This window comes from Populus trichocarpa, chromosome 7, assembly GCF_000002775.5.
Source record: "Populus trichocarpa isolate Nisqually-1 chromosome 7, P.trichocarpa_v4.1, whole genome shotgun sequence".
Taxonomy (NCBI): Eukaryota; Viridiplantae; Streptophyta; class Magnoliopsida; order Malpighiales; family Salicaceae; genus Populus; species Populus trichocarpa.
This window is the reverse complement of record NC_037291.2, coordinates 13,505,084-13,771,846: the sequence shown is the minus strand read 5'-3', so window position 1 is coordinate 13,771,846 and position 266,763 is coordinate 13,505,084. Positions and strand designations below refer to the sequence as shown.

The 266,763-nt window shown below is 33.8% G+C and overlaps 29 protein-coding genes, 4 long non-coding RNA genes and 3 pseudogenes across 47 annotated transcripts; 19 read left to right on the top strand and 17 right to left on the bottom strand.

Annotated features, from left to right (window-relative positions):
- Window positions 1-5,693: 5,693 nt before the first annotated feature.
- Window positions 5,694-6,441, bottom strand: LOC112328261 (uncharacterized). The gene is made up of 2 exons (XR_002983017.2): window positions 6,332-6,441; window positions 5,694-6,165 (listed from the first exon to the last, which is right to left on the bottom strand). It is a non-coding gene; the product is annotated as an uncharacterized LOC112328261 (long non-coding RNA).
- A 3,241-nt stretch (window positions 6,442-9,682) lies between these two features.
- On the bottom strand, window positions 9,683-22,140 carry LOC7486054 (histone-lysine N-methyltransferase ATXR3). Its single transcript, XM_024605475.2, has 19 exons — window positions 21,922-22,140; window positions 19,048-21,763; window positions 18,859-18,915; window positions 17,496-18,680; window positions 16,273-16,640; window positions 15,687-16,190; window positions 15,511-15,611; window positions 14,299-15,319; window positions 14,095-14,166; window positions 13,452-13,562; window positions 13,258-13,358; window positions 12,572-12,671; window positions 12,382-12,477; window positions 11,973-12,266; window positions 11,820-11,873; window positions 11,105-11,352; window positions 10,906-11,014; window positions 10,476-10,778; window positions 9,683-10,155 (listed from the first exon to the last, which is right to left on the bottom strand). Exons 2-19 carry the CDS (start codon window positions 21,641-21,643, stop codon window positions 9,979-9,981), a joined length of 7,497 nt encoding a protein of 2,498 aa, XP_024461243.2. The 5' UTR covers window positions 21,644-21,763; window positions 21,922-22,140; the 3' UTR covers window positions 9,683-9,978.
- A 3,051-nt stretch (window positions 22,141-25,191) lies between these two features.
- LOC7486055 (uncharacterized) lies at window positions 25,192-30,255 on the top strand. Its single transcript, XM_002309815.4, has 6 exons — window positions 25,192-25,539; window positions 25,694-26,624; window positions 26,724-26,923; window positions 28,802-28,838; window positions 29,133-29,200; window positions 29,521-30,255. The coding sequence occupies exons 1-6, from the start codon at window positions 25,445-25,447 to the stop codon at window positions 30,008-30,010; spliced, it is 1,821 nt and encodes a 606-aa protein (XP_002309851.3). The 5' UTR covers window positions 25,192-25,444; the 3' UTR covers window positions 30,011-30,255.
- A 7,798-nt stretch (window positions 30,256-38,053) lies between these two features.
- On the top strand, window positions 38,054-40,125 carry LOC7486056 (scarecrow-like protein 32). The gene has a single exon (XM_002309816.4). The coding sequence runs from the start codon at window positions 38,382-38,384 to the stop codon at window positions 39,729-39,731; it is 1,350 nt and encodes a 449-aa protein (XP_002309852.4). The 5' UTR covers window positions 38,054-38,381; the 3' UTR covers window positions 39,732-40,125.
- Window positions 40,126-49,016: 8,891 nt separating this feature from the next.
- On the top strand, window positions 49,017-52,658 carry LOC7485019 (BTB/POZ domain-containing protein At3g22104). 2 transcript variants are annotated; one of them, XM_002309817.4, is made up of 3 exons: window positions 49,017-49,697; window positions 50,720-51,829; window positions 52,004-52,658. In XM_002309817.4, exons 1-3 carry the CDS (start codon window positions 49,635-49,637, stop codon window positions 52,457-52,459), a joined length of 1,629 nt encoding a protein of 542 aa, XP_002309853.2. In that variant the 5' UTR covers window positions 49,017-49,634; the 3' UTR covers window positions 52,460-52,658. The 2 variants fall into 2 exon arrangements, with proteins under 2 accessions (XP_002309853.2, XP_024460910.1); XM_024605142.2 differs by lacking the exon at window positions 49,017-49,697 and adding an exon at window positions 49,926-50,619.
- A 6,714-nt stretch (window positions 52,659-59,372) lies between these two features.
- LOC18100873 (L10-interacting MYB domain-containing protein-like) lies at window positions 59,373-61,185 on the bottom strand (annotated as a pseudogene).
- Window positions 61,186-64,222: 3,037 nt separating this feature from the next.
- LOC7485020 (probable terpene synthase 12) lies at window positions 64,223-66,883 on the top strand. The gene is made up of 7 exons (XM_024605314.2): window positions 64,223-64,579; window positions 64,665-64,932; window positions 65,063-65,435; window positions 65,528-65,746; window positions 65,848-65,986; window positions 66,081-66,329; window positions 66,430-66,883. Exons 1-7 carry the CDS (start codon window positions 64,352-64,354, stop codon window positions 66,727-66,729), a joined length of 1,776 nt encoding a protein of 591 aa, XP_024461082.2. The 5' UTR covers window positions 64,223-64,351; the 3' UTR covers window positions 66,730-66,883.
- Window positions 66,884-74,974: 8,091 nt separating this feature from the next.
- Window positions 74,975-79,384, bottom strand: LOC18100875 (isoprene synthase, chloroplastic). Its single transcript, XM_052454375.1, is given in 9 exon segments — window positions 74,975-75,223; window positions 75,271-75,315; window positions 78,208-78,291; window positions 78,293-78,420; window positions 78,423-78,465; window positions 78,586-78,724; window positions 78,824-79,042; window positions 79,171-79,327; window positions 79,330-79,384. Coding segments are annotated over 9 exon segments (1,119 nt in total).
- Window positions 79,385-81,535: 2,151 nt separating this feature from the next.
- Window positions 81,536-93,254, top strand: LOC7486058 (dynamin-related protein 3A). The gene is made up of 21 exons (XM_052454526.1): window positions 81,536-82,084; window positions 83,680-83,962; window positions 84,042-84,070; window positions 84,171-84,272; window positions 84,877-84,945; window positions 85,041-85,100; window positions 85,249-85,362; window positions 85,680-85,728; window positions 85,846-85,955; window positions 87,084-87,176; window positions 87,333-87,425; window positions 87,502-87,639; window positions 88,088-88,201; window positions 88,860-88,955; window positions 89,066-89,108; window positions 89,178-89,338; window positions 89,514-89,660; window positions 91,579-91,631; window positions 91,754-91,853; window positions 92,351-92,591; window positions 93,083-93,254. Exons 1-21 carry the CDS (start codon window positions 81,722-81,724, stop codon window positions 93,118-93,120), a joined length of 2,496 nt encoding a protein of 831 aa, XP_052310486.1. The 5' UTR covers window positions 81,536-81,721; the 3' UTR covers window positions 93,121-93,254.
- Window positions 93,255-94,099: 845 nt separating this feature from the next.
- LOC112328139 (uncharacterized) lies at window positions 94,100-95,206 on the top strand. Its single transcript, XM_024604904.2, has 2 exons — window positions 94,100-94,403; window positions 94,749-95,206. Exons 1-2 carry the CDS (start codon window positions 94,242-94,244, stop codon window positions 95,061-95,063), a joined length of 477 nt encoding a protein of 158 aa, XP_024460672.2. The 5' UTR covers window positions 94,100-94,241; the 3' UTR covers window positions 95,064-95,206.
- Window positions 95,207-99,405: 4,199 nt separating this feature from the next.
- LOC18100877 (probable glycosyltransferase At5g03795) lies at window positions 99,406-101,823 on the top strand. Its single transcript, XM_024605098.2, has 6 exons — window positions 99,406-99,707; window positions 100,128-100,415; window positions 100,565-100,972; window positions 101,019-101,262; window positions 101,364-101,521; window positions 101,661-101,823. The coding sequence occupies exons 1-6, from the start codon at window positions 99,573-99,575 to the stop codon at window positions 101,760-101,762; spliced, it is 1,335 nt and encodes a 444-aa protein (XP_024460866.2). The 5' UTR covers window positions 99,406-99,572; the 3' UTR covers window positions 101,763-101,823.
- A 2,250-nt stretch (window positions 101,824-104,073) lies between these two features.
- LOC18100878 (putative RING-H2 finger protein ATL69) lies at window positions 104,074-104,742 on the bottom strand. The gene has a single exon (XM_006380268.3). It carries the CDS (start codon window positions 104,740-104,742, stop codon window positions 104,074-104,076), a length of 669 nt encoding a protein of 222 aa, XP_006380330.2.
- A 2,944-nt stretch (window positions 104,743-107,686) lies between these two features.
- On the top strand, window positions 107,687-109,926 carry LOC18100880 (probable glycosyltransferase At3g07620). The gene is made up of 6 exons (XM_052454768.1): window positions 107,687-107,873; window positions 107,981-108,280; window positions 108,605-108,891; window positions 108,976-109,211; window positions 109,304-109,461; window positions 109,559-109,926. The coding sequence occupies exons 1-6, from the start codon at window positions 107,781-107,783 to the stop codon at window positions 109,664-109,666; spliced, it is 1,182 nt and encodes a 393-aa protein (XP_052310728.1). The 5' UTR covers window positions 107,687-107,780; the 3' UTR covers window positions 109,667-109,926.
- A 424-nt stretch (window positions 109,927-110,350) lies between these two features.
- Window positions 110,351-112,711, top strand: LOC18100881 (uncharacterized). Its single transcript, XM_006380271.3, has 2 exons — window positions 110,351-110,591; window positions 111,419-112,711. Exons 1-2 carry the CDS (start codon window positions 110,375-110,377, stop codon window positions 112,339-112,341), a joined length of 1,140 nt encoding a protein of 379 aa, XP_006380333.3. The 5' UTR covers window positions 110,351-110,374; the 3' UTR covers window positions 112,342-112,711.
- Window positions 112,712-112,835: 124 nt separating this feature from the next.
- Window positions 112,836-115,441, top strand: LOC7485022 (probable glycosyltransferase At3g07620). Its single transcript, XM_002309820.3, has 6 exons — window positions 112,836-113,302; window positions 113,522-113,803; window positions 114,045-114,328; window positions 114,502-114,734; window positions 114,844-115,001; window positions 115,165-115,441. Exons 1-6 carry the CDS (start codon window positions 113,210-113,212, stop codon window positions 115,267-115,269), a joined length of 1,155 nt encoding a protein of 384 aa, XP_002309856.3. The 5' UTR covers window positions 112,836-113,209; the 3' UTR covers window positions 115,270-115,441.
- Window positions 115,442-121,199: 5,758 nt separating this feature from the next.
- LOC18100884 (UDP-glycosyltransferase 74E2-like) lies at window positions 121,200-121,955 on the bottom strand (annotated as a pseudogene).
- Window positions 121,956-127,518: 5,563 nt separating this feature from the next.
- Window positions 127,519-130,047, bottom strand: LOC7486060 (flavonol 7-O-beta-glucosyltransferase UGT74F1). The gene is made up of 2 exons (XM_002310443.4): window positions 129,308-130,047; window positions 127,519-128,392 (listed from the first exon to the last, which is right to left on the bottom strand). Exons 1-2 carry the CDS (start codon window positions 129,953-129,955, stop codon window positions 127,667-127,669), a joined length of 1,374 nt encoding a protein of 457 aa, XP_002310479.3. The 5' UTR covers window positions 129,956-130,047; the 3' UTR covers window positions 127,519-127,666.
- Window positions 130,048-135,228: 5,181 nt separating this feature from the next.
- LOC7486061 (cysteine-rich receptor-like protein kinase 27) lies at window positions 135,229-141,130 on the top strand. 2 transcript variants are annotated; one of them, XM_024605195.2, is made up of 8 exons: window positions 135,229-136,112; window positions 136,388-136,426; window positions 136,664-136,696; window positions 137,010-137,039; window positions 137,159-137,188; window positions 137,494-137,538; window positions 138,223-138,324; window positions 139,805-141,130. In XM_024605195.2, exons 1-8 carry the CDS (start codon window positions 135,260-135,262, stop codon window positions 140,947-140,949), a joined length of 2,277 nt encoding a protein of 758 aa, XP_024460963.2. In that variant the 5' UTR covers window positions 135,229-135,259; the 3' UTR covers window positions 140,950-141,130. The 2 variants fall into 2 exon arrangements, with proteins under 2 accessions (XP_024460963.2, XP_052310322.1); XM_052454362.1 differs by lacking the exon at window positions 136,388-136,426.
- A 2,276-nt stretch (window positions 141,131-143,406) lies between these two features.
- LOC18100885 (alcohol dehydrogenase class-P-like) lies at window positions 143,407-144,800 on the top strand (annotated as a pseudogene).
- A 6,862-nt stretch (window positions 144,801-151,662) lies between these two features.
- On the top strand, window positions 151,663-154,362 carry LOC7485026 (probable glycosyltransferase At5g20260). The gene is made up of 8 exons (XM_002309823.4): window positions 151,663-151,859; window positions 152,007-152,054; window positions 152,207-152,467; window positions 152,636-152,898; window positions 152,989-153,045; window positions 153,309-153,547; window positions 153,802-153,959; window positions 154,061-154,362. Exons 1-8 carry the CDS (start codon window positions 151,725-151,727, stop codon window positions 154,160-154,162), a joined length of 1,263 nt encoding a protein of 420 aa, XP_002309859.1. The 5' UTR covers window positions 151,663-151,724; the 3' UTR covers window positions 154,163-154,362.
- Window positions 154,363-154,529: 167 nt separating this feature from the next.
- LOC127905539 (uncharacterized) lies at window positions 154,530-159,473 on the bottom strand. The gene is made up of 2 exons (XR_008059688.1): window positions 156,802-159,473; window positions 154,530-156,658 (listed from the first exon to the last, which is right to left on the bottom strand). It is a non-coding gene; the product is annotated as an uncharacterized LOC127905539 (long non-coding RNA).
- Window positions 159,474-159,757: 284 nt separating this feature from the next.
- On the top strand, window positions 159,758-160,368 carry LOC127905540 (uncharacterized). Its single transcript, XR_008059689.1, has 2 exons — window positions 159,758-159,891; window positions 159,995-160,368. It is a non-coding gene; the product is annotated as an uncharacterized LOC127905540 (long non-coding RNA).
- A 1,456-nt stretch (window positions 160,369-161,824) lies between these two features.
- LOC7486062 (GATA transcription factor 19) lies at window positions 161,825-167,652 on the bottom strand. 4 transcript variants are annotated; one of them, XM_024604849.2, is made up of 11 exons: window positions 167,219-167,651; window positions 165,695-165,781; window positions 165,470-165,603; window positions 165,138-165,239; window positions 164,896-165,010; window positions 164,339-164,398; window positions 164,070-164,135; window positions 163,794-163,859; window positions 163,220-163,300; window positions 162,290-162,367; window positions 161,825-162,185 (listed from the first exon to the last, which is right to left on the bottom strand). In XM_024604849.2, exons 1-11 carry the CDS (start codon window positions 167,534-167,536, stop codon window positions 162,168-162,170), a joined length of 1,125 nt encoding a protein of 374 aa, XP_024460617.1. In that variant the 5' UTR covers window positions 167,537-167,651; the 3' UTR covers window positions 161,825-162,167. The 4 variants fall into 4 exon arrangements, 3 of the variants coding, with proteins under 3 accessions (XP_024460617.1, XP_006380338.2, XP_024460618.1); XM_006380276.3 differs by having other exon boundaries at window positions 161,825-162,172; window positions 167,219-167,649; XR_002982759.2 differs by lacking the exon at window positions 161,825-162,185 and adding an exon at window positions 163,495-163,528 and having other exon boundaries at window positions 162,327-162,367.
- A 2,774-nt stretch (window positions 167,653-170,426) lies between these two features.
- Window positions 170,427-173,532, bottom strand: LOC7486063 (GATA transcription factor 24). Its single transcript, XM_052454455.1, has 7 exons — window positions 172,931-173,532; window positions 172,314-172,409; window positions 172,100-172,239; window positions 171,776-171,898; window positions 171,551-171,656; window positions 170,919-170,990; window positions 170,427-170,744 (listed from the first exon to the last, which is right to left on the bottom strand). The coding sequence occupies exons 1-7, from the start codon at window positions 173,252-173,254 to the stop codon at window positions 170,649-170,651; spliced, it is 957 nt and encodes a 318-aa protein (XP_052310415.1). The 5' UTR covers window positions 173,255-173,532; the 3' UTR covers window positions 170,427-170,648.
- A 1,670-nt stretch (window positions 173,533-175,202) lies between these two features.
- On the top strand, window positions 175,203-177,114 carry LOC7486064 (costars family protein). Its single transcript, XM_002309824.4, has 2 exons — window positions 175,203-175,428; window positions 176,804-177,114. Exons 1-2 carry the CDS (start codon window positions 175,348-175,350, stop codon window positions 177,011-177,013), a joined length of 291 nt encoding a protein of 96 aa, XP_002309860.1. The 5' UTR covers window positions 175,203-175,347; the 3' UTR covers window positions 177,014-177,114.
- Window positions 176,154-185,371, bottom strand: LOC7485028 (KH domain-containing protein HEN4). 2 transcript variants are annotated; one of them, XM_024605905.2, is made up of 7 exons: window positions 184,618-185,371; window positions 183,963-184,436; window positions 183,584-183,862; window positions 182,780-183,310; window positions 182,600-182,685; window positions 182,015-182,126; window positions 176,154-176,536 (listed from the first exon to the last, which is right to left on the bottom strand). In XM_024605905.2, the coding sequence occupies exons 1-7, from the start codon at window positions 185,239-185,241 to the stop codon at window positions 176,528-176,530; spliced, it is 2,115 nt and encodes a 704-aa protein (XP_024461673.2). In that variant the 5' UTR covers window positions 185,242-185,371; the 3' UTR covers window positions 176,154-176,527. The 2 variants fall into 2 exon arrangements, with proteins under 2 accessions (XP_024461673.2, XP_002310483.3); XM_002310447.4 differs by lacking the exon at window positions 176,154-176,536 and adding an exon at window positions 180,356-180,723.
- A 2,695-nt stretch (window positions 185,372-188,066) lies between these two features.
- LOC7486065 (kinetochore protein NUF2 homolog) lies at window positions 188,067-192,763 on the top strand. Of its 2 annotated transcripts, XR_002982860.2 has the most exons (11): window positions 188,067-188,449; window positions 188,531-188,840; window positions 188,944-189,123; window positions 189,674-189,763; window positions 190,651-190,758; window positions 191,248-191,301; window positions 191,613-191,727; window positions 191,819-191,976; window positions 192,061-192,156; window positions 192,308-192,416; window positions 192,538-192,763. XR_002982860.2 is itself a non-coding variant. In XM_002309825.4 (10 exons), the coding sequence occupies exons 1-10, from the start codon at window positions 188,286-188,288 to the stop codon at window positions 192,359-192,361; spliced, it is 1,329 nt and encodes a 442-aa protein (XP_002309861.3). In that variant the 5' UTR covers window positions 188,068-188,285; the 3' UTR covers window positions 192,362-192,763. The 2 variants fall into 2 exon arrangements, 1 of the variants encoding a protein (XP_002309861.3); XM_002309825.4 differs by having other exon boundaries at window positions 188,068-188,449; window positions 192,308-192,763.
- Window positions 192,764-194,901: 2,138 nt separating this feature from the next.
- LOC7485029 (nicotinamidase 1) lies at window positions 194,902-197,111 on the top strand. Of its 2 annotated transcripts, none has more exons than XM_002309826.4 (5): window positions 194,902-195,199; window positions 195,892-196,075; window positions 196,228-196,361; window positions 196,509-196,694; window positions 196,822-197,111. In XM_002309826.4, the coding sequence occupies exons 1-5, from the start codon at window positions 195,059-195,061 to the stop codon at window positions 196,912-196,914; spliced, it is 738 nt and encodes a 245-aa protein (XP_002309862.3). In that variant the 5' UTR covers window positions 194,902-195,058; the 3' UTR covers window positions 196,915-197,111. The 2 variants fall into 2 exon arrangements, with proteins under 2 accessions (XP_002309862.3, XP_024460897.2); XM_024605129.2 differs by lacking the exon at window positions 194,902-195,199 and adding an exon at window positions 195,220-195,784.
- A 991-nt stretch (window positions 197,112-198,102) lies between these two features.
- On the bottom strand, window positions 198,103-199,090 carry LOC112328166 (uncharacterized). The gene is made up of 2 exons (XR_002982813.2): window positions 198,723-199,090; window positions 198,103-198,461 (listed from the first exon to the last, which is right to left on the bottom strand). It is a non-coding gene; the product is annotated as an uncharacterized LOC112328166 (long non-coding RNA).
- Window positions 199,091-199,949: 859 nt separating this feature from the next.
- Window positions 199,950-202,686, bottom strand: LOC7486066 (beta-ureidopropionase). The gene is made up of 6 exons (XM_002310449.4): window positions 202,324-202,686; window positions 201,775-201,882; window positions 201,258-201,446; window positions 200,935-201,162; window positions 200,630-200,854; window positions 199,950-200,490 (listed from the first exon to the last, which is right to left on the bottom strand). Exons 1-6 carry the CDS (start codon window positions 202,459-202,461, stop codon window positions 200,125-200,127), a joined length of 1,254 nt encoding a protein of 417 aa, XP_002310485.3. The 5' UTR covers window positions 202,462-202,686; the 3' UTR covers window positions 199,950-200,124.
- A 580-nt stretch (window positions 202,687-203,266) lies between these two features.
- On the top strand, window positions 203,267-205,418 carry LOC7486067 (uncharacterized). The gene is made up of 6 exons (XM_002309827.4): window positions 203,267-203,580; window positions 203,658-203,753; window positions 203,967-204,007; window positions 204,102-204,219; window positions 204,321-204,401; window positions 205,074-205,418. Exons 1-6 carry the CDS (start codon window positions 203,386-203,388, stop codon window positions 205,128-205,130), a joined length of 588 nt encoding a protein of 195 aa, XP_002309863.1. The 5' UTR covers window positions 203,267-203,385; the 3' UTR covers window positions 205,131-205,418.
- Window positions 205,419-208,486: 3,068 nt separating this feature from the next.
- LOC7485032 (isoflavone 2'-hydroxylase) lies at window positions 208,487-211,544 on the top strand. Its single transcript, XM_002309829.4, has 2 exons — window positions 208,487-210,710; window positions 210,806-211,544. Exons 1-2 carry the CDS (start codon window positions 209,784-209,786, stop codon window positions 211,412-211,414), a joined length of 1,536 nt encoding a protein of 511 aa, XP_002309865.3. The 5' UTR covers window positions 208,487-209,783; the 3' UTR covers window positions 211,415-211,544.
- Window positions 211,545-218,335: 6,791 nt separating this feature from the next.
- On the bottom strand, window positions 218,336-228,842 carry LOC7485033 (probable ubiquitin-like-specific protease 2B). Of its 5 annotated transcripts, XR_008059710.1 has the most exons (18): window positions 228,513-228,842; window positions 228,269-228,355; window positions 228,014-228,195; window positions 227,640-227,727; window positions 227,474-227,514; window positions 226,579-226,776; window positions 226,423-226,498; window positions 225,611-225,719; window positions 225,181-225,255; window positions 224,114-224,245; window positions 222,463-222,663; window positions 222,321-222,376; window positions 222,144-222,237; window positions 221,723-221,813; window positions 220,756-220,875; window positions 219,682-220,053; window positions 218,990-219,601; window positions 218,336-218,903 (listed from the first exon to the last, which is right to left on the bottom strand). XR_008059710.1 is itself a non-coding variant. In XM_024605568.2 (17 exons), exons 1-17 carry the CDS (start codon window positions 228,685-228,687, stop codon window positions 219,044-219,046), a joined length of 2,655 nt encoding a protein of 884 aa, XP_024461336.1. In that variant the 5' UTR covers window positions 228,688-228,842; the 3' UTR covers window positions 218,336-219,043. The 5 variants fall into 5 exon arrangements, 4 of the variants coding, with proteins under 4 accessions (XP_024461336.1, XP_052310501.1, XP_052310499.1 ...); XM_024605568.2 differs by having other exon boundaries at window positions 218,336-219,601; XM_052454541.1 differs by having other exon boundaries at window positions 218,336-219,561.
- Window positions 228,843-229,439: 597 nt separating this feature from the next.
- On the bottom strand, window positions 229,440-232,922 carry LOC7486068 (guanosine nucleotide diphosphate dissociation inhibitor At5g09550). The gene is made up of 13 exons (XM_002310451.4): window positions 232,726-232,922; window positions 232,452-232,514; window positions 232,240-232,323; window positions 232,026-232,133; window positions 231,764-231,936; window positions 231,425-231,536; window positions 231,262-231,342; window positions 231,123-231,185; window positions 230,907-231,008; window positions 230,679-230,803; window positions 230,130-230,340; window positions 229,894-229,968; window positions 229,440-229,677 (listed from the first exon to the last, which is right to left on the bottom strand). The coding sequence occupies exons 1-13, from the start codon at window positions 232,810-232,812 to the stop codon at window positions 229,627-229,629; spliced, it is 1,335 nt and encodes a 444-aa protein (XP_002310487.1). The 5' UTR covers window positions 232,813-232,922; the 3' UTR covers window positions 229,440-229,626.
- A 773-nt stretch (window positions 232,923-233,695) lies between these two features.
- LOC7486069 (MADS-box protein JOINTLESS) lies at window positions 233,696-242,658 on the bottom strand. 3 transcript variants are annotated; one of them, XM_002310452.3, is made up of 9 exons: window positions 242,503-242,658; window positions 241,401-241,612; window positions 237,116-237,194; window positions 234,911-234,972; window positions 234,724-234,823; window positions 234,589-234,630; window positions 234,360-234,401; window positions 234,138-234,277; window positions 233,696-234,026 (listed from the first exon to the last, which is right to left on the bottom strand). In XM_002310452.3, the coding sequence occupies exons 2-9, from the start codon at window positions 241,580-241,582 to the stop codon at window positions 234,008-234,010; spliced, it is 666 nt and encodes a 221-aa protein (XP_002310488.1). In that variant the 5' UTR covers window positions 241,583-241,612; window positions 242,503-242,658; the 3' UTR covers window positions 233,696-234,007. The 3 variants fall into 3 exon arrangements, with proteins under 3 accessions (XP_002310488.1, XP_052310568.1, XP_006380343.1); XM_052454608.1 differs by having other exon boundaries at window positions 241,401-241,582; XM_006380281.3 differs by lacking the exon at window positions 242,503-242,658 and adding an exon at window positions 241,963-242,433.
- Window positions 242,659-252,952: 10,294 nt separating this feature from the next.
- Window positions 252,953-264,942, bottom strand: LOC7486070 (MADS-box protein JOINTLESS). Its single transcript, XM_024605870.2, has 9 exons — window positions 264,661-264,942; window positions 263,496-263,707; window positions 257,676-257,754; window positions 254,110-254,171; window positions 253,922-254,021; window positions 253,768-253,809; window positions 253,516-253,557; window positions 253,294-253,433; window positions 252,953-253,194 (listed from the first exon to the last, which is right to left on the bottom strand). Exons 2-9 carry the CDS (start codon window positions 263,684-263,686, stop codon window positions 253,176-253,178), a joined length of 675 nt encoding a protein of 224 aa, XP_024461638.1. The 5' UTR covers window positions 263,687-263,707; window positions 264,661-264,942; the 3' UTR covers window positions 252,953-253,175.
- Between the last annotated feature and the right edge of the window lie 1,821 nt (window positions 264,943-266,763).

The window sequence follows — 266,763 nt, the reverse complement described above, 5'->3', positions numbered from 1 at the left end:
TTGGGAATATTGATAGAAATAAAATAAAATGGAATGAGTGTGTTAGAATGCGAAATTTTATTTTTTAGAGCCATAAATATATACTGTCAATACCTTCAAGCCACAGTGCAAGTAGCAAAGAAAACAAAGAATGAATGAAGATACAAAAATAAAACAGCAATCTTATTAACGAAACACAACATCAACAAGCAAGTTTCCTGATATATATATATATATATATATATATATATATATATATATATATATATATATATATATATATGAGGATAAAAAGACTTACAGATATCAAATAACAATGGAAGATTGTAAAATAGTAACAGGGAGCATGTAAACCAGTAGACAAAGAGCCTAGAGACACATGAAACAAAGAAAGCTGGATGAATTCCCAATATTCCATGTAAATGACATGTAGTGTAAGAGCACAAGACCTCAAAAGGAATAAGCATAAGGAGCCCATATTAAATAGTAGTAAGAACGCAGCACACCGTTTTCGTGACGAGAAGAACCCAAAGGCTGATTATTGAGGAAGCTTTCCACGCTTAAAAACCTAATTAAGACATCATATGGCGCTTCTCACGTACGTACTCCAAACATTTTCCTCTGATGAACTGAAAGGGCTATATAGCCAGTTCCGTATTCGGCTCAACTCTAATGTTATAGCTGACTCCATTTTCTGCATCTGCCACCATTGTTAAGATGATAGAATCATTGACTGTAAGGCCCATCTCACGGACGTAGTCCAACCAATACTCTCCTCTGATGACGGGTTTCATGTAACGACCATGATTTCTTGTACAAAGCATAAATTCCCACACTCTTCCAGTCGGATCTCTTGCAGTAAAACGGATAGCGTTTTCTCCTTGCACCATTTGAAAAGGCCAGAGATTACCGGTTGGATAAGACAGACAAGACTTTATGCCTGTGGTGGTCAGTTTTTTATTCACAAGCTCAATCTCCATGGTAGGCTAAATGTCTTAGGAAGATTGGAGGAGAATACAGGATGCGGAGATCTCCCTCCTCTCTCTACCTTGATTATATAATCCCTATCTTTATTTTCTAATTAATTAACTAAGTGGAGGGCTTTTTCAGTACATTTGTGTACTTGCATTTGAAGGTAGTCTTTTTTTTAATTTCAGATTACTGGGATTCGGTAGGATAGATAGATGCACAAGTGCTGATAAAGCACTCTATTATTATAAAATAGAGCTTTTTTTTTTCAATCAATAGTTTTTATTAAATTATTTATAATTATTTATAATTGAATTATCACATTTTTATAATATAAATTGCAGATTTTACAGGTAAACTTTGATGAATTATCTCGAAATTCAATCTAATATATTATTATCTTATTTTTAAATTAATTTCTCTTGTTTTTTTTTTTTTTTTTTTTTTTTTTTTTTTTTTTTTTTGTGGATTGCCTTTTTTCTCAGCAAACACTGGAAAGCGAAAGGTGCGCTCTACGCTGCCCTTGCCTTGTTTATTTTTGTCTCTTCCTCTCTCTGTCTCTCTCTCTCTCTCTCTCTCTCTCTCCCCCCGTTTTCTACAAGGATTTGGAATTCTCCCGTTTCAAAGTAGGAGGAGCTGTTGTGTACTGACGACAGCGTTTCCTGTCTTGACCCGTCATTAAAACGTCGTCGTCTCTTCTGCCTCTCTTTTATTTCAAATGAATAGTCAGAGGACTTACCATATAAATCTCTTAATTTATGCGATTATTTTAATTGGTAAACTAAAGTTCTTGCTGTTAAGATGTGTTATGGTTGTTTCTAATTTTTACTTTTACTATAATTTCTTATTCCACATATTATAATGAATATCATCGAATCAGTTTTATATATATATATGAAGTTTTTCATCTTCTGTCTCTTGCTTTCTCTCTCTCAAGGTTCTCCCTTTTCTGAGGCATTCTCTCCTGCCTTTACCATGGGCTCTAGAAGAGTTGTCTTGTTAGGCTTTCTTGGCCACTCTGGGTCTATTTTCATCAATCTAGCTTTTCTTGCAAACAGAACTCCTTTCGACTCAGCTAGCCTTTTGGACTAGCATTTGTTACATTTGGGATCCATATGCGATCGAGTAGGCAACCCGTTGAGCTCCAGATGCATGATTATTCAGATTCGGCCTGATAGGATCCAATTGCTTGCACTGATTATGCATGCAGTCCATCAACTCACTTCTGGCTCGTATAGGAGACACGGACCGAGCCCGTGTATGGTTGATTTTCTGCCATTTTTCCTTCCCTTCCCCCTTGACGGTCTTTAAAGCTACCATGAATGGATCAATATCATCGTTCCACACATTCCGTCGTGGACGTGAAATTTTAATTTTCGCCATTTGGGACTCAGGGGATGTCGGAGTGGAGCCATGATATCAAACTTGCCATCGGTAGCGTATTGGTTACACGGTGGAGGCTTCAGTCTTGGCTTCACCTTACCATCACAAAATAATCCATTCCTTGTGTTGTCTTTGGTGCTTTTGTTGCTCTTCCATCGCATCTTCATATCTCATATTGTCTCCCGAATCAATATCATCGATGTTGAAACGCCGGCTAGTGGCCTCCAATTTGTAAAATGCTTCACTGATTTCGAGTTATAATATGAAAATAACAGTCTACCAATTAAAGGTTCGGGTTTACTAATATTTTTTAATTTTTAATATTAGTATTTCAAAATTATTAAAAAATATCAATTTAATATATTTCAAGACAAATGCTTTTTTAAAAAAATATTTAAAAAATAAGCTACCATTTCCAAATGGGTCTAAAATAAGTAAATTGTGAAAGAAATTAAAAAATGCGGAATCATCATTTTGAAGTCAAAACTTCAGTATGAAAATTTACATATCAGCCTTTCAATATGACATGTGTGAATTCACATATTCTCCTCGGTATTTTTGAGGTCTTGTGTTCTTATACTACATGTGCTTTAATATCACGAAACTTGCTTCTTGATGAAATTGCTGTTTTATTTTTGTATACCGAGTCCATTATCTTGGTGAACAGCCATGGAGCAATATCTTTATTAGGTAACTTAGCGAGTTTTGTTATCTAAATTAAGCATCTTATCATCCTTAATTAAAAGTTAATTAAATTAAAAAATATATAAAAAGAAAAAAGAGAAGGAGGTTTTAGTGTAGTCTGTACCCCATTGTCAAACCTTGTGTCTGTGATTATCTGAGACTTTTGTGACTAGCTAGCAAACAAAAGGGACCCCATTTTCATACCTCAATCCCTTAAACAAGTACTATCCAGGAACCTTTTGGCTCAAGAAATTACATGATATAAAATCAATGGCGCCATGATGTGCATTCTCTACTAAATAAATCAAGTGGGACGGACCTAAGTTCATGATGGGTTGGACTGAAAGCAATATCAAAAACCTGAAAGCTTTATTGGATTATATGACAATGGCCTGAACCGGCCTTTCCTTTTATTTGAACCAAGTAGGAAGGAAGGCCACATCAGAATCTGGCACCTCATGAGAAGATGCAAGCTTATTGCTCATATGCAGGCCACTAGCCCATCCTTTACAGTCAGTATCTCATATCTGGCATATATGTATATATTTGATTAGAGTCTTGCTGATCATGCTGGAAAGAATAAAATCAATTAATATATAACAGAAATTACTACCTGCAGCAAACTTTTGGCTGAAAACTTGAAAAAGAAGAAGAAGTTGTCTACGCTGTTTGGAATTCGACCCAGTAAACAACACAAGTCATTGGGTTATATGGTTAACAAGAATCAGTTTTTTCTTTTTAAAAAAATTAAAATAATAAAATTTATTTTTTCTAAAAAATTATTTATTTTGATATCTAATTAAAGAACAAGATTAAAATTAAAATTAGTTTAATTTGAAATCCAATCCATATCAAATATTAAATAATAAGTTTATTGGATCAACAGTTTAATTAATTATAATAAGCATACTATTTGAGCGATAAAAAATAATTAACCCCATTTTATGATAGCAAGCTTCTATATAAGTTCACTTTTTCTTAAGCTAAAAGAGACGGCCTAAACACTAAAACACTCACAAAACAATATATTGGCATCCCAAGACATCATCATAAAGATATCCCGGTTTATATAAGCAAGAGATTGCCTTGAAATGGCGAAGAAGTATAAAACGAATCTGCTGAAAATGAAACATAGTGGAGTTGAAGAGTGAGAATATAGGCCATAATTAAATTAACGGTCACCTTTTTTTCTTGGTTACAGAATTTCAAAGTTCTCTGTACACAGACCCATTAACCACCTGCTTCACTGTAGATTAACCAAGAAAAATTATTATATAGATTAACGATCAACTATTTCGCACTCCAATTATTTTAGTCTTCGTATAACCTTAACAATTATTCTATAGATTGACGTTAATCTTATTGAAAGATGAAGGGCACAACCACTATAGACGCACATATCAATATTTTCCAAAGTAACCCAGATTAAATATATATTCAGATTGTCAAAGAATATTAAAAAGAAAATTAAAAAAATGAATTAAATTAAATAGTGAAATTATTACTATATTTCATGTGCTAGAAAAATCATGTCCTATTTTTTACATTATTTCTCTAACTTTTTTAAACTCTCAATGTGACTATTTATTAAATAATAATCAAGAGCATTTTAGATTAACAAAATATATATATAATCAAGAGCATTTTTGACAATCTTATTAACGAAACACAACATCAACAAACAAGTTCCGTAATTATATATATATATATATATTAAAGATTTTTATTCGAAATTCAATAGCTGAAACTTACATGTAGATGAACTGAAAGGACTATATAGCCAGCTCCGTATTCGGCTCAACTCTAATGTTATAGCTTCCTCCATTTTCTGCATCTGCTACCATTGTTAAGATGATAGAATCATTGACTGTAAGTCCCTTCTCACGGACGTAGTCCAACCAGTCTCCTCTGATGACGGGTTTCTTGTAACGACCATGATTTCTTGTACAAAGCTTGAATTCCCACACTCTTCCAGTAGGATCTCTTGCATTAAAACGGATAGCGTTTTCTCCTTGCACCATTTGAAAAGCCCGGAGATTAGCGGTTGGATAAACCAGACAAGACTTTATATCTGTGGTGGTCAGTTTTTTATTCACAAGCTCAATCTCCATGGTAGGCTAAATCTATTAGGTAGGTTGGAGCAGAATACAAGGATGCGGAGCTCTCCCTCCACTGCCTTCTTTTATACAAGTTTACTGGAAGACGTCACAAGTTCTGATAAAGCACTCTATTGTTATAAAATATAGCTTCTTCTTTTTTTCAATCAATAGTTTTTATTAAATTTTTTTAATTATTTATAATTAAGTTATTATAATTTCATAATAATATAAAATTTATCTTTAAATTAATTTATGTGATTAATTTACGTGATTATCAAACTTGTAGAGGCTGTCCCACGTCACCCGCAGTGTATATTGGCGATTTTTTATTTTTGTTTTTCTTGATTTGGTTCACCCGCGGTGTATATTGGTGATTTTTTATTTTTGTTTTGCTTAATTTGATTCTTGGAAATGGCCACCATTGAGGGTTACTAAAAAAATCTGGATGTACTAGTTATTATTAAAAATTTAAATATTAATACTTTTAGCATACTCTATTTAAAATAAACTACTTTGCGATATGATAAGATTTGAAAATTTAAAATATTAATTAAATTTTTAAAAATTTTAATAAATTAATTATTAAATCTCAAAATATATTAAATCCCAAAATAAATATAAAAACACATTCTTATATTTTCACAGAAAATACAATATAAAAAAATCAAATACAATTCAAAAATTACAAAATAAACCCCTAAAATCTACAGGGATTGCAGGGATGGCCTTCTGATCCACCGGAACAGTGCTGGAAGGTTTCAGGGCGCGGGAACACTGGCGGCGGGGCGGTGACCTGCAAAGCACTCAAAAACACAACAAGCAGGTCTGTTTTAGTCCAGATCTGTTCTCGGATTTTTCCCTTTTTAGATCTGTGAACCTCTGTCTTCTTCTCGGCTTGCTGTTCTTTCTTCCTGCTGGTGACAGTTCTGGCGGTGGCCGTGGCAGTGGACGGATCTGCCAGTGCTTGAAGGTCTCGGCCGGGAGGAGAAGGAAGTGTTTCCTGGGCGCGGGGAACAGCTGCGGGTCTGTGGGCGCCGCCGTGTGTTGGCTGCTGCTGGAGGCCAACAGCAGGACATCATTAAGTGATAAAAAAAACATTACGAGTAACTTTGTTTTTTTTCTTTGTTACATTTTTATTTTAAAATTGATTGAAGAAATATTTATAAAAATGTAAGTCAGTAGGACATCATTAGTGGTTGATACCCTCCGAGCCTCACCTTCGACAAAAGAAGGCATAAATCCTTGACAGCTGGGAAACTCTTGCCGTGGCGCGCGTCAAACGCTTTGAGCTTACGCTTTAAGCTTTGCCGAACACTTTATGTTTTTTACACACACACACATGTACACATATGTATGTATATATATACATAATATAATCTCAATTATACATCATTGAAGTCACGTTGCAAACGTCATGGCTGCATTAATATTGTTTCCTTCAATTCATGTAAAAGCATCTCAGACTCCACTACCCAAATGCTTCGAAGAAGCAGAGCGACAATCACTCTCAAAAGAAATGTTTTTTAAGCTGCCAAGAAGTAAGAACTGAGGTTTCATTGTTTAATTATATAAGTATTTAAATACTCCTCAAGAATCTATGAATTGTTTAATTATATAAGTCTTTCAAATCGGTGGATATTTTATAGATACAAATATATTAATATTATATATTTTGTATTGTTATCGGAATATAAGATTAAAGTATCATATTCTATCAACAACTTGATTGTTTAATAATTTGATTTACAATATTCTATTCATTTAATATATTTTTTATTGACTTCTTTATTGGTTATTATCATTTGTCGTGAAAAATGAACATTACTTTCTTTTATATATATAGAACTATATATGGCTTGCATATCAAGAATCAAATATTTTTTCTAGCATCAAAAGAATTTGATGAATTATTGTTTTAATATTTTTTTTTACCTACAAGTTTCAAGTTAAACAAGTTTACATTCTATATTAACCGCGGTCAACTTTTTTTCTATTGATTTAAAGCAATAGAAATCAAGTTTTAGTAAGGTTAAAATTTGTGCTTTAATAATTGTTTTTGTTAAAGTTTTTATCTAATATAATTTCTTTTTTTAAAAAAAAAATAAACATATATTATATTGACTTTTCAGAAGTCAAAAGTGCCAATGAAACGGAGATAAAGGAAGTAGATGCCACACTTAGGTTACTATCCAGGCCATGCCGTGGGTTCAGACTAATAAATTAATTTTAAAACATCAAGAACAGTTAAGCTTCTAGAATTTTTTTGGCATTATTATTCAAATAGTTAAGTCCAAATTGAAAACTATAGGTTTGACTTTTTGACTAATTCATGTTTCAAAATAAATAAAATTACTCTGATACGAATGATTAGACTTGGTACCAGTAAAAATATAACTTGGTTTTAAAAAGAATTTAAGATAGCTACTTGAACTGCAACAATATTTTACCTAGTCATTTAAGTATATATTTAGTAATGTCATATAAAATATATAATAGATCTTATCAACTATAATATATATATATATATATATATATATATATATATATATATATTTTTGTAATGTAACGAGAGGAGGTTGAGGATATATATATATAGACACACACACACACACGAACAATACCAACACCCAAAAACAGATTCAGTGCTATGTTTCTCAATTAATCAAACCCATATCAGATGTAGCAGGAAAAAACAAAACAAAAAAAACCGTGTCTTAATCTTTTATTAAAAAACTAGTACATTCATATCCCTCTTTCCTTTCATCTCAAGTCCCTCTCTAAAGCAGAACATAACATAAACTACTACTAAAATCAAATCTTAAAGTAAACAAAGCTAAAACCTATAATAATTAGACCCAAAATGCTTAGAGATAATACGATATTAGTAACTCATTATTCCTTAAATAAAAAGACCTCAAAACCCCTTCCGCACGTACACGCACACGCACACGACGCTAAAATCATAAATTTAACTTGAAAAACCCTTAATTGAAATAAAAATTCCACAAAGTTTTGACCCACGTTAGCCTTCAAACCATCTCCATTATCTGCTCCCTACTTGGCGCAGCCTCCCCGAAAGCAAAACCACCACCACCACCGACATTAGCACCATTAACAAAGTTGTAAGGATCATTAGCGTACGGACAATTGTGACTACGATGATCGAAAGTAGTGGCAGGTCTTGACTGTACTGAAGCTCTAACCTGTTCTTGTAAAATAATGATATATACTCTTAAGCCTCATCAAGTATAGTGGCAGTGTCCATCCTTGTAGAAACCCATGGCATCAGTTCTCTTAAGCATTTCACCCTCCCAGTGATTCTCTGTCGTGTAAGAAGCGAAGCTGATGAAGAAGACGACCCAGTACCATGATCAAAAGCAGACGGCTTCATTTGGTTTCATCATCTGGGCCGACCTTAATTTTCAGTTTCTCGGAAACAACCACGAGGATTTCAATCACCGACTCTAGAGTCTGCGCGTTTCTCAAAACAGATTGAGTTGTTGTTGCTGTTGACTTGAGTTATAACTGTAAATAAGAAAAGGGCATGTGATGAAAGTTAGTTAGTTGGGTCAGAGTTGTTGATTGTTAGTTACAAAGTCTGTTGAGATAGTTAGGAGGCTAAGAGTTCAAAGTATCAAGAACTTGTGAGGCCGGTAATGAAAGAATAAGAATTCTGCCATTGCAGTTTCAACCCTCTTTCTTTCCTTTACTTCTCCCTCAATTTCTTTTCTTCTTCTAATTCTCTCTTCAATTCTTAAGCCTTAACAACTTGTCCAGGACCGAGGAGAGAAATTCATACGGCTGAGTTGACTCGACTGGTTGCGGGACAGGAGAGAAGCAACCTTAGGATTTATGAGGTGAGCGATAACAGTTGCCCAAACCAAGATGTTTCAAGGCTGGAGGGGTGTTAATAGTAATTGCCATCTTCGTTCAAGTAGTTGGTGAAGTTTGATGGAGGTAGAGAAGTCAAGGGATTGTTGTTGTAGTGAAGGGACGGGGTTTAACATGTCGACGGAGTTGAAAGTCATCGGCGCAGTGGAAACCCGTAAGAGAAAACATGGTAGTACGGTCTGGATTACTACTGCCACTCGAGATTAATGGAAATCACGGGATATATGGATCTCCATTAAAACAAAGCTAGAATCAGTATCTTCGGTCTCCACTTCATGAACCAAAGCAATTAGGAGATGTTACTGTTACTCTCCGTGGAGGGTGTCCTTTTAGGGGGGACACGTCTAGGAAGATTATATGTCACTGGAATCAAGGATGATATGGGGTGTTCGTACAGTTATATGTCAGGAAAGGGATTTTTTGTTTTTAGGTGAGGGGGTGATCAGACGGTGGAGAATGAGTGATGAGAGGGGTGTGCAGACAGCAAAAGGAGCAAGCGAGGATGATGCTTGGGCGTGAGAGTGTTATATAGGCGTCAGCCTGTCAGAGAAGATAGAGCGCTGCTAGAAATTAGCAGGCATGGCAAGACTCCTGAGCTTTTTACCTGTTTACGCTATTTTGTTCTCTTCACAGAATGGAGGGCAGAGAGAGGCAGAGAGAGAGAGAGAGAGAAGAAATTGATGGGAAATTTTCCTTTTCATTTTTCTTTGCTACCAAACAATGAATTACAAAATTACAGTAAGGAAAAAAAATGAAAAACAAAAACAAAATAAAAAACTGTACACTTAACAAGAATGGGGAGAAAGCAGCAGAGGGGGAGAGATGCTATGGAATGATGACCAACTCCCACACTAAAAGGGGCAGCTGTGAACTAAAATGAAGAAACCATCCCAGAACACTTCACAAGCTTTTGTTGCCTGATTAATGATAATCCCCCACCCCCTGCGGCTTACCCTGTCCGGGGAGAGCAACTTCATCGATCCCACACCGCTTGGTATACTGTAGGCCTGTGCTTCAACCAATGTACCATTTCTCTGTCTAGTGGGGCATTGTTCAATACAGCATCTAGCATTGGGCTGCCAAAAACTTTTGGAGAGTTCTTGAATGACCATATTTGGTCCTTGGGCCACGGTTTCTGAGGGTACTTCTCCTGAAAATACAACATCAACAGATAAGAAACCACACATTAACAAATCTGGTTCGAAAATAGTTCGGCTAAACTGATTCTAGGTTGATGTGATCAGGGTTGACAACTTTGGTTTACAGATGTCATTTTTTAACCATAGGTATCTCGGATTCAGCCTGAAAAACTTCTCAAGCCTAAGCATGAAGACACATGCCTATCATCTCCGGAGTTAAGGATAAATCTGGGCAGCTTCAGTTAAAGCAGGGATGCGGGCAAAGCTAACATCTTGTGGTACAAAGATATCAAACAACATGCAGTAAATGATGGCGCGCAATGAAACTTACCATTCTTTCCAACATCATTTTCACGGTCTTTGGACCATAAATGCGCTGCTGTGATGGCTTCTGAACCTTAGCGTAAAAGGAACCAATTTCAGGTAATGACAAGCAGCCCTTACTCGCTTTAGCAAGGGTAAAATCAGGCTCGGTGTTAGTCTGGACATGCCAAAATATCAACTGCCCCATGCAATAGCTCCCCCCATAGGTTTTTTGATACTTGTGGGGAAGACCCCCTAACTTATCAGCACATTTGGGGCCTAAGTCAAGTGGACTAATGTGAACTGGTGGAGAAGTAAATGCATCATAATCCTGCAAGAAATTTACCATGTTACTTGAAGATAAAATAAAGAGCATGCAATGGTGCCAGCAAAAGTAGTTCCAAGGCAAAGAAAATAGACATAACCAGTTAGAGGAGACTGGTTCAGCGAAGACTTACCCTAACTCTAAAGAAGCTCTTTGTATAAGCATAAACATGGATTAAGTCAGCTGCAGCATCATGCCGGCACTTGTATGTACATGGAAGACTGCGCACCTCATCCCTCAACCTTAAAAATAAAAAATTCAATAGAATTTTCCCTTTTTTTCCCAAGAAAACACATTAAGGAAAAAAAGAAGCAATATAAGCTGCTGCTCACCACAATAAAGACTTCTGAAGAGCTTTCTGAATGTCATCACAATCTGATGGATCATGCGCACAAACCTTGGACTTGAGGTCATTTAGCATGTCTTCATCCATATAAGGAGACATGCACTGCAGAAGTTCATCAACAAGTGATCCGTCTCCTTTCCAGAGGAAGGAAACAGTTTCTTCAGGAGTAAGCTTCTCCAGCGGAGGTGGAGCTTGCTTTGGGTCACCAAATATGCACCTCATTACATACCTCACCTGCATATAGAACTTAGAAGATTTAAGAATTCACGACTTCCTATTGATGGAAGACATCTAAAATCAACATACTCAGACCTCAAACCTAGAGCCTCGTCAGCCAAACTATAATCATGTTCAATGAGTTGGGAACATGGAATAAATGGATAGAAAATTATGGCAGTTCTTAAATCATTTCTACAGGTTAGATTTCATACTCAGACCTGTAATTGTTAGCCCTAAGGCCTAAATATCAGAGGAAATTTAGTATCACAAAGCCTGGACTCTATAACCATGTTCTATGAGTTAGGAACAAGGCTAGATAGGTAAAACAAAGGCAATTACGAAGGGATGATCTTGCTGGTGGTTCTACATCAGTACATTTCAGACTGAGACATAAAATCAATGGTCCTAGGACCTAAATATCAGAGGTCGAAATTTTGTATCAAAAGCTGAATAGTTCAAATAATTACAAAGGCAGTACTGACCTTGTCAAGAGTAACAGCCAAATTTTGAAGCCTCTGGTTGTAGACACCTTCAGCCTGCTCAAAAAAAGAGTACCAGAAAGTAACTACAAGCAGTCACTCAAACAGCAGGCTTCATAAGAGCATTTCACGTGCACACATACACTATGCATTTACCTGAACCTCAGCATCACTTCTCTCGACCTCAAGACATGTATCTGCAAAATATTTCCTTTTCTCTTTCAAATTATGCCTCAGAATTTCCTCAGGAAGCTTTGTTCTTTCCAGATTTATAAATCTGACCAGACGAGCAGAATATGCAACCACCCAATCTGGCAACCCACCAAGTAAGCAACTGCCTAAACCAGCCCTACCCAAGTCCAGATAATCTTCTTCAGACACAGAATTTAATTCACAAGCTCCGAGCATCAAATAATGTCGATCCAGTAATCCATGCCACTCCTTCAACACCTGATGAGCAGCAATGTTCAGTTGACATCAAATAAAAAAAACCACAAAAACTTTAAGTACAGTAATAAGATATTTCAATATTTTTCTGAAAAGAGAATTCAATCCTAGTCTGTACCTTTTGGAAAGCCCCTTCACCTGTCAAATTTAAGTAGCTGCCCCTGCAAACTTGGCTACCACACAAACAAACAGACGCTTCATATTCTTCTTTACTCTGCAAAATGAAAAGTCACCAACCATTGGACATGAAAAAAAAGTGGAATTTATATTCTACAGTGTGAAAAGGCCAACAGGTAAACGATATGCACCTCTGTCACAGAATTGTAATCAAATGTTATCTCCTCGCCATGTTGGATTTCACGGACAGTGTAGATTCCAATCTGGTACTGACCATCTACAGCAGTAACTCTGCATTCACATTGATAATAATCTGAATGACTGAAATTTTGTTAATATTGAACAGCATTTTTCTTTTTACAACAAGTGTCTCACGATGACATTTTTTTCTCAATAACTGCTGCTTCAAAATCAGATTAATCTTCAATAGAACAATACTTCATTGAACAACAAATAAACAGATGGTGCAGCATTATCTCACTCAACAAAGAAATAATCAATTCCAGATTCCAAACATTTTGATTCCCACAAAAGTCATCATGGAAAACAAAAAAAATCAAAGAAAAACACATCCAGCATGCATGCATATAACACCATCCACCCAGAAACTAATTCTAAGATCTGGAGCTTTGCCTTTCACGGATTGTCATTCATGGGATGTTTCTAGCTTTAAACATCTAATTCGATTATCTACCTTCCTAAGATTGTAATATTCATATCTAACAACAAGAGAGCAAAAAGAAATGCATGGATGTAAAATAATGTCACCGAACCACCATTTACTTGATATTCTATAACTAGCAAAGCTTACCAGAATAATGCTTTATACCTCTGCACATTAATCAAAAACAGCGAATAAAAGGGGAGCAATACTCACTTTGCTTCACAATTAGGTTTGCATGAGTGACAGATTCGACTTGCGTAGTTCGCCTTATGCATGGCATCAACGACAACCAAATCATAACCATCAGCATCACCCTGCAGAATAGCAACAAATATCAGGAAATTCAATAAAGCAAGAGGAGACAAGATATGACAAACCCATTTACAGAAGTTCAAGTAACACAACACCTTTGGCCTCTCAAGATAAATGTTGTAAAATTCTGGAGCTGGTTCTTTACTGTCTTTCTGTAATAATCGAATCCCATCTTGCTTCTCAAACCATTTCCATGCAGGATATACCTACAAAAATTAAGTTTAAAGTGAAGAAAAAGAAAAAGGTTAAAGCTTTACCACCATGTAACACCAAAGATTTATTCTAAAGACCAGCACCCAAGCATCAAATGCAGAAATATTATGAAAGCAAACCAATGCATAGTTATTACTTTCAGACACATGCACTTTCCAATGTTAGCAATGGATAATTAGAAGTAATTACATGAATGCCAAGTTATCAACAGCACTAGGAGTTGCATCATAAGACAGCCTTATTTTTTACTTTTCTCTACTCATGTATTTGAGATGTTAAAACCAAAGAAACCTCTGACCAATAATATCTAACGCAAAGATATCATACAAAACTATGTTGCACACTGCATCTGCCAGTACAAAGAAGATGGTCCTGGCAACACATCAGTGGTTACGTATCCTATCATCCCAAAGGACACCACACATGACAGCTTCTAAAAGTTCTGTAAAACATTATTTTACTATGCAATCAAATAATGACAGGTGCTCCTTAAATGCAGTTTTTTCAACTAGTCAGAATTCATACCTCTCCCAAAAACTCCACAACAAAGTCATCATCTCCAAAACCACCTTCTTTGTTGCATACAACACCAAGCCCCTGATGATGAAAAGAAGGGGTGTAAAATAACCATAAAGGGAGAAAAATATAGAAAACGAATTTTCTTGTGTTTTTTTTTGGTGCATGTGTGTGTTTTGGGGGCAAGGATACTATCAAGTTCAAGTGCTATACCTTCCGGTAAGCAACATATTTGTCATCAGGTCGACTATCTATGGCTCTCAAGATACCCCGACAGATTTTCATTTTTCGTATATCACAATCCTCCATAGCAGCTTGTTCAATTTCTTCAACAACAGGCTGTATAGCATATGTCATCGGAGTGTTCCCAGCGCCAGTAAAGTGCCTGACTTGCTTATTCAGGGTACAGAGTAGCACATCTTCAATAAACATATGTTTTTGCAACAAAGGCCAGTCCACTTCTTCAGGCATGGAATCAAGTAAAAGATTGTGGGTATAGGGATCAATTCCATAAACTTCTTGTTCTATAACTTCATCTCCAAGCTGTTTCCTAGGTTTGTAATCCTTGACTTCAGGAAGTTCCATATCTAATTCCTCAGTGCCATTTTTCTGTGCATCAAGCTTCTCAGCATAGTCATCTGGCAAAGATACAGACATCTTTCGCTGGACATCCTCCTCATCTGCTACAATAAGATATTGGTCTATGACTTCATACTTCCTAGTAACAGGAGGAACCAGACTCACTTTTGTCATGCGAGCACCCCATTCACGTTCATCCTCATCTGTCATACAGTATCGATCTCCTCTTGACTCCCCAGTTCGGCCTTCTGATCGGAAATCCAAGTCACTTTCTGTATCTGAGGCAGTACTATCACTACCACTCCTGCCATCTTCAGAAGACCGGTCATCAGAAGTTTCACTTCCTGAATCCATGGATTTTCTGTTGAGTTTGGATATTCGCTTCTTAATTTCCTGATCAGATGCATATTCTCCATAATCAAAACTACCATTTGCAGGGATAGTGCCATTGCTCCTATTCATGTACTTCTTTCCAGTAGCTTTCTTCTTATGTTTCATTGGAGCAGAATCCAACGCTGCAGATAAATCATCTTTCCATGACTTCATGAGCTCATCTCTTTCATAAGAAAACTTAGAACTCTCTTCCAAACGAGAGGCTAGTTGAAAAAACAATGTAATGATGTGATTCATGTCTCCAGCACCCCGATTCTTTACTCTGCAATTATAGATGTACATATATAAGCAATCTTGAAGCTTTTGATTCATTAAAAGGAAGGAAAAATGGTTTTGCTGTTTAAGCAATCTTGGGTTATACAATGTTTCAAGACCACAGCACCAAACAAATGCAGATACAGACATGCCTAGATATACAAACGGGTATAAAATAGCAATTAAAGATAAACTTACTTAATAGCATCCCTGCACATTCGACTAATATCCTCCTTGACCGACCTCAATCCATGCCCAACATAATAGCCATTCTTCATCCTATCCTCAATTTCTGCCACCTGATTAATATACAAAAAAAGGAATAAGAACTCAAGCCAGCACAACTCATATCAGTACAAAACAAGTATAGGTACCTTAGGCACAAAAAAATCAAAGATATTCTCCTTCATTATGTCCTTTAAACCTGCAGCAAGAAACCCCTCCATCCTTGTATAGCTATTTTCAGATTTCTTGACTGCCCATCGCCTCATACGAGCATCCCTGGATAGAATGGATGATGACTTTCTAGCATCAAACACTTTTGAGCGTTTGTACAAACTTCGACGAAATAATTGATTTGCTGAGTCTCTCTTATTCACACTATCAAAATACTCCTTCAGCTCCCCAAAATCATCTCTCCCACTGATTTGTTTAAGACTCCTTAGTTTAGAATTTGACTCCTCAGGGATCCTTGTGCGGCTCTTGAGCCAACTAACACGTGGAAATTGATGGACCAACTCCATGAACTGGGTGCAGCCTCTAATATCTATAGAAGATAAACATGGGAGAGAGCGGAGAATTTCTTCAAGCATGCCAGAAGTGACATTTGTACAACCCGTCAGCACCATTGCATTAATCTTTTCTTTGTTATAACCATTCTGCAAACATGTAAATCATATTACCCCCAGAAAGGTAAAGACTTGACTATAGCCTGTAATGCCAAACATATATAAAACTTACCATGATACTCCTCACCATCAAGTCAGTACAGTTGAGACCCACAGATGAAAGATCAACCTGTATTGATATGCCCTTGTAAAAACTAACAGCAGCTCTCCAGTGTTTACAAGTCAAGGAAGCAAAGACTAGGGATTTCAAGTCAGATCTCAGAAAATGAAAGATTCGTGCCAGCATATGACCATCCAATAAACCCCAGCTTCCTGCCTCAATCTCTGAACACATGCTCTCTTCTCTGTGGAAATTGGTATCACCACATAGTTGCTCAAAAGTGGTTTCAACCTTGTGCAATGTGTCTTCCTCCATTTCATTATCCTTAACAATTTGGTCAGGCTGCATCCAGGCTCTTTTTCCAACACGTACATCTATTTCTGCAACTCACCAGCCCCAGAAAAAGAGCCTCAGATTGAGTACAACATGGAAGTTATAGAAAACATATGCAAACATATGTTCAGAAACTGGAGCTAAATAGAGCACAGGTCAATGCAATGAACAAAGATATATGATTGCTACAGATGTAACAGACAAGATTCATTTAGCGCAACCATAACAATAGCTTTTAGCAATATGTGTTTGATCGACCTTTTAATATATCGACAGCATATGATCCAGAAAAAAGCACAGAAAAGAGCAAAAGTTGAAGAAAAACATACAGAAAGAAACAAATGAAAAGGAAGGAAGCAAAAATTGCCAAAGCCTGAAGAACGAGAGGCAGAATTTGAAAGAGATGACAATAGTGGACACAAGAAAACAAACCTAAAGCATATGTAAAGAAAAAACAAGGTAATGGAGGAAAAGTGTGTGCTAGTTTCACACCTATAACGACAAACAATCAAATACAAGGATTTCAGTGGGAAAATAGGGATGTTGATCAACCACAAGAAAACACAGCACAGAAAATTATGGCCCAAACCAAAAGTTTCAGACAGTACCATCTGCGGAGAACCTTAAGGAGAACACATAAATAAACACCATCTAAACATTTCCAGCAACGCAGCAAAGATCAATCATTTGTGACAAACAAAGGCATGGGACATGGAATAATGATGCAGACAAAAGAAGAGAAATTTGAAGGAAGCAGGAGGAGAACTGTTAATGCTTCATCTCTCAGCAGGGCACGTGTGCAAAGTGAGAGCAGCAAGAAGATCATCTAATACTTGATCATGCAATTAATATTACTCAGTTGTAGATACAAAAGGAAACCTGGAAGATCAACTCATCCATACCTGATTTGAGGTACATATGTTTATCGAGCTCTTTCTGAGGCTGTTTTGCAACAATCCATGGATCCAAGGCCTCATTTATGGCTACAGCAAACTCCCGGTTCTTGTACGATTTCATTACCAATTCATGTAGCTTCCCCCGGGTAAAACCGATGAACTGTGGATGAAGGCTGTGAAATGAACTAGAATCTTTGTTACTCTCAATATTAGCAGCAGTCTGGGATTTCAAAAGAGTTCCTGAAGAACCAACAGACAGCTCAACATTTGACTGTTGAATTCTGACAGCGGCTTCAGAAGTCTCTGTGGCTGATGCAACCGGAACCCACACTCTATCAAATTTCCTGAAAACGCTGCTATACTTTTGGATGGTACCTTTATCCGCCAAGTTCTGAAGCTCTGAAAATGATAATGGACCTCGTTCATGGCCAGAACCATCTAAGTAATACCAGTCACCCAAATTCAATTGTAAGTCATCTGCTGTACAAAGTCGGTCTTTGGGAGTGTTAAGTGATGCAGTCGACTTCCAACATCCATGTGAGTCTTGATCATTGACAACTCTGGATTGTGAATCGCACTCCACTGATGAACTCTTCACATCATTAGTTGCAGAATGAGTTCGAGCAGATCTTGAATGATATCTGTCCTTCCCTCGAACTTTAGTGCGGGTCTCAGAAACAACATGGTCCTGAACCACACATGCATTTATCCTGACCACTGGTAGCACGGTTCCTTTCACTCCCCTTGTTATTGGAGGTTTATTGAGGGTTGATCTACTGACACCACCAGTATCATTTCTATCATCTGAGCTGGAGAAAGCCCAAGGAGGTAGGTCAAGCTTCCTGCTTTGAGAAGGATTATACAAATCATCTTTTATATGCCACCGTGGGTCCTCACACCCAGACTTTGGCATGTGGCACACTGGGAATCCATCATTGAGAACAAGTTTCCTTCGCGTAAATCTGTCCTGGACAGACTCCTCATTCCTCTTCCAGTCTCCACCCTTGCAAGACCATCGGCCAGAAAACCAGTCAGTGGAATCAACAGAAGAGGCAAAGCCATCATCCTTGTCAGCAAGAGTAGCTGGCCATGCTTCTACAGCTACGTTTGTTTTCACATCAGAATGTCTTAGTAATTCATCACTGTTTTCATCCTGTTGTTCAGAAGTGGTAGCTCGCTGCCAGGTAAAACCTGTTCATTCATGAAGACACTGGTCAGTATTTCTGGAAGATCTGTTATGGCAACTGACTTGTTTTGTGAATAATGGGGAGAGACTGTCTGAAGATGTGCTACACTTGAGGTGGAGATGACCCAAGAAAACGAGAAAATAAATTAATTACAGGATTGATATTGGCATTCATTTATATACCTTCTGCTTTTATACATCCCTCCCATTGCACATGTTCAAATGTCATTTGCAGAGCTTCTGCGGGATGATAAAGAAGAAAGAATGTAAGAAATATCCAAACAGACAAAAAATAAACATTAGCATTAAATAACCAGAAAATTATTTAATGCTATAAAATGAAAAGTAAAGGAAAGAAAATTTAAAAAATACCTCCAACAGTCTCTAGCTCACTGCCAGGAACAACAGAAAAACCCTCCAATAGAGCTCCAACTCTTTCATCAATCTGTAGATCTTCTAAAGACTCAGAAGCAATTTCACTGTGATCAGGGCAGACTGGTGGTTTCAGAAAATTCCCTGACACTCCCTCGCCAATCTGAGCACAAGATTGCCCGATATCTCCAGTATCTGCCAATAAATTACCAGGAGCCTCTGGAGGGCTTACTAGTTGAGTTATAGCATCTGGCACAACAGATGGGAAATTCACTGGCACAAATGGTGAAAGTGCATTTTCGATTGTTAACCACCTATCACTATGCAAGTGCTTGATAAAGTGATCAGACATAAGACTTCCTTCATCAACAAGCGCTTTAAGCTCGCATAACTTTGAAGGGCCACATTCCACACCAAAATGATCTAGGTAAAACCATTTACCAGTTGATGTATCAGCCACAGCAGGGACATGTGGTGGCGTATCACATATATCCATATCTTCCTCCATAGATTGCAGTTCTTCAGGAGGAGGTCCATCAACTTGAGGAGGTTCTTTAACATTTATCCTTGGGCTCTCGGACTTCTCTTCTATGCGAGTTTCACTGCTGGCATTCTTTTCATCCAAACCATCAAGATTAAGCACGCTACTTTTATCTTGAGATTCCTTAGCTGAGGGTTCTGTGTCCCTTGCATCAGGATCCTTTTGGCTGATCTTATCCTCCTGCTGTTTATTACCATACTGAGAGTTCCGCTTCTCAGTGGCTCCCCCCTTTCTTGCTTCTCTATAATTATTGGGCTTAGCCCGATCATGTGGGGATCGCTCCAAGTAATTTGGTGTCCGATCGCTGCGGTCATGGTGCCGGGCACGATCCTGTGGGGACCTTTCCACATAAGAAGGACTCCTTTTTCTATGCTCGTAATGGCGGCTTCGGTCATAAGGTGATTTCTCAAGTCCATATGGGGATCTCTCTCGTCCGTATGGGGATTTCTCACGTCCATAGGGGGATCTATCATGTCCATATGGGGATCTGTCTCGCCAATATGGTGACCTCTCACGTCCATATGGTGATCTTTCTCGCCCATATGGAGATCTCTCCAGTCCATATGGTGTCCTTTCTCGGCCATAGGGAGATTTCTCATGACGGATTGGACTTCGGTCCCTGTGATCATTGTATCGGGGCCTCTCATGTGGGGACCAGTCGGAATGAACATGCCTGTCATAAACAACCTTAGAGGGCAAAGTGGACTCATGATGCCTGGATGAGTACTTGTCTGATAAAGATACTCTGGAGGAAGAAGAAGAGTTTTTATAGAACCTCTCCACAGAGTGACGTGAATAGTGCTCTGAGTAAGCATAGCGGGAACCATCCTCAGAGAGTCTCCTGCTTTTAGAACTAGAGTAATCCCCATAATGTTTGCGCTCGGTGCTATCAGAATCGGTACCATGACGTTTCAATCTGTTACCAGAAGAATACTCCCTTCCAGGGTTCTTACCATTGCTGTACTCACTCTTATACGAACCTTCTTCATCAACAATCTTTGAGCTGATCCTCGTACTCCTTTCCTGGCCACTCTCCCACCTCATAGAACTTTTACTGTGCAGACTACCCCCACTTCTAGTCAACTCTTTCCTTCGGTTAACATCCTCACAAGAATACTTCCCGGAAGGTGGCGTCCGCTCCCTACTCATGTCATACCTGCCACGAGACCTAATGTAGCCATACTCATCTTTACCATTCCACCTGTCCGGAATGAACTCACCTTTCTCGATTTCATCTCGAACAACTTCCCCTCTCTGCCATTTATTACCAGAAACAATCTCCCCTTTCTCTATATCCCCTTTCTTCCATTTCTCACTACCAATCTCTCCTCTCTCAATCTCACTTCTCCTTGGCTTCTCTGGTATAGGAACAAATTCGCCATTCTCAATTTCCCCTTTAGTTGGCCACTTCAATGTCCCTAATTCCCCCTCTTCAACTTCCTCTTTAATATTATTACTACCACTCTGCAACTTAGTATCCCCAGAACCCAAACCATCACCATTTTCAACTGTCTTGCTACCACTACTAATCTTCAAACCTGATTCTTTCTTCTCAGCTGCCAATTCCTTCTTCCATCCTGATTCTTTCTTCTCAGCTGTCACTTCCTTGCTCTTTTCTTCCTTCTTCAATCCTGATTCTTTCTTCTCCAACACCACTACTTCCTTACTACCACTCCCACAAGCACTCTTAACTTCTCTCACCAATCCCACTCCTTTCTTCTCCCCCACCACTACTTTCCTCACCACCTTTTTCACCTTAACTATCCTCTTCACCTTCTTCACCTTCCCGGTCACCCCATTGTTGCTGCTATTACTTTTTCCGTTATCCTTCTTGTCACCACTACTGACATTATTATTATTATTATTACTACTACCACCACCACTACCACTGTTACTGTTGTTGTTTACAGTTTCCACTTTCGTCGTTGTTGTTGATGGAACTGCTGCTGTTACTGTTGTTGTTGTATTCTTTTCTTGAACAGGAAATCTTTCTTCCATGATGATATTATTACTACTGTGCTGCAAAGGCATACATGCGACACCTCCATCACCCATGGAATTCAAAACCTGAAATCTTCAAAGCTCGTCGGAAACCCTAATTCTCCCCTTTCCCAGGGCTATCGATGCTCATACTTCAACCAATTTTGTTCGTCTCCTTCGCTTCAATTCCAAACCCTAATTTCCACAAATCCACAAACACAAAACCATTAGTTCATCAATGTAGGGTTAAATTAAATCAAATGAACAAAAAGCAACTACAATCAGTACCCTCTACAAAAACCTAGGGTTTGTAAATAACGGAGAGTTAACGGAGAGAATAAAGAGAGACTTACCGGGAGAAAATTCAGGAACGGAAAAGGACAGATCGAAGATTGTCGTTGATTTTGCAGATCGAAAATGGAGAACAAAAGAGAGAAATTAATAATAAAAAGAAGAAGAAGAAGTCCTTGAAGAGAAATAAAATCTTTTTTCGTTCTCTCTGGCTCGCTGGCTGGTGTTTTTGGTCTGAGAAACGAAGCCTTCGTGTTTTTTTTTTTATTATTATTATTATTATTATCAGGCTGGGTATTAAGGAGGAGATGACTTGAATTTGAAATGACAAATATGTCCTTGCGGATCCTGTAGTTATACGAACGAAACATGACCCGTCGTAGTGCCAATGTCTTTGACTCGGCTTTTTGAGTCCTTGACTGGCTCTAACTCGGTACCATCTAGGGTTACTGGCTTTTGCAACTCACTCCCTCGCCTTCTTTTTCTCCTTTTGGCTTTTCCTTTCATTGCTTGAATCGCCGGGGAAGGTAAGTATCATATCGGCATCATAAAAGTTGTAGCTTTTGTAAATAGGTTTTAGGTTAATTGATTAATTTTTCTCGATTTGATTGAAATAAATTAAATTCAACAAATCTTAATTAATGTGTAATTATATTAAAAAATAAGGTAAAAAGAATGGTATTTATATGGAACTTTAATAGTATAGAAGTTTATATAAAGTTTTTTCTTTTCACTTATAATGGATGAAGCATATACTAATTCATGATTTGATTGTGACAAAATGAACATGATCTATACATTCACATTCAATTGATAATTGAGTTAAAGTGATTTATACATGAACAAGGAAGCTACTTATTTTTCTAGATTGTTTTGTTATTTTTAATATTGATTTATGAAATAAAAAAACATAATTTCATTGGTAAATTTACATGAGGTGCGGCTAATCTGTCTCCTACACATAAGTTGGGTATTAAAAAAAACAAAATAAAATTAGCTTGATCAATTGATAGGTCAACTCCCATTTAATAAAGATTCAATTTGATTTATAAAAAAATTAAAATAAGATAGTTTTGATTTAAAAACATTAATTAATCTAGGTAATCTAAATTTTATATCGACGTTTAATAATTATATATATAAGAAAAGATAATGTAAAATAAAATAAAATAAATAAAATGAGGGTTTTTTTGTCAATTTGACAGGGCAGGGAGAGTTTGGTAAAATACGGGTTTTGGCGCTCAACGTGTAAGAGAAATCTTTCAAGAGAGGTGGAAAGGAGGGATTTCCATTTTCCAAGTTGTTGTGATTAAAATACAATAACTTTACCCAAAGTTTTGGAATTTGACAGAGGGTTCAAGGCTTAAAGTGGATTCGGCTGGGCTATCATGTACTCTAGCCCATGACAAAACCTTATACTGATTGAAAGGTAATAGTGAGTAAAAAAACTAAATAATCAATTAAATTAAAAAAATTAAAACAAAAATAACTGAAAAAATCAAATTATAAAAAAAATCAATTAAACTGATTAGAATTTTTAAAAAACCAACCGGTTCAGTTTTGATTTTATAAGTTTGAAACCGAAAAAACCGAACCAAACCCAAATCGAAAAAAACTAAAAAAAACCTAGTCAAACTAAAAATACCGAGCCAAATCGGAAAGCAAAAAAAAACCGATCCAAACCGCAAAGAACTGAGTCAAACCGGAAAAAAACCGAGACAAACTGAAAGAACCCGTTTTTGTTCTAAAATAACCGAATCGAAACTGGTATATTTGAACCAGTTTCGGTTTTTTTTGAAAAAAAACCGATTTGATTCTTTTTTTTTATAAAAACTGAACTGAACTTAATAGATACAAGAATTTTTTAAAAAATATATATATATTTTGAAGTAAAAATTATTTTAAAAATTAAATCATAATTTTAATTTTTTTTTTTTTGACAGGAGTTAGTTTTGGGTGGAGGAGGAATCTGTGTATCCTGGAGTCCGCTTTCACCTGATCTGTTTTGCTTTGAGTGTGGTTTGCTGATTTACTACTCTAAAATCTAAATTGTGGCCCAAAGGAAGAAAAGCCGAGGAGAATTGCCAAAAGAATGATGAATGATCCATGTGAGTTGTGGACTTCGAGATAGGAAAGGATGGCTTACCTTTTTCTCTGGGTTCTATTTACTTGCTCCTATTCTTCGTAGTTTCATGGGCTAATCCTATTCCATGGTTTTTAAAAATAAAAAATGAGTTTCTTTCTTCTTCTCAGCATATAAGTGACGTCACCCCGTGTGTTTAATAGGATGTTAGAGATTAATTGTTTTTTAAAATATTTTTTATTTTAAAATATATTAAAATATGTTTGATATTAGTATATCTAAATGATAAAAAATATTAAAAATATTAATTTATATTAAAAAATTAAAATTTTCATGAAAAGCTGGTTGAATCGCAACCCTAAATGAGAACTAAAAAGGTATTTGAGAGTAAGATAATTATTGTTTTTAAAGTATTTTTCACTTATATATATATATCAAAATAATATTTTATTTATTTAAAAAAATTATTTTTGATATCAACACATCAATCTTAAAAAAATAAAATAAAAATTAAATTTTTATAAAATGCTATTTGGAATGGAATTCTAAATAATGTTCATGTATGGGAGATATTCTTAAAAGTAATTTTTAATTAAAAATATATTAAAATAATTTTAAAAGAGAAGCATATTTGCTAGAGTAGGCTTGGGTTTGTAGGTTGATTAAAAAGATGTTTGAGAGCATGATAATTATTGTTTTTTATAGTGTTTTTCACTTAAAAATGTATCAAAATAATATTTATTTTATTTAAAAAAATTATTTTTGATATTAACATAATAATTTTTAAAAAATAAAATAAAAATTATTTTTTTATAAAATCTTATCTGGAATGGAATTTTAAATAATGTTCATGTATGCAAGATATTCTTAAAAGTAATTTTTAATTAAAAATATATTAAAATAATTTTAAAAGAGAAGCATATTTGCTAGAGTAGGCTTGGGTTTGTAGGTTGATTAGAAATATCTAGGATTTCAAGCTTGACTTGATATATAATATGGTGGACCTAGTGGATTTTGTAGGGACATGATTAACCCATCGGTTCGAAAAAAAAAGAGAAATGGAATTAAAAAACATAGCTAATAGTTGATACAACTTTACGTGCATGTGGGAGAGTGTGTGTTGTGTATTGACTATTAACGGGTACAATTTTCATATTAATTTTTACATGTATATATAATTATATATAAAAAATAATAATTTATAATCAAGTTTTAAATAGGCTATTAACGTCTAAAGTTGAATAAATTACTTTCAAAATCTTGCTAATGATGGCGAGAGATTAATTCACTTAACAAGCGTGCAAAAAACTCAAAAAGGATAATAGTGGATCTCCCACAGCCAGCCACCGATCTCATCGCACCGCTAAAACTTTTGTCCTCTCACCTCTTACGACGCCGGTCCTTCCCCTCCCCGCTCCTCTTTCTGTAAAAAAGAATCACTTGGATCGACAGAGGAATTAATTAAAGCTTTGATTGATTGATCGATCGATCGAGTGTGAGAGATGTCGAAGAAGAAAACGGCGTCGACCATGTCGTTGAAGGACTTTCATGGCGGCTCTATTCCTTCTGATCTCCCTCTACCTTCAGCTCCTGGCGTGTAATCTCTCGCTCTCTTCATTTCTTTCTTCTTTTTTTTGCTTACTTGTTTGTGATTTTGATCTAAATTATTTGTATTTTACTTAATTAATTTTCAAATTTTAGATCGTAAATTCTTAAGCTAATTAGATTTGTTTGTTTGTTTGGTTTGTCAGTATGATGAAGCCTGGTTCGGACCGAAATGCGTCGGCAAATTGGGGAAATAATTTGATGCGGCCGAAGTCGTCAGGAGCTGCTCGTGGTTTTGATGAGAAAGCTTCGTTTTTATCTCACCAGGCGCCTATAGGTAGAAACTTTGATGAGGATGAGCGTAAGCCGTTAGATGGTTCATCTGCTCCTCGTCGTACTATTAGTGATGAAAATGTTCGTGCTTCGGCTTTGGTTCCTCAAGAGTTGAAGCCGGAGTATGTTTCTGGTTCGTCTGTTAGGGTGCCGGATAGACCGGTGACAAGTCCGGTACCACAGTCTATGAGTTTGGGAGCGAGTTTGTCTCCGTTGAGACCGGGAGGGGGTTCGGTTGTAGTTAGTTCGCAGAATTCGGGTGGTTGGGGGGGTAATTCAGCGATAACAAGTGGTGGTAATGGTCAGGGTGTGAATAATAATCCTCCGAATGCTTGGGGGATGAGGAGGGATGTGATGGGTGTTAATGCCTCGAGGGTTTCATCTGTGTCGCCGGGGTCGAATCCGGTGTCAAAGTTTGCTCAAGCAAGTGCGCTTGAAAAGGTATCTTCAGGAATGTGGCAGTCAAAGAGTCCTGGTGAACTTTTACCACATTTGATTTATTCACAGGAGAGTAATGCAAGTCATAGTGTGGATGTGAGTAGGGAGAAGGGTGATTATGATAATTCAAGGGGAGGTCAAGCTGAAAGTGGTAGGGTCGCAGGAGATAGGAATCAGGGTGGGGGGAGGACATTGCCGAATCATAGGAGGGATCAACCTCAAATGCACTCAGAAGAGTTTCATAGTGGAGGTATTGTCAGCTCGCAAACTCGACCAGCAATGCCCCCAGAAGTATCAGAACGACCTAAGCTGAATGTTATTGCAAGAACTAAAGCATTAGAGAGACCAGAAAATGACTTCAGACAGGTATAACATTGTTTTTCAGGAGATGTTTTAATGCTTTCTTCAAGTTGATTGTTTGTTGATTATGATGGTCTCTCTATTTTTTTTTATTGGTTAATAAAGGGGTACCAGCAACCTGTAGTATCTGGGAAGATTGAAATCGCCCATGAATTGTATGGAAATGGAAATCCTTCAAAGCCAGGGTTGGCTGATACCAAGAGTGGTAGTCAGCCAGCTGAGAGACCACTTGAACGTCCCAAATTGAATTTGAAGCCTCGCTCACAACCTGTTGAACAATCTGATGGAAGCCTTGAAAGAGAAAGGTTTGTGGGATTTGTTTTTTCTTTTTAATCAGATGTAGATGCATGTTTCTTATTTCTTGATATATTTTACATTGGAATTTTCTTATTCTTTTGTCGAGTACAAAGTCATTACTGAAAATAGCATGATGCTTGGTTTGAAGGAAAATGTATTTTCTCAAAACAAACTAATATCTAAGCAAGCTTCTGACTTTTGCTAAGTAACTGCACCTAGCTGAGGATTAGCGCCTGGGTGTTGGTCCTTGTCTTAGTTCAAGATGAGAACTTGGAATATATTTAGACTGAAATGAGTTTTTTGAGCATATAGTACTAATTAATACTTGTATTTTTCTTTCTTTTTTCCTGGTCTGTTCCCGTGACAAATTATTTTCATGCTCCAGTCTCCACAGTACACATGCATCCCTTGTGTCAAATAGCTAGTCTAATAAGTAAATGTCTTGGAAGCTTGTTGACAAAGATTTGTTCAACTTGTTTTGCTTATCTTTTTCTTTTCATGGCTGATATATATTCTTTTCGTTGCTCAGAAGTTGATGTCCAAATTGATCACCTATATGAGTTTTAGCAGCTGGTCTACCTTCTCTTTGTGAATACATTTGTTTTAAAGATGTGGCCTAATTTTGGTTGATGCCTGATTAATTCCTCCTTTTTTATGTGAAATTAAGTTATCCTTATAGAATTAACAGGTGAGATACTCGCTATTGATCTGTAGTCAAACGTCAAAAAGATAAATGTGGCTCTGAAACTTCATTCACTTTTAGTAGTTGCTAGACTTAAAAATTTTCTATTTTTTTTTTTAAACTTTGTTAAAACATGAGTGGATTGTCTGAATTTATAATCCTCCCTAACTCTAATAGCCCATGCTATGGTCTTAGCCGCCGTTATCCAGCTTGCCTGAATGGAGTGCCATCCTTAACTGTTGTCAACTTTGCTTGTTATTGTTGTGTCTGCTTTCAGTCTGTTGATTCTGTTCAATGATCAACTGTTATTGCTAACCTAGTTATAAGTTCCTGAGGAAGCGGTGGCAGAGCTAGGATTTTTTCTAAGAATGGGCAAGGCAAAGAAAAGGGGATAAAGGTTGTTTGATTAATGTAGAGAGAGGGTCTGTGGGTATTGAACCAAAGGGGTATTTGGAACTTTTTGAAGCACGGTGGCCCTGGTCCTCACTGCCATAGGGAGGAAGTGGTGCATGGCTGTGGTTGGCATTGTGCTTAATATGGACTGTTTTTACCCTTATCCTGACAGAAACAATAATTTATGTTTATGTTTTACCACTCCAAATATGTCACGCCTCCCCTAGTGTGGTGGGATAATACATGCATGCTTTATTTTCTAAGAGACAAATGGATCGGTTATGTAGCTTCATTTTATTTTATTTTTACTTCGGGAAAAGTTATTTTCATACTAAAGTGAGGGGATTGGAAGATTGGTTGGAATTGGCAGGTTGGTGGATCGTTTGTTAGTTGACTACAATCTCCCAAAAGCTGCAGGCAGCCCTCAAGTGTTTTTCCTCTTGACGCCCATGGATCTATATAGCTGCCTCAGTTGTATTGAAAAGATAACTAAACCATGCTTTCTGCAAACAGAGGCCTGTTGCCTTGTATTTCTGTAACTGTGCTAGCTGTTCTGGTCTGAGATGCCAGCCTTATGTTTGATCAGTAATTTGACTTTCATCATCAAATCAGCCTTTTGTGTTAGCTGTACGTACTGTTTTAGGGTTTGTACGCTGCTAAGTGCACTTCAGCGTCTTGTATCAGGCACTTTCTGCCATGTTTCTTTCGCATATTGCAATATACACCAACTCTGCCCTTTTGCTGGGTAGGTGTTGGGTAGTTATCTGCCAAGTATCATTTATACATCTGATTTCTTCTTTGACTGATGCAGGAGTTCATTGTTTGGCGGTGCTCGTCCACGGGAATTGGTATGAATTCTGTTATTTATCATATGATTATTCTAGAGTTATGAATATTTGTTTTTCATGAATTTTTTTATGCATTTATGCCTTTCTTTTTCAATTTTTATGTTTTTCATATCCGCACTGATGCTTCCCCTCCCATTATTTTCATTTATCTTTTTAAGATGAGCTTATAGATTTTAATTCATCTTCATTATCAGCTTGGTTCTCTAAATTGGCCCCATGTATTTTACCCTTTTAGATGGTGTTGTTCAGTAATATGTATTAAGTTCACGAAATAACCTTGCATATTTCTCTCAGGTTCTCAAGGAACGAGGTGTAGATGACATAGCAATTAATAACCTTGACATGAATCTTTCGCCCAACAGGTGGTCATTCTCTCCAGAGTTTCAGAGACATTGCTATTTTGCTTGGTCAAACTTGCTTTTCTTTTATATTGGATGCATTTCTACTTCCAATTATTGATTATCTGGTGTCATTAATTGAGTTTCATGAACTGATTTTATGTCTAGTTCTCCCTGTTATATTATCTACGTCTTTCATTCCAAGTAATGGCACCATTCCTCATGCATTTTAATCGATTATCTCTTACTCGTGATGTCTATTAATATCTGCATATGTAGGCGTGACTGAAAATAGATCTAAAGATAAGTAATTGCTAATGATGGTTGAATTCTTGTGCATGAAGGGTGAATTCTCCCAAGAATGAAATCACATCAGAACATGTGGCTGCAACCGCTCATCAGAGTCAGAAAAATGACAACCGTGGGGCTACCAGCCGAAGAAACGGGAGGGATTCTGAGAAGAAAGATCAACAGATGGACCATGAGAAAACTGACATGGAAAGGAAGAACTGGAGGAATGATAAATGGAAAAGCAGCAAGGATGCCAAAGACCAGCGACCTGAACCTGAAACCTGGCGCAAACCTAATGAAGAACCAAAAACAACTTCATCTGACGCCGCAGGAAACCGCCCTGGTAAAGTATCATCTGCCTTGGAGCTAGCTCAGGCTTTCTCAAAGTCGGCCTCAGATCAAAAGAGTCAGAATATACGTTCTTCTCAAAGAGGCGCGCCTGCAGGTAATGATCAGCCCTTTTCACGACTGACAGACACCCCTGAGCATCAGCCAGCACCAACCACAGAGCCAACCACACGACATTGGATAAATGGTTACTGAATGACACAGATTAGATTTTGGTTATTGGGTTGGTTCTAAACAATTGGGGCACTGAATCAGTCGCCTGGTCGTGGTTTCTTGGCCTCAGGCATCGTTTTCATTTGAAGGGCTTTCAAGTGAGCTAGACAGACTATATACCAGGAGCACAACGCCCCTGTAATATTATCAATTGTTGAGTGACAATATTAATGCTGCCCATATTAGCATATGATTAAATTGCAACCAATTTTTAGTTTTCTCTTTAATTTATTTTTATTTCACTGCTTCCTTTTCCCATTTCTCACTTGTGTAACTAAACATCCAAGACCTTTAAACATTTTCTGGATATCAAGAGGGAAAAATGGGTGAATCTGATCCTGAGATTGCTCAACCACATACTGGGTTTGGATTGTGCACCTCTTTAATGAAAACTCACTCGAGAAAAGGCTCAGGTTATAGATGATGAGGTAAAAAACTTAGTTGGGGTCAAGCTCTAATCTTGAGTTTTCCGGGTTATTTGTCGGATCAGGCCGGGTTTAATACTATGCTGTGCTAGAGTTTAAATAAAAAAGAACGAAATTTCCAGCGTGCAAGAACATTGCCTCTACAATAATATACAATTATCCATGGATGATGCAACTTTTCCCAAGATAACTACAACACGAAACTAATTAAAAACTTGATCAAAACATAAACGGTGTCGGAGAGAAACCGGAAAATGACATCTGCGCAGTAAGATTTTGAGCCTCTGGTTTTTTCATCACTTTGCTAGCCAGTGCTTTGACTGCTTTCTTCTCAGTAGTCTCAGCTGGTTTTCTCCGTCTAAATGAGATCCTCCCGTCTTCCGATATAGCCGAAAGGGCCGGACGCCATGATCCACGTCCTCTTGATTTGCTTCTCCTTCCACTTCCCGGCGCTAGCAGTGTAACATCACCATTAATCACGGTGGTAGCTGCTGCTGCCTGCTCCACCACATCCACATCCACATCCTCCACCTCAGGAGCTGCTGCTATTGCCGTGGTTGAGAAGTAACATGAACCCAAGCGTGCTAAGAACTTCATGGTTTCTATCGTATGTTGGTTTCTTGCAAGAGATGAGCTTGGAGATGTCTATAATGGTGCTCAACTACTACAATTTATAGGCAGGATGTGTAGGAGAGCAGTGCTTGTCCTACCCTTGCGTTTTATAGGAGCAATGAATTTCATCAGTGCTGTTACTTTCATCAACCAACGCTTTACGCCTTCTCTTTTTTTTTCTTCCTTAGAACCCATGTTAATTAATATATAATTATTATATTTGTTAGCATCTGTGTGTGTGTACATATTATTGGATCAATTTATACGATGTGGATATACTTTTAAGAAAATATATTTAAAACTCTTCAATATTGTAAATATCCGGTAATTACAATTTGAGTATCATAAAAAAAATTGTTTATTATAAGCTTATGTAATATTTACATACATCTAAATCCAAAAGACATGAGCCAAGTTTTTCTAGCGATAAAAAGATTTTGATAGCATAAAAATAATATTGGTTTTAATATTGAAATGTAAAGGAAGCTTACATGTGAAAATTATTTCTTCAATGCTCGGGGAAAATGATTTAATGAGTAAACTAATCATAAAAATTAATTAATTAATTAATGGTAAACAGTGTGACCACTAGATTACAAAATATTATTTTATTTATTGTAAAATATATATAAGAAACCCTTAATTATCTGCTCTTTGATCATTAAATTAAATTAAACAATTTCACTAATGTTCATTCATTTACTTAATTAGTGGTTTGGAATTGAAGTTAAACCTGTTTTTTATTAAAATTTAAAAGCTTTTAGTTTTAAATTAGTTATTTTTAGTTTAAAAATAAATTTAAAAAATAAAAAAATATATTATTTTAATATATTTTTAGTTTAAAAAAACTTTTAAAATAATCTTTATAACACCACCAAACAAATTCATGCTAAAACCATTATGTAAATTCATCAAATCATACCATGTGATTCATGACTTGAATAGAATCTTTCTTTTATTATTTTTTTTTTTTTTTTTGGAGGAAAGATCATGATGATACATGACAAAATATCACTTCCATGCTGGCTATTTGGTTTTAAAATGTTGATAGAGACCATATTGATGTATGGTGGTACGTACCTGATATATATATATATATATATATATATGTATGTATGTATGGCGTATTGAAGAGGGAAATATATGGCCTGCCGGAGATGAAAGGGAAAGAGATGTACATGCCTTCTTCTTGTGGTGGTTTTGTCACTTGGCTTTACATCATGTGGAGCCTTCATATGCCCTGAATTCGGTGGAATCAATTGTGTCCTGTGATCAATGAATTTGATTCCCACATTATTATTATGGATGGATGATTTGAATTTTATGAAAGATAGGTAAGAACATACTTATTTATTGGTGCTACGTACAATCTATTTATATGTAATTTGATTTAATTTTGACATGGAAAAGCTAACATGAGAATACTCTTACTATAATTCTTTTATCTTAATTATTAATATCCCTGTAAAAAAAATTTAAACCTAATAGGTTTTTTTACCTTAAAACCATACTTTCTTTTAAAAAAAAAAAATAAACGGATCAAGAGGAATGTTGTTGTTTCAAAACTTTATAGGTCTAAAAATTATTTTACAGTAAATAAATCAAAATACAAACATAAAAAATTGATCAAAACCCACTTAACTTAAAGCCTCTTCCTTAAAAAAACAAACAAAAATATATATATAAATAAGAAAATCTTGTATTTTATGAAAGGTTTTTGAATTTATAAAATATTCAAATTAAAAGCTTTTTTAGATCAATTTTTTATTATTCCATAATTTATTTTAAACAAGTCAATGTTTTATGTTAAAATCCTTCTCTTTCCACACCGAGAATGTAAGATCTTTTGGATTCAATTGAAATTCCTGTACGAGCTCTAAAACCATTATGGTTAGGATCAATGGAAAACCGAACGAAAGAAAGACAGCTGCTTGAGTCGAATCTTTGAGCTCAAATATATATATATCCATGTTCTTTAAAAATAAAATTTTAACAGATGTTTTTGCATTTCCCTACCGTCCTTAAATTAGTATTTCATGGGTCCATTTATTACTATGGGACATAAATTCAGTCCAAACATTGAGGAAGAATGTGCAAGGATTGTTGCAGAGGCAAATATCTGTGCATTTAAGTTGCCAGAACTGCAATGATATTGGAATATCTATTTACTTGTCAATTTTGCGCTACAATCAAAGTATGGAATTTGTGGCCTCAATATCTTGTCCACAGAATTCTTTCCGACAATCAAAGCTAGAGGGAGAACTTGCTCTCCCAGCTAGGCAAGCAAAATACCAATGGCATTGGCCCATGAAGAATCCAGAGAATGCATTCTCACAAACTAGAAGATGACAGCAAGTCCATCTCGAAATGTGTGGCAAAACAATGGACGACGAAGACTCTCTGTTGTCTGGTTGCTTTCACTTCATTTATATTTGTTGGGCTTGAGAGGCATCATACTTGCACATTCAGACAATTTAGCGAAGCCATTGATTAGTAGAATATTCGACAGATTTGGTTATTTTCATAGTCATCAGTCATCACACCTGTATCAAGATTTGATTTGACCTAAAACTAACTTGTATGGTGAATTGGTCGGGTAAACTCACGGGGTAACTTGAATGTGTCAAAAAATTGATATTCATTTTAATTTATTTTTAAATAAAACGAAATTGTTTGTATAAAATAATTGATTTTTTCTTAAAAAAAACATGTCTTAAACAAAAATTAAAAATAATTTTTTTTAAATTAACCAAATCAGATTTTATTATGGTTTAATTAGGTCAATTGAATCATCAATAAATCGATCAAGTTATCAAAGTTTATCTGATTTAATTCATAAATTATAAAAATAATTGTATTAGTTCCACCAGAACATAGGAATATATGGATTGGATTAGGGTTACATGGGATATTTACCACCCTTTGCTATTCCTTTTACCATTTCTCTTGGTACAGGTTGGTACTATACAAATATTTTCTACATCAATAAATATCAGCATGATTTAAACTTTTATACAGCATTTGACAGAACTATATATATAAATAATACCTCAAATTAAAGCGTGGATGCATAAGGTGACGTCCATGTCACTAGCTAAAGACATGTAAATTAATTTGGAAGTTGTCAAAGCATAATTAAGAGCATCAAGTCGTCAATCACTAAGAGTTAATACCTCCATTCAAAAAAACCAATTTTATCAAAGTCTAATAATTTTTAACAATGTAGTTGCGGTTGCTTTTCAAATAATTTTTCATGCCGAAAAGCATGCTAATAATATTTTTTATTTTTTAAAAATTATTTTTAACATCAGTACATCAAAACAATCTAAAATATACAAAACATACTAAATTTTTTTAAGACAATTTTCACCACATTTTCAATATCATGAAGCCCTTACGTTTAAGACAACCATTACAAGTTATATCATTGTAAATCCCAATATGAGAAGTACGGCATTTGACTCAAGAAATTCAAATACTGAAAATAGCAAGCCTCTCTCTCTCTCTCTCTCTCTATATATATATATATATATATATATATATATATATATACACTTTCTGTTTTGGTTTCCAATTATATGTAATGACAAAGCATATGGAATGATAAATTCTTGGAAGTAATTAAAGTTTGGGTGGAAATCACTATGTTCTTGCCGATTTTATATTGTCGATTCAAGTCAGCTTATGACAATATTCCAAAAAGGTACTCTTCTATCAAGTGGAAGAGGTGCTTTCATTGTCCGATTGATTTTTTTTTTTTTTTTTGAGGCAGATCCTTCAAATAATGCACTAGTTATTCATGCATAATTCCTTAGAACACATTCTCTGAAAAGAAAAAAAAAACCTCCTTTGACCACATACCTTTAATAAAGAACAAAATAGAGTTCAAGGTTTTTGGTTTTGTTCTTTCCGAGTTCCCATATGTTTGGAAATAGCGAGGACATGCTCGATCGTTTATTAATTGCAATGATCTGTTAAGCATTAATTGAAGAGCTGTGATATAGTTTAAAACCTTTAGTGACAGTTAGTTTGTTTTTGGGTGTAAAAATGTTTTTGAAATAATTTTAATATTTTTTATTTTAAATTATTTATATATATATTTTTAGATCATTTTGATGTGTTGATATTAAAAATAAATTTTAAAAAATAAAAAAATATTATTTTAATATATTTTCAAGTCAAAAACACTTTGAAAAACAACTGCTACCACAATATCAAACGGGCTTTTAAAACCTGTTTATAATCGCTATTATAATATAACTATTTAACAAGTAAATGAAAATTTAAAGAAAGAGGAATGCCATTACCTTTTGTTTGAGCCTCTAGTGTTACATATCTAACGACGTACTTGAGTTTAGCTCCTCAATAAATCGAGGAATAACTATGATAAATTTCTTTATTTTTTTTTATAAACATAAGCATAACTACGGTGAATACAAAATAATATATTAAAATAGAAATAAACAGTATTCAAATCATCATAATTATTTAAAATAAATCGAGAATATTCAAAATTTAGATCCTCTCGACATAAGATAATAAGATCTAAGTCACAAGGTCACATGTTGTTCTTTTCTTTAATTAGCAATGGTGATTACATTGTTTTAATAACCTACAAATGTCATTAATGGTTTGCTGATCTCAAATTCAGACGAGGCCAAGAAACTAGGGACTCGATCGGTCGACGTTCATGTGATTTTCTGCTAGTGAGTTTATATTTCAACTAGCAGTAATTAGTAATTTTATCAAAGGAAAATCGGAGACATGACTGTAGAACAAACAAAGCAAAAGCTTCCCTTTGCCAGTGATGGAAAGCTCCATCGAAATCAAAGGATTCTTATTGGATTTTCTTGTAAAAGTGACAAAGACGTATCCTCATGTGTGGCAAAGCACTACAGCTTTGCTGAAACAGATTATTCATTCGAAATGTTAACGAGACAAGTTATGTAATTTCAAATCAGAATCATAGCATCTATCTATCGTTTTTTCATGCTTTACTCTCTCTCTCCGGTCTAATCATGTTTTTTTAAAAAAATTCAGTTTCATATTTTTAATATAACAATATAAAAATAAATTAACATTTTAATATATTTTAAAATAAAAAATATTTTAAAAGTTATCTTCTTCCCCATCTCGTGTAAAATTACAGCAGAAGTTATGACTGGTCAGGTTATGTCATGAAAGCTAGAAATGTTCATACAGCAATACGAAGTACAGCTTGTTGTCATGTTTGATTTGCACCAAGTTACGCAGGAAATTATTTCTTGCTTTATTCGAAAGACGCACTCGATTACAAGAAAAAACTTCGAGCTAAGACATGATGAGAGAGGAGGAGGCCAGAAATTGAATCCATCAAACAGAATAATCAAATCATTTGATCATATTCTGTGACATCCAAAAACCGCCATAATTTCTCAGCTTTGTCAAATCATAAACTGTCTTTGGTACAACTTTGTTGGCCAGGGTCATACGGACAAGAATTAATTTCTTGAAATTTGTTCCAAATGATAGACCAAATAAAGCACGAGAAGTCCAAGCAATTTTCTTTTCTGCTGTATATACATCCATTCATATTATTTTTTAGTTTAATGTGGTTTTTCGGACCAGTTTGCACGTACCTCGACTAATTTCACGGGCCCTGAAGTTAACGATCATGTAAGTCTCCAGTGACCATCATATGAGCAATCACAGGGCTCGAACCTGAGACTACAGAGGAAACAAATCTCTTGGTCCCAAACTCAACATCCATTCATATTTATAAACGCCATTCAGTGGGATTTTCCTATCTTTAATTAATTAATTAATGTTGTTGTAATCATTATTTTTTAAAATATTTTTTATTTAAAATATATAACATAAAGAATAAACTAAAACAAATTAAGTTTAATTTTTAATAAATCAAATGTTGGTAGATAATTTTTTTAAAAAATAAACATAATTTAAAAAAATAAACAAAAAAAAAGGTTCATGGTAAAGTTTAATGCACCCTCATTTAGTTTTTGTTAAAATTTCTCTTTTTCCAACACCATATGTATCGTTCCACACGCATCTTCCTATACTCTAATCCCTAGTGATGTGGGTCAATTTTTGGCACAACCTGAATCTCATATCTGAAAAGTTCGTGGGAAAGTTTTATGGTGATGGGCATGGAGTCACGTTTTATAACACCCTAAATTCATTGTTGTGGGAAGAGGTCTAGTTTGTCTTTAGTTGCGGCATTACACGGTACAAGAAACAAAGTTTATCTCATATGCATCATTGTATACTTGAAAGAATGGAAATGAAAGGTAGCCATCAATCACTAAACTCAATGGCAAAAAAAAAAAAAAAAAACATTAATTAAACCTATTAATTAATCAACGGATTTTGTCTTAATTGGCATTCCATTGCCTTAAATTCGACAAAAGAGTGGCCGGCTAAGACAACTTTCTTAACCTATGCTCTGCCTATGTAGTAAGAAATCACAACAATCTCACTAGATTAGAGAAAATGAGTGAGGAGGATAATTAGCAACAGGCCAAAATAGCTTATATAAGCTACAATATCAATCCAAATTAGACCGTAATTATATATCCTTCTTAATGGGAGTTTAACAAACGTTAAGTAACCCACATGAGGCATAATATAGATAATCCTAGGTGTCCTTGACCCGGCATAGATGATTAATTTATCTCTTCTTTGTTAGCTAGTTTAGCTTGATCTCAGCTACATGTATATACTACATGCAGATATCCTTTATGATGAATTAATGGAACAAGGGTTTAGACCAGTAGTCTACATAAATTGATGGTAAAAATTATGCATGTGTGCTTATGCCCTCATGGATACCTTTCATTTTCAGCCATGTCTTTGATTTCAGTAAGGAAAAGATGGTAAAAACTAAAAGAAAGTGAAAGTGAAAGTGCAGTGTTTGTCTGCATTCTACTTAACCCTGGCTATCTGTTGTCATTTTAATGACTCAAGGTTCATTTATGTGTGAATATAGCAGATAAACTAGCTCTTAACTCCCCTCTCTCTCTGTCCCTCTGCAAATCCCAACATGTTTAGAGCACTAAAGTTAGCTATAGATGGATTTGCTAAACACAGACCTCATTTTTCTTGAAGAACTTTGGATCCACAAATAGATAAAACCCTAGCTCTTCAATCCCAACTACCAATATTCATCAGACAAGTGTAAAAAATGAACAAATCCAAAGGGCTTTCCTCTCTAGAATCCTCTTAGTTTTCTTTTGAAGCTACCACACCTTCCATGCACGTTAATTAAAATCAACAAAAACCCTAACACTTCTTCTTTTTTAGATCTCCTTTTGTTAGCCATGAAAACTGAACTGAGAGGAAACAGTAATACCTCCATTTCTCTACAAAATCCTAGTCTCTTCAACAACCCTCAAAGCTCTCTCTCCGGTGCACTTAATGGGTGTCTTGGTAGCCTTGATGGAGCCTGTATAGAGAAGCTTCTACTTCATTGTGCTAGTGCCTTAGAACACAATGATGGGACTTTGGCTCAACAAGTGATGTGGGTGCTCAACAATGTTGCTTCTTTGGTTGGTGACCCTAACCAAAGGCTCACTTCTTGGTTTCTTAGGGCACTTATCTCCAGGGCATCCAAGGTTTGTCCTACCGCGATGAATTTTGATGGTAGCAGCACAATTCGGAGGAGGAACATGTCTGTCACCGAGCTTGCCGTGTACGTTGATCTTATCCCTTGGCACAGGTTTGGATTTTGTGCATCAAACAGTGCTATTTTGAAGGCAATTGAAGGTTACTCTAAAGTTCATATCTTAGATTTTAGCATCACTCATTGTATGCAGTGGCCTACTCTTATAGATGCTTTAGCTATAAGGCCTGAAGGTCCTCCTTCACTTAGGATTACAGTTCCCTCTTGTAGACCACCAGTCCCTCCTTTTCTTAATGTATCATGTGAAGAAGTTGGTCTCCGTTTGAGCAATTTCGCCAAATATAGGGATGTTCCTTTTGAATTCAATGTGTTTGATCATGACCCATCTTCTTTTGCTTCAAGTGAAATTATGTCCCAAGAATCTTCTCATGACTTTCATTTCGAGTCATTGTTGAATCACTTGACTCCTGCAATGCTAGACCTTAGAGACGATGAGGCCTTGGTGATAAATTGCCAAAACTGGTTAAGATACTTGTCTGATGAGGAAAAGGGAAATAGTGTTCAAGATTCTTCCTTAAGAGACGCTTTCCTTTGTACAGTAAAAGGTTTCAATCCTTGTATTGTAGTTGTTGTCGATGAAGATTCTGATTTAAGTGCACCAAGCCTCTCTTCTAGGATCACTACTTGCTTCAATTTTCTATGGATACCATTCGATGCTTTGGAAACTTTCTTACTTAAAGATAGTAGCCAAAGGATTGAATATGAGTCTGATATTGGTCATAAAATCGAAAATATTATCAGTTTTGAAGGGGCTCAAAGGATAGAGAGGTTAGAATCTGGGATTAAATTAGCACAAAGGATGAAAAATGCAGGGTTTTCAAGCGTTCCATTCTGTGAAGACACAATTGGTGAAGTTAGATCCTTGCTAGAAGAGCATGCTGGTGGGTGGGGCATGAAAAGAGAAGAAGATCATATGCTGGTGCTCACATGGAAGGGCCACAACTCAGTTTTTTCCACAGCTTGGGTTCCAAATGGTTTACAGGAATAAATGGGTCTGGATTACTTGACGATAAAATATCAAAAAAATGTGGCATAAGCGGCTACATAATCTGGGGCAAGATGGTGACGGGGTTGGTTAATTTAATTTTCTTCCTCCAAGAAGGTCCAGATGAAGATCATGCAATGACAAAAGAGAATTGCTTTTCCTCTTTGTCAAGAGGCATCGGCAGTATTTTGAGAATGACCTCATGTTTACCTATGTATTTTCTCTCTGGGCATGAGCACATGGAAAGGCAAAGAGAGAAATGTACATTTTGTCTTTGTATCAGACAAAATCCTCTGTCACTTTGTTTTCCCATCCTTCTGTTTAAAGAGGTTTGAAAATAACTTGCTAGCATACCTAGCCCTTTCTTAATCAACATTGCTGTTATTTGTTCTTGATATATTTTTTTTCTTTTTAATTCCATCTTCTATTTTTTTTTTCTTTCAATTGAGTCTTTTTTAGCTTTTCTTTAATTAATTTTATCCTTCAACTTTTAGTTAATTTTGAATTGGTATTCATAACTTGTTTTGATTTGCTTTCTATGAGGTTATTGCAGCCTCAAACAAACATCTTAATATTTGATTGGTGCTTAATTTTGTTAGCATATATTTTTGTTATCATATCGTTAAGTGAAATATAGTTTAAAAAAATAAATTTATTAAACCCAATGAAGTCTATAATTCAAGTTACAAGTTTGGTGAATTAATTTTAAAACTTGGTTCGATCTAATATTTCATTGTTTTAATATGAAAAAAAAATATCATCTTGATATTTTTTTTAAAGTCAAACAACTCTTTTTACCTATCATCCAAGTTATTTTTGGACTTGTCAAGTCGACTGAGTTACATCAAAACAACTTTTACACCATTTAATTTGAAATTTATACTAAATAAGAAGTTGAGTCGAGAATTTTTAAAATTAACCTTTTAGATCGGATTTAATAACATTACTATAAAATTTTCTAAATTTGAAAAAAAACCTTTAGATTAAAAAACTTTGATCCAACCCACAACAAAATGTGGGCTAAGAAACTAATATTGTCTAATTCGGTTAAATATCTCATGTATGAACATTTTCAATTTTTATATGGAGAAGGTGGGGTGGGAAGCCTTAATGTCTACATACTCTTAGTTTTCTAAGCTAAGTACTCTATCTACACACAATCATGGTTGAAAGATTGTATCTATTATGGGAATCATAAAACTCAAACAATGTTCTACTTAATTGCAATTTAATGTTGCTCGTTAATGAGCGAGCTTCAACTCAAATCATCATAATATTCAAGTTTGCAAATCATTCCATTGCACTCTAGTTAGTTTTTCTAATTCATACTACACTTGTGATCTCACCAAGTGGATTTTAATTTTCGAAAAATGAAAACCATTTTTTCAACTTGATATATATATTTCCTTGCATGCTACAACTTAGAACCCCAATAGTTACAGTCAATTTAGGGTTGCAAATCAAGGTTCTTGAGAGAATTCTAATGAAGCCAAAGGGAATGCATGGCTCAAATATCGGGAAACAAAGAGGAACACTTTACCTACGTTTGAGTGACCAGTCACCTCCAAGCCCCAGATGTACAGCTAATTGGATGTGGCAAGACAAGATGAGGAATGTGATACCTGAGTCTCAACTCTTGTCACTTCATCAAATGGCATAAAGCACAGAAGACACAAGAGAAAATCTTGGGCTCTTTAAGGAGAAAAAAAGAGGGTAAACTATATTTTGGTCCCTATAAATTCATCAATGTTCCATTTCCCTCAACATAGTTTAAACCTCTCAATGCTATCTCTAGCTAGAGTTTTTAAAATGTTTCAATTTTTCCTTTTACTACTAAATAACCAACAAAAAGTTGACCTTTTTCATATTTTTGTTTTATTTACTTTTTTCGCATTTCTTTTCCTCTTAAATCCCCCTACATATTATAATTTCCCATAAAAACCACTAAATAACTTTTTAAAAAAAAACTCCAGAATCAAATTAAAATAGTTAAATATTTAATAAACATAAGTAAAATTGGAATATTTTGAAAATTAGATATAATTAAGAACTTAGACGCTAGATCACCAGATTAATTCAAGATTATTAATAACAATTACCAGATATAATTATTAATAACCCAAGGTAAAAAAATATTCAAACACCATATCAAATCAAGTTCCACTCAAGAGTCAAACATTAAAAAAAAAAAAAAAACAAATTCAAGCCATAAGAACTATAATCTGTTACCAGGAAAACGATCGAAAAGTAAAATTTTATCTGCTTGAAAAGATCCAAAATCAAGTTTTTTTTAATCCAAACTGTAACTCCAATCTTTGTATTTACTGTTTCAGTTTAGAAATATATGTAAATATACATAACTTGAGATAGCATTCAACTTCGATAATTTTAACAAGACTCCACTTGCTGCTCTCCATAAAGAACAAGCTCTTTCAAACTTTTTGAATAAAAAAGTGTCATTGCACTTATGGGCTGCTGTTGAATCTGGATATATAAAGGCTCTCCGTACTGTTAATTTGGGTAGGCTAAAGAGATGGGCTTACGTTATTGAGTGCAGCACTTTCTCTCCCTACACGTCAAAGCTCTCAAACTATAGGAAGTTGTGCTGGATAAGTGGGCTGCAGCGTGCAGGCTATCTATTTATTTATTTTTATATAGAAAAGATACGTAAATATTTTTTAATAAATAAATAATTATAAAATTTTGATCATTAACCCGAATAAATTTAGTAAACTCGATTAATTTAATAATATAACTAGAAAATAAGATATTGACAACAAATAAAATGAATAAATTAAAAAACAACAATTATTCAATTATGAAAAAGATGAATGTTTGTAAATATTATGAAAATATATTTTTACAATATTCCTAAAACATCTCAATGATCTTATTTGTTAAAAAATTAAAAATTAAATGAGAATAAGATAATAGCATAGAAATAAAAAAAAAATGAATCTCAATTCTCAATAAATAAAATGACAAATGACAAAATTAAAAAGAAAAAATTAAAAAAATTGACCCGAGTCTATTTGAGCCATCGCATAGTTGAATCCTTAAAAAATACATCCTCTGAAAGAACCGAACATGATAATTTTTCATCATCCGACTTGAGACAAAATCAAACTTAATCTATAACATTGTGGGATCGAGATAAATTTGTGGAAAGAAGACTGGATAAAATCATGAAATTCAATTATCAATCCAACCTCATATTAAAGGAGGGGGGGGAGCAACATGAACCTTTTAAATCCATGACCGAGACATGATATTGGGATAACACTATAGAAATAAAAGGTAAAAAAACAAAGAATACTAATTTCCAACGAATGATGATTGATGAAATAAAGAAAAATTAAAAATGATTGAAGTCAAGTAGGTCCAATCTTCAGAACTTGTAACTTAGATCGTGAGGTTGAATCACCTCATAAAAGGCTAACCCGAAAAAATAAAAATGTAAAATCCTAGTAGCCAAAATAATTAAGGATAAACTTAAAAAATCAAATTAAACAAAAAGGATACAAAAGAAAAAAATACAAATTTGAAAACAACTGGAACCAAGCTTGACACAAAAGGAAAATAAAATCAAATCATAAAAGATGAAATTGAAAAACAAATTCAATTAAGAAAATGATAAGAAAAAATAAAAATAACAATCAAAATAATGAGGATCAAATTTGATGTATAAATAAAATGTTAAGGGATGAAATTGAAAAAATAATTTCAATAAAGGATTCAAGATCAAATACATGTAATTAAAAGAACGAGGACCAAATTAACCTCGTAAATGATTCAACAACAAATAAATTACAGTAAAAAAATAAGGACCTAATTTGACTCAACAAACAAATAACTAGACTCTTTTTTTATTTTGCAGTGGCCATAATGTTTTCTAGGAGGGGAGAGAGGATAGGGGGAGGGAAGAAAAAACATGTGGTCCAAACTCAATCGCTGATCTTTTGACAGCACGCGCCTCACCTTCGTAATATATGGGGACGGTGAGATGCATTAGACGTAATCTCTGACAACGATATTCAAAGTTGTTTTGGCACCACATGCACCAATTATTTTTTAATTTAAATAATATTTTACATATATTAAATTAAAGACTCAATTACTTTCAATTCCACATTCCACGTGAGGATAATAATAATAAAAAAACAAAATAATCAAAATGCCCTTATATCCAAAGCTAAGAAAGATTATTTTTAGGAGCGTTATTGTACGTAAAAAAAATAAAATGAAAAGCCCCTTGTCCAAAGAAAAACTTTTTTAAAGTATAATTTAGTAGTTAATTATATTGTGCATTAAAGATATATAAATACCAACTAAACCTTTCCTTTCCTATAATAATTAACGAATCTTGTGAAAATAACTTTCTTACCTCTAAATTCAAATTAAAAGAGTTCGCTTTCTAAGATAAAATAGTAATTTCATAATAAAATGTAAGTATGTGGATAATAATTCAATGAGCTATTTTAGGTTTTTGTACAAGTATTCTCTCCTTCTTTCTTTCTTGATCGTGAACACCACATGATTTACCTACCATTTTGTGACATCATATATAGATGCATTTAGAAGTTGATGGAATATTTTGTTAGGTCAATTTCACTGATCACCTCCCAGCAGCTCCCACTTGTATCCTGTACATATCCCCTTGTCGCACTATGAAAATTATGCCCAGAAACTGCAAGGCATTAATTGAGAAGAAGAAAAAGAGACTTGAAGGTCAATGGTGGAACTATTATTTGGTTCCCCATGTAGCACATGAGCATGTGAGGACCATAAGGTCAAGTAAAATGGAAGAGCTTTGACAGTGTTCAACAGTATCAGATCAATTTACAGCCCAGTTTGACACTCTCTTCCCCGCATTAACTAGAACAGCTACAGCGAGGGGGGGGGGGGGGGGGGGGGGGGGGGTTGGGTTTGATTCGGAATATAAGATGAAAGAGATAGATGCATGGTAAAAACAATATGTTAAATTCGTGAAAATAGAGACTAAAATCATTTTTGTCATTGTTTTTGGAATAAAATGAGTGAACTTTTTAAAGTTTTTTAGAAAAATAAAAATGTGTGCTTGGTATTTTGATGTTTTCTTCTGAAAATATATTAAAATATTTTTTAAAATTTTTGATATCAATACATTAAAATCATTGATAAACATTAAAAATATATTAATTTGATACTTTTTCAAGTAAAACATATTTAAAAGCAGAAATTATTATATTTTTAAACACTTAGTAAAAATAAAAAGGACTTTAAACAAAAAAAAAACAAAGAAAGTATTAAGATTATGAAACTTAAACGTATTTAAAAATGGAAGTTATTATACTTCCAAATGAAAGTATTAAGATTATAAAACTTAAAATTATTTAAAAGCAGAAAATATCGCAATTCTAAATACTTAGTAAAAATAAAAAGGATTGCTTTAAATCAAAAGAAAAGAAGAGAGTATTAAGAAATATAATATAATGCTAAAGTTTGAAATTTGAAACAATGGGATCAAATCCAAGACAAAAGAGAAAGGCTCCTTCCTTTTTGTTGCCACTTCCTCTGCTAAAATCTTGCAAATAATTGGCTTTGTCTTTCCAAAGGGTAACATAAAGATCCCACATATATGATTTAATGTTTATAAATAACCTGCAAATCTAGAGATGACCTTCCTTGGAAAGATCAATCCCAGATTTTATAGCAATGTTCTAACTCCTAGCAAAAAATAAAATGACACCAGGAGTTTATAATTGATCTAGTTTGAGTTGATTTCAAATTGTTTTTTTTTTTTTGTGTGTAAAAAATTAAATTAATATTTTTTATGATTTTGATCTGCTAACATCAAAAATAAAAAAATATTTTTTAATATATTTTTAATTAAAATGTACTCTTAAAAAATACGATATTTTTGGATGTCATGTCAAACAAAACTTCTAAATAATAATTAAATTTTATTTTTAATTAAAAAAACATTATTTCCTAATTTCTCTCTCTAAATTTCTAATTAAAGAGGACCTTTCTTTTGTCTTTTTTATTCCCCTTAACTTTGAAAAAACTTCCTGATTCTCCACGAATACCATTGCTTAACTTTCTGATGTCATAGAAAACTTCACAAAAATTAACAAAAACACATGATTCATAGAACTTAAAAAAATAAAAGATACTGAAATATGAGAAATAATTTGTTTGAAATCCTAATATAATAAATTATTGTGCGATGGAATTCATATTTTTTAGGGCAATCACCCAGATTAAAAAAAAAAAAAAGAAGCAGCAAAAGCACTGAGATCAAATTAAAAATATAAATTCCATGCACGATAATTTTTGTGCTGCTTTTTTTTTAGAGAGAATAAAAAGGGAATATAAAAGACAAAAGGAAAGTCCTCTTTGATTATAAATCTTGAGAGAGAAAGGAAATAATGCTTGTTATGAATTTTTTAATTAAGAAATACTTTTTTTTTTACAACAAACCATTTAATTTTAAAAAGGTTGGATAGGCTGTAACTAAGGATTCAAATAGATTTTCAAGAGGAAGTTTCAGGTTTAAACTTTTAAAAAATAAATATTGTCTGAATTAAATCTATAAATTAAATAATTAAAAAATATCCATTTAATGTCATTGTATTATTTCTATATAAATTTGGTAAATTCATTCATTAATTTGTTCGGATAAAATACATGGTTTTCTTATGTCTTCATTATAATCAGTCCAAAGTCCAAGATATTTGGTGCAATTTTTTTTTATAAAAAAAATCCAACAAATAAATATTATATTTATACTTTATATAAATTCAATATAATAATAATAAGTGATATAATATAGATTCAACATCACCGAACATTTGATCACATAGAATTATAAGATTTTATAATTTATATGTTTTAATGTTAATTGATGGTAATTTTTATCTTATAATAATAATTATTGTGATTGTTATTAAACTCATCTAAATTTGACAGTTCCACTCAAAATCTAATTTTGATTAAATTTAATAAGAGTTAACTTTATTAAATTTAGGTGATCTAGTGTATCATTCCGTGATTTAATTAAAATCTGATTTAATTTAAAAATAAATAAATAAAAATTTAATTTTTGTTTTAAAATTAAAATGATATCGGTATTATTGAAAGAAAAGGATTACTGCTATCGCTGAAATAATTTTTTTATTTAAAAAAAGAGAAAAAGTTAAAAGGGCAATGAGCAATTTACACTTTTGCAGATGAACGACGTCGGTTTGACTCTTCTTTAGGATTCCAAAGGGAGATGATTGGCTAATGATTCCAGCAGGATCAATTTTGTTTGACGTTTCATCGTGAGTTCCAAAAGATAATCAAGTTTTGTCTCTTCAAAATCAGAAGAAAATGCCCTAAACATTCCAACGAAATACCAGACATGCCACTGGTCTTTGAAAGTTGACTGAGCTAACGTGTCATCTTGTCATGTCATAATTATTGGGATCCCAAAAAGTTGATCAGACACCGCAAATAAAAGCTTGCATGGGGGTAAAAGAGTCATTGACCACAATGAGTCACGTTACTCCCGTTTCTCTTATCCTCAAAAGTCAAAAGAACTGAAGAAGGTTGAAAGTTAACGGAACGAAAGAGTTGTGTGGTGCTTGCTTCTTGGTGCCGTACGAGGATGTCTTACCTTTTTGTGCTGCCTATAACATGCAATTGAATCCCACCGTTCCAATGTGAGATCCATCATTTTTGGAGAGTTTTTGAGAGTACAGTTTACTTTGTTTTTTTAAATATTTTTTTATTCATATATTAAAATAATATCTTTATTCCCAAACTTGTATTTATTCAAATTGATTTGGTTTTGTGTAATTAATGATATTTTATTAGGTGTAATTAGTGATATTTTATTAGTTATTTCTTAAATATATATATTTTTTTAAAAATAAATATAAATAAAAGAGAGAATTTTTAAATAAAGATATTTTTTTTATTTTTCAAGAAGAATTCAAAAGGTAACTAATAGTACTTTACTAATTATTATTTAAGATTTTATAAATGAGTTATGTGTATTTGATTTTACAATACACATAACTCACGTCTATAAATATACCACCAATTATGAAGCAAAACCATCCAATTGCTTGTTATAGCCATTCAATTATCTCACAATAAGCAAGGTAATGCTCCACCATGCATGGCTTGCTAGTTAGTTTTAAATCAAAAATTTGAATTCTGTACATTTTCTTCCCATTTTTTTGGAACTATATTCTAGATTATATTTTTTTGACCAATTATCTACTCAAAACAATCCAACTGCTTGTTTTAGTCGTTCAATTATCTCATAGTAAGTACCAATGATGATTATTCAAGTAGTTCATCATTTATTTTTTTTAAATAAGATTTTGTGAATGGAGCACATCATTACTGAGAAAGTTCTACTTTTTAATGAATTGATTCCGCTCGATCATTAATCGAGATCCAATGAATTTTTAGATACCAGAGTTTAATAAAAAATAATTATCTCAGTAATTCTTCATCATCAACGTTGCCCTCCAAAGATTGCAAGCAATCTTCGAACTAAAATCCCTGTTCGGATCCACACAAGATTAACATCAGCAATGGGAAAATAAACAGGTAAAATCCATCAACGACAGAGCAAACAGAGGGGCTTTTTGCAGCACTACTTCTTGGGGACCAGTGGAAAAGGACTCGAGTCCACCCTCACACCCTTCCAAGAGAAAGGTCCAAACAGAGAGGATTCAGTCGTTATCCGGCACACCTCAGGTGCCCACATAACACATGGAACCTCAATTCTCAAATGAAGTTTAAGAAATAGGAGTTCTTATGGCATTGGTGTCCTTTGTCTTTTATCCCATCGCAAAAAATATTCTCTAGTTATTGTGTCTATCAAGAAAGTATTTGTTTTTGTCATCAAATCTGATCTTTAAATATGTTTTTCTAATAATTTTTTTAATAAAAAATAATGTTTTTTTCAGTGTTTTTTTTTATAATTTTAATGTATTAATATTAAAAATTAAAAAAAATATTATTTTAATATTATTTTCAATTAAAATTTTTAAAAGCTCTTAACAGTTAACACCGTATTGCATGATAGACACGCATTCCTATATCATTTAACTGCATTCAAACGAATTTAATAAATTCATTTTAATAATCATAACTCAAAACATAAACATTTTAGACCCCTGTGGTTAATTATAAAAAAATAAGTAATCTACTTGGTGTGATCTAGCACAATGATTTTTTTTCTTACTAAAACATAAAATATAGAGACTTGTGAGATACAGTAAGATAGAATAAGAAAGAAGCAAAGCCAGCAAAAAAGCTTCAATCCTAAGCTTAGGGTCATCTCCTTCCCAAGAATATCACCAATTTCATGAATATAATAAATATCTTTTTGATTGAGGTTGTTTACCAAATGCTAATTTTTTATTTAGTATCCAAATATTTTTTACAGGAATGTCAGGTTGGGGTTAGTGACTAGTGGTCACACACACACCACCAACTGTTTTGTTCTCCCCCCCTCCTCTCTCTCTCTCTCTCTCTCTCTCTCTAGCATTATAATATCGGCCAGTATATATCTCTTTGGTGTCTTTACACAGCTTGTTCGCTTCTTGCACTTGCACTTCAATGTTTTAGTTGTGTCTCTCTGAAGGTATTTGCTTGCCTATGTAAGTGCAACCTTGTGACTAGCCACCCAGTTTTGTGAAACCAAAGTCAGGAATTTACCTCTTTTTGTTTGTCTTCTTTCCCATCTCAAGTATATGGCTTAATATTCTCTTCTTCACTATCATTTTGTCTTCTCACATCTCTATCTCTCTTGGGTTGTGAATCTTTTCTCTTATAATACAAGTTCCAAGAACAAAAACTAAAAAGAAATAGAAAAGAAAGAGTCTTTATTTGAGGTGGGTTTTTAGTTTGTTTAATTGGGTCATGGCAGTTTGCTGTGATCTTGAAGTAGATGTCAATGGTGAAGAGACGTTCATGGTGGATAAGGTAAAAAAATTAATCTCTTTGTTCTTGTTTTCATTTCCTTTAACTTTGCCTCTTTAGAGCTTTAAAGTTATGATTTTTAGTCTACTTTGGCTAATCTCTTCTCTCTAATTTTCCTTCTTACTTAATTTACTCAATGCTGTTCACTTCACATAATTGCTGACCTTGGTTCAGTTTGCTTTGTTTTGCTTTAATGTATATTCAATAGTTCTGGTGTTTTTTTTTTTAATCTAATGGCTGTTAAATGTGGAATTTGAGTACTTTCATGGTTTTTGAATTAATTCTCTTGTGGTGATTTTTATATTCATCTGTTCTGCTATATTACCTCTATGATTTCTATGGTTGTACTGCCAACTACATTAAATTTACACCTACATTGCAGTGTTGTGGGGTATGCTTTTTCATGCTAGCTTCTTCTTCTTCTTCTTGTCTTCTATTTTGGGCACTTGCTAAACACCAAATTGTAGGGCTTTATCTTCTGAGCTGGTCCTGTCATTTATTGCTGTTGTTATGGGGGTTTAATGTTTCATACCTTTATTTGTTTTTATTCACTCCTTTTGAGAAGGACTTATTAGTTGCTTTCATGGAATTTAATACACTGTTTATTACCCTTGTTTCTTGGGTTGTTTGGCAGACATCTTATCTTTTGATTTTCCCATGCACAATTTATTGTCTATAAAGACCACACACCTTTCTTTTGCGGATTTTAGCTGTCTATGCCACTTTTTTTTTTTGGGTGCTTTGCTAGATTCAATGAGTTCATTCTTTTGTGGAAGGTTTTCAAGGCACTGAAATGTTCTGTTAACTGGGGCTCGTCTTTATTGCACATTTCCTCTGTCACTGATATTTAGTTATCTACCTAGATTGAATGCTTGCTACTTCTCTTAACGTCATTACTTCATTAAATAAATCACTTTTATCAGTGGTAAAGACAAAATTTTAGCTTTAATCTCTTCTATGTTTTAGTTCTTCATTAGATTTCAGATTTGCATTCTCACAATTATTTTTTTTTTGGATATTTGCAGAAGGTCATTGCTTCATATTGTGGCAGATTAAGAAAATTATTTGGTAAATCAACAGGTAGTGCAAGAAATTTGAAAGTGATATTCAATGACTTTCCTGGTGGGGCTGGAAATTTTGAACTCCTGTCAAGATTCTGCTACAATAACGGTAGGATTGACATAACTCCTTCAAATATTTCCTTCCTACATTCTGCTGCACAGTTCATGGAGATGAACAATTCTGTATCTGGAACTCATAACTTATTGGAAGAGACAGAGAAATCACTTAAAGGGATGAATTACTGGGCATGGTCTGAGCTATTAATCACTATAAAGCAGTGCCAAGATTTACTTCCGTTTCCAAATTCTTCTGGTATTCTTGAAAAATGTGTGGATTCTCTTATTGGAAGGATGGCTACTTCTAGTGAGCCTAGTCCATGTCCATCTACTTCTTCTCCTGATAGCTCTGGAGTCCGGTTTTCATGTGACACTAGAAGCACTGAGAGTTTGAAGAATAGCTTCTCTCGAGCAACCTGGTGGTTTGAGGATCTTTTGGTTTTGAGCACTAATTTGGTTGGAATGGTGATCAAATCCATGGTCTTGCGGAAGTTTGATCATGCTATCATTAGTAGGTTTCTCTTTTATTACCAGAAATCGAAGTGCTATACTGGCACGTCTGATGAGAAGCGTAATGTAGTAGAAACTGTCATAGATATACTTTATATTCTTGATTGGAACTCTGTTTCATTCAAGAGTTTATTTGGAATTCTTCGAGTTGCTTTGAATTTGAACATAAGCAAATGTAGCAGGACCAAGTTGGAGAGTATGATAGGTTCTCAGATGGATCAAGCAACTCTAGATAATCTGCTTATTCCTTCTCCATATGGGATGAATTACTTGTATAACGTGAAGCTTGTTCTAAGGTTCTTGAAAGCATTTCTGCACGGAGGAATCAGTCAAACGTCTCCAACACAATTGAGAAAAGTTGCTAGTTTGATGGACTTGTATATAGCAGAAGTAGCCCCAGATCCTTGTCTAAAGCCTTCTAAGTTCTTGGCCCTAACCATGTCTCTGCCAGATTCTGCCAGAGATTCATATGACAGAATCTACCGTGCCACAGACATGTATCTACAGGTAGTCCTTTGATCTTTTCTCATGTTTCATGTCATTTGATTTGGAATTTCTATAGCTTATTGAATCCTGTATTGGTATTTTTTTTGGGAAACAAGTGGTGAATTTTACATCTTTTGCTATGCCATTATTAAATGTCAATTTCACATATGATATTGCAATATGAATTTCATGTAGGTGCATACTGGATTATCAGAAGAAGAAAAGATGAAGATATGCTGTGCATTGAATTATGAGAAGCTCTCAGCTGAAGCTTGCATCCACCTTTCTCAGAACAAAAGGTTTCCATCAAAAAGTGCAGTCCAAGCTCTCATGTCTCAGCAAGTCAAGCTCAAAAGCTTACTCAAAGCCACCGACAAAATGAAATGCTATATTGATTCACCTTCTGGTGTTAGTGAGATTGGAAGGAAGGGAAAGAAAAATGAAGCCAGTGAACAAATTGTGCTCTATGCTGGTAAACTTGATCCTCCAACTAACAATGAGAAGCTTAGAGCCCATTTGCAAGGAATGCAATGGAGGGTGACGGAATTGGAGAAAATTTGCTTGAAAATGCAAACACAGATGACAAAAATCATAAAGTCAAGAGTATCAAGCCATAGCACTCCCAGATCCTTACCCAAGCTTTGTTCATGATAGGATTTTCTGCTCAATATTAAAATATTTAATATCTCTTTCATTTGTACAGCAAGAGGGTTCTTTTTATGTGTGTGGTATTTGTAGCATTTTCCTTTCTTTTATCGACATCTTGGCTGTACAGTTCTACAGAAAAAAGGCAGAAGACTTTTGTTTAATGCTTCTGACACTGCAAACCAGTGAAGATGTTTCATGCAAACTGTTTAATCTCAAGAACATCAGCTTGTCCTGTGTGGTCAACAGCCAGTCATAAAAACAAAAGTTAGTGATGAATTAGAAAAATAAGGGCAATTTATTAGTTGATTCGATCCCATAAGTATGAAATCTTTACGAGATGGGAATTTTTGTCACACTCCAACTACCTTGTAGCCATAAAAAAGAAGAAAAAGGAAAAATAAAATAAAATAAAATGGTTAATTTCAGAGCTCGGGGATTAATCAAGATCATATTAATAAAAAAAAAACATCCATTTAAAATAAAACTTTATCCGTGTTAAGCCAACGTGTTACTCACTGACCTACTGGCAGCTCCGAGTTTCATAAATTACAGCCACTCTTTTGTAACTTGAGAAAATAAAAGCAAGCCAAAGAGTTCGAAACAGGACCTTCCCTACCGTCTCTAGAGTATTTATACCTCTGGCTCCACTTTGTGACACCACAGGATTTAATGTATATTAATGCCATTAATTAACCCTGAGAATCTTTTTCTATTTAGAAATTTCCTACGCACAGATGTTTTCCCTACAAGTTAAAAAAACACCGATTTTAGCAACAAATGGTGGTACCGACTGTTTTGTCTTCTGGCAGAACCCTTCAACTAAACATGCTAAATGCTACCACAAGGAAAGCCACTAAACATTAACAGCATATGAACTGTGGGCCGGTGAAAGATATATTCCCACCAGCTACAAATATTTTCTGTTCATAGAAGGTGAATATATGATGACTTGTAAGAATTCTGATGATCTTCTTTATCGTATAAGGCCATAAAGCACAGTTGCCTCATGCAGCAAAATATATCTCCAGTGAATATGATGCACAATGATGGACCTGTGAAGAGGTTCAAACCCTAAAAAGCTTCCAAATGAATGCAAAGTTTTGTCAAGGACTGATCTTATTAGTGCCAGTGTCAATATCATTGATTGTGCCAGAGGTTGTTTCCATTAGTTGCATTAGGGCTACTCTACAGGCTGGCTGGGTTATGTATCTCTCAACTGGTGGTGATATTTGTAAAGGTCCATAGCTCCATCGTTTTACATGGAAAAGTACAGCCATTTCTGTGGTCCAATCTCTTAAGAACCTGCATGATCATTACTAGTAGTTAAGCTAAGGTTCTTCTCATCCTCGACAATTTCTCAGGATATGACTTTCCACAGCATGTTTGGTGAGCAAAATTATGATCTCACTATGCTGCTGTTGTTTTCTTAATTTAATTCCTAAACATTATTCATTTGCTGCAATTTTCATCTTCGTTATTTTTTCTAAATGTACTAAATCAATGTGAGAAATGCGTTTTAAAATTATTAAAAAAAACCTTTTTTTTATTAATATACTGATTTAAAAATATCTTTTATTTAAATAAAATAACCATTTAATTGGAAAAATCAATACACACACTTGGGATCAAATTAAGGATTCTTATGGGAAAAAATTACAAAAATTTACCTTACAGCACAAATTTAATTATAAAAAAAATCTAAAAGTGGTGAGAAAAATACAATGCACATCTACAATAAATTTACATTTTTTTCCTTCTCAAAACAAATCAGATAGCTAGTTATTGACGACCCCATGCCTTTCGGCAAGACATGTAGGGTACCAAACATCACATTTCACAGCGGCGTTTGAATTATCTTGACATCCTCTCCGTGATAAAGTGACGCGTGTGAGTAAAGGCTATCAAGTTTGACGCCAATGACCTTTTTTTTAGTTCCTTTTATTTTCTTTTCCCTTGCTTGATTTTAATGTTTGCCTATCTAAAATTTTAAATCAGTCCTTCAATTTGTTATTTCTTCAGAATTGGTCCCTGTTTTTTTAATTATTGTATGTTTTATTTGGAATGATTTATAAAATTGGAATTCCTTTTAAATTTTATCCTCCAATTTTTTAATCTTTAAAATTGAGTTCTTATTTTTTTTATTGTTATTTGTTTTGTTTTAGATAATTTTTAAAATTGATTTTTTTTTACAATATAATCCTCCTTAAATTTTTTTCCTATCAAATTTAATTCTCATTTTTTTATTGTTTTTTTTTTACTTTGAAATTTTTTTAAAATTTATTTTATTCCATCTCATCATTCAACATTAAATTGGTTAAGACGAGCTTTTTGATGGAGATCGGATCTAGAATTTCACGAGTTGTAATTTTCAGACATTGACCCATGTTTAGGATGCTCGTTCGAGTTTGCTTAATTTCTTTTTTTTTTTTTTTGTTAAGCTCATGTTTTCTTAGCTTCAAACTTCAACATCTATTCAATTGGAGATTACGTTCCATTATTTTTATTTATTTATTTTATATAATTTTTCATTGATTTTGAAAATGACTCTGATTATCTTGATTCTTTTTATTTATTGTTCCGTGTTGAATTTACTTTGATAATTTTTTTAAAATTGATCTTTTTTTTATTTTATCATTCAATATTAGATTTATTGGGAATTGTTTTTTCAGTGGAGTTTTTCAATATTGTAATTCATGATTTTCTTCAATGTCCTTTTTATTATTTATAGTTGTCCCATCACTTAGATCATATGTTTGGCGGGTAAGCCTAAGTTAACTCAATTTTTTTTATAATTGTTTTCTTAAAAAAGATTTAATATTTGTTGCATTCAATATTTCAACTTTCCCATTTATGTCTATAATTATAATTAATATTTTTTTTTATCTATTGACACAAATAGTTCTAAATTTATTTAATTAGATATGTGCACATATTTTTCATTTTAGACTCAAGTTTTTTTATATAAAAAAAACATATCAAAAAACATTATATATTTATTTTTTTATTAAAAAAAATATCGGAATACATGTCTTAAATATTAGTTTCACCTAGAACATGTGGAAACACAGCCTCATATATACGCATGTGCGTACGGTAACAAATGAGAAACAACTATACAAAAGAATATTTCTTTATATATATATGAAAGTTGATTACAAATGATCTCTTAGGAAAAATATGAGTGATTGTAGCTATAGCTAGGTTTGATTAAACTGTTCATTATTTGCTGTACCCAAGAGAACACAAACCCACAAGAACATCCCCTAGACGCTACAATTAAAAAATATGTGTTTAGTAAAATTAAAAATAAAATAAAATAAACGATCCTAAGTAAAAATATGTGTTTTTATTTATTTATTTATTTATAAATTTGACCTATATTTTATTGATGAAACCCATCGAATCCACCTCGGTCGGTCTTGCTCGATGATCCGTTAATCATACATATCAAATCTTCAATTGAAGTGTCGAAATCATAATAGCATCTTGTCACGTTGGTAAATTTGGACAAAACCCAACTAATCAAAAAATAAAATTCTACTTTTTAATTATTAATTTTCTGCTTAAAAATAAAAAAATTAAAAGAAGACGTTGGTATTGTTGTGTCAGATCTGACGTGGTAAAAAATTTAGGTTAAATCAATTTTAATAATTATAATTGTGAGTCATCCATGAGTTTGACTTATTTATCTAACCGGTTTATCAACTATGGTAACAGGAAGACTACTTAAAAAAAGAGCCGTTGTAAGTATGTAATAAGGTCCACTTTTGTAACGGGCTCACGAGTAGGAAAGCTTAGTAACAAAGAGTGCGTTTGGTATTGTGGTAGCTGTTGTGGTTATGGTTTGAAAAAGGTAGTTTCAAAAAAAGTGCTTTTAGTTGAGGTTGGTCTGAAAAAATATATGTTTGGTTAAAACTGTGGTTAAAATTGAGGTTGAAAAAAAAGTTGTTTAATGTGTTTGGTTACAAATTGTGGTTGAATTTTATTTTATTGTATAATTACCTAAAAGGACTTAATTCATAATATTAATGAAGTAACATTACAACCAATAAATTTTTGCAAATAGACCTAAACATATTAGAGCAATAATTTATAATTGTGTCATTAAACTTGCAGCAATCCCATCACGTACTTAATCCATTCGCGAAGACCTTTGGTATCCTTAACTTTGTGAATGTGAAGCCACATCAGGTAGAAAATCATCGGGTACAAAATCAGGATGGCGATCGAACTCCTTAAATGCCACATCTTGCATTGAAGTTCTTCTAATGTAATTATGAATTGCCATGGATGCGACAACAATTCTAACTTGTGCCTTGTAATTATAGGCCGGCATATTCTGTAGGATTCGTCATCTTTTTTTTCCAAACTCCAAATGTTCGTTCTATCATACAACGTAATGAAGAGTGCATACGGTTGAAAATTTCTTCACGAGTTTGTGGTTGTCCTCGCCTCCTAAATTCTTGCAAATGATATCTCTGACCTCTATATGGACCTAAAAATCCATATTCATTAAGATATCCCGAATCAACCAAGTAGTATTTCCCTGAAAAAACATATAATTGTTTTAAACTGAAAATTACAAAAAAAAAAACAAAATAACATTAATTATCATATATACACATACACATACACATATTATTACCTTCTGGTGGCTTAGGAAATTTTATACATGGATTGTCAATTGCCTCGAGAAAAATTCGTGTATCATGTGCACTACCTTCCCAACCCGCCCAAACAAATGTGAATTGCATGTCAAAGCTACATGCAGCCATAACATTCTGGGTCGGCACACCTTTTCGGCCGATAAATGGGATTTGCTTTTCAAAAGAAACACATGCACGGACATGTGTACCGTCAATAGCTCCTACACAATTCTAATATACGATAAACCAGCAAAATAACATCAATTTGAGCTGACAAAAAAATTAAATTTCACAAATTCATGAAATATGAATCACCATTAACAAATACAATGTACGACATTACCTTGAAATGTGGCATATACCTCGGATTGTTCACAATTTCCCTCGGTGTGTTTACGAACCCGGAATCTGCAGGTTGAATTAAATCTGTAGCGAGCGAACAAACTGATCTAAGAACCTCATTAAAGGACCTACTAATTGTTTCTCCTGAATGTTGGAATCTCTCCTGAACTTCCCTGTTGGAAGCACCCAAAGCTATTGTATAAAGAAATATTCCAACTTTTTCAAAAACACACATTCTTCTAGATGCCTTTAACCCATATTGGTTTTCAAGTATAAAGCACATACTCTGAAATGTTGTCGCATCCATCCTAAACATGTTTACACAGCGCGTCCAATGTCCATGTAATATTTCTATCAACCATTGCATTCCAGTGTTGTACGAATCCATACAAGGCTCTTTATATATATATAAGTATTATAATATAAAGCTACAGCACCTGCCGTGCATAAAATCAATTTCTGCTCATCGAACTCCCTTTCCCAAAACAACTCATCTTCTTCATCTGAATCATCATTGTCGTCATCGTCGTCATTATCAGAACTGTAATTACCACTACAATCTCCATCGTTGTCAGAAGAATGACCATAATTAACATAATCGGCAACGTTATTCAGTACGTCATCATAATCCCCTTCAAAAAGTGTTGAAAACCAGTGCGAATCCATATCTATCATGCCATACAAATTTTTTTGTGAATAATTGAAGATTGTACGACTTGTTACAAAAAAAAACAAATGGATAATGCATTCTTGCAAATAAGTGTTATTGTTCACTTTCTCCACGTTTAATAAAATTTTGCTCGGCTTGTAAATTTTATAAGGCTATATTTATTTACAATTCAGTCCTTTACCTCCTTTGAAAGTGAAATTGAATTTCTTTTTCCAAAATGCCTATTATCTCTAATCAAAATTTATAATTCCCCTTGTTATACACAACATAAAAAATCGAATTTCAACATATCAAAATTGAAATTCTAGAAACAATGAACAATTCACACACAAATTGTTTTTCCTTTTCATTTCCTGCTTCCACTATTTCATTTCTTGTGCTAACTATAATAATATGTCAACTGTACCATACATCACTAAAAATTGCATTTCCAAAACTGAGCCATACGATTAACTATAATATTTTCATTTCCCTATTGCCTGATTCAATAAATAATAACCATGTTTGCCACCTTCCCCCAAGATTCAAACCGGTTCTACTTATGGAATGCTGCTTCAGCATATTGAACAAGACAATTATGACATTATGTAGAATAATATACAATGACAGAGGTCTCTAACAAAACTAACGATTTTCTACCCTTCACTATCCCAATGCACACCATAAACAAACATTTAAAAACCTAAGAAACTACACTGACTTTACATGAATGCCATAACATTAACCAATCAGCTGCAATCTAATGAATTAAATGGAACTTACCTATTACAGATGTATAAATAGCAGCAATCAGCAACACCAGCAATTAGAAACAACCACTCTTCATTGCAGGTACTAACACATTCGGTTTCTACCCAAAGAAATTGACAGTATGCAAGTGAATAACTTCCCATACTTACTGGTATTTATATACAAATACATAGGAATGAAAGTAATATTCCAAAAACTGTTACCTAACTTTCAAAAGCTACCATTCAAGAGCAAGATACCAAACATTCAAATGTTGCATACACCAACTGAAAATTTTAAAATTAGCAACCTAGACCTACCATTCAAGAGCAACTAACCAAACATTCAAAGTATAATACAAACAAGCAGTAGTCTCGGTTGCATAACTTATTATCACCAACCATTCAACTTCAAAGTAACCGAACTGCAAAGGAGTACTTTAACAAGCTAAACATAACATTCAAAGCTAAGCATCCACATATTTAAGGTAACATTGAAAGATAAGCATCCACATAATTAAGGTCTACAATTCAGAAATTAACATCCATGAAATTCCAACCCAACATCACTATTCAGTCATACATATATAACAAAACATACATGGTAGTGGGTTCCAAAAACTTAGCTATGGAAATACACCAAAACATGGGCAACTCCTTCTAATTCCAGTAACATTTGCAGCACAGGAAGTCTGCAAAACCAGTGGAAACTATTTCAGACAACTAAATATATTACTTGTCTACAGGATTCAACATAAATACAAATACATGAATAGGGTAAAAAGCTAAAAACTGACCTTGTCCATCTAAGCTTGTCTGTGTTGGTCAAACATTATTTTCAGCCATGACATTTTTCTGTCAATACAACCCATTGCAGCCCACATCTCCCTCTTGCTCCTCGCACAGAAGAATTTAGTTGCAAAGGTATGCAGTGCACTACCGAAGGCAACTCCATCAATAGAGTGCAGTTCTTCAATTACCTCTTCAATGCTACAACCTTTTTTTATCTCTACAAGGAGCTGTGATCCCTCTAGGCATGGAGACAGTCTCAACAATTTTATCCAGACGTGCAACTAGCACTGCTCCCATTCCAGTTCCCCTTTTCTTTTTTTGCAATTGAGGAGTAGTCTGATGTGCACTCTTTCTCTTTGAACTGTTGGGGTTGCTGCTACTGTTTGCGACATTGCTTCCACCAACCATGTTGCTAACATCCCGACTGAAATCAGGGATTGCATCATCTTCAGAGTCGCCACTTCCTTCTTCCATGTTAGTATCCTCATTGGTTGTATTTCTCACCAGCCGCCACATTATCTTCATCTGATAAAAGTCCTTGTGAGGGAGTCCAAGCATATTCTCTCGTGGCCACTATGTTAGTAAACATGATATCGTACTTGGCACACAACGAGAGCTCTATGCCGACATGCCTAAACTTCTTTGCTCCTCTCATTTCCTGTGCAATGACAGCTGGATGTAATTAGGAATGCTAATAGATGAATAAATAATACAACATGACAAAAAAAATTATGAGGCTATTGCAAATTAGCAACTTAACCTGAATTTTTGATTGCCACCATTCATCAGTTGCTGAGATGGTCCCAAGTTCAGAAGACCAACCAACTCCAGTTTCAGTTATTAATTTTTTCCATACCCTCCAGTCCTTTTTAATCCCATCCCATTTGTTTTTAAGCTGAGATTTTGATAATGAAAGGCCTGTCTGATCTTTGAACGACTGTACGACAAATTTCCAGCCAGCTTTATCAAAATGTGTGTTTGGTCTCATGCCTCTCTCAATAACTGTAATGCAAATGTCGCAAAACGTGTGCAACATTGCCTTGCTCCAAGAAGCTTTGTCATGTGTGTCAGACCCATCCATTGCTGGTTGACAATGCAATGAAAAATTAAACAAACAATTAACCAATGAACAAGAGATTGAATGCTGATAAGGCCATAATACAATAGTAACAGAACAGTAAATTACATGTGCAGAAAAAGGTAAACCAAAGAATAACAAAAGGTTGAATGTTGACAAGGAATGAAAACATAAGTAAAGAAATTATCTATAGCAGCTTGGTTGACAATGCAAGAAAGAATTCAAAGCACAATTCACTATAGCTGACAACAGCTTTAATGCTGATAAGGGATGAAAAAAAGAAAATAAAGAACTAATTCAAAAAAAGATTGAATGATGTGAAGTGTGAACTAAGAAACTTGACAGGGGAAAGAACATAAAAACCTACCCACGGTGGAAAAAACCTATAACTGTTTTTCATCAATTAGCAGGGGATGTTTTAATTAGCAAGTGAAATTATTTGTTTAATTTACTAGTATTTAGAAATCAGCAGCACACAATAACAGTTTAACATAGCAAGCAGGGGATGTTCTGTGTATATATATATATTAGCATAAAAAACAGGGGATGTTCTACTTTAGCAATTGAAATTAATTGTGTCATTAATTTACGTTTATTTGGTAACAATCAGCAGCACACAACAACAACAAATAACCAACACAGAAATAACTGCAGATACATGGAGGGAATAAAGATAATGAAAAATTAGCAGTAATCGTTGACGAGAGTAAAATACAAGTTAATTAAAAAAGGCATAAACAGGTCAATTTCATTGCAATGAACAAAAATAAAATTAAAATCGCTAAGGGGACCAGTGAAGTAAGCACAGTACCCGTTGGAAATTGCAACTGAGGTGTTTGAATGAAGCTTGATATATGTGGTGGGGTTGTTGCTTGCAGGAACACAGGTTGCTCGTCGTCTTCTTTTTCTTTTAATAAGGAGAAACGAAGGAAAAATTAGCATATAAACAAGTGATTAAACAGAAGAGGATAAACAGATCTTCGCTGGAATAAACAACAACTTAAAATTTCTATAAGAACAGACCAGTGAACTAACCCTTTGGAAATTTGAGCTCTGGTGCTTGAATCACGCTCGATCTATATACATGTTTCGGGGTTGTTGCAAAGGGTTGTTGTTGTTCTTCATTTCCTTTTGTTAAAGAGAAATGAATGACAATTGAACGTGCAGAAATAGAAAGAGCCATCAGTTAATGTTTTGGGTTCTGCAGCAGTAATGGTTAGTGGAGTTGTTGTGCGCAATTAGGGCTGATGGGAAGGGAAATCAATGCAATTAGGGCTGATGGGAAGGGAAATCAATGCAAATGGAAGAACAAGATTGAGAATGAGAAGAGCAATGAGAACCGAACAAGAATGTTTTGGGTTTTGCAGGTGGATTTGTTGTGCGCAATTAGGGCTGATGGGAAGGGAAATCAATGCAAATGGAAGAACAAAGAAGAGAAATGAGAACCGAACAAGCACAGTGTGTGTTTTTGATAATTCCACATTCTAGAATGTTCAACCACAGGTTGAATCTTGAAAAAAAGCAGTATTTTACTGCTTCCAAAAAATTATGGTCCTGCCGCATTAAAATGGTGGGACCCTTTTTTTTTTATCACACAATCTGTAACCAAACGCCTCTTCAGTGTGTTTTTGAAAAAACGCAACCTCTAACGCGTTGCCAAACGGGTTCAAAGTCCCATGCTTTGGCAGTTGGCACAAAAATGTTATTTATTTAAGAGGGAAAATGCAAAAATAAATTAAAATGTGCAATAACAAAAAAAAATCATGAAATGTTAGAATTTTATTTTATTTTGAAAAAAAATAGAGATGATATTAAGATAGCACTAATCAGGCGATATGTTTATTATCCAAGCTAACACAATCCAAACTGGTATATATATATATATATATATATATATATATATATATATATATATATATATATATATATATATATATATTATGTTTTGTTTTATTTTTTTATTTTTGTTAGAAATATATTAAAATAATATTTTTTTAAATTTATTTTTAATATCATCACATCAAAACGATAAAAAAATTAAAAAATTATTAATTCAAATCAAAATAAAATTTTAATTTTTTTAAAAGAATTGTTTAACTGCACTATCAATCACATCCGAAATAGCAAACTACGTTTGATAAGGATCGGTGCATGCATGCTTACACGTACACACACCACGACGAACCTGGTTAAGGTATTTTTATGGTATATTTTAGAATGAAAAGCACTTTAAAAAATAATTTATACCACATTTCCAAACACGAAAGCTCCGGGAGCAACTTCCAAACACATTCTAATCAGAAGAAGCTACCGGGCTGCTCATGTTGTCGAGTGGTCTTATATACCTGGGGTGTGTGTCCGTCTGTGTGACACTTTCTGGAGAAGAAAATTTCGAATGGAATTGTGTATATTGACGACATGAGGAGCAATCAAATGTAACGAAACTTCTATATATTACGACAAAAAAAATAAAAAATAGTTGATCTTTCAGTTGCCAATTAACTTATTGGTTTTAACGTTGGGCATTTAGAAAATAGTAAGTAAGAGTTATTGATAATAATAGTTGTTTTGAAATTCATGTTTCATGTAAATTAATTAGTATATATAAAAATCAATTTAAAATTTTATAAAAATTAAATGATCAAAAAATGAAAGAAAAAATGAAACATCAAGTCATACCGGAGCTCTATTTTCGACACACTCGATACTGTTAGAAAAATATTAATTATTATTGTAGCAATAATTACCTTTTAAAATATTTTTTTACTTAGAAATATTTTGAAATAATATTTTTTTTTATCTTTAAAATTTATTTTTAACATTAACAAATCAAAACAATATAAAAACATTAAAAAAAATTAATTTAAAAAATTCTTAAATTTTTTCAAAGTGCTCAACAAACATTAAATCAAAAATAAACGTGAAAAGCAACTGGATTCATGGCTTTTGCTTGCCGTCCATAAATTTGAGAGTGGCGGCCTACCGATGCAGTGACCCTGCAGGTTATTCAACTTTTTGTTTGAAAATATGGTTAATTATGTGGCTGTCTCTTCTTCTTTCTTGTGAAATTTCTAGGATACCACATTTGTGTGGTGGCAGTATCACTTTTGGAGGAAGACTACTTCTCTGTGTAGCTCTGGTTCAGGAGCAAGGAATCTTTCCATGAAAACCAAAAAAAAAAAAAAAAAACCTAACTTTCAAAAACCATCTTATTCGACTTTGAATAAAAATAGACATTTAATCATTGCGTTTTTCACTTTTTAAAAATAAGAAGTGAACACAAAAAACATGCGTACATTGAACTGAAGTTTCAACTCAGTTTATGTTGCATCAATTATTCTTTAAAAATATTTTTTTAAGATAATATATTAAAATAATATTTTTTAAAAATTATTTTTCACGTTAATGCATTAAAATATCTGAAAACATAAAAAAAATAATTTAAAATAAAAAATAAAATTCAATTTTTGAATACCTGGTTTATTTCGCATGAACACTCACACAAGCAATAATAATTACCCGAAGGTCTTCATATATATAGACCTTAATTCACTTGAACAAGTATTCATCGGAGCAAGGTTGCTGAAGGCATCTTTGGGACCAAGTTAGCACAACAGTCTGATTTCTAGCCTCTTTGCAATGGCACTTTGTCTCTTTACCAACTTCCCTAGCGTGAACTCCATGAATTGGAAAGATATGCCGAGGCATCCTCTGCCAAGAGCAGCTCATAGAACTTGCATTAACTTGCAGTTCACTTGTTCAGTAAGCTTGAAAGAATCCCACGAAGTTAGTAAGAGACGATTGGCCAATTACCAACCAACAACTTGGAGCTGCGATTTCTTGCAGTCTTTAAAGAATGATAATGCAGTAAGCACATGCTATATTATTTTTAGCTTTTTGTTTCTCATATATATATGAAGCATGGTGTGAAATATCCATATATATATTGTAGGACAAAATATACAAAGACAAGGCGATGGAGCTAGAAGAGGAGGTGAGGTGCATGATTAACAGTGGAGACATGGAGATGTTAACCATGCTTGAAATGATTGATGACATTCAACGGTTAGGCTTGGGGCATCGGTTTGAAAAAGACATAAAGAGAAAACTTGATAGAATTTCTTCTTCAGAACAAAGTTACGTTGAAGCAGAGAAATCTCTCCGTGCGACTGCTCTTTGCTTCAGGTTACTGAGACAACATGGTTATGAGATTTCTCAAGGCACGTTATGAAAACCATGTCTAAAAGCCAATTTTTTCAACAACGTACAGGGTCCATATGTTTTTTTTCACATGTTCACAAGGACCATGCCCCGTGATTTGATTAACCATGTTGTTTATGTGATCTACAGATATTTTTCATGGCTTTTTAGATGATCAAGGCAATTTCATGGCCTCCCTTCACAACGATATCGAAGGAATGCTTAGTTTGTATGAAGCTTCACATCTTGCCTGCGAAGGAGAAGAAATTTTAAACAAGGCGAATAAACAAACAAGCATATACTTAAGAAACCATCTAGGAAACTCAGACTCTATGACTGCTGAAAGAGTCAGTCATGCTCTGGAGGTACCATTGCATCACAAGATGATCATGTTAGAAGCTCGATGGCATATTGAATCCTACGGTAAGAGGGAAGATGCGAATCCCAAACTACTCCAACTTTCCAAGTTGGATTTCAACATGATGCAATCAGTCTTGCAAAGAGATCTCCAAGACATGTCAAGGTACGTATGACTCAACAAACTTAACAATAAGGAAATCGAGCTAGGCTTCAGTGTTGGTTTTATAATTGACCTCCCTGGTGTCGATGATCAAGGTGGTGGCATGACCTGGGCTTGAAGAACAAGCTGAGATTTAGCAGAGACAGACTAATGGAGTGCTTTTTTTGGACTGTTGGAATGGCCTTTGAACCTGAATTTAACTCATGTCGCAAAGGACTGACAAAAGTGACGTCATTCATAACCACCATAGATGATGTCTATGATGTTTATGGTGCTTTGGATGAATTGGAAGCATTCACAGAGGCTGTTGAAAGGTTTGTATCGGCAGTATAATAAATCAATGATCATTGATTGTTTTTATTTTTTTCCCGATCCCTAAAGATATTGTTGAGAAATCCCAATTGTTTTTCGTCAGGTGGGATGTCAGTGCTGTGAGAAATCTTCCAGACTATATGAAGTTATGCTTCTTAGCCCTTTTCAACACAGTTAATGAAATGGCATATGACCACCTTAAAGAACAAGGAGAAGATGCCATTCCTTGTCTAACCAAAGCAGTATGTTCATCTAATTTAATGGCTTCTGTCCTGATAGTGATAACCTATATATACTTTATCCACCGAAGTTACAATTATACAAGTTCTATTACAGTGGGCTGATTTATGCAAAGCATTCTTGCAAGAAGCAAAATGGAGCTACAACAATATCACACCATCATTTGAGGAATATCTTGAAAATGCATGGCGATCGGTATCAGGAACTGTCATCCTCATCCATGCCTATTTTCTTATGGGAGAAAACATCTCCAAGCAAGCTCTTGATTACCTTGTAAACTACGATGAATTACTCAGATGGCCATCCATTATTTTTCGACTCTCTAATGATTTAGCCACTTCATCAGTACGTACTAAATATGAATACTAGATTCTACTGCCAAGATTTGCTCAAGAAAATTTATAGATTGTACTAATTAACATTCTTGCTGTGGTTAATTTTTCAGGCAGAGATAGCCAGAGGGGAAACAGCTAATTCAATCTCTTGCTACATGTACGAAACCGGTGCTTCTGAGGCTGAGGCGCGAAAACACATAGAGAAACTGATTCAGAAGGCATGGAGGAACATGAACAAATGTCAAATTGATAACGAAACTCCTTTTGCTAGAAGCTTTGTAGGAACAGCAATTAATCTTGCTAGAATTGCCCAGTGCACGTACCAACATGGAGATGGTCATGGAGCACCAGATAGCAGATCCAAGAACAGAATCTCGTCCTTGATAATTGAACCCATTTCATTTCATTAATGTGTGTTTGTGTGTGTAAGTGTGTGTATATGTATGTATACACACATATATATTACCTACCTTGTATATAGTGTGGTCCTCGCATTTCATCTTGATTTTGTGTTTAAAAGGTGTTTATTGTGATATCAGGAGGTTAGAGTAATGCCTCAATTTTTGTTATTATTTTTAATTTAATCTATTTTGCCTCTCTTTTGTCTCACTAATTAAATTAATATTTTTTTAATTAACATGAATATCTAGATCAGTTTACATGCACTTTGATTAATTTCACGAACTTTAAAGTTAATAACCATGAAAACCTTTAGTAATCCTAAGATTTTTAAAATTCAAACTGGTGACTTGCAAATCTAAAATCTAACCAATTAAACTACACTCTCGGTAATAACTATATATTTAGTTAACTTTAAATAAAATTTAATAAATAATTTAGTCCATACTTCATATAGATTAAAAATCTCCTTTCATTTGATCACATTAAAATATGGTGGCAAGTGGTATTATTCCGACCATAGATTCTAGTGAAGGTTACGTGTTCAGTTGTTAATATTGTCATGATTAACAGATGAAATGAACAGATGAGAAATTTTAACAATTCATGCATTATATATATATATATATATATATATATATATATATATATATATATATATATATATATATATATATATGAGGAAAAAAAAAGATGAAGAAGAAAGCAGCTTCATAGTCATAGAACCATGATCGTGACATATAGATGTACAAGATCCACAAAGATCTCAGATTTGTTGACACGGGCTGGGCTTGTGGGTCCTTCCGAGGTTCCTAATAGCCATGGCGGACCTATCTCCCTGGCCGACGAACTGTACCTTTGTGATTTGTTTTCTTTCGTTGATGGCTATGGATAATAAGAAATATATAGTTATTTATTAAGAATAGAATTAGTCTATTTATTATTATTATTTTTTTTAGTTTATATATAATATCTTTATATTTAGATTAAATTTATTTTTTTAGATTATTTTTATTACATTATGGAGTATGAATAGAACTTTAATTTGTTTCTTTTTTCTTTTTATATTTTTCTTTATTTTTTTGGATTGTTTACCAATAATTACTCTTGTTCTCCGCATTGCAGGTTTTTGAATATTTTTTTGGTTTTAAATTATTTTATATATATATATATATAAATTTTTAAAAAAATATTATTTTTATATATTAAAAAATAAATAAAATGTTTTTATCGTATTCTTAGATGGACTCTTAAACTTCTTTAGGGACATTGATACTTTAACCAATAGATTATATTGATATGTTAATATTAAAAAATATTTTTAAAAAATAAAAAAAAATATTTTAATATATTTTTAAGTAAAAAATATTTTAATATATTTTTAAGTAAAAAGTATTTTTAAAAGCAATCATTACTACACTCTCAAATATCTTTTAAAACTCGTTTGACGTTGTGATAGTGATTTCAAAGTGTTTTTCTCTTGAAAATATATTAAAATAATATTTTTTTATTTTTAAAATTTATTTTTAATATTAATATGTTAAATCAATCTAAAAACATAAAAAATAATTAAAATTAAAAAAATAATTTTTTTAAATATTTTTATATGGTATGTTGATGGTTTGTATCTAGTTAGAGTTTTATTTTAAAAGAAACACATGCAAGCCCACGTGATGTTTTTTGTCGTCGAAGATGCGATTTGGAATATGGCGTAAAAAATGTTTTTTTTTCCTGCGCCGCCCGTAGTTATCAAACACATCCCATCAGGTCTATTAGATGCCTTGCCTATCTAGAGCTTAACTGAGTTCATGGGGGGTTTTGAGCTTGTTTTTTACTAATTTATTTTGGATTTGTATTTAAATTTTTCATGAAATAATTATTTGATTCATAAAAATTTAATTTTTTTATCATACCAATATATATATATATATATATATATATCACATGAATAAAAAGCATAAATAATTATGGTAATTATCAAAATTGATTATTCATCAATTTTTGTTTCAAGAATAAGTATAAATAGGGGTGGGAAGGAATATGTTCGGTGTATTTTTTTGGTAGAATATCTCTAGCCTTCTCTCCACTATTTTCCACTGTTTTTTGCTCCTTTTTGTTTTTTCTATTTTAAAGCTTAGGTTTAGATTATTTAGAGAGATTTTGAGATTTTTTATTTTAGTTTAAAAATCTTGTTTAGTAATATACTTAAACAAGGAGGAGCAATTGATAATTAACGACAATAAATAAATATTTATTTATAGTTCTTAAATCCTCAACAATTATGTATCTTGGTACGTGCACTGGGCAATTCTAGCAAGATTAATTGCTGTTCCTACAAAAGCTTCTAGCAAAAGGAGTTTCGTTATCAATTTGACATTTGTTCATGTTCCTCCATGCCTTCTGAATCAGTTTCTCTATGTGTTTTCTTGCCTCAGCCTCAGAAGCACCGGTTTCGTACATGAAGCAAGAGATTGAATTAGCTGTTTCCCCTCTGGCTATCTCTGCCTGAAAAATTAACCACAGCAAGAATGTTGAGTAGCACAATCTATAAATTTCTTGAGCAAATCTTGGCAGTAGAATCTAGTATTCATATTTAGTACGTACTGATGAAGTGGCTAAATCATTAGAGAGTCGAAACAAGAATTGATGGCCATCTGAGTACGTAATTCATCGTAGTTTTACTAGGTAATCAAGAGCTTGCTTGGAGATGTTTTCTCCCAGAAGAAAATAGGCATGGATGAGGATGACAGTTCCTGATACCGATCGCCATGCATTTTCAAGATATTCCACAAATGATGGTGTGATATTGTTGTAGCTCCATTTTGCTTCTTGCAAGAATGCTTTGCATAAATCCGCCCACTGTAATAGAACTTGTATAATTGTAACTTCGGTGGATGAAGTATATATAGGTTATCACTATCAGGACAGAAGCCATTAAATTAGATGAACATACTGCTTTGGATAAAGTATATATACATAACTATTTGATATTATTATTAAATTTGATTTAGTAAATTAATATTTAAAATTTTTAATTTAACTTCTTATCTGGCCCAAGTTTAAAATTAAACCGCGTGAGAGTTTTTTTTATCATGACTTAGTGAACTTGATGAGTCCAGAAACAATATGGATGACAACTAAAAAAACATGATTTGACTTAAAAAAACTAAAATAATATTTCTTTAATATTGACACAACAACATATAAGATCGACTCAAACTTCACAGCTAAACATGCAAAACCCGCAATCTGAGTCATGGACTGCACTAGATTAGATAACTTTTTTTTAACTACTTTTCACTTAATTATATGATAACAAAAATATACGCTCCCAAAATCAAACACAAATTAAATGTCAGGATTGTTTGAGTGTGATAACCTCATAAAAAACAAATCAAAATAAATTATGAAATTTAATTCAAAATCAATCAAATATTGAAGGATAAGATTAAAATAAAATAATAAAAAATTCCATTCAAACCCGATATTGGAGGATGAAATAGAAAAAAATCAAAAAAATAAAGGATAAATGAGGGGAAAAGTAAAAAAAAAAAAAAAAAAAAACAAGGAAGAATAAAAAAGTCAAGCCAGGTGCACAGGCCAGATAGTCTATGCATGCGCTCCTAAAACATAATTTTTTTCTGTTTTCTTTTTAAAAGAAGAATGACTTGTCATCCATTTTTTATTTTTTGAAAAAAGAAGAAGCAAACAATGCATTGCCAATTGGAAAAAAAAACAGAAAAGAAAACATACAAAAAAATATTGAGAATATATATATAAAGAAGAATTTACTAGAGCGCCCATGAAATTGTTAAAGACTGGTTGAGAAAGATCAAAATATACACGATTGAAAAATTTGACAATGTATTTTTGCAAAAAAAATTCAATTTAAAAATGAAAATCCAAAATTAGATGTTGAAAGACTCAATTAGAATTTTCCAAGATTTAATTAAATTTATTAAAGACTTAATTACTAGAGAAATTAATTTTTGAAATTAATTTAGATTTTTATTGGAAAAAAAATTTAATAATTTTGAGGATGCAAAAGCATCTTCCTCATTTTGAAGAGCTAAATGGATAAAATATCATTTTAAATAGTATAAATATAACTTTTGTTTTTTTATTACGTATAAAGTCATTTGAAAAGCCAATTGAAATAAAGTGTAAGAAATAAATACTTTATTTTTTATTTAATGAGTTTGACATCAATTATTTTCCACATGATTGTATGTCTTATTTGATTGGTTTTGACTTTATAAAAGACACGTAAGAATAATATTTTTTAAAAATATATATATCTTATAGCATTTTATTTAACAATACTTTTAGAATATGTAAAACAAATACAGAAAAGCTAAAATAATTTTTTATTTATTTATTTTAACTTCTCATGTAGCACCCCTTCAAAGTTGTTCTAGAGGATAGTAGGGTAGCTATGGCCCAATTTGAAGGCATGCTTCACATTGGATGATTACTAGCTATCAATCTATTCTCCATGAAGCATCAAATATTGGAAATTCAACGGGGCTAGGTATGGCCTATATTTGAAGGCATGATTACTAGCTATAACTCTTGATTTGATTATTCAATCAGTTAGCCAGCCACCAGTGTGTTTTATAAGCCCAGTTCTGTAATGGATCAACTTTATATAATTAATCAAGGTTGTTTTTGTGTCCAAATTAGACCTCAAAGTTGTTGTTAATTAGATTTTTGTTCTTCTAGTTATATTTAGATTTCTTGTTTTAGCTAGGTTTCAGGATTTTTATAATGAACATGTAGCTAGATTAATTCCCCAATTGAATTGAATGACTTGGGGTTTGAAGAATTGCAAATATATATATATATATATAAAAGTGAAAGAATTTGAATTGAAGGGAAAATTATGGATTTTATTTCTAAATATATATGGATGGAATTGAAAAGGATAAGGGTGTAATTGAAAAATAAAAAGATAATTTTTGGGTAAATTCAAGTTAGCCCGGGCCTCCTAAATCACGTGATTTGTTCTAAAACATTTCCTACCTCATCTTCCCCTAATCTTCAAAAATTTATAATCATAAACTTAATAAATTGAAATTCGAAAACTCCTGGACTGTTATGCTACCGATTCAATCTTCTGATTGCTTTTCTCATTTGATTTTTCGTTTTCTACCTTAATTGTTGATGTCGTTTACGTGCCTTTTCAAACGATGTCGTTGTTTGGACTGTCGAAGTCCAAAATATCGTCTGCTCCCTGATTGGAATCTATGTGTCCTTCACGTAACCTTTTCTTGTCATCCAACCGTCCACCTGTTTTTCCCGTTCCTAGGTAATATCTTGACCCTTCATTTCTGTCCTTTTCTCTCCCACCTTCTCTCGCCATTTCTACCCCCGTCCCTCTCTCTCTCTCTCTCTCTCTCTCGCCAAGGCGGTCTTTCTTTGAGGCATTGCCTTTTCCATAGCTAAGTTTTCTTCTGACCATAGATTTGCATTTTACACGCGTTCGCTTTCTAGTTCTTCTGGAGCACTATGGTCTTTTGATAGCTTCAATGGGCTTGGCGATAAGGTAAAAGGCTGTTTCAATAATACATTAACTTAAAAGCTTGGCGATCAAGGTAAATACAGAACCTGGTGCATTTCTAACCTTTCAAACTCATCATCTGTTGTGTTTTTACTCTGTAAAAATAGAGAATGAACTTGTAGAAGAGGCCCTGAGGATGATCTCCATGCATTTCCGATCGAGGTAGTCCTCAAATGCCGGTAGTATTTACATAAATCAGTCCACTGAACAGATAACACAGCGGATTGGTTAGCATGCAAATGAAATTTGCCTCGGCGATAATTTCTTCAATAAGTTATTAGGAACAATCAAATGGAAGTGCTTGAGACTGCACCTCTTTTGATGGAACAATGATTTGCCCTTTTTCCATGAGATTTTAATAAGCTATTCATGCATGCAAAAACAATAAGCTTGGCATGCATTTTCAAGAAAAATATTTTAAAAAATAATTATCACTATATTTTTAAATATTTTTTAAAGTTTGTTTAGTATTATAGTAATTATTTTAAAATATTTTTTTATTTAAAAACATATCAAAATAATAATTATAGTGTACTCTCTGTTTTTTTTTTATATAATTTAATCTTTTTTCAAATTATTTTATCAAAAATATTATTAGATTAATATTTTTTATGTGTATTTTTTATGGTTTTCATGTATTGGTATAAAAAAATCTAAAAAATATTATATTAATATATTTTTAATTAAAAACTTTTTTATAGAAACATTTTGTATATCATCACTTTGACTGCTAAATTTTTGCCACACCCTTGTCTTTCTAAACATCACGGATAGGTAAAATGTATACATAAAAAATTATTTATGGAATTAGTAAAAGTGTGTGTAAGTTAATTCGAATATTCACATTAATTAAAAAAAAATACTTCAAAAAGCTAGCACATCACTACAATTTTTTAAACATCAGTTAATACCAGCTCGTAGCTGTCCTCTTCATGTATATTTCAAAATTAAAAAAGGTTAATTTCTAAAATGTCAATTGTACCTTTCTTTAATTAATAGGAAAACACATGATATCTTAATGTTAGAATTTGTTTTCATAAAATATGATTAATGAATATATTTAAGATCAAAATTAAAATAGATTTCATTCACTTTTAGAATAAAAAATTTATTAAAAATTATTCTTCTACATAAATTTTTTAACATAAAATATTAATATGATTAATATAAGTTATGATTAAATATTAAATTGATCTATAAAAAATTAATTCACATGTTTTTTTGTGATACTCATAATTCTCTATTCCACATAAAAAAAAATACAAGATTCTCTCGTTATTTAGTTTAAAGTTGGATGGTCATAAATAACACTTAACAAAATAGTATTATTTTAACTATCATATGCAGGCTTTCTTCAGCTTGGCTTGGGCTCTAGCTCAAGCATGGGTCACGGACCATGGGTCTTGGGCTTGTTTTTTACTAATTTATTTTGAACTTGTATTTAAGTTCTTATAAAATAATTATTTGGTTGATAAAAAAATATTTTTTTTCAAACTATTTATATATATATATTCACACATGAATAAAAAGTCTAAATAATCTTATTATTTCTTAACATTTTTTTTTATTTAAGGGAAAAACTTCTTGTTTTTAAAGCTAAACACTATCATGTTTTAATTTTTTTGGCAGATAATTAAGTAAAATGACATAAATTAATTATGGTAATTATCAAAATTAATTCTTCATTATTTTTGGTTTAAAAAATCAATAAAAATAGAGGTGGGAAGGAAGATGTTCGGTATTTTTTTTGCAGAATATCTCTGGCCTTCTCTCCACTATTTTCCACCTTCTTTTGCTCCTCTCTTTTTTTTTTTTTTTTTATCCTAGAGAGATTTTGAATTTCTTTTTCTTTAGTTCGTAGATCTTATTTAGTAATACACAGGAGAAGGAATTGATTGTATAAGTATCATGTTAGGAGTAATAAAATTTTAAGGACATAGAATTAATTATTGATAACAACAAACAAATATTTATTTCTGGTTCTTAAATCCTCAACAAGTATGTATCTTATGTTTGTATTGATTTTATTTTTAATTTTAATTTTGATATTGTACGTGATAATATGCATGCTAGGATTTTTTATGTTTAATATATAATCATTTTCTTTATATCCTAATTGATCTCATGTCTCGGTGATGACCAATCTTCTTTTTCAACGTTGTTTTTATTTTAGATTTATTATATTTGAACATATAAATATTTAAATTTATAGTAAGTATTTTTTTTATAGTAATTTATTTTAAAATTATAAAATAAATTTATTTTAATTATTTTTCTAGTTTTGTTCAATATAGTTTTTTTTAAAAATATTTTTAAAATAATATTGGCGAGGTTACTGACGGAACTAGACCTTCAGTACATTCTAAAGAGTTCAAAAATAATTATTATAAATGTCACTATTACTGATGGGGTTATCAACGGAACTAGACCGTTGGTATATTTAAAAAAGTTGAAAAAGAATTATTGTAAATTTCACTACCATTGTTAATGCACCGATAAAATTACAAATGGTATTCTGTTGATGATATGTTAATTTTACTGATTGATATACCAACGAAATAAAGTGAGTATTTTTTTTTTTGCACGCTTTATATTTATGTAAATTCATCAATATATTTATTACTGATAGGCTTACTGCTGATGATTACTGCTGATGATTCATAAATTTTTCTAATATACTATTTCCATACGTGAGTCTACGAATAATATACATATTGACAGAAATTATCATTGTTAAATCTGATAGTGTATTCTCGACCACTGTACCCATCTCCATTTTGATAAGCACAACGGGCTTGCCGAGCAAGATTAAAAGCTGTTTCAATAAATGGTTTTGCTAACAAAGAGTCATCAAGTCTTTCTTTGTTTAGCTTCTTCCTGTTTTCATCAATCAAATTCCTTACATGTTCAAGAGCAAGTTCCTCCGAAAGGCCAGTTCTGTGCATGTACGTATAGCATGATCATACAGAATTTGCAGGCCAGTTCTGTGCATGTAGCATGATACAGAATTTGCAGTTTCTCCTCTCTGAATATCCGCCTGTGTACACAAACAAGAATGTTGATGTGAGAAACAATATTTTCTATGCATTTTTCCTGATGTCTCTCACTAGAGGTGATGCACCCATCTCAGAGAATATAAAGGAGAGAACTAAGGCAAGTGAAAAACCTAATGATAATGAAACCAAACCCTGATGTATTTCTAAGTTTTCAAGCTCATCGTTTGGTGTTTTTACTCAGTAAAACATGATAATGAACCAGTAGAAGAGGCCCTGATGATGATCTTCATGCATTTTCGAGATAGTCCTCAAATGCCGGTGTGGACTTATTGCAAAACCATTTTGCTTCTCGTAGGAAAGATAACTGAATAGAGATTACAACAGATTGGTTAGCAAAAGAAAATGGCATATAATAATTTTTTCAGCTGATCGTTATCAGAAAGTTCGAAATAACCAAACGGAACTGTACGAGACTGTACCGCTTTTGTCAGGTATGGAAGAATGTTTGCCCCCTTTTCCTTGAGATTTTCATAAGCTATCTCATTGATAGTGTTATAGAGATCAGTAAGGAAGCAAAGCTCCATATAATCCGGAAGATCATTGATTGCATTGACATCCCATCTGAGATAGTAACCAATTAACAAGAGCAAAAACTCTATGATTCAGCAATTTAACGACAGGATCAAACGTAATGGTCAAGGAGGGAATACTTTCAGAGCACAAACCTTTCAACAGTATGTGTAAATAGCTCCAATTCATCTGGAGTACAATAAACATCATACACATCATTGTATAATGGTTACAAATGATGCTACTTTTGTCAGCATTTGCCGGAAATTAGTATATTGACGTTCAAATACCACTCCAACTGCCCAGTAGAAGCATTCCATTTATCTGTCTGATCTGGCAAAGTTCAACTTGGTTAAGAGACCAACGTTCCTCCACCAACTAAATGAGACAGAAGAACCACAATTAGTTTACATGTTATGGTGAGCGCAAGGTTCATTTTAGTTGTAGATAGTCTATGGCAAGAAAATTGACAAAAAAATAGCATCTTTAACGTGTTACTTTTTTGTCAGAGCTTCATGAGATGTCGCGGAGATCTCTTTGGAATACTGACTGCACCATCTTGCAGTCCAGGATGGAAAATTCAAGAAGTATTTGATTTGCATCACCCCTTTTACGGTGTGCCTCAATACTCCACTCAGCTGTTAGTCTGTCTGTGCTACGATGCAACGGAAGCTGCAATGCGTGATTCGCTTGTTTTACCATATTTCTGCTGTTGAGGTTCTCTAGATTCCATCTTGTTAATGCCTTGGCCTCCTCCAAAAGATTTTCTCCTTCCAAGGCAAGAAATGGAGCTTCATATAAACTTAGAATGTCCTTGATGTCCTCTTTCAGGCATTCCATGAAACTTCAGTTTTGGTCCTTGAATTTGTTGGACACATCAGCACTTTCAAAGGCATTACGATCAGTATCCAATATAAACTCCATATTGCAAGAACATACCTCATTGTTAAGCATGAAATATGTGAAGTATAATTAAAATTCCGTTTGTTAGTACTCCGTTTCAAAAATATTTTGAAAAACTTTGAATTTTATTTTATTTATTTTATTTTAAATTATTTTTTTATGTTTTCAAATCATTTGGTGTACTGATATTAAAAATAAATTTTAAAAAATAAAAAATATATATTTTAATATATTTCAAGTAAAAAATACTTTAAAAAACAACCACTACTTCAATAACAAACAAATTCTAAATTAATAACAGTGACACTCATTCATTACACAGAGTCATAACACTCAATTAAATACCAAGTTAATTAAATTTTAATTCTTAAAGTTTATGATTGACTGATTACATCCGGTAAATTAAATAACTAAAAAATAAAAATATTTTTTTTTATTAACGGGACAAAATTTATTTATTTTGTAATTTTGGTCAATTACTAGCTACTGCCTCCTAGCTGAAATTATAATTAAAACTATTTTAAAGTAAAGTTGTGCATAAAAAATATTTGAAGTAAAATAAAAAATAAAGTTTAGCGTCCATGCTCATTAATTAGAAAAAAAAAATATAATGGAGGGGATGATATTTGTTATAATTATTTTTCATGTTTTGAAAAGGCTGTATTATAAACTTATTATAATTGTTATATAAATGAACAACTATATTACTAATATTTAGAATTAAATTAGTAAATTTGTTGTTGAAATAGATTATATCTTATTCGATTAGAAATAAAAGTACGTATTATTACAATCCAACACCAACAACTTGGCTTCTACTGTGTTGTGAAACTGTATTACTCCATCGTGTCACTGTATCATAATTCCAGTTGTTCGATGGAGTGAATATGTGCATGCAGCTTGATCATTTTCTATTGACGGCAAGTAATCATAATTCCAGCTGATCGGCGGTAGCACTTTCTGTGCTTACTATTGCTGCACATTCGACCTGCAGAGTCATTGGGGGTGCCATGGAGGATTCTTGTTAAAGGATTTCTGTACAATTTCTGAGTCGTCAAGGAGAATGAACCTGGCAAGCACAATATTTAAAAAACAAGAAGCTCTTAAGCCCATGCTAACAGGTTTTCTTCCGTCGAAAAACCATCTCGACTTGAAAATTAAACAGCGATGATTTTATGATAATCTCAGTCTTGAAACAATCTAACCAGTTAGGATTTTCAAAATGAAGATCCGAATGTAAGTGAACCAGTTGCCTACACTAAGCCCAGTTTTGGTGAGCTTAAAGCCTGAGTACAGCTTCTAGGATCCCACGGTCAAAACCAACTTTGTAGTGTCTATAGCTTATGGAAATTGATGGAGCTCTTTCTCACATCATAGCCTGGTCACCCTTACTTTAATCCTAATCAATCTAGTTTTTGGCTGCGTAGGGAGACCATTGTCATAAAAATTAGAGAATGGACACATAGTAATCTAGTTTTTGCTGAAGCCAAATCCCTGCAAAGACGAAAGATGTAGGAAGGCCAACTGATGATATCATGATATATACTTTTGTAAGTTCTCAATCTCCTCTTTTTTTATGTTCTTACTTACTGCAAAAGAGGCAAAAACTAGTTGAAGAGGCCCTGAAGACGATTTCCAAGCATTTCCAAAGGAGTCATCGAATGTTGGTGTGGCTTATCGTACAACCATTTTGCTTCTTGAAGGAATGCATCAGCCCACTGTAAGAAAGAATAGATTAGAACCGAAATCTGCTAGCACAGGAAAATTGCAAGTGTGCAAATTTTTCTGCAAATTATAATCAGTAATCAGATTTAAGACTCTGTATATTTATACCATACAGCTTTTGTTAAGTATGGCAGAATGTTTACCTCCTTTTCCTTGAGATTTTCATAAGCTATCTCGTTGATGGTGTTACATAGAGCTAGGAAGCACAGCTTCATATAATCTGGAAGATCATTGATTGAATGAACATCCCTTCTGAGACAGCAAGAAATAAGGAGAAAAATGAAACGATTGGCATCATGACAACAAAATAAACCAAATTGGTGAGAGGGTAATTCTTTTCTTAGTACGAACCTCTCAACAGCATCTGTAAATAGCTCCAGCTCATCCAGAGTACCATAAACATCATAGATATCATCGATGATGGTTACAAAAGAGAACATTTTTGCTACTGATTTACGGCAATCACTGCATTGAGGTTCGAACGCAACACCAACAGCCCAGTCAAAGCTTTCAATTAACCTATCTCTAGCAAAATGCAACTTTGTTGCAAGACCAACACGTCTCCACCACCTGATGAGTGGCACAGCAGGCGAGGAAAATTATTTCCATGAATGGCAATCTAATTGACCTGAGTACTGCTCTTGATTTATTGTTTCCTAGACCTTGGTAAGAACAAGAAATTTTGGTCTTGGAGTGACCTTGATGTCTCGCGAAGATCTCTTTGGTAGACTGATTGAACGATGTTGTAGTCCAGTATAGCAAGTTCTAGCAGTACTTGATTTGCATCTTCCTTGTTACTGTATGATTCGATACTCCATATAGCTTCTAGTCTTTGCGTCCTGAATGGAAGCTCCAATGATTCACCTGTTTGCCGAGGTCTTATCCAATTTTTTTCTTCACTATTTGGTTCATAATGGCAGACCTTCTGGTTTCTGTTTCTGTTGAACTGACATTTTCTGTGCTCTCTGAACATCTGACTCTCAAGATAAGGGAGCAGCCTGGATGACTCTAGGTAAGGGATTTCTGTGCAAATTATTTGTCTATGAAAGGGATGGTGCAAGCACAATAATTCAGTCTGCATGCCCAGTAATGGAAACACCAACATAAATCCTTTCTTTCCTTGTTTTCTCAAAGTTTGTCCCTCAAATCGGCAATACAAGAAATGTACTCTTACTTGTAGGATCGATTTGCTGGCTTAAAAGAGTGATTTGACACTCTTGAAGCTTTCTCGAAATAATAATTATTTTTCTATTTGATTGATTATTTTTAATTTTATTTATTTTAGTAAATAATTTTATTTATTCTACATGAGTCTCTGCTGTTACGTGCTGACATGACCAAAAAAATCGGTCAAAATAGAGAAATTGCGTATTTGATATCCAACATTTTTTTTATTTGAATGCTACAGTTTTAATTTTATTTATTTAAGTTATTGATTTTTTTTAATTTTTTCTATTTAAGTATGTATTCTAGTAAAAGAAAAAAATTGATTAAACGAGAAAAATAAGTAATTATTCAAAATGATATTTGTTTTCATGGAAACGATGAGAATACTCACCCCTACTAATGATTTTGAAACAATAATGCATCATGCTGTTTCCTTCTCAAATGTATCGTTTCGTGCTTGTTGGTCGGCAGTCCACTTCATGCTTGCTCGATTGGGAAAAACTCCTACGACGAGGAAAATACCCGAATTTCATCTTTTATATATATATATATATATATATATATATATATATATTTGAGTTGAGCACATAAGAATAATTAATCTATTTTTATTTTATTTTTAAATGAATGAATAAATAGATGCTCATGAATTAACTTTTACAAGATAAATGGTCAAGTTACGCGTAAATTAGATTAAGATTTTATTTTAATATTAAAAAAATATTCAGGTGTTGTTAATATTTTTTAAAAAATATAACTTAGATCATAAACTTAATTAAATTTAATAAATTTATTTTATTTAATTATTTAATAGAAAAACACAACAGCAGTGAGGTAGCCCGACAAACCTTGATATTATTTAATAAAAAAAATATCGTGATCGGTTACGAACCAAAGGCAAACTTTCCATTCAGAATTCTTGTCCCCACAAATTCCCTATGCCCGACAAACCTTCAAAGAGTATGCTCGAGGGCAGCACCGATTGCTCCATCATGCGGGGTTGACTCGATGATTAAAGATTTATGATCATAGCAATATTTGTAGTGACCTTTTTTTTTTTTAAAAAAATAATGTTTGGTCAAAAGAGCTGTTAAAGCAGAAATACTTGGAATGTTAGAAAAGCTTCAAAATGAGCTCTTCTTATGCAGTGTTCGGCACTATGATCGAAAAATATTCTTTATTATTTTAATTTTAAATTAATATATTTTTAATATTTTTATATCATTTTAATATATTAATGGTAAGAATAATTTTAAAAAAATAAAAAAAATATTATTTTAATATATATTAGAATAAAAAATACTTAAAAAAACAACCATTATTATACTTCAAAATATTTTTTTATCATTTTGTTGTCCATCTCTAACAAATATAATTTCAAACTCAAACTTCATCATGTATGCTTGATATTATAGTATAAGATATATTTTATTTGAAAATATATGAAAAAAATAATTTTTTTTTAATATTAATATATTAAAATCAAAATAATTTTATGGTGTTTAGAGATTCTATTAGTTATTTCTAAGGTCATTTTAAATAAATAAATAAAAAGATAGAACTAAAAAAAAAAATTCTAAAAAAAAAAATTCTTATCAATTTTGATGAGTGATTGAATTTTTTTATGTTTATTTTTTTCAAAATGAGCCCCTTAACTAATAAAATATAAATAAGTACTCTTCAATAACTATAAAATTCTCCTCAAAACATTAAAAAAAAAAACAACTTAAAAATTACTTTAAAAAACATATTATTCCGCAAATACAAAGACTATCTAATTAAATAAATACCCAACTCTATTTAAAATTTTAAACTTCCTTACAAAGCATCACAGAGGAGCGCAGGTTAACTCCCTTTGACACCCCACCGTTCATTGTAGCCTTATTCAAACACAAAAAAAAAAAAAAAAACTCAAACACCACACCACGCCCCACCTCCCAACAAAAAACCCAATCACACACAACACTTCACCGCCATCATTTTCTCTCTCTAAAAAATAACTTTCTATCTCTAGAAATCTCCAAAACCCTAGGGCTAGGGTTTCAATCACATTCCATCTCTTTCTCTCTGGATCCAGAACCTATGGCGGAGGAACCAGCATCACCGTCGCTATCATCGGCGGCGCCGCTAGGATCATCGGTGATACCGATAGTTAACAAGTTACAAGATATATTTGCTCAGTTAGGTAGTCAATCGACGATTGAGTTACCGCAAGTGGCAGTTGTAGGCAGTCAAAGCAGTGGTAAATCGAGTGTTTTAGAAGCACTTGTTGGGAGAGATTTCTTGCCACGTGGAAACGAGATTTGTACTCGGCGACCGCTGGTTTTGCAGTTATTGCAGACTAAAAGGAAAGGTGACGGTAGTGGTGAAGATGAGTGGGGAGAGTTTCTGCATTTGCCTGGGAAACGGTTTTATGACTTTTCCGAGATCCGGAGCGAAATTCAGGTGCGGAGTTGGTGGATTATGACTTTTTCTCGTAGATTTTGTGTGTTTGTGAATTCAGTTTTCGAGTTTTATTTTGTGGTGTTTCTGTAATTTGTGATTGTTGAAGATATTTTATAGAAAATAAGGCCCTACAACTCCCAAGCAATCAAAATTACTGTTCATTTCGCTAGCGAAATTATGTCATGGAAATTCGTTTGCTGTCAGGTTAGGTTATTATAACCGTTTAAGAGTTTAATAGTAATTTCTGAGATGTTTGTGTGTTCGGGAACCATTGATGATTGGAGAGAAAGTTTTGAGAAATTAAAGAATGGTTTTGTTGAATGAGTAGGTGTATGTATATATCATCGAGTGCGTGTTGTTTTTATTAGTAATAGTTGAACAAAAATATGGAGAAATTAAGGTCTGGATTGCATGAAAGAGTATTTGTGTTTTGTTCCTGTATTGTAAATGTCTTAAGAGATCAATTTTGATTTTTTTTTTATTATTTCTCTGTGTGTGGGCTTGCAGGTCTTCTGTTTTGTAATAGTTGAACTGAGGTGTAAAACATTGGGAGAATTTCAAGGTGTAGTTAAATTCAGAGTTTCTTTTAGCAATTCAATTGCTAATAGTTGAAGGAAAAGTGTAAAGGAAAAAATGACGAAGTTTTTAGTTGGTGTTTAGGAATGTATGAATGGGGAGGTAATTTGAATTAATTAATAGTTATACTGTGATTTGTTTTGGTTTGTTAGTGTAATTTTGCTTGAGTGATTTTATTGAGTGTACTAAATGATGTATTTAGTTGATTTTGGTAGTTGAATGGTTAAGTGATTTTGTTATTGGGAACCATTGAAAACCTTTTTTTTTTTTTGAATTTTTGGAGAGGTAGGGAGGGTGGTTATAAATAAATTCCAACTGATTAGATTGTTTCAGATTGGACATTTTGCTTGGATGGTTCTATGGGGAGTGATTAACTTATAATGCTAGGCTTTTTGAAAATTTCTTAATGAAATTGAGTGAGAGGAAAAATATTGCATGTTTTCTGGAAATTATTGTTTTTGTTTCACATGTTTGTTAAATTTATAATTTGTTTACTTTTGAAGTGATATTGGAGTTATTTCACATTGTTTATGCTGTCGGAGTTGCGGAACTAGCACTTAGGGATTAGGCATGTGGATTTTTCTCTAAGTACTTGAAGAGCCTTGTTTACATTGGAGGCAAAAACCCTTATTTTGAAAAGTTTTTACTTGTTTATCAGAACGAAACTTGTTTGGCTGTACTTTGGGTAGCAATTTGATATAGATATTGCAATGTAAAAATGGAAGTGATAAAGTCCAATTAATATAAAAGAACAGTCTTCTTGTTAATTGCTAAGTACCAACACAATTTATTGACTATGCAGGTTTTTATTTAACTGCTCTTTTAGCTTTGTATTGAATAGGGTAATATTCATGTTTAATCAAGTCTTTGTTACTTGCATGGCTCTAATAGATTTTCTCAACTTAGAAATATTTTACTGTACATCAGGGTTTGGTTCATTGATTGTTGATATCCACTTAATAAATTTCACTTTCAATAACCAGTCAGCTCATTATTCAATAATACTGATTTGATTGCAGGCTGAGACTGCTAAGGAAGCAGGAGGCAACAAAGGTGTCTCTGACAAGCAAATTCGTTTGAAGATTTTTTCACCAAATGTTCTTGATATTACACTTGTTGATCTACCTGGTATAACAAAGGTTCCTGTGGGTGATCAACCCTCCGATATTGAAGCACGAATTAGAACTATGATCATGTCATATATTAAAAAACCAAGCTGTCTGATTCTAGCTGTTACAGCAGCAAATTCAGATTTAGCAAACTCAGATGCTCTTCAGATTGCAGGAAATGCAGATCCTGATGGTAAGTGTGCCTTTGATATCCTGCCTGGGTGACGTTTTCATGCTTATCTTGTTTAACTTATGCTAATCTTTTTTGACAGGTTATAGAACCATTGGAATAATCACGAAGGTGAGCTTGCAACTTTGACATCATGTTTCTTGTGTGTTTTAACATCTACAGCATCTTGGTTGCTCCTTAGAAGGATTTTCATGTTTTTTCTTTGACTCAGTTGGACATTATGGACAGAGGCACTGATGCTCGTAATCTTTTGCTTGGAAAAGTGATTCCCCTTAGACTTGGTTATGTTGGTGTTGTGAATCGTAGTCAAGAGGTAATCATGTAACTACGTAGGAATAGTGCATGCTAGTGGTTTAATGGCGCATCCTTCTGCATCTTATTTTTCTGGGCCCTGCCTTGTTACCTCATTCTTTTTTTTTTTTCTTCTTATTCCTCCTTTTATGTTATTGCATTGCTGATACTTGATGAAGTGGTTGATAAATTATTTTGGTAGGTGTTTTTGTTTTTTAATATGCTTTACTTGTTTTACTCATTGCACCTGTTTTTCCCATAAGGAATTGTGTTGGTATTGTTTTTTTTTCCGACGCTTTACTGGTTGAATGTAGAAACTAATATCCAGTACTGGTAATCATTAAAAATAAGAATTTTCTATATGGTTTGTTTTCCTTTTCAATATTTTAAAATCTTTTCTTGTTCTTGATCATTTGATTTTCAATATTCTTATGTCATGGGATACATTTTGAAGACATATCAACCTATCTGGCAAGCCTTTTCAACTTATATGAAATTTTCCTGGCTGTGCATGTTAGGACCATAATATATTGCACATGATGTGACTTCCTGTTGAAATACGAACCATGACATTCTAGACCACTCATGGACTAATCTTTCGAATGGCTATCCTGATGCTGATGCAGGATATCATACTCAATCGGAGCATCAAGGATGCACTTGCTGCGGAGGAGAAGTTCTTCCGTAGTCGTCCAGTATGACTGCCTTATCTCCTTATTGTTATACCTAATTTGTTGCAAAATCAATTACAGTAATCTATTGCTTTATTTACTCACATGCTGTTCTATAGGTATATAATGGTCTAGCTGATCGCTGTGGCGTTCCTCAGCTGGCGAAGAAGCTGAATCAGGTAGAATTTTTGCAGCATTATTTACTTTCAGAATACCTTAAGTGACATCATTTCAAAGTAGATTCCTTGTGTTCTGCATTTATTGCTAGGACTTCCATAGGATTTTTTCCCCTATGAATGAACCTTATTTTGTTACTTTTCCCTCCAGATTCTAGTGCAGCATATAAAATCAATACTTCCAGGGCTGAAATCACGCATAAGTTCTGCTTTGGTTTCTGTAGCAAAAGAACATGCAAGCTATGGAGAAATTACGGAATCAAAGGCATGTATTGTTTACTTAATTTTTTTTTTCTGAGTGTCCCTGCAACTTGATTGAGATTATTTTCAAATAATTTTATGATTTCTGGTATCCGACTATATTACTTGTCTGAGCTGATGCTTTGCCTTGATAATTGGCCCTTTTTTTTTGTAGTGTTATTGGTTGTTAATGCTTGACATTCATAATTTTATTACACTTGAGTTCTTATTTTGTGACTGTTCCTTGTGTTTTCAGAAGGTTCTAGTCGTCCACTCTTGCCAAAGTATGTTTTTATATTATTGTTTTAATTAACTAGTTATACTACTTTTTGTAAATAATAGGCTGGACAAGGAACTCTTATTCTGAACATTCTTTCAAAATATTCTGAAGGTAATTCTTGTTATTCTTTTCACTCACATTTTGAATTATGTCTTCTTCATAGATATTCGATCGTTTCTTATTCATGCTTAAGATCATTAATGTGTGCCAATTTCTTGTTGGAAACAGCATTTTCTTCAATGATAGAGGGCAAAAATGAAGAAATGTCAACATCTGAGCTTGCCGGAGGAGCACGAATTCACTATATTTTTCAATCAATCTTTGTGAAGAGTTTAGAGGTGTGTATATTAACATTTTCATGTTCTTCCTTGTGAACAGTGGTCATTTAATAGGATTGATGTAACAAATTTCTATCAGTTCCATGTGCATGCTTGGCATTTTCTCCTTCATGAGAGTAATGTTCCATCTGGTTCATTTGAATAGAGTGAGAGCCTGATTACCTATTGTAAATCTAGTAAAACAAGCCCTTTTTTCAGGGATAATATATTTTTTTTGGGGAGGGGATTTGGATGTGGGCGCTCCAAGTTGTAGAGCCTTACGTTTGAATCTTTAACCTCTGGACCAATGCCACATTGGTTTGTTAAATCGGCTTTAACTTTCTTGGTCTTCTCACAGAAATTAAATGGAACTATTCATTTGTGGTGCAGACCTGAGTATCGCTTTTTACATGGAATGGGGTTTCTAGGATGTCATGAAACCATGGAGATAGAGACGGTTGTTTACAAGTGGTTTTTGTGCATCTATTTTTGTAGTTAAGAATTTTTACTCTGTGGTGCATAGAAACTATAATGTAACTAGACTATGGAAAATTGTACAAAAGCCCACATGGCTATGCTTGTATGCGCTCTGCTATCCTGCCATTATGGCATTTTACACTTATCTGCCAAGAGATCTGCTCTGTTCTTTCACCCATTAAAGTTAGTGAATTCATTTAAATGATAGTAAAAAATTTGTTACTCTCATGTTTATGGTTCCTTTGTATATTTTGACAATGTCTTTTATCTTATCTTTTTTATTCATGGAGTTCCAAAATAAGTAGTTTCTATGGTTTTAATTTACAATTTCCAAAAATTTAGCTACTCTCATACTTAAATGATTTATTTAAGGTATGGTCGTACCATTCTGCTACTTTTGTGCTTTTAAATAACTAATATTTTTAGATCTTTGAATGATAGTCACCAGTTACAAGTTTAAAATGCCTTTGCTTCTTTCATTTTAAACAATGAGAGGTTAAAATGATATTTCTAGTACAATAAGCTTGTTTTGTTCAATAAAATTCAGTTGCTTGGGTGACTTAGCTACCATCCTGCGGGCAGCGTGACAAGTACTTTTGGGCAAAAAATGACTGTAATTTGCTGCTCATTACTGAATTGACTGAATCTGATGTTACATGATTTGCTATGCAGGAGGTCGATCCTTGTGAGGACTTGACTGATGGTGACATTCAAACTATCATTCAGAATGCCACTGGTCCTAGAACTCCACTGTTTGTACCAGAGGTTGGTTTATTATTTCTTTTTCTCAAATAAAAAGTGATACTTTTCTTTTTTACACGTGGAATCTTTTTTTTTTTTTTTGTGTTTTAACTTTTGCATCTTATAAAGGCTTCTATTTCTAAGCAAGCAGTGTAATGATTTGGGTTTTCATTTATATAGGTGCCATTTGAAGTTCTAATCAGGAAGCAAATAGCTCGTTTATTAGATCCAAGCCTTCAGTGTGCCAGGTTTATATACAATGAATTAATAAAGGTACGGATGTTGTGATTGAGGCTGTTTTAGAATTAGCATTTGCACTGTTGAATCTTCAAATGAAATTTCTCTCCAGATTAGCCATCACTGTCTAGTGAATGAACTTCAGCGGTTTCCTGTTCTAAGAAAGCGCATGGATGAAGTTATTGGAAACTTTTTGCGAGATGGTCTTGAACCATCAGAGACAATGATTGGACATATTATTGAAATGGAGGTATGTTCATACCAATATTTTTCAAAATCTTATTGGTAAAGTTTTCTGGTTAATAATGCTTTGTATCTCCATTCTCCTTTCAATCCTTGTGCATTCATTTTGTTGACTTGTTTTCTGTTGTATTTTTTTTTACCAAACTTTCTGTTGGCATTGAGAGTTGTAGACTATTCTACCTTTGAGGATTTTCTTTTCCTACCTTTCCTGCCAACTTTGTAAGTTTTAGACCTTGAACCTGCAACTCTTTGGTCACTTCCCAAATGATGGCCCTTTTTACTGTACTATGTGGTTGAAAGTTCTTCCTGGATAGCGAAAAGATAGTTACGCATATGCCTTGCAGTTCCAAACCTGTTTGCTTTCTCTGTTCTTTGGTTTCTTTACCATGTCAGTACGAGCAATTGTGTTGTTGAGCCCATCTCTGATATTGCATAACATTTACTTCCCTTTGCAGATGGACTACATAAATACTTCCCACCCAAATTTTGTTGGTGGGAGTAAGGCTGTGGAGATTGCACAGCAGCAGATCAAGTCGTCAAAGGGTTCTCTTGCTATGCCCAGGCAAAAGGTATGCCTGCTATGCAAATGATCCTCAGCACTGTTGTATCCACTATTTGATTTCTTACTTGTTAGCAGTGTTGTCAAGAGGCACTGAGGCGCTCGCATAGGCACTCCAGGCGAGGTGAGGTGAGGCCCCATCGCCTTTATTAGCCTCAGGCGTTGGGTTTCAATGAAGCGCTGCCTAGGCGAGCGCCTTGTGTGTGGGTGGAAGGTGTTAAGGCTAGCGCCTGCTTGAAGTTCTTTTTTTTTGTTGGATTTTTTTAAACTGATTTATGTTTTGACCTATCTGTCTTTTTTTTAATTGATATTTAATTTTGCTTTTTAATCTATTTGTCTACTTACTACTTTAAATTATCTTTTTTTTTAAAGGGTGAAAAATATAACTTTATATGACTTTGTTATGGTATTTTATATTTTCTTTTGATTTTCTAATGATCTAATCTTAATTGGGAAGATATATATTAGATTTATATAATATAATATAATATTACATTTGTTTTTAATTTATAAAATATTGCCTTGGTTCATTCGGGCAAGCGCCTAGCACCTCAAACATTTTACAAGCTTGGTGCCTTTTAGCGCCTTTCACCTTTGACAGCACTGCTTGTTAGATCCCATATTCTTTTCTTTTGGTCCCTATTCTTTTCATTTTTATTGTCAATTAGGATGGCATAGAGCTTGAAAAGGCACCTGCTTCTGAAAGGAGTATGAAGACTCGTGGTATTCTGGCCAGACAAGTAAATGGGATCGTGCCTGATCAGGCATGACATTTTTTGCTTTCTCGTTTATTCTTAAATCTTTAATTTTATTGTAGTGCATACTGTTATGGAGCCTGTCTAATTAGACAAACTGGTCTTTGTATGACTTACAGGGAGTACGTCCGGTGGCAGAAGTTGAAAAGGTCCCACCTGCTGGTAATTTTCTACTCAGAAATTCCATTGGATATACACATCCATTTTTAGACGCTTAAATTGTTTTATCAGGCAATACAAATGTTTCAAGTTGGGGTATCTCATCAATATTTGGTGGAGGTGATCATTCTCGAATGTATGCTAAAGAAAATTCAACAAGCAAGTCATACAACGAACCTGCTCAGAGCATAGAACCCTTGGAACAAAGCTTGTCTCTGATTCATTTAAGAGAGGTATGTTGTCTCTAATACTAGTCCTGATTAGCTTATGAGCATAATCTAACAAATTTCCCTTTGTTTTTAATTTTTTATTCTCAATGCATTTTATTCTAACAAATTTCCCTTTTTGTTTTTAATTTTTATTCTCAATGCATTTTATCCTAACAAGAATATTTTTGTGGTTTTTTAGCCCCCAACTGTCTTGAGGCCTTCAGAAAACCATTCAGAGCATGAGTCTATAGAAATTGCAGTCACAAAATTGCTGTTGAGATCATACTATGACATTGTTCGGAAAAATATTGAGGACTCCATACCAAAAGCAATTATGCACTTTCTGGTAATTCTTAATCAATGTCGGTTTACCTGTTACTTTCTTGTGGCCTTTGTATAATTACTATTACACTTACACATGGCTGTTATGTGATCTCATCTTATTTTGGGCCTTTCTATTGGTTTTTCACTATTTTGTTTCTTGTTTTTTATTCATATCTGCTCTCTTTTTGGGTATGTTATCTACCATCTTTGTGGTCATCTTGTTCTTCTGTAATTTTTGCTGTTAATAACATGAAGTTCTGTTCACCAAAATAAAAGAAAAAAAATTATACTTGCAAGATTTTTTGCAACTCTTTTCTCTTAAAAAGTTCAACTAAAGAAACAAGAGTTATTGGGTATGGCAGCATGGCCTATAGAACCAGTATCAATCTTATCCAAACATTGTCTGCAACTGCATAATGTTTATATTTTCAAAATGTTCCAAAACTCTCTTGTTTCCACCACCACCACCACCACCACCACCACCACTAGAAAAACTACCATGATGGAATGGCAGTTTGGACAAGTTCTCTAATGTTTTAAGTATTGTACTGCTAAAATTCAAAATGAAAGAACATATCTGCTCTCTTTTTTATTCATATCTGCTCTCTTTTTGGGTATGTTATCTACCATCTTTGTGGTCATCTTGTTCTTCTGTAATTTTTGCTGTTAATAACATGAAGTTCTGTTCACCAAAATAAAAGAAAAAAAATTATACTTGCAAGATTTTTTGCAACTCTTTTCTCTTAAAAAGTTCAACTAAAGAAACAAGAGTTATTGGGTATGGCAGCATGGCCTATAGAACCAGTATCAATCTTATCCAAACATTGTCTGCAACTGCATAATGTTTATATTTTCAAAATGTTCCAAAACTCTCTTGTTTCCACCACCACCACCACCACCACCACCACCACCACTAGAAAAACTACCATGATGGAATGGCAGTTTGGACAAGTTCTCTAATGTTTTAAGTATTGTACTGCTAAAATTCAAAATGAAAGAACATATCTGCTCTCTTTTTTATTCATATCTGCTCTCTTTTTGGGTATGTTATCTACCATCTTTGTGGTCATCTTGTTCTTCTGTAATTTTTGCTGTTAATAACATGAAGTTCTGTTCACCAAAATAAAAGAAAAAAAATTATACTTGCAAGATTTTTTGCAACTCTTTTCTCTTAAAAAGTTCAACTAAAGAAACAAGAGTTATTGGGTATGGCAGCATGGCCTATAGAACCAGTATCAATCTTATCCAAACATTGTCTGCAACTGCATAATGTTTATATTTTCAAAATGTTCCAAAACTCTCTTGTTTCCACCACCACCACCACCACCACCACCACCACCACTAGAAAAACTACCATGATGGAATGGCAGTTTGGACAAGTTCTCTAATGTTTTAAGTATTGTACTGCTAAAATTCAAAATGAAAGAACATATCTGCTCTCTTTTTTATTCATATCTGCTCTCTTTTTGGGTATGTTATCTACCATCTTTGTGGTCATCTTGTTCTTCTGTAATTTTTGCTGTTAATAACATGAAGTTCTGTTCACCAAAATAAAAGAAAAAAAATTATACTTGCAAGATTTTTTGCAACTCTTTTCTCTTAAAAAGTTCAACTAAAGAAACAAGAGTTATTGGGTATGGCAGCATGGCCTATAGAACCAGTATCAATCTTATCCAAACATTGTCTGCAACTGCATAATGTTTATATTTTCAAAATGTTCCAAAACTCTCTTGTTTCCACCACCACCACCACCACCACCACCACCACCACTAGAAAAACTACCATGATGGAATGGCAGTTTGGACAAGTTCTCTAATGTTTTAAGTATTGTACTGCTAAAATTCAAAATGAAAGAACATTTGGGGTCATCTCGGCTAGGATGGTTGGATGTAATTTGTCATATTCTTTTAGTTCTGATGTCACTTGGATTCATCATGTAGGTAAACCATACAAAGCGTGAACTGCACAATGTCTTCATTAGAAAACTTTACAGGTATGATAATGTTTTACATTGATTTTAGTCATTGGTCCTGATTTCATCCTTCCAATTATCACTTGTGTAATGTAAGCTAGTCATATGTGTTAAACCTGGATTTCTGTGTCTTCCTGAAACAGGGAGAATTTGTTTGAGGAGATGTTGCAGGAACCTGATGAGATAGCAATGAAGAGAAAGCAGACACGAGAACAACTTAGAGTTCTCCAACAGGCATTTAGGGTAGGCTATTCATGACTCTAATCAGCAAAGACCATATACCTTCACACTGTCCTCATGTTCTATTATGGTTCTCTAGAAGTATTAATTTTCCTTAAGCTCTTTGGTGTTGGGACTGGATTTAATTTTCTTTGAACTGCACATGTATATGGCGATTGGTATCTGCATATTTATGCAAGCATTTAACAGGCTTACTGTCAGAACTCGGATAAGTAGGTAAAGAACTTAAGTGTTTCGTCAAATGGGGTGACCTTTAAGATTTTAATCTTTCTTGCTTAGCGCGTTGTTTATCTTGTGCATGGTGACCCTATTACCCTCTCCTCTTGGAGAACTTATTTGCTACCCAAAAGCTAGCATGCATCAGTAGGCTTTTGTCACCAGATGTGGATATGAAATTCAATTGCTCTGTTGTCATGAGGTTCCTTAGCTGCTTCTGCATTGCAAATGTAGATGTGCTGAGAAATTCCTGGCATCTAATTCGCTGTATTCTTTCTTTTCAGACATTGGATGAATTGCCATTGGAAGCTGAAACTGTTGAAAGAGGATACAGTTTGAGCTCTGATTCCACAGGATTGCCAAAGATCCATGGACTGCCAACATCAACAATGTATAGCAGTGGTTCCAGTGATTCCTACACAGCTTCTCCTAAGAACCCGAAGTCCCGGAAGTCATCCCACTCAGGGGAGCTACAGCCACATCTATATGCTGATTCTAATGGAAGTGGACATGCTTACATGCCAGGTCTCTATCCAACAGTAGACTTTTAAGCCATTTGATCGAGCATATTGGTCAATTTCTAAAAGTGTCCAGGCATATTATATTTCTTTGAATTTCTAAGTCACCTTACGCATGCAACTTCCAGATTATTGAAATCCCAACTTTCAAAGATGGACATAAGCAAACCGGAAGTTGTGTTGCTCCCTGCCATATCTCTGTTTCTCTGATAATAGTATAGGGTTATAATTGCATTTTTTTATGAGGCTCCATGAAGAATAACAGGGGGGGGGGGGGTGGTTATTCTATCAGCAGAAGCCCGTAATATATATATTTTTTGATATGTGCTATTATGAAAATTGTTGTCCAATTTCCAGTTAGGATTGCCGGTCCATATCATTTTGATCAAATAAAACTTTGAAGGAGCACTGAGAGTGCCCTGTGGTGCTTGCTAGGCGTCAGCATTATTGAGCTTTCAAACACTTGTAATTTAGGTTCGCATTTCTTTGATTTTCCAGGTGTTGAGTGTCTTTATAAAACTTTGAAGGAGCACTGAGAGTGCCCTGTGGTGCTGGAATTCTCTAGGGATTTGATGTTGATAGCTGCTTCCTTGTTGCCTCATTTTCCTCGGATTTTTTCCCAGATTTGGAAAGATAATTGTGTTAATAGTGAAATTTTTTGAATTTGCAACATTTAGTTTGCAAGTCTATGTCTTACTTCGTTTTGAACTCTTTCAAATTCCACCGTCTCTGGGCTTGAAAAAACGTTACTGGAACAAACCGATGTTATTCTACGACTACGTGGACAAAATAAGAGCATCACCGTCAATGTCCTGTAGACCCCTTCATACATTTCCTATACATGGCTCGATCCGCCTCCCAATTTCATGTTATCAAACCTCCATTGCTGCAAAAATTGCGTTTGTGTTGCATACCGCCATGGGTTAATTTAATGGGCAAACATTCTATACCCTTTTCCTTGTGCAGTCACTCTTCCTTTGTAAGCCTATGTCCAATGTATTTGATGGAGAAGGAAAAAAACATTCTTGCCTGAATCAAGACTTGTCGCTATAATTGATGATAGCACTTCATGTAACCATGCAGATTGACATTATTATCACCATGTAAATCTAGCCCTACCTACGAGGGTAACAAGGTGTCCTACCAACTTGAAGTTTGACTCGAGCTTCAAGCTGGATTTTTTTTCAAACTAGTTTAGATATTTATCCAATTAATTGGAGTAATTTAATTTACAATTCAGTCGATAAGAGTTGAATAAATCAATTTTAAGAATTCTTTCTAATTCAAAACAATATCATTGAAATAATATCATTTTAAGGTTGATTTGACAACCTATTAACCCAAGCTCCTATCCGGGTATGACAACTTTGTACGATGTGGTCATAGGGGAAAAGACTCACCATAATTGGGCCTAAACCGTTATACATGACCACTTGCCCAAAATTCCCTTGAAAATCCAGAGAAGAATTGGGCCTAACTGTGATAGTTTTCTCTTCCAGAGGCAGCAAGTACCGGAAATAACTAGCAGCAGCAGATTCTAGACAGCATTCTCCGCCAAAAAAAACTAAAATTTGACTTCTCTCACTTCTCACTTCTCTCTTCTCCAAGAAACCACCAGCTCCAAACTTTCTCTTTCAAGAACAATTTTCCCGAGAAGATGATGAACATGAATGCACATAACATTAACATCCTCCGATACTTACTTCGGAAATGGACATTAAAACAACTTCTCATTTCGGTCATCGTTTTCTACACATCCAGTTGCTTGCTAGAGCACTATGTTTTGAACCAGTACTTTCCTCAATTCATCTCTGATCAGGTGCTCTCTTTCACTTCCTTCTTGTACTTAATTTGTTGTTTTCTTTAATCTCTGCAAGCCCATTTTTATGCATTTTCTTTTTCTTGTTTATGAATGTGATTCTGGGATTCAAGATTTCTGATATTTATGCTATTTTTATGCCCTTCTATGGCCATGAAGGCGAATTCAGATCAAGTTCCTTATAGCTATACTCATACCTCTTTCTTGAGTTTACTTTTATATGCCAAGATTCTATGTTTCTCCTTACTGTTTCAGTAATTCTCTCGTTTTCTCTTCAGTTTATTCCCTTTTTTAGTCCTCTCTTAATGCTTCTTTTATGGTTTTATGAATGATTATTTGGCTCAGGTCCAAGATTCTCTGAATGAAGTCTCTCACTCACCTACAGTTTTCAGGATGAATTATGCGGAAATGGAGAGGGAATTTAAGGTCTTTGTGTACCAAGATAGAAACATAACAAAGCATTGTGATTTACCGAGCAAGCACAACAGCAGATACGAAAGCGAAGAATATTTCTTCAGTAATCTCAAAATGAGTCCTTTTCTTACCGATGATGCGGCGGAGGCTCATCTCTTCTTTATTCCAATCTTTAGCCAAAAAATGACGAAAAAAGTACGTATTTCGTATCTCGAAATGGTTCACTTTGCTTTCTTCGTAGTTTGATGTAAGCGATAGCGCACTGGTTTTGGATATTCTTGATTCGGATAGATTGATTCTTGTGGAAAAATAAAGAGTGTCTAATGCACCAATTCTGCAATTGTATCCAAATTGTCTAAAGGACTTTAGGTGCTGATCATTTTTTTTGAGTTGCCATGATATTGGAATGAAGGCTGCTGAAAATATTCCATTTCTAGAGAAGAATACGGTTCGCCCTAAGTGTTCTTCAAGTTATGATTCCAAGTATATTCCACATAAGGATGTCGCCTTCCAATAGATAAAAGAGCAATCTCTTCCTTCTGATGGAGATAAGGGGTAACTTCAAATTGGTGTGACCCTTTGTGTATCCTTGAAATGTTGGAAAAAAACAATAACAGAACAGCGAAGGGGTTACTACTCACATGATTGTGATAGAATACAATATACTAAATAATGGTACTCTTATATTTTCATTATCAGAAACTATACAATATAAATAGACATTATAGAATGTCTTTTACAATCTTCAAAGTACTTAATTAATATTAGACTCTTCAATACTTACTCTAGATTCATAGTATATTTTATGTTCATGCTTATTTATTATAACATTAACTTCAATACATTTAATCTTAGTAAACAAGTTTAATAACTAACATTCTCCTCTCTTAAACTTGTTCCATTCATCTTCACGATTCCAAGCTTCTTCTGCAAATAACAGAAAACATCAGTTTTCAATGGCTTTGTAAAAATATTATCAATTTGTTCATCGAGTATCAATATGTTTTGAACGTTCATAATGAACTAGATTCTTTGCAAGTGTTATAGCAGACTTGTTATTAACAAAAATTCTTGTAGCCTTGCTATGTTTTTGCTACAAATCTTCCATCAGTTTCCTTAGACATATTGCATGACATATACACGATGCAATAACAATGTATTCTGCTTTACATGTGGATAATGCAACAACAGATTGCTTTTTTGATATCCACGTGAAAGTTGTTTCTCCCATAAAGAATACAAATCTAGTTTCGCTTTTTCTGTCTTCCAAGTTTTCTGCCTAATCCCTGTCACTGTAACCTATAATTTCAAGAATCTGCGAAGATGGAGTAAAACAATTCATAGCTTGTTGTTCTTTTAACAAAACGAAGGATCCTCTTTGCTGTTTTCAAATGTGAACTTTTTGACTTCTTCATATATCAGCTAATCAAGCCCACTCCAAACAGAATATCTAATCTAGTACATGTTAGATAATGCAAACAACCCACAATACTTTTATAGTATGTAGGATTAACTAAATCTTCTTCTTTAGTTAACTTGGTTCTATATTCAATTGGATTGTCTGCTGGACAATAATATTTCATAGTAAATTTCTTCAAAACTTCTATTGCATACTTGGCTTGTGAAATGAAGATTCCATCACTATATTGCTCCACATCTAATCCTAGAAAATAGGCCATGAGATCTAAATTTGTCATTTCAAATTCCTTCACCATGGATTGCTTGAAGTCTTGAATCATAGTAGAATGATTCCCTGTGAAAAGTATATCATCAACATATAAACAAACAAACATTTCTTGGGCCTGAACAATTACATGTTTTTCCTTGTAAGTTGTGTTTTGGTTGATTTTCTTAGCAGTCGTCGTGTCTTTCAGTGACGTTTTTGACTGGAAAAAATTCTCTGTAATGTTAAGGAGGATGATGTTCCCCATCTAAAGAAAATTCTTAAAGGCATACAAGAAAGGAAGTTCGAGAAAATGAGCCAAAATGTTCTTAAGGTAGACAGAAGTCCAAGAAATATTGCCAGAAAGATTTTGTTATTGTCTTAACCATATGTCACCTTTTTTGAAAAAGAAGAAGAAGAGGTTCTCCAAGCTCATTGCCCAGGTGCCAGGTGGTGCTTACTTCCTGAAAGCATTCGCCCGAGATGTATGGCATCTTTGTGATGGATCGTTTTTATATATATATATTTTTGGATTGCAGGTTCAAAAGCAGTACTTCCAGTGGAATTCAGTTCAAGTCAAGTATGATGCATTTCATATGGTTATGTATGAGCTATGGATGCGCCGCCATACCATTAGGTACTTGGATTGCTGAATGCTGTTCAACTTCTACATATGCCTCCACAGCTCTGCACCTGCACTACTTCTTATAACGTACATATTATAAAATAAATTATACAAATATTTCATAGTATTTTAATATCTTTTAAAATATTATATTCTTCAAAACCAATAAAATCAAATAACATTTATCATTAGATAAAGCGAAACAAATAATCCATATAATACTTCTTAAATTGTCAAAATCTGAACTCAATTAAAATAGTATAATAATGGAGTGTTTAAGACATCAAATAAAAAACTATAAGGAGAGCCCTGAGAAACAAGCAAGACATACTGACAAAAACCAAAGAAGCACAAACAATACTAGTCAACAAAGTTCACCTATATATATAAAAATTAAGAATTTAAAATAATATTAAAATGAAAAGGTGAGTTCAACCAACTTAGTGACGAAATAATATATAACATACATCTTAGATATTGATAGTTTGCAAGTTGATATCTTGATATAAATATACATACTAAGTATATTAATATAAGGTAGTGAAATACATATTAGAGATCAAATGACATTTGAAGATGATCAGGTAACACTTGAATCCTAATGCCTAAAATGTCCAACTAGTCGACTGCCATCACAAGCCAACCAATCAGTCGGTTTAGACCAACTAGTCGACCGGCATCACAAACCAACTTGTTAGCCAGTTTAGAACAACTGATCGATCAGCATTAACTAGTCAACCGATCGACAATTTCAGCCAACCGGTCGACCGGTTGATTGAGATTCCCAGAATCTTGATTTGTCAGTTTTTGAATCTCCAGATTCCATAAAACACCCAATTTGTTCTTCAAAGGCTAAAATTTAAAACATCAATTCAGTTTGTTTTAAGCTAACTAACACCCTAAAACATCAATTAAATCCCTTAAATCATTCAAGCATCAAATTAATATAAAAAAACCCTAAAAACTTATTAAATCCTTCTATAATCAATCTCTTAATAAAAAATAACAAAAAGAGAATTATTTACTTGTTTCTTGAATCTTTCTTAAACAAAAAACTTAAGCTAAACTGAAATCCTTGGTATATATAAGAGCACGTCATGACAGAGAGGGAAAAAAAAAAACAGAAGAACGGAAAACAAATTCTCTGGTATATACAAATAGTTAGGCTGTGGTTTAAGATGAACTTTAGGCTTGGGTTTGGTGGCCAAAACATGCGTCATCAAGGTTTACACAGAGCATGCAATAAGATTATTTCTTATATATCTTAATAATTTTGAAGCCCATGAGGGTTACCAGGAATCTAAATAATTTTGAACCAATAGGATGTTATAGCTGAAAAATTGGTAAACTGGCCGTGTCTTGTAGTTTTCAACCAGGATACAGATATTTTGAACCAATAAAGTTTATTCCTAAAAGAATAACATACTTGTTTCGAGTTTAATTTTTTCCCCATGAAATCAAGCACAAACGACCTTAAACATCAAAGTTCAAGTAGTAACAGCTTTGGTATGGCTTCAATAAAGTTGAAACTAAGCATTGTGGGCAATAACTTAGTAGGGTAAGGCAGTGACGAATTCAAGATCTAATTTTGGTAGCGGCAAAATAATATAACTATATAACTATATTAATAAAGATCCAAAGAATCCAAAATTCTATTTTTTTTCTTCTTATAATTTATATTTACTCCCTACAAGACTTCATACCTTGCCTCCACTTCTATGACAAGAAATGGGAATAAAGAAGAGATGAGCCTTCTGAGGATCATCAGTCAAGAACTGACTGTCTATCAGATTCATGAAGAAGTAGTGCTCACTTGCGTATTTGCTCTTGAGCTTGTCTTTTGGATCATAACATGTTGTTGGGTTTCCGCCTGGGTACACAAAGACCTTAAAATCCCTCTGCATTGCCTCATAATTCCGCAAGAAATATTCTTTTGAGTGATATATATCACCAATGGAACCTTCGGTCGAATAGTTCTCCAAAGACGAACCATCCTTCAAAAAATACCATAAGAAATTAAGAGTGCAAAGAATATGTAAGAAAGCAAACAAAGCATGCAAGAAAGAAGATGAAATTATACAGTGCAAATTAAGAAATTAAGAGAACCTGAGGAGGAGACCGACTCTGCCACGCGGCCCGAATGAAGAGCAGCTCAACGAATAAGAAAAAAAAATTATACAGTGCACATCTTCTTGGAATTCTTCTTTAATTTCTTGAGGGAATGTTTTGGAGGTTGCAGAGAGGGAACAATGCTTTAAGGCTTTTAAGTAGTTATTTCTGGTGAATTTTAACTAGCTACGGGCAGTTATATCTTAACTAACTAACTAACCAAACCGCTACCTTTTCCCTCCCTCCCTCTCTCTTCCTCTATAAAAGCAAGAAGCCACTCTCACCCTCTCACCTTCTCTCTTCATTTTTCCCGAGAAAAACAAAAGGAAAAGAAAAGAATCTATCCAAGAAATCAACCATGCAGAGCTCAAATCCCCCTCAAATTCCAGCAAACGAATTTCTGACTCTCAGACGAACACTTTCCTACCTTTCTGCTGTAATTCTTTCAATCTGCTTCTCAATCTGCCTCCCTCAATCCCCTTTTCATCTTCAGGTACTCACTTTCTCTCACTTTCTCTCACTTTCTTGCATTTTCCTTTCTTCCCTCACTTTATTGCATTTTCCTTCACTTTCTTTTCATGCAATTTTCATGGGATTTGAAGGTCAACTTCAGTAGAGTGATACAACTTCCTTTCACGTTCTTGCATTCTCTTTCTCTGATCACTTACGGGTTTTGAAGGTCAACTTCAGTTCTTTTAAGGATTACCATTAGAGTGATACAATTTTCGTTCACTTTCTTGCATTTTCTCTCTGATCATTTATGGGTTTTGAAGGTCAACTTCAGTTCTTTAAGGATTACTATTAAAGTGATACAACTTTCATTCACTTTCTTTCTTTGGTCGTTTATGGGTTTTGGAGATCAATTTTGGTTCTTTAAATATTATGCCTTTTCTTGCATTGGTTTTTGATGTAGGTGCTGGCGCAGCCATTGCGCGATTATCCTCGATATTCTGATGCTGCTGAGCTCCCTCACATTCCGAAGGCTTTCAGAATGGACTATATGAAAATGGAGAGGAGCTTCGAGGTCTTTGTGTACCCACATAAGACCACTGCCTGTGATAAAACAAGGAAGATTGATGGCAAGTATGGGAGTGAAGGATTCTTCTATCAGAATCTCAATCAGAGAAGGTTCTTGACCAGAGATCCTGATAAAGCTAACCTTTTCCTCATTCCCACTTCTTGTCATTCTCTTCCTGCTGAGGTATAACTTTCATGCATGTTGATATGGTTCTTGGAAGTTTGACTGCAACTGATCAAGGAATTTTGAGTGTCTTATAGTGATATCTATACGATCTCAAGGACAGATTGTATCATTAATGAAGGGTCTGATGTTCATATTGTTATGTACAGGGAAGATCCGTGGATGAAAGGGCTATTGCTGTCCAGCATTTTGTCAACAGCCTTATTTCTGAGTATCCTTATTGGAACAGAACTTTAGGTGCTGATCACTTCTTCATAACCTGTGCAGACATTCATGTGATTGCTAGTGAACGAATTTGGAATCTTATGAAGAACTCAATTAGAGTTATGTGTTCTCCAAGTTATAATGTGGAATATGTTCCTCATAAGGATGTTTCTCTCCCACAAAGTGTGCAGCCATTTAATGTTTCTGTCTCACAAATCATGCCGCCACTTTACGCTTTTATTGCACCAACAACACAGCCATTAACTCTTCCTGCTGCTAAATATAACATGAAGAGCAGGTACCGATACCTTTTATGTCCCTGGATTATACTAGAGCAGGAATATAGTAAAAATTGAGGACTGCTTATCGATTTACCATAACATTTAAAGGGCATGAATATGTTGCACGGCTATTCTAGGTTTCTGGAGAGGTCTTAAAGAAAATTATATAAGAAAGAGTTTGGTCAATGCCTGGGAGAATGACTCAGAACTTGACATAAAAGAAATCCAAACAGAAGCTAGTACTACAGAAATACGTCGGCTGTACCATGAGAAGTTCTACAGCTCAAAGTTTTGCATCTGTCCTGGAGGCCCTCAGATCGATGGTGCTATAGCAGTTGCAATTCATTACGGATGCGTTCCAGGTGATAGATCAATTCTTCTCTCATATCTTCTCTTGTATTGTATAATTAAGCCTTTTTTACATATAATTTGTTTCCTAAGCAGTCTGTGTACCTTTCTGCAGTTATCATGTCTGATTACTTTGATTTACCATTCAACGACATTCTTGATTGGAAGAAATTCTCTGTAATCCTCAAGGAGAGTGATGTGGATGGACTGAAGCGAATCCTTTTAAACATACCAGATCAAGAATATCAAGTCCTGCAGACCAATACAGTCATGGTACTTCACTTGTGAAATTCACTCTGCAAAATGCCTCTCCTGAGGATTAGTTTCCTTTATATTGTTTTCCTTGAATGTATTAAACATTCTTTGATTCTGAACTGTCTCATTTCCTTAATTGCCTCTACCCCTGAATCAGGTCCAGGATCACTTTCAGTGGAATCTACCTCCTGTCAGACTTGATACTTTTCATATGGTTATGTATGAACTTTGGCTCCGCCGTTATGTTACCAAGTATTAGTGAGTTGGTGAAACTCACTCGATCCAGCAGAATCACAGTAGAACACCTGTCTGGAAGTATCAGCCATAAAGATGAACCTTTCCATTTTTCATGAACATATTTCAATTTTCAAATAGATGTCAGGTGAACCCTTTGCTATTCATTTTCCATCTAATGAATTGATGCATTTCCCTCATAATAACACTTTGATGCATATTTTGTGAGATGGAATGATGCAATTGTTGTGGTGAGTTTCTCATTTTGCCAAAGGGATTATGGTAACATATACTTCAGCTTTTGTTTTCATATTAGATGTTCGTATCAACAGATGCCCATGAGGTGTGCTCTTTGCGCTTCAAAGCATGTATTTAAGCCGAGAAAAAAGCACGCGTATTTGATAAAAAAAAAAGAGAGCACAAAACAAGGGAAAGAAGTTAATAGGAAAATCAAAGCTCAGCCAATACTTAATTCATAGGGCTGCAATTTTATGGAATATATAAAAGATAATGAATGGAATGTCTGAAGCCTAAAGTAACCTATTAGCAATCTGGCGATGAACTTCTACTGCTTGGTGAACTGAATTATACAATGCCTTTTCAAGACACTTCAACTCGCTTTTCTCTTACGACTCAGTCCTTCATAAATCTCCAGAAGATCCAATTAAGTTCCCATCGATTTTGACATAAAATAGATAAAAGATAATCACGTCAAGTTAAAATAGGTAAAAATCACGAACCTTAAGCAACAACAATCACGAACCTTCAAGTAAGATCTCTAATCATCCTTCTTACTGTCGTTTTATAAAGAAGATGGTGACAATAATAAGAGAAATGTGCAGTTGGTAAATGGCAACTTGAAATTCTGAAAACTTTATGGCAGAGGAACCCTAATATTGTATTAGAGAATTCACCAGGTGAGGAAAATAAATTCAGGGACTGTTGCATGATTTGTTTCTACCTTTTATGCTTCTTTTTTTTATTCCCAATGAAGTTAAACTGAGACATGGGCCTCATGGTTTAGCTTTGGTTTACTCCTAAAACTTTTAAAAAGATTGCCACAAGTATCAATGGGATTACCTCAAGCAAAAAAAGAAAAAGAAACAGTCTTTAAAAAGCATCCCCAAACGTAGCTGAGAAAAGTAACTCCAAGAGCAACCTAGATCAGATGGCCAAGCAGACAAACAATAGAACATGGAGGGGAAGAAGGAAGGGAAAAAAAGAAGAAAAAAACAGAGAAATGGAATGAAATCTTCAAGGAAAACCAATGAGTGAGATTAGTGAAAGCCATATAGAACCTTTCGAGGATACAATTGACCACTGCAATAACTTGATGACACAAAAGAGTCCTTGGAAGCCCTTCCACTCCTCAAAAGGTTTCAAGACAATTGCTCAATGTTTCTCAATGTATGATAGGGCTTCAATGTTATGAAATATCCAAAAGCCAATGAAATGGAACGTCTGAAGCCTAAAGTGACCTATTAGCAATCTGACGATGAAACTTCTGCTGCCTGGCGAACTGAATTATACACTTCAACTCGCTTTTCTCTTAAGACTCAGTCCTCCATAGATTATTAGCAGATCCAGGTTCTAATAATCTACTTCCATGCATGTTTAGAGCAGGTAAAGTAAAATCAAGAGTGGTTGGCACGGTGATTGTATGATTTTATTACATGGGCATGAAGGCGAAGCTGAAATTGAGATAAGATTATTAATTTTTTAATTCTGTCAATCTGAATTATATTTTTAATGAAATTAAAAAAATTAATTATGCTTAATACCTATAACAAATTCATTCTAAAACAACTCTTTAATGATTAAGTTAATATCAAACAATTCTCTTTTAAAAAAAAACTCTAGAAATAAATATTTTTCTGGTAGTAAGGAAAAATCGAAGCTTATCAGGTCGGAGTGGTGTTTTTTCTCGTCATTTGTTTTGATAATGTACATGTGGTCATTGGTTTCCTAATGGTACGGGAATTGTTTGGTTTTTTCTTCCAACAGCAAACAAAAAACAATCAATCAAAGTATATATTTTGGGATCTTTCTTTCTTTTGACAGCTGCCCTGTGCCTGGATTCATCCATTCATTTATGAGTTTCTGGCTTCTTGTTAGCTATTCTCAGGTAAAGCGGCAATGGGCATGTTTTAGCCAACTTTGCAATTTTTAATTATAGCTATAATTAACAAAAGAAAAAAAAGAGTGATGAAATCAAAGCTTAATAACTGATAAAATTGTTTCAAACATACAATCCAATCCTCAGAGTATTTTAAAGTTGGCTAAAACCTAAACAGGACAAAGAAAAGCAAGCTAGTTGGTGCTGATGATGATCATGTTCACAAGTTTTCACAGGGCATATGATAGCGGCAAAGAGGACACATGTGACTAGTTTGCAACCACTTAACAATGCAATCTGAGTGATAGACATGCGAGCACGGCATCCGAATGGCTTCACTCCCTGCATCAATCTCTTCCATACAAACAGTGCAGTCTCTCGCTGACGCCGAGGCGTCCAAAACCACCCTTTCCAATGCATCAATAGAAGACTTGGTGGCCGGGATTGGCTTTGCCTCAACCTCCATTGACTCCCTCTCAGCTCTAGCAATATCATCTTCTTCATTACGAAGTCTAGCTTCTTGATAGACTGTCTTCCGTATTGAGACAAACATGAACACGCCGTTAGAAGTATCAATGCCATGCGCCTTGGTTGTAATTTCGAATAGTATCTGTGATCTCTTGATCTCAGGGATGCCCATGTCGGTCAAGATCTCTTTGAAATCATTAATGTAATGACTCGGTGAATCTCCAACCGGAATGTGAATAATTTTGCGGCTTATGGCCACGGGTCTTCTATACACTCCATGAAGAGAGTAGATCTCTCGCTTGTAAAGCAAGAAGTTCACAGGGAATGTTGTTGGTAGTTGGTCAACATTGACGTGTTGTGAGTTTCTAATTGTGTTGGGTTTTAATCTGACAATAAAGTCGTAATCGATGGGAGTCTCCATGATTGAGTTGAGAGAGGAAGAAGGGCAGTACTGGGGTTTGTGACAAAACGAAGAAGCTAATGAAGACAGTGAATCTAGCAGCTAGGGTTTGTGGAAATATATGACTCCTTGTTTGTTGATTTATAGGCATAGAATATCGGTTGACAATGTTTTCCTGGTTAGAAAAGGATTCCTGATTCCTTAAGGAATTCTCAAAGGTCGGCTAGCTGAAATTGATGAGGTTAATTCCTGATGATCATTATCTATAGATAAGGGAGCCTTTCCAACGCAATCTGAAAGATAAGATCACTCAACCAAAGGATTTAGCTAGTCTTTTGCACAAACGCTAGGCCAATCATTCATGCCCTTAGTGTAAAAATAAAAATAATGAACAAATTGAAAAATCGGGCTAGTTGTTTCGACATGATCTGATCCAACACAAGCTATAAGTTGTCTCAATGGAATCTTTTAACGTCCACTGCATGGGGCTATTTGATGAATATTAAAACATATTGGACGCTTAGGAAAAAAAAATTATGTCAAACTAAGAGAATCACAAGAGAAGTATCAAAATTTTACAGAAGCCGGCGCCGGCCCCCTTGTGAGAACAAAAACAACATTGAATTTTGGATTTATTTCTTGGTTTCATCATTAACAATGGAACATTGTAGTATAAATACAAGTGCTAGACATGAGAGTCCGCAACCCACAAAACAGAAAAGTATAAACTGAATATCCACTAGAGAGGAAGGAAAACACATTCCTTAAAATGGCCCAGGGAAACCGCATATCAGCCTTTGTTTTGAGCTCAGTCTTGGTGCTCTCCTTTCTCCTCCTTATCTCCATGGCTGAAAGTCGCATTCTTGGCAGTAAGTACTTTAGATAGCATTACTTTGTTCTGAAAATCCCTTGTAAATATTAACTTATGTTTTCATGAAATATATTGACTTCATTTTCTTTCAAATGTTAAACAATGTCTGATGAGCAGCTGCTGGTTTCTTCGCCAAAAGTACCCCAGAATGTGATGATGTGGTTGGAGTAGCAAGTGGAGACACTTGTTTTACCATTGCACAGTCTTTTAATTTGACAGCTGCATCCTTTGATGCTATCAACCCCAATATCAGCTGCAATGCTCTCTTTGTAGGACAGTGGCTCTGTGTTGCCGGGTCGGTCTAAATTGCCGAGTTATTGGTTACTCCATTTAGTTCAAAAGAAGCACTGCCTTTACCCCCCAAGGGTTGATTGTTTGCTTCGCTTTCGATTATCACTTAGCCTTTTTTTTGTTCTTGTAATTCCAAGAGGATGTTGAGATAAGAAAGATTCTCATGAATGTATGAGAATCTGCATTCACATGAATAAGAATAAAATGCTATCCATTTCATTTTTCTGGAAAAAAGTAAACCAGACATTAGATATGAAGGCCAGATCGAACTACATCAATTTTGAATTATACTGTATCTGTCAATTTTCAAGATCCCATGTTCGGTATATCTTGTTTCAACATAACTATAAATCTAAGCAAAACGCTCAATGCACACAGCAATTATGAAATGATATAGAAATGTGAAGCATGCTGTTCAGCTTGGAAACTGTTCTTAAGTCCTTCACCCATTACCATACTCTTTGCATGCACATTGTCATTTTCTCAACATGCAGGAGATGAGTAACAGCAATAAGACAAATCTGATTCCAGAAAGCTTTTAGTTATCTATACTTGTTTTTTGAGAATTGAGAAAAATTAATAGATTTAATGTGTTGATTGTGATTTTGTAACTTAGGTGTGATAGATTTATTTTAATGAGTACCAATTATTGTTTTGTCAATTTTATGGTTAAGTTGAAGATTTGGGTTTTTAGGATTTCTTGGGCTATATGAGGATTTTGTGTATAGCAATTTAAGATAATTCAGAAAATAAATGTTTTTTTTTTATTATTATTGTTAAATAAATTGGCGCGAAGATACAGTTAGTGATACTAGACCACTAAAATGGCATTATGGTTTTTGTATTAGTAAATTTTGTATATGGAATTTTGTAAACGAATCAAGTAGTGCTATGTGCTTTTAACTTAAGAAACCAGCAATCTAGGGAAATTGTTGCTTATCTTTGCTGTTCAGATGTTGTTATGTGCAGGGGAAATCCGAGGATGAAAGGGCTACTGCTGTCGAGGATTTTGTCAAGAGCATTATTTCCCAGTACCCTTATAGGAACAGAAGTTTAGGTGCCGATCACTTCTTCATAAGCTGTGCAGACATTGATGTGACTGCTACTGCACGAATTGCTAATCTTATGAAGAATTCAATTAGACTCGTGTGTTCTCCAACTTATAATCATGAATATGTTCCTCATAAGGATGTATCCCTCCCACAAAATGTGCAGCCATTTGATGTTTCTTCTGCTGGAAATAAGTCTTCGGAAAGGTAATTTAACATGTTTGTCATATTCCTCATATCAGGAATATTACTACATAGTTTCATATCAATTACTACAACACTAGCTGAATGGCATGTATATGTTGCAGAACTAAACTATACTAGCTTTCTGGAGAGGTCTTACTGATTCTTTTGTTAGAGAGAGGCTGGTCTACGCTTGGGGGGGTTTTGTTACAGAAATGGACATCAAAGTAGGACTAAAAGCCAGTAATGAAATGCTTTCAGGCTCGAGTAGTAATAGTTTTCCTTTGTTAGAGAGAGGCATTTTCTGCCGTCGGCCCCATACTGAAGTGCTTTCAGGCTCGAGTAGTAATAGTTTTCAGTGCCCAATTTAAGCCCATAGTTTTCAGTAGCCCTTTTGGTTCTGTTAATTTAACAGCATTGCAGATTGGAAGAGACTACAAGGAGTATCTTTCAACTAACTAACCCAACTGCCACTGTTTTCCCTCCTTCCTTCCCTCCCTTCCAATTGACTAACTGTCTAACCCAATCCTCTTCTCTATCTCCCCCTCCATTTCTCTAGATAAAAGCACAATATATAGACCATAAGCCTTGACACTATTACTACTCGAGCCTAATAAAATATTTGGCAAGTTTCACTCTTCAAATTCTCCCAAGAAAAAACCATCATGAACAATCTTCAACGAGGACTTTCCTGTTTTTTGGTCGTTCTTTCAATCTGCTTCTCAATATATCACCCTCAATCCCCAAATTCTTTTCAGGTACTCACTTTCTCGTATTTTCTTTTCGTGTGCTTTCCCTCATTTTCTTGCATTTTCTACACTATTCATTTATATTTTCTTTAAAGATTAGGCCTTTTCATATATAGGTGCTGGCGCGGTCATTGAAAGAAAATGCTACAGATCCAGAAATCTTTTCTGAACTCTTCCATATTCCTGACTCTTTCAAAAAGGATTATAAGGAAATGGAGAAGAACTTCAAGATCTTTGTGTATCCCCATAACACAGACAAGCATACTACTGCCTGTAATAAGCCAACGGAGCTTGGCTGTTTTAGGAGTGAAGGATACTTCTATCACAATCTCAATCACAGTCGGTTCTTGACCAAAGATCCTGAAAAGGCTCACCTTTTCTTCATTCCCATTTATTGTCATTCGATGTCTCCTGAGGTATATCAATATGATTAAAAAAGAGATTTTAGCAGACGTGGTTCTTGAATTCTGATTACAAGAAGTTATCTTGAATGGACAAATTTTGGTGATGATGGTTTTCTTTGTGATGTAGTATTTTTTTATTACTAATTAAATTGCGTTTTAGGGAGGCTTTTGAACTTTTGATGATGAATTTAGTTGAAAAAAGAAGATTAATTACATTTTCTTTCGCAGTATCAGATTGCTTTCTTAATTAATTTTCTTAAGCATCGCTTTCCGTACATTGGCATGCTTCTCTGATTCGTTGTACAATGCCTCTGATATTCATATTTCTATGTCCAGGAAAAATCCAAGAAAGAAAGGGCTATTGCTGTCCAGGATTTTGTCAAGTTCCTCATTTCCAAGTACCCTTATTGGAACCGAACTTTAGGTGCCGATCACTTCTTTGTAAGCTGCTCAGAAGTTGATGTGGCTGCTACCGCACGAATTGCTGACCGTTTGAAGAACTCAATTGGACTCATGTGTTCTCCTAGTTATAATAGTAAATATGTTCCTCATAAGGATGTTTCCCTCCCACAAAGTGTACAGCCATATGCTTATACTGAAGCCAGAAATATAGAAAAGAACAGGCAACTTTTATTTCTTAACCCGATGAATTCTGTCATACCAGGAACATTACTACCACAAAGCTAAACAGCATGCATATGTTTCAGGACTATGCTGGGTTTCTGGAGTGGTGTTGAAGATTCTTATATAAGAGAGCGGCTGTACCTCACCTGGGAGTATGACTCAGAACTTTACATCGAAGCCAGAGATTGGCCTACTAGTATTGAACAAGGACATTGGCAAGCCCGTGAGGATTTCTACAATTCTAAGTTTTGCATCTGTCCTGGAGGCCCTCAGCTTGATGGTTTTATAGCATTCGCAATTCACTATGGATGCATTCCAGGTGATAGATCGGTTCTTCTTTCATCTCTTCTCAGCAGTTATGTGGATTTTCTGAATTTGCAGCTTGATGGTTTTATGTGGATCTCTCTGCAGTTATCTTATCTGACTACTATGATTTACCATTCAACGACATTCTTGATTGGAGGAAATTTTCTGTAATACTAAAGGAGAATGATGTCTATTCGCTAAAGAAAATCCTTCAGGACATACCAAAGCAAACATATGAATCTCTGCAGAATCACACATTCATGGTATATCTACTTCACTTGTCTGTAAAATTCACTCTGGAAAATGCTCTGAGAATTGTATTAAACTTTGCTTATAAATTTCTTGAATTCACTGAATCAGGTCCAGAAGCACTTTCAGTGGAACTTATCTCCAGTAAAATATGATGCATTTCATATGGTCATGTATGACCTGTGGCTGCGCCACCATGTTACCAAGTACCGGTACTAGCAATGAAGATGAGCAATTGCTCTTGATATGCTTGAGAAATGTGTTGTATCCCACCCATTTTCCTTTCAAATAGCTATTAGATGAGATTTTCTTCCATAAAATGAGGTTGTTTATTGATCCTATCTTCTGAAATGCGAACCTTGCTGGATGAGAGCAGCCTCGGTGCTGTGAATTTTCATCTGTTTTTTCACAGCAGCAAAACTTGTAAAATATTTTCCGTAAGGATTGTGCATATGGTAAAATATAAAAAGAAATTAATGAAAGGATCCAATTGAGAAATTCAGAAACCTTGAGGATCTAACTAAAAACATTACAGGTTCGGGATACAATTGAGCATAGGTATATAGGTTTGGGACTAAGTTAAGGTTTTTCCATTTTAGAGACTAAGTTTATCAAGAAATTCTATAAAACTCAAACTGCAACTATCAATATTTATAATATTAGAAAATAAATATATAGATAAAATAAAGAGAGAAATTCTTTTTATAGGACAGGATGTGATTTTTTTCCTCATCTTTGTCACTTGGACGTTATATCATTTTATTAATTTTCATTTGTTTTTAAAAATAATTTATTTATTCTTATTAAGAGAGAGAGAAAAAATGGTTTTTTATTTTTTATTTTTTTGAGAAAAAAATGAAAACCTGAAAAAAGAAAGAAAAGGAAAAGAAGAGAAGAGCACAGCTGGGCCAACCCCTGAAAAGAAAAATGAAATGGGCTGGGCCGTCATTAAACAGCGACTCCCTCTCATCACTGAAACCATCTAAACCCTACAAGAACACAGACACCAGAGAACAACGAATTCGAAGAGAAGGAAAGAAAGAAATGCAATCTCTATCTCCCCTTCGAAGCGCGCTTGGTTCTATTTCTGCTTCACTTCCTCGTGGAACTTTCAGCTCCATCTCCAGACACGCCGCCTCTCCAGGCAAGCTCAAGCTCTCTCTCTCTCTCTCTCTCTCTCTCTCTCTCCCCCTCTCTCCCCACCCAATTAGTTTGTTGGTTTACTTGATTTGAACAGATCATTTGCATAATTGTGTCTTAATGAAGTATACTTGGACCAGATACTTAATGTTTTGTATGAAATGATTGGTAAGGTTTCTGATTTAGTTGGTCTTTCCTTGAGCTTTTCTCATTTGGGTTTCTTTTGTTTGTTATATTTGATCTTAAATTTAGATTTAATTTGATCTCTTAAGCCCAAGTTTGTTGCTTTGATCTTAAATTTAGAGTTCTTGAGTGCCTCGGATGTGGATGAGCAAATGGGCTGTCCTTAGTTTGTCAAATTGGCGATCACCTAATGATCTTGATTTGCAAAAATTATTTCATTTCATTATGCATTTTCATGTACTGAAATTGTATGTGTGTTTTTTTCTTCTCAAAACTTAGAATTAATTGATACCAAAATAGTTGTTTGGATACTGAAGATAAATGGTCTAGTGAAAGAACCCAAGAAAGTTTACAGTTGGTGTGAAGAAACTGCCAATCCGATAATCGTTGGTGGCTGAACAGCATTATTAACCTTGGATCTATGCCATAGATTCTATGTGTTTGAAGTAATTGTTTGTGGAACCTATGTAACTATGGGTCGATTGAAAAAACAGGGTTGGTGACTATAAAATGGTCTCTGGGGAGGCAACAGCAAAAATGTTATGAACAACCCTTACATAGTTTAGAAAGATGCATATTTAGAATTCCACTGCTCAACATGTTTTTAATGATGTTATTAAGCAATTGAAAGGTTGTTCAATCATGCAGGCTGTTTAGAGAGACTTGGAGGTAGTTTTTGGTCTATTCATAATGTTGCCAGAAGAGAAAATGCGAGATACGCATCATGTTATTCTGGAAATTTTGGGATGAGTTTTGGTTTGTTGACTTCCAAGGAAGATGCTACCGTTCCATATGCTTTGAGTTTTCAAAGTTTCATCCACTCCACGAGTCATAAAGACTTTGAAACAGGGAGAGATTCCAACTCCAAAGACTTTGCTGCAGGTCGGGAAGACTTTGAGATGGAGAGAAGTTCCATGCAGAATTCTAACCTTGAGATGGAGAGAAATACCAGGTCTATGAACTTCTCTGCAGGTCGGAGAGACTTTGAGATGGGGAGAAGTTCCATGCAGAATTCCAACCTTGAGATGGGGAGAAATCCCAGGTCTATGAACTTCTCTGCAGGTCAGAGAGACTTTGAAATGGAGAGAGGTCCCCGGCCTGACTTCTATGCAGGTGGGAGAAATTCCAGGCCAATGGACTTTGTGAGAGGAGTAATAGGACAAGAGGGTTCCCGATTTCCTCAGTACCATGTTGAGCTGAATGATGATTTTGTGTTCATGAAGCTAAAACGTAACAATACCTTCGTTGCGGTGACAGATTCTAAGGGAAATAAAAAGAAAAATGCTTCGATGACAGCAGGATGGTTGCAAAAACTGCAAGGGGGAGCAAAACTCTCTCGGTATGCTGCTGAAGCAACTGCAGAACATGTTGGGCAAGCGGCAAGACAGCTGGGGTTGAAATCATTTGTGATGAGGGTGAATGGTTTTACGTACTTTAAGAAGAAAAGGCTAGCCATCACGAGCTTTGCAGAAGGTTATGGTAAGGGTGGTCTAAGTCCTATCAAACATATAGAAGATAATACTCGGCGTCCGCATAATGGATGCCGACTCCCAAGGAAGCGCCGAATTTAGATAACAGCATGCTAGTTATGTTAAATTGACCCCAGGATAGAACTTTTTTGTTTGGCGGTCAGTAAGAAGTTCACTGCAAGCAATCATGATAGTGGATACTGGTACCTATTCTGTTTGAGATAGCTTGTTCCAGGACGCACACTGTTGGCAACCAACAACGCTTGTTTTAGGCTGCAAATTCCATCGTTTAAGTCTCCATCTTCCTGGATCTGTATTGTTTTTTAAAAAAAAAAACTATTTTTGGTAGCTTTTCAGGGCTTAAATTTGTGATAATTTGTTTTTTGAATTTTCCTTAATTTAGCCTACTGACTTAATCCAGGCTATGTTTTTATTTTATTGAATAATCGAGATTTATCATTTTGACTTCCCAGATCGGGGAAATCCTGGGGATTAATGCACATTCCCTGGGCGATACTCTTCCCTACCAGTGACCTACACAAGCAATAAATTAGTTATGCCTAATCTGCTGAAAGCTATTATAATTTGAAACAGAAAAAAGATACTGTATTGTTGCATTCTCAACAAATAAACACTTTTTTTTTTTCAATTCGAAAATAAAATCACGTAAATAATTCAGCCAAGCGACTTGTTAATTTTAGGTTATATTGTTATATTTAATAGTCGAGATTCACTATTTCTTTCTTCAACGTTGTGTTTCTTTCAATCCGGTTTTTTTTTTTTTTTAACTAAATGAGAATTTATAAATGATTTTATGGATCAGTAAAATAAGTAAAGCTACTCCCAGAGTTCCCCTACTTAACTAACTAGAGGCCAGAGGGAGTATTTTATTTTCAACTAACTGACACAACCACCCCCTCTCTCTCAAAGCAAAAGTCACTTTCTCTCTTCCATTCTCCCTGAAAAAGCCATGAAGAATCTCAAACGAGGAGGGCTTGCCTGTTTTTTTGTTATTGTTTCCATCTGCTTCTTCATCTATCCACCTGGATTCCCACCTTTTCAGGTGCACTCACTTTCTTTCAGTATTGTTTCTTTTCATGCAATTTTCCATTTATGAACCAATATTCCCACCTTCTTGAATGCGAGTACTGTTCCTTTTTCATGCGTCAACTTCAGTTCTTTAATTAAGGATTACTGGCACTGTTTCTTGTTTCTTTCACTGCTCATTTTCTTTCACTTTTGACTTTTGAGCCCTTTTTCATGCATTTTGTTTTTGATGTAGGGATCATTTCAAGCTTATGCTCAAGAAGCTGGATTTTTTGGCGAAGTCTTTCACGTTCCTGAGGCTTTTGATCCTGATTATGAGGAAATGGAGAGGAAATTCAAGATCTTCGTGTATCCACATAATACTAGTTCCTGTAGTAATCCAAGGACGCTTGATGGCGAGTATGGGAATGAAGGATTGTTCTATCTGAATCTCAATCTGAGTCGCTTCTTGACCAAAGATCCTGAGAAGGCTCACCTCTTCCTCATTCCTATTTCTTGCCATTCACTGCCTGCAGGGGTATAGTTTTTACTGATATTGATGTGATAGTTGAATTCTACACAGGTCCTTGCAATTACTGTGCATGAAAAGTTCAAAAGATTTGTGGGGATGTGATAGTTAACTACTTCAATGAAGGGTTTGACCTTTAGAGGAAATAAAAGTTATTGATCACAATTTCTTTTTGCAGTATAGTGAACAAGAGATTTTAGAAATTCACTGTTCTAATGCATTGATACTACGTTGATGATGTTATTTTCAGAGATCAGAGGATGAAAGGGCTATTGCTGTTGAGGATTTTGTCAAGAGCCTCATTTCCAAGTACCCTTATTGGAACAGAACTTTAGGTGCCGATCACTTCTTCGTAACTTGCGTAGACATTAATGTGACTGCTACTGCACGAATTGCTAATCTTATGAAGAACTCAATTAAAGTCATGTGTACTCCAAGTTATAATGATGAATATGTTCCTCATAAGGATGTTTCCCTCCCACAACGCGTGCCGCCACTTGCTCTTACTCCTGCTGGAAATAACATAACGAACAGGTAACTTAGATTATTCTGCTGAAAATTTTTATTTTTTACCTAATGAATTCTGTCTTGTATACCTAATGAATTCTGTCTTGTAAGGGATGTGTGTGTGTGTGTGTGTGTGTGACTTAGAATTTCATATCATTTACCTAATGAATTCTTAAAGTAACAAGTCTTATATGTTTCAGGATTACTCTAGCTTTCTGGAGAGGTCTCAATAATTCTGATATAAGACAGAAGCTGCTTGAGGCTTGGGAGAATGATTTAGAACTTTTCATACAGAAAGGAAGGAAACCTAGTTTAGAACAAGGAGATTTGGTGCACCATGAGGCTTTCAATAACTCTAAGTATTGCATTTGTCCTGGAGGCCCAGAGCTCGATCGTACTATAGCATTAGCAATTCATTACGGATGTGTTCCAGGTGATAGACAGTTCTTCTTTCATACCTTCTCTTGACTAAATTCTCTAGTGTTGTATCTTTAAGCTTTTTGTTGCCGGTTGTTTTCTAAGAAGACTGTAACTTTGTGCAGTTATCATGTCTGACTACTATGATTTACCATTCAAAGACATTCTTGACTGGAGGAAATTCTCCATAATACTCGAGGAAAGTCAAGTCTATTACCTAAGGGAACACCTTAAGGAGATGTTAGAGCATGAATATCGAGCCATGCAGACCAACACCGTCATGGTACATTTTTTTTTTCTCTCACCAGCCCTCTACTCCAATTGTTCGTGAAATTTTCTCTTGAAAATGCTTCTGAAGATTAGTTTCCTTTATATTGCTTTCTTTGAATGTATTAAACCTTCATTGTCTGCTGCCTGATTGCTTTAGTTCCCTACACCTGAATCAGGTCCGGAAGCACTTTCAGTGGAATCTAGTTCCAGCCAAATATGACGCGTTTCATATGACCATGTATGACTTGTGGCTGCGCAACCATTTTACCAAGTATTACTGACTGAGTTGCTGCAACTTTCGCTCCATAAAGATGAACCTTAATTCTCTCTCCACTCAATTTCTCAAATACTGACATATATGTGATGTATAATATCACTCAAATTGCTTCTGTATTTCTCAAATATTGACATATGATATGCAGATGTATAATATCACTGTTGCTACTTTTCAAATCGGTGTCAGATGAGTTTTTCTCTCAAAATATTGTTCTTGTATCCACACGTACTTAAATTTTGGAACTTCAGAAAGTGGTATCCACCAAGGTGAAATTCGGTAGTTTTGATGAAATCTTGAACGTTCCCTGAGGCTTTCGGTCCTGATTATGAGGAAATGGAGAGGAACTTCAAGATGAACGAACCTTTGCATTTCCAACGGAATCTTCCTCCAGTCAAACTTGATGCATTTCATATGACCATGTATGACAGAGTTTGCTGAAACTTTCGTGCCACAAAGATGAACCTTTGCCTTTTCAATTCTCAGAAAAGTGTTGTGTACGTATAACTCAAATTTCTTCTATAGTTCTAAGGTGCTGTGTATAATTCTAAGGTTCTATGTATGCCGGCCACAGTCACTACTTTTATCGTGAAACCTTGTATTCCTGCCTTGCAAGATTCTTGTTTTCTTTGCAAGGTATTAAATACGTTTACTGCCTAATATTGCTCTTTCATTGAAGTTAAGAAACCACTGCACTCATAATATCCTGTTTGCAAGCCTTCATCACCACTTCGTTGAAAATCATTAGGTATGAATATCTTAGATACATGTGACTCAATTAGTGAAATAGTATTTTCCTCCAAAAAAAATATGTTTTTTTTTACCACCATGCAAAGAAAATATTTTGTTGCAAATGAACAGGATAATAAGAAATTGTCCATATATAAAATCATAATTCTTGATACGGGCCTTCTCCACATAAAAAGGAAATCTTTTGTTACAATAAAAGCAAAAATAATGTAGATTATTTAAGAATCGAAGTCAATTTGCTTTATAAAAAGAGATATCAATGAACTTCTATGAAATGGTTTCACAGGATTTAGTCAATTGTCTTGATCGTGGAATATTATTGAAAAAGAGAAATTCGTGTTATCAAAAGATTTCCTGTGATTATTTTTAGTATAGAATGAGTGAATCATCCACTTTGGTATCTTATTGAACAAAAAAGGTAATATTGTTCCTCCATTGATAATTTTTTTTATTTTTGAAAAGTATCATGATCATCAAATAAAAAGGGTTTTTATTTTTTTTCAAATGAATGATTTGAAGATCAATTGGTTCTAACAGCTGATTGCAAAGATGATCATCTGGACCTTTCAACTTATAGATATGGATCTTGAACCTATAAATAGGAATATTCCTGAAACTCATAAAGAAAAAAGAAGTGAGTTAGATAAAAACAGAAGAAACTTGGACAAAAAAAGATGTAACTTCGACCAAAAAAAAGGGAAGTGACTTAGACAAATCTTTTTTGTCGATAACCTCGGACCAATCAATCGAATATTGATTAATACGTAATCGATCGAACACTACTTGAAAAAGAAAATGGCTCTTCTGCTCAGAAATGAAATGTTCCTGGAAATTCTTTCTCCCATTAGACCATTTGTATCTATATGAACTAGGATCCCAATTCATCGATCTCTCGGTTCAAGAAACAAAAATAAGACGATCAAACCATTTCTTCTGACTCTGTTTCAAATTCAATAAATGTTGGTTGATCATATATTTCATTAGAATTCTATGATTCAGAGTATTATTTCCTATTTGATCCTTTTAAATTTCATATTCGAAGTTGTAGTTGGATATATTCATTTAAAAAAATCAATTCAATACATTTTTTATGTACCTATAGGTGTTATATTGGATTTGAATCAGATTTTGGATCAATCCATATTGATTGACTGCCTCCGTTATGTTGTTGCTAGCAAATACCACTCTTTTTTGTTTATCTATTATAAACAAGATTCTTGTTTTCTTGTAAAGTACTAAATACTTTTACTATCTTGGACTTGGTTGACTGTCAAGTCCAAGCTTTTTAGATCTAGCATATTTTTCAGACCCATGCTATCTTGGGTTTGACTAATTGTCAAGCCCAAGTTATTTGGTGACGTGTTTATCAAACTCATTTTATTTGGTTTAGATTTTTTAACTTACATTGTCTATGAGGAGTATTAAAGATAATAAAAAGAAGTTGTCATCCCAAGTTGAGATTAACCCAAGAGAAAACACAAGTGTTCTGACTTTTAGAAATGGAAAGGAGGTGCTGACCTAACTGTTAGTTTGAATTTCATATTCTAGTATAACTAAGGTGCAGACCACAACATCAGATTCAACATGAACCGAGACCACCCTACCATATTCAACAGCAACCATGGTGCAATCTACCATGCCAGATTCAACGTCAAGTTCAATAGCAACTGAGAATAGCAATAAGGGATTAGAACATACAGCCCCCGAAACAATAGATGCATTAGTTGAGGAGGTAAGTAATAAAGAGACAGAGCATGATATTTTTGAAATCTTTTAGAAGGTTGAAGTTAATATTTCATTGTTGGATGCGATCAAGTAAATTCCACGATTTACAAAATTTCTCAAGGAACTGTACACCAATCAAAAAAAGTTGAACACTGTTGAGAAAATAAAAATTGGAAAGAATGTGTCCATGATCATACAAAGAAAATTGCCTCAGAAATGCAAAAACCCTGGTATGTTCACTATACCATATGTAATTGGAAATCATAAGGTAGAAAAAGCTATGCTTGATTTAGGAATATCAATCAATGTTATGTCACTTTCAATTTACAAGGTTTTGAATTTAAGACCTTTATAATTCAATAAGCAGATGAGAATGTTTTAATTAGAGTAAATGAACTGATTTTTCTTATGGATTTTTACATTATAGACATGGATAATGAATTTGTTTTAAATTCAACTCATATATTATTAAGCATGCTATTTATGAAAACAACAAGAACTAAGATCGATGTATGTGTATAAGGGAGTTTTATCTTTTGAGCTTGTTGGAGAAATAGTAACATTTAACATTTTTTATACTATGAATCTGTTTTTCATGTTGATGTAATTGACCCCATTGTGCAAGATGATTTTGAGCATATTTTGTAGATTCGTACTATCTTAGACTTGGCTAACTATCATGTCTAAACTCTTTAGATCTGGAATGTTTGTCAGACTCATGTTATCTTGGGTATGATTAGCTGTTTTGCAATTTGTTGAATATATAAAAAGTTTAATAAAAAAATATTTTAATGTAATTTAAAAATAGATTGAAGCTCAACAGGTCAAGTTTATCATATATATATATATAAAAATTTAGAAACTGAATAATTCAATTTTGTGTTGTGAACAAACCACTGCTTGTGACGTGGCAAAAGTTGCCAGAAGAAATAACAAACACTAACTGAAAAAATTAGTTAGTTATAACGTTTACTCCCTCTCTCTCTTTCTCTCTAACCGCCAAAACAACACAACAAATATTATTTATTTCCCTCGTATTAGTCCCTCAACTACCTACCTTTCATCAATCTGATCCTTCTGTCACTTATCATTTTCACTATTCAACACCATCTCTAATTATTTTAGCACAAGGAACAGTTTGAGGAAAGGAGATAGATGGGAACCTAATTGGTAAAATCAATAATTTCAGGACTTAATCAAGAAATTATAAGTAGTTAGCTGACTATATAATCTGAGGCTTACCCTTTTGACCTCTCATCCTCTTCTCTTTCAACTAAACAACAAAGAATCTCCTCTCCTCTTCTCTCCTTTCCTCTAGCTAGCTCTAAAGAAAAGAAGGGAAAATTCAAGAAATGAACAACGGAAACGGTTTCAACCACCACCAAATGCAGAATCTCTCAAACGGTTTCAACCACCACCTCCCAGTGTACGGCCCGAGCTCAGACGATTCCGAAGAAGAAGGTATAAATAACTTTGTCGTTGAAGAGCTGCCCTCCGATTATCCCTCCGACGATCTCCAAGAAGAAGTTCATTTCATTGTGAACCAATCCTCGGATGATTCTGAAGACAGCAGCGTTAACAACCAGTCCTCAGAAGATCCCCTAGGAGGAGGCCGTGACGTCCACCAACACGATGCACATGACCACCAAGAAGAAGCCATTGTTGTCCAAAAAACTGATGATGGTCCCCAAGGAGGAGGCAGGGACGTCCACCAACACGCTGCACATGATCACCAAGAAGAAGCCATTGTTGTCCACCAAACTGCTGATCCCCAAGAAGGAGGCAGCAATGACGTCGAAATACACGCTGCACATGATCCCCGTGATGAAGCCATTCATGTCCATCAAACTGATGATCCCCAAGGAGGCATTGAAGTCGACCAACACGCTGCCCAAGATCCCCACGAAGAAGCCATTGATGTCCAACAAACCGCTAATCATGACCCTGGAAACATGAATTTTCTAGGAGCAGTCCTTCTTGCTGTCATAATCGTTTATCTTAAGATTTGCTCTTTTTGCTGTCGTAATCTCGTAGGAAATGCCCTTTTAGCTGTCGTAATCGTTTCTATGTTAATCTTTGTGATCAGCTTTTTCTTGAACAAGTAACACCACTTGCTTTTTGACTTTCTTGCCATTTCTTGTTCCTGTTTTGATCATTTTCTTGCTATCTTTTCTGTTATCTTCCCTTCTTTTTTACCTCCTTTTTAATAATCTTTTTTTATTGTTTTTCGAGTTTAAAAGAACCGAAACGAAGCGTCTAGATGAGAAGCTTCCATTCAAGTTGGTGACATCTATCAAAGAGAAGCATCTTTCTTGCGGAATTATATATGCAGCAATGGAGAGGGATTTTAAGGTGCCAACGCTTCAACATGCTATCACTCAACTGATCACAAGCTCAAGAGCAAATATGCAAGTGAACATTACTTCTTCATGTTTGAGTACTGAAATCCTCATAAGGCTCATTTATTCTTTATTCCCATTTCTTGTCGAAAATGGGGATTTCAATACATTTTTTCATAGTTTCTGCTTAAGTTTTTTTTCTTTCAATGAGGATTTCAAGTTTTAAGCACCTGGTTCTTTGCAATCTAAGGTCTGAGATTAGTACAGTTATTAAACCTTGACTACTGGCATAGTAAATTTGCAACCTAAGGTCTGAGATTAGTACAGTTTTAGGTTCTAAGTTGAATAAAAAATTTTATTAAAGCCTCAAAATGTTACCCTGCGAATCACTCAGCTTACCTGGTGCAAATACCTTGTGGTGGTATATATGCCTTTTCCCCATGAAAGACATGACCATCATAGTAAAAGCAATAACCATTGTTTTTAAATATGTTTTTTACCTGTAAATATATTAAAATAGTATTTTTTTATTTTTAAAATATTTTTTACATATAAAAAAATAATTTTAAACCAGAAGAATTATTTTTAAAATCTTTAAAAACATTGCTTATAACGCAATTACAACAGCCTCAAAGTGATCAATACAATATCATTTACTTTCAATCTAAACAATATTGTAATTTATCAAGAAAAACTCATAATTCTCTCAAGAGATTTGAAACAACACAACATGGTAGATATCCTGGAAAGTAAAAGTCTCTAATGACCGACCATGATTCATTTAAATATTTTTTATTATTATAAGCATAGTTCTTAAACTTAATTTATAGCAAGGTTTGGGATGGTGAGTTTACTCATATCAATTTAATTTTTTTTATTTTATAAAATAATAAAAATGATATCATTTAAAAAAAATAAATTATTTTGAGCATTCTATGCTTTGATTATATTTTTATTTTACAACCAAGTTTTTGAATATTATACTTTGCAATCTTAGTCAAAACAGATTTTGAAAATAAAAAAAAAATACCTAAATGTTGATTCATGAGGTATTCTGATCAAATATAATGATGTCAATAACATCTTTTAGTGGCCCATCTGTGGATTCACAATCATGCACCCCATGAAGATGCATTGATGTCTACAAAATATTTTACAAGAACAGAATGAAAAGCTCATAAAATATAGAAATGAATGTATTGATATACCTATAGCATCTTATAGTAGCAGATCAAGGCAGTAAGGGCCTCACTCTATGATACCTTTGGGACTTGCACGCAACCTCAGTTACAAACTCCTCAATATTCTTATCAGAGCTCCCACTTATATCAACTGCTGTTTTGGCTAATTTCTTCCATTTATCAGAATTCCCTCTTATCGCATTGCTTTTTTCACTTTCCAGGACTTCCCTTATGCACCTTTCTACCTCTTCTTTGGTGACAATCCCTTTTTTCATTTACATTTACTCTAACTCCTACATGCCAAACATCAGTGATATACTTAGCATTGGTTGGTTGATCAGTCCACTGTGGCATTGCCACCATTGGCACTCCTAAGCTCAATGCCTCGAGTGTTGAGTTCCACCCACAATGAGTCATAAAGCATCCAACTGATTTGTGAGCCAGAACTTGTAGTTGAGGACACTATTTTATGATTAGGCCTGTGTTTGATGTCTCCTTTACAAAGTCCCTTGGAAGTTTACTCTCTTCTGACTCTCTTACTATCCATAGGAAGCACTTATTGCTTCGTTTAAGACCTAGGCCAGCTCTGCCATTTGCTCTTCTCTAACGGCAGCCAGGCTTCCAAATGAGACATACACAACTGACCCTGGTTCCTTCGAGTCTGGGTAAGGGACTGGTTGTGCAAAGGGAAGATGCATCACCCCCAGTGCACTCTACCTAAGGTAAGCTGCATTGTTATTTGATTGTTTTTTCTAAGTCAGGTTTCTATTTGTTGGTCTTTTCTAAGGCTCAAGGCAAATCTCTCTTCATGAGATAGTCTCTACCTTATCGGGTTAAATCCTAACCGTTCTAAAGTCTGAATTTTAGCATCGCATTTTTACACCTTGTATCTTTAATACTTGAGGGTGTATTTTATCGTGTAATTTTACACGTCACAAATATTAAAGTCTACATCTGGATCCTAAAAAAAGATTGGAAAAAGATTTTTGACATATTGACCAAATCCTAATAGATAATCATATTCTGGTTACGATATCCATTTTACATTTTAAAACGTGAAAAAGATGCAATTATTTTATGAAGATATGCTTGGAAGCATTTTTAGGATTTTGGCCGTATGCATAAAAAAATATTTTTTTGTTTTTGAAAATGTTTTGAATTTTTATTTTTTTTGAAATATTTCGGAGAAAACTGGATATTTGAATACCGGATTTGTATTTTACAGTGTAAATATACAACCCGATATTATGTAAAATGGGTAGAAAAATATTTGATAAAACCACAAAATTTTTTAAATGTTTTTTTTTGAAATTTTTTTTTTTTAAAAAAAAAAATATATATATATATATATAGTCACTGCATGAACAGTGGACGTGAATTATAATTCACGTCCACTGTTCACTCAGTGAACAGAGACGGCGAAGAAGAAGAAGAAGGGGAAGGGGAGAGAGGGCGGACAACCTGGCGCGGTGGTGGTCTGGCCGAGGATGACGGTGTGCTGCCAGTTGTTGCAGCGGTGGAGTTGGTGGCGGGTGGCAGAGCAGGATGAAAGAAGGAGAAGAAAATCTGCAGGGGGAGAGGGACCGGCGGTCGCGGTGGCTACTCTTCCACTGGTGTGGATTTGGGTTCGCAGGGAGGCTGCACCGCCGTCTGTTGGTGGAGGATAAAGGTGTCTGCGGGGTCTTCAGGGGCTGAAGACACGGTGGAGAGAGAAGGAAGAAGGAACGTCTTGCAGAGGAGAGAAAGACGTTCACGGTGGCTTATTACAGACGCAGTGGTGGCTGGCCGGTGGTCTTGGAAAAGATTGGTGGTGCTGGTTGATCAAGGCGGAGCTGGAGGAAGAAATGGTGACGGTGCTGGTTTCCTGTGGCGGAGGAAGAAATAAGAAGAAACAGAAGAAGAAAATCTGCAGCGGGGAGAGGGAGGAAGGCTGGTTTTTTGGCTTACTTTGGACTCCATTTTCTCCCCCTCCAGGCCACAAAACCCGCCTCTATTTAAAGGAGGTAGAAGAGGGTAATCTTTTCTACACTAGGGTAAAATTTCACCCATTGATTCTGTTGGGAGAGATCCCAACCGTTAGCTCAAAGTAGGCATGGTGCACTGTCAAATCTGCAGAAAAGGCTGCCTGAGTAGGCATGTTTAGGCCTGCGCCGGCGCCGATTTGTTGTCATCAGAATGAACTATTCACATTGAGCTCTATAGGAACAGTAGAGGATAATTTTCGTGCAAGTTTGGTGAAATTTGGTGGACTTTAGGTACATTAAATGCACCCGCGAAGTAGGTGACTGAACCCGTTTTTTCGGAAAAAAGAAGAAGATAATGAATAGTGACCAGAATTCTGTTTTTGGCCAAAGTTCATTTCAGTCCTTCCTCTTTCAATTGCTTTCAATTGAACCCCTAATTGACCCTAAATTTTTGCAATTAAGCCCCTGATGACCTTCAATTGGAGCCCCAAAGTTAGTGACCATTGCGATATGGTCCTTGGTCTCCGATTTCTTCAATTTATCCCCTAATTGACCCCAAAACTTCAATTTTCTTGCAATTGTGCCCTTGATTTCAATCAATTAACTTGGTAAAAATTAAATTTGGTCTCTTAAAATTCCAATCTCCTCAATTAAACCCAAATTAGGCTCCCAAACTTAATTTTTCACCAATTAAGCCCCAAATAAAATTAATTTGACCCATTTAAAGTATAATTAAGTCCTTGCACTTAATTAAATCCTTCAATTGGACCCAAATTAATTCTTAAACATAATTAAAATTTAATTTGGCCTATGACTAAATCAAATTGGCCTATTAAAAATTTAATTATGTCATTGGACTTAATTTTTATGCAAATTCGTCCAATAATCATTTAATTTGACCTTGAATATGTATTTTTTCTCCATTCTTGGGGTACAATTAGGCCTTGAATTTTCTCCAAAATTACAGCTTGATTTCCCAGCCTGCTTTCTCCACGTTGCCAGCCTTTATTTTATTTTTTTGATTTTTATTTTGAAAAAAAAAGAATTTTTGGGGAATAACCTAGAATTGGGTTATGACAGGATCCATCAAAGATTGGTTCCAAATTGATGGAACTATATTGGCCTTGCATAGACTTGGCAATAGAAGGGGTGATGATGAGCGTGACCTTGAGGCCTTTTAGAGCTAGACGTTTGGAAAATTGCAGCATTGGGTTTATATGACCGTGCAGAGGCAATGGGAGTACTAGGACATATGACTCTCCCTAGCTCTTTTTTCCTTGACCATTTTTTTTCAATTCTTGTCTCTCAAACACAATAGAGAGGCATTATAGAGATGAAGTCAAGGCAGGTGCAACCTATAATCAACAAAAAAATAGTTTAATAAAATATCACTATGCAATGATGGATGTTGCGGGGGTGACGTCGTTTGGCGACAGCGGAGGCTCGTTGTCGTGCCTCCTGTGTGAGGTGTTGTGTGTTGGGAAGGTTTTCGGATTTAATCATAAAATTATGATTAATTTTTAGGAGTCGTCACCTAGTATTATGGTCACTAGGAACCTATAGTCTACGAGAGTCTGGGTAAGGGACTGGTTGTGCAAGGGGAAGACGCATCACCCCAGTGCACCTTACCTAAGGTAAACTGCATTGTTGTTTGATTGTTTTTTCTAAATCGGGTTTCTATTCGTTGGTCTTTTCTAAGGCTCAAGGCAGATCTCTCTTCATGAGAGAGTCTCTACCTTATCGGGTTAAATCCTAACCGTTCTAAAGTCTGAATTTTAGCATCGCATTTCTTTACACCTTGTATCTTTAATACCTGAGGATGTATTTTATCGTGTAATTTTACACCCCACTAATATAAAGTCTACATCTGGATCCTAAAAAAGGATTGGAATTTTATTTTTTTGACATGTTCGCCAAATCCTAATGGATAATCATAAACTGGTTACGATATCTATTTTTTATTTTTTTTAAAACATGAAAAGATGCAATTTTTGTTTTTTTTCTTATGAAAAATATGCTTGGAAAAATTTCAGGATTTGGCTGTATGCAACAAAATATTTTTTTCTTTTTGAAAATGTTTTGAAATTATTTTTTGAAAACATTTCGGAGAAAACCAGGTATTTTAATACCGGATTTGTATTTTACAATGTAAATAAACAGCCCGATATTATGCAGAATTGGTAGAAAAATATTTGAGAAAATCATAATTTTTTTTTAAATGATTTTTTTAAAAAAAAAAATTTGTTGTTGTTTTTTTAAAATATTATAATATATATATATAATTCACGTCCTGCATGAACAGTAGGACGTGAATTATAATTCACACCTACTGTTCAGGCAGTGAACGGGGAAGAAGAAGAAGAAGAAGAAGAAGAAGGAAAGGAGGGTGGCTCACCTGGATGAAGGGTCGTGGCTTCCGTCACTGGTCTGGCTGAGGACGGTGGAAGAGTTGGTGGTGCTCGAAGGAGTTGCTGCTGCTCACGTTACAGGAACTGCCGTGGTCGGTGCTGGAGTTGCTAACGGTTGGAGCTGTTCAAGTCGCCGCTATGACGAGAGAGTACCTCTGCTGCTGTTTCTAAGGATGAAAGCCCCTAGAAGGGGTGGTTGCTGCCTCTGCTGCTACTGTTGAGGTTGCGGTAGCAGAGAAGAAGGAGGACGAAACAGGTCTGCAGGAGAGAGAGAGGGAGTCGCGGTGGCTGCTTGGTGGTTGTGCCGGCTTCCTATGGTGGAGCTGGTATTTGTGGTGGTGTGTAGGCCGGGTGTGTTGGTATTATCGCCGGAGAAGGCAGCTGTGGAAGAGGTGGAGAGAGAAAGAAAGAAAAACAGAGAAAGTTGCAGAAACCGGGAAGAAGCTGATTTTTTGGCTTATTTTGGACCCAAATTTCTCCTTCCTCAGGCTATTAAATCCACCTCTATTTATAGCCGGTGGAAGAGGGCAATTTTTTCTACACAGGGGAAAAATTTTCAGCCCTTGATTCGGTTGGGAAGGATCCAACGGTTGGCTCAAAATAGGCATGGTACACTATCAAATCTGCAGAAAAAGCTGCCTGTGTTGGCATGTTTAGGCCACCGCCGACGCCGATTAATTGTCATTCAGACTGAACTATTAATATAGAACTGTATAGGAACTGTAGAGGATCATTTTCGTGCAAGTTTGGTTAAATTTGGTGGACTTTGATGCATTAAATGCACCTACAAAGTATGTAACCTGAACAGTTATTTCAGAGATGTATAGAAGAAGATGAACAGTACTAAAGTTCTGATTTTGGCCAAAGTTCATTTCAGTCCTCCCTCTTTAAATTGTTTTCAATGGAACCTCTAATTGACCCTAAACTTTTTGCAATTAAGCCCCAATGAACTTCAATTGGAGCCTCGAAGTTGCGCGCCTATTGCGATATGATCCTTGGTCTCGGATTTCTTCAATTTAGCCTTTAATTGACCCCAAAACTTCAATTTTCTTGCAATTTGGCCCTTAATTTCAATCAATTAACTTGGTAAAAATTAAATTTGGTTTCTTAAAATTCCAATCTCCTCAATTAAACCCAAATTAGGCTCCCAAACTTAATTTTTCACCAATTAAGCCCCAAATAAAATTAATTTGACCCATTTAAGTATAATTAAGGCCTTACACTTAATTAAATCCTTCAATTGGACCCAAATTAATTCTTAAACATAATTAAAATTTAATTTGGCCCATGATTAAATCAAATTGGCCTATTAAAAATTTAATTATGTCATTGGACTTAATTTTTATGCAAATTCGTCCAACAATTATTTAATTTGAACTTGAATTTGCATTTTTTCTCTGTTTTTGGGCATAATGGGGTATAATTAGGTCTTGAATTTCCTCCAAAAAATTGTAGCTTGATTTCCCGGCCTGCTTTCTCCACGTTGCCAGCCTTTATTTTATTTTTTTGATTTTTATTTCAAAAAAAAAATGAATTTTGAAGAATAACCTAGAATTGAGTTATGAAAATTGATACCTGCTATTTCTGTCCTTCTCCTTAAATTGTTTTTTTTTCTGAACATATAGAGGTCCATGTGGGTCTTTTCTCATTTATATTCACATAAACCATAGCCTTTCGAAGATTACTAGACCCTACCATAATCAATGTGACAGGACTTGATATTAGTGAAACATGTGATTTCAAATTCCAACTCTGTGCACAACAAGGAAATCACATGATCATTCCAGGACGTGGATTGAACTGGATAAATGTCTTCAAAATCTATGCCCAAGCAAATCATAGGGCAATACAGGTGCATTATTGTGAAGAGATTAGAATCAAAAGATATCTTCCATCGTGGGTGATAAATCACTTCATCAGTTATGTAATTTACTTTATTTGGATTAACGAGTTTCAATTATTAATATTTTTCTAACTCTAATTTCTTAGAAAAAAATAAAATACAAATGCATTGTGCATAAGGTGACATAATTTAAATCATTTGGTGCTTCTCAACATAGCTACCAGTTCATTAATGTTAGTATCAGAAGTTCCACCTTCGCTCGCAGCCTCGATTGCCAGCTCTTTCCATTTCTTGGAATTCATTTTCATTTCTCTGCCTGTATCTCCCTCCATCACTTCTTTTATGCAAAGGGCAATCTCTTCTCTTCTCACAATTCCATGCTCATCAACTTTAGCTCTGACTCCCACCTTCCAAGCATCTTCAACGAGTTTAGAATTCGTTTGTTGATCACTCCATCCTGGCATTGTCACCATTGGCACACCCAAGCTCAATGCCTCGATTGTTGAGTTCCAACCGCAATGTGTGAAAAAACATCCCACAGCCTCATTTGCTAGCACTTTCACTTGGGGACTCCAATTCACTACCAATCCCTTATTCTCCACTTCTTCAACAAACCCTTCTGGAATCTTCTCTTTCTCGGAATCCATCACCACCCACAAGAAGTGAAAATTGCTCCTCTTTAAGCCCCACGCAATTTCCTCCATTTGCTTGCTGCTTAGAGTAGCACAGCTACCAAAAGACACATATACAACTGATGCAGTGGGCTTACTGCTGAGCCAATTGATAGAAAGAGATGCGTCTATTTCACATAGACTAATACCGTAGTCATCCTCATCTTCAATACTCTTGTCCAAGTATATTGATGGGATTGTTGGTCCAATTGTCAATAATGGACAAACTTTTGACATTGTATCCACTACCTGAAGGAACAACAAAATATTTGTGGAGATTTGGACCCTTAATTTACATAACATAAAAACACAACAAGTTCAAATTATTTATCTCTAAATATTCATGATTCTGTTACCTTTACTGCTAAGAGTTTCAAATTTTAATCCTTTACAATTCACAATTATTTGATCTTGATATTAGGATTGGCCACCAACATGTAAAGAAGCCAACGATTATAATTTCTTCTTTTGACATGTGCTTAGAGATGCGACTTAATTTATGGCATATAATGACCTATGGACTACCGTGTCTCACTATATTCAAATGCCGGGTAGAAATTACCCTAAGCCTAAGCATCTAAAAAACTTGGATTTTTTTTTATCTGCCTTCACTGTTCATACGACCTATGAAGTTCCATAATTAAAAAGCTTTTTTCTCTGTTTTTTTCAATACAATTTTTTTTTTCATTGTTTTCTTTTTTTTCCATTCAATTTCATCTTTTTTAATCAAGTATAAAACTCAACAATACCCATGCAGACCGAGATGTGGATAGGTTTGAATACATTTCTAGAAAAAAATAAAAATCAAGGCAAACGAATAGATATAGAAAGCAAAAGAGTAGAGAAGACCTCATTATGATTCTAAGATAATATTGTTTGATTCTCAAATCCATCCCTATGAAATTAATTTTATTCATTTCATCCCAGACCCATTAGAAATTAGACGATGTATATTTGCCTCCTCCAGTAGCCAAAAGACACAAAAGAAAAAAGCACATTACAGTTCTTGAATGGAGGGACATATTGTCTAAGATAGCTTTGGGATGGAATTGATGAAATTAATTGGTTTGGGATGGGAATTGAAAAGGAATGAGATTTTCCCAGAAACCGAAAAAGAAGTACAAATAGTTGTGAAGTCCAATTATGCGGTACAAAATTGCCTACCTCACACTCCAGCTTGTAGAAAGTGTTGATGAGGATCCAATCAGCCTTGTCCAAATTAGCAAACTGACTCATGGTCATCTTAACATTAGCAGGGTATGAATCTGGCAGAACAACAAATGTTGGCAAGTCTTGAAGCTCAAGCAGTAGTGGTAATCCCTCAATCAACACAGGGGTTGAAGAAACTGGCACCCTTAACACTTCATGGTAGACATTGTAAAAAATGTAATCAACAGCACAAGCATGTGTAAAAAAAGCAGCTGCAAATAACCCGAAATCCTTTGCCACATCCAGAGCCCAAGCCAAGAAAGGCTCGTATATTACAGCATGGATAGGGATTGAAGAGGTTTGGTATCTCTTGATGAGATCTGATAGGGTTTTTGGACCAACATCATGTAGGCTTGAAAGATAGGGTTCCCTGCTACCAGCTTGATTAAATCCATCATCATAGCCATCTGATATGGTATCAAGTTGAATGGAACCAATTGATGAGCCAAGCTGCCTAGACTTGGATATGAATTCGGTGATTACGAAGGTGACTTTGAGCCCTTTGGAGACCAAACGCCTAGAGAATTGCAGCATGGGATTTATGTGGCCTGCGCCTGGCAGTGGAACTACTAGCACATGGCTCCTATTGACCATCTTTTCCATCTCTCTCACCCTCTCCGTAGGGCTCGTTATTGATTCATTTCAATAGTGATAACTGATAAGAGTCTTTTGGAAGTGAGCGGATGGTAAGGAACTCTCCACGTTGTCAACGATGACATATACTGCAGATTATAGTACATTCTTCGAACTTGCACATTTTAATTATTAGATTGATGGCTTACTTATAAAACCGGATGCGGTCACAAGTTGAGTAATAAAATCGATGATTGAAATGATTTTTTTTTAATTAAAAAAAATCAACAAGTTGATAATTAAGTTTTTACTCGAGTCGATTCTAGTTTTTTATCAAATTACATTAAATTAATTTTTCTTTATTTTTCTCCAACCAAGTCATTTCAAGCTCAAGATTGATCGGATTGACTACTACACTGTATGAATTTTAACTAGAATTGAAAGGCTAGATTGGATATCAATGAAATAAAAAATTTAATATCCTATAATCATCAATCTCATATATTTTGTTTTGTGTTTTTGTAAGTAATCATATTCTCCTAAATATTCACAATAATTGATTAGTAATTTATAACTAGATTTGCGGCTATTTGCCACACCGTAAACTAGAATATTTTTTTTATTAGTAAAAATAAAGCTCAAGCAAGATGAGTGTGTTTTAAAAAATCTAAAACAAAAAGAAGAGCTCGATCTCTAATTAAATAAATGCTAAAAATAAAACTAAATAAACATGAGCTTAAAGAAAAAAAAGGAAAAAAATATGCAAACCTAAATGAACCTTTGTTAACCTTTAAAATCCACTACTTATGAAATCCTATACTCGGACACAACCAAAAAGCTCAAACTCCAACCAATTTAATGTTGAATAATGAAATCAAATAAAAAAATTTCAATTTAAAAAAATTTTTAAAGTAAAAAATAAAAAATTGAAAGAGGTGAAGTTAAAAAAGAATTTCAATTCTATAAATTATTAAAAATAAAAAAAAAATAATCAAAAGAATAAGAATCAAATCTGAAGGATTAATAAATTGAAAAGTTGTTCTAAAATTTGTAAAAAGCATACATGAAAATCTAGAAAGAAAGAGAGCATGAAGGAAGATATGATATCATGATTTTCAGGATTATATCCTAGCATGATCTTCAAGATTGTAGGATATCTTCGAGCTAATGGTGAGAGAATGAACCATAAGCTTGTCATATGGACTTAAGAACTTAAAGGAAGTGATCATTCACTTCTAAATTTGTTATAAATGTAATGAGCTTGAATGTTTTTATTAAAAAATTTCTTTCAGATAAAGTGATAATTCACTTCAACTAGATTGGAAGACTAGGAAGGGGCTCTAAAGTTATTAACCTATAGGCAAGGTGTTGTGTTGAGAGTGATATGGGATTCTTTAAGAAGCATATAAACCTAATAAAGTTTTGTAACTATGAATGTCATTGCTAAGTGTCATAATCCAATTTTAAACCCTCTAAATTTGTTTTATAAAAAAGTGTATATTTTTTTTATTGAAAAAATAAAAAATATAAAAAATATAAAATCTAAAGACAATTTTGAGACACAAGAAGATAAGTCTTCGACCTGCAAAAGATTAAAATACCAAAAAAAAAACAACCAGATTAGGATGTTTTGACAAGATATGATGGAGAAAAGAAGAAAATTGAGGTTGAAATCCAAACTTGACCAAAATTGAAAGAATTAATTACGTCTAAGGACTTAATTAAACTTCTAACAGGTTTAATTAACTTATTTAAGGACTTAATTAAACAAAAAATAAGTTTGAAAGTCTATTGGGCAAAAATTGAAAGAATTAATTAAGTTCAAGGACTTAATTAAACTTCTAATGCGTATGGTGGATTTAATCAAGGACTCAATTGAAAAAAAATCAAGTTTGAAGGCCTAATTTGGATCAATTCACAAAGATTGAAAGAATAGGGACACAATTAAAACTTTGAAATGCTAAATTTGTGAAATTATGGCTTAATTGAAAGAAATTTGAAGTATGAAATTCAATTGAAGACCATATTGAAAAAATCCAAAACCAAGAACCACTTTGGTATCAACACATCAAAATTATCTAAAAATATTAAAAAAAATTAATTTAAAACAAAAAAAATTAAATAATAACAAAAAAGGGATTCAACCTCATTTACAAACAGTCAACACACCTTTTCAAAAGCTGTTGACCGGGAGTTTCTCCATCATCTTTGGCAACTCGTTGACTCCATCGTCATTGGGAACTCCTTGACAAGTACAAAATAGTGGGTGAGTTTAAGAGTCCATGTCCTAAAGAATTTATGCATGAAGATGAAAATGGCATAGAGTCCAGCTCTGTTGCATGGGCTAGCGATCGTGATTTTCTCCTGCAAATAATCTCAGATTTTTCTGTTGAGCTGCCCCCTGAACCTGCAGCAGAGTTAACTCATAACTTGCTCATAAGAATTGAAGGGTTCAACATGCATTCAACAGAGGCACCTATAGGAGCATATGCATAATCGTACATAGGAGCATGAATCCCCTTTTCTGTTCTCTCCTGCTAGCATCCTTCTTGGGCTATACATCAGTCACCATTGCTATGTTCTGATGTTTCAAAAGACTCCTAGAATTTGCTTGACTTGCATTTTTATAGCTAAATTCTTAACAAGCTTCCACTTCAGCTTGTATAAATTAGGTATCGAGCTAGCATGTACATGCCTCTAATGTTGCTCGATAGTGTCATACTCTCTTTTTTTTTCTAGCATTTTTTTTTCGATTTAAATTTTGGGTACACCGTTTTCAAAAGTTCACCATGATGGTGGATAAGAAATGTGGAAGAACATTGGGGTTCTTACTTGTTGAATACATGGGCCAGACTTTTTTTTATTTGTGAACTCTTAGCTATAAGGGCTCGGTGGAACATGGCTTGCTTTCGATTTGATTATATGGGCCGAACACGATTTGTTTCCTTGTTTTGTTTGGGCCGTCTTAATTCATGCCATGGGCTGAGTGTATATATTTTTGTTTACATGGGTTGCACATTTTATTTGGTTTTATTCCAAAAAACAAATTATATACAAACAACAACAAAAATCTTTCCTTATATTTTTAATTACTTATGACAAAGTCTCTCAAAAATAAAAATAAAAAATCATATTTGCGTAAATAAAAAAAATATACAAGGCATGATTTAGCATCTTTAAATACAAAAATTCAAGAAAATAGTTTTGTTGATATATTTGCAAGCATTTTTTGATTTAATAACTAGTTTATGAAATATATGAGAACTTAACCTATATTTTAAACTTAACAAAAAAAGTTATTTTGATTGTTCGAAAATAAAGGATCACAAACTTATATGTAAGGACATATTCCAAATATTAAAAAATGAAAAAAATCGCATTAGAATAGTTAAGTTTTAGCTTTATAAGATATATATTTTCTTACCGATAAAGATTATTCTTAAACCTTAGACAGACCAATGGTTAGAAAACAAAACAATAAGTTAGTTTATATTAGACAAACAAACAATGCAGTTTACTTTAAATAAGGTATATTATGGATGATATGTCCTTCTTATATACAACTAGTTCTCTTATCCAAACTTCGAGACTAATAAGGGTTTCTAGTGACAAAAATATTAGGTGTCAACTTCATTTTTTCAGTTGTTATTTTCCTTTATCACTACAAAGATCTTGTTTCATGAGGAAGATTGTAATGACGCCGTATACGTGCACACTTATTATTCTACTTAAGCCCTAGAGAGTGCTACACCATCTTGTTTCTTTGTTGTCCACTGTATTTATTCAATTATAACGAGAAATTGGCGTAATGTAAGTTGTGGTCAAGAATCCCCTTTAAATATTGAATAACTAGTTTAACAACGTTAAGATGATTAGTACAAATTTAAAAATAGAAGAAAATGATATTATTTAATAATTTAATATATATATATATATATATATATATATGAATTAAAGTTAACTCATGTAGAGTTTATATAGATATATAGCATGACATATAAAGAAATAGAATAAAATAAATTATATAAAATGCTTGATCATCTTCTTTGATTAAATAATTTAAATAATTTCATTATTTTTTTAATCAAATGATCAAGAATATTTACCTTAATTATTTTATTAACATGTCACAACTTCTTAACACACCCTCTCATGATAATTTTACTTTTCACGAGTTTTAACATCATTTATATTATCATTGTAATTTTACTTCTTAATTATTTTATAAACATGTCACAACTTCTTAACACACCCTCTCATGTAATTCCTTTCGATTGCTTTCATCCCATGACCTTTGCAATGATGCAACTTCACATTAGAAGCAAAGGGCAGCCACACATTTCTTCGCCTTAGTCAAACAAAAATAATAACTACGTAAGAAGTTCATTCCTTGATCTCAAGAGCCAGTTTCTTCTTTTTTAATTTTTTAGTTGAAAAGCATGGATCAAGACAAGAAGATAGTGGCTTACCAGTAGAGACCTAAGTTATTGTCCATTAATGCTTAAACTTCACCACAGATCACGCCATGGCTAAGCTAATATATCAGCCTAAAGGTTTGGTGGATTAATTCTCTGTTGATTGAATGCCAGCTGATATTTGAACTCAATTTTTGGTCACAGCTGAACAAGAGTGTCTTTAAGAAACAGCTGGTACATGATCCGTTAATTTTATACTCGGATATGTTGTATGATTGAAGAAATGCCCAGGCAACCATGGATTATAATAGACACCGTGTGGGCCAATAAAATGAAAACAAAAGACAAGATCAATGGCTTGCAAAAAAATGGCTGTGGGCCGTTTTCAGACCAAAATATCAAGCAAACAATTCAAGGTTTGATCATGTTCGCTAATTAAGTTATCTAAGTCATCATCGTTGCCCCAAATAATGGAGCTTTCTCTGCATTTGAAATTTTACAGGACAATAATTAGAGGGATAAACTACAATCAACTTGTAAGGGCAAATGTATGTGCATGGTGCTATCTAGGGGATGGTGTTCTTCTGAAATAACAATTTTTTGTTTTCTTCTCCACTAATCCATGGCATATAGGAAGATTCCTTTCGATTGCTTCCATCCCATGACCTTTGTAAATGATGCAACTTCACATTAGAAGCAAAGGGCAGCCACACATTTCTTCGCCATAGTCAAACAAAAATAATAACTACGTAAGAAGAAGTTCATTCCTTAATCTCAGGAGCCAGTTTCTTCTTTTTTTATTTTTTAGTTGAAAAGCATGGATATCTTTCGTATTGAATGAGGATGGACCCAGTTTATATAAATATCCAGTAACAAAACAAAACCATTATTTTTATTTCACTGCAAGTTTTTTTTCTCGATGTTGAGTGGAATATCAAAGCACCATTTCGGTGCATATCCAGCCCTTCTTCTTCTAGTCATCCTAGCCCGCCACCAGAGTTGCAGTGCTATCAAGAACTGTGCTCCATCTTCTTGTGGCAACATCCATAATATTAGCTACCCTTTTCGACTAAGTACCGATCCCAATAATAGCTGCGGCAACAAAAAATATGAACTTACTTGTGAAAACAACCGCCCGGCTTTATACTTGAATAACGGTGTCAAATATTACGTTCAGGCAATCCATTACAGCAACCTCACGATTCGACTTGTGGATGCTGATGTTCAGAAGGATGATTGCTTCTCTATCCCTCGTCATTCTTTATTCATATATGATTATTTTTTCGCCCAGAAGGATTATTATCTTCCATATAATCGTAACAGCTGGTTCATTAACAATAGTATTTCCTATAGATTCTATACATCAATTTTTGTTTTTATGAGTTGCCCAAATCCAATTCTGAGTCCTCCAAACTATATTGTGGATGCTTCTTCATGCAAAAATGGTAGTACACTTTTTAATTCTGCGTCTAATATTTCTTCTCCGAGTTCCCACAATATGGAGGGTTATTCCTATGTCTTAATTGTTCCTTCTTCTGTCTTAACTGATTCTTATTCCTTGAGGGACATACCGGACTTGTGCCATGTAAATTTGATGTATCTCGCGTCTTCCACTTTTGATCAGCCGAAAAATTGGACCAATAATATTTCCTATATAGATGTACACGATAGTATTGTATATGGGTTTGATCTTTCATGGTCTGGGGTCTGTTGTGATTTTGTGAAAGAGAGCCCCTGCAAACTTGATGAAGCCAACATAAGCCTGTATTGCAGTACGTTACTCTCTCTCTCTCTCACTCACACACACACACACACAGAGAGAGCTTACCTTAATTTGAATATATTAGAAATATATAATATCTTAACAACACAGTTTGCTGATAAAAAGAGAAAAATTATGCGTTACCGTTTGTCTTAAGCTCTTATTAGCTCTTTCATTCCTATCAGCTGCATAGTTATTCTCTTAAAAGGATTTTAATTAATTTTATTAATTTAACTCTTTCTTTTATATATATATATATATATATATATATATATATATATATAGATGTAGGATTAAGCGTTGCTCCAATCCGAGCTGTAATAGGTAAGTAGCTCTTTCACATCACACAGTTATTTTTTTTAGATCAATCCATGAATAACTTTCATAGAAAAAAGATTGTCATATTTATTTTAATAATAATAATAATAATACTAATTAATTGTTGTTATTATTACCATTACACGGAACATTAACATTAACGTATAATTATTCTATATTCCCCAATAAAAAGTAATATCGATGTCACTTAGTCTCTTTACTATTTGTTTGTTTTCCTTGCAGGTGTTCTGACTAATAATATGCTCAGTTACCTTGGTAAGAACTTTTCTATTTATCTAAATTCTTGAATATAAAACCTAAATAAGGTTCAAGACATTAAAAAAATGGATTGGAGAGAGAGATTTTTAGAAACTTTGCTATTACGTGTGAACTCTCTAACTTTTCTACCTAAGATCTTGAGAAATTGCATGTAAGATGGTGATCATAGGTCGAGTACGAAGTAAGTCTATTTCTAGCTATCAGGTTATTTGAATACCAAAACACACTTACATGCTCTTTCCTTCAGTTAAATTTATGAATTATAAGATTCTGAACATTGACGCAATATTTTCTTTTCCTTGAAATGTAGTTGTAGGGCCGCTAAACAAGTATTTTCGAGGTGAGGAGTACTCTTTATTTATTATGGCTCAATCTTGCAAAAAGAATATATCTCGAAATCTTAGACACTGACGACAATACCTTTTTTTTTTCTTTTCTTTTCTTTTTTGGTGAATATAGTTGGCGATTGGATAACATATCGAACCTCCAGTGAGTTACTTTATTTTATCTTATTCTAAGAAGAGTACTAATATATACTAATATTCTACTAATAAAAAAACTAATATATATTATAAAGTACTAATATATACTTTCTAGGATAAATTTATCTGTGAATTGTGATATATGAAAACGAAACATATATATATATATATATATATATATATATATATATATATATATATATATACCCTAGAGGATTTAAAGACTGGCCTTTTTGTTCATGCTAGCCTTTTCACTTATTCTATATATATCCTACAATATTTCACATATTTACTTTGCTCTTTAATTTTCAGTTACTGTAGGGCAACCGCGATTGGAATTCCACTATTATAAAAACGGTGAGGATTAGTTCATGCATGTCTTATTTAGGCTAAATTACAATCTTCCTCTTACAAATATGGATGTGAAAGTTTTCTTTCATTCGGTTCAAAGAGTTAATCTAAATATTTGGTGTTGATTTAGATAATTAAAATTAATTATATATTAGTTTAATTATAAGTGTCATAAAATCATTACAAAAACCATACAGAAGTTTAAAATTATTACAATTCGAAATTCCTTAATAATATTTCTTGAAGGGATGGTTTTAAAAAAGTTTAATGCATATTGGGAATAAATAGAGATCTTTTTAATATTTTATTTTTCTTACAAGAGGTTATTATAATTTAATTAAGAATCTTACGATTGCTAAAATACGATGTATAAACTACATTTCCATATGATTATACATGCATTGTTTAGCACATAAGAGCATTGAGATAGAAGTTGTTTTGAATTTAACAGAGATTATTAGCAAAAGTGAGCAAGTTTATCCATATAATCTTATTTTAGTCCTTATTTATTCTTGGTTAAAATTATCTCTCTTCAAATTAGGATTTTGTTGAACTTTCTTGACTTATAGAGGAGGGGAGTGTCCAAGGCAACTATCCAAAACGACTGTCAAGAGCATTGCTTTTATGTAATATTGTATGTGTTTCTTAGTTTCTATTTGTTTTCATTCCCTTCATGTATTTATTTGGCAGGACCTAATAATAATCTTTATAGCAAGAAGACCATCTCTTCGGATACACTAAGCATTTTCATAGTTTTGCTCATTACACTACTTGTGCTACTTGTGCTCATCGGTAAGTGTTCTCTTTTGCTTTTTTGGAATAACTTATCCTCTCGTGTCATTAAATGTATGTATTAAGATGCAAAACCATTAAGGGCGATATTATCTCTAGAAGACAATAGCATTACCTTTTCCTCATTCTCATCATTTAAATTGTTAAAAATAAGTCTTTCAAATTTAAATTCCTCAATTTAATTCTAATTACTTCTTTTCTTGCAACCGATATCAATTTTCCCATTAAATATGGAGAAGTGTCAAAAATATAGAAATGCAAGCCCGAATTAATTTTACCAAAAATAAAATGAAGATAAAACAAATTATAAAAAAATAACAAATGAGAAACATTAGGAAAAAAATCAAACTTAAAATCTCTAAAACACTTAGAAACAAATTAAATACTAGATTAAATTGAAAAAAATAAATTGTGACCCTTCATTGAAATTTTAAAATGGACAATGAATGTATATTAAGATGCGATTGAAACCATTAGGTGCGATATTATCTCTAAGTATTGGTACTTCAATGGTTTCCATCCATTATCTTTTGCTTATCTAAACAAAATATCAATTAAAAATAGAAAAATAAATTAAAAAGCATCTAGTAAAAAAAAGAAATGGAGTATTTAAAAAGTTATTAAATATTAAAAAATAAGAAATGTAAATAAAAAAGAATGACTTAACATATTTTATTTTTCTCTTTTTCTCTTTTATGACAAAATAATATTTTTTAATTCAAATAAAAAAGAATTACACCATAGTGTTTTTTTTCTAATGGTTTGTCAATTTCATTTTTCAATCTAATTTTTTAATTCAAATTTATTTGAATTTTAAAAATTTTTATTTTTATTTTTTTTCTAATATTAATTTCTCAATTTGATTTTATACAATTTTTTATTGTTCTTTTTTAAAAAAATATAGGTGTAAAATTCTATATTCTTAGCATGCGTTGACATTTAATGGAAGTATTGATCAAATCACAATAAAGGGATCATATTAAAAAATATCTAGAGTAAAGGGACTATATAAATAAAAAAAATAATATTAAAAAATATCAAGAATAGAGGTGTGAAATATACAATTATTTCATTGTTTATTAGAGCTCTGAGTTTAAAATTAGAGGATTAGGATGGAATTAAAAAAAATAAATTAAAGTTTGAGGACTCATTTTAATGACTGTTCAAACAAATAAAGAAAGATATTTTATAAAGCAATGAATAAAATTACAAATTTTGAAAACAACATATATAGGCAAGAAAAACTCGACATATATTTTTTAATGTTTTTGTCTTTGATTTTCCCTAAAATCAATGAAATCTCACTTAAAATTTATTTGGTGATAAGAATTTCAAATTTGAAAAACTTTGATGCTTTTATGGATTCAGGATTGAATTAAGAATCATAATTTCATTTAGAAAAAAAATATTTACATGGCAATCTAATAATAAATAATATATTTCCATAATTAATTAATGTTCTTATAATGTCTATATGCAGGGATATATCATATATTATTATTTCCTTGTGGGCTTCCATGTCTCATAACCTTATTGATCTACAAATGGCGAAGAAGGCATTTATCAATGTATGATAACATTGAAGAATTCTTGCAAAGTCATGATCATAATCTCACGCTTATAAGGTACTCTTACTCGGAGATTAAGAAGATAACTCATGGATTCAATGATAAGTTAGGTGAAGGAGGTTATGGCTCGGTGTACAAAGGAAAGCTTCGTAGTGGCCGTTTTGCGGCTGTAAAAATTTTGCGCAAAGAAAAGGCTAATGGGCAAGATTTTATCAATGAAGTTGCCACCATTGGAAGAATTCACCATTGCAATGTGGTGTTGCTCATAGGCTTTACTGTTGAGGGCTCGAAGCGTGCTCTTATATATGAGTTCATGCCTAATGGATCTCTTGAAAAATATATTTTTTCTAGGCAAGGTAGCATACCGCTGAGCAACCAGAAAATATATGAAATTTCTCTTGGGGTGGCTCGTGGCATTGAATATCTACATGAAGGTTGTGACATGCAGATTTTGCATTTTGACATCAAGCCTCACAACATTCTTCTCGATGAAAATTTCACTCCAAAAGTCTCAGATTTTGGACTTGCAAAATTGTATCCAACTAATAATAGCATTGTGTCCCTTACTATGGCTAGAGGAACAATGGGATACATGGCTCCTGAGTTATTTTACAAAAGTATCGGAGGCGTCTCTTACAAAGCCGATGTCTATAGTTTTGGGATGTTATTGATGGAAATGGTTGGGAGAAGGAAAAATCTGAATGCATTAGCAGATCATTCAAGTCAGATGTACTTCCCTTCATGGATTTATGATCAGGTTAATAAAGGAAAGGATATACTTGAAGATCAAGCGACAGAGCATGAAAAGAACACAATAAAAAAGATGACTATAGTGGCATTATGGTGCATACAATTGAAGCCTATTGATCGTCCCTCGATGCATAGAGTTGTACAGATGCTTGAAGCGGATCTTGAATCTCTACAAATGCCTCCTAAGCCTTTTCTCGTTCCACAACAGACATCAAATGATGATAGGATCAATATGGCTAATCCAACAAGTTTAAGAGATTCATCGAATGTTTGTAGCATCGATTCTTCATATCAATTTGGTCGTTGATAGAAATACTCATGTATATTTGTTTATTTAAGTAATATGTTATTTTGTATGCCTTAACTACCTGAATTTTGATCATAATCGTGTTTGTTAAAACTTGAAATTAACTAGCTTACAAAGCATCCAATATACACTAGTCATGTATCGTTCTCACATTGAAATATGAATTTCTAAAATTACTTAATGTTTGTTCCATTATGACATTGTTTCCTTTTATTTTATTTTATTTTATTTATTAAAAATCTAGAAAGGTATGTAAGTTATTTGGTGAATAGGTATTTTTATATTAATTTTCATAACTTGCGTAAATCCAATATTGAATCCTCCATTTTTTGTTGAGGATACTTCTGCTTGCAAAATGGCTCTGCATATTATAATTCTATGTCTAATAATATTCCTATGCCATGGTTAAAGTTGACTTATGTCGTATAAACTTGATTTATCCTATGCGTGGATCTTTTTTAATTTGCTAGAAAATATAACCAATATGTTTTATGTCCATGATATTTTGTCATATAGGTTTGATTTTTCATGGTTTTAAGTGTGATGTGATTTTATCAGTGAGAGCCGCTGCAACCTTGGCAATGACACCAAGGATTTCAACTTAGCTCAAATATGAGCTCTGATAAGTTGTGAGGCATCGTGGCCTTGTAATGCTCAAAATACTTATCAATGTTCGCTTCTATTTGTCCTTCACTGGATCTATAGAAAAAGATTCTACATTGAGTGTATAGCTTGCTTAATCTTCCATAGACTTGACAAAAGAAGGAGTGATGATGAGTAAGACCTTGGGGCCTTTAGAGGCTAGAGTTTTTGAATATTAGAGCATTGAGTTTATATGACCCCTATATAGGCGAAGGCAATACTAGCACAAGACTTTTACTGGCTCTTTTTTTCCTTGTGATTTTTCTCTAATTCTAGATGAAGCACAATATATATTTAGTTAATGAATGGAGTTACGAATCATGTGCAAAATAACTCTCTGCGTTGATGGGTGTCGCTACCTGAGGTCACAGAAACAATGGAAAATAAAACAAAATACTTATTAGGTGTGTTTTTTGAGGAAATTTTCTAAACTTGTGAAATGGAGTTGCCTCGTATAGTTATTAAAAAATTTAACTGGTCTTTAGAGATCTATGATAAGGGACATGTTATATCTGAGAAAAGATAATATCATCCCTAAAACATCCTACTTGAAATAGATTGCATTGTCAGTCTTGTCTTAATTGCTAATAGTTTGTTATGCTATGCTATTATGATTTATTTACGAGGTGATAGTGAGTTCATCACAATAGATTAAACTCTTTGTTGAGAGTTCAACCTAACCATTTTAAAGTCTAGTTGGTTAATTTTGTCACTCTTAATTAGTGAATTGACAACTCTAAGTTGATCAACCCAAATCACAACTCAAGTTATATCTATGAATATACTAGTGAGCCTATATTAAGCTTAGTGAACCCAACTCAGATTAACACTTCCAACTCTAATGTAATGTCAATAAATATTGAACCCATAAAAATATCTTTTTTAAAAAAAAAATTAGAAACGTGTTATACTTCTCTTAACATTCAAAGTAATGGCTTGTTGTGAGTGCATTTATTTTAAGCATCAAAAGTAAAGAACAAAAAATATTTTTTTATTTGAGAAAAAAAAAGGTCTAAGTTTGTTTTGTTAAAATTTGGGTATGTCGGTCTAATGAGCCTTTTGATTTTAACAAAAATTTAATATGACTAATAAACTTGTCATTAAGTCCAAATATACATGCACAAATATTTTTTAAAAAATAATAACATAAGAACATTTTTATTTAGATGCGAATGCAAATTTTTAAAAAAAAATTATATTTTTATACTAAAACAAGTATTTTTATAGAATACTAAAACATGAAAAATATTTTTTGCCTTCTTTTTTTTTTTACAAACAAGCTAGGAAGACAAATGCTATTTTTTTTTTTTTTTTACAATGATAGAATATACAAAAATGATTATTTTTGGAAGACTAAGTAAAGAACAAAAAACATTTTTTTATTTGAGAAAAAAAAGACCAAAGTTTGTTTTGTTAAAATTTGGGTATGTCGGTCTAATGAGTGTTTTGATTTTAACAAAAACTTAATATGACTAATAAACTTGTCATTAAGTCCAAATATGCATACACAAATATTTTTTTAAAAAAAATAACATAAGAACATTTTTATTCTTATGCAAACGCAAAAAAAAAAATTTTAAATTTATATTTTTATACTAAAACAAGTATTTTTTTTAGAATGCTAAAAAATAAAAAATATTGTTTTGCTTTCTTATTTTTTTAACAAACAAACTAGGAAGACAAATGCTCTTTTTTTTTTTTTACAATGATAGAATATACAAAAATGATTATTTTTGAAAGACTAAGTAAAGAACAAAAAACATTCTTTTATTTGAGAAAAAAAAAAATCAAAGTTTGTTTCGTTAAAATTTGGGTATGTCGGTCTAATAAGTCTTTCGATTTTAACAAAAACTTAATATGACTAATAAACTTGCCATTAAGTCCAAATATGCATGCACAAATTCTTTTTAAAAAAAAATAACATAAGAACATTTTTATTCAGGCTGCTGAAGGGGCTCGGATTGCTGGTGCTTCAAGAATCATTGGTGTCGATTTGAATTCCAATAGATTCGATGAAGGTGAGAGAAGCTGTAATAATGTTATTCATTGTGGCTGCTGCGCATTTCTCTTAAATTATTGATTGATGTTTTGCTCTGTCTAATAGCTAATATCACAAAACTGATAGATTGAAGTAGCTTTAATGTTGATTCTTGATGATAATAACTGCTTTCTGAAGTTCATTTGTTTTTTTCAACAGCCAAGAAGTTTGGTGTCACTGAGTTTGTGAACCCAAAAGATCATGACAAGCCTGTTCAAGAGGTAAGTGACACAGTGAATCGTGTTTTGAGCGACCAGCATCGGCGAATCCTTCACGTCTGTCCTAATTTTGATTTACTGTGTTTAGGTGATAGCTGAAATGACCAATGGAGGAGTTGATCGAAGTGTCGAGTGCACTGGAAGCATCAATGCCATGATTTCTGCATTTGAATGCGTCCATGATGGATGGGGTATTGCTGTACTTGTCGGTGTGCCGAACAAAGATGATTCTTTCAAAACCCATCCAATGAATGTCCTGAATGAGAAGACTCTCAAGGGTACCTTCTTCGGCAACTACAAACCGCGCTCCGACCTTCCTTCTGTTGTCGAGAAGTAAATGAACAAGGTAAATCTGAGTTCCCATTAATCTTATCCAGCATGCAGTATGAACATACATTTCCATCCTTACACATGTAGTAGACTAGAATTATGCCTCTGTTGGTATTTCTTAGAGGGAACTTAAAGATAAAAGCGGTCACGACATCAACTTAAATTATCATCTTTATATTGTGAAAATGAAAATCCTTAACCTTCTTTGGTAGTGCAATGCTAATACAATTGCATTGAATTTTGAAACTTCTGTCACGGGAAAGAAATCAGTAGTTATTCCTTCTTTTTATTTTGATGCAGTCTCCTGCACTGTTAACTAATCTAGTTGTAATGTGACAGGAGCTGGAGCTAGAGAAATTCATCACCCATGAAGTCCCTTTCTCAGAAATAAACAAGGCTCTCGAGTACATGCTTAGTGGAGCTGGCCTGAGGTGTATTATCCGTATGGGTGCATAAAAGAAGAGTGGTTTGGTTTGCCTGGGTGTGACAGGAAGCAATAAAATTCTTGTTTGAGATTGTTGATTAAAGAAAGTTTCTGTGTTTGAGTGTCAGAGTTTTTGATAAAACAGTGTGTAATTTCTTTCATTGTAGATCGAAAAAAATATATAATAGCCCATTTCTGGCATGTATATGTAAATCAAAATTCCACTTGTACTTTTTCAGTGCTTTTTGTGTCCCTTTCAGTTTGTCTTTCACGGTGCTATGGATACGAAAACATTGAAAAAATTCCTGAAGCCAGGCCAGATTGGCATTTTCACTTCTGGTTCTAGAGATTACTCTGTTCCAATGAACCTAAAGGGAAATTAGGCATGGCCAAATTTGGTCTGGTCAGAAACAGAATGCTGTTCGGAACCCATTACCGAGCGGCAGAAGATACAGCAAGGTTTGTCCGGATTGAACTCCAAATTTCGTATTGGTGCACAGAGGTCAGAATTCACTCTATCAGTTAGTTACTGATACGAACATCGTTAAACTTTCTCAGAAATAAACAAGGCTTTCGAGTACATGCTTAGTGGAGCTGGCCTGAGGTGTATTATCCGTATGGGTGCATAAAAGAAGACTGGTTTGGTTTGCCTGCGTGTGACAGGAAACAATAAAATTCTTGTTTGAGATTGTTGATTGAAGAAAATTAGGGTGTTTAAGCATCAGAATGTAATTTCTTTCATTGTAGATGGCAAAAATTATATATATATATATAGCCCATTTCTAGCATCTATATATAAATCAAAGAATCACATGTTCTTTTTCACTCAGTTTGTGTTTTTAATGGTGCTATGGATAGAAAACTTTGAAAAAAATCCTGAAGCCTGGCCAGAATGGCAACTTCAGTTGTGGTTCTTGATATAACTATGATCCAATGAATCTAAAGGGAAACTAGGTTTGGGAAAATCTGGTATGATCAGAAACAGAATGCTGTTTGGACCCGTTCCCGAGCAGCAGAAGAGCAGAAGTTATTTCAGTTCAGAAGTAAGAGCAGAAGAGGCTCTTATATATATAGCCTATACAGAGACTAATTAGGAAAAACTCATTACACTAGTCTAGGAAATAATCATGGACGATTTACAATCAAGTAAGGCTAATTAGGAAACTAAATATTCTATGATTCCTATTCTGTGATTTCCATATTTATTCTTCACGTTAACACTCCCCCTCAAGTTGGTGCATAGATATCAGCAATGCCCAACTTGTCAAGTGAGTGATGAAAGATTTTGCCCGAGACAGCCTTTGTAAGTATATCTGCTAGCTGATCTTCTGATTTTACAAATGGAAATTGAATCACGTTGTCTTCAAGCTTCTGTTTAATGAAATGCCGATCTACCTCAACATGTTTGGTACGATCATGTTGAACTGGGTTGTGCGCAATTGCTATGGCTGCTTTATTGTCACAAAACATGTTCATTGTATCTTGAGATGAACATCCAATTTCTTCCATTAATCTCTTTAACCAAAGTAGCTCACATAGTCCTTTGGTCATACCTCTGAATTCAGCTTCTGCACTTGATAAAGCAACTACCTTCTGTTTCTTGCTTCTCCAAGTGACTAGATTCCCGCCCACAAATGTGAAGTAGCCAGATGTGGATTTCCTGTCAGTGATGTTCCCTGCCCAATCTGCGTCAGTGTAACCATTGATGTGCAGATGTTGATGTTTCCTGAACATCAGTCCTCTGCCTGGAGAAGACTTCAGGTATCGCAAAATGCGAATCACAGCACTCATATGATCTTCGCTGGGGTAATGCATAAACTGACTTACCAAACTCACGGCATATGCAATGTCTGGTCGAGTATGAGATAAGTATATTAGTTTTCCCACAAGGCGTTGATATCTCTATTGGTGGGAGCCTGATCAGGAAATTCTCCCAAACCATGGTTTTGAACTACTGGTGTATCGACTGGTTTGCAGTCAAGCATTCCTGTTTCAGACAGCAAGTCAAGCACATATTTCCTTTGGGATAGAAATATGCCTTGTCTCGATCGAGCCACTTCAATCCCCAAAAAATACTTTAATCCTCCGAGGTTCTTCATCTCAAACTCGGTTGCTAACTGCTCTTGTAATTTTGAGATTTCTTCTCTGTCATTTCCTGTAATTATCATATCATCAACATAGATTATGAGAGCTGTTACCTTTTCTCGTTGGTGCTTCAAGAAGAGAGTGTGGTCTGAATTACTTTGCTTGTAACCATATCTCCGCATGGCAAAACTCAATCGTCCAAACCATGCTCTCGGGGATTGTTTTAAGCCATATAACGCCTTTTGTAGCTTGCAGACCACCTCCCTTGCATTGGAGAAGTAAGGCCAGGTGGAACATCCATGTACACCTCCTCCTCAAGATCTCCATGGAGAAAAGCATTTTTCACGTCAAATTGGTGCAGTGGCCAGTCCAAGTTTGCAGCAAGAGAGATCAGTACTCTCACAGTATTTAATTTTGCTACCGGTGAGAAGGTTTCTTGATAATCTATCCCATATGTCTGAGTATATCCCTTTGCCACCAACCTTGCTTTATATCTTTCTACCGAACCATCTGCTTTGTGTTTGACAGAGAACACCCATCTACATCCCACAGTTTTCTTTCCTTCAGGTAGTGGTACGAGCTTCCAAGTATTATTTTTCTGCAGTGCTTCCATTTCTTCCTCTATTGCTTGAATCCATTTAGGATTATTCAAAGCTTCATTCACTGTATTAGGGACATCTTCTGTAGATAGTTTATGCGTCAATGCCTTGAGGGGTTCAGACAGCTTCTGAGTTGAGACATGGTTGGCAATTGGGTACTTGGATTTGCTCATTCCATGATCAGGTGAATATCGTTTTGGAGGTTGTCCACGATTATGTCTGAAAGGCAAGTTATAGCCAGCAGAAATATTTTGAGATGAGTTTAGAACTTGTACCTCATGAATATTCTCAGGAGATTGAACTGATTGTGGTACTGTCACAGCATGGAAGGGCTGTTCATTGGAGACTTCTCCAGTTGCTTCCATTTGCTCACTAGTTTCTGCACTCTTCTCCACTGTCTCGGTCTCAACATGCTCATCATTTTCTCCTTGTTCCCTCATTAATTCTGTCTCTGTATCAATAGCAACATGCGGCTGGATAGTATTAGCTGAGATCTTACTTATCATATGCTCATTATCTCCCCCTGCATTCTTCACTGTACTGTCAGTAAAGCCCGGCCAATATTCCCAGGCCTGCTCTGCACTTAGGAGCTCCCCCTGACAATAGGGGCTAGAAGATGGGGAAGTGAAGAAATGCTCAGATTCAAGGAAGGTAACATCCATGGAGGTATAGAGTCGTCTTGTAGCTGGATCATAGCATCGGTATCCTTTCTTATGAGCTGTATACCCAAGAAAAACACAGCGGACAGCACAAGGGTCGAGCTTGGTTCGTTGGTTTTTGTGTATATGAACATATATAACACAACCAAATGTTCTGGGTGGAAGCATGAGAACTGACGGTAGGATCACATGGTGGCCTAGAACTTGAAGCGGGGTCTTATAGTCCAGAACTCTTGATGGCAGTCTATTCAGCAAGTATACTGCAGTCACCACTGCATCAGTCCAGAACCGTTTGGGCACATTAGCAGCTGTCAAGAGAGCTCTAGTGATCTCCAAGATATGTCGGTTTTTACGTTCGGCAACACCATTCTGTTGTGGCGTTTGTGGACAAGATGTCTCATGATGCATACCATGTTCCTGAAAGTATCGGTGGAATTGTTTGTTATCATATTCCCCACCATTATCGGATCGCAGAATCTGTAGTGTTGCAGAAAATTGTGTTTGAATCATATTATGGAATGAGCGAAATATGTCAAACACTTCATGTTTCGTTTTCATCACATACAACCAAGTCATTCGTGTACAATCGTCAACAAATGTGACAAACCAGCGAGCTCCAGAAGAGATAGTAATCGGGGCAGGGCCCCAAACATCAGTATGAACAATTGCAAATGGAGTGGCACTCTGATTTAAACTTATTGGGTACGATACACGATGACTCTTAGCTTTAATACAAGTTTCACACTGAAAATCTGCTTCACGAAGTTTCGTGAATAGTTCTGGAAATAAACAACGTAAATACCGAAATGAGGGGTGTCCCAGTCGATTATGCCATAACCAAATCTGCCGTTCCTTATTGTCGATGAGGTGTATGTTATTTGCTCGACCACAGCTGAAGTCATCCATGCAATACAGCCCTTCCCTCTTAGTACCACGACCAATAATCTCCTTGGTGAGAATATCATGAAACAAGCAAAAACTAGGATACATTAGTGCACAACATTGTAATTCCGCAGTCACTTGTCCTACAGATAACAACTTATTGGACAGTGATGGAACTAGCAGGGTATGTGGTAATGAGAAGGAAGGAGAAAGTGCAACTGTTCCAGCCCCAGTCACTGGATATGTCACTCAATTAGCATTAGCAATGCATAGCCGTTTTGGTTGAGTGGTGTCAGACAAATCACAGGGATCATACGTCATGTGGTCTGTTGCTCCAGAGTCAATGATCCAGCCATCATGATCATGTCTTTTCTTCTGAGAGCAAAAAACATAACCTTGATTACCTGGGTCATTCTGATCAGTCTGTTCTTTAGCCGAGATAGGAGATTCTTGTGCAGGTACAAGTGATAGTGTAGGTTCCATGCTCATAAGGGCTGCACGACCAGGATGTTCACTACGCCTGGCTTCTGGTTTTTTCTTCGCCTTGAGTTCGTGCCACCAATCTGGATAACCATGTATTTTGAAACATGTATCTTTGGTGTGTTTTGTATTTCCACAGTGTGTGCAACCTGCCCCTTCCCCATGTGATTTTGTAACTGGCCTTCCATTCGCTGGCATTAGAAAGGATAAACGATGCTGAGGTTTTTGTCCTCCCCTTGACAGCATAGCACCTCCAGATATGACTTCTTCATTTTTCAGCATCTCAGATTGCCTTAGATCTTCTCTCCTGACTTGCGCATAGGCTTGTTCTACTGTTGGAAATGGCTGCATCTGGAGCACATCTGCTCTAATATTGTCAAGTCTGTCATCAAACCCGTCTAAGAATATATAGACTCTGTCCTCTTGCAAAAGTGAATTATATTTCTGTATGTCAGTATTGCACTCCATAGGGTTTGGACGCCGGAAATCAATTTCTCTCCATAATCCCTGCAGATTGTTGTAATATGTTTCAATAGATCCTCCTCCCTGTTTCAGCCTGGTAACTCTTTTTTTGAGTTCATATACTTGTGATGTATCAGTGCCATCAAAGTAGGTTGTTGCAATGTTATCCCAAACAGCTTTGGCTGTTGAAAATCTGATGAAGTTGCTTACAAGTTTTGGGTTCATAGAGTTGATCAGCCATCCCTTCACCATTGCATTTTCAGTTCTCCACTTCCTGAATGTTGGATCTGTTTGCAGAGGTTGTGGAAGGTCTCCATTTATGTATCCCAACTTGTCTTTTCCTGAGATATACATCTCAACAATTTGGGACCATAATGCATAATTGTTGTCATCTAACTTGATTCCAATCGGTGTAGCAGGTTCATGGCTGGCAAGTTGTGTCATCCCTGCTGTCAGATCTGCAAGTATTGAGTTCTCCCCTTCATAAGTTTTCACCCCAGCAGAAGGGGTTTCCATTCTTTTTCAGAAAAATTCTATGGCCCTAGAATCTCTGCTCTGATACCATGTTGAACTGAGAAAGAATATATTTGATTGTTATTTCAGTTCAGAAGTAAGAGCAGAAGAGGCTCTTATATATATAGCCTATACAGAGACTAATTAGGAAAAACTCATTACACTAGTCTAGGAAATAATCATGGACGATTTACAATCAAGTAAGGCTAATTAGGAAACTAAATATTCTATGATTCCTATTCTGTGATTTCCATATTTATTCTTCACGTTAACAGTTTGGACCCGTTCCCGAGCAGCAGAAGATACAGCAAGGTTTATCCGAAATGAACTCCTAATCTCGTCTTGGTGCACGGAGGTCAGAATTCACTCCTTCAGTTGTCGATTAAAACATTGTTAAGAATGTACCAAATTGTACAATTTCAAGAATGTACCAAATTTTAATTTAGGTTCAAGAATTCTAATTCTCAATTCAAGAAAATTGTGTACTTTCAACCAAATTGAAGCTAAATTTATAGAAATTAGGATTACAACTCTTTACTCGGAAGAAATCTAAGCTTTAATTCTTAATCATTTGAAAAATCATGGCTCCTTTCTCCTTTCTTCTTTCTCCTTTCTCCACTCACCCTTTTTTTTCACAACTTCCACACTTGTTTTTTGTAATTTCTCTTATATAAATGATGTTTTTTTCCTATGGACTTGTCTAGGACTTGAAACTTGTTAAACCTTGGTGTTTTCTTTGTCAAATTTGATTGGAAACTCTAAAACCCCCCCCCCCCTTTTTTTTATGTGTTTTTTGTCTTTTCGAGAAAGAAGAAATAGGGTATTTATAATCCTATTTCTTATTAATTATATTTTAATTCTTATTTTTATTTATTTTTTTCACAATTTAGGCCTCTCTTTTTTTACTTCCATACTTATTATTATTATTATTATATTTGTGTTATCTCTATATTTATTAAGATTTTAGTTTTAATAAATTTTTCTTTGTATAAGTTCGTTCTCAGGGTTTTACATTTATCCTTACATGTCTTAGTTGGATAATTATGAAATGGGGGTTTTTTACAATGATATTTTAGGAATAAAAAATACTAAATATTATCTATAGAGATATGTCCCTTCTTTATCTTCTATTTTAGAAATACTCAATAAATTTGATAATCAATCATCAATAAATTTGACTTGAAAATTGTTTGTTACATTCCGCAATCAAATCATCTTATATTTATTAAAGAAATCTATATTAAAAAAAAAAAAAAACTTATCTAAACAAATATATTTCACTAAGTTTTAAATATTTATTAATGAAATTTTGTAGGAGGAGGAGGAGTACCGGAAATAACAGAATTAGTTACTTAAAGCATTCGTTCCCTCCCTTCAACCGCCACAATTAGTTATTTCTTTCTTTAGACCACCTCTCAGTCTCATTCTCTTCTCTCCAAGAAAATGATGAGACCATACGCCAATCCCCGCCCCATCAACATATGGACGGCTAGAAGAAATATTAAGAAAATTATTCCCGTTACTTTGGGCTTAGTCTTTATCGTGACCCAGATCATTCAGCTCCAGAGATCTCCCCTGGTATCCTCTTTCTTTCCACTCTTCCTTGTGCTCTTTAGTTACAACTACTTGTTTTTTAAAGGCCAAGTTCTTTAGTTTCTTGGATTCTCGTTACTGTTTCATTGCCCTTGATGTTGTTGTTCTGATATGTTAATGCTCATTTTATAGTTTAGGGAGAAAGATTCTCTTCCTGATGAAGTCTTTCGCACTCGTAAGGTATCATTCCCTTTCTTCCGATTTAAGGTTCTTCTAGGATCACTTGCTTTTTCTTTTTCCTCTTCGCTTTGTTGTACTTTTTGGGTCTTAAAGGGCGTTTCAGTGAGTTTAATTCCTCAGTTTTTTCTTCCTCTCCTCTTATGGTGTTTAAGGGCAATTCGATTGGTAGCATTTATCACAGAGAAGACTTCTTCTTGCCAAATTATGCGACAATGGAGAACGATTTTAAGGTCTTTGTGTACCCAGGGAGAGACCCTACAACGTGTTATGATCCAAGAGACAAGCTCAAGAGAAAATATGCAAGTGAACATTACTTCTTGAAGAATCTGATACCCAGTTCGTTCTTCACAGATGATCCTACTGTGGCTCATCTCTTCCTGATTCCCTTGTCTTGTAAGAAAACGGGAGGCAGGGTACGTACTTGAAACACAAGTAATTATTTAAATTTAATCTCTGTAATTGAATGTAAGCAATATGTCTAGTAATGCAATTAGGTCCAAATTAATGATGAATGAATTGATTCTTTATAATTCGGCAATGGTGGTGCATTTAACTTCAACATATATAATTTTTCAACGCAGGAGGAGAAGGATATCGAGAATTATGTCAAGAGCTTGATTTCCTCATACCCTTACTGGAATAGGACTTTAGGTGCTGATCATTTCTATTTCAGTTGCCATGGCATTGACAGCGGGACTATTGAAGAAGTTCCATTGCTCATGAAGAATGTAATTCGACTTGTTTGTTCACCAAGTTATGACTCCAAGTATATTCCGCACAAGGATATTTCCCTCCCGCAGACATTAGAGCTCTCTCTTCATGATGGAGACGACGTGTGGAGCAGGTAATCTTTTATGGTTTAAAACCTTGTATATCGTTGAAGTACTGTGATTTTCCATGAACGTAACTTCAGAAACCTGCTGCAACTTGCCAGGTCAACTGTGATGTCTCGCCCTTTAATGATTTACCCAGAGATGATGCTCCCTCGCAGGTAGTGAAAAAAACAAATTTAACTTTCTATGAATGCTTTTGGCTCATCTGAACACAGTAAAATCTGGCACTAAAGCTTCCCAAGTTCCACATGGCTTTTAGGCAGGCTTTTTGACTTGGTAGTCGCATCCTTAAGCAATGATCGTATAGACTGGAGTGGTTAACCCTTGTTATACAACTTGAATTTCGATGTATGATTTGATATTTGAATCTTCTCATAGAATCAGTTCTGCTTCAGCTAAGCTTCTGGGGCAAATATTGCAGGACTAAACTCGGTTTCTGGGCTGGTTCTCTTAACTCAGATGTAAGAAAGAATCTTCAAGTTTTTTATAAAGGTGCTCCAGAATTTAACTTCCATTTCTTCGACAAAATGAAAAAGGCTGCCATACTAGACGCTTATGAAAATGAACTATATGGGAGTAAATTTTGCATTTGTCCTCGTGGGAATAATCATGTCGGTAGTGTTTGCTTAACGGAGTCGATGACTTTTGGATGTGTACCTGGTAAGAACGCTTCTCATAAGGCTTTTCTTTTCTCCTTCTGTTGTATTCATTCATTATGTAACCACACTGGCATGCTTCATAATTTTTTCATCCATAAAAACATTTTGACATTCATTATTTAGTGATTTTTGATGATATCAGGCAAGAACTTCAATTTCTTAGATAAAAGCATACATTAAAACACTTTGTTTTTTACTCGTCAACCCGTCTGGCCTCTGGTTTCTCTTCTAAGCAGTTCATGTGTGTTTCTGCAGTTATCTTGCACGACTACTATGACTTTCCATTCAATGACGTTCTTGACTGGAATAATTTCTCTGTAATTCTCAAAGAGGAACATGTTCCCGATCTAGAGAAAATTCTTAAGGGAATACCAGAAGAAAATTACAAGAAAATGCATCAAAATCTTCTTCAGGTGGATAAGAATTTTGTCCCTTTTCAATCAAACCAGTGTATTCCCGAAAATATCCATTCATCACCTAGATTATTAACCAAATATTTTATTCTTGTTTGCAGGTTAGGAAGCACTTCCAATGGAATTCTCTTCCTGTCAAGTATGATTTGTTTCGCATGATTATGTATGAGCTATGGCTGCGCCGCCACATCATTAAGTATTGAACTGCTGGAAGAAGTTTCAACTTGTACCTTACATATGGTTTGATATCACTGCGTAATCCTGAACAGCAAACACTTGAACATTTTCCCCAGATTGTTGGTTTCTGAAGTTAAAAGCACATAGCATTACTTGATTTTCCTGTTCTGTAAAATGTAAAATGCTTGAGCTTAATGCAATATATCGGCAGTGAGGCTTTCATATATGAAGCTATCGTCATATTTTGTTCCTCAAATGTATGCGAGGAGTTGATTTTCCCACGATATGTTGAGCAAAAGCATTCACTTCAAAATCCTACCTGGTTAAACAAAGAGAACCTATGGCATCCATTGTCAAATCCTGCAAAGAGGAACTCTGTACAAAACTTAAGCGGAGCAAAATTGGAAACATACATAAATCTTCAATCAAAACTTAAACTCATAATACTCACATCTTCAGACCTGACATAACACAATTCCTTCACCGGAGGAAATTAGGATTGGTTTTCTCTGATCTGATCCGATCATCATATCGATTGTTGTGGATAATAAGCAAACAATGAAGATGAAGCAGCTCGACTAAGACAAATAGTGATCTCGTGAATGGACATCCTGACAACATTCTTGTTCTATCATCTCCAACCTCCCACTGAGGTTGGCGGTCCAAACATTGTTTTATCCACCATATTGTTAATCGGCCTAGAAATTGTTGCCTATTCTCAAATCTGATTCAGCTAACATATTCGGAAACTCTGACTTTTATGATAACCAACGACCTCCTTCTGCCGATTACAAGGACAAGTTCCTATCAGCAGTCACTCAGCTGCTGAACTCGTATCAGGGTTCTCAGATTATTTCTTTCGAGCTCTCTTTCTGCCTCCATTCTGATTCCTCTGATTATGTTGATCACTGAGTGCGGTTTGTCATTAGCAAGGGTGCTAAAAACATCTCTCTCAAGTTACGTTGTTGTGATAAGCAACATGTCTTTTCCAACAAGTTGTATGAAGGTGCCAACTGCTAACATGTACGGAATTCCGACCGGTGATGTTCTGATATTTGCCCATTGGAGGCTAAGCACACTGACACAATATTTAACGTGGTTCGGCAAACCGCCTACATCCACGGGAGAAGCCATTTGATTATATAGGGAGAGAACAAGATTTACAACAATAGAGGAGGAGGAATCATCCCCTCTTTGGCAACTCTCAACCTCACTCTATTTCTCTCTTTTCAGTGCTGCAATGGCAGCTACTGCTGGCTGCCTTGGCAGTCCACTCTCTCCTACATTTCTCACATCTTTGGCTCTACACACTCTCTCATTTTGCTCTCAACCGTATGCCTCTATTTATAGGCATTTATGGTGCTGCTCCACTTGTTCTTTTGTCAATAATGGTGGCTGCCAAACTTACCAAACTTTGACATTAGACAATGGTTGTTGGCTGCCACCAACAACCCACCATTGCAGCCATCTTCTTTGACAATGGCAGCCACATAATTGGCAATATTCCAACAATCACCCCCTTTGGCATTTATGTGGGCAATTGTCCTCTTGCTTCTTCAGCACACGCTTGCATCTTGCAGCTCTTCCAAGCTTACCATTCCGAGAGCGTCTTTGGCCAAGTTTCCAGGTACTTGCCAAACCTTTCAATCACCAGAGTCATCCAAGCACCCCTTTGCTCACTCCAAATGATCACTTCAACCAGATGGTTTGTCACATCTCATCTGAAGATTGTTAACGCTTGTCTCTGGAACAACATTCCCTTCAAGCATATCAACCATGCTTGGCCCGAAATGATTTATCAAGCCTTACACCAAGGCTTACAACACCCCCTCAAACGGATATTTCCAAGTGCGACAGTCATTGAGTATTTTAATGTGATCACGAGCTCACCACTCTTCCAAGAGTCTACTCATCCCGGAGTTGCGTCTGCCCTCTGTTCCTCCCTAGAAACCACGCCTAACTTCTCCGTGAGTCTCCCGCTCTTAGTCTCAAGAGTCCAGGTAGCTCTCCACCTTAAACCATGGGGGCAGCCCATTAAAGGTTGATCCATATATGTCTTGATACTCTGAGTATTACAATGCCTTCACCGAGCTCACCACCTTGACAAGAGTCAACTTGTTCTCGGAACCTGTGCATGCCCTCTGCTTCTTCATAGCAGTCGCGTCTTAATGCTTCACAAGTCATCCACTTATTTTCCAAGGTAAATGTCTTCTAGCTCATTGATCTTTAGCATGGGGGCAATATCCATGAAAATCAATCTTGCATTTGTCTCCATACTCATCATAGCCTCTTCATTGGCTATACACTTGTCCACTTATATCCAGCCATCACATCGGCTTTGGGGCGTTCTGAACTGGGCTCCTTTCAAGGCCCTCACACCTTCTCCTGAGGTGTCTCCGCCTGTCGTCATGAGACGGTCTGAACTTGGACTCATACCATGGTCCTCACACCTTCCATCCGAGGTGTCTCCGCCTGTCGTCATGAGACGGTCTGAACTTGGACTCATATCATGGTCCTCACACCTTCCATCCGAGGTGTCTCCGCCTGTCGTCATGAGACGGTTTGAACTTGGACTCATATCATGGTCCGCACACCTTCTCCTGAGGTGTCTCTGCCTGTCGTCATGAGACGGTCTGAACTTGGACTCATATCATGGTCCTCACACCTTCCATCTGAGGTGTCTCCGCCTGTCGTCATGAGACGGTCTGAACTTGGACTCATATCATGGTCCGCACACCTTCTCCTGAGGTGTCTCCACTCGTTGTCATGCGGCGGTTTCTACTTGGGCTAGTTTTATGGCCCACACACCTTCTTGCCTGAGATGTCTCCGTCCGTCATGAAGCGGTCACATCCTCCTTTATCGGGGATGTCTCTAGTGGCTCCAAGATTCTCTACCACCATGTGGACTTGGGAGAGATCACTACCACTGATCACATAGAAAGAGAGAGTTGCGGTGCACTCTTCGCAATCCTCCATCTCATTTTCTATGTTTGGAGCTTCTATGCCTTTCTGCTTGATAGCTCCACCCACACCAACTCTCTTTGGTGTCTTCGCCTTTCATCGGCGGTCGCACCCCCTTAATTAGGTGCTTCTGCAACAGCTCATCTTTCCATCCTTGCATGCATTGGAAAGGTCCTCGCTTGTTGCCTTTATCAAGAGCACAAGAGACTTCCTGTTGTACAACTTTTCACACAGTCTCTGCTCTGAGCTTCATCTGGGAACTCTTCTTCTCCTTGCATCTGTTGTCTCATTACAGTACCTCGTTGGATCCTTCGGGTACTCCTGCACAATCTCCGTGTGCTCTCGTGCAATTTCGGTTCTCCAGATTTCTCCCTATTCTTTGCTTTTATGTTTGACAGCAGCTCATCCTGTCACAACATTTATCCAAGTCAAAATAGGGTGCCAATCTTTATCCCTTGTTGTATTTCTCTTCCATTATCAGGGTCTTCATTAATTATCCCTTCGAGAAATTACAGTCACCGAATCTAACTTCTTTGGAGAAATCACCACTCCATCAGATCCTTGAACATACAGAACCCAACTGTTCCTTTGTGCCGTCATCTTGCTAGTCTTCAACAGTTTCATTACAAACTGTTACATATACAAAAATAGTACTGTGTGGATGATCCTTCAACTAAGCAAGTTCCCAGGAAAGATTTGGAGGGGTCACACTGGTCCCGCTTAAAACCCAATCTCCTAGACAGAACTTCTTAGAACGTATCTATCCACCGTACTGCCTTTTCGTATATACAACCATTTGCTAGCTTTGTTGCGGCTTTCCTTTACAAGTGATCTTGGGGTATCCCGGTTTTATACCTGATTTCTCAACATCTGGCGAGACTACCAGTTCTTAGATTCGTCAAGATTGGTCTTCATCAATTTCCACTCTCCACCTCAAATCATCCACATGATCGGGTGTCCAGAGTATCCCAATTTTGCCTTCCTTCAAGGCAATTAAAATTTCTCCCCACTTAGCAGTTCAGCACATATAATTGGGCAAACATGTGCACTTTCTCCTTCTTCATCTCCATCGACCACCATGATGACCTTCAGATGCCTCTTCATCGGGCAATCTTTTTCAATAATTCACCACCACCATTTTCGGTCTCAATCTCAATGATCGGACCGTACCATTGCATCCGGAATGATCAAATTAGCTGGAAACAAGTCTGAAATCATCCAAATCGCATTTCAGACGGCTAAGATTTGATCAAAACAATTCTGGCCTGATTAACGGCTCAGATTCAATCTCAGATCCGGTTGCATATAGACTCTGCTGCACAGAATCTTATCCCTCGACTCGCGGCTCGGCTCGGCTCGACTTGGCTCGGCTCGCGGCTGATGATGTGGCAGGTGGGTCCCATTGTGCTGACGTGTCTGTCGACTGGACGCTGACATGGTATGCTGACTGTGCATGCTGACATCTCCATTACATCATGCTGCTGTCATCATGGGTCATGCTACTGTACATGATGATGTCACAATTACTTCATGCCAATGTCATCCCTGACATGTCTACTGTTCATGATGACGTCACCCTTATCCGAGTCAGTCACATGGGTCAGGTCAGCTGGTATTCGGGTCGGGTCAACCCATCCGGGTGAAGAAGACGCGTGGGGCGCGTCTGCGCGCGTGGGCAAATGCCTTGCCGGAGAGTGATGGAGAGTGCGGCCATGTCCGACGTCCGATTTTGACGCCGTTTTCACCAGTGGCTTCGTCTCTTCCTCCTCTACACGGTGGTATGGTCAAAACACAATTTTGACAACTTTCATTTTTGAGCAAAAATCAAACACCACTTCAAACCATATGCTCTGATACCAATTGTACGGAATTCCGACCGGTGATGTTCTGATATTTGCCCATTGGAGGCTAAGCACACTGACACAATATTTAACATGGTTCGGCAAACCGCCTACATCCACGGGAGAAGCCATTTGATTATATAGGGAGAGAACAAGATTTACAACAATAGAGGAGGAGGAATCATCCCCTCTTTGGCAACTCTCAACCTCACTCTATTTCTCTCTTTTCAGTGCTGCAATGGCAGCTACTGCTGGCTGCCTTGGCAGTCCACTCTCTCCTACATTTCTCACATCTTTGGCTCTACACACTCTCTCATTTTGCTCTCAACCGTATGCCTCTATTTATAGGCATTTATGGTGCTGCTCCACTTGTTCTTTTGTCAATAATGGTGGCTGCCAAACTTACCAAACTTTGACATTAGACAATGGTTGTTGGCTGCCACCAACAACCCACCATTGCAGCCATCTTCTTTGACAATGGCAGCCACATAATTGGCAATATTCCAACATAACACTGATCTAAAGCATCTCAAGTTGGTTTCGCGCATCTTGGGAACAAATTTCACCAACCAATTTAGCTGCCTAGAAACACTCAGCTTGGAGCATGTTCGGTTAGGTCACAATTGCCATGCCCAGAGCTTCTTTTGTCCTCTATTGAACCTGAAAGTCTTGAGCCTGAGTAGATGTAGACTCCCAGTTGAGTTACCCCGTGGTTCGATGCACCTTCTTAAGTCTTTCTTGCTTGTTGACTGCTCTGGGGTAAAGAAAATTGACCTGTGATTCGGTCGGTAATGCTATGAATGTATTACTTACTGAAAAATCAAATCAAACATAGATGGAACCCCTAACTTGTCAAGATATACGGATGTTTTGGATACACAAGGACTGCTCAATTTTTTCAGCGGCCTTTCACCACGTCTAACAATGGTGAGGTACCTCTCTCAAGCAATTGGGTAAGTAAGAAAACAACCAAACAATGGGAATAAACCCTTTGATTTCTTTTCTAGTTCGTTCTATATAAACTTCTGTTGACACGAAGGTTTTACTCTGGTGTAGGCTACATGCTTACCAAGAAAACTTGCTACCTTTGAGGCTGTAAGATACTTAACACTGGTTTTCCACCAAAGTGCAACATTTCACCTCTTGAAGATAATTTCTATTGTTGGAGCCTTTCCCACCTGCGAAGTCTTCGTTTGGTGGTGAGTTATGCGATAGTCTTTTTTATCCTTTTCTGTTTTTCCAAGGCTAAACCAGTTTTAGCTTTTAATTGTAATACTGCTTTTAGCCTTTCACCTTGGTGACCACTCTGACATGCGTGATGATGATGATGATGAATCATGGTCGTATATAAAGGGAGGAAGGAGAAAGGCCAGAAATTTGTGAAATACTGCAGGAATGTATGCAGAAGATTGCAGTGGTGATTGTTCATACCCTTACTGGCTTTTCAACCCATTGTCGTTATACTCTTTTGGATTGGCTCTGTTTCCGTATAGAATACGAGGATAAATTTAAGAATAGATGAGAGTCAAATAATAAAGCTACAAATATAAATATTTAAAAATTAATTAATTGTATTCATCATATATTATATTCATATTAAAAATTATTTCACTCTCTTGAAAAATAAAAACAAAAATAATAAATAAGATCACTGAAGATCATTATAAAAAATGTTAGCAAAATCTATAACAGATACAGAAAATACTAAAAAACAACTTGAAGCAAAGTAATATAAAAGATTAAAAATTCTAAGTTTAGAAACCAAAACGTAAATATAATGTCGAACTCTTTCACTCGATCGATCTCAAACATAACTCAAACTGATCGAACCTAACAGGTCCAATAAAACTCTATTGGCAGATCGACCAGTCGACTAGAATGACCAACCGATCGACCGTTATTACAAGCCAACCGGCCGGCCGGCAAAATCCAACCTCCCGATTGGTTGGTTCAGCCGACCGGTTAATCGAGATTTCTAGAATCTTGATCTGTCAGTTTTCAAAATTGCAGATTACACAATTTGTTCTTCAACAACTCAAAATTTCAATCATTTATTTTATTTTTTTCAGTCAACTAACATCCTGATGCTTCTTTGAATCATTTAATTATCTATTCAAAGCAAAACCCTAAACTATTTTTTAATCTTTCCATTAACAAACTATAATAAAAAAAATAACTTAAAAGAAAATCATTTATTATTTCCACCTTTTTAACCAACAACTTAAATTTAAAAAAAACTAAAATCCCTTTGCGTTTTTAAGGAGGAGGTGAGGTCACGAGACTCACGACAGAGAGGAAAAGAAATTTCTCTTGAAACCTTTTCTTTAAATACTTGGATAAGTTAAGTTGGGTTGGGTTTTGGGCTGAACCTTAAGTTTAGATCCGACAAAGAATATGGATCTTACAATGATAGTAAAAACATAGAGAAAGAACTTGTTATCTTTGCTAAACACCGAAAACTCTCCGACGTCAATAGGGTCCTTTCTTTTGTTCAAACCGGAGAATCCTGCTATAAGAAACTCAGGAACAGGGAGATACATTAGCATGGTGTCCTTCTGTTGTTCAAACCGATGCGTGCAGCTATAGGAAACTCAGGAACACTTTACTTGACTAATGCTATGCAATCAACTTTATTTGATAGAACAACTTCAATTGAATTTTTGCACCTATCTTTTTATATTCTTGTTGTCTTTATAAACCTGACGAAAAGGGCAGAAAATCCCAACAAGATATGACTCAAAATTGCTCAAAATTGAAAGTACAAACATGAGGGTTTTTTTTTTCCTTTACAGTTCCTAAATCTCCAATTGGAGAAATGAGTAGTCCATCTATACGAACAAACGACATTAACCTATTTACTTCCTTGCACTTCATAACCAGATCAGCTCAATGCTTCATGAAGGCAAGCAGGCCTTACCACAACACATTTCCATTCGATTAGTTACATCCTTACAATAGAACAAAATGAGGGTAAACACGGGAAAAGGAGAACAGTAATCACATTATACATTGAACAAAAGTGTCAAGAGAATGCCCAGCAACTTTCAAATACAAGTAAAGTTTGTCTATAAACAAAAACCATCTCTAGACATCTGATGTTAGTATAAACCAGAATTGCATCTTCATCCCTGGAAAGAAACCGGATGCTCTTAGAAAGGATTAACAAGGAAGGCAGATAGCATGGTCTTAGGTTCCAGGCCACTCGGTCCCTGTACTGGAATCCTCAATGTCAACCTGTAAGTTTGTACTGTGAACTTGGAGAAGTAACTAAGATTTACATGCTTATAACCCAGCTGAAGTATAGAGTTAGTCTACAATATGCTTGATGCCAAGTCACTAAAAAACCACTACCTGATCATCAAAATGCTCCGGGATTTCAAATTCTGAACCTGAAACGTCACCAAGCTCATCCAAAGTGTTCTCAAAGTCCTGGTACATGTCACACATTGCAACAATAAAGAGTGTTCATGCCGCTAAGCTTCTTTGGAATGCTGTGAAACATATATAAAGCAATGCAAGATTTGATCTGTCACATCATTCACTTCTAAGCAGCTTCCCCTCTATTATGAATTGAGCATGCTTACAAGCATACGTACTTACTGGGTAACTGGTGCTTGTTTAAGCATAAAATAGATCGACTTTATTTATTTACTTTCTAAAATTTTGCGAGTGTAAAACCCTCATCTTAGTAATCTATACTCTATCTTCCTGAAATCATCATCTTAGTAATCTATACTCTTATCTTCCTGAAATCAGGGACGGGACCCAAAGGTTGCACTTTCCTCAAGTAACACAATTCAGTAGGTCTAGAAGAATTGGGAATATTAAAGTAATCAGCACAGCGTATGACCAGTATATAAACATCTGAACAATTTTTGGAACAAGTATCAGAAAAAGTAGAGCTGCTAGGACACTTGACCAACTGGGGAACTCAATCAAAAACACCACTTAACAAATAAGAACTTTCCCAAAAATACACTGACAATCATGAATTCAACCTATCTTAATTTTATAGTCCATTTATGATCATTTATCTTTTTGAGTGAAGTCAGACCGATACAGTAAAATATATTATTTTACCAACTTTACCCTTGCCCTTCAAGGGTGTGGGATTGTTACATAACATTAATTATGTGCATGGTCACAAAGGGAAATCAATGATAAAACTTTCGATGTTTTGATAGAAAACAATTTGGGAAATCCTGTCAGGCAGAAGTACAAAGGGTTTTTAGGGGGATAGTCATTGAAATTTTGAGATGCATGTTTCAGCAATCTTATTACCTCATCATCAAGGTTCATTGATGAATTTTCCACGCGCATGGGCAAGGGATCAGGAGCAGTCTCATCAGTTTCTAGCAAATCCTGCACATAAGAATTGTGAATATGATAATCAAAACAAAAGGTTTGTGCAATTACTTAATTAACAAAACCAAAAGACAAAAATTAAAACCAAAACTCTTGAATTGGCGACTTTACTGAAATGCTATGTAATTACTACCATAAAGCTTCAGTAAAAGGAACATAAAGTTTCCAACGAAAAGCAACCAGCTCATTACCCATTTACGCATGTGACCTCCTAAGTCCAATTGTCTGATTCAAATAAAATGGTTAGAAAAGTATTACAGCTTACTAGGACAAGGTGTTTTGGAAGGAAAAAAAAGGCATGGCAACTCCTAAAGCCAAATGAGAGATGAGCTATTCGCAGGTTCACAGGAGTAGTTTTGTGTTACAGGAACAATGATTTTGACATATCTAATATGGCATGTAGAATCCAGCATCAATATGCCTGCTTCTAAAATATAACATCATCCAATAGTTGATAAATATTTCTCGTAAATCAACCAAAATGACTTACCTGTTCATTTGGCCTCAGAGAGTTTTCAGAATCTAATGGCACAGGCTTACTCTCTTCTTGGCTCTCCTGATCATTGAAAAAGGCAGGATCCATCAGAATCATGTACAAAAGATAAAAGTTGACGGTGTTCATGGATCAACGAGTATCTTCTGATTATGGAACTATTCGTGTAGGTTATGGCCAAATAAAAAGTGGCAGTCTAAGCAATCTAATAATTTATTGCATTTCAGATATGTTGCTTCAGATAGCTGTGTCTCACAGATATAACAATCATACCGCTTCATCAGGGTTGGCAAAAGGATTTTCTCGTTCTATGGTTGAAGGCTTAAAATCAGGAGTTACCTGCAAAAACAACAGAGTTATCACTCCAAATAGGAATTTCTAGTTGGAAAAGAAATACATGACTCCACAAAACAACCAATAAGGATAATCATATTGCTTAATCAACAATCCACTTAGAAAGAAATAAAGCACAAAATTAGTACTGATTCATACTGGTAGCAAATGTTGTTCTTAAAGCAAATTCAGTTGGAAAAGATACACACCGGTTCATTTTGATTGAAGGAAATTTGTCGCCCTCCTTTGTTAAGATCTCTCAGAGTTCCCTTCAAGACAAAACACATGGAAAAATGAAAACTGGACTAGAAGTAGAATCAGCGGTTCAAAAAATTATAATGCTTGTAAATGCCAGGATAGCAAGATATGGAATAACTAAAATTTATCTTGATGCTTAGGACATGCAAAGAAAATGGTAAGTTCTAATCCATGACCTAGTTATATCTAAACAAACATAAGTATCCATGAGAAGACATGTTGTGGATACAAAACATAGATATTGACATTTATCATGTAAGATACAAGATCACAAGTTCATAATTATGAGTAATTGAGCACCTGGATAAACAAACGATAAAATTGATAGTCTAAAAAAATAACAGACATCCAATTTGCACATTATATATAATATAGAGAAATTATGTTTCCACTAAAAAAGGAGGCTCGTAAACTGGACCAGTGACAATCAAAAACATATAAAACTGCTGAATCAACATTCTTAACTGTATAACCAAATCAACAGATTTTCCAACATTGTGATGCCTACCTTATTTGCCCACATAAGGCCACAAGCATTACATAGAGTTCTTGGACCAGCTGGTCCCCGGCGCATTGCTGGAGTATCCTTTGCACTAATGCCACAGTGTTGACATCTAAGCAAACTAAAGAAAAATGCAGAAACTAGTTACCGCAATAGACCAGGCACCATGTAATCCTTATGAAAATAAAACACATATTTCAAAGCATGCTTTATGAAATTATATAAGGGAATGATAAGCTTTGACTCACTCAAATTCAGGATTACGCATGCCATTGCTTGGTTCCCAGTTGCCAGTATCTGTGCCATAACAATTGTTCAATGACGCAAACTGTCCTCTCTTACGATGCATCCTGGAAGAAACATCAGATGCATGGGTTCACCACATATGCAGGGGTTCGTATTTGTGTTCCTCGGAACCCATTTATTGTCCTTGTAAGATTGTTGTAATATGGCCCAGAAAACAGGGCTCTTATTGTTTATTCAATTCACTTTCAACAAGAGGGTATATTTAATGAAATCAATTCATGCATAAAAGTCTCAACATGTCCTATGATAGAGCACATCAAAATTTAGAACCTACTTCTGAGCAACCTCTTTCCGGCAGGTATACCGAACTTTCTTTTCAAAGCATCTCTCCTTCCGCTTTTCACGGAACCTTACCAGGGAGGCAACTCTTCGTGAATGTTTCAAGCCCTGTGAGGCATCACCTGCATTCTGGGACATGTAGTTAGAAAGCATTAAAATATACAGAAAAAAGACAGCAAACAATTCAAACAGAGCAGCCTGCTGGTGACACAAGAAATACCCTGGCATTCTGTTGAAGCAGATATTCCGAGCTTGGCACAATAGTGGATGTCTCAGGTTCTCCCAAAAGAAACAACACTGCTTGCACCTGTCACAAGCAATCCAGAAAATCAAGGCAAGAGAAGATGCCCAAAGGGAAAATTAGATACAGCTTAGAAACATTTCTCTATGCAAGGGAACAACAAGCACAAAGTTAAAAAGACCATGAGAACAGATTCATATGGCAGACACTAATAACAAGTAGCTTATAACCCATATACTTAAAAAACAGACTCAATGTCAACAATTGAGTGCATGTCGTAGAAGTCAGTCCACCAGCCACTCTGACATTCTTTGTTTTGATGGCAACAGCATTTAGAGAAACCAACTGAAAAGTATATGAAACTCTAGCAGTTGGGATGTATACAGAAAGAGGAAAAAAAAAAAAAAGTAAAACCTTGAAGGCATGTGATGAAGTAAAAGACAAACAGTTAAAGCACAAAATGCATTTCTCAATTTCCAAGCCTCAACAATGAATGTAGTGTTCAGCATCATCATATGATTTTCATGATCAATTGCATTATAAAAAAGAAATGAAATGAACGGAAACAGGATCCACAATCTAGAAAGTACCAACAAACGCAAATAATTTGCAAAGTAGCATTCATGCTCATATAACCAATAATACAAGAACTCGATAAGATCATCATTATACATCCTCCCAAAGCACATAATCATTGTAACAGCAAAACAATCACCAAACTTAAAAACTTTTCCTATACTACTGACTCAAGAGAGTAACAATCACAACACTCAAAGCTGATATCCCATTCGTGTGTGAGAACTGAGAACCACAAACACCCAGTCAATTGATGGTAAAACATAGTATGACTCTCCATGGAACATGCTCCATTAGAGCTTTCAACGATTTAAAAAAAATGCATAAAGGGGATTAACACAGCTATATTACACTTTTCTTGCAAGCTTAACACAGCCACTTAAAACTGAATTCCCCACTGTTCCATAATTCAAACCAAACTATCAAGTAGCAAACACCAGAAACTCAACTTTTTGTTTCCTCCGATCCAATCCACTTCCTCAGCAAATAAACAGATTCATAAATTTTAAACTGCAACAGCAACAAATTTAATTTTTCTATAAGCTAAAACATCAAAACTGAAATTCCCACTGATCCATAAACCAATTTTCCAGGACAAAAACCAACAACAACACCGAGAGAAACTATTCTTCGGTTTTCCCTTTTTATTCATTTTCTCAGCGAACAAAGAAACACACCAAGAAAAACCCAAAAATTCAAACCTTCCTTCCCCTGTTTTCCTCGCTTTCTTCCACTAAATAAATTGAAACATCAGCTAACATACCCCAAAAAAATCAAAACCCATTTCAATGTATAAAAAAACCCACACAGAAAACAAGTCAAACAATCAAAAAATCAATCTGAATCAATCAACCAACACAAGCATCCATAATAAAAAAACATATAGAGGTAGACAGAAAAGGAGAGGTTAAGCATCACAAAACTTACTTTAGAAGGAGTAACAGCGGGGAAAACATAGACTTCTCCTTCGAAAGCAATGGTAAGCTCACTTGTTCTTGTTGATTCAAACACGCCATCATTCCCATTACTAATAACAACACCATTAATATTGTTGTTAGCACTAAATTGCCCCACTTCTTCTTCTACTCCTACTCCATTAATCATCTCCATCATCCCATCATCAAAACCATATCCATAATCAAAATCACCACCCTCGATCTGCATCACTCTTCGATTATGATAATCCCTACCCTTCCTTACTCTCTTTTGCCTTTGATGATTCACCATCTCCATTTTCTTTACCATCCCCACTAAAATGAAGCCCCCCTCTCCCTCCCTCTCTTTATGAATAGAAATTTGTAGCTATGAAATAGTAAACTAGCTATTAGCTACTGCTAGCTACTACGAGGAAGCAAAGAAAACTATTATCTTTATTACAAATACATTTTTTATTGCTTTTTATTTTTTCACTCTTGAGTTTTCTTTGGAACTATACAAATCAGTCCCTCAGCTATTATAGATGTTTCAGATTAGTTGTCATATTACAGTTTATTGTGCTTTTTACCATCAAACCATTGGTTTTTATAGTATTATTCTATTAGGGCTTGATAAAAAGTTTTTTTACTCTGATGGCATTTTTATAAATATTTGGTAATATATATTTGATTTTCTTCAAAACAGCTCATATAAGCATCGTTGTTTACGCGATGGAACCGTGTTTTTCTTTGTAAAATTTAAGTTTTTTTTCTTAAATTATTTTTTTAGTGTTTTTTAATCGATTTGATATACTGATATCAAAATAAATTTTAAAAAATATATTATTTTGAAGTATTTTCAAATAAAAAATATTTTTAAACAGCCGGAAAAAAAAAATATTTTTACAAAAACACCCTACACCATATTAACAAACACACTAATAAGAAATATCAAAGAATTGTTTTTAAAGTAGTCATTTTTATTATATAGAGCAGAATTTAACTGAATATTTGTTTATAATTTGACTTTTATTTTTATAATCCAAAACCTAACCATCATCCTTCTTGTCTTTATGAAAAAATCTCTTTGCATTTATATACCTAAATCTTGCGAATATAATTCATTTATTTTTTATTTTTTTCTGAAATTTTCTAGGGGACTTGGTTGGTATATTAGTGGTGTTTGGATAGGAGAATTGCTACATTTGTATATTTGGAAACTGATTTGAGATCCGTAACATTGTTTGGGGACGGATTTGTAGTTATCCTTTTTCTGTAGTTTTTTTTTTTTTTTCCCTCTTTCATCAACAGATCAGAGAGACAATATCAGGGCCGTTAATAGGAGGGGCCCGGGCAATAGAAGAATCGCGTGAAGAAGAGGACGTGTGTCACGTAATTTTTCAAGAACAATCTCCACGATGAATCACCGTTCATTTACTCAACGAAGCTTACTTTATAAAAATAAATAGATATAAATAAAAGAAAATTTTATAAATTTTATTTTTTTATTTTTAACTTAAGTACCATAATTTTTTTTATATTTGGATAAAAATATATAACAAGAGTTATATCTTTCTCTTTATTTAAAATAAGTTTCATTAAATAACTAGTAAAAAATTACGAGTTTTACGCGTAGGCAATGCTTAGTTTTACGCGTAGGCAGAATCCTTGTGTATAACATAACATATAAGATGGAATTTGTGTAATTTTTTTTTGTTGAGCTAATAAAAGGTTACTATAATCTGCTGTGTTGGGTGCATTTTGTTGTTGACTTTTATTTGTATTATTTTGCTTGTTTACACATTGTGCATAGTATCTTAAGCTTGTGGGGTAAATTAGTTGTAAGCAAAATACGAGTGAATTAGTGAAAAAAAATATTAAATCTACTAGGACTATATTACCACGCGAAATCTATTTTTAGAATGAAAAATTGACCCGTGACAAGCGGTATTCATGTAAAAAGATATTTTTATTTAAATAAATTAATAAATTGTTTTAAAAACTAATGGACCCATGTCTATCTCTAAAAGACATTTGAATAATATATTAAAAAATAAATATATTTGACTATATTCATACACCAACATAAAACAAAACACTAGATAATTTAAGTTAATATGCGGTTCCATGACATGATAAAATATAGTGTTCTTGAGTTGGGAACTCATGTCGAGTCAACAAAATCAACAAAAATTGATACATGCATGCATGCATGCATCAATTTTTTACCCTAAGTTTCAAAATTCTGTCATCAGCCACAGCATTCAATCACATCTTACATAATGTTCTCTAACTTTTAATCAAGTGCGACCGTATCTCACCACTAATGATTTATACTTGGTGAAATTTGTTAATCCAATAATAAATAAATAAATTTTTATTTTTAAAAACAAAAAAAATGAAATATTATATTCTCTTTTCATGATGCTCAAGCTTTAATTCATCCTATTAGTTACTTTATAGGATTCACTTCAAAAAAAAATACAAATATAATTAATTACAGCTTTAGCACTATAAAATATTTTCATAATAAAAAGCTATTTTAAAATCGTTTTTTTTTAAATTAAGTCTCAATTAATACATAAATTGAATTAAAAAAAAACTTGATATGGGAATTTTATATATATATGATTAAACTAGTCGGTTGGATGCATGCGAAGAGGTAGAGAACAAGCTCTCATTGAAGAAGAATGAAAGGGGGGACGTAAAACATAAACTTCTCTATAATCTATAGAGAGACATCGCATCATAAGCAGACAAGGCTCCTTAAAGTCTGGCTTATCCAAAGTAAAACATGCTCCTTAAACTCCGGATGCTATCAATCAGAGTCCCTACCACATAACAATATTGCAGCTGACGCTTGAATTGTAAACTACAACTAATAAACAATGTTAGAAGGCTGATTGCAGTCAAATGCCTAGATTAAGTTCAGCCAAAAATGAAAAAGAAATTGGTACCATTGGTCAAATTGCTAGGAACGCAAGAGCCCTGAGTTGGATCCTCCTCCAGACAAAAAACTGGATTTGAATTCGTCCTTTCCAATTTCCTTACACAGGTTGATTACTCTGCCAGCTACATCCATCCTGCAAAAATTTGTGATGTCCTCTTCTTGTTGGAAGACGAATACAAGGAATATTTCCTGCTTGTTCTCAATGCACATGGTTTGAAATGAACCAAGAATGACATTTCTAAATTGATCTTCGAACTTCATTTACAAGATCTCAACTCAATTAATGCCTCCATTCCAATTTATTTGGGGTTGCCTACAAACTTGCAGGTTACAACTATAGCACGTTAAAAAACAATCTGTACATATGACAAAGGTGCTGAATCATTTGTACAATTGGTCTGAGCGTAGCTGAATGTTATTTCACAAGTTATTGGGCTGTTTGGCATCTGTTTTCTAACAGAAAATGCCAATCGCTTCAAGAGAAACAACTATCTCATGTTTCAGTAGCCAAAGTGGAGTTATCACCATTAGGCGAGACTGTGTCTGCAGCCGCAGTTATGGTATCAGAATTGTTAGCTTCACCATTAACCTTCAAAGGAAACAAAACATCCAGCATGAGTGACACGGAATATGTAGCAACTAGCAACGATAAAAAATGGAATAGAAAAATACAAGATTTGCTTCAAAGAATATCTCGCCCCCACACGATAACAAAAAAGGACTTCAATGAATGAGAAAGTGCATATTTTCCAAAGGCATGCACCTGTGCAACTGTCTTCATAGAAGATTGCTGAATACTCATGATTGGAAGCTTTGAAATGTTTCTTAAAACACCCTGCAAAACCCACACTTCCCAAGTGAGATGACAACAATAACTACTGCCCATTATTTTTTAAAGTCAGTTGCCACGCCTTTACATGAATGGTTTATGAATTCAAGATTGTATTGGAGTCCATCAAGGAGGAGTAATTCAAGATTGTATGGAGTCCATCAAGGAGGAGTAAATAAGATGTTGAGCATCAATTTACCCAGATCATCAGGCATGAAACCCGATCAGTCAGATACCCGAATCTAACACTTTAACCTAGACTTTAGGGTAAGCTGATAACAGCATGAGAAAGAGACATGGTACCCAGGACGCAGTATTCATTGTAACTTGGCCAAAAAGAGATGTCAAAAAAGGCAAAAGGCAGGCCAGAAACTTGATAAATGACAATAACCTGCATGGATAACCTGACATAAATGCCCATGAACACATTTTATGTAGTTTTATGATAAAATCTAGGCCAAATATATCACATAAATTAAACAAGGATGCAGTGACTGCAATCAACATGGCTCAACCTGCAGTAAGTTCACAAATTAATGTAAGAGGACACAAAGAAATTTACACACCTTGTTGGCCCACTTGAGTCCACATGCATTACAAAGAGTTCTTGGACCACTTGGACCACGACGCATCATTGGAGTGGACTTTGAGCTGATTCCGCAATGAGTACATCTGCCCAAAGCATCGGGAAAAAAGTCTATTCTCACACAGTATTTTCACCATTTTTATGGAAATGACACAATGTTAAAGAAAAGGATTCTTGTAGATTAAAGAAAAGAATCAAGACTCACAAAGTTTCCAGCATGCTCTCATCTTGTCCAGAACCCTGCATTCCACTGCAGCCAGATGAAGCCGAGCCCCCTTCATCAGAATTAGCCTTGGATGAAGTAAACTGACCCTTCTTACGCTGCATCCTGACAGTGACTAATATATTAGAAGAAAGATATAATGGCAAACACTTGAGAAACCTCACCAAGCAAGTAAATAAAATTACAGAGAGAGATAGAGCTTCAGGTGGTGTCTGATTCCACATTTAACTTCAAGTGATGATTTCCATTAAAACCAGACGAGTCTCTCCTATAAGGCATGGAATCAGAAAAGCATGCTGATAATACCTGAGAGCAACTTCCTTCCGCACAGTGTAACGAATTTTCTTGTCAAAGCACCGCTCTTTTCTCTTCTCCCTGAACCGGCTTAATGAAGCAGCTCTGTGAGGTTGAATTGACCTTCCAGTTCCAGACAAGTCATAGATGCCCTAGGTGACATGAAGGTAAGGATAAAGCAGCACCGCATCAATAAATATATAAAATGGATTGCAAGAGGACTTACATGATTGGGCGTCCTTTGGTTAATAGGGGCAGTCCCCATGGCGGGAATGCCAGAAGGGATTTCATAGCCACCCAAAAGCAACAACACTGCCTGCACCTGTAAAAATCATCCACATTTTAACCCTGAATTACATGTCCAGTTTGTTTTCATTGACAAATCAACTACAAAGTCAACATATATTAAATTTCATAAATATTAATTGGCAAACACACTACTCCTATTCTGCAGTCACAGAAGCACTAGAGTCAACTACTTGAATGTTCACACTACATTTCAACCCCGAACACTGAAACACATTAATACAGAATATGAAAGCCTTTGTAAACTTAAAACCCTATCATGGCTGAAGCCTGATTTAGAAACCAAAATTTAAAGATACCGATTTGATTTCACATCAATACAAAAAACAAAAAGATCACAAATTTCACAAAACCAAACCTTCTCACGTAAACTAAGCATCAAACCCATAATACAAGAACCCCCAAAATTCACCTATTCCAACCAAAACCAAATCAGAGGTAACAAAAGTAACCAAAACCCAGATACTAAATCCAACCAAAAAACAAAACCGAAATCTTATCTGGAGAATTAAATTCAAGACAAACACAAGGACTAACCTTGTCAGGAGCGACAGCATCAAAAACATAAACTTCACCCTGAAAAGACAGAGTGAGTTGGTCATTGTTTGCAGTCACTAAACCATAATCAGCCCCACCACCACCATTAGTACCAACATACATATCACTTGCTGCTACAGCCTCCCCAACAACACCACTACAACCACCATCTTCAAATTGAATGCTGTTGGTGTTATCTATTGACTCCTCTCCTCCACCAGCAATATTATTGTTATCCCCATCCTCCTCATCTACTAATTGGGCTTCTATATGATTCATTTGTACTGGCACTGCTGCTGCTGCTTGCCCATTGGAATTAGGCATCTTTTTTGCATTTAATGGTGGTTTAAGAAAAAACGCCAACAAAATAGGGCTTCTAAATAAGATTTTCAAAAAGTAAAAACAACCCTATATAGGGAAACTAGAAATCTGTCGAATGATGGGACAAAGTTATCATCTTTAATGGAGAGAAAACCTAGAATTTGGGGATTAAAATTGGGTTCAGCGTGTTTGGATGAAGAGAAGAAAATGCGAGAGAGACAATATGTGAAAGAGATTAGGGATGGGAAATGGGGCATTGAAATTCGTGGTAATTACGGTTTTGTGCCACTATGAACTAGTGGCCACTAGGACAAGAGTGAGTGATTTTAGGGGAGAAAAAATCTTTTCGCGTTTTTTATTTAAAAAATCTTTTCGCGTTTTTTATTTTTAACTTCAAAATATTAAAACCTTCCATCAACGTAAAAAAAATAGAAAAACCAAATCTAGTTCCTAATATATAAAACTTTTCACAATTAACTCCCAAAACAAAATACTTTGTCAATTGGGTCCGTGATGTTTCACACACATCTCAATTGAGTCCTTATATTAATTTTCTTCAGTCTTTCCATATACTTCGATACTTTATGGATTAAAATTACGCTGTTTTGGTTAAAAAAAAATTGAATGAAAAATAACATAAATTTAGAAAATGATCCAAATGAAAATTTATGAAACTCGAGGACCTAATCGCTGAAATGTTTTTCTTCTGGACTTGATTGAGAATAAGTGATATATAAGGTACTACTCCTGTGGTTTCCCTTACAAGATAACGAAGAGAGTGGTGATGTCTATCATCAACACCTGTTAAGACATGGAGGTTTGGTGGACTTTAATGACACGCGACAAGAAATGATTGGGTATTGCGTGCTTGCCAGATAAAGCATATATTTTTCTTTCTTATCTATTTTCTCTCTAATTACTGAAATCCCGTAACCCTCATTAAATTATGTGTGAGACCCATTCAATGTTGAGTCAATGACAGGTCAACTAATTTGAAAGTTAACCTCAGTAAGATATCGGCCATGGAAGACTATTGATATGAGTTAATAAAAAAAATTTAAAAAAATTAATATGTAATATTTAAAAAAATATTAAAAAGTCAATGACAAGTTAACTAGGATCACAAGTTAAAATATAAGAGAAAGATACAAAAATTATATAAATATTGAAAAAATAAAAACAAAATATAAAATAAATTTGTTTTTTTAATTATTTTGAAGTGAATTACATACTTCTAAAATATAAAATATAATAAGATATGTCTATTTTTATCCTATTGTCTCCTTTTTTTTCATCATTGCCTAACCACATTTCATCTAAAAAATAGTTATATTTTATTTTAATACGAAGAAATATGATAATTATTGTCTATTTAAAACATTTTATTAAAAGTATAATTCACCAATAAATTTTTTATATATCTAAAAGAAAGGCACACTTTTTTATATATTTTATTAAAAATATAATATTTTATATTTATTTTTGTATATTTTGATTGATTGATCCCTTATATTTTCTTTAAAATAATTAAAAACTATGTGTGTCTGAAATGATTGAGGAACATGCAATGAGCATATGTAATAATCACTAGCACACTTCTTGTTTTTTTTTTTTTTTTTAATATAAGATGAGATCATATTTTTATATTAAAAAATGATATCACCCCAGCAAAGGACTTTTTTTTATATTAATTTTCACACAATTAAAGTATAATTAGATAATTAAATCTTTTGATTAAATCATTTTTTTTATAACAACAATATAATTTTTTTCCTTTTTAAATAAAATTCTTTGATATTAAATTTATTAGATTTAATTAAATCAACCATGTCACCAATTAATATGCAATATCAATTAAATTTTAATCTAGTTAATAATTCTTCTCGTTCAAGTTAATTTTTTTTATTTAAAAAAGGACATCTTTAATTATACAACTGGATTGGTCCTTTCATCAAACCAAAAAAGGCTATTTTATGGGGAAGTGTAAAATAAAAGCATAAAGGACATTCCTCCAAATTCCGAAACTTGGATAAGAAACTGCGAGGAGAGAAGATATCTCAGAGGAAAAAAGAAGGGAAGAGAGAAAGAGAGAAACCATGAATGTTGAAGAAGAGGTGGGAAGACTCAAAGAAGAAATCCAAAGGCTTGGCAAGGTCCAGCCTGATGGCTCCTACAAGGTAAATTTACGTGTACAGCTGCAGACACATCATTATATTTTTTTTCTGGAATTTAAGCATATGATTTCTTTGAAAATGCTATGATCCGGATCTCCATGCACTGGATCTGCCATCCATTTTGTTGTTGAGTTTGTTCGTAAAACCTAGATCTAGCTGCTGCTGGTGCTTCTTGTTCTTCCTTCCACGCTGGCTCTTCTGTTCCATTATCATATTTGTACAAGTTGCAGAATGTAAAGGTCAACGGTTTGGTGGTTAAGTTTATGCCCTTTGAAGATTATTTTGAAGGAACCCACAATACAGTGTTCTCTGGTCCTTGAGCAACAGGTTACAGGCAGCAAACACATCGAACAGTTTGCAGTTTCTGCAAATTCTTTAGATCTAGTCTCTCTCATCTCTCTACCACTTCAAGACTATGAGTAACTTTAGCATTTCTGATCAAGAACAGCTTTCTTAACAATCTTGGGTCTATTTTTAGCTACTCGAGTCCTTTGAGGGATCCCTTGTCATGCCAGAAGCAGGTTTTCTCCTTAAATAACATGATGTTTTTATCTCGTTGATTGTCACTGGGGTTGATATTCTAGCGACTCTTTGGCTATTCAAATTTTATTGCCTTTTTAGTTTTGAAGATCTAGGATGTTTCGAATCTGATTTTCGAACATTCTGAACTAGTCGAGCACCCAGTAGCATGCTCAATATTCAAAAGCATAGCTATTGGAGTTAGAGGGTGACAGGAAAAGGAGAAGATTAAATAAAACTGTCATATACTCAATATTACAAAGTGATACATATCGGAGTTCAACTAATCTATGATTTCTGCTTGTTTCATAATTACAACTCAGGTATTTGCAAAAGAGAAACTGCCCTAGAGCTGGTCCCCTGCATCCTTGCTCTCTTGCTTTATATGCCTGCTCGTTTTCAACATTAAAAAATGCTTCACAAAAACCAAATCAGTTGTCTAAAAAAAATACAAGCATACCTCATTTGGATAATTGCTGCATTATGATTCTTTACCCGTGTCAATTCTTGAAGATGTTCTCCAGGTCACACAAGTTCGATCATACTCGAGGAAAAACATAATGCATTGCATACAACTCACTAGTTAGGTATTCTTTTGATCAATCCATGCAAGACTTCAAATTGTTAGTCTTAGATATCTTCACTCTGTAATGGACATCACTATCTTTTTTCTTGATATACCCAAGGAACTAAATCAACTGATTGCATGCACAAGTCCGTGTGAACAGGCATGCTCATGAATCTCAAGAAACCAGACCTAGGAAGTTGGAGTTTGCATCTCCTATTCCTATAACAAGATCTTAACATGCTTTTTGTTATCATTTTTCCCTACCATTAACTTTGTTTTTTTGCTTTGTAGGTTACTTTTGGTGTGTTGTTCAATGATGATAGGTGTGCAAACATATTTGAGGCATTGGTAGGTACACTTAGAGCCGCGAAGAAGCGTAAATTTCTTACATATGATGGTGAGTTGTTGCTACAAGGAGTCCATGACAACGTGGAAATCATTCTCAAGGCAGCACCCCTCCCAGCATCAGAAGCGGCAACTGATTCAGTTGTGAAGAATTAAAAGAGTGTGGGGTTTGTATCCAGCAGATCCTTTTGTTGTGACATATATCTTGTTGTATGAATAATATTGTTGTTCTAATTAAGAAATACATTAAATGGACCTCTGTTTGCCTTCATTTACAATATATTTTTGCATGGAAAGGAGGTGGAAAAGAAAGTACAGAAAAAATAGTGTAAAGTACTTCTCATTTAGCTTGGTAGAGGTATCTCTCGTCTTTCCAAGATCATGAATCTCTTACTTCCATGCATAAAGGAAATTTGAGTTCCAAGCAAGGTGTAAAAGGCTAGATGAATGAATAGAGATGGAGGTGGGATAAAGGATGTGCTAGTCTCATATGTTTAGACATCAATTTCAGACTTCCATCTATTTATGCGTTTTATATATATATATATATATATATATATATATATATATATATATAAAAACAAGAAGAGTAAAGGACACGTCCATTTCTTTCATTTTTGCATTTTCAGTCCATCTATTTATGCGTTTTATTATTTGCCTAATATTCAGACTTACATCTACTCCTCTAGCCAAACAACTGAGGGGATAAATTGCTTTCTGCTTTACACTTTTAGAGCAGAGAGAAAATACTTCATATAATTCTATGTTAATCCTTTCTAATTTTCATCTTCATTTTTTCTCCTAGTCAAAGATGGTGTCAACTTGGTCGAAATCTGACCCAAGGATAGCACCTTATTGTATCTATTTCTAGGTTTATTTTGTTATTTATCTATTTGAGTGATGAAAAGTCAACAAAACTTACAAAAATAGACACCAAGGATGCGCGACTCATCTTTCTCCAAAAAAAAAAGGTCACTCACTCATCCATGGAGACAAGAGACAAGAGACAACCAAGGTCACAGTCCTTACTCAATGGAAAAATATTGAACCATATTGCCAAAAGTGTAATCAAACCAATGATCTTCGAAGAGTTGATATACTCTTTTTCCTCAAAAGCTCCTACTAATTAATAGCATACACCTGAAATATCTGCTATTTTTTTGTTTTTCTATGTACAAAAATCATGACCTCCACGAGGTGCATTGACTGCAAGCTTTTGAGTGTGGCCAGTTCAGGTTATAAGAAGCTAAATGCGCGGGGTGCCCTCTTCTTTGTTGTTCATATTTAATCTACACATTTTTATTTCTTTTTGTATACTGAGTTAGGTTACATGAATTTGAACATTTAGTCCTTTCTTTCATTGTAATGAATTCATTCTTTATATTTCTTCTCATACCATTGGTGCGGTAGCAACATGCCGTTGACTTATTTAATCATTCCTATGATCTTTGAGCATAAATAAGCTAAGGTACTCGAAACAAATAATGAGGGTCAACAATTACTCTCACGAACTTTCTTAACACAGTTTTTTTACCATTGTACATGTTCATTTCTTCTGTTTTTTGGGTAAAATATATATACCAGCTCCATGAACATACATATATGAATGGTCTGAGTATATCCTTTGGATCTCCCTACAGAAAGTTTCTTGTCTGCCACTGTGTCCATGGTTAAGGTGGTTCCATATATTGAGATGAAGTTGCTATTACAACAAATAAATTGACAACCGAACCAGTTCAGGACTGAATATTTGAAGATTCTGGATTGCACAACAAGGATATGAAATTGATATTACTGCAGGGTAATGTTCTACAATGCAGATACATATTTCAATCTGTTTGGACATAACATTTGCAGATTCTCAATGACACAATAATGTGCTGTAAAGATATAAAAGGGTGTGTTCTATGATGCATATACAGATTCCATCATTGATTTGTGTCCTCGTGCAAGGAAATTTCATATTTGGATTCAGGTGCAATCAATTTGAATTGATTGCTCATTACCCAAAGCAACATGAATAAAAAGCATGTTACATTTGACTGACTTAAGAAGCATTCTTTTTTTTTGGACTTCGGTTTGCATTCATTTACACTACATTTGGGTGGGGAAAGAAAGATGGATGAATAGGAAAAAGAAATCCATCCAGGTCAGAAGAATTGGGAGAGGAAAAGGCATCCGTTTCCCTTTCTCTTTTCAACCTTACATTTCCTTGTCCTCTTTACTTCCAATCACTGCAAAGTTTAGTTCCTATTTTCTTACCAACCAGAAAACTAAAAGAAAAGATTGCTTTCCATTATTTGTTTCCCTCTGGTTTCTAATATCTTGTCATTTCCATCCTCTCCCTTATCCATCCTCCCAACCATAGTATTAGATTCAACCCAAATCTCAACCAAAGCGCACCTTGTCAACAGTATTCTTGTACAAACTACATATTTTCAGAAACAAAAGGAAACTACCATGTTCATTTGACTATGCGTCACATGAACCCCCCAAAAAAAAGATGAACAACGTATAAATTTTATAAATCTTCCTCATCAACCAAAATCCTACGTATCTAAAAGTGTATAGTTTCAACCCTGCAATCCTTCAAAGAGTCAACAGTATCTTCTAAACCCATCTATCCTTTTCATAGGTGCAAAAACCACAAACTTACAGGCATTTAACATCACTTAAAACTGTCCTAATCCAATTGGGTTTCCACAATTCCTTTACACCAAGCAACCAATAATCCTTCAAGTGTAGTCAACCCAAAAATCCCTCAAAAAGTTGAGAGTTTTAGTTCTCAAGTCATCTATCCTTTTTGATACGTGCAAAAGACATGTCTTTAGGCATTTAACTCTTATCATTTAAAGCTGCCAAAACCAGGAACCAACACTCCTAAGCTCCATGCACCATGTAAGAGTAAATAAATGATTAACAGGTTCAACAATTTCTTTAAACACAAACAAAAAAGAAAAAAAACATTGGGTCTAATAAACATTCTCTTCTTCTGAAGACTATATGAACTATTAAGTCCTCCCCTGATTTGAAACAAAGTTTTCAAACTGGATCGTTAACGCTACCTGTCCTAAACTGGAAATTTGCCAGTTCCTGATGGCACAACATAATGGTGTAACACTAAAAATATAAGTGCAGTATGATGTTCTAAAATGCAGATGTATTTTTGGAATTTGTTCTTTTGTGTCCTCATGTAAGGGAGTTTAACCTTCCTGGTCAAGTATTAATCAGTTTGACTCAGTTTATGGGGAATGTTCTGTTACCCAATAAAACCAGCAACAAGATTATAACAGAAGGTGTGTTCTTTATCATGTTGTACAGATGTTATTGAAGGGACATGTTCCACAATGCTGAGACAAGTTAGCATTTGTTTGTTTGTGACTCATGTCAGTGTAGGTTTTGCCTTCCAATTCAAGTATAAAACTGTTTGAATTAAATGTTCCAAGGTCCAATGATGAAATGCGTGTGTGCGAGCGCGCAAAGAAAGGACATGATAAGTTGGACAGAAACCAGGATACGACATAACTAATTGGTTATGAAAACAAGATTATCAGAAAACAGTTAAGTTCACTGACAACAAAAAATATTGCTGAATTGCCTATTCCAAAATGAGGGTTTGTCATAAAAGAAGGCAAGGATTAGTGTACACAGTTTGGTGAAAGAAAAGGAAACTAAACGAAGCAACTGTGACTTCTTTGTGAAAGTAGTTCCAACCAAACATATTTTTGTCAATATTGTCCAGTGAGGATGAATGCGTGAAGGAGGCTCTGAGCTGCTTGGGTTTCATCAGGGGTCCCAGATATAACAATAATCCTGTCACTTGTTCCTAGACGAGGTTCATGCACTATTACCTTGGCACCTGAGAACTGATTAATGAACACCAGAGGATAAGCTGAAGTAGATTTAAGATAAGATGTATAATGTATGTAAAAGTTTTTTAAGGTGTGAAACACTTTTTGGACATACCATTCTCAATTATTACTGAAATAATTAATAAGGTGTAAACTAAATTAAAAATAATGCAATCCTAATAATCAGGGAGACTCATTTCTAATGCCCAACTTCTATACCTGATGGGTAATTAGTTATAGAATATTTTCCTTAAAGATTTCATATTTCTTCAACTTAAATACATTTGAAAGATAGAAAATTCAAAGGTATGGTTTTATTTATGCTTTTTATAATGAGAATCAAGTTAAAATTATTAAAGCCTTCAAATACTATTTTTCTTCTGTAGGTGCAAGTCTTGTGTAGAGGAATTTAAGGTGCATAATCGTTAAGTGGGTTGTCTTCAAGGAATTTCAATCAGCTTATTTATAGGTTTGAGCATTTGAAATTAGTTTGGCATCAAGGCAATTGTATCATATTTGTGGTCAGTTTCTGAGTAGATTGGTTACAAAGGTGGTGGGCATCAAACTGATTGTATTGTGCCTTCTCTCTTGTTTAACATTTCAATTTTGTGTAACAAGAAAGTTGGTCCTTTTTACTTCAGCAGCTCGTATTATACAAGTTGTCTTTTTACATCTAATAACGAGGTTGAATTTTACTTGTACATTATAGATGTAACCTTATGTGTCAATACTTATAGGAAGTTTCAAACTGGTTGGCCTCAAGTTGTTAGGCTAATCCTATTCTTCATGTAAGTCCATTTACTAATTTACAAAGATTGTGTTGATAATTCATATCACACCCACAAGAATAGAAGCACCATTAATATATCAGCACAGAAAAGAGTAACTTGCAATAAACTAGCAAAAAAATTAACTTACAAAATTTAAAGGGGAAAATAAAGAAATTAAAATTCTTATCAAGCTAGGGAAAGAATATGTTCCTTATCTCATTAACCAGAATAGTCTGGCCAAGGAGAAGGCACATTGATGCTTGAGAATTAAACTTAAGTGCTATTCTTTTGATGGTTTTAAACTCGGTCAATGTGTCAAAATTCTTTTCCTCTCCTTCAAAATAATGAACCAAAATAATAATAACAGTAATGCTTGAAGAAGCAACTTCTAAAAAGCCTTTAGGATTATCAGTGTGACAATGAGAACTCCATTCAATGAGTAATAAATCATATTGATTTACTTGTTTAACTATCTTGGACAACACAATGACAGCAGAAGCAAAACTAACAGAAAAATAAAAGGCAAAAGTGCATACCTGTCTCAAACGAGCTAGATTGCTACCATTCTCCCCATATACAGAGCCGAAAGTATGCTCAGGAATTACGATCTCTACAGTTGTATTTGTAACAAAAGCAGACTTACCTCCACTGCATGCCAGAGGAAAGAGACAAAAGCTCATAAAGTGCAAGTGATCAGAAGTTGTAGATGACTGGTCAGGGAGAATGCTAATCATATTTCAAATAGTAATAATGACTTATTTATTTCCTATAAAATTTGGGTAAAATGCCTTAGGTCTTGCTTTCTTCTATTCCTGTCTACTGAAGTTGCACTAAATCTAATTACTGATTAAAATAACAATTGCCACGATGATGAAACTCAAGTCAAGTATGCTCTATCCCGAACTAGTCACAGTCAACCACGTGAACCCTTTCTTTCCATTCACTTATCTAATTGGTTAAAGTTTCTAAGAATTGTGATATCGAACCCCTGGTGACACTATTTTGGTCTAACTCTTCCTCTTCTCACTCCTTCTAAAATTCAACAGTTTTTATTCTACATGCTATTTAATACAAGAGCAAAGGTCTTAAAGTTTTCACAGACCAAGTAACATGTTACTAACCTGACAAGATCATCTAGGCCAGCTTTAAAAGAAGGCAGTCCTCCACTGAGATCTGATATGCCCCGTGGATTTACTCCAGGTATTGTCTGCAATCAGTCCCACCAAAACAAAGTGAACAAACATTATAACCCAACAGGGGAAAAGACAAATAGTAACATCCTACAGGGAGGAAGATAGTACCTGTGATCCCCATAACCTTGGTGAAGGAGAATGATCTAAACTACGTGAAAATCCAAGATGATCCATACTCTGTGTTATAACAGTTTGGCGATTTAGATTATGAGAAATGCCCACCATTGGCTGCAAAAAAGAGGCAGAATCCCTCCCTAGCTCCCTCAATGGACCCCTCCCAGGTCCCCTCAAAGGATCCCTCACTGGTTCCCTCAAAGGATCCCTCACAGTTTCCCTCAACGAATCCCTAAATTCATCCCTCAGAGGGTCTCTCAATGGATCCCTCATAAAATCCCTCAGTGAGTCTCTCAATGGATCCCTCGTAATATCCCTCAGTGGCTCCCACAATGGATCCCTCAGCGAATCCCTCTTGGCATCCCTCACTGGGTCCATCGATCTCACATAGGGGCTGGTCTCAGCTAATACAGAAGAACTGCTCCTTGCTCCAGGAGTACCCAGAATGCTAGAGAAAAGATTATCTCTGAGTCTTCCAGTAATGTGGTATATTGAGTCTTTCACATTCAAAAAATCTCCCAAAATCTGTCAAAAAAACAACAAAACAGACAATGAAAAATTGTGCTGTGTTAGAGCAGGTCAGTAAAAGGGATTTGTTGTTGACCAGAATAAAGAGTTGAACAATTTTTTTAATTTGAAAATCCAGAATATTTAAGAGTTATTAAGACCTCAAGCCATAACTCTTGCATTTAATTTGAGATTCATTTTTAATTGCACCTCAAAAAAGTAAAAAGGGTGATCTTTGTTATCCTTGCACTGTACCAACTAAAAAATGAATCGATAAAGACTTCATTATACCTCTACCACGTGATCATTCTCTGGCACACACTTAGGGTTACCCTGGTCACGCCCTATTATTCGTATGCTGGTACTGGTTGCCTTCCGCATTTCTGAAATTATTGTGCCTCCTTTTCCCAACAAACAGCCAACTTGGTTTGGGGAAACCACGAGCCTCACACTAACAGGGGACCCCTCGCTTGAGCCTGGATCTAGACCCTTTTCAATGACGGACTCCACAACCCTCGAGAAAACAAGCACAACAGTCTTCTGTGCAGCTGAGTACCGAGACTCTGGGTTCTGCAGGAGAAGACACCAGTGCAATTAGTCATTAGCACTACTTCCCACATGATAACCACTGCTTGAATAGGAATATGAAAAAGGATACATAATGCCAAACCTCAGATGCAGTAACAGTGATTAGTCGCTCATCACACCCAGCCACCTTAGGTCCAATGCTTATAGTAGCACCTGTCTCATTCTGAAGAGCCGTGACTATGTTGCCACCTTTTCCAATAACACCCCCAACCCTATCATTATTACACAGAATTCTAAAAACCACTTGCTGTTGTGGTGTACTTGTGTCCAGAGTGCTGACCCTCTCGGACTCCAACGAAAAAAGATGAGTTCCTGAAGCATAATCAATGGAGCTATTCGTTACAGTGGGTGGCGCTACGGAATGTTGTGCTATGGTGGGTCGCACTGCAGAATGCTGTGGAAGAATTTCTACACCCACTTCAGGAAAAGAGACTCTGGAAACTGCCTCAACAGGTTTGCTGCTGATCACCCTTGTTTTATCAACCGGTTGACAATCTTGAAGGCGGTGAGAAACCGCAACAAGTCCTTTCTTTACAGCTGAAACATCCCCTTCAATCTGCAAATATTAACCATTTCCACAAGAGCAATAAATATTCATTTAACTGATAACGAATCTGTTCCCAGATCACAATAATAGAATTCAAAGCTCAATAATTACTCTAGAAAAAAAAACTAATAAAACCAAAAAAAAAGATCAAAACTCTGAAATCAAAAACCCTATTATAAATTTCAATTACCTCAATCATCTCTTCATTAGAAGAAGCACAAGCAGGTAATTTATCAATCAAAACCTTAACTTTACACCCACAATCTTTCCTAATCTTCTCCACTGTTTTTCCCCCTTTCCCAATAACCGCCCCAACCGAACTTATCTCCGCCAACAACCTGCAAGAAACCAACCCACCCGCCACCGAATCACTCTCCGCCGCCACCTCTAATATCCTCTCAAAAACCCTAACCAATGCCTCCTGCCCCTTGGAAACCTCGATTGCACTCCCAATTCCACTAAATACCACCGACGATTGCGTAACTGAACCAACTATCGTTATCACCCGATCCGGTGATTCGAGTGGAGCATCTTCTATCCGGATCTTAGCTCCGGTTTGTTGTTGCAAGCCTTTTATTATGTTGCCGCCCTTTCCTATAATGCCACCAATTCTTGACTCGTGACAGAGTAGACGGAACAAGACGTGGCCCGACGGGACTGGTGACGGAGCAGCTGAAGTAGAGGGGTGGGGTTTGGAGCGTTTGTTTGCGGAGTATCCGTTTGTGGAATTCGGGTTCGGGTCGGGCAAGATGGTGGAGTAATATACGGGGCGTTTTGCTGGTGGAGAGAGAAAAGGACTGAAGCTGCTTGCCATTGTAAATTTTCTAGAGAGAGAAAGTTCTGTGTGTTTGTTTTTTCTCTGTCTAGGTCAACTTGTCTTCTCTCAGGATAGAAGAAGGTGGGGTAAGCTTGCAGGCAGAGAGAGAGAGAGAGAGTGAAAAGCTTGCAGCTTCTAAGGCTCCGAAGTCTTTATCAATGTCATGTAAGGTACTCTTAGCTTTAATTTGGTTCTGTACTTTATATTTATTCAATTTATACCCTTGTTTTTAATTGATTTTCCAACAATTGAAGTTTTTCTGTCCACCTGTTATGATTCTTACTTTTGAATCAAATGCTAAGATTTTAGGGATCGGGTACGATTCTTAACTTTTGAAGTTCGAAGTAATTAACGCACCTCCCATTTTCGTTTCGTATTTTCCCTGTAATCGATTTCTTCGGTAAAATGCAGTTCATATATATATATATATATATACACATATATGGAGACAGGACAGGGTCAATGGTGTGTTGCACGTGAGAGATACGGTGCCGTGCAGAAACGTGGATGATGACGCGGAGGCGTGACGACTGTAGGCTTACTTAGGAAGTATCTCGTTACTTGTTTTTAAATTATTTTTTTATTTAAAAATATATTAAAATAATTTTTTTATTTTTTTAAATTTATTTTAGCACGTGAAAACAATTCATTAAAAAAATAATTTGAAACAAATAAAAAATTTTAAAATTTTTTCAAAAATATTTTTAAAATGTAAGATCAGAAATATTTTTAGTGTAGCATTACATTTCAATCTTTGTGCATGTTTTAAATATGTTTAACTTGAAAATGTATTAAATTGATATTTTTTATATTTTTTTAAAAATATATATATTGATGTTAAAAATAAAAATATATTAGAAAAATTATTTTAATTTATTTTTAAATAAAAAATACTTTTAAAAATATCATTACATCATAATACAAGACATACTCTTCATTGACAATATAATCGACTTGTCATTCATGAAAGGTTATCACTTAATAGGATTCAGGAGTGTAATTCTATTATCTTTGAAAAAAAATTAAAAAAAGAAAAAGAAAATTGCAGTGAATGTGATTATTATTACTTTTTTTAGAATTAATAGTAACTTTACTTTTTACGATAAAAATGTTTCTGGCATTTTAATGTTTTTGGAAAACTCAAATTTTATCTATGAGTTATATTTGGTTATAAACTTATAAACTTTGCCTTTTATTATTTTAAAAGGTAATATAAATAATATTTTTACTTTTTAATTAGAAAAATAATTGTTAATAAGAGTGTTTTATATTCTAAATAATTATAAGATTAAGATAATATATATATATATATATAATTCGCATATATTTAGTCTTGTTGGTAATGAATTTACTATTTACAATTCAAAACAATAATTTATAATTTTTAAAAAAATGCACTAACTATGTCATATTTAAAATCTATTAAAAAGAGATTTAGTTTTGATGTTGATAAATTTAAAATTAACTGGCTCAAAAACCTTTTTAAAAACTTAAATACTAAAAACCATGGGCTTAAACAACTTGTTTGGTCTCAATTGCTTATGGGCTCAGGCTTAACGTCCAGTAAAATTAACTGGCTCATAAACAAGACTTGAATGCTAAAAACCATGGGCTCAAACAACTTGATTGATCTCAATTGCTTATGGGCTCAAGCTTAATGTCCAATGAACTCCACCCCAGCACCCCGACCCAAGTACTGAGTGTAGACCTAACACCCCATGAGCTTAGGCAACACGCCCAGCACCCTTTGGGCTTGGGTAGCATGCCCAAGCCTAGGTGTTGGGCACACGCCTAGCACCTCATAGGTTCCGACGCTATGCTTGAGCCCACGTTCTGGGCTTCACTTGGTGTAAAAGTGGGCCTTGGCCATGTGTTTAAGTCCAGGGACATATCTAAATATCTTTGGGCTCAATGCATGTCCCAACCCATGCTAAGCCGAACTTTGTGGCCTAGACCCGTGTATCTTTTCATTTCATTAATATTATGTAGGAGATTTTTATCCCTTAATAATATTAATGTGAGAGATGGTTATACTTCATTAATACATGTGTAAAAGATATTTATCATTTAATAATATTTATGTGAGAGATATTTATACTTTATTAATACACGTGTAAGGGATATTTATCTCTTATGAAATGTTATTATGGCAAAATTACATTCCAACATCTTTTCTCAATAAAAAAAAAAGATTCACAAACTATAAATATCTTATAAATCCTTGAAGTTCAAGGTTTATAATCTTTATTCTCAATAAAAATACATTATTAAATTTAAAGCATTTATCATATCAAAATTATCAACAAAAACCTTTTTTCTTAATAATAAATGTTTTTTCTCTCATTTATGGTAGCTATTTATTTAAAGATCACTGACTTTATCATTCAATGATCCTAAAATTCTATTTAAAGAAATTATTTTGCAAGTTACAAGCTTTTTATGACAAACTACAAGTATCATAAATAATGTAGAATATATTATCTTGCCAGAAGATGTGACTAACTCATAATCTAAACGATAAAAATCCAATTCTGTATTTTGAAACTCATTATATATGTAAAAAATTTGAAAATGCTTTCCAACTTAATATAAATCCTGTGAGTCCTTTTATTTAAAAGGAATAGAAAATAACATAATTTTTTTTATATAAAAAAATAACATGAAATAAATAAAAATGACTGTAATATAAATGAGGTTAGACAATAAATATAGAAATCAAATATGTAATCTCTGAATAAAAAAGTACGAATTAATTAGTGAGACTGATTTATAATTAACTCAACACACTACACAAGGAAAAAAACAGGAGGAAACCTCAAAAAGTTAAAATTGAGAAGTGAGAACAAACGAAAGCTCCGATTTAGAAATCAAAATTGTTTATGAGCAAAATCGATACAAAACAGATAATAGGGGGACTATTTTGTATCTATGCTAAAAAAATCCAAATTCAAAACCCCAAACACACTCCCACCAAAACCACCACTCCACTCAGCAGCAGGAGCAGCGGAGCTGCAGCAGAAGAAGGAAAAAAACCCTAAAAAATGTCGAAATTCGAGTACCCTATGCTCTCCCGTACGGACATGATTTCAATCCTTGCAGAGTCACAAATCGCCGCCATAATCGAAACTGACCTGAAAAATCCAACGCCAGATTTCGTCGCCGATATCTACACCCGTCTCCTAGTCTACCTCGATCTTCTCCACGAGTAAGTCTCATCATCTTTTCTATTTTTATTTTAAATAATAATGATAAATTAATTTTTGCTAGGATTGTTGAATTTTTGCAGGGAAGATGAAGGGCAAGTTGAGTTTGCAGCTTTAGAGCAGCTTGAGAACCCGCATTACCATGTCGGGTCGGCCCGGATTATGAATCTTTATATTAAGGTAAAAGAGGTTATAACAATGCTTCAATGTCCTGCTGATTTTACTCTCAGAGATCTTTTGAAGCCTCAAGGAGATCGCACCCAGTTTTTTCTAAGTGCCATTCTCAATTTCTGTCTTCATAAAGACTCGAAAATGAATGAATTGAGGCCGATTGGGGAGGAACTTACGCTTCTTGACGAGCAGCGAAGAGGCTTGGAGGATAAGATTTCCCAGGTTGGGTGGTCATGATATTTTTATAGGAGGAGGTTGCAATTATTATTATTAGTAATTTTTTTTTAAAGAGAATGTTTTATGTTTTTTTTTTGGGGTCGTGTAGTTGAATGCGGAGATCGCGGAGTATAATGATGCGAGGGAGAGAGAGTTACCGCTTGCTCAAGAGGTTGATGGCAAAGTTAAAGAATTGCGACAAGAGATTGCTGACCTCAACAACCACCAGATGTCCCTGAGAGCTTCGTATAGGAAGTTGAAGGAGAGGAGTTCGGAAATGGACGGGGAGGTAAGGATGTTGAAAGTTGGTTATGTGTTGTTTGTTGATTTTGGTGAATAGATTTTTGTGAATTTAGAGGCTTCTATGCTCTGTGATTGATTGATGGATTGATTTGAGGTTATAATTTAAATATAAAAGTTAACTGTGTCTGGCGGCTAGACATAACCTTTGAAGATTTGAGTTATCTGCGCTTTGTGTGGAACGTTTTAATCTTCTTTTCGATGCACTTTCCCTTACCTTAATACTATCTTGTGCTTCGCGCCATGATATTATTATGTTATATCACATTGAATGATAACAAAAACATCTTTTTATGTTAATCATGTGGGTTGACACTTTGAACATGCGTATGCTTACCTTACATATAGTGCATCTTTTGATTTATTATTCGGATTTCGAATGCCGAGAGTAAAATGATATCATAATACCAGTAAATCTTTTGAACATGTGTGTATATATAGGATTACCTTACAGATAGGTATTTATTCCGAGTGCTTAGTTACGGGGAGTCATCATAGTGGCTGTTGTTGATAGTTAGGCTTTTGTTTTGTTTTTTCAGATTTCAAGGGCTGAGTTTGACCTGGTACAAAGTGTTCAAGAGAATGCGAATTTACGTTCAAAAATTGTTCAATCACCAGATAAATTACAGGTATATTTTCTTCTTCATATTAAAGTCCACTTATTCAAACATTGGCACTTGAAATATCCAAAATTTATAATGCATGCTCTAGTGAAGTTTATATAACTATAGGAGCCACAGTCAACTGTGGAGGGATGGCCTTGCTCTACATTATAATGGTGTAAAATAGTAAGGCATGATATGATTCACTGGTTATACAAAATGGCAATCCTTGCCTCAGAGGAATTTGGAGTGGCTTTAGATCATGATTTTGGAATTGATAAAAATAGTTTCCTAAGTCACCAAATATGTGGGAGTAGGTCTATTTCCCTCCAGATATGTGTGAGTTAAACTGATTTCCCAGGGAAAACTTCTCTAAGGATTAAACTACTGCATGGAGGGGTCTGATTGCAGAAAACCTTGTTGCCCTTGTAAAGCATGGTAGACCACGTCACTTCCAGCTCAATGTATTTGCAATCTCTTTGACGAGCTGACTCCAAACCCATAAAAAACACCTGGCAGTTCTGCCCTTATAGCATCTCATTGACCCACATTGGCCACAAACCCAGCCACCCATGCACCATTAGAATCATGCAGTAAGCCACCTGCTCCTGCCCTCACCTGGCTAACTTTGCTTGCTCTGTTGGTATTTAGCTTAACCCGTCCTACTTTTATGAGAGTTCCAACCAATAAGCTACTTCTTTATTTGATGAGATACATGGCCCAACACGGTGGTTGTATACGCCTCCTCAATCTCATGAACAAATGAGAAAATGTCTTTTTGAAGATTCTTAGTTCCTTTTTTTTTATGCAGCACCCTACACTTTGTCATTGTTGTTTTCATTATTTGCATGCTTTTATTTTCCTTTTGGATCCCTTTTTGACTTGCAAATAACAATCATTGCATGGGCTAAAAGAGGGCTTTGGAGGAGAAGAAATCAGTTCGAGAAGAGGCAAGGAATGCTGAAAGATTAGCAATGCAGTCCTTTGAGGCTAAGACTGCTGTCCTTGAGGTTTATACAAAGGTAACTAATATGTTACCTTCAGGGGTTGCTAAACTTGGCTAGCCTATTGGAGTTTGCTTATTACATATTTATGAAAATGCAGTCTAGTTTCATTGCATTATGTTTTATAAATATTTGTTTTCCGAGAAGTTTCTCTGACTTTCTAATTGTTGATATTGTGAGATTGCTCGAGGTAGACTCTAAAATTTGATATTTCATCTGGATAAATGATTTTGAATGGAATGAGATTTGAGCTCTATAGGCTTTGTTCAGCTTCCAAATTATTTATTTCTTTTTCAAATGCTAAACGGGATGCGGTTCTTGAAACTATCAGGTTTCAACCATTTATTCTTTTTGGATTTAGCATTACATTTGCTGTTGTCAAATCTATTTTACTTCAATGGTGTTTCCTGTGTCTAGCCTGTTGGATAATCAGCTAAACAATTTTTTACTGGATTCTTATAATCAGCTACACAAAGTTTTACTGATATCTTTAAGTTCTACTCTCAGGCTCTTAAGAAAATGTCAAAGCACTTCGATCAGATGCAGGCAATCCATGAACAGGTGAGCACATGGCTACTTTTTTGTCCTCTGCAATTCAGTATTCTGGTCTAACAGCTTCATTTAGAATACTCTATGACCACCAAGAGGAAAATGATATCTTATTATAATATCAATAAACACCTAATCACGCAGATTGCTTTTTATTTTCTTTTAGCGCCCCATATAGGCTTTTGAGTGCTATCTGTTTATAGTATTAATTTATGGTGCAACGCAACAGGCTCTGCATATTCCTAAAGCATACTATCTGTTTAGTTAGGCAATGACTGAATGTAATTCCCGAATCCTCAGGATGTAATTTCCAATTTTGATAGGTAAATTCTGCCAAATCCATCGAAAAAGACTATAAGGCTTTAAAAGCTAAGCTCAGTGACGATGGACTGATGGATAAGTCACTTGATGCCAAACTGGTTGAACTACAAATGAAAGGTAAATTCTTATGAAACTTGAGTTAATTTGGTGTCTTTATATTTGAATGAATGCTTTGGAGCTGATAGATAGCATATTCTGCCTTTCCCAGCACAACAGTTGAATGAGTTAAAAAAGCTGTTAGAGAAAGAAAGAGATATGAAGTGTGAGGAAGCTACTAAAGAATATAATACTATTAAGTCGGAGGTGGAATCCAAGAGGCATGATCTAGAAGCAAGACAAAGGAGGGTTGAAGCTGTATTGTCAGAGGTACATTTATACATAATGCTAAACTAACTCATATTGATCTGAAGTAGTTCAATATTACCTAAGTTTCTTTTGTTCCAATAATAGGTGGATGCCATAACTTCAAAGACTAACATGGTAAATGAATCTGGTGCCGCTAAAGTTCAAAAGCTAGTTAGCAAACGTGAAGAGATTGCTGAACAGGTGAACTGCCTTTGATTCCATTGATGAATTTCTGTGGGCTTGCTTGTCATCGAATTAATATGAACAATTTTTTCAAATTGACTAGGAACTGATTTCTTTTTGTGATTGCTAAACTGAATTTGTCTCTATGCTTTTGCTCGGTTGGATGCAGTTTAAAAAATACAAGAACTCCATAGAGCCTTTGCTGCAGTGTGCTAACAGTTGAAGTTGAAATGGCTGTGCTCATAACAGCAGCTTGCTTGTACTAAACGAAGTCTGAGGTTTGCTATTCTCTATTAAGGTCAATTCGTGTAAAGAGTGTTTTGGTGTTGCTTTTGTCAGTGTTGTTGCCAGTGATATTATGCCATGCTCAGTCTTGATTTCGAGCTACTTCTCTTGTAGAATCCGCTTCTGTGAGTGAGAGAGCAAGATTTCTTGCTTGAGTTTCAGGTTTGTTTTTTAGCTGAATCTGGTTCAAGGGCTGGCGACGGTGTATTGGTGTTTGTAGTATCATAGTAGATGCCTGTTTTTGCCCAAAGTTTCTGCTTTGCGTTTATGGGCTGCCAAGATTTTTGGTAATGTTTTCTTTTGGGTTCATAGCAACCTCCTTGCAAAGCTTTCTGTAAAAGTCCTATTTGCCTAATTCATCTAATGATCTCATTAACAAAAAAATAAATAAAAAAAATCTGACTTTCAAAGGAACACAATGGGCTGGCCTGATAGGCACGAGTGCTTTGTGATTCCAAGCAAACATAAAGCAATTAGGGCTAGTTCTTTATCCATGGAAGAAATTTTAAGCAGCAGTGTCGTGATGGTGAAGAAGCAGGAGGGTATTTGTCTTGAGGACCAAATGTCGATTTTCCATGGGTTCCATCAAATCAGTTTGGACTTTGGATACAGCAAGATTAAGTTTCTGGGTGAACCAAATCTATTCATAGATTTGAACTTAGAAGGGTAACTAAAAATATAAACTCATTTACCCATTTGAGTAAGACAACATGAGTGATCTTTTTTGGTTGCCAAGAGCAAGCAATTTCATGTTTGCGTCCCTATAAAAATTCCCTTTAGCATGAATCAAGATAAGATTTAAAATATTCATGGAATTAGTTTTTAGGCGTGTGCTGCCTTCTGTTTTGGTAAATATTATTATATTAATTACTCTATTCATCAATTATATTTAAAATAAATCTACAACTTCAAATATTTTAAAAATGAATTGTTCAAAATCTTTTATTTCTAATAGCTAAATAATATTATAGAAATGAAGAAAGTCTTTTTTTTTTTTTTTTAAGATTTAGAGGGATTGTTGAGTATATGTTCATGTTTTTTGTTTTGTTTTGCATTGAATATACTATAAAATCAAAACCCATAATCTATAAACTATGTAAATAAAGAAATTTATTTTCTATGGTGGATTGAGGAAAAAAAAGGGGGATTATATGGTGTTTTGATGTGCACCTAAAATCAAAGGTTATTTTATAATCATGTTTGCATAAAAATAAAAATAAAATAGTGCTATAAAAAGAGAAATTATATATAAAAAAGCCTATTAAATATGTTATATGGAAAACACAAGATTAAATATTACAAAAAAAAAAAATAATACAGAAAAAATGGCGTAGTAAAAAAAATGAAAAGAATATCATATAAATAATTTAAAGATATTATAATCTATTTAAAAATATTATAATTAATCAAATGTAATTTATGTTTTTATTTATACATAGTTATGTGTTACAAATAAATAAATAAAAAAAGATTATTAAGAGTGTGTTTGTTTTTCCGTTCAAAAAATATTTTTTATTTTAAATTATTTTTATATGATTTTAGATCATCAAAATATATTAATATTAAAAATAAATTTTAAAAAATAAAAATTTATTTTAATATATGTATATTTTTAAAAATATAAAAAAAAACCATTTTTAACAATCCAAAACTGTACCTAAAAAGTTAGAATCATTATTATACAGTAATTCAAATTTTTTTTTATTAAAATTTAATATGTTTTGTATGTTTTAAATTTTTTTAATATAATAATATCAAAAATAATTTTTAAAAACATAAAAAAATATTATTAATATATATTTCAACATAAAAATTATTAAAAAAACAATTTCAAATACACTATCAAGACACTCTTGCGTAGTAGCGTTGAGGTTTGTAAATTGCTGGCAGGTGTGAGGGATTAAGGAAGAGATCCTCGCCTATCATAGTGGGTTGGCCCATTTGTTGTCTAACTATAGGCAGAGCCGCAGAGTTATTAATGTCCTAAAATTGTTTTGAATTTTTTTTAATTTTAAATTAATATATATTTTTAATTGTTTAAATGTGATAATATTAAAAATAAATTTTAAAAATAAATTAAAATATTATTTTAATACATTTCTAAATAAAAAATACTTTACAAAATAACAACTACTACAATACTAAATCAACTCTAAATATATTTTTCATCGATGGTAATTTACAGGTGAACATATAACTCAAGTTATATTTTCAATTAACTATATAAAAATTAATCTTTTCAGATGTGGTTGATTAATCCTTAACTTTGTTAAATTCCAGTCAAAACTGCGTTTGATGTTATTTTTTTAAAACATTATTTGTCTTTTTTAATTTTTTTTAAAACAACATTATTTTATATTAATTTAGATTAACCTACATAAATCTTGAACGGTTGGATTAGGGTCCAATAATTTTGCTGTGGGAGTGCTTGTTATGATATGATAAGATAAGATAAGACAGCTGATAATAATACATTGGGAAAAGAAATTCAGTTGGAAGGACATGCACGTTTTTGTTTATCTAAATCAATACCCTTTTGACTTGTCCCTTAATGATACTTTTGACTTGAAGTTCAAAGAAAGATTCATTCATTTCACTTCTGTTCTTGCTTTTGTGGCAGTGAAAAAAGAAAAAAATGGTGTCCCAAACTGTTGATCTTTTGAAAAATGAACTGCCTCTTGAGCAGGAGTCTGTGGTTTTGCCTGAAGATGTTGTGAATGGTCTTGTTCTTGTGGATATCATCAATGGTTTTTGCTCTGTTGGTGCTGGAAATCTGGTAACTGAATCTCTCTTTTCTTGACCATTAAATGTTCTCATGGCTCTATAATTAGGTGCCTTGTTTCTTTTTTCTTGCTGTGTGTGTTTAAACTAGACAAGTTATACATTAATCCCTCTCTTGCTGTAAGCCTACCAAGGGAAGCCAATATACTATGCCCTTATCCTATTTTTTCCCACTGAATAAATACCAATTTATAGCATTAATGACAGTTGGAAGTTGAAACTATACAATCAAATCAAGAAAGATGAGATTCATGTCATGGAATTTTGTTGGTTAGCATGCATGGATGTATCCTTTTTATCAGACCTTTTGTGTAATACGAGGGTTATGCCTGTGATTGTCCATAATATGGTCTGGACTCCATATATTTGTTCATGAACACCAAAAAAGATAAAATCCCTTGAATGTGGAATTCAGTTTCTGTGCTGGTAGTTGATAAAAACATGCTGTCTCAAAGCATGGATGTTTTGAAAAATGAGCTTCCTTTCGAGCAAGAGTCTGGTTTTGCTGGGGGATGATGTAGCTGGTCTTGCTCTTGTGGATGTCATCAATGGTTTTTGCAGTACTGGTGCTGGAAATCTGGTAGTTTAAACATTTTTCATCCTATCTACTCTACATGACTGTATATAACCAATAGCTATTTACTTTTTTTGCTCTTTCATGCTCAGTATTACATATCTGGTTTACAGGCTCCGAGAGAACCCAACATGCAGATTACAGGAATGATCAATGAATCAGCAAGGCTGGCCAGGTTGTTCTGTGACAAGAAACTGCCTGTTCTGGCATTCCTTGATTCTCATCAACCTAACAAGCCTGAGGAACCATACCCCCCTCATTGTATTGCTGGCACGGATGAATCCAAGCTGGTTCCTGGTATTTAGTTTCTCTTAATACGTTTTCTTTCCAATAATCAAGAATTAATTTCTACGAGTATCTGCTTTCCTCTAGATCCTTGGAAAAGAGGGAAATTGACAAGGTGATATAGATCTGAAGTTATGTATGCTGCCTTGTTCCATAAAATGCAGCACTGCAATGGATAGAGAATGAACCAAATGTCACAATCCGACGCAAAGATTGCTTTGATGGATTCTTGGGCTCAATTGAGGATGATGGCTCCAATGTTTTCGTAGATTGGGTGAAGAACAATCATATAAAAGCTGTAAGTCCACTACAAGTCATGATACTAGGTCACAAGTTCACTATAAAGCGAACCTGTGGCCATCATTCTTGCATGTTTTTAATCACAATGACACAAACAAAAGCTTAAAAAAGATCGTATGCAATTTATGTGATCTGTTGAATGCAGATATTGGTGGTGGGCATATGCACAGACATCTGTGTTCTGGATTTTGTCTGTTCAACAATATCTGCCAGAAACCGTGGATTTCTAGCCCCTCTGGAGGATGTAATAGTGTATTCTCGTGGCTGTGCTACCTTCGATGTTCCTCTTCATGTTGCAAGAAACACCAAAGGTGCCTTATCTCATCCCCAGGTAACGAGCATTTAGTTTCACCATCAAAGAGACTTGAACACTCCATTAATATAGAAGAAACCACCCACCAGTCCTCACTCTCAAATCTTTAGTTTTTTATTTTATTTTTTATGGTTTATCTTTGCAGGAGCTGATGCATCATGTGGGCCTTTACATGGCAAAGGAAAGGGGAGCCATAATAGCAAATGAGGTGTCACTGGTTACACCAAAGAAACCATGAATCCCATCACCTCACCTCTAGTTAGCAACAATGGAGGTGGTGTTCGGAGCCTGTACATTCTCATGTGATTAGCTATTAGCAGACCATGCCTGTATTTCTTCTGCACAATATAATAATGCATGTACCTAAAGACTTTTTCTGCTCCGGAACAGACACGTAAGCTCTTGAATAATAAATGGTGAAACTATTTTTTAAAAGTGTATTTTTACTTGAAAATTTATTAAAATTATTTTTAAAATTTTTTAATACCAGCTAATTAAAATAAAAAAAACATTAATTTAATTTAATTTTTTTTTTTAAAAAGCACCTTCAAAAAGAATGTAAAAACAGAAACACGCCTTTAATCTCTACTTCTCTACTTTGTTAAGAGGGCCAAGTCATAAACAATGTCCCAAACGCAATAATTTTCCTACCCTTCAGAATTCCATGCAAATTCAAGTTGCTACTCAACAGAGTTCTCCCTGATTTTCCAGGGGTTTCAGAATTCTTTACGAGAACACTATTAAAAGTTGGACCAAAAGCTGCTTAACTTGTAAGCAGCTAGGGCAAGCATATCCTTAAGCATGCATGAAATCGATTTCCAGATCTGCGGAAAAACCTGACACAACAGCTTTGTAACCAACCAAAATTCATTTACAAAATAACTGGTTGAAGTTGCATTTTTATTACTTTCTTATATGCAATATAGCACAGCACAAGGTTCCTGCAGAGTAATCATTTTCCCACAGATCATCCCAAATCAATAGCCACTATACTCCAGCATCTATCTCAGTGTATATGCAAAGTAGTAATAAAGAGCTATGTCATTGGATCAGCTCTATGAGAGCTGATCACTCGTACCAAGGGCTCACAATACATGCAGAAGCAACATGCTAGGCTGTAAGATCAAATCTGTAATCCAGCACTAAAATGAGAACAAACTTAAAGCTAACTGTGTATCTTATGGCAGATTTACTAAGACTTCATTAACCTATTTTAACAAGGAATAACATGCCCGGACAAATAAGGAGAAAGAATATACAAGCTCAAGTATAATGTACACGAGCATCTACTGTTGAAGCCTGAGGTGATTGAAGATCACCAAGAAGTGATGTTCAGGCCCACCTTTAATGTACTGCAAAAAAAGAAAAAGAGAGAGAGAGAGAGAGAGAGAGAGAGAGAGGATGAGAAAGAAAAGAAAAGAGAGATGTCATGGTGAACATTCTATTTAGAAAAAGAAAAACATGGAACATAGCTTGAGAAAAAACACATATCAGATGCAGCAACAACCAGCACCAGCATTATCTCGTAAGAAAGCTGCCTCCAGGTATTGCTCTTGTTCTAATGCTCTCTGAATCGGCCCCCCCAAGAAAACAAGAAGACTGGTTAACAGAAGAAATTTCAGCATTTTACTCCTTACGAAAACCAGAGTTACAAGTTAAATTACTCACATTCAGCAGCGACATCACTCTGCCAACAGTATCATTTGTTGCTGCAGCTGCAATTGCCACTTTAAGCCTAGCAGCATCTTCATTATCCTCTCTGTTTACAGCATTGCCTAATCGCAACTGCAAGGCAGGAGAGAATTTCTCAGCATTTAAAAGAAAAATCTTAATCTATATAAAGTTGCATTCCCTCCATCACAGTTTGCTCGCTAATCACACAAAACAGTAAGAACTACCGTCAGTTTATGTTTTTCGCTTGCCAAATCTTTTTATTTCCCATTTGGATCATAGAAATTTTAAAAAAGAATTGAAAAGGTCAAGTGTAAAGTTCTGATCTTTTCAAAAATCCAATGTTTCAACCTTTCTAATTTGAAGTACCAGTACCTTCTAATACATTCCAGGAAAATCAGAAGGCACCAGCATTTCCAGCAAGCACAGATTCCCCTAAATCCAACACACTGCACTTCCCAGTCTCAAAGATCCCTTCTTTTCACAATTGCCAACCACAATTCACACCAATAAAAACAACAGCACATGCACATATGCAATACAACAAGTCAATCAGATATCACTTTCAAAACCAAGTTGAACACAAAGTTTCTATTTTCCCAATTCAAAAAATAAACTATATAGCCTGAAAAAAGAGAGTAATGCTTTACTTCCTAATCCCAAATTTCCCATCTTCACACAGTTCTTAACCATAATTCTCAACCGAAAACACCAAAACATGCATGCACACTCACACAAGGTGATGGGATTAATTATAATTTTCACTTTAAGATAAATTAAAATGATTTTTTTAAATTTTAAATTTTTATTTATAATATTTTATTAAAAAATACTAAAAAAAAATTAAATTAATTTTTTTTCCAAGTAAAATATACTTTTAAAACTTATTTAAAAATATAAGTTACTATACTCTCGAACACTCATTTAAAAACTAAGGAAACTATTTGTAATTTTAGATTTATTTTCTTTAATTTTCTTCGCTAAATATATAAATATAGAGTTAAATAAAAAGTTATTAAACCTTTAATGTTATAGATTAACTTGAAAAATCAAAGACATAAAACATAATTTAGATTAAGTTTTTAATTAAATCTAACAAAATATTGACATAACTTTCAGTCCGATCGAGTTATTAATTTCTTAATTATTAATTAGCTTGGTTATATTCAATTGATTTGATAATATTGGATCAATCTTTTGTAAGAAAAAATTAAAATAAAATGCTGTTATTTTCATAAAATTAATTGAATTGACTCAACTATCCAAACCCCTGTCAGATCCGACAATCATGAGAGGTAGAACATGGGCATTAAACTAAGAAAAGGTCGATTGGTACAAAACCAACTCCTTTGAAAGGAGAGCTCAACGAATCAGTTCTTATTTATATTATAACGTTGATCAATACAAGGCACATGATATTTGACTATTGTTTAAACTTGATCATGATTCTTGTATTATTAGAAAGCATCCTTTCAGTCATTTGAAAGCACCAGTCAATAATTAAACGAATTTTTTTTTCATAATCCCAACTCATTTGATTGTCTATTCACAGCCATTTATGAGCAATCTCAGCCATTCATGCTGGTTCTTCTTCTCATCATCAGTCCCAAAAGGGTCTGTTCAACTTCTTTTATTGTCATTCAATCCTTAGTTCATCAACAGATAAAAGGTGTCTGAATATTTACAAACATGAATTCTTTATTTCAGAGGATGATTCAAGATACAATCCAGCGACAGCTTGTATTTTTCACAGATTGCAAGTTTCAACTCCTGAGAGTTACAGAGACTTCTTATGTAACAGGGGATCGGAGATGACTTGGGGCTCAAAGTCTGGCTTCAAGTAACGGGCAAGCATGTCAGCGTATAACTCATACCGAGCAGTCATCCGAAATCCCCACTTGTCTTTCAGCTGCCTACAGAGGTTTAGATCCATGTCTGAGATCAATAATCCATCCTTGTAACGTGAGAGGGAGGGTGTGCAAGAAGCATCTGGAGCTGAAAAATGACTAGACCCGTAGAAATGCCCAAAATCTGCATGTTGTGGCTTCCCATCGCCGGAAGTAAATGGATTAGGGAATGTCTCAGTTCCAACACGATTGATTGACCCAACAAAGTAGCTGTTAGCTATGGCAGCATTACGAGCCTGCAAAACCATCAGTAATATGTCAGTGACCAGTGATAAGCAACATGTTGACTTTTGGAAGTTCAATTTGTCCAACAATAACAAAAACTCGAACTATTGCACACATTCTAAGCATGAAACACAGCAAACTGGTATTAACCTCAATAGGCCACATTGGTTCGCTGAGTTCACCAACAGTTGCAGAAGGATTGAAAACAATCTCTGCACCATTCAGGCCAAATGCTAACCAATTCAATGGATGGTGCCTCCCATAACATATATTGACAGCAATCTTTCCATAAGCCGTCTCAAACACAGGATGCCCGGTATTTCCTTCCATGTAATACGTGCTTTCATTGAAATCACCGACTCTAGGTATATGGTTCTGTAAAATGCAAAATCATAATGTTTTGAAGAAGAACAGCAGGAACAACATAACACAGAAACAAATAGCATGAGAATTACCTTCCGATGCTTGCCAATTATGTTTCCACGGTTTCCAATTATAATAGCAGTGTTCCAGAGAGTCTCTCCATGATTAACATCTCTCTCTAGAATTGGATTTATAATGACCATGTTATATTTCCGCGCATATTCCTGAAGAAACTGTGTTGATTCCCCATCAACAGGCTCTGCAAATTCACACCACCTCTTCTCCCGGGTACAAAATGCAAATGGCATCATCCATGCTTCCTGGGTTATAATTATATGAGAAATAACATCATATTTTTCAGAATGCAATGGACAGTAATCATCAAAATCAGTTTAAACCTCATGTCTCAGCTTACCTGTAAGCATAATATGTTGACTCCTGAAGCACCTGCAGAATCAATGATTGGCTTCAATTTCTGAAAGATAGCTCTTTTTTGGTCCAATAAGGGGGCAGTTGTTGGAAGAGCTACAGAGTTCTGAATGAGACCCACCCTGACTACTCGAGGTTCTCGCACCAACTCCTTGTCAGCATCAAAGGAAAAGGCCTGAAAATTTTAATGATTCAAGTTTCAGAAAAATCAATAACCTAGCATCAAAGATTTAAAGGTCCCATCTTAGAATGGGAAGAAAACTTAAGTGACAGTTCAAGCATTGAACTGATCATCTGTCCCATCCAAACAAGTGAAGCCTAAACAAAGTGTTAGCTCCAAAATACCAGCACGACCATTTCTAGCACGTTGTTTAGGACCAAGAAATAAATCATCTGTTCTAACCATCTACGTAATGCCCATTTATATATATTGAACAGGGAACTTAATTCTTCAAAAAGATTCAACATTAACTGCTACAACAAAAGGTGGGACAAGCACCTACCTGGAGGTCAAAATCATGTTTCGAAGAGAGGGCTTTTGCAGATTCCGGGAGAGCAATAAGCTCGAGAGGTTTTCCACAATTCAGTCCAATAAGCAAGCGACTGACTTCCTGAAACATATGTATCAAACATCATAAGATTTCCAGTCAACCTTAATGATTCACAAGTTTCTTACAATTAGTCAGTAAATCAACATGGAATTCAAATGTAATCAAACCCTATAAAATCACAACATTAACAATCACACAAGTGACAGAACTCATCCCATCTCCAGCAAAAGAGGTAAATCCCCTACTATAGCCGTAAAGTTTCAATCTTTGCAGCTACAGACTCAGTTAAACAGAAAAATAAACAGTCCTACAAAACAACTAAATAAAATCAGTGAAAGATGAGAGATTTATCTGTCTAACCCATCAAAATTTTCTAATCCACCAAAGATATAACCACCCCAGATAGGCTAATCAGTAAACTAACCCATCAAAATTTGCTCAAGCTTCAATAAGAAAACACACACACACAAAAAAAAAAAAAACAGAGAAAGGAAAAGTTACCTTGTATAGATGAGGCTTGAGATTGACACTTAGAAGGTGGTGAAGGGACTCATACCCACAAATTGAACCATCTTTTGCACTTGAGCTCTCTTCCAAATTGCCATTTTGTGCTGCAATCTCTTCTTCAATATTGTCCATCTTGATGATGTTTTTCTTTGTGATTATGTGGCTGTGGAAATAGAGTTCTTACGGGCTACGACACATGCAATTATGCATGTATTTATGACTCAGACAGAGGAAATTGTGGATTGCTTTTGAATATTAAAGCCTTTGTTAGCTAAGGTTTGATTGGATTTTTGGAAGACTTGCATGTGGAAGGATTTGTCTGTTTCAAGAAATGATTTGGGTTGGTGAAGAAAGATGATCTGGTATTGGGACTTGGCAGTAGTGGTGAGCAAACCTCAAATAATCCCACAACTATAAATTAACTCCCAATATAGTATCTAGACTATCAATTTATTCAATTACGTCCTCGTACTATAAAAAAATAAAATAAAAAAGATCTTCTCCTCCTTTTGATAATAAATGTTACATTTTTGTCAAAAATATGTCATTTATACATGTAATTTAAATAAAAAAAATGTTTGGACAAGAGAATTTGTAAAGTGTTGGGTATGTGTAAAATATTTTTCTCTTATTTTTTTTTCCGTTTAAAATTAGAGAACATTCAACTTAAGATTTAAGAATAAGAAGGCATAAAGTATTTTAAGTTGGTGGCTGTATAAAAAAAATACTTTTTTTGATATTTGTTTTAAATCTTCGTTTTCTTTGGTTTTTTTCCCTCTAAATCCGGCCCAACATGCCATATGCTCTTCTGTGGATTTTAGCTTCGGCCCAAAATTAATCGGGCCACAAAAAGCCCATAAAATCCACCGTGAAAATTCCGCTGACACGTGTCAGTTACATCATTATCGAACCGACAGTGTCGGTCTGCCGCCACATTCCCTTCCTTTCTTGAACAACGGCCGAAAGATAAGAAGAGAATCCCGCTCGAGAACTAGAAGAAACAAAAAAAAATCGTATTTTTCTCCATCCACCTAGACACGTTTCGATTCAGCTTCAATGGCGAGAAACGAAGAGACAACTCCTTTGCCTCCGTCTCCTCGAGAATCATTAAGCTCATTACGAGCTCGATCTGGACCGGACCTCTTTTTAGTCGTTTGTAGGTGTTTCAGCGTTGTGACTGCACTCACCGCCATTCTTTGTATTGCCGTCAACCTTCTCTCCGCCATTCAATCCTTCAAAAACGGGTCTGATGTAAGACTATCTTTATATATGTATAGGGGAGCGAGTGTGTGAGGTGTTGATTGCTGACTGGTTGTTGTTTTGTGAAGGTTTTTGATGGAATATTCAGGTGTTATGCGGTGATTATTGCGGTTATTGTGGTGGTTGCCGAGACTGAGTGGGGATTTATCATCAAGTACTGGAAGGTCCCGTAATTGTTTTTTATTTTAATTTTAATTTTATATTTTGCTCGTGTGTTTAATCTGTGAAAATTGGAGTTTGGTGATGAATATTTTGACATTTTCACTTGTTTTAATTTATTGAATCGAATTGAATTAATTTATGTTTAATTAATTAATTTACTCTAATAAATTACCATGCTGGAATTTGTGAAAATGTTAATTGTTAATATTCTGCAGGTACTGGAGTATTGGGTTGGCAGGGGCATGCTGCAAATCTTGTAAGTCATTTGTTTCAACGAGGATGGAAAAATGTGCGTTACACAGGGTTGCGTAGAGTCTTACGGTTTAAGATGATGGTTTTTCTTTTTGCAGTGTTGCGGTAATGACGAGAGCTTTCCCCGACTATTCTTCAAAGCAGAAGCAGCTTGTTATTCTAGAAAATGTAGCAAGTTATTTGCTCCTTGGTTGTGGTGTAGTTTATGTTGTTTTGGTAAGATGATAGACGGATTCGGGGGGGCTTTGGTTTAAATTGAGTTTGGTGATTACAATAACTTACTTCTAAATCCAATGGTGTGTTGCTCTTGAATGTAGGGAATTCTGTGCATTGGGTGTCTCAAACGGGCTCAACAGAAGAAAAAAACTACGAGGGTGCAGGCTATCAAGGATCTGGAGGTGAGCTGTGTATTGCTGTAGCTCTTGAAATGATGATTGGTATTGAGTGTTTATATGAGGTTCCTGTTTTTCATTTTACTCCAAGCCTGTATGTGTATGTTACTCCTCCAAGTTATGCATTTAAGTTTTATCCGTGCCATCGCTTTTTGGAGGTCAAGGCATGTTATGAGATTTTAGCGACAAACAGGAACATGAGTTCTAAGATCCCTACAGGCATCTTTGTTTGTTTACAATGCGTGCAAGAAGAGAAATATATCATAGCTCATCTGAGCCATGAAATGGTAAGCCAACGTGAGGAAATGGATCCAAATTTTGTTGCGTTTCTAAAACTTGAACTGCTACAAGCAGTGAGCGCTTGTCACAATAATGCTGCAGAAAAGGTTTTGATATGCCCCAATCAAATCTGTAAGCAAACAGACTTCCATGATCAGTTATGTAAGTCGTCAGGATGTATTAAAATCAGACAAGGGTGAAAATGCAAGGCAATAAGATTCTCAATCTGATATACATGTGCTTGCACACAGTTTGTTTTTTCTGAGAGCATGCAGTTGGTTTTATTAGGCAAATGGTGTTCTTTTGCCGGTGATTTATTGATATCTGTCTATTGTTTTTACAAATATTGGTTGTTACTCAGATTTTCCTCTATTAACAAGCTTGGATTAACGATCACAGGAATTAGAGCAGCGGAGGGAGGAGCTTGAGCAATCACTTGTGGCAGACAGGTCTTGAAGCAATTTGTTTCAGTGTTGTAGTTCAGATAACCAAACACTAGGTGAATCTGATGTTTGTATGCTATAGTTGTCTCCAAATCTGATCCTGTTGTTGTTTTTAGAACTGGACATTCCACATGAGCTTATTTGTAAATTTTATAAAGTATGAGTGCAAAGCCATGTGTCTGATTCTTTTTTGTCGTCGTCGTCGTCTGGCGATAGTAATTTCCACTTTGATTTCCGTGTTGTTACTCGGAATGGCGTTTAATAGTACCAGTTGCAGCCTGCGAGCTTCTATGTTTGAGAATTTTTGTTATTCTTCATTTTGTTCTTTGGCAGATGCACACTTATCCAAAAAGTTTTAACATAATTGCATCCTTAAACTAGAATTTGCAGAGGTTTCTCTTCAACTATACTCCACGAACTTTATCAAAGGAACCATGTATCTCATGATTTTTCTAACTTGTTTGCACTGTTTACAAAAATAATCTACTCTTTAGAAGCCGGAAATTGGTAATTGATGGACTGCTACTTGATGATGGAGATCCGACGATGTTGAGCAGTGACTGCTAGCCATGGACAACAACAATGCCTTCTCTACATCTCTAGTGACATGCTGTTTGATCAAAGCAATTGCATATTCCACTAGCTCTGCATCACACGGCAACGTGAGATGTCCATTGCTAGGCAATCCAAACTCCTCTTCTGCCAGTTCAAGTAGCTCTCTCACAATTGCTTTGTTATGATAATCTAAAGGAAGCAAAAACCGTTTCTGATCTGCAGAGTACGCAACAAGGTGGCTCTTCAAGGTGGCTGGGCATGTTTACTTGCGTCCGACAACCAACCCAACAAGGTGGAGCATAGCAGTGGTTTCAAGTCTACATTCTGTCCTGTAGTTTAACAGCAGATATAAACAAAGAATGATGACTCATGACTGCAGGTCACGACAAACTCTGTAAACCACAAAAATGAATATCAATAAGCAGACATGAATATGACTGTTTTTTTTAAAAACTTTTTTATTTATTTTTAATTTTATCTTTAACAATAAATGCTTTTGTATTGGATATTATTATTTTTTTAATTGTTTTTTATAGGGTTATTGTGATCTCATAATTATTGATATGCAAATAATGTTTTTTTTTAACTACTGATATACCAATTAAAGTAGGATTAAAAAATTATGATAATGAGTTTTTGATTTTGGCTTTAATTTTGTAACAAAATAAGCAAGTTTGTTATTTCTGCTCTATATTATTGCCATGTGTTAGTGTTAGTATTGTCGGTGAAAGTAGTATTCAAAGTGATTCGACAAAGCAATCATTTTTATTGGGTGCATTTTTTATTACACATAGAGGAGGAGTAGTATATCCACTCTACTCAACTCCCATCACACTCTCTTGTAGATGCGCACTCTGCAACTACAGTACTTCTCTTCACTCTCAGCTGCATTCTCTTGGCAGCTACACTTCTCTTTACTCACAGCTGAACTCTCTTGGAAGCTACACTCACAGTTGTTGTCCAAGGCGGCATCGTATATGCTGCCGCCGCCTTGGCAGCTCTCACCCTCTCATTCTCTTTTCTCTCCTCACTTTCTCTTCGTTCTGCTGCTATATATCTTGTGCTGCTGTCTTGCCTCTATTTATAGGGTGTAATGGTTACAATGGCAGACCATTCCAGCTCACCCGACTTGGCTTCACATGCTTCTACTTTCGGCTGATGCTTCTGCCCATTTTCCTTTCACTTTCGGCTGCACCCATCATGCCCACTCACAGCTACTTTTTTCTTCTCTTCATCACACTTCACACCCTGCACATGTCACAATTAGCAAATGTCACACCCAACACCGTGAAATGCAGGGTACCAAGGCTTATACTGTTCCATTTCTTGGTGTTGATGGGACTAGGATAATGTGGTGTCTGTTTGCCATGAAGAAATCTGCTTGGAACCCAAAGGAATTAGCCTTTCAACTTCTTAAAGCTAAGCCAAGGATGATCATTCGTCACTCTCTAGCCAATGATATCCTTGTTTGGGTTCCAGCTAAAGATCCAGGACACAAGTTCATCACTCATCTGTCAATGCCTATCATGGATCAGTAAGGTACCGTGGCTTCATCATGTAATATGTTGTGTTATGTCCTCCACGATCCACTGCTTCAGTGATGTTATCTACTGTAATTAAGGTATGGCTTTAACATGTAAAATCCGGTATTATGTCCTCCACTCCACTGTTTATGATTAGCTAAGTAATTAAGGAGGTTGTGATAAGCTTATCTATTCCAGTTTGAAGTTGGTGTAGTACTGCTTGAATGATGTATATACTATTTGCGTATTTCAAGTTCAATAAATTTCGAGTGTTTCAATCGAGCTTCTTTAACTTATAAGCATGAAAACATTTTTTTTTTTTTTATGAGTATTAATATATTGGGTGTAAAAGATCCACTAGCTTTAGGTCTTGTGTATAGTTTATTAAGCATTTTTCATAGTAAAATCATTTCTCCCTCGAATTATAAATTTTCTAATAGTCTCACTATATGATACCTATAGGCCAGGTCTGGCTGAGTAAGATAATTTAGAGATTGATAATATTTAATTTAAAATAATTTTATAAGAAAATAGAAAAATAACTTTGTTTTGAAAAAAATTTATTTTTAAAAGTAAAACCAAGTTTACTGAATTGTAAATTGATTCGTCAAGTCAACCAGGTCAAACTATGTAAACTCTAGGTATTTTTTGTTTTTTGAAACTCAATCCTAGATCAAACTAATGCATTGAAAGACCCAAACTTTTATTTCAAATCCAAACCTAAATTGGCCCGAACCCACCTCAACTAACCTAGGTATTTAAAGAAAAAGTTGTTAAGAGCATTTTTTTTTCTCTGTTTTTTTTTTTTTGTGGTTGCCGTGACCCTTCCCTCTTGAATTTTTGGTTCAAGAAATGTGAAAGTAACAAGTGAGTGTTTTCCTTCATTGTTGTTTTTTATTTTTGGGTTGTTTATGGAATGATTAATGAAGAAGTTAGGGTTTTATATTGATTGATGACCTAATGAATTAAGGAAATTAATTGATGTTTTAGGGTGATTAGTTGGACTAAAACAAATTGATTTGATGTCTGAATTATAGGTTTGTTGAAGAACAATTTGTGTTTTTGAGAAATCTGTAGAATTGAAGATTGACAGGTCAGGATTCTGGAAATCCTGACTAATCGATCAACAGGTTGGTACGAACCAATTGACTAGTTCACATGTTGCTATCAACTGACCGGTTAGTCTAAACTGGCCGACCGATTGGTTTGTGTAGCGATTGATTAGTTGATTAATCCAGTCGATTGATTGATTTGACAATAGAGTTTTATTAAGTATATTGGATTCGATCAGTCTGAGTTATATTTCATTTGTTTATATAAGAAGTTGTAAACCTTTCAATAAGAGGTTTTCCACTCCTTATATAAACCTAAAAAGTAACATAGAAGTTAAAAAACTTTAAAATAAAAAAAAAAGCAATAAAAATCCTAAATAAATTAGGAAAAATAAAATTATCAATGAGAAAAATAAAAACACTATAAAGTAAGTTATTTTTGAAAAAAAAACTAAAATTTCTCTTTTTAAAAATCCTCAACATCATGAGTTTGAAAAATGAATTTGGTGTTATTATTAACCTCTCTGAGGTTAACAATCCTTAATAATTACTAATCTTTAATTTTGTTTTCTTTAAAGAATTAAACTCGTCTTTCTATTTCAATTATATAGTGAATGATTCTGATTTATACAATATTTATGATATAATGAGATTAATTTTCGATTATACGATGGTCTAAAAGGATTGACATAAAGGGAATGGAAGTCCAAAAATTATTGTTATTTGTGTTATACCTTTGGCAGATAATTGGAAACTTAATTAAAAACACCTTTGAATAATTAAACAAGGAATTTGATAAGAAAAATAATAAAAAAAGTCAATAGATCAATAAACAATGATTTTTTTCTTAAGAAAATATAAATTAGCGATCACACATTAATTATTAGAGCAGAGATTTAAACAAATGCAAATTAAGAGCTCATCTTGTTAACAAAATGATTAATTAAGCAAAACGTTTATGTAAACTATTTATTTATTTATTTATTCACTTAATCACCTGCTGGTACTGCTTCTTCATCAATAAACAATGTTGTTTTGACAATATAGAATATAGACGGTTATTTTTTAAAGAACTTTTCGTGCTAAAATGTATTAAAATGATATTTTTTTTTATTTTTTAAAAATTATTTTTGAGATCAACACATTCAAAACATATAAAAAAATATTTTTTTACAAAAAAAAATTAAATTTTTTAGAATTTACACATCGTTCCCAAATATTTTCTGGAATTGAAAACAAATTAAGAAGTGATTTGTGGTTTGTATTTTAAAGTATTTTTTTATTTTAAAATAATTTTTTTTTGATATTATTAAATTATTTTAATATATTTTTAAATAAAAAAATATTTTAAAAAATAACTAATATAATATAATATAATAATTGGAATATTTTTTAAGGCAACTCTTGCAGAGAATCTGGCTGCTTCTGAATTCTTCAGTCAAGTTTGGCTTGTTAACAGCTGACGTTGATTGCTCTAAATTAATTCCCTAGCTTACCCTCTGAAGAAGAGAGGGTATTGGGCACTATTATATATATATGGACGCAAGATTAGTGCAGAAACAGATTATCACAACCAAGGAGATGGAAGACACCATGATGTTCTTAATTCTCACCATTTCCTTCGTTGTTATTGCTCTCAGTTTCTTGTTGCAGACAAGAAAGCAATACAAGAATCTACCTCCAGGCCCGTTTGCTCTTCCGATCATTGGTCATCTCCATCTCATGAAACAACCTATCTACCAAACCATCCACAACCTCTCACAAAGATTTGGCCCGATCATGTCGCTTCGATTCGGTTCCCGCTTCGTGATCATTGTAAACTCACCCGAAGCTGTTGAAGAATGCTTTACTAAGAATGATGTGATTTTGGCCAATCGTCCCCCGTTTTGCCACGGCAAGTACTTGAACTACAACTTCACCACCATGGGAGCAGCCAACTATGGTGATCATTGGCGCAGCCTTCGCCGCATAGGCAATAATGAGATCTTCTCACCGAAACGTCTCAATGGGTTTCAAGAACTTCGTAAGAAGGAGGTCACGAATCTCATGAAGAGGGTTTCTCGTGTATCTGGTGAAAATGCAGGGAAGGTGGAGCTAAGGTCCATGATTTTGGACCTGACGTTTAACATAGTAATGACGATGCTTGCCGGAAAGCGGTATTATGGTGAAGACGTGAGTGAGCTCGAGGAGGCGCTGCAATTTAGGGACATGATGAATCAGTATGGTGAGTTTGCTAAGGAGACACATCTAGGGGACTTGTTTCCCATTCTGAGCAATATTGATTATAACGGGTTTGTTAAGAGAATGAAAACCCTTAGCAAGAACATGGATCTGTTCTTGCAAAGACTGATTGATGAGCATCGCGCTGACCGGGATCGGAACACCATGGTTAGCCACTTGCTGACTTTGCAGGAAGCACAACCCCAGTCCTATACGGATTCAATAATCAAAGGCCTAATTATGGTTAGTTTCAGTTCTGACTTTAATGTTATTCACCAAAATCATAAATTCCTATCCATTTCATTTTTAAATTTCTAATTATGAACTGTTCTTCGCAGATAATGGCAGTCGCCGGAACCAGGACTTCAGCTGCGTCATTGGAATGGGCAATTTGCAATCTGCTCAACAATCGACATGTATTGAAGAAGGCGAAAGAAGAATTAGACACCCAACTTGGAAAAGACCACTTGATTGAAGAACCAGACATCTCAAAACTACACTACCTTCAAGGTATCATTTCCGAGAACTTGAGACTGTATCCGGTGGCCGCCATGCTAGTACCACATGTGGCATCCGAGCATTGTACCATTGGAGGATACGATGTACCACCTGGTACAATGGTGTTTGCAAATGCATGGTCTATTCAGAGAGACCCTAAGGTTTGGGATGACGCATTAAGTTTCAAGCCCGAGAGGTTCCTGAACGGAAAAACTGAAGCATACAAGCTAATGCCGTTTGGATTAGGAAGGAGATCTTGCCCCGGGGAGGGCCTCGCTTACAGGTTAATGACCTTGACTTTGGGCTCATTGATTCAGTGCTTCGAATGGGATACGGTTGACGGTAAGGAAATTAACGTAGATGAGAAGGTTGCGACCCTCATGTCCAGAGTTCAGCCATTGGAGGTTGTGATGAAAGCTAGACCAGACCTAGACGACATTCTCGCCTGAGCTACCAAGGAAGTGAAAGGAATCAATGCGTTCAGTTCTCTGTTCTTTTCGTTTTTGTAATTACGTTTATCAAATAAAGACTGTACTACGAGGAATTAAGTTAATGTATTACGTTAAGCTTTGCTCCCAACTTCCAATTCGGAGTTTAGAGTTATTTAGTGTGTACTTTTTGTTTGAAATATAATATTTTTTTTAATTTTTAATATTAAATCATTAAAATTATATATAAAAAAATCAATTTAGTGTTTTTTTAAATTAAATATATTTTAAAAAAACATTTTAAAATAAAAGCCACCAAACTTTCAAACAGTCCAGGAAAGAACAAGTCAATTCTCCTTTTCTAAATTCTAACAAATAAAATATGAGGTAATGATACACACACTTGAAGTGCAAATTTCTATTTGAGTATAGCCCAGAAAGAAACACAATTTAATTAGTTTAAAAATATGAATCAGCTTCTATATATTTGTACAGAATAGAAGTTAAAAAATCAAAATATTTAAGGTTTTTATCTAGTTGAAAATGAGTCCAAATCTCATTTATTAGGACAATAACATCCAATATTCGGTATTTGAATGGAACTTTAGTTTCCCACATCCCTTTAATTATATTATTTTTATTAGGAGGTAATTATTTGCGGTTCGGTTCGGTTTTTACTTATAAAAAACAACCAAATTGAAATTTTATAAAATAAAATAAAAAAACCAAAACCGGTTCAAACTGACTGGTTTCAGTTCAGTTTGGTTTTTTATATTAAAAACCAAAACCCAACCAACCAATTTCAGTTTGGTTCGGTTCGATTATTTTATATTAAAAACAAAAAAGTTATATTGTTTTTTTGGGTTTTTTTTTTTACTTTTCTAATGGGTTTAGTTTCGGTTTAGTTCAGTTTTTTTCGGTTTGATTTATTTTTCCAGTTTAATTTGGTTTTTCAGTTCCAGGCTTACGAAACCGAAACCCAACCAAACCGAATATTTTTTTTAAATATTATAATCCATTTAATTGGTTTTTTTCATGGTTCGGTTTCTTCAGTTTTTTTTTTTTCTCGATTTAATCAATTTTTTTATTTTTTTTTAATAACCCCTAATTCTTGTAGGACAATATTGTATTAAAATTGGCAATTTTTTAAACCTCATCTCATAAATTTACCCTTTAAAATTAATGAGCTATTTTATACATCATTTTTAATTTATAAAAAAAAAAGAAAAAAGAAACTGAGCCGAGTGGTCTCTGATTTACAGCTTTCTTGTGATCTCTGGTCATAATTAGGCAGAAATAGACTAACACTGCCATGACATCCTTGAGTTATTTTTTTTTTCTGGCGTTGTTCTTCACTTGCCGGTCTTGACCCGCCAGATATACTGAGAAATTAAGAACAATTCCACACTCTGAATGTTGACGACCGATGGCACCAAGCGTACGATTTGGGGCGAAAGAAACTCATGGGAATATGTTTCCCACAAAGTCTAAAAATACATAGTATTCCTGCGAGTTTCGATTGGAGTTTTTAATTTTTAAATTGTTTTGATATATTAATATTAAAAATAAAATTTAAAAAAATAAATAAAATTGTTTTAATATATTTCTAGAAAACAACACGGAGGAGGACCCCCGACACCCCTGCGTCATCGCGATATTCTTCAGGTGGCGGTCAAGATAGGCCACTGCAATGGCAAACCGATATTTTTTTTTGTTTTTTGTCTTTAGTTGTTTTGATTAAACATACATATAGAATAATAATAATAACTCATAATAATTTATTAATTAAATAATGTCCCCTTTAATTAATAAATTTTCATGGTTCCAAGGGTATAGGCTGAATTGTAAATCCATTTGATTAATTAACAAAACAAATAAATTAAAGTTAAAAAGATATACAATGAATTAAAATTAAAAAAATGTTTTCTTGATAAAAAATACTTATAATAATTTCATGGTTTAGATTAAAATGGGTATAGGCTGAATTGTAAATCCATTTGATTAATTAACAAAACAAATAAATTAAAGTTAAAAAGATATACAATGAATTAAAATTAAAAAAATGTTTTCTTGATAAAAAATACTTATAATAATTTCATGGTTTAGATTAAAATATATATAATGAAAAATCATATTAGCTGATTTGAGTGCTTTATAAAACATATTTCACACTCTGAATTTAAAGTATATTTAAAGATGAAATATATTTTTAATATCAAAAGCAAACTTTCAAATTTAGAATTATATTGTTAGTTTAATATTTTATTTTAAAAAAAATCATTTTCACCCCCTTTATTTTAATAAATTTGTAAGATTTAGAAATTCAAAACTCTTGCATGAATATGATTTCTTTGATTTTCTAAGATTATTTTATTCTTTTTGTGAGATAATTGAGTGAAAGAAATAATAAAGTGAGCATTGAGAAAATCATGAGAGGAGAGAAAATTGGGGTATAAAAAATTGAGAAAAGAAAACGAGAGCAAAAAATAAGAAAAAGAAAAAATAAATGTGAATTAATTAGATATTCAAAACTTGCTTTCAAGCATACTATTTTTTTTATGATCTTTGTTGACCTAATCAAGTTCATTTTGGAGTAGACTTTTCAATTTGGGCTAAAATTCAGCATAAGATAATGACTGGTTTCTTGCAGTTGAATAATTTTCAATGTAGAAATATGAAATGTGGAGGGCAACGTGTCAATTTTAAAATCAACTATATATTATTTATTATTATTATTTTTATGGTATGGTATTTTTAGGTCAGCTTGTGTGTTAGCCGACACTAAATCACATCCTCCCAAAACAGTTTTATGTATTACAAAAAACATAATATATTCTCTAATGGTTGAATCTAAAACCAACCCTTTAAAATCAATTCTATATAAAAATACACGATTTCGGTCATAAAATTTTTTATGATCTTTTCTCATGACTTTACCAAATGAATTATATATGCATAAGAGAGACACCGTTTGGGAACGCAGTTAAAATTTTTTTTTTGTGTGTTTTGGATCGTTTTGATGCACTGATCTCAAAAATAATTTTAAAAAAAATCATTTTGATGCATTTCGGTATGAAAAAACACTTTGAAAAGCAACTATAACCACACTCTCAAAAACTTAATACTATCATGACATATTTGAGAAGCTAATAATCAAGGGTTAAATATTGAACCTATAAATAAATAGACTTGTTTGTCCATAATAGTGACTTGGTAATTATTACTATATATATCTTCATTTTTTTTAAAACTAACACATAACATTTTTTTTTGGAAAACTAGCACAACAATTTTTTTTTAAATAAAATAGCATAGATACATAGATTGTGTTGTTACTAGTAGCACAATCTAATGAGTTGAACAATAAGTGTTGAACCAAAACAATAAGTGTTGAACCAATTGGTGTCCAGGATGTACCTTATATTATATGTAACTCATCATTTATCACATATTGATGAGAAAAGAAACAAATATGTACCATTTTATTATGCCTCTATAATTTAGGCTCTTACTCCATATGTCTACACCTATCAATACGATCTCATAGCGGTGTGATGAAGTGGTGCATAATCTCGTTGTACCACTTCATGTACACATCAACTAAAATAATAGGATGCACCCATCAATGATTTATGTCCTCCATGTATGACACTACTAGATATAATGTTAATGTATTACCGTCTAATTATCATCATTTTAATATGATGACTTATCAAATATAGCTTATTATTAGTGTTAATATTATGTGGAATATGTTATTACAACTTCAATTGTCGCATAATGTGATTATGGTAATGCAAACTTAGCCATTTTAAAAAATATAAGGGTGACCACTGATGTTCATTTGTCCTTATCCATTTTACAAATCTTAGGATGAGAACACATGGGAGCTCATTCTTAGTGCAAGATATTTACTCAACCTATTAAAATATCAAATTAATATACCTTTTTTATAAATAATTTGAAAAGAAATAATATAATAAAAAATAAATATGAATTTTTAAAACTTTTACCTGATGAGTCTATTGTCTATCCAACTCATTGTGGTAAAACAATAAGACATGAGTTAGATTATCCTTAAACATCCTAGTCTAACACACCTGACATTACAAACCACAAAGTTATTACAACTTTTCAACTATTATAATTTATATGCTAATGAAAAATTGCTTAAGAATATCTATTACCTAGCTCTTAATAGGAGTGATAACCTTAAATTTCATTGATCATCTATTTGCCCCTCACTTAAAGATGCCCGATATACTATAATTGGATATAATAATATTCAAACTATTAGTAAAACACTCAAATGTATTGTCGTTATGTAAATGATATATGATAAATCAAAACACTTTGTTCTAATTATTATATATATAAAGGCAGCAAACAACCCCCTGCTTATTTTAAGCTTATCATGCATCCATGACATAATTGGTGGTATAGATTAACAATAATTGTATACCCTTAACTATATTCTAGAATATCATTGAACTTCTCTAGCAGTGGTATATATATACATAACTTGCACTGCATTCTCAATCATACTTATGAATAAGATACTGCTAATCATGTGCATAATGTATGCTCTAACATACCCACACAACATCTTCTCACTTGCATCATTAGAAGGTGGGCCCAAAAACATTTACTTAAGTAACTTCAACTTGATGGCATTCTCATTCACAACATTAGTGAGGATATATGTCTCAATAAGCACCAATATAGATCCTCACTTTCTCTTAATCCCTCGCTAGTTACAAGCCATCCATCAAAAGGCAGGATAAGAATAACAACTTCTTAGAATGCATGTGTCATCTCATATACACAAAGATAAAACGTGCTCATATGTTTATCTCTCAATCAATACACCGACAAACTACAATCCAGTTTGATGTGTTAAAAGCAAGTGATGTAATATAAACCTACTTAAACAACATATGACGCCATATATGGATTAAGACCCATCAATCTATGGTGTAGACAATATATCTTATCAATGGCCTGAAAATTAAGCAAATAAGATAAATACTAGTATGATTATGATATTGTGAACATGTTTGAATATAATAAAAGGTATACTTACATGTAACACCCATATGTCCTCTAATTTATGATGGTTCTATAAGTGCAGAATCAACGTATTACTATATAGGACCAGTGACAAAACTGCTCTCCTCAACATGTTGACCATGGTATCCACTCTATCAATGGATTTTTAGTGAACTTGAAACACCACCTCTTATATATGGTATCATCTCAACGTGAACTTGTAAATTTGTCCCACTCAGTTGTAAATATTCAAATAATAGAATATAGTATAATAATAAATAACATTAATATATAATAATAACAAATAACATTAATGGACATCATGTTGACATATTTTGTCCAATTTAGCAAGTTTGTTTATTGTGCCCTCTTTCACGACGTATGTTGCATTTATTTCGGGTATGCCACTCTCTTGCATCCATTTTGTTATGTAACCGAGTAGATATCTTTTAACCCTAAATAGCTTTTTATCTTGAGGGTTTTGGTTATATTCAAGGCTCAATATATTCATTCTATAATGGTTCGTCAGGTAAGGGATGGAATAAAAGAGCACATGAGTTTTGATACATGTCAAAACTATAGAATAGGTCAATAAATCGAGAATAGTTAACTCGTTGTGTTGCACAACATGCAAGAATGTGTGAACATGATTGATGTAACATTTTCCATTTACCACACGTGAAACTTCCTTCTTGTATGTTAAAAACTGATGTTAAAAATAATTTTGACACAATTATAATAATGTTTGATATGCTGACGTGAAAGAAATAAGTAACAATCCTTTTCTAATCTGAATCTAGAATCCTAAGAAATTGATGCCCGAATAAGTTGAAAATTTATAATTGGTGTATTCCTACCTCAGATAACCAAAATATAAAATTTAAGTCAATTCTGAGGTGTTCTGATAGGCTGATATGAAACAGAAATAATCAGACGAGATTTAACCTAACTAATGTTTTTGGTGTGTAATTATATTTTTTTTTACTCTAAGAAGAACAATAATAATGAAATTGTTTTTGGTACGTGTCAAAACTGTAGAATAGGTCAATAAATTGGGTATAATCAACTCGTTATGTCGTACGACATATAAGAATGTATGAACATGATTGATGTAACATTTTCTATTTACCACACGTGAAACTTCCTTCTTGTATGTTAATAGGTTTATGAATCTCACTTCAAACACCAAGTTTAGGGAAGGTGTTGACCTGGAAATATTCTATTTTGGTGTTAAAAAGAGCTTTTGTATGGTCTCTTAATTTATTTTAATTTTCTATGATTTCATAAAGTACTTTTGGAAGACAAAATATATAATAGGAAATGAAATCTTTTGCAAGGTTCTTTGATGGAAAACATACTTATTTGATCTATAAGGTCAACTAGACTAGAGTAATAGTAGTAACAAGCTATTCTCATCTAGCTTTCAAGACATTATTAAAACTTCAAGCATTTTTTTTTTCCATATTATTATAATGATAACCCTCATCATATGAAAATGCTCATTTTTTATTTGGCTTGTGTTCCTTCTAAATTATTTGAACATGTATCAAATTTTCATTTTGAAGTTTCACAAAACATCATTTTCATAACTTTTTTTCAAAATTGAATATTTAAAACTTGTGTTTAAGTTACCGACACATTAATGTGAATAATAATACCGATGAAACTCAATCATATCTATGTCATGGACTTTTTAATAGCCATATGTCTATCTCATTATATATATATATATATATATATATATATATATATATATAACCACCAGTAATGTATTGTCGAATGCAATATAAAACTATGTCTAGTGTCTAGTTGTAATTGGTTTCTTTTTCAACTAGAGCAACACCAAAAGAAAATATGCCATTGTTCATGTCAAAACCAACTACAATCGACAACTTTCCAATAAACTTAATTGTATAAATGGGTGTCGTCACCATTTCTCATCAGCCGACAATTATACCTCCAAACCTCAATTGTAGCTTTTAATGCCTAGAAAACTCTTTCAAATATTATCGTTACATCATCAAAATATCCCTTATGATGTCACTGCACAATTGTTGAACAGATCAGAATTTTTATGGTACCTCTACTAGGCCCCCATTTACATGTTGAATTTGCTCCTGAATTTCTTTCACAGTAGAGAAGAAGCGTACCTAATGAAGTCCGAGCATGGTTCTACGCATCTCAATCCATATTAGATGAAAAACCCAGCCATAGACTTCAAACTCACGTCAAAATCGGCATGCCAGCGTTCCCCAATTTAATTACTTAATTCCAAAGTACAAGGCATTTCATCGTTACTTGAAGGGGCCTTTTCGGCATACCGAAAAAAGCATGCCATAGCAAAAGCACCGTCTTTCTTTCTACACCCCTGTTTGTTCTTATGTACCGCCAAATTCTATGGTATCATGGTTGCCGCGCAACAGAAAGCACCCTCTAGCTCTCTTCTTTTCTCTACCTGTTTCTGTAATATTTACAAACTTAAACGCCCATCAAAGTACTGGCTATTTCTTTACTTACAAGCCCTTACAAAATATATACTGTTCTTGCACTGCTGTTCTTAGTGAAATCGATGCGAATCTTTAGAATGCTTCCTCCAAGTTGTCATGCGCCATCAGAAGATGTAAGCTTGTCCTTTCTAGTCTGTTCATCTGATGCCGAATCTACATTGCACACAGGTTTCCAGACTTTTCGCAAAATGTTTTCGGTAGCCTTAATGGCATCAATTGATGCAACAAGGTCATTGCAATGAAGGGAGGATGGTGAATCATTTGCCACTTGGTCGTTGTGCATGCTGTTTCCCTCTTCCGAGTCCTCAACAACACAATCAGCAAGTTCCTCAGACTCGGTTGATTTTGAAGAGAGTTCATGGCAATTAGTTTGTGTTTGATGATCAGATCCCTCAATCTGGGAAAAAAAATGATCTTCATCAACCCCTACCCCTATCTCTGATGATTTAAGGGATCCACTGATAGATGCTTCAGAACTGGAATCATCATAAGGTTCCTCAATCTGCATATATTTCTTATTGCTTGATGATGAACCGAGAGATCTAAGATTTTTATGAGAAAATGTGGTTGAGGGAAATTCAGTTGCCAAGCCAGTATGTTGCAAATAATCTCCTGTGTTTGATGATGAATCAGAAATTCGCTCACCAATTTCCTGTTTTTAAGCAACAATCAAGAATTCATTAACTTCCATAGGAAACAATTGATCATAGCCAGTAAAGATAAAACAATTACCTCTACTGGTGACATGCAACTGCTCCCATGAATTGTTCCTGTCTGCCAGCAATCTTCATTGGAAAAGGACCTTGCACTAGTTCCTGGTTTGAACAAATTCCTGGAATTCAATCCTAGTTCTCCAGGTTGTTGTTGATGTGCAACTCTCATTGGAGATTTCGTTGTGACTGAGATATTAATCCCCGTATCAGTATCAGTACCAGTACCAGATACTGAACTAGATATCTCCTCAAGAAACTCAACTCCAGTTTCTTCTTCATATGGATCAGAAAATTGGGTAGATGACCGATCTTCAAGAATTTCACGGATCAACTTCTGGATGCATGCCCTTTTCAGAGAGGCCTCCACAGGTAGAAACCAATTTCTATTAAGCTGGTCAAAGATTAACAAATTTGTAACTCACTAAAAGCATAGTGAGATAAACATTTTCAGAAAGAAAAAAACAAAGCCAAATATTGATTACTCAATTCCAGTGTAGTATTTACTGTCCAGTACAGCAGGATTTGAGACCTTCTTGTCCTGACCCCATTTAGAAAATTGGAGGGAAAGAGAAGAGTCCCAGTAAAAGCAAGAGAATATATAATTTACCACTTTTATTTATAAAAAAATTCCACCAGTTCTTGCAGTTTATAAAGTTGTAAAGACTTCCATGAATTGATTATAAGACCAAAGTAGCTAAAGTTTAATCACAACTGCAATTGTGAAATACAAGCTAAAAATAGAGCAGCTTAGTAAGAAACACAAAATAGCATGGAGAAAACAATAACGCTTTTAATTGAAAAAACAAACATATACAAGAAACACCAAAATCATCAGTTATCATAGAGAGTTTGCTTTCAGAGACACTAGAAATGTAAAGCAAGGATGCCAGCAGGCATGGGCTCATAGATTTTTCAACTTGGAAATGCTAAGCACTGATATCACTCAGTTATATTACAATAAATATTTATTCATTCGAAACAGATCTTACCACAGAGGTGAAGTTAGGAAAGTACAGTAATCACCACAAGAAGTTACAAGCTGTGCAGATGGTCCAATGAATGCAAAACCAAAGAAAACAAATTTTTAACTTACGAAGTTTGAAACCTCTGTTATCCTGAAAGGACTGAAATTAATAGGAGCTTCCTCAAGAAAACGTTCAACATAATGGAGCACAAACAGGCCACAGTCATATGAATTTTCCTGCTGTGGAAGCTGAATCAAAGTGGTAAAAGAAATTGCGGTTAATAGACTTTTAAACTGTATAAAGGACAAACTTGATAATTTTCTGAAAATGGTAATCCATGAACAAATGTAGGGGAAGTTTATCATGCAGCAATTCTTTGTTTCTAGCTGAGTCAATAAAATATCAAGATTATAAATTAAGAAACGAGCTTAAATGTCATCAATATATTATATTATGAACCTTTTTTTTATTAACTAAATAAGTTTTTGATGGATTGACAAGATTTGGACATAATAATCCCTTATTGCATTAACCCCATCCTCTCCTTTACCACTTAAGTAGATAGCCAAGGGGTCAATTACACAATTTTCATCCTGCAAGACATTTTCCAATGGAGTTCTGTTTCCATAAAACATTAAAACTGAGGCACTGGGAAAATGGCAGGAATTGCTATATAGAGAGCATTGTGGGTTAAATCATTAATTTGCCTGACATATAAAACGACCCACATGTGTCTGACATTCAATGTCCCTACATTGAATCTGATAAGTTGTCCCATTACTTCTATAGAAAAACAAATATGCAAGCCTAGTTTGATACTGCAATTCATATTTAGCTTTGAAGTTTTAAAAGGAGACAGATGGACTTCACTGGTGGATGTGAGGTCCAGAATGAGTGCAAGACTTATTTTTCTAGCTGTTCATGAGAAAATGAGAACCTTGATTGAATTTTTGGATGAGCTTCAGTCTAGTAGTGTTTTCTTTTAACAGTTTCTTCCATTAGGATACTTCAGTGAACCGCAATATAACATTTAAGGCAACTATTGAGAAATTAAAAGGCAAAAAAAGAAAACCATTTTTAAAAGGGAGACAGTACCTCAAGTGGGACAAACCGTAAATGTATGAACTTCGACAATGTATCATCCACTGTCCCATTATGCCTTTCTCTCCACTCTTCATACAGATAACTGCCATCTCATGACATGTAAACAAAGATCTCATTTCATATGAAGGCATTCGAAGCACAGCAGTAGCAGACAAATATAATTAAAGGGAAAAAATAGCACCAAGAAAAAGTAAATGGAATTACAGATGCAATGCCGTTTTCCCTTCCGAACAACTACAACTAGTATGTTACCACTTTGTTGTTATCAGGTAATTAAATACAAAAATATTGAAGTCTTTTTATTAGAGTTTTAGTGTCAACTATAAGGCATCTGTACCATTAGTGTGAGTCTTGGATTTTCAAAAGTTATATAATGACTAGCTAGGAATAACCATAGCAATAAAGAGGTTACCTCTGAATAAGATTCTTGAGGCCCCTGTGACTTCCTCTGATAGAATCCATGTGTAAGATGCATGGTACCTTAACTGAATTTCTGCCTTCATCTTCTATGAGATTACCACAAAAACAAATCAAGCAAAGATAAACCTCAAAACACAATAAAAACAGACTTCATCGCATAGGCCCTTGCCTCTGGAATGAACCACTTCTCCAGGATGACAAATGACAATCAAACTCCAGTGAAGACTGCCACCGAGAAAGTTTAATATATTTCACATTAATACATAACAGAATGTCCACTGGTGAATAGGAAAAATGAACACAAACCTAACCTGTAATTTATAGGAATGAAAATGTAATCTTTCTCGAAAAGATTCATCTTTCTTGTCCATTTATGAACACGTTGAAAAGCTAGCCTGCCTCCACAAGCATTAGATGGGCCCTTGTCTAGGTCAGCAAGCTTCCGAAAGAAAAAGCTATTGAAAAAGTGGAACCTATGCTTGTCCCCAGGCTTAAGTTTACTCTTTAAATACCTGTCAAATGGACAAATCTTTTAATTCTCTGTTATTTCAGAGTGTAGAGAAAGTAAATAAAGCCCCATAAGGCTAAAATATTCATTTGTTAAAAAGTAATTGAAAACACATATAATAACATCACAGTAGTGAATCATGCTTCAACAAGAAATAGGATGCGTAGAAGAAAATGTAAGTTACAACAAGCTGTTCACAGCAAAGCAATTGAAGTAGAAAGCTTACAAACATAAAAATCTCAACCAAAAGCTGCCATATCCAATTTATTTCATTTAATGCCCCTCGGTGGCGAGCCTTAAAACTAATTACTGGTGTGATAAGCCAGACAAGGACAAAAAAAACACTTTAATTTAATGCATGTAATTATTGATATTAGGTAAGGGTGTAACATTGTACTAATGTAAATCTTAAATTAAGAATGGATAAACAGGTAGAGCCAGGCCACCTGCCAACCTGGACGAAGCAACATTTACAAGCATTAATTACTCCCTCCATCTTCACTTCTTGAACTAACCACCAGCCATAGCGAATTATTTACAAGAAACCAAATATAAAAGCAAACATCTGACTGCTTCACTCACGGACAAGGCCTTCTGTCAGCCTACGCACTAGATCATGCAGCCTATCCCTCAACTTAAGCAAGAAGAAAAAAGTGTAGGGCCTTGGGAAAAAACAAATCTACTTCTTGGGTAAGATTTCCATAATTTCTTCCAGTCAAACACAGGATTACTAGAAATGAAACAGCTTTATCCCACTGTCTCCAAATAGTTTAGGAAAAGTATGATTTAACAAATATACTCACAAATCCAACACTTTAGATTAGATGTTACTTCTTTGGAACATTCATGTCTGATGTCTGATCACTTAGCCAGTTGTATCTCAATCAATCTCTTTTCCACTATCAACTAATTATTTCAAATTTCATTAAGTCCGACAATCCCAGACCGTAAGTTCTGAACTCAAATGTGCTAAAAAAATAATAAAACCAACAAAGGTGATAAGGGTATGGAGTATTTAAAAGGAACTTTCATCCCTTTATGTTACTATTCTAATTCATGAACTAGTATATCAGGCTGCAACAATGAAACTGAAAGACTTTATAACAAATCTTATGCACGAATATCAGACCTTAACTTTTGATCCCAAATGTGCTTCTTTCTCAGGAGAGAGGGGAAAAAAAACCCTATGTTGATCACTATAGAGGCTATATCAAGAAATCAATTGTGAAATTAAATTAAATAAAAAATAAGAAAAAGAACTCCAATCCCTTTATGATATGATTCTTCTTCATGAACTTGTATATCAGACTTCAACAGTGAAACTTATGTGACTTAATAACACATCCTATGCAAGAATTTCTTCAAACATACAACATAAAAACCAAATTCTGGAGCTTGAAACAAATCAAACGGGGTCACATCAATAAACCCATTAGTAAGTTGACCAATCTTACAGGATATAAAAGTCAATGATGGTATCATTGATGAATGTCTCTGGGCGTAGAAGCTCCACATCTCTCTTACTAATAGAAACAGCATCAGGATCACCTTTAGGATAGATAACCTCTTCAAATGTCTCATGAAGACTGAAATAAAAAGAACTTACATTTGACAAAATTATCACGGAAAAACAAGTGAAATTCAGTTTGAGAAAAAAAAGAGATAGTCAACAAGTTTAAGAGTGCAAATACAAATTCATGTATAAAGCTTAATTTGTACAGGAATTATAAATTAATCAAGAAAATATACAATGCAAGACCACACATTCTTGCAGTATTAGTAGAGTTAACCATATAATCAGCAAAAACCACATAGAAAAGAGATGGCTCACAGTTTAAAAGAAAAAACATTTTGCAGAAGGTTGCTAGGCCTTAAAAAGTAAAAATATTTGATGAACTGCAACTGCATAAGATGCAAGGACTTTTACCATTGAAAAAGATAGAATCAGAGACTTCATGCTGTCACAATAAAAGGTTTATTCCAAATTTACTTCATCTATATCAAGATATGAGAGAGTTCATGTCTAGAAAAGTGATTTACCAAATAAATTATATGCGCCTCCAAAACCCAAAAGTGAACAACAACAACAAATATAATTATTACAACCAGGAAAAGTATGTATATAACAAGAGAGAGAGCAACAACCATGAAGGCTAACTACTAAAATAATTAATGAGAAAAATCAGCTGGGCTCGCACATTAACAAAGAAACTAAATCATGTTGTGAAAATGTTGTTCATTCAGACTCATGTTACTGTGGATTGTAACAGTTTCCTTTTCAGCCCGTATATCCTTTCTTTTGATTTGTGCATTATTATTTCTTTAGCCTGCATATCCTTTCTCTGGGTTTGTGCATTATTAAATAAGTGGGACAGTACCATTTGTTCAGCCTGTATTTGTTGTGATTTGTTGACAATCTGTGCATTAAATAAGTGGGGCAGTGATATCATTAATAACACTTGCTTGTCATACCCTATTTGGTGTTCGATTAGCAAATATTTACATTTATCCATTGACTTACACAGGAAAATAAGGCTTTGAGATGACCATCCCATTGTGCCCAAAAAAGGCATTTCCATCATTTTTCCAATCAGAGCTGTAGCATAAAAAAAAAAGGAAAAAAAAAAAGGATTAACATAAAGAACCTCTCATCAAGCAAACTCACTATTAAAGCTAACTGAAACAGGCTATTAGAAATACCTTGTGTTGGGAATAATAGTTCCCAATGCAAAATAGAGTGAAGCTAAAAGACACAACGAACTTGAAATTAAAACTGAAAAAGAAATGCAAGCTAGCATGCGGTAGGGTATAAAAATTGATATCGCCAATTCATTAAAAAAGCTAAGCAACCAGCTGAATAATCTCTGAAAAGTTAAGCAAGAATCCCATCTGGGATAATCATGTACACACATATAGATGGGTGGGTATTAGCAACCAGATTGAGAACTCACTCAGAAGTAACATTCCAGCTATCCCTGTATCTGACATGCAATGATTTGATTGCTTCCTCTCCTTCATTCCAAAGAGGATCACAAACTGAAAACTTCAACTTGTCAACACCTGCTTGCATTTTTTTATGAAAAACATAACATATTAGAGCTTTATTGACATAAATTTCGAGCAGTATATATTTTTTCCATATAGTGTCTGCCAATCCATTAAGAGTACGAAACAAATCGAACATAAACATAAAAAATAAATAATCTCTTCAACACATTTTGATTCATATTGGCCAAAAATTAGACCTCTGTCTATATACAGAGAATGCTGGCATTGTTCTAAGAAGGAGCAGCATGCAACAAATATAAAACTTACGGAAAAAAGGCAATGGCACAAAATCAACACAGCAACAAGCAAGCCTCAATCCCAAACTAGTTGGGGTTGTGTCTCCAAATATTATACAAACCAATCTAATTTATTACTGTTTGTTCGTGTGGCCAGCTGATTGGTAACAAGGATATAGGATAACATATTTCTATTGCAACCAAAATGATGGCACAATGCATCACATGGAATTAAGGAAAAAACTACAAGGAATTATCTGAGAATGTACAGATAAAAAAAGTTATATGCAACAAGCAAGCTGAATAAACTTCTAGAAAAATTGTGTCAAAGCAGGAAACAATAAGGCATCATCAAGGAGGTACCTCATGGTAAATAGTAATTTGTGAACAGGTTGCATATAATGCTGCTTGCATCCTAGAATCTGATCTACATAATATAAAAGGTAGCTTGAACAAAATCCTCCTGGAATTGTACAAACCTGAAGTATCATTTGTATTTCCAGCTCCTTGAGAAACCTTTGATTTAAAACAGATATAAACCATAGCAGTCGTAACCTACATCCAGTGATGTAAGAAATTTAACTTGCTCAAATCAGCAAGCATACGAAGAAGAAAGTATGGGTGGTATAACTCACCATTCCACACCATTCTGACTCAATACTAATAATATCATCAAGAGTCCACTCAGCATTAAATATTCCCTTGACCCCATTTGCAGTTGAACCCTCCATTCTGATGCTGCTTCCTGAGAAAGTTAAGCAATACTCTGCACCATATACATCGCCACACAGGATATAGTCAGGGAAAACAGCAACTGTATTATTTGTGTAATCCTGCAATACAAATGCATTGATCCATGAGTTCTATCATAGTATGTCTTAAATAAAAGAGGGGTGGGGAGAGAAGCGAGCTGCGGAAAAAATGGATGGTCATCTGGTATTAAATTAAGACAAAAGATGTAAGACTACTGATAAGAGAAGGAATCTCTTTTAGAAAGTGTGTTTTTCTTATACAGAAAAAAAAGAGGACTATATTAAAAAAGAACATGTGTGAATTTTAAAAAGTGGTTTTTGCTCACCACTCTCAGAATTAGCCATTTAAAATCTAGCAAATAGATGCAGATTCAGAGGATTTCCAATCTCAAATAGGTTAAGAAGTAAGGCATTCCAACAGGCCAGAATAGAATAAACTAGGGTTCATTTGAAAACTGAAGTTTCTTCACACAACTGAAGAAAAAGAACCATTTAACTCCTAAGAACCATTTTGTCAGAGCAGAGTAAGCTGGCAAAAAATCTAATGCAATGACAAGATTTTAGGTTATAATGAAGACAATGTAAAGTTGCATATCTAGATCTATAATATATTCCTTAATACATACAATTTTTGCAGTTCACCTTCATGCATATTTACTTAAAAAATGTGGAAAATTATCATCTGTCCCTTTATCATTCATAAATGTAATCTTCAGGCAGCTCCCAATATCAATAGTTCAATTATACTTTTTTGGAAAAAAGAACACAGGATACTTACAATTTTATGTCCAACAGAACCACGCTCTAGCACTTGGTTTCCTGATGGAAATGAAAGAATGCACATATTTTAAATAATTTCATCAGATCATCCATGAGGACCATGACAAGGAGAAGATAATACAGAATCAACTCAAAAAAAGATGAGGGGGGCAGAAGATTAGAACCTGCATTCTCCACAAGAGTAGAGACAGAAGTGGATGAGCTCATTTCAATCCCAACATCATTATCCGAAATCCTACCAACTGACTCATTCTGCAACAATTTTGGTCAAATAACTAAGGGGACAAAATTTACACATCCAGCTTTCTCATAAAACAATTTAAAGGAGAGGTTTCTAAGAGAAAAAAGACTGTGCCAGCATGCTATTCGAATTCTTTTTGCCGTCAGTAGAACTTTACCCAAAGAATAATAACCATGGCGTGTAACAAACTCAATTTAGAATATAGGCTTCCATTCCATAAAAAGCAGGAGAAGTATATCACTGTTCAATTTAGAATACAGGCTTCCAATCCGTGCAAAGCAGGACCACAGTACGTACCTCATAATTTGAGAATCTGAATAACCTATCCAGCCGAGAAATCTCCTTGACAGAACAATCTTCTTGTGGCATGCAAGCAGGAGCTGAAACAGAATATTGGCATTGACCCTCCACGTCGGTAGGATCGATATCTACTACTTCGTTACTGTTTCCCTTGCATAAGGAATTGGTCTCTCCTGCAACTATTAAGCAAATGAGGGCAAGTAACATTGAATATAGAGAAATTAAAGAACCCTGTGCAGAAAATTCCCTTACCTCCACAGTCAACATCGATTGGTTCATCATCTATATCAATAGGTTCATTGCTACTTTCTATTTTTACAGCCCCAGTACATCCTCCAACTAGATTAAAAAAAATAATATAGAAAACAAAGTTAGACACAAATCTATCATATAATAAAGCATTTATACTAGAGTAAAGCAATGATAGTAGGCAAGAAAAAATAGAAACACAAATTTAGAAAAAAAAAACAGAGAGAGAAAAGAAAGATAAACTTACAGCACTGAAGAGACTTATACTTAGTGCGAGGAGAAGTGTCGTCGTCCTTGTTGTTGCCGTTTCGTCTTCTCTTTTGGATCCGAAATTTGCCGACGAACCTCGCAGACTCCTTCTCGACTTTTTCTTCTTCTTCGTCGAACTCGAACACACTAAATTTCTGACTCGAACGAGCCATGACTTACTCGTAGGGAGCTTTTTCTTCGTTTTCTTTTTTTAGGGATACTTGTTGAGAAAGCTTTTGCTTTTGTGAGGTTGACAGTGAGGACATATGTAGCAGGTGAGCAAAAGATAAATTTTTGGAAACAGAAAAGGAGAATTTAGAGTCAGAGAGACAGGAAAAGGCTGTGTCAAATTTTAATGATATGATCAATATGTTTGTTTATTGTTAATGGGCTTGGGCTTGGGCTTTTTTTTAATTCAATATTAAATTCTTTTTGGTGGAAAGGTTATTACATTCTTTTTTAATTTTTTTTATTATTAAATAAAAAAAATTAATATTTAATATTTTTTAAATTAATTTTTATTTTTATTTTATCTTTTAAAAAATATTAACCCAATAAACTTTTAGATTATTTTTAAAAAAATATATCTTAGACACCGAGTCTAACTTTGTTTAAGATTTCAGTTACTAGGTTACTGATATTTTAGGTTAGTTATATTTTTTAAAATGATATTATTATTATTTTTTAAGTTAATTTTATCGAATTTTACTTGAGTTTACCATCAAATTAATATTTATAACGACTAAATTAGACTATAGATCATGGACACATCTAGATGGGTGTGATTTGACGTTTTTATATGCACATTCAAAGGTGTGCACAAGCTTGTGAATGCAGATCTTCCCATCAAGTTACAGATCATGTGCTCAATTGCATGATAACCATACCAAGTGTTGTGTATATATGAAGTTTCGAACCAAAAAAATAAAGAGTGAAATAAGATTGTTTGTCCAATTAAAAGTACATTAGCATAGTTTTGCAAAACAACAGATTAATAAAATTAGAACAAAATACAGAACATTATTTAATTTTGTCTTCAACAGGAAGAGACATTGAATGATTTAAAATCTAATAAATGTTGTTCCACTAAATTCTTTGAGCAATGTAGAACTTTATTCAGCAGCAGCGCTTGCAGCACTCAAATCCACAGAAAGATCAAGAGTCTGCACCACCAAAAAAGAAAGAGAAAATTACAAGTTAATTATATGTTTATTTCAAAAAGATTTCAAAGCCAACAATTTAGAGAGGATCTAGAAAAGGTCTTGTTGTTCTTTTTTTTTTCTTTGAAAACTTATGTTATTGAAAATCTAGAGAGAAAATTTCTCTTTATAAATCATTTACAAAGCAAAGGGTCACCTCAGGAATTCTGAGACACTTACCTTTCCAGTTATCTCACTGTACATTGCAATAACATCTTGTACTGTGGTCTCAAAATGTGTTGTTGCGTCGTAGCTCTGCAAGAAATATCAAGATTTTGATCACTAATGCTGGATTTTCTAAAAAACAGAGAGAAATAATTAAAGCTATATTAAGCTTATTTAAAAATAGAAAAGAAAATTCGTTTTCTTTTCAGACAAAGGGAAAAAAATGGTGTGAGTGACATGCAAATACTTACAGTAGAAATGAAGCAATTGTCATCTTTCATAGTATTTATGGGCACATATCTGTCATAAGTTTCATAGAAAATCTCATCTACTGGACCCAACAAGTCAATTCCTGGCTTCAGTTCTATCTCAGGGTTGTCTGTCTCAGCTTCAGCTGAAACAAAAGCAATGAATTTTCCTTGTGGAGCAACATTGTGAGCATAAGAACAGCAGAAGAGGTACCTAGAGAAGCAATGTGGAAAGTTAACAAAATATCTTAAATGAGGACTAGTTGTTATGCATGTTGCGTTATATTTCAGTGATTAGAAGGACATAGGCTACAAATATCAATAGTCAGATTAAAGTCTATATGTTGTCTTATTTTTATCCAAGCAAAACCTTAATCATATTGTCTCAGGATAAATTATTGTTAACTGATCACTACAACGAATCACTTCGAACGAAAAATGAGATATCAATGGAAGTTGCAGAAAAATTGTGCTTATATGAGAGCTAAGTGGGCTTAAACTACACAGAAACTTGTAGAAATAAATTCTGAGCAAGAAATTGCAGTTGCATACATGTCTGATTTGCGTCCAAGTTGCTTCTGTGGCAGAATAACTTGCGCAGAGTGAGAATCACTAGTGGCAGGAATAGGATGGCTCATTATACAAATAGCACGAGCAACTTTCCCAACATTCTTAACCTGTTGCATTAAAGCAATGATAAATAAAGGCGATAACAATGTCCATTTCACCATACAAAGTAGTGAAGATCTTAATATTATTTAAAAAATTGACGTGGATTACCTTATTTGGCAAATATGATGGGTCACAAACAACTTTCTTGCATTTAGCAGTTTCTCCTTCTGAGGTGACACCAATGGCTTTACCACTCTCGTCAAACTCTACCTGTCAATGCTCAAGATAATTTATGATGATCAAGTAGGCGACTAATCAACAATCCCAGATTCATATCTTAAAAATGATCGAGGCCATGGATACAAGTTATTATCGCAATTTTACCTTACATTCTGGCTTGTTGAGCATGTAAGTTCCACCATATACTGCACTTAAGCGTGCAAATGACTGACAAAATACCACAATCTGTTATGAAAACTTATTCACTTTCGAAACCTACACGATAACTATAGATTGAACAAACCTGAGGCAATTCTGCTAGTCCATAAAGTGGATAGATATAGGGTGATCCTCCTTGGAAACGTGCCAAAGAATCTGCATAAAGCTTTACCAAAAGAAAACAGCAGAAAACTTGAAAATCATTTTTTCCCGATAACCATCAAATATTCAAAGAATTTCAAATGCACCTTCATTCTCTTCACAAAATCCGAAGCTGGTTGATCTAAATAACTATCATCAAGATGAAGAGCCAAGGCATGACCAATAAAGTCAATTGTATCATCTTCAAGCCCGTATTTTCTACATGAAATATTATGAAGAAGAATTAATCTAGTATATAAAATTGACTAGCCAAATATACATCAAGGTACAGAGTTGTTTTCCTTCCTCCTTTTCATCAACATCATCCATTATCCATAAGATCATTTATATATTCATTCAAGTTCTTCCACCAAATATGGATGATGCCATTTTAACTAAATTAAAATATTTATCAATGAAAAGAGAAATGTTGATGAGACACATACGAGATAACCTCTCTTGCTGTAACTTTGGTCAAGTCCAGACCCTCATGAGATTTGGGATCATTTTCCTCATAGTCTTGGACATAAATGAAGAACTTTCGAGCACGACGTTTCTCAAACAATCCCATCAATGGTGATTTTAGTGCTTCCACATCAGTTGCTGGGACTTTGTAGATCTGAAAATCATCATTACTTCTCATATATTTTGTTGTTTTTTTAATCTAAATTGTAGAGAAAAAATTGTGATCATGCAAATATATTGTACCTTTCCTTTGTTGTACACAAAACTACCATCAACAGCCTTAAAATGAAGATACTTAGTAACATCTGTGTGTATCAAAACACGGACCAAACCACCATTGGCGATGATAAACTAGCAAAACAAATCGATAAAGAAATAAAAAGACAACATAAACACATCATGTTATTGCACTTTATCAGTTAACAACAAACAAATCATAGAATGTCATACAAAATACCTTAGGTATCATATCAACATTGTACTCCTTGCTTGCACCCAAGCTCTCCGGAGGTGTATCACTTCCCCTGAAACGCTTCCATAGCTGTAATCATGAAAAGGGTTATCATGAAAAGGGTTAGGGGAAAAAATCATGTAAACATATAAAAGAACATAGAAAAATAATCAACAATTAAATTTAAAGTTCTTACAACATAGACATAAGAGAATAACCTGATTAAGATTAAGAGATGTAGATTCTCCTCCATAATAGTCATTGCGATCCATATGCAATACCTGTTTCAAATGAAGATTCAAATGGATTTATCCAAGAAAAAAATTGAATAATCAATTAAATTATATATGTAAGTTTATATTAAGAACATGTTTTTTTTTATAGACAAATTAACAATTTAAAAATTCAATGTGTTTTCAACACTAATCTAACTATATTTCCATCAAATTTAAATTATAAACATGAAAACATAATTAATTAAGAAGGATTTACTTTGAGTCCATCAACAGAAAGAAGACCACTGAGAATGCATTCCTTGAGACCGGTTCCTAGAACAATTACATCGTAGTTTTCATCCATGGCCACAAAATTCAAACTAAGAGAAACAAACCCTTTTAAGATTTGATGGATATAAGGAGAAAGAGAGATTGGCTTTCTTGACAAAGCAAAGAGAAATATTGGAGAGAGTGGACGTAGGGGAGTCTATATATGTTTGTTGATTTAGAGCAAGTCTTTAGCGGGAACCACCGACAATAATGCACAAAGCAGAGGTGATTATTGGGAAGCAAATGGCATGCATGCCCACGGCAATTGCACCGCGTGGAATTGCACGAGGTGGATTGTGAGCGCTTGAGTTTCGCCGCTTTGACTCGAGATTTGCAGAGACTAGTTTCTAGAGGGTTGATTCGATCTGGCTTGCTTTCTTGATTCTGGGCTTCTGTTTTTTTTTTTTTTTTTCAAGAGCATATAAGGGGTAATCACCTAAACTCCTTTGTGGAAAAAAAATTTATTTGAGAAATCCACCAAAATTATATATATACATATATATATATATATATATATATATATATATATAAATTCTGAATTCTCAAGCTTTTTTCCTTATTAGGGGTAATAACTTAAACTCCAATTTGTGGAAAAAGTTTCTAATTGAAAAATTCATTGTTATGTGAGCCTTAAGCATCTGAATTTATTTTATATGAAAATTTTATTTTGGGGGTGTTACAATGAGAAATAATATTTAATGGGCTTCTTTGGATAAATGTCTTTTCACTGCCAACAACTTGCTGCATGTTTTATCTTTTTTCATTGATAAATCAGCCACACACACACATATATATATATATATATATATATATATATATATATATATATATATAAAGGGCACAAATGCAAAGAATTTCACAGCTCATAATCAGCTTAAAACTGAGAAAATGATAAGAACCAAGGTAGACATGGCAGCTTCATCCAAATCTGCTACAATACCATAAAAAGGGATACAACTCCTCCTTCCACTAGCTACAACTCATTTCCTCCTAATTTAAGGAAACAAGAGAAGCCTTGGTTCATCTACACGCGGACCCGGGCGCGCGCGCACACAACACTACAAATTTCTCTAATCAACAAGCAGACATGTAAAGGGCTCACAGGAATTTTATTAACTACAAGCAAAGATGAAATTGTATTTGAAAGCAATAGTAACACACCATTAATTAAGTTAAATGGATGACTGCTAGGGCATTAAACACTTGATAGAACCCTCCATCTCCCAGATTCAATCAGGAAATGGTAGCCTGCAAGAATTTTGGAGTTGCGTTATATAAAAATTAACACTGTCAGAAATCAAAACCATTATGATAGTTGGAAGAACTTTATTTGCATGAGAATGAGTGTAACAAGCCAACCCTAGTTTGAGAAAGGCACAAGAGCTGTCACAGTCCTGGCGAGGATCAACTGAGCCCATACTGCTGATATTGGTCACCAAAGAATCTGAGGACTGGCCTGGTTCGAGCAAATGCCCTTGTCCTGCTAACAAACTCATCACCTGCCATATAAAAAATGAAGTCAAAATTACGAGCGTGTAACAAGAAGGGACTGCAAATCCGTGAGAGATCTCGGAGTCTCACTTGTTGCTTCAATCGCTGGTTCTCTTCTATTAATTGCTCCCCCTAAAAATTAACCAAAAATAATATGAAATTGAACAGAGAGTGACCGTTGTAATCATTTGTTTACGTATGGTAAAAATATCAGTTCATGCACATCATTTATATGGCTTGTGCTTAATTTTTTTGATTCAGGATGAAGTTTTGAAGCTACGAATCTTTGCCTAAAAACGTTCGGAGTAAGGAATGTGACCTTGGTCTTGAGAGCATCGATCTCGTTTATAATTTTACCCCCCTGAATCAAATAGAAGTTTAAACATATGTATTAGGTATTGTGCAAAGTTTTCAGCCTATCTACTGAATTAAGACAAGAAAAGACTGCACAAACCTTTTCTTCCACCAGGCGACGCAAGCTTCCTTCCATTATTTTTTCTAATTTCTGTAGTTCTTCCAAGTCCAATCCTTGTAGGTCTTCTCCCCTCATGTGCCTGTCATCAATGGATCATTTTATCTCTCAGCATTGCAAATAGGAATGTTCATCTATGGTATCAACCATTATTAGTCCTGTAATTTACCTCAGTTCACGGTTTTTCTTTGCTATTTCTTTGATCAGCATGGCATGCACACCACCATCAAGCTAAAAGGACAAAAGAATATTGCCTTTTGTTAATGCATAAACAAGTTATCTTGTATGATTTAATAAAGTTAGATTCTTGAAACAAAATCATTATCTTCTCCATCTTCAACTTAATTTAAAGTTTTTGAAACAAATTACTTTTCTTCAACATGAGAACTATAATATGAAATACTAAAATGTCTAAAACTAATTATAGGTAAATGAGAAATTGATTTCAAGCAACCCTTGATGGAGTTGACAAAATACCAAAATCCAACTATAAAACTTCGTCCCCCATTGAGAAAATAAAAATTATTCTTCTCTTCCAAGGCCTATATATAGGTGTATACAACCTTTATCCCATATTGAAATGGAAGAAACTCTTCTTCTCTTTGAAGGCCTCTTGCTTGTTTATGAAAAATCAACAAAAAAAAAATATTCATTCTAAATTATCTTCCTCTACTTTCATCTTTTGTGGTTATTTTAGTTTTCATGTTTTTATATAGAGAGAAAGAGAGTCACTTTTCTTAAGTTTGCTTAGGTTTAATGTTAAAATCGCAGCAACACTTAGTAATATAACTGTAGAATCCTAGAAGAAGATTTGCATCTTATATATGCACCAATCGACAAATGGTACAACTCTCGCAACAATCACCGCTTTCTGTTGTATCGTGTAATTAGAGCTTCAACAAGTATGTGAAATTTAATTTGTTAATGATTGAAGTCTTTAATATCTTTTGTTGGCATGCTAATATATATATATATATATATATATATATATATATATATATATATTGCTCTTTATGCATGTCTATCTTATTCTTTGTAGTATGTGACTTGTTATTGGATCTAAAGTTTAGATTTAATTATTAACCAGCTTAAGTTAAATAAATTTAGTTTTATTTATCTTTGTGAAAATGGATTAAACTTTCTTTGATTATTAAATCCAATAATCTTAAGACATTTTAAAATTTAATTATTTTATAAAGTAATTCTTTTTGAATAATTATTATTACTGCTACTACTATATAAAACAAAATAACCCAATTTCTGACACATGTTGTTGCATATGTTGCTCCATGATATTAATTTAGTTTAAAATCATTTATTAGTTACATATTATAAAACTATACAATATGAGTTCTATTATTTTATTTTAATCAAATGACCAAAGTTTTTGAAATGTTACTTTCTCACATAAAAAAAAGGAAAGAGGAAGAAAAAAGGTTAAAGCAAGACTAGTCAATTGGCCCTAGTAGCTTTTAGTTTTTCAAAATATTACTTTAGTAATATTAAATGTTGTTTCAACATGCAAAATTCTACCATCATATTTTATTTATGGTGCACGGTTAGAAATCTAAGAACATTGTTTCAGTAAAGAGAATTTCATCATCACCTTATTTGGCGCATGATGTGAAACTTGAGAAGTTCAAAGGTATGAGTTTTAAAATATAGCAACAAAAGATGCTCTTCATTCTCACCACCTTGAAGTTATAAAAGTTCTTGATCGAAGATGCATCAAAGCTTTGAGTGATGATATGATCCTACTATTAAGACAATTATGGATGCATGGATGCACATCAATTTCATGTGTAAGAATAACATCTTGAATAGCTTGGACAATATACTATATGATGCGTATAGTTTAATCAATAGTGCAAAGATACTACGAGAAGTTTTTGATTGAAAATACAAGGCTAAAGATGCCAACGTGAAAAAGTTTTGGGTCGACAATATACTAGTTGATGTCTTCACTCTTGGTGGAGTAGTTATGTCTTAGAATTTCGCTAAACAAATGTTCATCACAAGATCTATGATAAAATCAGAATTTGTTACTTTTGATAAAACTAGAAAATAAGTTAAGTGGCATTGGATAAAACAAAAAAAATTATACTTCTCCTCAACAATAAAAATAAACATATTTAAGTGAAAGAAAAGACAGGGAAAATGATTTTATAGAAAATAATTAAAAGAAAAAAAAAACAAGTCATAACAAAATCTAGCCATGCAATTGGTATTTGACTTATCAATCCAACATTAATCAGCAAGGGAAAAAAAACAATTATTGTTTATCCTTTATTCATTTCTTCCATTTATATGAACATCAATCTTTATATCGGTATAAATTAAAAACTCGATAAGCTACAATAAAAAAACTAATTACCTGTTTCTCAAGAGATGGTTGATCGAGCGTGTTGATGTTCTTTGGATGCAGATTGCGCCTTTCAATCACTTGCCCCATGCTTTAAGAACAAAAGGAAGGCCAAGTCATTTCCTGAATTATTGGTGATGAAGAACAGGTAAAAACTAGCTAATAGTAACATTGGTAGAAAATTTAACTGCCAGCCACTAAGATTATTCCAAAAATTATTTCAAAAAAACACCCTCTCTTGTCTAATTAGAAAGAATCTCTCTTTTCAGTGATAAATAGATCATTATCAATAGGAAAGTAACTATCTCCTATAAATAAAATCCCAGATGATGCACAAACCAATGGCGCTAAGCACCCTGGCTTGAAGGAGCCATAATGGTTAGGGCAAGGTGATCATACATATTTTAATTTGTTTTTCATTATTATTTATTTATTTTGTAAGCATAGAATGAAAAAAAGGCTCACCAAGATCCCATAAAACAACCAGCTTGGAGAGAAAAGACGAAAAATTTGCTGCTTCTATAAATTCCAGCAGCAAACTACCAACCTTGGAAAGAAGGTCTGCCTAGAAACTTGACAAATCTTCTATAAATTCCAGCAGCAAACTACCAACCTTGGAAAGAAGGTCTGCCTAGAAACTTGACAAATCCCAAAGGGCAAACAAAGTCCAAACAAAAAATGAAGAAGATAGACATATATAGTGTCAAGTCCAACAGAGAATGCATGAAAGCCACGGTAAAACCAGAAATGCAGCAGCAGGAAATGAAGAAGGATACAGAGAGCAAGATTAGCTAGTCTAGGTTAGAAAAAGCAAAGCGGGATAGATAATAGTTAGGGCAAGGTGATCATACATATTTTAATTTGTTTTTCATTATTATTTATTTATTTTGTAAGCATAGAATGAAAAAAAGGCTCACCAAGATCCCATAAAACAACCAGCTTGGAGAGAAAAGACGAAAAATTTGCTGCTTCTATATATTCCAGCAGCAAACTACCAACCTTGGAAAGAAGGTCTGCCTAGAAACTTGACAAATCCAAAAGGGCAAACAAAATGAAGAAGATAGACATATATAGTGTCAAATCCAACAGAGAATGCATGAAAGCCACGGTAAAACCAGAAATGCAGCAGCAGGAAATGAAGAAGGATACGGAGAGCAAGATTAGCTAGTCTAGGTTAGAAAAAGCAAAGCGGGATATATAATGGTTAGGGCAAGGTGATCATACATACTTTCCTCTTAGGGAGGTAGATCCTCTACTCTACAAGTTACCTCTTTTTTTGTCAGGTTTTAGTACTTGTAATTAAAATTGATCGAGAAAATTAGTACTTTTCTTCCTTAGGGTTTTTCCTCTCTTCTTAAAGTGTTCTTAAGGTGTTTTATTTTCTCTTCTATTCTTGTTTCTTCTCTACCTGCTACCTTTACAGATTTTGCTTTGTGTTGTTTTCTACAAGTTGGTTAATTTCCTGCCGTCTTGGCATGAAGCCTTGGCTTATAAAGGAAAAAAGAAAACAAGCTTTAAATGTTTTACACCACTTGTTTCCTTTAGGTTGGTAGAAAATGTTTTTCTTTTCCATTGTTTAGGTGAAATTTTGTGAAACATGCATGAGAGTAATCTTTAACTCTAAAGACCTTACCACTGAAATGTTTTCTTTTTATAGGAAACACTAAAATGTTTATTAAATAAGCTCTAATTCTTTTTTTTTTTGGTGTTACTCAGCACTATATCGTAGGCATTATACAAGAAGTTAGAGAATTTTTAAAAATGATTTACAAACAAATGTTTTATATTAAAATCTCATAGAAACTAATATATGTTAAATGGTGAGTGATAAAATATATGGTCCATGCACGAATGATAGATAAATTATTGATCCTTTATAAGAAAAAAATATCTATCAATATATATATATATATATATATATATATGAGAATTTTATATAAAAAGTTTGTTTATAGCATTACTCTTTCTAAAGTATCGCAACTTTTTAATTTAATTAGGAGCAGCACTTCACTCATTAAGAACGTTAATTATGAAATAGTGAGCAGGATTAGAAGCATTGGCAAGTGTCACCTTAACGAAAGATCCTTCAAATTAAAGCATTGGACACAACTATTTTCTATATTTTTTCAATAGCAACAAAGTCAAAAGGGAAAGAAAAGGAAGTGCTTTAATTTTAACCCCAAAACAGAAAGGAAATTGGTGTTAAAACTATTGAATTAAACAATATTGTAGGAAAAGAAAACGAGAAATGGCACCAATGGTTGAACTTGTAATTGAAACCAATGGTCTACTGGTTCCCATTGAAGCTGAAAAGGAACAAGGACCTCAGCTTACCCCATGTTTGGACATGTATAAAGTAATATATGTATAATATATATGATTTCAAATGAAATGTAGCTGGAGAAATGTCAAACTTGAAACTGGTAAGTGACTAATTTTCGATGACTTGAAAGTTTAGAGAGAAAGGGACACTTATCTAGCCTAATTAAGATTCATCATACAATTTTTCCTATAATTAGAGCATAATCTCATTACCTGTGAAATCGCAGTCAGTGGTTAAGAGTAAGTAGGATTAAAGTTAGGTTCCCGCAACCCAATGAGGAGGTGAAAGGAAAGGGAGATGAAAAGGCAGTGTTTATGGCTGATGTTAAAAACCTCACTTCTCCCCTATCATATTGAAGTTATAAAAGCAAGCAAGTCAAAAAAAAAAACAAGAAGAAGAAGAAGAAGCAACGGCTCCTCAATATCCAATACCAGTTCGATTAATATCTACTAATAATCAAATTCTCATTTTGCCATATTATCAATCTGTGCTAAACAATGGTATCATTCATATGGATTTGTCTTTTGCTGATGAAATTAACAATGGAGGAAGTGAAACAGACATAATTATAAAGATAAACGAGGAAAAGGTATCAACAAATGTAAGAAAATTTGGAAGCCTCGTACAGAGACAGAAAGTTTGGAGGTGTGCTTGACAAGGTTAAATCTTATGCTGGCAGCACAGGAGGCTGGTCGTATATATAGACAGAAAAAAACTAGAGGAAGACTGGATATTGATGCTAAGAGAAATTGAAAAGGCTACGTGTATGATGTAAACCTGCTCCAACAAACCCATTTACCATATCTATCATTAAACATTTACAATCACGTTGTAGAAAGAAATTGATCCTCGATATTGATAAATATTTGTCATACTAATATATATATACATATATATATGGGACATTATTGTTTTTGTAGTTCATCATATATTAGACATTGAAGCTATGTGTTGATTCATCCAATAACAATTTAAGAGGTAAAAAGTACCAATTAGTGTTTTGCGAATCCACCCCCATGATAAGATTTTGATCTTCTTCCCTGCAAATCTTTCATGTAATGGAGTTTGTATATGTTACCCTAGCCCAAGATATCTTTTATCTCCAAAGTTTTTTTTTTTTTAAAAAAAAAAACACTCGTTCTGGTTTCTATGACTATGGATATACTGAAAGATTAATTACAATTAATGAGTACAAATCAGGCAATTATATCAATATAGTACTAAACAAATTAAGACAGTGAAGATACTCTCTTTTTTCCACATAAAAACTATATATATGCTACAAGTCACTTCAGACTGCAGCACTAGTTGCTCATACATCATTATACGATATGAGTAGTTGTAATCAATCTCTTTATCAAAGAATACATATAGGTGGTACTATATTAGCTTAGGGGTATTGAAGTTTCAGGATTTTCCCTTTAGTTTTCTGGAAAAAGAGGGCCTTATCTGATTCAGTCGTCTATGCCCTATATTTTATGAGCACGTCCTTGTAGTAAGTTGTGGTTTCTGGGTGTCTAGAGGACAGCAAGAGCAACTTAATGACACGTGGGAAACCTAGTCGTTTTTTTTGTTAAGAAGGAAACATAGTGACTATACATGTATATATAAAACAATTAAGACATTAAACCATAAATTAATCAAGTTTCATACAAAGGTGGCATTAAGAGGAGCCATAATTAAGTGGATGTGTCAATAATCCTTGAAAAGGATTTGAACTTGCAATAAGTGGCTGCAACTGACATCAAAACATTCATATAATCAGTGCCAATCTCTCCTTTTCCCTCGAGAAATATTATTTCGCTCACAGATATCAAAAGATTCTATTGTACATCCACTTCAGCCATTCTCTTCTTTTTTCAATTTTGTAGGGTTCAGAAGAAACCATAGTTAATGAATCCTAGGTTGATCAATGAGATCACAGATGACATAATAAAGAAGGAAAAATAATAAGAAAATGAAAAGGAGAAGAACCTTGAGTTTGAGTACTCAAAAAGCTTGCCAGTTGCAGAAAACACCATGAGAGCAATCTCAGCATCACATAGAGTTGAGAGCTCATAAGCTTTCTTGAAAAGCCCTCTTCTCCTCTTTGAGAAAGTAACTTGCCTTGCAGCTGTGTTGTCTATCTTCTTGATCTGGATTTTCTTCCGAGTCATCTTCACCAAGTAAAAAAACTTCAACTCACCCTTCATGCAAAATCAACCAAGATGAGTCATCGCATATATAATGATCAAAATAGAATCCCTAAGAGAGGGAGAGAGACCGAGCACAAAAACCACAGACCCTTTGTTACATGCTCTTTAATAGAGGACAATATCGATGTTTACAGACAGAAAAATCAATACCCTTTACATAAAATGAGAAAAAAGCATGCATCCTGCATACTTAACAAGTATATTTACAGGGAAATAAAATGTTTTCTGACTGGCATATACGCACACATGTCTTACATATTTTCAAAGACTTGAACAGAAAAAGGAGGAGAAGAAAGAGAGATGAATTTGACGAAATAAAGAAATCTCGATCACTTCCTTACCCAAAGAAGTCCTTTCATAAGGAAGAATATCAATTGAAGATCTGGAGTTACGTCAATGTAAAATAGTGGATCTTGATTGCAAGAAATCAAGGAGGGATCTTTGGTCACAGAAAATCAACCCACAAGAAAGAGAGAGAGATAAAGGTGTAATTATAACACAGAGAGGAAAATTAATTGAAGAAAGCAAGTGTCTACTGACTGCTTCAGATCATGAAAAAACTATCTTGCTTCAATAAAAGTGGAAACAAATTATAATAAAAAGAAAATGAAGAAAAAATCAGGTACACCAGTGAGAGAATATTTCTGTAAATAGAAATGTATAGAATCCCCCTCTGTGATAAAGTTAGGGAAAGAAAATTAGATAAAAAAATAATAATAAGAGCCGCAAAGAGCAAACTTTTGCCAAATCAAGCCAAGAATCCGGAACTGAGTACAAAAGACGACGACAACAGCACATAATCTAAAAACAACCCTAGCTAAAAATTTAAAACATAAAAGGTAGTTTTAAAAGAATCAAGGTGGTGAAGTAGAGCAACCTACCAATAATTCAAGCTGTCATTGAGCTTCGCAAGAAGGTTGTGGGCTTGCAAGGACTGGTCAGAAGTCTTTTGTTTCGGTTCTTCTTAACTATTTCTATCCTGTCTTTTCCTGGTACTGTGCGCCACAGAAAATCAACGTCAACTCCCTACAACACCAGTGTCTGAGAGTAATGTGTATTAAGTATTTATATTAATATATTAAAATGATTTAAAAATAAAAAAAAATATTTTTTTAAAAAAATATTTGTAAAACTCAAAAACCCTAAAATATTAAAAGAAATAGTATGAACTGTTTGAGTTTGCGTGCAACTCGTGTTTTATAATTTTTTGAAAGAAAATTATTTATTTAAATTAATTTTTTATATTTTCAATTGTTTTGATGGACTAATATAAAAATTAATTTTAAAAAAATATTATTATAATATATTTTCAATCAAAAATTCCTTTAAAAAATAATTATTTCCAAAATTTCAAACATTCTATTAACCAGTTTGCAGGAAAATGAAAGTTTCATTCTATAGCCAAGCAAGAAGTCACCGTGTGCAATTTTCTCCCATTTGTTAATTTTTTCTTCTTTTAAAAACAATATTAAAAGGTTACTAGATTCCAGCTTAATTTTAAAAACATATATTTTAATATTAAAATTTATTTTTTTAATCCATTTTGGGTGAAGAAAAAAGAAGAGATTGTTAAATTCCAACTTAGACAGAAAACATTTGTTGTCGAAGATTTAGACCATCAAAACAGTCTAATTTTTACGTCAAAATATTTCATATGATAAGGAGGGTTAAGATTAGGTGTTTTTTTTAACCTTGAAAACACTTATAAAAACATGTCTAAACTCAGAAAGATTTTTAATTTCGAGTTGATTTTGGGTTTTGGGGCATTTTTTGCATTTTTGAAGGCCATCAATTGGTTTAACAAGGTTCGTATGGTGTTTTCCAAGTGTTTATGGGTCAAAGTAGGTTCAAAATGGATTTTTTGGATAAAAAACCTTATTGTTTTGGCCATATCTGTGGCCGGATTCTAGAATTAATAAATGACACGTTATTTATTTTTGACAAAAAATAGGCCACTCCAATCACTTTAGAAAAAAAAAAGAAGCCGGGCCTTTCTTTATGGTCATGGCTTACTAGGCCTATAGGGCATGGCCTCATTCTTTTTTATTTCCTATTTTTTATATAATTTTTTAAATTATTACTTTTTTATATGTATTTTTCAAAATAGTTTTTGCATTTGAGTTTTCATTAATACATATTATTTGTTTTTGGCTTATTTAGCCCTTTTAAAATAACAATTATTTTTTAATTATATAAAGTATGTTTAATTTTTTTATGAAGTTAGTTTGATTCATTTATAATTTGTTTTATATTTTATATAGATTAAACATATTTTTTAAAATAAAAACATTTGTGTTTTTACAAAAATTTTAATATACATAACCTTGCACGTAATTATTTTTTTTATTTTATTAAATATATTTCACGTGTATGTGGATCCCTGTTACAAATTTATTTTCATAAATAAATTTATTAAACACAATTATGTGAATGACTCATATTATAATATTAAATATTTTGATTTATATTTATCTCTTAAATTTTTATTTTTTTATTATTATTAATGATTTTTTTATTTATATAAATAATTATTAATTTATTTAATTAGATATTTATATAAGTTTTTTTAATCATACTTTCAAATTTTTTTGAAAACAACCTACATACATAAGATATTTTTAAAAGAAAAAATTACAACCTATCACGGTGAGCGTATCAAATAGCTAGTGTTAATTATTAGTTGTGATCCATTTTTTTCATTTGAGGGTAATGAAGTTGTCGGCAAAGTAAAAAAGTGTGTTTCTTTTCGTGTTAATAATTTTAAATTATTTTGATTTGTTGATTTTAAAAATAAATTTTAAAAATAAAAAAAATATTATTTAAAAATATTTTTAAATAAGAAAACAACTTTTAAACGCTATCTTAATTTAAGGGAAATATTTTTCTATTTTTTTTTTTTAACTTTGAAGTTTATTTTATATGGTGAGATTTTCTTTCCGTACAGATAGCCATGCTGCTCTCTAGGGGCTGCCGTTGTACCCTCGTACCAATGATGTCTCTCCAGCTTATCGCTACTGACAGGTTAGTACAAGGTAATGGTGACCACTGACCATAGCTACAAGTAGTGGAACACGTCATTTCATCTTTTTATATATAAAAAATAACCCCACAGCTACAAATATAGATAAAGAGAAGACATTAAAATTGGTGGCTCCCATGGTAATTAAGTAAACCCCACGCATTCGAATAACCATTAGATGATGTGGAAGCGGTAATAGTTAGTTTTTAAAGTATTTTTATTTAAAAATATATTAATATATATTATTTTATTTTTTAAAAATTATTTTTAATATTAAAATATTAAAATGATTTGATACATGAAAAATATTAATTTGAAGAAAAAAAATTATTTTTTTTTAAAAGCATTTTTAAAATGTACAAATAAATAAGCTATAAGAAAGTTCAATTTCATGGAAATATCTTGATTCATTTTATCTATTTAAAAAAATAAATTATTTATTTGAAATAGTTTGATCTTTTTAAAAATATTTATTATTCATTTTAGAATTGAATTAATTAGAACCAGTTTTGTCTTTTCAATTTCTTTGTACCATATAATTATTTAATTTACTTTTAAAAATAAAAGCTTGTTTAACTTGCATCTAAAGGTTTTTTTATATTTTAATTTTAGCAGTACAATAAAATAATTATACTGCTCTTAGAATTAAAAATTTCTTACCTTGCCTCTAGGGGCTTATTTATACTTTCATTTTATTTTTTTTTGTGATTATTATGTGGTTTTAATGAAAATTTAATATTTTAATAAATACAAAAAAAAAATATTGGTGCCACATGCCTGGATTGCACTAGCAAGTTGCCCTATTGTGTTTAAATGGTATATGTGGTACCTTAAAACGATAAAAAAAAAAACAACATTCTTTGGTGTTTTCTGATTCATCATGGTGGGAACTACCTTTCTGTATGGCACGTGTGGTGTAATTTCCACTTGTTTAGTGTTGATTTGTTTTTTTTTCCTTTCCTCCTCGATTTCTATGCCTAACCTTTTAAAATTTCACGGTAGCTCTTTAATTTGTTTTCTCTTTGGATTTAGTCTATATTCTTTCAATTGATATTATTTTATTTGAATAATTTTATTTTTAATTTCATCATTCTTTATTTTTTTAATTTTTCAAATTTGACCCTCATTTTTATTTATTTATTTCAATTAATATTTATTTATTTGAATTATTTTATGTAATTATAATTTGTTTTCAATTTCATCTTCTTTTAATTTTTCAATTTGTCAAGTTCTGACCTCTATTTTTTTTATTGCTATTTATTTATTTGAGATCATTTTAAATTTTTTTTTTTTTTACGATTTCATACTCCTTTATTTTTTTATTGCTATTTTTTTACTTTGGCAAAATTTTTAACTTGATTTTTTTTCCTAATTTCTTCCTTCAACATTGAATTTTGCTTATTTATTGAGCCAAAATCTATAATTTAACAGGTTATGAATTTTGAAGATTAACCCAAGTTCACAATTAGAAAATTATTGAATACCAATGGAATTACCGGCAAAATAACACATCATCAATAACCATATATTTTGTTGCTACATTCCGTTGGTAAATCTAAAAGTGTTATAACCAACAACACCCCTATTCTCCCCTTCTTCTTTGTTTTCTTCCTTTTTTTTCTTTCTCCACAGATCAAAATAATAGCCTTTCCCTTCTATTTTGGCATAAACTAGGTCTCATCATTATAAATTTTGGCAACCTAATATTATGTAGTGTTAACATCATTGTCATGATACAATTTTCTTTAAATAGTCCATACACCAAGGAAGTAAATCTACTTATTTATATTTTAAGTTAATATATTGTTGTTTTTTAGTGTTTTTAGCGTAGGTTGCTTGTATATTTTAGTATTTTACAACTTTTTTCATAGAGAATTAAAGTCTGATTTTTTTTTGGGTTTGTTTGTGATTTGAAAAAATTTAAATTTATTTGTAATTTGATATAATTGATTTTGATTTTACAACTTAGATATGTTATACTAATAGAAATTATAAATTGTTTAATACGTAACAATTTTTTTTTTTTTTTGTCTACGGCAAGTATGAGACAACAAGTTAATGGAGCTAAAATTAGCCCCTCAGAAAGGGTTAAAAACCCTTTTGTTTCAGCCATGATCAACAGGAAGAAGAAGAAGATTGTTCGTGCCCTCCAAAACGACATTGTTTTTATGTTTTATTTTATTTTTTATTCCTTGGATAATGAAAAAAAAATGTTATTTCAAGGGAAACACACCATTTCACTTCATGGAGACGACGTTGTTTTGATTTTGGTTTTTTTAGCCTCGATACTGTTTTGAAATGTCCAAGGTCAAATAGGTCCTTCAATCTTTCTGTTTACTCAAAGATAATCCTTGCCTTTTGATTTTCTATATTTATTTCATTTTAACATCACACTTAATTTCTCTTTTCAATTTCATTATTGATTGAATTAATAGGACCCTGAATTTTTCCTCTTTTTTATTTTGGTCATTAATCCTTTAATTTTTCAATTGCAGCAAATTTCAACTTTTTCTTAACTTTTCTTTTTAAATATACCTATAATTTTACCCCAAATTATTCTTGAACATTTTGCTTATTTTATTTTGACCATTGGTTTCTCAAAAAAATTTAATTGTTTAATTTTACCCCTAATTATTATTTTTTAATTCATTTTCAATGGTACACACATTTTGTTTTTGTAAGAGTTTTTGAGAAATTTGGACTGGAAAACATTTTTTATTTTCTTTCCGTACAGATAGCATGCTGCTCTCTAGTGGCTGCCGCTGTACCCTCGTACCAATGATGTCTCTCCAGCTTATCGCTGCTGACAGGTTAGTACAAGGTAATTGTGACCATAGCTAGAAGTAGTGGAACACGTCATTTTATCTTTTTACGTAACAAGCTGACAATCGACTGTAAAAAAATAAAAATAAAAACTCCACAGCTACAAATATAGATAAAGAGAAGACATTAAAATTGGTGGCTCCCATGGTAATTAAGTAAACCCCACGCACTCTAAAAACCATATATATTATTTTAAGTAAATGATGTGAAAAAGGTAATAGTTAGTTTTTAAAGTATTTTTATTTAAAAATATATTAATATATATTATTTTATTTTTTAAAAATTATTTTTAATATCAAGACATTAAAATAATTTGATACATTAAAAATATTAAATTGAAGAAAAAAAATTATTTTTTTCAAAAATACTTTTAAAACGTAAAAATAAATAAGTTATAAGAATGTTCAATTCCATGGAAATGTTTTGATTGATTTTATCTATTTAAAAAATAAATTATTTATTTTATGTAATTTGATCTTTTTTAAAATGTTTATTAGTTATTTTATAATTGAATTAATTAGACCCAGTTTGGTCTTTTCAATTTCTTTATACCATATAATTATTTAATTTACTTTTAAAAGTAAAAGTTTATTTAACTTGCATCTAAAAAGGTTTTTTTATATTTTAATTTTTGCAGCACAATAAAATAATTATGCTGCTATTAAAATTAAAAATTTCTTACCTTGCCTCTAAGGGCTTATTTATTTTATTAAAAATAAACCTAAATGTAAAGGTTCAAGGCTCTAACACAAAGATTTTCTAAGTTTTGAAAGGATAATAAGTTTGTGAGAGACAAAAACTTTCTAAATAAAAGAAAAAGGAGAGAATAGTTATTCTAAGTATATTTTCTTATCCAAAAGGAGGCCCTTGTAGCTTGCTTGAGGTGTTTTTTATATATATATATTTATGTTTATAAGCATAGAAAAAGGGTTTGGAATGCTTAACAAGTGATGTTGAATTCACCTTTTTGTTACTGTAATTTTTATTTATTGTGTTCTTTCTTAATATTTTTTTAATGTTTTTGATATAATAAAGTTACTGTTTAAATTGTGTGTGTATGTGTATGTGTTGTTATTTTAGTTTAACTTAAGAAATGCATATTTAAGCAATGATGTTTATTCTGAGTTTATTAGGTCTGTTTATGCACAATATAGGTTCAGAAAACCAATTTTGAATTCATATTGCATGAACATGTAGACTATTTTAAGTTGATAATTTTTGGATTTGGTTCCTCATGTTTAATTTTGATGTTTTGATTTATTTGTTAATCTTTGTGATTCAAAAATATTTGTTTATGATAGTGTGACTTATTGAGTTAGAGAAAGCATGTTTTAAAAACCAAAATGCCATTTTCTAGGCTTGACAGTGGCTGCCTTTTACTGGGTTCATAGTTGTGTTTCTGAGTAATGTTCTTCATGTTCTTAGAAAAAACATTGTCTTAACCCTTTGGTTTGGACCGATTTTGGTCTATTTCTTTGCCTAGAACCCTTCGTCATGCTTGATTAATAAATAATCTAGGGCTTATTTGCATTAATAAAATTTTTTTGATGAAATTTAATTCTAAGGTTTCAATTTTGAACCGAAACTTTTTGACAAAATCATGATGTTTAAGTGATAATCAAAGTGAATGAATACTAAATTATTGATCCATGCATGATTTCTAACATGTATGTGTCGTTGTTTTGATTGTATCTGGTCTGATTTGAAACGCATGTTGCTAGGTTGGTTTTCGGTGTTCTTTGTGTTCTTCACTTTTTTAGGTATTTGATCCATTTTGTTCAAAGAATTTTTGAGTTTTTATAATTTTTTGGTGTTTAATCTATATTTGTTTTACTTTGATTTTGCTTTTGGGTTGTTTTCGGGTTAAACCATGATTTTTTGTTCAGTTTATGGTCGAACAAAAAAATATAGGTCAACGCAGTCGGTTTGATCCAGTCGGGTCAGAATGGGTCAGAGGGTTAAGACCCTGTTTGACTTTCAATATTTTTGCTAAAAAAATTTTTGGTTTAAGAATGTAATTGTCAAACACCCCCTTATGCCTGTTTTGATAGTTTTATTACAAGAAAAAAAAAAGTGTTTGCCGAAAAAAGTTTAAAAATAAAAACAAATATTTTCTTTTTTTCTTGCATATGGTTAAATTCTAAAATTTTCATGTATATTTTTTTATATAAAAAAATTATATTTTTATCATATCTTGAGAAAAAAAATACAAGAATCAGTCAAAAGATATCATAACTAGTTTATGATTATCTGTTAGAACTTGGCTTATATTTTCAAAACATCAAAAAATTATTTCTTTTAATATACGAGATTATAAACTTATATGTAAAACATATTCTCGATATTAAATAAAAAGACAGTTCGTTTTATTTTTTTTATATTTTTACATTAGAATGATTAAGTTTTAATGTGATAAGATAAAAACTTTTTTTTTTTATTTTTTTTGGTAGGAGTAGAGGAGGAGATCATTAGATTCTAGCACCAAGAGAAAAAGTTGTTGGTAACAATATTAATTACCAAAACGGTTGTTTTTTATGTCAAATAATTCCACATGATAAAAGAAATTCAAATTAAGTGTTTCTTTTTTTTTTTTGAAATTGCCCAAAAAAAAAACAAATATAAGCTCATGAAATTTTTTTGCTTTTGAGTTGATTTTAGATTTTGAGGTGGTTTTGTTTTTGTGTTTTTTTAAGTTTATGGATTAATTTAACAAGGTTCCAGTGGTTTTTTCTTAGTGTTTTTAAATTTTTTTTTATAGTAATCAAGAATATTATAAATAAGACATTCCCATTAAGAAGATGAGGGCTGCTAAGGAAAATTACGTGGGAAATTAAAAAACATAAAGAGAGCGAGGAATCTATAGCCCCGACTAGTTAGTCCAGTTCATGGTACATTCATGATTTTTATAAAAATCAGAGCCTGTATGGCTGAAATTTTTAACAGAGGACTTCAACCAAAAAACTAACCGATAAAAATGAGTTTTTAGATGAAATAATATTAGTTTTATTTTTCCAGTAATCACAGTAGTTAAAATTTAGAAAATTCTAAAGGATGCATCATTTATCCATGACAACATATCTAAATATATATAGCTTTTTTATCAAAATTTTCTTGAATAACTTTGTCTAATATATGTGAAATATCTTTTTTTTTGTCCCGTATACTTTACTTAATGAATAATATGGAGTTTCAATAAAAGCTGATCACCTTCGATAAAAGGGGATATACATGATTGAAAATTATCTTTGATTATTAGTAGACAATATTATACGAAAATAACTTTTTGTGGAGAGAATTTCTGAAAATGATACAAACAAATATATCGTAGTAAAATTTCATATAAACAAATAACTTTTTATAATATCCCACCTTAATTTTCAATTTAATCAGGAGGGGTTAGCTCTTCGCTCATTTATAACATTTTGATATACCGAGTAGGAATTTGAAGCATTAACAAGTGTCACCGTAACTGATTTAAAAATATATTGAAATAATATTTTTATTTATTTTTTAAAATATATTTTTGACATTAAAATAATATAAAATCATAAAACAAATTTAATTTAAAATCATAAGCAATCCAAGTAAAACAACTATTTTCTGATACTTCACCAGTAGTATAACAAAGGCAAAAGGCGAATAAGCATGTAGCTACGATGCATATATCAGTTTCCCATTGAAGCTGAAAAGAAACAAGAACCTCAGCGTACCCTATGTTTTGACATGCAAAATGATATGTTGTAGTAAATAATAAAAGGATTTGATTTCAAATAAAACATTGTTGAAGAAATGTTAAACTTAAGATTTGAAGCTGAGAGATTAATTCTCAATTAATGACAATTATCTTGCCTATTTAAGATTCATCCTATAATTTTTCCAAAAATTAGAACATATATAATCTTACCTGTGAAATCGCAATTAATGGCTAGGAGTTAGTAGGATTAAAGTTAGTTTCCTGCAACCCAATGAAGAGATGTGTATATATATATATATAAGAACCCAGTATTGATGATAGGAAAAGGAGAAGAAAAGGCAGTTTAAGGCTGATGTGTTAAAAACCTCACTTCTCCCCTATCAAGCAATGAATCCAATACTGAAAAAGCAAGCAAGCCAAGAGGAGGAGGAGGAGGAGGAGGAGGAGGAGGAGGAAGTGCAAGCAAGCGACCGCTCCACAATCCAATACCAGTTCGATTAATATCTACTAATAATCAAATTCTCATTTTGTCATATTATCAATCTGTGCTTTGAAAATGGTGTCATTCATATGGATAATGAATAAATGCAATTGAACAAGAAAGGATTGGTTTTTTATTGAAGAAAATTCTCATTCCCAATTCCTCATAACCAGAGGGCTGGGGAGGTCTAGGATCACATCAGAACTTTCCCTTGAATTTTCTGAAAAATGAAGGCACCTTGCCTTATTCAGTCGTCTATGCCCTATATTTTATGAGCACATCCTTATAGTACGTTGTGGTTTCTGGGTGTACAGAGGATAGCAAAAACATCTTCTATAATATCAGTGGCTTTGGTCTCTAATGGCAGAATAAGTACAGGTCGTTTTGTTTTAGAAGGAAACATAGTAACTATACGTATATATAAAACAACGAAGGCATTAAACCATAAATTAAGAGGATCCCATAGGTGGATGTGCCAATAGTCCTTGTAAAAGGATTTGAACTTGCAATAACTAGCAGCAACTGACATCAAAACCTTCATAACATCAGTGCCAATTTCTCCCTAAGCTCCTCTCTCCTTTTCCCTCGAAAAATATTATTTTGCTCACACATATCAAGAGATTCTATTGTACATCCATTTCATTCATTCTCTTCTTTTTCAATTTTGTTGGTTCAAAGAAAACCATAGATAATGAATGCTAGGATGATCAATGGGATTACAGATGACATAATAAAGTAGGAAATAATAAGAAAATGAAAGAGAGAAGAACCTTGAGTTTGAGAACTCAAAAAGCTTGCCATTGCAGTAAACACCATGAGAGCAATCTCAGCATCACATAGGTCTGAGAGCTCATGAGCTTTCTTGAAAACCCCTCTTCTCCTCTTTGAGAAGTAACTTGCCTTGCAGCTGTGTTGTATATCTTCTTGATCTGGATTTTCTCTCGAGTTATCTTCACCATGTAAAAAAACTTCAACTCACCCTTCATGCAAAATCAACCAAGATAATTCATCACATACTACTCAAAATAGAATCCCTAAGAGTGAGAGAGACCGAGTACAAAAACCATACACCTGTGTTGTATGCTCATTATTCGAGGACAAAACCGGTGTATACAGACAAAAAAATCAGTACCCTTTACATAAAATATGAGAAAAAACATGAATCATACTTCATCAACAAGTATATTTACAAGGAAATCAATTTTTTTTTACTGACATATATGCACACATGTATTACATATTTTCAAAGACATCAACAGAAAAAGGAGGAGAAGAAAGAGTGATGAATTTGACAAAATAAAAAATCAGGATCACTTACCCAAAGAAGTCCTTCCATTAGGAAAAATATCAACTGAATCAACAAGCACACATGAGTTTTATTAACTACAAGCAGACATGAAAAGTGCACATATGAATTTTATTAACTACAAGCCAAGATGTAATATATTTTATTTGCAAGGAGTAGTAATACACTAATAATTAAACTGATGACTTCTAAGCCATTAAATATTGCTGGATAACCCTCCATCTTTCGGATTCAATCAGGAAAAGGTAACCTGCAAGAATTTTGAAGTTGCGTAATATAAATTAACATTATCAGGAATCAGAACAATTAAAATAAATTATTTGTATGAAAATGAGTGTAACAAGCCAACCCTAGTGTAAGAAAAGCACAAGAGCTATCGTTGTCCTGGCGAGGATCAGCTGAGCTCATACTGCTGATATTGGTCACTAAAGAATCTGGGGATTGGCCTGGTTCGAGCAAATGCCCTTGTGCTGCTGATAAATTCATCACCTGTCAAATAAAAAATGAAGTCAAAATTGAGAGTTTGTAACAAGAAGGGACTGAAAATTCGTGAGAGATCTCGTAGTCTCACTTGTTGCTTCAATCGCTGGTTCTCTTCTGCTAATTGCTCCCCCTAAAAATTAACCAAAGATAATATGAAATTGAATAGAGAGTTACCATTGTGATCATTTGATCAAGTTTGGTAATAATATTAGTTCATGCACATCATATATATGGCTGTGTTTAATTTTATTGATTCAGGATTAAGTTTTGAAGCTTAATTTATAACTTTTACGATTTTTTACACAAATAGCCTGAAAATGTTCGTAGCAAGGAATGTGACCTTGGTCTTGAGAGCATTGATATCCTTTGTACTTTTTTCCTCCTAAAACAAATAGAAGTTAGAACATATTTGTTAGGTATTGTACAAAGTTTTCAGCATATACATGCAGGATCAACCTATCTACCGAATCAAGACAAGAAAAGACCGCACATACCTTTTCTTCCACCACTCGACGCAAGCTTCCTTCAATTAATTTTTCTATTTTTTTTAGTTCTTCCAAGCTCAATCCTTGTAGGTCTTCTCCCCTCATGTGCCTGTCATCAATTGATAATTATATGTCTCAGCATTGAAAATAGGAATGTTCATCTATGGTATCAACCATTATTAGTCTTGTAATTTTACCTCAGTTCACGGTTTTTCTCTGCTATTTCTTTGATCAACATGGCATGCACACCACCATCAAGCTAAAAGGACAAAAGAATATTGCCTTTGTTAATGCATAAACATACTATATTATATAATTTAATAAAGTAAACTTCTTGAAATAAAATTATTATCTTCCATGCTTCAACTTAATTCAAAGATTTTGAAACAAATTATTGTTGGAAAAAATTATTTTTAGACAAAGTTTCTGGACATATTTGAGATCTGATTAGATGTGATATTCATCCATTTTTTGGTTAAAATCTTTTGAAATATTTTCTTCAACATGAGTACTATAATATAAAATATTAAAATGTTTAAAACTAATTATAAGTGAATAAGAAATTGATATCAAATAATAACAACTTGATAGAGTTGATAAAATACCAAAATCCAACCATAAAACTATCCCACGTTTAAAAAATAGAAACTCCTCTTTGTGTACATAGGAAAAATAGAAACTCTTCTATTTGAAGGCCTATATATATATATATATATATATATATATATATATATATAGAGAGAGAGAGAGAGAGAGAGAGAGAGAGAGAGAGAGAGAGAGATTTTTGCTTGTTCATAGAAGAAGAAGAAGAAGGTATTCCTTCTATTTCATATTTTGTGGTTATTCCATTTTTCATATGCAGAGAAAGTGTGTTGGTTAAGTGTTGAAGTAGCATCAAAACTAAGTAATATAATTGCTAAATTCTAGGAGACAATTTGCATCTATTATGTGCACTAATTGATAGGCAATGGTACAACTAAGTAACATTTATTGATGATTTAAATCTTTAATATCTTTTGTTGGTATGCTAGTTTAATATATATATATATATATATATATATATATATATATATATATATGTGTGTGTGTGTGTGTGTGTGACTATTTTATTCTTTGTAGTTTGTAATTTGTTATTTGATCGAAAATTTAGATTTAATTATTAATCAAATTTAGTTAAATAAATTTAGTTTACTTGTCTTTGCGAAAATAGATTAGACTTTCTACGATTATTAAATCCAAAAATCTTACGAAATTTTAAAACTTAATTAGTTTATAAAGTGAATTTTATTATTATTATTATTATTATTATTATTATTATATATAAAAAAATAATCCAATTTATGACACATGTTTTTTCATATGTTGCTCCATGCTATCGATTTAGTTTAAAATCATTTATTAGTTACATGTTATAAAACTATGTTATAAAACTATACAAGATGAGTTTTATTATTTTATTTTAATCAAATGAAAAAAAATTGTGACATGTTACTTTCTCATATAAAAAAAGAGAGAGAGAAATGGTTAAAGCAAGACTAGTCAATTCACATTAACATCAAGGATATCATCATTATATTTTGTGGTGATGGTTAGAAACCTAATAACACCGCTTCCTCAAGAGGATTTCATCATTATTTTATTTGGTGCATGGTGAAAAACTTGAGAAGTTCAAAGGTGTGAATTTTGAAATGTGGCAAAAAAAATAATACTGTTCAATCTCACCTCTTTGAAAGCTTTTAGATGATGAATTTGATCCTATCATTATGGAACTTATGGAAGCATAGATGTATAACAATTTCATGTGCAAGAATAACATCTTGAATGGCTTAAACAAGATATTATATAATGTGTATAGTTTAATCAATAGTGAAAATGTATTATAAGAAGCTTCGGATTGAAAATATAAGGCTAAAGATGCTGAAGTGAAAAAAAAGTTCTGAGTTGGCAAATTTCTATATTTCAAGATAATCAATTCATAAATTGTAATAAGCTAATTTAACGAGTTTCAATTCATCTTACTTGACATCCATAATGAACTGATTATTCTAAGTGAATCTTTCTAATTGATTGAAATCATTTAGAAAACATTACCATCTTGAAAAAATTTTAAGAATTACCTTAAGCATAAGCGTAAGGAATTAAGAGTTGAAGACCTTATTCTAAGTTTCAAAATAAAAAAAGATAATAAGTTATCCAAAAAAGCTAATACTTCCTTTATAGACTATAAAGAAAATAATGTTAAAAACTGGCAAAGAACCACAACAAAAAGAAGAATCTTGTTCTGAAGGGTAAAGGCGTTGCCAAAAAATTCTTTGGTTGGCATCTTCATTTAATTTTTTATATATTGCTCCATATGCATGCTTATTTTATTCTTTGTAGTTTGTGATTTATTATTTGATTTAAAATTTAGGGTTATTATATAACTCTACTTGATTATTAAATGTAATAATTATCTGGTGTAAAGTTGCAAACCATCATCCTTTTTTATGAATTCTTGCTATAAAATCAATATCCTATTTCAAAGTATATCTTAACAGCAACATGTGGTGAATCCAAAACATGGTTAGCAAAATAAAGGCAAGACTAAGGACTAAGAACGAGGAGGGGGAAGATGCTGTCGATGGCAGGTCGTCGATGGCTCCTAAAGAGTGTGCTAAATTCCTCACCATTAATATACTCTACTCTCTCACATCAATTTTGAAGGTTTTTTGCAATATCAATGCAACAAGCACGCCAAATCTCAAGCTTTGAGAGTTGGGTGGATAGTGCTTGGATTTGGAGTCTTATCTAAAGGAGGGAGTTATGGGTATTTGAACAATAAAAGTTAACAAACTTGACGAATATTATTCAATCACAAACACTGTCTTAAGCAAAGTTAGATAAGAAGATTTGGGAAGCGAGCAAAGACACGGGATTTATACTGTAAATCCCAGTTGACGGTAACTGGAAAGCTAATATACGGGCTGGCATGGCTCCTCCAAAAACAAAAACTCCATGCTGGTTAGCTATGAAAACTGACTTTGTACAAAAAAATAATAATAATAACCCGAAGAAATCTCATCAATATGGATGCAACAAGATGTCTTTTCTGCAGCAAATTTATTGAATCAACGTTACACCTTCTCTGCCACTATCATTGCTCCTGGTGTTTTTGGTCTAGAGTAATTCAATGGTAAGGAGTTTTAACTAGCTTGAACTCACAACACAGAAGGTAGCCTCACATATACAGGGTATGATTTGACTAGAGGATTAGATTGTGGACCAACGCTGCTAAGAAATAAATGCAACTATATATGGTATGGTTTTTAGCCCCTATATCTGCAATTTTCTTTAGCTTCATGCCTTGTACTTTATCCTAGTTAGTCACTATCTTTGCCGCTGCCTTTCTTTTATTAATAATACTCACGTTTATCAAAAAAAAAAAAAAACTATAGCTGCGAATAGAATTATGAAAGTTTAGATTGCTTATTTTTGATATCCAGCAAAACAAATTATACTTCTCTTCACAATAGAAATCGACACATTTAAGCGAGGAAAAAAAAGATTTCATGGAAAATAATGGGAAGAAAAAGAAAAACTAATTACGATAAAATCTAGCCATGCATGCACTTATTATTTGACTTACCAATCCAGCATTAATCAACAGAAAAAAGAAATTATCGTTCACCCTTTATTCATTTCTTCCTCTTATATGAACATCAATATTGATATATATGGGTACAAATTCAAAATCCTGATAAGCGACAGCAAGAAAACTAATTACCTGCTGCTCAAGAGATGGTTGATGAAGGGTGTCGATGTTCTTTGGATGCAGATTGCGCCTTTCAATCACTTGCCCCATGCTTCAAAAAATAGGTAGGCCAAGTCATTTCACGAATTTTTGGTGATGAAAAATAGGGTAAAACTAGTTAACAGTGCCATTGGTAGAGAGTTTAACTGCTAGCTACTAAGATTGTTCCAAGTGTTCTTTCAGAAATAAACCCTCTCTTGTCTAATTAGAAAGAAGTTCTCTTATCAATGATAAATATATGATTATCAATAGGAAGGTAACTATCTCATGTAAAAGAAATCTTAATATTAAGTAAACCCTAATATTAGATACAACACCAATAACAACTCCTATATTAAAGAAGCTTACAGCGGTAGCTAAATTTAACAATAACAAACCCTAAAATCATATGCAAGTTCATTTGAGAACTCTCATTTTCCATCCTAAAGATCTAGTACCGTGAGTACCAAAAGCTTAAATCTCACATTTTCTTAATGTTTAACTGATCTATACCTCTCTAATATAAGAAATATATGCTTCAAGACCAATATAAAGTAATAAGAAATCTTAGACAGTCTTTTTGTTGTTTGCGGTAGTAAATCAGTTTTTTATTTTCTCATATCCCTTGTATTTCTCTTTGACTATTGGCTTTATGACCTTCTTAATATACTCTCGATGATTATCCAAAAAAAAAAAAAAAGACCAATATAAAGTAACATCAAGACAAGGAAAGAGAAGGCCTAGTTCCAAGACTACCTGTTGAAAAACTTATCACACATCTGGAATATAGCTGGTGATTTTGCTGAGATCTCACACTACAAAAACCCTAAACAATCTAGAATAATATAAAACTGAGAAGATCTAATAAAAAGGAATATGGGTACAGAAGCCAGCAAAACCCAAGAACTCACGTATTTCATCCTAAAGCCAAGTATGTAACAGGATGGACACAAGTTACCAAGAAGATACTCCTATTTTGCTACAATAGTTTCACTGCAACAATGACATTTGCAATCATTTTCTATGAAAGTTTTATTTAGATCGATGCTCACAAAAGTAAACTCTTTTATGACGGGAAAGGAGATTCATCATAAATTATATTCTTACATCCCTTGTTGACATGGTGAGAGTTCGGGCGAAAAGGATGTTTGCAGAGCAGACAACAGCGCCACAAAGTGCAAAGAAGTCCTTCAACTTTTATGGATATTTTATGAAAGTTGTTCATGTTTATGCAAAAGTATTCCAAATTATAATCTAACCTTGAATAATAAATATCCATTAATTTCTTGAATCCATCCTTATAATTAAGTATGAAAATTTTTTCATTAACTATACTTGCTGGCCTCACCAAAAAAAAAAAAAAACTAGTTTAAAATAAAAAGTCAAAATCATGTCTTATATTTTTCTTAAGATAAATTATTTATTATTACATTTCCCATATCTTTATATTTAACTTGAAAACTTAGTTCTATAAAATCTATTTTTATACTAAATGTGAAATTGCTTTTGGATTTTTCCAAAACCCATCCCGAGCATACAAGAAAACATGTGATCAATTTGCTAAACCAAGGATGGAAATATATGCATGCATGTGAAAGGGGCAATTTATCCCTTATATATTTTTCAAATATTCATAGTAGTCCTTAGGAATTCAATTTTGATCATCCTGCTCCTTCTAAACATTTGCCCCACTACTTTTAGAAACTTGTCCAATCAGTCCATATCACATGATATCCACGTACCCCATAATTCTTCTGATAGATGTCTATGGAATTATTGTTTACATGGGCTATTTTGTGATAGTTTCAAATTCATTTTCAACTCAGTAGTTTTATTTACGTACAATATTACTTATTAGAGTAAATCTTTACCCCCTCGCTACGAATCTTAATTTTGCATGTGTTCTAAACTAAATCAGATACAAGGATATAAATGGAGTTAATTATTATCTGGCGAGAAAAATTAAAAGAATTAATAAATCGATATCACTATAAATCAACCATGTACGGCACATCATATTCCTATATAAAAAACATATATAAAGAGAGAAGAGACACCGATATTAAGAACATATATCACAATAAATAGATTCATAGAAATTAGCTATGAAACCCTAATAGGTGTTTATTTTATATTCTAAACTCATCACAAGCCTTGTATAAACATAAGTTACTTGGGTTGAGATGCCTCTCCAAGTATGAAAAATTTTAATTTTCATATTAAATGTGAATTACAGTTTTACTATTTTTTCTTTGTTCACTAAAAACAAGAATGGAAATGCAATCCCTATTTTGAATAAAATTACATATTAAAGGAATGTTTACTCAAATTAATGACTTTTGGGATAGGCACGACAACTTCATTTTTGAAAAATAAATGACCAATAAATTTTATAATATTTTTGTTAAACCCAATTAATTAGTTCAGTTTTTAGATTATTTTTTTTCCGAATAAGTTTATTTCCTATTTCATTTTCCTATAAAACTCTAAAAATACATTTAAAATATTTTAGTTATCTTTTTTTTTATCCTAGAGAAGAGCGTCACAAGAAGTTTTATTATGTAGCTCTTTTCATTTTCTAGATTTTTTTCTTGAATATTTTATAGAATTTGTTTTAAAAAATAAAAGATTTATTGTTAATTACTAGAACTCTTAGAAAATATGTGATGAATATTTTTCTTATCATTGGCCAGGCTTAGGGTTTTAGAGTTATACATTTTTTTGTGGTTACTTGGTCCCTATAGCTAAAAATATGCTTTAGCAATAATGTAAAGCAACTGATTTTTTTTTTCCTTCAAAAATCTTATTTAATGTAGCTTGTGTTTATCATAAAATATCCATTATTAATCAACTTCATAGCAAATGTAAATTTATGAGCAGAACGTATTCTTCAAGGCTAATAAAAAAGTGTTCTTAAATTGCATGGCTTTTCTTCAGCAAGGATCATAAGGTGTTTTCTTTCCTCTTCTGCTCTTGTTTCTTCTCTGCCCGCTACCTTTACGGATTTTTCTGTGTTGTTTTCTGCAAGATGGTCTTCTCCCGTCTTGGCTTATAAAGAAAAAATATGCTTTAAATGTTTTACACCACTTGCTTCCTTTAGGTACAAAATGTTTCTTCTTTTTCATTGTTTCTGGTGAAGATTTGTGAAATATGCATGGGTAATCTTTAACTATAAAGACCTTAATTACCACTAAAATGTTCTTATAGGAAGCATTAAAATGTTTATTAAATCAGCTCTACGATCATTTAAAAAAAAAATGATTACAAACAAATCTTTTATATTAAAATTTCATAGAAATTAATATGTTAATTGATAAGTGATAGAATTTATGCAGGTCCGTGAGTGATAGATAATTTATTGATCCTTTACAGAAAAAAAAAAAAACTATCACATATTTATATGAAAGTTTTATATAAAAAGTTTGTTTATAGCATTACTCTTTCGAAAATATCCCAAATTTTCATTTTAATTTGGAGCAAAACTATTCACTCGTTAATAACATTACGAAATACTGAGTAGGATTAGAAGCACTGACAAGTGTCATCGTAGCTTACTTCTTTCCTCTCCTAATGCTCGTACGCCTCCTAAGAAGATCCTTCAAATGGAATCATTGAATACAACTATTTTCTGATATTTTTTCAGTAGCAACAAATTAAGTCAAAAGGGAAAGAAAAGGAAGTGATTTAATTTTAACCCCAAAACAAAAAAGAAATTGGTGTTAAAACTATTGAATTAAACATTGTAGGAAAAGAATTTTTTCTTTTCTTTTTTGGTGCAAGAAGTAAAAAAGGAGTAATATGAGAAAGTAAAAACAACATTAATAAACTTTCATGGAAGGCATTTATAAGACATGACCTTGCAAAAAAGAGAAAAAAAAAATCACATTGGTACGTAATTAAGGGTTAAATGGGTGTCTCCTCTTCCTAGTTTGAAGTCATTTATAAAGTAATCCCTCAACTTTTAATCTTATATTTGACTTTTCTCGAACAAGATTTCATTTGAGATCAAGTTCTTTCGTAATTTTGTTAGGTGTTATTCATAAAGTAATGAGATTTTGTACGTGAAATGCACATCACTACTACAGGAAAAAATAATCATGGTTCTTTTCTTACTCATATAGTAATATGAGAAAGAAGAAATATAATTAAATTCGTACGTAGTATATTAATAGAGCACCAAGCTACCTAGAAAAGGTCGGAAAGTTCAAGAAACCAGGGATGCCTGGCAAAGTACATGAAAGTAATAGAAGAGAACTGGCAGTGTTCTACGGACATAGACTATCACTTTGATCCTAAAATTAGAGCATAATCTCATTACCTGTGAAATAGCAAGAAAAGAAGAAGGAAGAAGAAGAAGCAATGCAAGCAAGCGACCTCTCCTCAATCCAATACCAGTTCGATTGTTATCTACTAATAATCAAATTCTCATTTTGTCATATTATAAATCTGTGCTTCAACAAAGGTATTATTCATATGGATGATGAGTAAATGAAATTGAACAAGGAAGGATTTGTTTTTTATTGAAGAAAATTATCATTCCCATCCCTCATGACCAGAGGGCTGGGGGAGGCATCGGATCACATCAAGACCCTAACTTAAAATCCAAATTAACATGGAAGGAAGTGAAGCATTTATTTATTCTTGAAACTAAAATGACATAATTATAAAGATAAACGAGGAAAATAATGATCGGGGCAGGAGCATATCAATATATATATGTAAGAAAATTTGGAGGCTTCGTATACAGACAGAAAGTTTGGAGATGTGCTTGACAAGGTTAAATCTTATGCGGGCAACACAGGAGGTTGGCTCGAATATATGGACAGATAAAAACCTAGGGGAAGACTGGCTATTGATGGTAAAACAAATTGGAAAAACTTTGTTTATGATGTAAACCTTCTTCAAAAAAAAAAAAAAAAAAAAAAAAAACTAGTTCTGGTTTCTATGACTCAATTGATATACTGAAAAAATAAATACAATTGATGAGTACAAATCAGGCAATTATATCAATATAGTACAAAACAAAGACAATGAAGAGACCTTCTTCTTTTTTTCACACATAAAAACTATATATGCTACAAGTCACTTCAGACTACAGCACTATTTGCTCATACATCAATATACGATATGAGTACTTGCAATCAATCTATTTATCAAAGGATACATATAGGTAGTACTATATTAGCTTAGGGGTATTGAAGTTTCAGAATTTTCCCTTGAATTTTCTGAAAAATGAAGGCCTTACCTTATTCAGTCGTCTATGCCCTATATTTTATGGCACATCCTTATAGTAAGTTGTGGTTTCTGGGTGTACAGAGGATAGCAAAAACAACTTCTATAATATCAGTTGCTTTGGTCTCTAATGGCAGCATAAGTACAGGTGGTTTTGTTTTAGAAGGAAACATAGTAACTATACATGCATACATGCGTGTGTGTAAAACAATATAAACTAATCAAGTTTCATACATAGGTAGCATTAAGAGGATCTCACAAATGGATGTGTCAATAGTCCTTGAAATTTTTTTTGAATTTGCAATAAGTGGCAGCAACTGACATGGTCAAAACCTTCATATCATCAGTACCAATTTCTCCCTAAGCTCCTCTCTCCTTTTCCTTTTCCCTCAAGAAATATTATTTCGCTCACAGATATCAAAAGATTCTATTGTACATCCACTTCAGCCATTCTCTTCTTTTTTCAATTTTGTTGGGTTCAGAAGAAACCATAGTTAATGAATCCTAGGTTGATCAATGAGATCATAGGTGACATATATAATAAAGTAGGGAAAATAATAAGAAAATGAAAAGGAGAAGAACCTTGTGTTTGAGTACTCAAAAAGCTTGCCAGTTGCAGAAAACACCGTGAGAGCAATCTCAGCATCACATAGAGTTGAGAGCTCATAAGCTTTCTTGAAAAGCCCTCTTCTCCTCTTTGAGAAAGTAACTTGCCTTGCAGCTGTGTTGTCTATCTTCTTGATCTGGATTTTCTTTCGAGTCATCTTCACCATGTAAAAACACTTCAACTCACCCTTCATGCAAAATCAACCAAGATAAGTCATCGCATATATAATGATCAAAATAGAATCCCAGAGAGAGAGAGAGAGACCGAGCACAAAAACCACAGACCCTTTGTTAGATGCTCTTAATAGAGGACAATATCAATGTTTACAGACAGAAAAATCAATACCCTTTACATAAAATGAGAAAAAGCATGCATCATGCATGCTTAACAAGTATATTTACAGGGAAATAAAATGTTTTCTGACTGGCATATACGCACACATGTATTACATATTTTCAAAGACTTGAACAGAAAAAGGAGGAGAAGAAAGAGTGATGAATTTGACGAAGTAAAGAAATCTGGATCACTTCCTTATAATTACCCAAAGAAGTCCTTTCATAAGGAAGAATATCAATTGAAGATCTGGAGTTACGTCAATGTACAATAGTGGATCTTGATTGCAAGAAATCGAGGAGGGATCTTTGGTCACAGAAAATCAACCCACAAAAGAGAGGGAGAGAGAGATAAAGGTACAATTATAACACAGAGAGGAAAATTAATTGAAGAAAGCAAGTGTCTACTGACTGCTTCAAACAACTGTACTAAGAGAGTTTGCTTATTATGGAAAATCATGAAAAAATTATCTTGCTTCAATAAAAGTGGAAACAAATTTTAATAAAAAGAAAATGAAGAAAAAAACTGATACACCAGTTAGAGAATATTTCAGTAAATAGAAATGCATAGAATCCCCCTCTGTGATAAAGTTAGGGAAAGAAAATTAGATTAAAAAAAAATTAAGAGCCGCAAAGAGCAAACTTTTTTCCAAATCAAGCCAAGAATCTTGAACTGAGTATAAAAGAGAGCAGCAGCAACAATAATAATAATAAACAACACATAATCTAAAACAACCCTAGCTAAAAATTTAAAGCATAAAAGGTAATCTTAAGAGAATCAAGGTGGTGAAGACGGAGAGTAACCTACCACTAATTCAAGCTGTCATGGAGCTATGCAAGAAGGATGTGAGCTTGCAAGGATTGGATAGAAGTCTTTTGTTTCCGTTCTTCTTAACTATTTCTATCCTGTCTTTTTCTGGTGCCGCGACACTTCACAGAAATCAACGTCAAGTCCCTACACCGATGGCATTTAGAGAGAGATAAGAGAGAAAAAATTTTAACCAGGAGATCTTGACCTAGCTTGCAGGAAAAAGAAAGATTCTTCTTATAGCCAAGCAAGAAAGTCACTGTCTGCAATTTTCTCAAAATGGTAATTATTATTGAAAAAAGAATGTAGGGAAATATATATTAATTACTAGTTGTGTATTTATTATTTATTTATTTTCATTTGAGGAAGGTAATAAGGTTGTTGTCGAGCTATAAAAGGTCAGATTCAATTTAAGGGGGAACCTTTTTCTTATTTTTTTATTGTTTTAACGTCAAAGTTTATTTTATACGGTGAGATTTGCTTTCCGTACAGATAGCCATGCTGCTGTCTAGTGGTTAGCCGTTGTACCCTCGTACCAATGTTGTCTCTCCAGCTTGTCTCTACAGACAGGTTAGTACAAGGTAATTGCGACCATAGCTACAAGTAGTGGAACACGTCATTTTATCTTTTTACGTAACAAGCTAACAATATACTGTAAAAAAAAAAACAAAATACTCCACGGCTACAAAAAAAGATAAAGATAAATACATTGTCTGTTGTGGTTATTTTTTAAAGTATTTTTTACTCAGAAAAGTATTAAAATAATATTTTTTATATTAACACATCAAAATAATTTAAAAATATTAAAAAAATATTAATTTAAAATAAAAAAATAAAAATAAAATTAATTTTTAAAAAAATATTTTTAAAACACAGAAATAAAAAGTAAGCTCTCAGGAGTAATTAAATAAACCCTGCACATTACTTTTCTGGTTGGGTTTTAAGATTTTCTAAATTTTACAATAAGTAATAATATAAAAAAAAATAATAATAATGGTAAAATAATGATAAAACATTATGGTGATTAGGTAATAGTCACTATAATAATAAAGTGATATGATCATAAAAGTTATAATGGTTATTGCACAATGATACAGATAATATGAAATCAATGACATGATGGATGGAGATCTGATAGAATGTTGCAATATGTGGTGGAGTGATGATGGGGTGATTGAAATGGTTAATTAATATTATAAATTAAATTTATAAAATATTTTATGAATTAAAAATGTTTTTTAATATATTAATTATAAAATATTTTATATTAACTAAATTTTCTATCATGTCGAACAAAAATAGAGAAGGTTGTCAAAAACATCTTACCTAATAGTAGTCCAAGAATATCTTATGAAAGTGTAAAAAAAAAAATCTACGAGGTTAAAAAAAAAAACATTGAATTGGTTGGCATATGTGGTAATTAGAGGTGATTATTTTTTGTTCGGTTTGATTTTTATAAAAAAAATAATCAAACCGAATTTAAAAAAAAAACAGAAACCGATTCAAACCGACCGGTTTTGGTTTGGTTTTTTAGAACAAGAACCAGTTCAAACCGGTTTGGTTCGGTTTTTTCTGTTTGGCTCGATTTTTTCAGTTTGGTTTGGTTTTTTCCGGTTTGTCTTGGTTTTATTTTTATTTTTTCTGTTTGGATTCGGTTCGATTTTGTTTTTTTATTCTAGGCTTATAAAACCAAAATCGAACCGATCTGATTGGTTTTTTTAAAATTCTAATCTGTTTTCTCCTAGTTCTGTTTTTTAAGTTATTTTTATTTTATTTTTTGGGTTTAATTAGTTTTTTGAATTTTTTGCTCACCCCTAATGGTAATTAAGTAGGTTTACACCCCCTACATTATTTCCCTTCAAATTTAAAAAGAATAGATGAGAAACAAATTTCTCGTGAATATATATCAATTGAGATGAATTTGAAAAAATCAAAATTTATTTCTTTAATTAGCAATTCAGTATGGTAATTAAAGGAGATGTTATAAGAATCAAATTATATATATATATATATATTGAAATAAAATTTGATTGAAAAATAAAATTAGTTTTGATTCATAAAATTACTTATCTGAAAATATATTTCAAAATTCTGACAGATAAA

Bases quoted from the DNA above. Each gene is read 5' to 3' on its own strand.
- LOC7486054 (XM_024605475.2), bottom strand. From the start codon at position 21,643: ATGGGTGATGGAGGTGTCGCATGTATGCCTTTGCAGCACAGTAGTAAT. The intron at 16,191-16,272 runs GTAAGTTTTATA...ACATGTTTGCAG, and splicing joins TGATGGTGAGGAGTATCATG to AATGGTTATAACAAAGAAAA. The intron at 12,478-12,571 runs GTGCATATCGTT...TTCATTTTGCAG, and splicing joins ATTACAATTCTGTGACAGAG to AGTAAAGAAGAATATGAAGC.
- LOC7486055 (XM_002309815.4), top strand. From the start codon at position 25,445: ATGTCGAAGAAGAAAACGGCGTCGACCATGTCGTTGAAGGACTTTCAT. The intron at 26,625-26,723 runs GTATAACATTGT...TGGTTAATAAAG, and splicing joins CAGAAAATGACTTCAGACAG to GGGTACCAGCAACCTGTAGT. The intron at 29,201-29,520 runs GTGGTCATTCTC...TTGTGCATGAAG, and splicing joins ATGAATCTTTCGCCCAACAG to GGTGAATTCTCCCAAGAATG.
- LOC7486056 (XM_002309816.4), top strand. From the start codon at position 38,382: ATGAAAACTGAACTGAGAGGAAACAGTAATACCTCCATTTCTCTACAA.
- LOC7485019 (XM_002309817.4), top strand. From the start codon at position 49,635: ATGGCAGTTTGCTGTGATCTTGAAGTAGATGTCAATGGTGAAGAGACG. The intron at 49,698-50,719 runs GTAAAAAAATTA...GGATATTTGCAG, and splicing joins AGACGTTCATGGTGGATAAG to AAGGTCATTGCTTCATATTG. The intron at 51,830-52,003 runs GTAGTCCTTTGA...AATTTCATGTAG, and splicing joins CCACAGACATGTATCTACAG to GTGCATACTGGATTATCAGA.
- LOC7485020 (XM_024605314.2), top strand. From the start codon at position 64,352: ATGGCACTTTGTCTCTTTACCAACTTCCCTAGCGTGAACTCCATGAAT. The intron at 65,747-65,847 runs GTTTGTATCGGC...GTTTTTCGTCAG, and splicing joins TTCACAGAGGCTGTTGAAAG to GTGGGATGTCAGTGCTGTGA. The intron at 66,330-66,429 runs GTACGTACTAAA...TTAATTTTTCAG, and splicing joins ATGATTTAGCCACTTCATCA to GCAGAGATAGCCAGAGGGGA.
- LOC7486058 (XM_052454526.1), top strand. From the start codon at position 81,722: ATGGCGGAGGAACCAGCATCACCGTCGCTATCATCGGCGGCGCCGCTA. The intron at 84,273-84,876 runs GTAATCATGTAA...ATGCTGATGCAG, and splicing joins TTGTGAATCGTAGTCAAGAG to GATATCATACTCAATCGGAG. The intron at 89,661-91,578 runs GTAATTCTTAAT...TTCATCATGTAG, and splicing joins AAGCAATTATGCACTTTCTG to GTAAACCATACAAAGCGTGA.
- LOC112328139 (XM_024604904.2), top strand. From the start codon at position 94,242: ATGATGAACATGAATGCACATAACATTAACATCCTCCGATACTTACTT. The intron at 94,404-94,748 runs GTGCTCTCTTTC...TATTTGGCTCAG, and splicing joins CTCAATTCATCTCTGATCAG to GTCCAAGATTCTCTGAATGA.
- LOC18100877 (XM_024605098.2), top strand. From the start codon at position 99,573: ATGCAGAGCTCAAATCCCCCTCAAATTCCAGCAAACGAATTTCTGACT. The intron at 99,708-100,127 runs GTACTCACTTTC...TTTTTGATGTAG, and splicing joins AATCCCCTTTTCATCTTCAG to GTGCTGGCGCAGCCATTGCG. The intron at 101,263-101,363 runs GTGATAGATCAA...ACCTTTCTGCAG, and splicing joins TCATTACGGATGCGTTCCAG to TTATCATGTCTGATTACTTT.
- LOC18100878 (XM_006380268.3), bottom strand. From the start codon at position 104,742: ATGGAGACTCCCATCGATTACGACTTTATTGTCAGATTAAAACCCAAC.
- LOC18100880 (XM_052454768.1), top strand. From the start codon at position 107,781: ATGAACAATCTTCAACGAGGACTTTCCTGTTTTTTGGTCGTTCTTTCA. The intron at 108,281-108,604 runs GTATATCAATAT...TTCTATGTCCAG, and splicing joins GTCATTCGATGTCTCCTGAG to GAAAAATCCAAGAAAGAAAG. The intron at 109,212-109,303 runs GTGATAGATCGG...ATCTCTCTGCAG, and splicing joins TCACTATGGATGCATTCCAG to TTATCTTATCTGACTACTAT.
- LOC18100881 (XM_006380271.3), top strand. From the start codon at position 110,375: ATGAAATGGGCTGGGCCGTCATTAAACAGCGACTCCCTCTCATCACTG. The intron at 110,592-111,418 runs GCAAGCTCAAGC...TCAATCATGCAG, and splicing joins CAGACACGCCGCCTCTCCAG to GCTGTTTAGAGAGACTTGGA.
- LOC7485022 (XM_002309820.3), top strand. From the start codon at position 113,210: ATGAAGAATCTCAAACGAGGAGGGCTTGCCTGTTTTTTTGTTATTGTT. The intron at 113,804-114,044 runs GTATAGTTTTTA...TGTTATTTTCAG, and splicing joins GCCATTCACTGCCTGCAGGG to AGATCAGAGGATGAAAGGGC. The intron at 114,735-114,843 runs GTGATAGACAGT...AACTTTGTGCAG, and splicing joins TCATTACGGATGTGTTCCAG to TTATCATGTCTGACTACTAT.
- LOC7486060 (XM_002310443.4), bottom strand. From the start codon at position 129,955: ATGGAAAAGATGGTCAATAGGAGCCATGTGCTAGTAGTTCCACTGCCA. The intron at 128,393-129,307 runs GTAGGCAATTTT...TTGTTCCTTCAG, and splicing joins TCTACAAGCTGGAGTGTGAG to GTAGTGGATACAATGTCAAA.
- LOC7486061 (XM_024605195.2), top strand. From the start codon at position 135,260: ATGTTGAGTGGAATATCAAAGCACCATTTCGGTGCATATCCAGCCCTT. The intron at 136,113-136,387 runs GTACGTTACTCT...ATATATATATAG, and splicing joins CAACATAAGCCTGTATTGCA to ATGTAGGATTAAGCGTTGCT. The intron at 137,040-137,158 runs GTGAGGAGTACT...TGGTGAATATAG, and splicing joins GCTAAACAAGTATTTTCGAG to TTGGCGATTGGATAACATAT.
- LOC7485026 (XM_002309823.4), top strand. From the start codon at position 151,725: ATGATGAGACCATACGCCAATCCCCGCCCCATCAACATATGGACGGCT. The intron at 152,055-152,206 runs GTATCATTCCCT...ATGGTGTTTAAG, and splicing joins AAGTCTTTCGCACTCGTAAG to GGCAATTCGATTGGTAGCAT. The intron at 153,046-153,308 runs GTAGTGAAAAAA...CAAATATTGCAG, and splicing joins GAGATGATGCTCCCTCGCAG to GACTAAACTCGGTTTCTGGG.
- LOC7486062 (XM_006380276.3), bottom strand. From the start codon at position 167,536: ATGGTAAAGAAAATGGAGATGGTGAATCATCAAAGGCAAAAGAGAGTA. The intron at 165,011-165,137 runs GTGAGTCAAAGC...ATTTTTCTTTAG, and splicing joins ATGCGTAATCCTGAATTTGA to TTTGCTTAGATGTCAACACT. The intron at 164,136-164,338 runs GTGTGTATCTTT...TTGTTTTTGCAG, and splicing joins CCTTCAATCAAAATGAACCG to GTAACTCCTGATTTTAAGCC.
- LOC7486063 (XM_052454455.1), bottom strand. From the start codon at position 173,254: ATGCCTAATTCCAATGGGCAAGCAGCAGCAGCAGTGCCAGTACAAATG. The intron at 171,899-172,099 runs GTATTATCAGCA...AGTCACTGTCAG, and splicing joins CGGAAGGAAGTTGCTCTCAG to GATGCAGCGTAAGAAGGGTC. The intron at 171,657-171,775 runs GTGAGTCTTGAT...TGCTTTGGGCAG, and splicing joins GAGAGCATGCTGGAAACTTT to ATGTACTCATTGCGGAATCA.
- LOC7486064 (XM_002309824.4), top strand. From the start codon at position 175,348: ATGAATGTTGAAGAAGAGGTGGGAAGACTCAAAGAAGAAATCCAAAGG. The intron at 175,429-176,803 runs GTAAATTTACGT...TTTGCTTTGTAG, and splicing joins AGCCTGATGGCTCCTACAAG to GTTACTTTTGGTGTGTTGTT.
- LOC7485028 (XM_002310447.4), bottom strand. From the start codon at position 185,241: ATGGCAAGCAGCTTCAGTCCTTTTCTCTCTCCACCAGCAAAACGCCCC. The intron at 183,863-183,962 runs GTTTGGCATTAT...CTTCTCCTGCAG, and splicing joins TCACTGTTACTGCATCTGAG to AACCCAGAGTCTCGGTACTC. The intron at 180,724-182,014 runs GTATGCACTTTT...TTCATTAATCAG, and splicing joins ATCTAGCTCGTTTGAGACAG to TTCTCAGGTGCCAAGGTAAT.
- LOC7486065 (XM_002309825.4), top strand. From the start codon at position 188,286: ATGTCGAAATTCGAGTACCCTATGCTCTCCCGTACGGACATGATTTCA. The intron at 189,124-189,673 runs GTAAGGATGTTG...TTGTTTTTTCAG, and splicing joins GTTCGGAAATGGACGGGGAG to ATTTCAAGGGCTGAGTTTGA. The intron at 191,977-192,060 runs GTACATTTATAC...TTCCAATAATAG, and splicing joins TTGAAGCTGTATTGTCAGAG to GTGGATGCCATAACTTCAAA.
- LOC7485029 (XM_002309826.4), top strand. From the start codon at position 195,059: ATGGTGTCCCAAACTGTTGATCTTTTGAAAAATGAACTGCCTCTTGAG. The intron at 195,200-195,891 runs GTAACTGAATCT...TCTGGTTTACAG, and splicing joins CTGTTGGTGCTGGAAATCTG to GCTCCGAGAGAACCCAACAT. The intron at 196,695-196,821 runs GTAACGAGCATT...TTATCTTTGCAG, and splicing joins GTGCCTTATCTCATCCCCAG to GAGCTGATGCATCATGTGGG.
- LOC7486066 (XM_002310449.4), bottom strand. From the start codon at position 202,461: ATGGACAATATTGAAGAAGAGATTGCAGCACAAAATGGCAATTTGGAA. The intron at 201,163-201,257 runs GTAAGCTGAGAC...ATTATAACCCAG, and splicing joins TCAACATATTATGCTTACAG to GAAGCATGGATGATGCCATT. The intron at 200,491-200,629 runs GTTAATACCAGT...ATGGTTTTGCAG, and splicing joins AACCAATGTGGCCTATTGAG to GCTCGTAATGCTGCCATAGC.
- LOC7486067 (XM_002309827.4), top strand. From the start codon at position 203,386: ATGGCGAGAAACGAAGAGACAACTCCTTTGCCTCCGTCTCCTCGAGAA. The intron at 203,581-203,657 runs GTAAGACTATCT...TGTTTTGTGAAG, and splicing joins CCTTCAAAAACGGGTCTGAT to GTTTTTGATGGAATATTCAG. The intron at 204,220-204,320 runs GTAAGATGATAG...TCTTGAATGTAG, and splicing joins GTGTAGTTTATGTTGTTTTG to GGAATTCTGTGCATTGGGTG.
- LOC7485032 (XM_002309829.4), top strand. From the start codon at position 209,784: ATGGACGCAAGATTAGTGCAGAAACAGATTATCACAACCAAGGAGATG. The intron at 210,711-210,805 runs GTTAGTTTCAGT...TGTTCTTCGCAG, and splicing joins TAATCAAAGGCCTAATTATG to ATAATGGCAGTCGCCGGAAC.
- LOC7485033 (XM_024605568.2), bottom strand. From the start codon at position 228,687: ATGGCTCGTTCGAGTCAGAAATTTAGTGTGTTCGAGTTCGACGAAGAA. The intron at 228,356-228,512 runs GTAAGTTTATCT...TTTTTAATCTAG, and splicing joins GTATAAGTCTCTTCAGTGCT to TTGGAGGATGTACTGGGGCT. The intron at 222,664-224,113 runs GTAAGATTGGTC...TCCATTTGACAG, and splicing joins ATCATTGACTTTTATATCCT to GTATTTAAAGAGTAAACTTA.
- LOC7486068 (XM_002310451.4), bottom strand. From the start codon at position 232,812: ATGGATGAAAACTACGATGTAATTGTTCTAGGAACCGGTCTCAAGGAA. The intron at 232,515-232,725 runs GTAAATCCTTCT...CATTTGAAACAG, and splicing joins TTTCTGTTGATGGACTCAAA to GTATTGCATATGGATCGCAA. The intron at 231,343-231,424 runs GTGCATTTGAAA...CTTTTGGTAAAG, and splicing joins ATTTTGTGAAGAGAATGAAG to CTTTATGCAGATTCTTTGGC.
- LOC7486069 (XM_006380281.3), bottom strand. The intron at 234,402-234,588 runs GTCACATTCCTT...GTTAATTTTTAG, and splicing joins TCGATGCTCTCAAGACCAAG to GGGGAGCAATTAATAGAAGA. The intron at 234,278-234,359 runs GTGAGACTCCGA...TTTATATGGCAG, and splicing joins ACCAGCGATTGAAGCAACAA to GTGATGAGTTTGTTAGCAGG.
- LOC7486070 (XM_024605870.2), bottom strand. From the start codon at position 263,686: ATGGTGAAGATGACTCGAAAGAAAATCCAGATCAAGAAGATAGACAAC. The intron at 254,022-254,109 runs GTAAAATTACAA...AATTGATGACAG, and splicing joins GAGAAAAACCGTGAACTGAG to GCACATGAGGGGAGAAGACC. The intron at 253,810-253,921 runs GTATGTGCGGTC...TATTTGTTTTAG, and splicing joins GTCGAGTGGTGGAAGAAAAG to GAGGAAAAAAGTACAAAGGA.